Source organism: Symphalangus syndactylus, chromosome 7 (assembly GCF_028878055.3).
Source record: "Symphalangus syndactylus isolate Jambi chromosome 7, NHGRI_mSymSyn1-v2.1_pri, whole genome shotgun sequence".
Classification (NCBI taxonomy): domain Eukaryota; kingdom Metazoa; phylum Chordata; class Mammalia; order Primates; family Hylobatidae; genus Symphalangus; species Symphalangus syndactylus.
In genome coordinates this window covers 50,553,160-50,800,088 of record NC_072429.2, presented here as the reverse complement: position 1 = coordinate 50,800,088, position 246,929 = coordinate 50,553,160, and the positions used below count along the sequence as shown (strand labels likewise).

The following is a 246,929-nucleotide window of genomic DNA, read 5'->3' as shown; positions in this document are numbered from 1 at the left end:
CATTGCACTTAGGTGGGAGTGGGAACAAGGAATACCTTTGAGAGAGAGAATGTATGATAAATACATGAACCATATTTGTGCTTCAGAATAAAAGATTAATTTTGCTGAAGAGTGTGTGTGGGTGATGTAGGGGGAGAAGTTCAGGAAGAAGAAACAACAAAGGGTCTGGAGGGCTTTTTAGATTTTGTCCACTTTATAGTTTTGCCAACATTAGTTCAGAAGTATAATTAACAGTAAACTTTCCCTAATTGCCTTTTGTTTACATAAAATTCTGTGAAATGTGGTTTTCATTAACTTAGAATTGTTCAGACCAAGTTAGTGAATTCAGTGAAGGTGAAGAATGCAGGCACAAACTAGTAATATGTAAATAGTAAGGCTGGAGAGATGATGTTCATATGAAAAGAAGGTCCTTTCCTTTTATTGTCTGTTTAATAAACTGCTGTAAGCTTACCGATTCCTATTTGCCCCTTCATTGCAGAACACCTGTGTCCAGCTGGATACCACATTACCTAGCTTTTTTTCAGCTAGGTATGGTCATGTGACTAAGCTTGGCCAGTAGGATATTGGCAGAAGTGATAGGCACCAGTTCTGCATTATATCTGGAAGAGGAATGCACCCCTTGCTCTTTTCCCCTTCTCAGTGGCTGGAATGCAGATATGAAGGCAGGATCTAGAATTGGGTTAATCAGTTTTGGAGGGTGGAGAAGCAGGACCCACAAATGAGGGAGATTTGAAACTATAGACTCTACTCCTGTGTTTCTGAATATTTTTATTTTTTCTGGCCCTGAGCCATATGAGCTTGTTCATTCATTTGACTAATATCTGAGGGCTTGTTAGATGTCAGGCTGAGGAATAAGAGTGGTTAAAACAAAAATTATTTCCCTTGAGGATCTTCATTCTGGTTAATGAAGACACCAAACAAGGTAAATAAAATATATGGTGTGTTTACTAGTAAGTTCCAAAGAGAAAAAAGTAAAGCAGGAAAGGAAGATACCAGGGTTGGGGAACAAGGTGGAATTATAATTTTAGATATAGTAGCCAGGGAAGGTTTCATTGAGTTGATCTTTGATCAAAGTCCAGGAAGATGAGGAAGTTGTTATGTGAAGCAGTGATTTAACCAGTTCTTATTCCAGGCAATTCAGAAGGCATGTGAATGTTACTGCAATGATCTGTGCTTTTCTGCAGAAAAGGAGTAATTCAAGCAGAAATAGCTAAAGATACAAACTTTTAAATTGCTTGTTCTTTAGTCTTTGCAGGAGATACAGTAATAACTGAAGTGTTACACAGGTGGAGACGGGAAATGTTAGTTGCTAACAACTTTGGATTACCACCCCTAGGAAACCAGCCACTTGGAAGACCAATCAATAAAGGAGTGTTCAACTTAGTATTTCACCTGATACAAGGTTAGTTTAAGGTGGAAAATCAAAGGATATGTGCTCAGATGTAAATACACCTTTCAAATTTACTTTAGCTGTGTTTTCCCACTGTATTTCATTCAATAAATATTTATTGCCTATTTTCTGTTATAAAACTATGCTAGGCATTGGGAAACAGCAGTGAACAGGACACATGTCCCTGTTCTCTGTTCATACAACTTACATGTTACTAGTGGGAAGAAGCATTGGGCTACTAATTATGCAGTTATTTAGTAGCTGTGATTGGGGAGGCAATATGGGGTTATGAGAGGATATAATCTTACCTGAGGATTTAGGCAAGTCCTTTTTGTGGAAGAAACATTTAACTGGAGACCTGAAGGATGAGAAGGCATCAGCCAGAGGAAGGAGGAGAGACAAACAGCTTAGGCAGAGGGGCCTTAGGGATTGAAAGGCCACTGGAGGGTAAGAGGAGTGAGAGAAGACGAGGCTGGTGGGACCAGATGACTGGTCCTTATGAGGCTTTTGTGTTTAATCCTGAGAGCAAAGAGAAGCCATTGGTGTATATGCTACGGCTGGAGGCAGATGTGTTTATTGAGTGAGGAGACACAAAAATGGAAGTAGGGCTTTGAGTTAGGGGTGTGATGGTGGACATAGACAGGAGTAGATGGAGTAGAGTGGTGCCTAGGGGGTGGTGAGTTACGTATTGGAGTATGAAGAAGAGTTTAGGGTCAAGAATGACCACCATGCATTTTTTACTTTGGGCAGCCATATGCTGGTGCAGTCTATTCAGATGAAGATTGAAGGAGGATCTAATTTAGATAGATGAGTTTTAGGCTTGTTGAGTTTGAAGTTTCCCATGAGATAACCAAATGGAGGTGTTGAGTGGGCTCAGGGATAGTGTGGAGAGTTATCTGAAAAGCAACTGAAGCCATGAGAGCGGATGAGATAGTTTAGGGGGAAAGTGCAAAGTGAGAAAAGACCCAGAATAGCTGTTCAACTCTGGGCATACCTGTTGGGAAGTACAGACCTCTTTACTGTTTCCTGATAGCACATGGCTGAAAAAGGACAGGTCACTGACAGAAAGTAGTTGTTTGTACCGCTGCACGCACTTCTGAAATGGCCATCCTCGTTAATAAGGATAGCTCACATTCAGGGCATTTACTACATATCAAACATGAGCTGAACACTTTACTGATAATGTTTCACTCCATATTGAAAATCCTTTGAAGCAGGTATTGTCATCTCTATTCTACAGATGGTGAAACAGGCTATCAGAAATACAGAAATAACGATGAAGGCATGAAGTGGATGATCAAGCTCAGGTTATTGGCTCCAGGACTCAGACTCTTGGTCACCACTATGCTACCTCCCCTTGGCTCCTAGCATCTGCAACTACCTCCCCACCGTGATCTCCAGCCTCTCCCCCAACCCCCACCAACAAAAATGTCTTTACCTCCACCCTCTTGGCTACTCACTGTGGCTGGTTATAGCAGAGGAACCCAAACACCTGTGACATGGGCCCTATTCCTATTTTTAGCCTGCTATGCCCTGCTCTCCAAGGGTGGTTTCAAGACATCTTGGAACTGGTGGGAGGGCAAAGGGCAGGAGGATGTGTATGCACAGGTCTACTCCCAGTCATCTCTCTTAGCTTGGGCTGCTTCAATAAAATACCATAGACTGGGTGGCTTAAACAGAAATTTATTTTCTCACAGTTCCCTAAGCTAGAAGTCCTCCAAGATTAGAGTTCGGCTGAGTCGGTTTCTAGTGAGGGCCCTCTTCCTAGTTTGCAGATAACCATCTTCTCACTGTGTCCTCAGATGGCCTTTTCTCCATGGCTGCACCTTGCCAGAGTTGAGAGCAATCTGTGGTCCCACAAGGACACTAATCCTATCAGAACAGGGCTCCCCCCTTATGATTTCATATAGCTTTACTTTCTTACTCTAAATACAGCCACTCTGGGGGTTAGGGCTTCAACATTTGAATTTTGGGAAGACATACGCATTCAATTTTAACACCATCTGAATATCCAATCACCACGTTGTGGTCCACTTACTCTAAATATTGTAGAGGGCAGATGTGAATTCAGCCAAATCCCTGCTTCCCAGAAGAGAGTCTGGGGCTGGGTTCAACATGAGAAAGAACCCATTACCCCTCAGTCTAATACTATCCTAGAAAAGAGAACCAAATTACTCGGGTTCACAGTGCCGGCAGATAATACCTTTACTGACCTTGTGTGCTTTCTAGATTCCAGGTCTATGCAGGCTCAATTACCCAGAAACTTATTCCCAAAGTGTCTATTCATTTGAAGTGGCCAAGCCTTTGGCTTAGCTGGCTGAGGCCACTGCAACCCTGTAGAGACATCAGAGAGATCCCAAAAGCCTCCTGTATTACTCTGGCTTGAGCTGAGTCTGGCCCAGGAACTACAGGTGAATCCTAAGCGAGTCATCTACTCATGTTCTCCCATGAAGGAACCAGTCCTTGCATTTGTTTGTGGTCACAGAAGACAGTGGGCCCTAGTGAGAGCACATCCTGTTGGTGGGGTCTCCTCCCAGCAGCAGTGCTGCTTCAAGCCTATAGCTCAGTTCTACAAATAGCTGTAGTTTGGACGCTCATTTTGTGCAAGCATTGTGCTAGCATGTTGTTATTGGTTATAACAACTTTGGTTATACTCTGTTATTCAAACTTGTAGAGCTAGGTGATATAATGCCCATTTTGCAGATGAGGAAATAGGCTCAGATAGGTTATTTGCACAAGGCCATACAGCTAGTGAGAGGTGGAGCTGGGATTTAAAGCCAGGCATTTGAACTCCAGAGCTTGTACGTTTGACCACTCTGCATACTACCTTCAGATCTGGCCATCAGGACATGTGGTGGAGGGATACGCTGCCTCTACATTAGTCTGCTACCTGTCACAAGCCCTCAGACCAAGGCTGAAGGGTCCCCCTACCCCCTCAGAAGCCCTCAGACCAAAGCTGAAGGGTCCCGCATTTCAGCAGCATGTGATTTTGTATGCCATCCAGGGGACCTCATATTTCTCACATTTATTTCCATCTAGTCCTCTCTGCAACCAAGGTTCATGCAGATTAGCTTGGGTTAACTTTATTATAGGCTGCAGAGGTTTGGCTACCTTTCTGAAGACTAAACTGAAATGCTGTGTGAGGTGATCATAGAACTGGCATCTTTAGGACCTGGCGGGTATTAGTTCTGGAAGGCGTGGAGAATCAAGCCTAGGGAGGCTTTTCTGGTTTCTATGCTTCCTCTCCAGTGCTTCCTGGGATAGGAGCCAGGAGGGAATCTTGGACACTGACTGAGGAGAAGTGGTGGGCTGGGCTGGGCCTCAGGAACCCTGGCCAGTCTCTCTTCCTCAACCTTAATCTGGCCTCAGGAACCAGTTTCAGTGTCACAGCTCTTAGAATTGTTGCAGAATTTTGTGCCTGTATGCATTTGGCCAGGGCCAAGAGTCCTTAGTTTTCTAAAGATTGCGAAAGCCCAAGTGACCCTGGCATGTGTTAGAACTACTGGATTAGACAGTCTGTCAAATTCTTTTTCAGTCAAACCTTCTCTAATCTCTAGTGCTCCATTGAGCCAGGTGACTCTTGAAACTATTTTAAAGCCCCATAAAGACTCCCTAGAATTGGGTTAACTTTGGTTAAGGTTATCACAAGCCTTTTTAGTACCTCTCAAGTTCTTTGAAGTTGATTTCCCCTTAACTGGATTTATGCATCCATTTCCCTCCTGCAGGTTCTCCAGGGCAGGCCCCCATCTCCTTTGGGAGGAAGTGCTGGGCAGCTGCCCCACCACCTGACCTTCAGGCTCTTCCTTCACCAGAAGGTTCTGGTCCAGATATGGCTCTTCAGGGGTTTCAGGCCCAGGGAAGCTCAGAGCAAAAGGGAAGATGCCAGGTGGAAGGAACTGCCCTGCAGAAAGGGTCCCCAGGAGCCCTGTTAATGGGAATTTATTCAGCAGGTCAGGCAGCAATTTTCCCTGGAGACCATCCTGAAAAAAAAACTTCCCCAAGGAAGTAATTGACCGACCGTGGGAAAAAGCTGAAGAGGAGGTAGTATCATCAAAAATGTCCTGGGCGGGGAGGTGGGTCTCGCTTGGGTCTCCTGCTAGGGATCGATCTACCCTTATCCCCATTTCCAAAGCGGCGCAAACAATTACCAGCACGTTCTGAGCACTAGGTCTAATTGGGTGAGTTTTTATTGTAGAAATGCGGCCCGTGAAGATGTGAGACGCGTAGGTGGGCCCTTGCGCCTTTCCATCGGCCTCCCACTGCCCGTGCCCACAGAAGGAACTGGGTCCTTAAACCCAGGCGGGACCCACTGAAACCCCGCGTTCAGTCATTTCCCAGGGGGATGCGGCTCCCGAGTGCCAACCTTCCAAAGTTCAGGTGAGTTCACGACGCTCGGATACTAGTGGGGTCCTCCTCGGTGTCAAGGAGCAAGAGAGGCCGTAGCAGCTGTGGGGAAACAGCCACAGGGCCTGCGAGTCCAGACAGGTAGCTCCAGGCTAGGTGCATGCTCGCGGTTCCTGCCCCTTCCGTGTGCAAAGTAAGGAAATCAGCAGGCGGCCAGCAAGCCTCCTGCGCCCGGGCTGACGCGCCGTCTTTCAGGAAGGTTTCCCGACTGGACCGCTGTCTTTCAGGAAGGTTTCCCGACTCGACCGCCGTCTTTGGGGATGGTTTCCCGACTGGACCCTCTGTCGGGTCAGAGGAAGAAAGATTTGGCCAGGGGATCAGAATCACGGTACCTACAGGTAGTGGTATCGAGACCCTACACAGGTTCCCGACTTCTCGGTTTCCCTTTCCTCTCGGGTTGCCACTCTAGTTCAGGAAGGGTCTTTGGGTCAGGGCGCAGTGTTCCCAGGGACCAGCGATCCCCGGCTTCATGCCCTCCCTACCAGGCTCAAGCTGGCTGCTCTTGGCTAGGTCGGGACGGGGCGCCCGGCGGCCGTGGCTCAGTCCCCTACGCTACACCGGCCGCGTCTTCCAGGGCGCGCGGGCGTCGCGCAGCGAGCGGTCGTGGGGCAGCGCGGCAAAGGCCGAATGGCGCAGCTGGCAACCGATGAAGAGGACGACGAGCGCCACTGAGAGCAGCAGCAGGAAGAAGAGCAGCAGGTAGGTGGGCAGGTCGGGCTTTGTGGCCGCGCCGTCCCGCATACCGCGTGCAGTGGCCAGCTCCAGCGGCAAAGCGCCTTCTGCCTTGACCGTGGCTCCTGGGGCCAGCGCGCTGCCTACTGCCGCCTCGGGGCCGCCCGTGGCGTTGAATATGTCGCCGTACATGGCCCGCGGGTCCCGCCGACCCCAGCCGGACCGCTTCACTTGGCCTGGAGCATACTGGCGCGACCCGGCGCCTCCATGGCGCGCCCCTCCCGCCCTGCCGCGCGCAACTGACCGAGAGTCGGTGCCTTGGGGCCGGCGGGGACTGCAAAGACCCCAGGACGCGTCCGCTCACTCGCCTCCGCGCTCAGCTGCCTTCCCCGCCGGCTGGCGGACCCCAGTGCTCAGAGCTGGACAGTTCTGTGCCTGCGCCCCTCGGGCTCACCGTTTCTCGTCGCCGCCACCAGGACAGAGGTCCCAGTCACTGACTCGTCTTTTGGCTTTACAACAGCCCGCTCAGCTCGGACCCCCAGCTCCAGTGAGCTCCAGGTGCTGGGCGCCTCTGGGCTGCGGCGGCGGGGAGAGGAACTCAGCGAGTGCAGCCGCAGCCCGGGGTCTCTGCTGAGCGCCCGGTGGCAGAGCGCACGGAGGGCGGGTGGCCAGGGAGTCCTCCGCGTCCTCCGGCGCCGCCACCACCACAGCGTCTCGGAGCAGTCCTGCAGCCTCGGGTCCCTGTCGAGACGCCCGGTGTTCAGCGAGCTTGTCCCCACTCGCTCCGGCTGCTGCGCTCCTGTTTTGAGCAGGAGGCTGAGCTTTCTGGCGGCTCTGAGCGCGCTCGTGTCCCGGGCGGGGGTGCGCGGGAGGGGCGGGACTGGCGGCGGCTGCCCGGGGGAGAGGCTGCGAACCAATGAGGGCAAGAGAGGACGCGGCTGCGACTGCCCCCGGCCCGGCCTCACATCACTCACGGACAGAGGGACAGAGACAGGGACAAAGAGAGAAAGAAAGAGAGAAAAGCACAGGGTCACAGGAAGACTGACGGGCAAAGACACAGTTACAGACCTATGAACAGAGCCACACGCCAAACAGGGACAAACCGTTGAGGTAAGCAAACCAACTCAGAGACAAAGCTCAGCCGAGCATGCACACCTGCGTTCATTATCCTCCTTGACAGGCTCCCTCCAGGCATGGCCTGGTTTGTTCCGAGTGCCCACTGGCTGCTGGGTAGCGCAGGCCGGGCACACCACCTCCAAGGGTGTGCAGACGCGCTCCCAGACAAGCATGTTCAAGCCGGGACTGATTCCATGGGCCCCATGTCCTCTCCGGCTGCGTCCTGCCGGTCTGTGTGCATCCCGCACCGTGTGCAAGAATGTTCAGCTCTCTTTTGCCTATTCTGCCTGGGCACAGAGGGGCAAAAGGAGGACATGGTGCTGGCAGTTGCCCCCCTGCCCTTGGCAGCCCTGGAAAGGCGAGGTGGCCAGGACAGAGGTGTGCAATCAGTTGGATTGAGTGGGGAGATGTCTCCTTTCCCAGGAGTCTGAACTGCTCACTTCCTCTGCAAAGTCTTCCAGGACCCCCAGACTAGAGTGGGAACAACCACCCTGGACCACCACAGCCCCTGCACTTCTCAACAAGCACCCACCCCTCACCTCTGGCCTGTCATTTTCTTTCAGGGCCAGAATTAGGGGGAGGTGGGTGAGAAGCCTAGGGCACAATACTGAATGAGACACTCGCTCTCAGAGTCTGCAAGTGCAGAGTTGGGAATAGGTGTCTTCTTCAGTTTTGCCCCTAGATGCCTCACCCCTCACCCTAGTCCCAGCCCTGTTGTCTGCTCATTTGTTAGAGACCCTCAAAGGGTCAACCAAGTTGACATCCATGTCTTTCTCCTCTTTTCCTCATCTCCCGTTCAGGGGTGCAATACATGGAGAGAGCTTGGTGACATTGGCTGAGAGAGCCAGTAGAAGGATGAGTTAGTTATTCTCTCTTCCCACTGCACCTCATGCCTGGCCACCAGCATAACAAGAACAATCAGGGTGTGCAAGGCAGACCTTGGCCAGAGCTCATACCCACAAATCCCTGCTCAGCCCAGCAGAATCACCTTGGTGAGCTCTTTGTCGTAGTTGAAACTGTGGTTCCAAGTCCTGACTCTACAGTGTTTGCCAAATGAGGTACAAAAATGCTCTCTTTGGTGTTTTTCACTTAGTCCCATAGATGGACCTGTGGGGGTTTCAGCAGGGCTTGACAGGATTCAGCACTGCCCCATCTACCAATCACCATCCCAGACAGAGCCCCCCTTGGTCCTGGGGGGCTGCCCGGTCTGCTTCCAGGGCGCAGGATGCTGAGCCCCTCCACCTGGCTGCCATCAATGCCTCATTTTCCAGATGGCAAAGTTGGCTTTGAGAGGGGCCAGGGCTTATCCGTGTTAGCACAGGACAGCCACCATGTATCAGTGATATAGCAGCAGCAGTGGCAGTGGGCCACTCAGGAGATGGGGGGAGTCCCTTTCTCTGAAGACCTGACCTGTTTCAGACAGCATTTTTGTCAGCCTGCAGCATGCTAGAGAACATTATGTGAAGCCAGAAAAGGCCTCCTCACCAGGACTTTCAGCCATGGGGAGACTCAGCTCATGAGATGGATGGAGGGGATTGGGATGGAGGTGATGCTCCTGCTGTCAGTAACTTCCTGGGTCCTGCGAAGGCATGAATGCAGAACTTGGGCAGCTCAGTTTGGGGTTTGGCCTGGAATTTCCTCCTGGGGTCTATATGGGAAGTGGCATGGCCTACCTTCCCCACTTTCTCTTAGGTCCACCATAACCCCAGGTATGAACCCAGGAGGGGGGCTTACTGATGCAAGGCAGCTCATTTGGGAGGCTCTAAGTGGAATCTGGGGCAGGCCTCAGCCCTTTGGGCTATAAAATGAGGGGTGATGGTAAATAAGTGTTTTCTGGTCCTCCTCTGGAAACAGGCTGTGATTATCCAGGAAATGGTGTGGAGCAGGGTGTCTGCAAAGGGTTTGGTGTGGATGGAAGGTGCCTGCAGCTCTGCTGGTCATGGTGGCAGGACGGGGATGGTGGTGAAACAGGGATGGTGGTGGTGGTGGGCAGGGAAATCTTTGAACCTGATGTCCGCAACACTGGTCATTCCTTCCCCACAGCTGCTGCTGTTCCCATGTGGCATTTTATAGAAATGACACATGCAAGGTCTCCCACCTGTGAATGAAGAAGGCTGGGGCTTGGATGTGGGAAGTGGGGCTCCAGAGTCCATGCACTTAGCCACTGAAATGAACCATCTGCCATGGCAGAATGATTCTAGTAGCTACCATTCCTGGCCCTCTTACCACAAGCTGAGCACTAGGCGGGGGCTTAGTATTCATCTTTCTCCCCACAGCAACCTGTGATAGGCACTTCTATCACCCTCATTTTCTCAAGGAGAAAGCCAGAACCCCAGGAAGTGGTGTCACTTGCCAAGATCACATAGCTGGTCATGGTGCAGGGGACTCTCCAGCTGCGGTCTGTGCTTGTCCACTCGGTCTGAAGCTGCCTTTTCTAAAGAGAAACTGAACAGAGAGCATATGGTCAAACTGCCTTCCCTTTTAGTACAGTTGGAGGAGGTAGCTTGCTTTTGGGGGGGGCCCTGAAGTGGGGAGGTACTGTTTCTCTTCTGAAAGATGTTCAGGGCCCTGAGAAGGCAGTCACGTTCCCTGCACATCCCCGGGCAGGAAATTAAACAAGGCTGGTACTGAGTAAATGCAGAGATGAAGTTTACACAGCTCTTTATACAAGCCAGAGCGACCTTCCATTAAGGGAGCTTTGTGTACCCACACATTTAAGTCTTTGGAAAAGATTATAAAAAGGGGCTTAGAGGTTGGCTTTGACAGGCAGAGGTCACAGGGGTGGGACCTCAGGGCAACCTCTTTCCCATTACGTAGTTGTTGAGTGACACACGTTTCTTCCCTGCTGACCTGTCTGCGGAGAAACCAAGAGAGGCGAGGCAAGGGTGCCTTTCCTGCCAGCGAGAGCCATTTGGCAGCTGTTTAATGGAAACTTGGGAGACTGCGAGCATTAGAGCCCCAGGATTTCATAAACTGTGCCGCGCAGGCCTGTGGTGCCTGGTGGAGCTATTTCTGTTTCTTCCACATGCCAAGGGAATTATTATTAAACTACTCAGCGTCATGCAGAAGCTGGGGGTGAAGATCAAAGGTGAAAAATTACTGTCTGAAGATTGGAGTTGGTTGCTGCTGGCGTGGGTTTTCCCTGTGTGGGTGTTAGTCTGCTGGAGAATGGAATGGCTACTTCCTCTGTGAATGCTGATGATGCCCTTGCTTGCAAAACTGTTTTGTTTGTTTTTTAAATCATCACCCCTGTTAGTGGCTTTCTGTTTGTTTGTTTTAGATGACTTTGGCAACCATAGTGGTTGGTGACTTTAAGGTTACATTTTAGAATGACCATTTTTTGTTTTTTGGAGATGGAGTCCCGCTCTGTCGCCCAGGCTAGAGTGCAGTGGCACAATCTCGGCTCACTGCAACCTTCGCCTCCTGGGTTCAAAGCGATTCTCCTGCCTCAGCCTCCCAAGTAGCTGGGATTACAGGCACCAGTCACCATACCCAGCTATTTTTTTTGTATTTTTAGTAGAGATGGGGTTTCACCATATTTGTCAGGCTGGTCTTGAACTCTTGACCTCAGGTGATCCACCTGCCTCCGCCTCTATAAGTGCTAGGATTACAGGTGTGAGCCACCATGCCCAGCCTACAATAACCATTTTAAGAACTAAATAGCAAGTAGCCCAAGCCCAGAATCTGGAATGAAGCAGCTTTCCTAATGAGAATAGTCCGTAGGAGGCTTGGAGAATGGTCTTGCCAGGGCTTTCGAAGTGGCTGCAGTTTGGTTAGTGGAGTGGGGTAACTGGAGAGAGGATGAGGTGTGAGGGAGAAAGGATTCTGCAAGGAGAGAGCTCTGAAAGGGCTTTGTCTCCTATCCCAGAAAGGGTGTCTCCAGTTCTGTCCTGTGGTCCTGTCAGCCTGCCGGTCTCTGTTCAGATCAGTTGATGGGATGGAGTCAGTTTCGAGATTCGCCAGGCTGGTGAATGTTGTGCCATTTATTTTTGAATCAAGTCTCACCACTCATTGGTTAGCACCTCAACATTTTTTTCTATGGTCCCAATGACATGTGATGTCATCTGCCTCTCCAGGTCCCTTTAGCGGTATAACCTCACGCCAAGTTGGTTACAGCGACCCAAGGTTTGCAGGATCCTGGGACTGATAGACTGATTGTCACCCCCTGGACCCAATCATCTTGCTTTCTCTGGGAAGGGCAGAGGTTTGCATGGTGGTGAAACCACATTCCTCCTGCTGCCTGGGCTCAACTAGATGTGTTGGGTGGGGTCACTGCGTGCTAAGGGATGAGCCATCACTCTGGCCAAGGACTGGCAAGGAGGCTAAAGCTGGGATAGAGCCAGTATACGGCCAAAGACTGGGAACAGGACTGTTGTTTGGGATCAGTTGCCAGCCAGCTCAGGGGCCCCTGGTGGTCTGGCTAGCGTCCTCACGTTCCTGTCCCTAGGCTTCCAGGATAGGAGGCCTGGCCTTTGCGGTTACACTTATGGAGAGGCTGGGAGCCAGAAGGAGTGCCTTAGACCCAGAAATGGAGACAGGTAGCAAGGCAGGGAGCAGGTGTGTTTAGTCACTTCAGAGGCCCTGACTCATCTGTGGCACTGATGCAGGACTGCTTCATGGAAAGGTCTGGGACTTGGTAGTGAGGCCAGGGCAAAAGAGCTCCTTCAGAAAAAGTTTGGTTTTGTCTAGGATTGCATTTTCTAAAATTTGGCAAGAATACTTCAAGTGGGATGCCATATTACTTTAAGTAGTGCATGGGTACAGCATTAAACATCATGAATCACACAACGATAAAGTTTCTGTCTTTTAATCTTATTTAATTATTCTGATTATGGCAAGAAGAAAAATTCAGTCTGGCTCAGTGTCATCTCAGGTCCTCCAAGAAGCGCATGCAAAAGATATATTAGGGGAAACAGCTGTGATGGGTAAAAAAGGGGCACGAACAAGAGGCAGCAGGGAGAGCTTCAGGTCACAGTACTGCTCTGACCCCTGAGAGGAGAGAGGGAAGAAAGGATTCGGTAAGAAGTGCCTTAAGCTGAAAGTGTCTCAGTCAGGCCGTAAGGAATTCCTGAGCAAACCCCACCTGTTAGGAGCCCCCTGCCAGGTAGGACGTATGAAGCTGGTGGCACTGTTGCCCTTGCAAGCCAAGCATGGAGTCGTCTTTCCTCTGCTGAGGTTGGGGCTGGTGAGCCTTTGCAAAAAGCTGTCAGATCCTAGAGGAAGGGGCAGGTGCCAGGGTTGAGGTCCCAGCGAGACTCAGCCCTCTGAGGAAGCCCCCTCTCCCAGCCTTTAGCCCCAACTAACCCTGCCTTTCTGCCCTCTCTTTAGTGGATGAGACCCAGGCAGTCCCTACCTGATTACTGCTGGTCTTAACTGTGTACCTCATATTCAATCTTCCCAGGGTGAGAGTGAATGACTGAACCTCATTCTTGGGGTTGGGCCTCTGAGTCTGGGCTGAAGTCGGAGCCCAGGGTGTCAAGCAGACTCCCCTTGTGGCTACAGCTTCGTGTCTGTGGTCAGCAATGTCAGGCCCATGTGTGTCCTGGGCTGTCGTCTCTGCTGGGCCTTCTCCCTCTCCTTGCCATCAATATTTCCACAGGGCTAGCTACTGCCCAGGCTCAGAGCCCCACTGCTGGACACTGAGACTATAGCAGCCTCTTGCCTTTCACTCACCCCGTGGTCCATCCTTAGGGGTGGTTCTAGGATTTTGGAATCTGGAGCTTGTACATCTTAGGGGCCCTCTCTGAGAACAAGAGCAAATAATTAGGTTTTAAAGTGAATATTTATTTAGAATGAAAAATGGAACCAAAATGAATTGAAAATTTTAAAAATCTGACAAGGATTCAAAATATGAAACAAAACAAAACTATCTAGATTGGCTTTTGGCCACAAAGGAAGGACTGGGAAGGACCATCAGGCTCTACCTTCCTGGGGTTCTGGAGCAGGCCGGTTGGGAGGCCAGGGAATGGCCCCGTTGACTTGTAACCCCCACCCATGGCTGAGGGCAGGACCAGCTAGAAAGACTTGGTCTGAGTCAGCAATAAGCTCTAGGACTGGGAACCTGCCTTCTCTCTGCATCCTCGGGAGTCAGTGGTCTGGGCCAGCCCGCGGCAGGCTGAGGCTGGGAGAACGGGCAGCAGGAGGTGCAGGCTTGAGCTCTCTGCATCCTCAGGAGTCAGCAGTCTGGGCCAGCCCGTGAGGGACTGGGGCTGGGAGAGCCGGCAGCAAGTCATGCAGGCTTGAGCTCTTTGCCTGTAGATTCCGCTCCTGAGCTGGCGACCTAGGTGGGCAGCTAGAAGACTGACTTCCCTCTTGGGATTACTCCTGGCCCTGCAAGGACAGGCACCCCCTCCTACTCACCCCATCCCTCCCCAAACACCAGGTCAAGCCTACAAATCCAGTCCTCTAGAGAAAGCTCTTTCCTATGAGGGGCCCTGTCTTCCTGGGCACAAATCCTGAGGTTGCTTCCCAGATTAATGGGAGCCTGGGATAGGAGAGACATCCTTTGGACAACATTCACTCTTTATGCCCATCCCTGCCCCCCACATGCACTGAGAGGGTAGGGAGGGTTTCTACCCTTAATTAGAAAGAGGAAGAAAATCCAAGTTTACAAAATTCAGGCACATATTATGTTTTCTTTTCCTCTCAAAGTTCTAAAAGAAAACCCAACTACCTGGTTTCTTTTTGATAAAACTACGAGGGATCTCCATTCTCTTGTCTGGATAAGTCCCTCACTACAACCAAGCACCCCCTGCTTCAAACGTTGCCCTTGGCCACTGCCCGGGCAGCTCTTATTTCTTTCCCAGTCCTCCCTCCCGCTCTGTCACTGGGCAGCAAGTCTTCTCTCACACAGTGTGGCAGAAGTGTCACTGGTTGCTCAGTGGACCCAGGCAGAAGGGGCTATGGATGTGGGGTTGGGACAGAGAGAGCCCCCTGTCCAAAGAAGAGGCACACAGTGGTCATCAAAGGTCTGTGGAAGAGGATGCCTTATGCTCTGTGAGTCCTTGATGGGGAGGAAGGGACAAATATGCACATGTCCTGATTCATGAGGAAATGTGATTATTTTTAAAAAGTTTTAAGTGAGAGAACTGAAGCTGTCCTTTAAAGTGGCATTTTAAAACCTAAATTGGAAACTACATTAGCATTGCCATTTTATGCTGAGGCAATAGAAATTCAACATGCTCCTCTCAGGCTCCCAGGTCAGACATGAGGTTGTCTCCATCCTGAAGACTTCCTCTGGGGAGGCATATGGGGCTCTCTGTACCCCAGTTCTGCTGGGGAAGGGGCTTCTCCCACCCCTTCCCGCTAGGAGGCTGCTTTTGGGCTGCCTGTGGATGGGAGAAGTGGACTGGATGGCTTGGAGTCATCTGGCCTCTTCTTGGAGAAAGCCTTTAAGATGACACTCCTCCAGAAGTGGTGCTGGGCTTTGCTAGTAAGTGGATGGTCTCAACATCTCAGCTGGAACCAAACAGGGAAAACAAGAAGATACTTGAAGTTGCTCAGGGCATTTTAAGATATGAAAAGCCGCCATCCAGCCTGGCCCTCCCACCCCTGAATTCACCCACCCAGGCGAGAAAAACATTCTCACCCATAGCTCCCCAATGGGAGCTGAAGGGCTGGGGACAGCAGTTCTCCAGGGACTGGTCTCGATTTCTTTTCATGGGAATTCTCCCCCAACTCCTTCGGAATTACCTGGCATGCTTTTAAAAATTCAAGTTTTGCCCCCCAACCCCAAAGATTTGAACCTAGCATTTGGAGCTGCGAATGGGCATATACATTTGGGCATGCTATTGTCAAGTATTAACCAAGGCATCCGCCTGCATTTCCTGACTCCTGTGGTCCTTCTTTGCAGCCAGACAGCAGCCAGACTGCTCAATATTAATTGCTTCAGGGAAGGGAGGACATTGCAGAACTCGGCTAACAAAAGAGTCAAATTATTGGCTTTTGAGTTTCAAAATCTTGGCCCAGGTATAGGTTTGGAATAAGACACGATGAGTAAGGGCAGCACTGTGGCTCACACACATGGTACCTTTGGGCAAATTATAAAAAGTGCCATTTCCCTGGGCATGTTAAATTTCCCTGTTGTGCAGTGCACACACTGCTCAACTTTATATGGCAATCCTGCATAAGAGCACATTTTCCCATCTCTGAAGTTAGAAAAGAATCTCCCTGATCTTGGGGCAGGGTAGAGCAGGAGGTGAGGAGAAGAGAGTTCATGGGGACACAAGGAGACCTTAGATGTGAGTAGGTCTCTGAGAGGGGGTAGAGGAGTGTTCTGCCTTGAGAGAGATGACGGAAGACCAGATAGTTCGGGGGATCCGGGTGCAGAGGGAGATGGTAAATACCTTTCTTAGGGAGCCCTAAGGAGGCAGAAGCCCTAAGATCATTCCTGCAAGCTCACCTCATACATGCCTGCAAGTTCACCTCAGTGTACATGAAGTGATGAGGGGCCACAGCAAGCTGCCTCCATCTCCAAAATGATTTGGAGACAAAAGGGCTTCTGAGTCAGTGCTCTGAGAAGGTCATGAAAGAGGCAAGCAGGCATTCTGAGGCTGTCTCTTTGATGGGAATGAGGTTCCATGCAGCAGCGACCCACAGGACTGACCTTTAGGAAGCAGATAGACAACAGAGGTTTGGTGGACGTCAGCGCAGGCAGACAGGGCTGTGGGTAGGATGATCGCCTGCTTTAAGCCTGCGCAATTTATCACAGGGTCAGGAAAGTGGGTGTGGGACTCAGAACTGAGCTGAGATTTCTACCACCTCTGAGGAATGAGGGACAGGGGGCTCCTAACAGACTGACTAGTAATCTTTCATTTCTTACCCACTTGAGTTTGTGGATTAAGATTTATATAAATATGTAAAGAGAACCACAAGCAAATACCTCGTAGTAATTATTTCTAGGTGGCTGGATTAAGAGTGATTTTCATTTTCTTCTTTTCTGAATGCTGAGGTTTTTGGAAATTTCTCCAGTGACCATGGTTTACTTTTGTAATGAGAATAATATTTTTAAAGAAACAGTATAAAACAAAACAGCAAAAGTAATTTGCATTTTAATTTTTCTTCCCTGTCTCCTGGGCCCTCATTCCTTAAGTGCCTCATCCATCTTGCTTCCTTCAGTCCCCTCTGCAGAGGCCTGAGCACTGGCTGAGAGGTGGGCTGGGGGCTGGAGGGGATGGAGGCAGTGTGCTCAGTTGGGAGTCCTGGAGTCCTGGGCTTCGATTCACAATGATAGCGGTAATAACATCTCAAAGGACAATTTTCTATCCTCCCCGCGCCCACTTGAGAGACAGGAGGAAGAGAACCCTCTCGTCATTTTTGGCTTCCTGGAGATGGTCTCCTCCCCATGGTGGGAGGGTCCGGCTGGGCTCTGCTGAGCCAGAGGGAGAGTGGGCTGGGCTTGCTCCCCATCTGAGCTCCTGAAACAATGCCCTTTCCCAGAATCGGCTTTTCTGGTTCCTTGGAGCCCTGGTTCAGAACCTCACTCTGAATCACAACAAAGGGAAAGGCCAGCCCGCGAGGGCCCCAGTAGGACCATTTGGAAAGAAAGGAAAAGGATGACAAACCAGCCAGGCCTCTTTAAGGGATCCCCACCTGGGAGGGACAGGGATGAAAATAGAAGCTAGCAGGCAGGAGCGGGAGGGTTAGTGGGCTGGTGGGAGAAGCCTGCTGATTATTAAAGAGTGAATTACCTGGGTCTAATTACGAACGCATAAGAAGCACATTTCCTCCTGATACAAATCGGAAGTGGCTCAGCTTCAGTCACAGAGAAATAAAAGATAAATCTCAAATGTGAGGGACCCCCCCCCACACACACACTGCCCTGTGTCTTTTCCTCCCTCTCTGCCCTTACCGCACGTTGGTTTCTTTGGGAAGAGGAGTGGACCCCCCACCCCTACATCCCCTTTCATTCTCTCTGGCTCTGTTTATTATCTATATTAATAAATATTAATATATAAGATCTATATTAATATTAATACTATTAATATTATCTGTATTAATAAATTAATAAACAGTCTGTCTTTCTCTCCCTCTACACACACACACACACACACTCCCTACTTGCTCAGCCTGGCTGGGGCTTTTCTTCCTGCCACCTTTGTCCACAGAACCTGCTGGCATGATGTGGGATGAGGCCCTGTCCGCCCCACTCTGGGGCTCTAATGGCAGCGCACCCTGGAAGCCTGCTGTCCTGGGCAGGTTTTCCCCCTCAGCGCTCTGCTATCTGACATCGGGTGAGTTCTCAGTTCTGGGGATAGAGTGGCAGTGGACCTTGCCCATGCCCCAGTTCAAGAATGACATTTCCTTACCTCCAAGAAACAGGAGACAAAATCGAGACTGGGCAATCCCTGGAGTTGGGGTTATTACCCCGAACCCTTGTTAGCATTGGCTGTCCCTTTACTATTAATTTTTAACATAATAACAGTGCTGTTGAGTCATGGAGATGCAGCACAGGAAAGGGTGGAATTGAGCTATTCACCCCTATTTTTTCCTTGGTGCCTTCAATGCTTTATCCTTTATCTTTCTGCATGCCCAAATCACTTTTATTTATTTTTAGAGATGTGATCTCGCCCTGTCACCCAAGCTGGAGGGCAGAGGCGAGATCTTAGCTTACTGCAGCCTCGAACTCAAGTGATCCTCCTGGACTCAAATGATCCTCCCGCCTCAGCCTTCCAAAGTACCAGGACTACAGGCATAAGCCACCGTGCCTGGCCCCAAATCTTACATATCCTTCCAAAACTGGATCAGTCCCACCTTAGGGAAGATCAGAGAACTAGTAGAGCACCGGCCCAGGCCTGGGGGCCAGTCCCATCTCTAGTGCCCACCAGTCAGGTGATCTGATAACCATGCCATCCGGCAAGGGGAACTCTGTGGCAAGTGTTCAAATATAGTTGATCATCAGAGTTGCCTGGGGGCCTCTTAAAATAGAGACTCCTAGGCCCAACCCTCAACCGTTGAATCTACATTATCAGTCTGTGTCAAGGGATTCTGAGGGAAGAGGTCCCAGGACTGTGTTGAGAAATACCCCACAGGGAATGTCCCTCCTCACCAGGCTGCCTGCTCTGGACAGTGCCTCTACACTTGCTGCCTAGCCTAAGTGCATTCCTCCCACTCAGTTCTGTTCATTGCCACTCATTCTATGCTCAGTCCAGTTTATGGGCCCAGGACCCCAGGAATTGAACTTCCAGTTCATGCTCTATTTAAGCTCTTTCTAGGAAAAGGGTATCTTGAATCCTGCCCTACCCACATCACTGGGCTGATGTTTTAAATAAATGAAATAAGGGATGTGAAAGTGCTCATCATATAGCTGTAAGGTTAGAAATCGAAAGGGATGTTATTGTCCATCAGGCAACAATTCACCAACTGCCTTGTGACATCTCCTCTGTATTGCCCACCACTCTTGTTAAAATCTCACAAATCTGCTTACCTGTTCCCAGGCTTGTCTCTTTTCTCTTCAGTGAAACTGCAAACCCCTCAGTGTTGGAGTCCATTGGATCCTTCCAGCTCTTTGCACATTACAATACATGAGCTGAGGTGATAGACTGAGTCGACTGGCTGTATTTAGCTTGTTCAACAAAACGTGCATCCTTCTGCAGGATGGCCAGAACTACTTTTGGGGGGTGGGGGCAGTTCCATCGGTGTCCAGATACAGGGTTTCTTTTTAAGTGGAGCAAAGCCAACCTGGGGAGGTTGAAAACCCTGACTGTGGCTTCTTAAACAACTGCTGATTTGCATTCATAGGCTGCTGTTGTTTGAGGCACCAGGCCTTATGATTAAGAAGTAAATCATTCTTTTGGGATAAATGGGTGGGATTGATTACTGTCCTGCAGATAGGCTAAAAATGGTGTGAAAAGTTCCTGGATCCTTCCTCGGCCCCTTTGTTTTAGTTATTACTGGGTAACATACCACCTTGAAACTCGTGGTCTAAAGCAACAACACTTTATTATTTCTCATGATTTTGTGGCTAACAAAGCTCAGCTGGGAGGTTCTTCTGCTCCACATAGCTGAATCATTTATGCAGCTGCACTTAGCTGGGAGCTTGACTAGGCTGGAAATACAAGAGGCCTCTCAACTTCCAGGGTTTCTCTCTACACAGCCTCTCAACATTCAGCATCCTAGCTAAGATTCTTTACAAGGGCTAGCTTGTTGTAAGACAAGCCACCCTGGGCATGGGCTTATCAAACCACTGCTTGTGCTATACTTGCTAATGCTCCATTGGCTAAAACAAGTCCCATGACCAAGCCTAGCATCAATGTGGGAGGGGAACACACAAGGGCCTGAGTGCTGGGAAGCATGTTTACTGGGGCCATGGATGGTATAGTTCACCACAACCATATTTTCCTTTCTTTCTTGGGAAGTCACCCAAACAATTTACAGGACAGAACAGCAGCCATACCAGGCATTTGTGTCTATTTGGGAAATGGAACATCTGCCCAGTACTATGTATCTCCACTGGGACCCAGTGCTACTGGCCCTGCCATTTCCTGTGTTTGGCGGCCTGTGCTGTGACTTGGGGGAGGTTACACAGACCCAGACTCCTCTGCTTTGTGTCAGTGGTGGTCTATGTCCCTGGGTGACCTCAGCTCGGGAAGAGGAGACTCCGAGGCCTGGCAGGAGGGCAGTTTCTCTGATTTTCCCTTGGGAGTAGCTTCCTGCAGATGCTGCCTCTTGCATATGGGTTTCTGATGGTGGCCTCTGTGAGGCCTGTGGGAGGCCCTGCACATCCCTGATGATGAAGACACCGACATCTCCTTCACATCTCTTTGGGTTGCCTCTAAGTGTTTGCCACAAAGTGGACCCATGTGGGAGCAAGTATGGGGCCCTCTACCTCACTCCTCTTCTTTCCTCGTGTCTGTGTGCCTAGGCACTTCTGCCCAAGTTCCATTCTTACCTCCAAATCCCCCTCCTTGTCTTTGCCTATGTGGTGGACCACCAAGGATGACCAGAAACACCCCGTGGGTGGGCTTAGGGCATATTTTTCGTCTCTTTAGAGTTACCTGGGTGTCTGAGCTGTGATCCCGTGGGTGGGTGCACACGGGTTGTGTGGGAAGTGACAGTTCCCTTGATTTCCTCATATATCTGTGTTCTTGTCTCACACCCTTAGATCCCTGTTTCAGAAAGTATCCCTTGTGTTTCACCTCGGGTTGAGTCTTTCATGTCATATGTATGCAGGGGGAGTACAGACTGGAAGGTCTTTAAGAATCAGGAAAATGCTGTTTTTACCCTTTGGGAGAAAGATTGAAAATCTGTCCAGAGTGACTAGAATACTGATCCATACCATCCTCTTCCTGCAGCCTCGGCACAATGAAAACAGCTCACCTCTGAGCTGGGGCTTGGGGACATTAGGCTCGGAAGTCCCAGGACACAGCAAAAACATCTGTGTTCTTTGAAGGAAAAATATCATGAGAAGGCACCCCAATGGCTCTTGCTGAAGCACAGAATACACATTCTGTTCACGCTGGTGGTGACAGACAGTGATAATGCTGCAAGCATCTTTATGTAATGATGAGTCTACAAGGCAGCCTCGGCTCTCAGATCGAATCTTCACCTTCACCAGGGTTCAACTGGCACTGGGGGCAGCTAATAGATTTCTGCAGGTTAGGAAGGCACCAATGGCTCTATTTTGCTGGAGTGCCCATTCTGTGATTGATTGGAGTTGAGCGTGATACTCTGGGGCTGTGTTCTGTTCTATCACTGAGATGATCCAAAGTCACTTCCTCTCTCTCAGTGACTGACCCTGCTCGGGTCTGGGGCAGTCACTGCTCCCTGCCAGCATCAGTGGTCTGGAAATCCTGAGTCAGTTGTACAGCCACTGGGGCTCATGCTGCTGTCAATGATCTATGCTCATGGAAAGCAGCAGAAGTCCCCAAGACCAATATCAAGTTGTATTTATGTAACTTCAATAGTCCACTTCACCATCCTCTACCTACAGAATAAGGCTCTATATTTCCTATGTATAGCAGCATCCTCACTAGCCAGAAGCTGGACCTGCCCACAGTGTCTACTGGTTATTTTTGGAGTCTCCGAGGGATGACCCCACAAACAAGGTTGGTAATGGTGGTCACCATGCTGGCTGCCTTGTCGCCCTCTCTGCTTTGCTCCCCCTTCACCTTTCTGCTACCTGCTGCTTCCATAGATGTTGAGAGATGTCTCACTGGGATCACTGTCCCTACAGAAATGCCCAACGTGCCAACTCAAGGTCTTCCCAGAGCTGGCAGCTGGGCAGAGCAGAAAGACTCTTCTCCCTGGTCCTGAGGTGTATGCATGCCCTGGGCCGCGAAGCAGGCCTGCACTGCCCCACGACCTTGAAGCTTCTCTCCCAAACAGTTTAACCAGCTTCTGGCCCTCACTCATTAAACAGAACCACACCACATCTCAAGAAAAACAGTCTTGCCAGTTTCTGGCCCTCGCTCCTTCAACCACAGAAGCTCAAAACCAGCCCCAGGGTTGGGAAGGATGGAGAAGTCATTGCACCATTTCTGTGTTCATCAAGACTCTGAGGATGTAAATGACAGAAACCCAAAGCAAATTTGCTGAAACAAAAATGGGATCCATTTTGCGGGGAAGCTACAAAGGCTTCTGGAACAGCTCTAAGGAAGAGTTGCAGGAAGCAGGGCCTTGGGGTGGGCCCCACCTAAGGCCAGTGGCACCCCTTCTGCTTCCCTCTTTCCCTCTTTTCTCTTCTATCCCCCTTCCCCATCTCCTCTTCTTCCTTGTCTCTATTTCTCATCTCTCTTTGACTTCATTTGCATACAGTCCCTCTCCATGTGGCAGAGGGGTGTCCCAAATTTGGTGTCCCAAATTCACATTCTCCTTTTCATCAACCCTGCCAAAGAAGGACTTTTCTTTCCCAGTGGCTACTTATATATAAAACCAAGGAAAGACTAAGATCAGCTCTGTTTGGGTCTGCTGTTGATTTTAGAGAAGGTGGGCACTCTGGTTGGCTGTCCTGGAGTTAGGTGCTAGACGGTGTCTGGGGTACAGTGAGCTCTGTTACCAGCCAAAGACGGGGTCACAGCCAGCACCAAGCCTACATGCTCCATAGCCCACCCCCTTTTCTCTGGCTTCTGTGCCGGCCATCTCTCTGCCTTATCCCTGGATATTCACCATCACTGGGGTGGTGGGGGTGGAAGTGGCAAAGTTAAAAATGTTGTCTATTCTACCAGTGTCTGGACCTGCCCTCAGACACCTAAAAGTGTCTTGTTAAATTTTTTCTTTGGCATATTTAATTGTCTTCTTTTTTCTTCTCTTTCTCCAGCATGCTGCCGTCTGCTGGGTGGAGTGAGGGCTGCTGACCTGAGGCATGTGGGGTCAGTGCCTGGCAGCAGCCTCGGCAAGTCAGCCTCCACGGGACACTCAGGCCTCTTTGGTCAGTGGCACAGCTATGCCACATCCATGTCAAGGCATAGCCGGCTGTGTTTTGCCCAGTTATTTCTGACTCAGATACTCGGAGGACATGAAATCAGGACTTTTAAAACTTATTGTAAGGAGAGGACACTTTGCCCCTGCCTCAGCCCCGAAGAGCCTCTTCCTTCCTCTTTCTCCCTCCTACTGCAGGGGAGAGGCTGACAGGAGGCAACTGGGCTGGTCCCTGCTCATTCTAGAGGAGGCCAGGCAGTGCAGAAGGCAGACCCAGCCAGACCCTGGCTTCTATCGGCATGGGAGCACTCTCCTTCCTCTGGGGTCTGACTCTCTCTGTCCAGCACCTTGACCTCTCTGCTCTCACCACTTTGCCTTGTTCCTCTCCTGCTCTAATCTGGGTAGGGAAGAACCCATGCTCCTCAGCTATCCTTTCTTCCAAACTTCGATTCTCCCCTCATCTGACCTCTCCCTTTTTTAAAGCCTCAGGTCTGGGAAACGAGCACACCTTTATTTTTTCCTGCTTTCTGTGTCATTCCTTCCCTGAAGCAAAAGGCATGGGCTGTCCTAGCTGCTTGACGGCACTGGGGAAACAATGGTGAAATACTGGGCCAAAGTGAGTGTCTGGACCTGCCATTCTGCAATGCCATCCAGCCCATGTGGGCCCGGCTCCCAGGACCGGGATGAGGTAGCGTTAGCCAAGCTCCTGCTGGCTGTGCCTGGGAGACCACGGCTGGAAGTGGCTTCACTCCTGTATTAATCATCATTAAGTTGATTGACATCTATGTGTCTTTCATGGAGCTCCTTCCCTCTAGTACTCCCACCCTTCATGGGATGCAGAGAAGAGCTGGCATAAGCATAGCATGGAGGCGTGCCTGCCTGCCTCCACAAATGAAACTCCTCTGGCCTGCCGGCCTCTGGGGCTCTCAGACTCTGCACTTTATAGACGCAGTCATGGGCACTTTGAGAAGTGATGGGATCAAGGCCGCTTATTTGTAACCAGATGCTGCGTGCTCCTGAGCAGGGCAGGGTGTCTCAGCCTCCCCATGAAGGTGTCTGGTCAGAGCTTTCCTGCCCTGGGGAATCTCCCCCTGCCTGGCTTGTGTGGGCCAATGTTCTGTCTTTGGGCCTTGCTGGGAGGGAAGGAGATAGGCTTTGATGGGCAGAGGCGGCCACTGCGCTTTCTCAAGTGTGTGAGCATGGTCCTTTAGGAACAGCTCGGCTGACTAATTGGGGACTTCTGCATGGGAAGTGTCACTATGATTTGTCGAGTCCTATTAGTAGCCATTGGAAGGTGACAAGTCACTGGAGAACTCACTGCTCAACCACTGATTACCCAGGAAGCCTGGACAGGGGCTGCCACTCCAGCATCAGTGTGCCATGTTAGGGCAAGGAGCTGGGCCTCCTTCCAGGCTGTAACTAGAAGGGAAATGGCTTGAGCTACAGCAGAGGATGGCTTATGTTTCTGCAAACTCACCGAGTTTCTCAGGGCCCGATGATGCTGTCTGAAGGAATTTCAGAAAACTGGAGACCAGAAGGGCTCTGAAGTAATTCACGAGGAATTCAGCAAGAGTGGCTACTCTTTGGCCCTGTGCCAGTACTCAGTGGGGAATGGAACAGACCTGACCTCCTCATGGAACTTCCCTGGAGCAGTGGAGACAGATGCTGAACGTATACATTAGAGTTGTAGACAGAATGATGGCAAGTATGCAGAGCTGCAGGGGACAGATGGGTGCCTCTGGCAGCGTGCACATCTTGGGGAGCGTTAGTGAACTTTCCAGGGAGGACCTGGGTCCTTTTTTCTCCCCATCTGCCCTTGGGCCTCTCTCAGGTTCCATTCCTCACCCTCCTGTTTGGCTTCTTCAAGCGCTGCTTCCCCTGCCTGGCTAATTCAGCACAGGCCCAAAAGATGGGGCAAGTGAGGGAGACTGGTAGTGCCTGGAAGATGACTGAGCTCTTTTCCCTGCTCCAGGCTGCTGATCTCTGCCAGCCCTCAGTTCCAGGCCTCTCCAACAGCTCTCCACCAAAAAGGGGCCCTCTTCTGCCCTTCCCCATAGCCATCTGACAGCCATGAATTCATTCCTGGACTACCTTTACCTCCTAGACATGGCGTTAAAACCCTAGTGGATGGTACTAGTTTTCTTTCCCAGTTTTTAATTACTCAGTGAGACTGGTTTTCCTTTATCTCTATAAGGAGTAGATCTGAGACTTAGGTTTGATAGGAAAAGGGTGCCCCATGGTTTGAAAATGGGGTTGCCAACTGCCTTTGGCTGAAGGCAGATAGAGAAATTGAAGAATGCATCTCAGAAGTGTTTATTAGCATTCTGATAAAGATAAATGAGGGATCTGAAAAGCAGTCTTCCAGAGTGTTAGCAATTTGTCCCCTGGATGAATCAATTGCTCTTCCTACAAAGCACTTAAGCCTCCCTTTTCAGAGTCTGAGTTTAAAAAGGGAGCCACACTGGATGCATGCGGCTTTGTCCCTAGCACTTGGCAAGGGGCTTCGTACATAGCTGCTGAGTAAAGTCATTCCTCATTTGTGGACTTGCGGGGGCGTGTAGATGAGTGCTTGCAAAAAGCTACAGGTGTTCTCTCCAGAACAATGCACCCATCACAAAGACAAGCACACAGCCTGAAGGGCACCTTAGGACTTGCAGGATCTTTGAAATCCATCCATGGTCCTCTACGGGTCCTCCTCCTGGGCCAGAATTTATGTCTGTCAAGTGCCCCTGCATGTGCAGTATGCCCAGTACCCGTCAAATGCCTGTTTCTGTCTTGCTTGAATACTAGGTGGTGGTGCAGACTGGGTTGGGAAGGCCCAGGTATGGAGCCATGTCTCATCTGCTGCTACTTATCTTGGCTGCCAGGAGCCCAATAAATGTTGACTTTTTCTTTTTTTCAGCAGTTGGGAAGATGAGGCAAAACAGGACTTATATTCCTTATGGCAACGATGGGCTGAGCTGAGTGTCTGCAGTCTGCTTTAGGCAGGGCACGGCTGTGCAGTCTGTCATCGTCCCTCGTCACTCCCATCAATGCTGGCACCAACCTCACTTCTATTTATCACCTCATCTGATCGGCTGTTTTCTTATAGCAGAGTTAAGTAAAAAAAATGTTTGCCCCTTAAGACAAAGATGTATTGTATATTTTGAAACACAAGCTCCCTCTTTCTACATATACATACATATATACATTTATACATACACACATGCATATATATATATAATTATTATATATTTATTTTCCCCCCTCTAGAACGTCTGCAAGGCATGTGAATTTGTAACCATCACCCTCCTCACAGGGTTGCTGTGAGGATCCGGTGGACTGATGCGTGCAAAGCCCCAAGCACAGTGCCTGGTACATGGCAAGCGCTGAATACTTCTGGCCAGCCCTAGGAGTATTTCCTTGGGACCCGAGGGCTCTTCTGGAAGCTTCTGGAAGATGAATGGCATCTTCGCACACCTGCTCCGAACAGGCATTGTTTGGGACTCAGCGCCCTCTGGTGGCTGCTCTCTCTATTCACACTTAGCCTCTTCCTTGGTGGGGGGACACTTTGAGGCCTCATTCCTGCCCCTCCCCTTCCTTTCACATGGAGGAAAGTTCTAGAATGGGGTGGGAGAAAACTTTCCACTTCTTCTGCATTTCCTTTACCTCCTTCCTGACCTTAGGTCTGGGCACAGGAGGAGGGGCTTGGAGGTGGAGGCTGGAGCTTCTGGGGGTCCTGGCTGCATGACTCTAAGGAGGGTGGTGCCTTCGTCCCCACCCAACCCCCACCACACAGGCCCATTCTCCTCCCGGAGCATCCCTGGGCCACAGGTTCCCAAGGCCACCTCCAGACTGGGCCCGCGAGTGGGGCGGCCCCGGCAGCGTATCCACAGAAGTTATTATGAGGTAATTTTATTTCTTTCCATTTTAGGTAAAAATAGTAAATACAAGATAATCTTAATAAAGGTAAAAATACATCATTTGGATTTTGTTGTTGTTTTCTAAACAGTGCTACCTACAGTACAGTTTTCAATTTAGGATTTTTAAACTTTTTTTTAATATATAAACAAATAGAACTATTTTGCTATTAGGCTGTGTTCTCATCTGGCACTTAAGAATAGATCACAGGTCACCTCCCGGTTCTGTTTGGATGTGTTGGGGGGTGGCGGGGAGGGAGTGAGAAGGAGTTTGTGGGTTGAGGTGTTTGTCTTCCCAGGACATAGCCAGAGCTGCAGTCCCACCTGCAGTGGGAGGGCACAGGTGTGCACCCAAGATGGCCTTTTCCTGCTCTGGCCACAGGGATGGGTTTCACTGTGGCTGGACCAAAGGTCTCACACTCGACAGGGGGCTGTTCCTCCCCTCCTCCCATGGTAGTTTTTCTTACCCAACCACCTAGATTCACAGCAGTTCTGGGTCTAGGCAGGCCAGCGGGCTGGAGATGTCAGTCATGCTGCAAGAGACTGAGCCAGGAGATCCCCTTCGTGTCCTAGAGGAGTGGGCCGGGGACCCCTCCCCACCAAGGATGGGGGCGAGGGCATCCAACCTGGCCTTAGAATGCTGGTAGAAGTCACAGATGCCGATGTGGGCTGCTAAATGTCTTTGCCCTTGTTCACCCTCAGGTGGTCTTTGTTTAAGTTCTTTCCAAACTTCTCGCTGAGTTGTTGAATCAGGTCTGCCAGCTCACCAGTAGCTTGAGATTTTTCCTCAAGAAGCTCGTAGCGCAGGCTGGAGATGTCTTGCTTGATTTCCTTCAGCTCGCCTGCAAGGACAGAGATTTTGCTGAGTCTGAGCAGGTGGAAGCTGGGGGCTTGTCCCATGCACACGTGGGCATGTGCATCCTTCCAGTGGAATGTCGGGTCCTGGGCCGGCCCACCAGGTTGAAGGTGAGGCAAGGGGGGCTCTATTTGAACCCAGAACCACCCAGCTACCCCACCACTGAAGGACACATCGATCTGTAGAAAGCCCTTTTCCTCCCATTCCAGGAAAACCTTTCCCTTAGGGGTTTGAGGGAGGAGTCAAGATCAGGGCTGTGAATTGTGTCTAGCACCTGTTTCATAAAATACTTGTTAGAAAGTTTGTTTCAGAGTCACTAAAGGCAGATTTCAAGACTCTGGACAACAACCCCATTAACTGGAGCATTGATTTTGATGATGCTATGTTTTGTTCTGTCATTGTTATTTGTAGGGAAGAGAAACTCCCAGGAGCCTGGAGAGAATGGCTCGGCACAGCAGATGCAGCCATGGTGGCCACGGAGCTGACCAGCCTCTTGGGAGTGAGCTGGCCACCTGAGCAGGGTCCACTCAGCCCACACAAGCAGCAGCACCACCTCGCTGACAGGAGCTGCGACACTGCCTGCCGCCTCCTCCTTCCATAACGAGGGACAACCTAGCAGGGACTTTCACTTTTATTTCCACAGTGAACCTTGTGGTTAGAAGTCCAATGGGTCTAGGCTGTGGAAATCTTCTTATTAACCACAAACAGGTGTCAAAAGGATCTTTCCTGATACTGTAGATACTGCACTTGGCTCACGTTGGAGTCCTCTGTCTGTGGAAACATTACTCGTCTATTTTTCAGGTATGGTCTATGTACATAAAAGGCAGAGATCTTAAAGGTACAGTTTGATCCATTTTGACAAATGGATACACCCTGTTTTTACCAGATGCTTCACTGAGCCCCTGTTTCATGGTGTAATTTAGGTGGCATGACACCTGGGTACCCCCACCTTCTATGATCAATGATGTTCACATGAATCAGTTACATACTACTTAAGGCTGGCTGGCATGACACTTGGCCGTTGTTTGTTTGAGACCTACAAGTAGGTAGGTGGGCTGTTGTCAGCCCCTAAACCATGTCAGCTCAGGGGCAGTTCAGTCATGGCTGAACTTCGAGCTGCATGCCGGATGCCCCAGGATGAAGCAGAGGGTCACCCAGTGACCAGGCTCTTTCTGTAGTTCCCTGTGGCCCAAGCTAGGAGAACAGAAACTTCAATCATGGATGAGACTGTTTCTAGGTGGCAAATATTTATCATAGGTATCTCATTAATTACCTGGTGTAAAGTAATTTGCTTTTCATCTAGGAGTAACTGCTTAAAATAGACTGGAAAACAACCCAAACAGTGAAAAATAATATAGTTGATAAACTTCAGTGTGCATCAGAGACCCTTGGTGCAGTTTTCCAAAAGCAGATCCCCAGGCCCCACTCCAGAGATGCTGATTCATTAGGTCTGGGTGGGGTCTGGGATCTGTAGTTTTAACAGCTAGTTCTGAGGTGGGGAACACTTTGAGAAACACGGCTGGCAGTTAGATGCTGAGAACCTCCCACTGAGACTGGACAGGGCCAGTTAGAAGCAAGCAACAGCAGACCCTAAATGCAGTGTGCATCTGCTCAGTGGACGTGCACCACGGAATGAAGTACAGCATCGGAATTCTGAACCATCCTGCACTCAAGAGGCATGAGGTTGGCTCAAGGCCGCCATTGCTGTGGGAGGCAGAGGAATGTCCCCTACTCCCAAGATGTCCCTGTCCTGATCCCTGGTGTTCTGCCTGTGGGTAGTCATGTTTCCCCTCAAAGGGGAACTGAGGTGGCAAATAGAATTCAGGTTGCTGATCAGCTGCCCTTAACAGAAGGAAATTATTCTGGATTGTGCTGGTGGAACCAATTCAATCACATGAGTCCTTAAAAGTGGAGGAGGGGCCGGGCGCAGTGGCTCATGCCTGTAATCCCAACACTTTGGGAGGCCGAAATGGGCAGATCACGAGGTCGGGAGTTTGAGACCAGCCTGACCAACATGGTAAAACCCCATCTCTACTAAAAAAAAAATACAACAATTAGCTGGGCATGGTGGCACGCACCTGTGATCCCAGCTACTCCGGAGGCTGAGGCAGGAGAATCGCTTGAACCTAGGAGGTGGAGGTTGCAGTGGGCCAAGATTGTGCCATTGCACTCCAGCCTGGGTGACAGAGCGAGACTCCATCTCAAAAAAAAAAAAAAAAAGGTGGAGAAGGAAGGCAGAAGAGTGGGGTCAGAGATGGGACAATGGAAGATGAGGCAGGGCAAATGGAGCATGAGGGTGCCTGATGCCTGCTGCCAGCTCTGAGGTGGTGTGGCTGTATGCACAGACCAAGTGCTGGAGCTCAGGGCAGCCCAGCTGCAGCCAGCAAGGAAATGGGGACAGGCCTGCAGCCCCATGGAAATGCACTCTGCCGACAGCTGAATGAGCAAGGAGACCGAGCCTCCCTGGAGCCTCTGGAAAGGAGCACAGTGCCCTGACAACACCGTGGCCGTAGCCCAGTGAGACCCACAGAACCTATGTTGTTTTAAATCACCACGTGGGTGGAAACCCAGTCACTTACCTTCATTGACTTCGTCATTTTCTCTGTCCACCTGGGCTTTCAGGACGTATCTTTTTATGAGCCGCTTCATGATTTTCTGAAATACCAAGCAAGGAGGGGATCAGACAGGGCTGACCTAATGCAGAGGCAGCCTGCATGGTGTAGCAGGACCCCTCCCTCCCTTGAAGAGCCTCAGCAACCATGGCGACCCTCCCATGCCTGGCGCCTCACTCTGGAGGGGTGCCCTGCACAGTGCGGGTACCTGGCCAGTCTCTGCTTCACCTCTCCCGCAGGTTGCAATGTCCACCTGAACCCGGGATGTAACAGGGATACTTCTCAATGGCAGGAAGCTGAGCCAAGCAGAGAGAGAGACAGAGAGAAAGGGTGGAGTGGGGAGTGGCGGAAATCCTGGATCCACATCTCTGCTCCAGGGGTCTTGGCCTGGCTCTGCCCTGCTCAGTTATGTCGTCTTTCCTGGACCTCAGTTCTGTTTCAAGGATGGAGGGCTGGGGAAGACTTAGCAGGCCTGCCTGGGTGGAGCTGCCTCCCTCAGAGGTCACAGTGAGCAGTGTGCCCTTCATGAGGAGATCTGCTGTGTACAGAAGTCAGGACCAGGCTTGGAGGACAAGTCCACTGTACCTTGGAAAATTCCTACCAGAAGCAGAAGCAGACACAGCCGGGCCTCTGAGGTTTTACAGAGATACCACTTCCCACAGGCCTGACACTGTACTGCCGGAGTCACACTGGAGAAGGATTTGGCCCTCAAGTTCCATTTATTATGCAGATACTGAATTTGTTAAGCAGGCGAGGCATGAATAAACACTTAAGAGACACCAAGAATAGAGCCAAGTGTAGGAAAGGCTGCAGGAGATGAACTTTGGATTTTGCCAGCTAGTTGGTCCAGGGTTCCTGCGAAATCACAGGATTTAAAAATACTCGGGTAGCCGAGACTTCTGAATCTTCGAAGAGATGAGCAGTGTGGAAGAGAGGAAGGGATTTCCCTGCTCCTTGGTCCTCCCTTCCTGTGGCCTTCTCACCTGCTCACACCTGAGGACCAAGAGGACAGAGGCAGCATTTTCCAGTTTGAAGAGACTTGTAGGGACCTGATTCTGTTCCTAGCTTTGCTACACAGGCTGAGGAAAAGCATCTTGCAAATAAAAAGTAAGTGAACTGGATGCAAAGAGCTGGAGGATTTACTCATTATCATCAATTATGGTTCTTTCCATCCCTTTAACCGTGAAGAGCTTGCCACAGAGATGCTTCCTGGTCTGTTATTCTAAGACTTCACCTGAACCCGAAAGGCTCTCTAGGATAACACTGGGTTTGGCTCATTCAGACCAGCGCTGCCCCTCCTCAGCCCTCGGGTTCATGGGCCAACTGACTCTGTGGTTTGAGTCGTGATCTAATTTCAGGCTGAAGAGTTAATTGGCAGTTGCCTTCCTGCTGCTCCTTCTCAGAGAAGCCTGGGTCTTATCCTACTAGTGGTTAAACTGCAGCACTGAATTTCTCATGGACATAGTCAATAAAGTAAGTTATCTAAGTTATAAAAATATATCCCTTTCAAGCCAGGCGCAATGGCTCACGCCCATAATCTCAGCACTTTGGAAGGCTGAGGTGGGCGGATAACCTGAGGTCAGGAGTTCAAGACCAGCCTGGCTAACATGGCGAAACCCCATCTCTGCTAAAAATACAAAAATTAGCTGGGCATGGGGGCATGCGCCTGTAATCCCAGCTACTCATGAGGCTGAGGCAGGGAGAATTGCTTGAACCAGGGAGGCAGAGGTTGCAGTGAGCCGAGATCATGCCACTGCACTCCAGCTTGGGCAACAGAGTGAGACTCCATCTCAAAAAAAAAAAAAATATATATATATAATATATTATTATATTATATATAATAATAATATAATATATAAAATATAAAATATAATATATTTTATAATATAGTATATATATAATATACTATATTATATATACTATATTATAAAATATATTATATTTTATATATTATATATTATGTTATATAATATATAATATACTATATTATAAAATATAGTATATTATATATTATATATAATATATAATATACTATATTATAAAATATATGTTTTATATATTATATATGTTATATAATATATAATATATTATATATAATGTAATATATAATATATAATTATATATAATGTAATATATATTATATATAATTATATATAATGTAATATATAATATATAATTATATATAATATATTCCATAAGAGATACATATTATATATAATATTATATAAAATAATATTTTATAATATATAAGATTATATAAAATAATATTTTATAATATATAAGATTATAAATATATATAATATATAATATTATATAAAATATAATTTTATAATATATAATATTATATAAAATATAATTTTATAATATATAATATTATATAAAATATAATTTTATAATATATAATATATATAATATATAATATATAAAATATAATTTTATAATATATAATATATATAATATATAATATTATATAAAATATAATTTTATAATATATAATATAATATATAATATATAATATTATATAAAATATAATTTTATAATATATAATATTATAAAAATATATATATTTTTGTATTATCTAATAATATAATATATAATATATAAAATATAATATATTTTATAATATAGTATATTTATATATAGTATATATAGTATATTATGTATAATATATTTTATAATATACTATATGTAATATAATATAATATATTCTATATAATATAGTATATTATAAAATATATTATATATAATATACTATATTATGTAATATTATATTATATTTTTGTATATATATTTTATATAATCTCAAAAAATATATATTTTTAGATAATATTATATATTATATGTAATATATATCTCTTATGTAATATATTATATATAATTATATATAATATATATTACATTATATATAATATAGTATATTATATATTATATATTATAATATATAATATATAAAATATAATATATTTTATAATATAGTATATTTATATATAGTATATATAGTATATTATATATAATATATTACATAATATACTACATAGTATATTATGTATATATGTATATATGTATATATAGTATATTATAGTATATTATGTATATATGTATAATATACTATATAGTATATATGTAATATATTATATATAATATACTATATATATACTATATATTATATATAATATACTATATATATACTATATAGTATATATATACTATATATATACTATATAGTATATATATACTATATATACCATATATACTATATATATACTATATATACTATATATATACCATATATACTATATATATACTATATATACTATATATATACCATATATACTATATATATACTATATATACTATATATATACCATATATACTATATATACTATATATACACCATATATACTATATATACACCATATATACTATATATATACCATATATACTATATATATACCATATATACTATATATATACTATATATAAATATACTATATTATAAAATATATTATATTTTATATATTATATATTATATAATATATAATATACTATATTATATATAATGTAATATATATTATATATAATTATATATAATATATTACATAAGAGATATATATTACATATAATATATAATATTATATAAAAATATATATTTTTTGAGATTATATAAAATATATATACAAAATATATATATCCCTTTCCATGAGACTCAATAATGCTGCTTTCACTTTGAGTTGGAAAAACAAAACAAGACAAAAACTTTATCCTAAACTAGTTCTCATGAAAAAAATATAAAAAAACAGACACCTAGGTATCTGTCATTCTTACTGAATAACAAATTCATAAGTGTTCTTCCACTGCAAACTTTCAGGCTGACACAAAATTAAAGGGACCTAGTTAAAGCTGGTTGCCTTTTCAAGGCAAACCTCAGAAATTAAGGGTTCTTCAGTTTCTGGATCCATCAATTAAAGAGCTTTACTGTTTCTCATGTAAAATGAGAAGCCAGAGATTGGCAGTCAAATGGCGTTGAGGAAAATCCTTTCATAGGTGCAGCCGGAATTACAGCCCTTCCTGTTTGGTGTGCACATTTTGTATTTAAGAACAATCCATAGCATATATTTACTAGTAATAGAAAATGTGCCCCTCAAACTCTTTTTGGCTGGGATAGGTGAGATCCTGCTCACAGTCTCCCTCAATGCAGAAGAGCCCCTCAGGAGGAAGGGTGAAAGGATGAAGATGAAAAGAAGCAAATGCATTGAGTGCTTCCATACACCAGGACTGTGTCAGCCTCTCACAAAAGTGATCTTACTGACTCCTCCAAGAAACTCAGTGAGATGGGAGTTGTCATCTCCATTTACAGATGAGGACACTGAGGCTCAGAGACTGATGTAACTTCTCCAAGGTCACACAGCTGGAAAGTGGCAGATCTGAGATTTAACCAGCATGGAAACCATGGCTGGGACTTCATCTGAGCATCAAAACAAAGGCTCAAGATGGTTTAGGAAATGAGATGTTGGAAACTGGCTCCCATTAGTCAAAGAGGGTTTGGGCCATGTCTGGGTACTGAGTCATTTTATGCAGGGGGAAGCCTCACTAGATTTCAGAGGCCGGGTGACATCATACAATGGTCATCCCTTGAAGAAGGGGGTCTCTGCTCTGGCACTGGCAGGAATGCTTATGGCCCACTCTTGAGCACTGGCATGCTCAACCTGAGCCAGGGTTTCTGTAGACCTAGGGCTCAGAGGGTAGAAAAGCAAAGGTTTACTTTGAAGCTCTCAGTGTGCATTAGGATTATAAAGGCTTCTTGTGGAAGCAGAATCAGATGAGCACTGCGGATGTGCAGGGACATTTTAGCCTTCCTCCTCACCTCCAGGGCACTTCCCAGAGTGACAGGGACCTTCAGGGACAGCAGTGTGACTGCCTGCCAGTTCTTAAATACTTCATGTCCTGCTGGGCACAGTGGCTCATGCCTGTAATCCTAGCACTTTGGGATGCTGAGGTGGGTTGGTCACTTGAGGCCAGGAGTTGGAGACCAGCCTGGGTAACATGGAGAAACCCCATCTCTGCTAAAAATACAAAATTTAGCCAGGCATGTTGATGTACGCCTGTAGTTCCAGCTACTTGGCAGGCTGATGCAGGAGAATTGCTCAAACCTGGGAGGTAGAAGTTGCAGTGAGCCGAGATGGTGCCACTGCACTGCAGCCTGGGTGACAGAGTGAGACTCTGTCTCAAAAACCAAAAAAACTTCATGTCCTCATAGAGACCTAACTTCCCTTCTGTTATGTGCATGCTGCACAACTTAGTATCTGCAAAAGCCAGTTTTGCCACCAGAAAGCCTGAAATGGTTGGAGAAATGGCCAAAAGTTCTATTTAACATGGATGGCACAAAGAATATTGTTGTGGGAAGTCAGGGACCCTGAACAGAGGGACCGGCTGGAGCTGCGGCAGAGGAACATAAATTGTGAAGATTTCATGGACATTTATCACTTCCCTAATAATACTTTAATAATTTCTTATACCTGTCTTTATTTTAATCTCTTAATCCTGTTATCTTTGTAAGCTGAGGATGTACCTCACTTCAGGACCACTGTGATGATTGCGTTAACTGTACAAATTTATTATAAAATGTGTGTTTGAACAATATGAAATCAGTGCACCTTGAAAAAGAACAGAATAACAGCGATTTTCAGGGAACAACGGAAGACAACCATAAGGTCTGACTGCCTGCAGGGTCGGGCAGAATAGAGCCATATTTTTCTTTTTGCAGAGAGACTATAAGTGGACATGCAAGTAGGGAAGATATCGCTGAATTCTTTTCCTAGCAAGGAATATTAATAATTAAGACCCTGGGAAAGGAATGCATTCCTGTATAAGACAATACATGCACAGCTGAACATAGACCCTTATCAGGAGTTTTTGATTTGCCCTTTGCCTTGTGATCTTTGCTTTGCCCTTTGCCTTGTGATCTTTATTGGCCTCAGAAGCACATGATCTTTGTTCTCCTTTGAAGCATGTGATCTTGTGACCTACTCCCTGTTCTTGCACTCCCTCCCCTTTTGAAATCCTCAGTAAAAACCTGCTGGTTTTGTGGATCAGGTGGGCATCATGGTCCTGACAATATATGATGTCACCCCTGGAGGCCCAGCTGTAAAATTCCTCTCTTTGAACTCTTTCTCTTTATTTCTCACCTGGCCGACACTTATGGAAAATAGAAAGAACATACGTTGAAATACTGGGGGCTGGTTCCCCTGATAGGATATCTATTTCTATTCTATTTCATTAAAATGGAAAAACTGCAATTACATTTGCCCCAACCTAATAGAAAAGATGGACATAGAAAGCCTCCCTTCTTTCACTATATGGGGGAAATGTGTGTGTGTGTATGTGTCTGTGTGTGTGTGTGTGTGTGTGTGTATGTTTTGTGATGAGTTTGAGATACCTCCTTGCTATCTTCCATAGAGTTCTTTCACTTCATGGAGATAATAAGCTTTCTCCAAGTTACTATGTCCCTGGTAGTGGCAACTCTCCCTGCCCTGCCCCATGCATTAGCAAGTACTGGAGATGAGTATATTTAGTGCTATCACTCAGGCAAAGAATACTCAAGAGGATGAAGATGAGATGCACAATGGATAAGAGCAGTTGTCATGCAGAGCCCTACGTCCGGAGAGGAAGGCACACAGTTCCTACAGCCCAGACCCAGCCCAGACTACAAGAGGCCAGATGGCCTCTGGCCGCTGGTGGTGACGGGGAACACAGGACATCTTTCTATGGGAGAGACAACTCTCCCTGTGCAGCCAGCGCAGATGAGGACATAGATAAGGAAGCAAGGAAGAGAACACATACTGTACGCTGATGATGGCCAACAAGGTAGGATCCAGAGGGAAGAAATATGGTCACCTAGGAAAACAGAAATTGAGGAACATTTGGAAGAGAGTGGACAAAATGGATCACAGGACGAGTCATTCATTAAACTGAGGTTTATCAGACACAAGAATAGAAGAAATAGGCACTGGCAAGTTGTCCATCCTCTTTGCTTTGATCTCTTCAGTAAAGGCCATTTAGAAGATGGAAAAGTGAACTCCCCATGGGGTTTTGGGGAGCAGATTGCAGCATAAAGATTGGAGTGTATGTGAATGATAGATGTGCCTGGATTCTATCGTTTATTTGGGATATCGCTTGTTTACTTTGACCATGAAGAAATATGCCTCTCAGAGTGAGTATATGGGTCTGTATACTTCCTGCCCCAACAAACTGACAAGCTGGATCTTGGAACAGATCACAGGGAGCTTGGGGAGGAGGTATACTTTGGCCATCTCACCAGTATCATGGTTTTGTTCCATTGTTTGGTCTCAGGTCTGCAGAGCCCAGACTGGAAAACACATTGAAAAAATGGTTTTATGAAAAATAACAATTCAGACAGCCTGGAGCCTAAGGGAAAAAAAAACACAGAAAGCCTCTGAAGTCTGAAGGAGCTGTCTTCCCTTACAACAAAGACCACAAAAGCAGAAGGACTGACAAACAGCTGAATGAACCCCTGAAATGCTAACAGTCGAGAAATCGAATGAAGAGACAAAAAAGCAGCAAACTTAGTAATTAAATGTGTGTGAATGATGGTGCTTTTATCTTCTTGGGAACACTAAGTGATTTCTCAGAGCCACAACATATGAGAGGCTGATGGAATATGTGCTCAGTGACAGCAGCTCTGCCTAGGGCCTGGATTGTAAGAAGGAGGGGGTGAATTGGGCTGCTCATGTTCTCTGCACATTTGGAAGCTGCTGTAGGAGGAAAGCAATGCTACTTGGAAGGCCACTGGTGGGCCCAAGGAAAGAGAGGAACCATACTCAGATCCCCACTCAAATTGTCCTTGCTGCTGTTGATAGCAAAAGTGCCTCAGTGCCTTCTCCTGCTCCTTGCCTCCTCACTATGTGCTTGGAAGGCTCAGATAGGTCTCTTCCTGGTGACTGTCAAACACAGGCAAGATAGGTTCTGAGGAGGGTGCTGGTGCAAAACTATGAAGATAAATAATAGGCAGGTGTCCAGGCAGCATGACGTGGTGAGAGAGGGGGGCCCTCTGAGTCAGAGAGATCTCAGTTCAGTCACTTGTGTGGCCTTGGCCACTGAGCCTCAATTCCCTCATCTGTTACATGGGGTTGAAGACAGTGCCCATCTCCAAGGAATATGGGAGAGTGCACCTGAGCTAGTGTCCAGCCTGCATCCAGGTATCTTTTGGTGACATCTCAGGGTTTACTCCAATTGTGAGCAGAAGATGACTCAGGACGATGCCACACAGCCTAGCAGGGTGGAGCCAAGAGCCAATGTGCAAAGACTGCTTTTCCTCAGCCCCTTTCTTCTGATGCCTACTGGCTGGCTTTTTGTTTCTTCTTTTCTGTGACAACTATTTGAATAAGTCACCTCAGGCTTTTTCTGTGGAGTCACAAATTACAAAATGAGCAAAGCTTTCCAAGGTCATCAGTTGCCTGAAGCTGTAGATGACCAATCTCTGTAATCACAGCAGGAAGTTCCTGGGGAGATTCAAGGCAGTAAGGACTCAACCAACGAGGATGGAAGACAGAGTTGGGACTGCTCTGAGACTGCTTTTGAAAATGGTCTCCTGCTAGGCACGGTGGCTCATGCCTGTAATCCCAGCACTTTGGGAGGCCAAGGTGGGTGGATCACCTGAGGTCTGGAGTTTGAGACCAGCCTGACCAACATGGTGAAACCCTATCTCTACTAAAAATACAAAATTAGCCAGGCATGGTGGCGCATGCCTGTAATCCCAGCTACTCGGGAGGCTGAGGCAAGAGAATCACTTGAACCAGGGAGGTGGAGGTTGCAGCGAGCCAAGATCGCACCATTGCACTCCAGTCTGGGCAACAAGAGTGAAACTCTGTCTAAAATAAATAAATAAATAAATAAACAAATAAATAAAGTAAAAAAATAAAGAAAAGAAAATGGTCTCCTTCAGAAAGGAATCATTCTGGAATGGGACATTCACACAGAATTGATCTTCCTTTATCTCAGGAGCTGATTCTGCTCAAAACCTAGGAGAGATTTGGCCCTAACCCATTGGGTATCTATCTTTTCTGTGACGCAGATAATCTACACTTCTCTCTGAAAAGCTGAGAAATAAAAATCCTTTCACTGACCAAAGGCTTTGGTCTGTAAAATAGCTCAAAGCAGATCAAACCAGTCAGTCCCAATTTTGTGCGCGATTAAACACAAGATTTGCCCATTGCTAATTTTTCGCCTGTCATCTGATAGAACTATAAGCTCTTTGAGGGATGAGCCATTTCTTAATTGTGCAATTAAATTCTCCTAACTGCACAGCTGGCTTCTGAAATATGGTTGGAGAGATTCAATTAGAGACCTGTTCTAAAAGATCTAAGTCTGTAATTGCTCCCTGTGGGAAGGTGGCACCAGAGGCACATCACCTCCACCCAAAGGAATGCTCAGAACAGCTTAAAATTTACATCTAATAAGAAATGATCAGCATAGGTGAAACTGCTGATCATCGAGAAGTGGAAGACAGGAAAGGAGTGGCCTGCCCTTTCATAATCGATCATCTGTAGCTGTTGTTAATCACTGGTGCATGGGCTGATCCAAACGGATACAGAGATCTGGCATTCATTTCCAAAAGCAATGCAAGGATTGGAAGCATAAAAGTTCTTTTTCTAATTTTTCTGACAACAGACTTGGCAGGCTGGCAGTCCAAGTCTGAAGACACCTGTATCTACTTGACTGCTTAAGACAGAAACCTGGGAGCCATGCTGGGTGTGCCTCGCCCTCCCCATATGTGCCCAGCAGCTATACATCCAGAAAATGTATTGCATCTGTCTGCTTTTCTCCATCACCCTGCTCATACCCCAATCCAAGCAACCATGCCTTGTACCTGAATGACTGTCACATCCTCCTCACTGGTATCCCTGCTTTTACTCTTGTCCCCGCCTGTCTCCTCTCATTATAGCAGTTAGGTGGTTTTCTTAAAGCACGAATACAATTTCATCATCTCCCCTCCTGGGCAAAGTTACCCTCTCCCCCATCCTGACAGTGATCTGGCCCTCTGACCTCACCTCCCTCCATTCTCTGCTTCCACAGGGCCCAGCTGCCCTGGACCTGCCACCCTTCTCTTCTCTGCCCGGAAGGCCATATATGGCTGCCTCATGCATCCGAGTGGTCTTGGCTGACTGTTCTCTCCTTGAAGATGTCCTCTCTGAAAACCATATCTAAGCAGAAGCTCCCTACTTTTCTCTGTTTTTGAGTCCTCCTGTTTTCTTTTTGTCACTGTTACCAGTTTGAGGGCATACACTTATCTGTGTGTTGACTTGTTTATTGTCCATCGTCACTAGACTGGAGGTGCCACTGAGGGAGGAACCACATCTGTATCTGTATCCTCAGGAAGTAGCACAGTGCCTGACATATAGTAAGTACTCAATAAATATTTGTACAATAAAGGAAGGAATGAAGCTGTGTTCTCGGGGGATGACACAGCCATGGGACTAAATCTGTGTCTTAGTGGAGTCTACTTCTGCCCATGCTTGGGCTTGGGAAAGGGCTGGTTACCTGGTATCTGGTGGGCTTGCTGAAAGTGTTATTTGCTGTCGGATTTTCAGAATTCCTCATGCCAGCCTGGTAGCGAGTCTTCTGGATAAAACAAACCCACACACATCACAAACAAAAACATACATGCATCCCTACATATCTCGTAGGACTTGAACAGTATCCACATATGGGGCTGTCTCAGTGAGGCAGCTTTTGAAAGCTGATTTACCTGGTGCTACTTGGCTTCCTAGAACATTGTTCCTAGGACCTTTCGCTCTGTAGGATGTTAATAAGGGTTACAGAATATTGTTTCATCAACTTGGTTGGAAAGCACTGAATTAAGGTTAGATGGATGTCTTTTCTCCAGGGGTTTTAACATACTAATAAACACTGAGAATCCCCAGGAAAGCCAGACAGTGGGAAGGAAACCTTTTTCTCAGAGATCATTTTCCAGATACTTTCTGAGAAAAGCTGTTCCATTTCCAAGGCCACTAGGGGGTTCCCTTCACTGGGGTCACGGCTTAGCCAGGCAGCTTACTACGTCCCCAGCAGGGCACCTCTCCAAGGGGTTGCAAGGAGAAAGGAGGGTATCACAGTAGCCTCTGCTGGTGTTGGAGCTTTCAGATGTGTCCAGGTAGACTCTACAGAGTACCAGCCCTCCCAGCTCCTGGCTCCCCTTGCATGGGATGGGGGAGGGCAGCCATATGACTCAAACACACTCGACTCGCCCGCCCCCTCCTGCTGCCTTCTCCAGCCTCATAAACCACATGCTACCTACCTTGAATTTGGAATTCAGCATGCCCATTTCAAGGTCATTTTCACAGCTTTTGGCCTTAGATTTGCAGAGTTTTATGAGGCACATCTTGATTCTCATTATGAGATAATAAAATGATTTAGGACTTGGCACTAGATTAAAAGGAGCAGGTAGAGTTCTTCCTTCATCAAAGTAAGACAGCCAGAGTTTTGCTCGGGCGAATTTCCATTCCACATCTGCATCCTCCTGTGGAACAAGGGAAACAACAACACACCCTCAAAGGCCACGATTTAACAACGGAGCCCATGTCTCTGTCTCTGAGGAGCAGAGACACAGCCTACACATTCGGAAAGCAGACTTCTAAGCAGGGCTCTTGTGCAGGGTTTCTACAGATGGCACAGAGAAGGGGAGTTTACTCTCACTAAAACCATGCACAATGGTCACTTTCCTCCTGTCTTCTCCGGACTCATGGCTGAAAAGCCTCGACCAGTTCATATGAACCGCCCCTACTCTCCACTGGGTATTTTTACCAACATTCTCCACTTGCAGCTAACCAAAGAACTTTTCTCACTGCCACTTAATCTTGTTATTCATTAATTTTTACAGCTCTGCTAGCTGATTCACCAGCCACCACAGCATTATTGTATTTATTAATCTCTAAAGAAGTGCTGCTCACTAGCAATCTATTGTGAACCAAAAAGATGAGCCACGTGGGTAAGTTTCAATTTTCTACTAGCCCCATTCTTAAAAGTAAAATTGAACAGGTGAAATTAATTTTAGTAATATATTTAATGCAGTAGATCAAAAATATCATTTCAACATGTAAGCATTATAAAACAATATTAAGATAGCTTACCGTATTGTTTTCATACTAAGTCTTCAAACTCCAGTGTGACTTTTATCCTTACAGCACATCTATTTGGACCAGCCACATTTTAAGTGTTTGATAGGCATTTGTGGTTAGTGGCTACCACATTGGACAGCACAGTATATTTATTAGACAGTATATTTCTTATCAGTCAGAGTGCTGCCAGGGAGGATGTTTATAGATCTCACATATGTAATTCAAGGGGAGCAAAGCCTGAGTGTAGTTTGTAGGAGGTGATCCAGCTGTGTTCTCTTCTGGGGTAGTGGGGTTAGACTTAAACCCAGGTTCTGTTCTTTCTGATGTTGTGTCAATGCCAGAATGCTAAGTGGTCCCCTGAGAGTAGCAGGTGTATTTTGTCTAGACAGGTTCCTCGAACTTCTGTCCTAGAAGGGCAGTTTGAGACCAGGAAAGAGGCATGAGGTTTGTAAACAGATGGACCTGGGCTCAAAACCCCTTATTAGCTGTGTAACTTTAGGCGGGTGTCTTGAGCTTATAGAGATAAACTGCTTCCCTCACATAGCCCTGAGGTCGGTAGTGCGTGTGTGCTCCCTGAGCAGTGGGTTCCTCTTTCTATAGGCAGTGACTACACTCTGAGGGGCTGTGAACCCAGCAAGGGCCCAGGAGAGGCTGCTGGGATATACCACAAGAATACAGGGTTATAATCAGCAGGCTTGACCACTTTGCTTTTGTTGAGGATTGACACTGGGCCTGGTCTACTTGGGGACATCCTATAAGGATTTTTAGGTTGGAAGCTTTGTGAGGGCAGGGCTCACTCCTGGTCTCGCTGTACAAGAGAGATGTAACAGGGACACCTGTCCTGAGAGGAAGTGTGGTATAATGCAAAGCACATGGGTTCTGCAGCCTATGTGGGTTTAAATCCGGGCTCTGCTCCTTACTAGCTATGCAACCATGGCAGGTGATGGACCACTCTGGACCTTAGTTTCCTCATCTGTAACATAAGCATAGCAACACCTATCGAATAGGCTGTCAGAATTAAAGGAGTTAATATGCATAGATGACACTGAACAGTGCCAGACACTTAGTAAGCCCTCAATAAATGTGATTTTCATCTCCATAGCCTAGCATAGGCCTAGTAGTCAACCTTCAGTCACTTAGCATTGATGGAGCACCTGCTATGCACTTGGCATGTGCTAGGGAGGCCCTGGGCGTTACGATCCATGCCGTGGTGGAACACACAGTCTGGCCAACGACGTGAACCCAGCAAGGGCCCAGGAGAGGCCCACAAGAGTACAGGGTTATAATCAGCTATTCAACAGCTAGTTAGTTAGTCTTTTACTTATTGTTGTACCCAGAGCTGGAGGAGGGTCTAGGTGCTGAGGCCACTGACCCAGTCTGGGGGTCAGGGAAGGCTGGCTGGTGTTTGGGCTCAGATCCGAGGAGTGAGCAGTTCTCAACAAGGTCAAGAGTGGGTGGGGTGGGGGGTAGAAAATTTGTAAGAATTAACTTGTGGAAGAGACAGCGAGAAGTGTAAATAACTCGAGGATGCTGGCAGTAAGGAGCAGGGGAGAAAGAGGTTGGGAGCTGGAAAGTAAGCTAGAGGGAGGATTTTTTATAGTTTTTTTTTTTTTTTTTTTTTTTTTTTAAGATCAAGTGACTTATTTAAATGCTGACAGGAAGGATTAGGTAGCAAGAGAGGGGTGAAGACGCAGGCAGGCAGGGTGCCGTGCAGTGGCGGCTGCTGGGGAGGCCGGATGAGCAGAATGGAGCAGGGCGGAGCTCTCTGCTGGAGAAGCCTGTGCTGCCTGCAGAGGCAGGGGGCTGGGGTGGGGGGAGTTGAATGGAGAGGCAGGCGCAGGTGAGTTGTGGATTTGGACAGCAGGGGCTTAAGATCTACTGAGCCAATAAATCAGTGTTCTCATGGAAGGGTTTACAAATACTTGCATCATCGAAACTACGTGTGATCATGAACACCTGGCATTTTCCAGTAGTATCTTCCATGGTCCAGTAAGACAGGCGAGAACATGTGCCCTCACCTGCCCCAGAAGTCCAGAGCCCAGAGGGAGGTGTGGGGCTGTAATACACTCTCTGCATGTCTCGGCCCCTTTCCATGGTGGGATAACTTGATATCACATGCCGTGGGCTTGCCTGCTCCTGCCCTCAGCTAGTGGGCATCCCTCACAGCCAACTGCAAGGCTTCCCATGCTACTGTCATTTCAACCAAAGCATTACATGCCTGTTAGGATATGGCAGATTGCCGGGGGGAGTGGTGCAGAGACCTGCAGCTCTTCCAGGCACCATCTGGTTTTCTCTTACACATGGGGAAACTGAGGCCCAGAAGGGCAGGAAGGACTAGTGGACAAGAGCTCATTATCCACACTGGTGATTAAGTATGTAAAATGCTTTATGTGTTGTTTGTCCCTCCACGATGTGCTGTATTTTTCTGGAGGGCAGCAGCTGAGGCTTCATGGCCAGGCTCACCTCTTCCCCTCACCTCTTGCCTTTTCTCCTCGCTCAATCTACGCTCTTGCAGCACTGAGCATACCACACTGCTTCACCCCTCCCTGCCTGGGTACATGTGCTCCCTACTGTATAGAGTACTCTTTTTTGGGGAGGGTATCATAGACTGAATTGTGTCCCCCTTAAATTCCTATGTAGAAGCCCTAACCCCCAGCAAGTTAGAAGGTGACTGTATTTGGAGATGGAGCCTTTAAAAGGTGACTGAAGTTAAATGAGGTCATGCAGATGGGGCCCCGATCTTCCTGGACTGGTGGCAAGGCTGTGTGAGGACACAGCAAGAAGGTGGACATCTGCAAGCCAAGCAGAGAGGCTCAGAAGGAGCCATCCCTGCTGATGTTGATCTTGGACTTGCGGCCTCTAGAACTGTGAGGGAAGAAACTTCTAATGTTTAAGCCACACAGTCTGTGGTATCTTTTAGGAAAGCCCTAGCAAGTTAATACACAGGGATCTTTACTTTTTTCTATATAGGAAGTATATAAACAATTGTTTCTTATAATTTAAGGACAGAGGTGCACCAGGAAATGTGAAAGTCCCATTTCAGATCTTCTCTCTCCTTTCATTCCCTCCCCCAGAGGACGCCCGGTCAAAAGCCCTGTAGCCTCCTTGGAGTTCCTCTCTATGTTTGCATTTGTATTGTTACATAGATCAGATTCCCCTATATGTAAATTTTTCTACAACTTGCATTTTTTCACTTAATAATGTGTTAGGGATTTTCCCGTGTCAGTACAAAACGGTCTTTCTCATGCTGGATGTACAGTATCCTACACCTTATTCTAAAGTGTGACTATATCACAGTTTATTTAAACATTCTCATATCGATGGACTATTTCCAGGTTTTTCCTTTAACGAACATCTATGTAAAATGATATTGGATCTATTCCCAGAATTGGAATTGTTGAGTCAATAGGTCAGTGCTTTTTAACTTTAGCTTATTTATTTAATCGTATAGTAGGTAAAACAACAACACGATTTATAAAGGATAAAAAGTATAAAGAGAAAGGAATTCCACCCACCATGCCCCCTATCCCCACCTCTCAACAGGCACCCTGTGGTGTCTTTCTTGTGGACCTTTCAGAGGTTTGTTCTTTTCATTTGCTTATACAATCACAAATGAATCACATTCCCTTTTCTTTCTCTTACACAAGAGAGAGCCCACTATATACATTGTTCTGGAACTTGATTTTTATCTCCTACCACTGTAACTTGAAGGTCTTTCCCCATCAGCATATAGAGAACATATTTATCTTTCTTAAAATAGAGTTGCACAGCATCCCATTTTTCAGATGCATCATAGTCTATTTAATTAGATTCCTATTAATGCTCATTTAGTTTGTTTTTAATTTCTTGCTGTTCCAAACAAACTGCAATCAATAGCTTATGGTTCATGCCTTTTAGATTTTGATAAATTGCCTCCTGATACATTCTCTCAACCCCTTTATACGTCACGCAAAATTGTTCTCATTTTAAATGGCCTTCCAGCATCACGTCTGGAAGCTTCCCCCATAGTCAATCTCTGTCTCTGTCCACACCACCCCCCACAACCTGGCTGCACTGGCCCCAGAGCATTGGAATTTGTTGATCACCCTGTATGATCTCCTCACTGGACTATGAGTTTCTCTAGGCAGGAACTGTGTCTTAGTCATCTTGGTATCACCAGTGCCTACTGCAGATTTGGCATACCGTAGGTATTTAATAAATAACACATGAGAGGCAAAAGGGGCCTGGGGGCTGAAAGACAGTCATTCTGATTGATTGCTATGGGTCATCTGCACGATGTCCTGAGAAGACAAGTGGAAAAGAGAGAAGACTCATGCCATGGGGCAGACTGACTTTGATTGCTTCTATTTCTAGAAGCAATCCAGGAAGAATGCCTGTTATTTGTTGTTCTGGCTGCACATTTAACAACACATGGGCTTCTAACATCATTCCCCTCATTGCTGAAAACAGCAATGTAAATTAGATGAGGAAGAGCAAGCATTTTCAGTGACCTGGCCTTACCTCAATTTCCTGATAGGAGTTGTTGATCATGGCTATTAGCATGTTGAGCAACACTACCACCATGGTGACGTTATAAACGCCGTAGAGAACGTAGCCGATGTTCTCGATGAATTTGTGGTCGTATTTCAGCACCACTGAGATTACTTCAGATAAGCCGAATATGGACCAAAACAAAGTTTTAAAACTTTCTTCAACCCTGCAAAGAAACAGACAGTCCTTTCACGCAGTTTGCATCAGCTTGAACTTTTATTTATTCATTCATTTATTTTGAGACAGGGTCTCACTCTGTTGCCCAGGCTGGAGTGCAGTGGCTCAATCGTGGCTCACTCCGGCCCTGACCTCCTGGACTCAAGCAATTCTCCTGCCTCAGCCTCCTGAGTAGGTGGGACTACAGCTGTGCACCACCACACCTGGCTAATTGTTTTATTTTTTGTAGAGATAGGATCCCACTATGTCGCCCAGGCTGGTCTTGAACTCCTGGGCTCAAGGTATCATCCCACCTTAGCCTCCCAAAGTGCTGGGATGACAGATGTAAGCCACTGCATCTGGCCAGCTTGAACTTTTAAAATGAAAGTTGCCATTGGTCAGGCTTTACCCTGGAGTGCCCAGTTGTTACCCTGGAGTGGGGCTGGGCTGGTTGGTGGTGGCTACATTCTGAGATGATGTGATATTCAGATTTCTAAGAAGACTTTGAAAGAATATTAAAAATGGCAGACTCTTTATTTTTTATTCAATCCATTTATTGGGACTCCTGGCTATGGTATCACTTTTCTCTTACTGTAATTAACTTAAACATTTAAAATTAAACCCCTGGGTAAATGTTTGTTCTTGTGCATTATGAGCCCCAGAAGCCCTAACCATTTCTTCTCAGACTCCACAGCCCACGTGAAGGGGGGTGATGGCAGATACCTGGAAAGTGGGCAGTGTCCACACGGGAAGATGGCATCCCTGGAGTCTGACACTTCTAGGCACTCGACAAAGAGCAGCTCACTTAAGCCTCATGACCAGCTCTGTGGCGGGCTCTCATATGACCTCCTGTTACAGAGCTGAGGCTAGCCACATGTATTAAGCTTTCTAAACTGGGGCTGAATTATTGTGAATGTGAGTGGGGATTTTGGTGTGCCCACATGGTTCAAAATCACCAGGTGACTGCCCAAAGCTCACCTTACGGCTCACTTAGGTTAGATGCTGCACGTGCCTTGAAGGCAGTTCAGGTTAGACTCAGCTTTAAGGACACTGCTCTTTGGCCCTTTTGAGACTACTAAGTAACTGAAATACAGTAGTATTATGAATAAGACCCAAGTGCATTTCGTAGTCCATACTCTATGGCCATGACTCTGTATCAGGTTGATGACCTAGAATCGAATAAGAAAGCTGGATTTTGGTTGGGAGGTTTAGACCATGCAAGTGTATCTGGTAACATCTGAATGGTTAAGTGCAGTTCTTTTAGTCTTCATCCAGATTTTTGGTACCACTGTGAGAAAGCACATTTTTTTTTTCCTCTTTAACATTTCAGGTTTTCAACACTCACCCACAAATGGCCAGGATTAGCTAGATCTTTAAAAATATCAGCATTTCTCAAGGATTGGTATTTATTTGACAAGATGTACAAAAATACTGGTACTCGTCACTTGGGCTAAAAATCCAACACTTGACTCGCATGAATTTACAGCTCTCCCAAGTGTGATTGTGTGGGGGTGTATGTGTATCTGTGTGTGCGTGTGCATGTGTGTGTGTCTACCCAGCTGTTTGGCTCATTCCCTATGCACACTCTTCAGAGTCTGAAAAACTGATAATTGAAGTGGGATTGTATTGTCAGTGTTTGTTTTTAGTTTCTTTTAAAACTGTGATTTTGAAACATTTAATTCATTTTAGCATTAGCGAGAAATAATTTTGTTGGGGGTTTATAAGCAACAACAGGGTATTAAGCCATTATTGCAGAGCTCCAGCTCCTGGTGCTATTCTGGAAAGGGGGAGAACTGTTTTCCTCATGTGAGATGCAGCATTTTGTGTGAAAAAGATATCATCATCCACCCTGTGTCATGATTCACTGCAGTACTGTGTCCCATTATGAAGCAATCTTTCAGTTATCACACTTGTGGAAGGGAGCAGTGGCAGAGAGATTTCAAAACCACCAGATGAACCCTAAATTCCAAACTGGAAGGAGACAGTAGGCCATGATCTCTCTTAGAGTTGCTCCCTTCCTGGCAGGATCAGGTGAAAACTGGAGAACACAGTGTCTGAGGGGGAGGGTGGGCAGACAAGGGCTGATCTAGGATTATACACTTGCCATGGACGAACAAAGGAATGGATCAAACTTGCCAGAGAAAGAGGCTTTACCCAAATTCATCTTCCCCTTCTTACCTTGGAACAACCCAGAAACCTTTGGCTGACACAAATGAAGTGAGCAATTACAGAACACATCCAGGGAAAACTCTCTGAATTTTGACTAGGGAAAGTGGGCCTATGTTCAGCTTCCATTTTTTTCTCATTTGCATCTTGCCATAAATTTTGCCACTGAGCTCTGATTTATCCTTGGTGCCTTCTCTTAGGTATTCTGTATCAATAATCTGAAGAAGCAGGCCTGGCTTATTAAGCAGTATGTGTTCCAGCAAGGTAGTGTTTACAAATCTAGAGGCTTTGCCTTAAGTCCCTCCTTTACCTGACCCCCGCAGCTCAGGACAATTAACCTGGCCTGGAATGCTGATATGTTCAGTGTGTTGTCTATCTTCCAGACAATCTTCAGTACTGCGCATCTGTTTTATTTCTATTCTGTGGTTTAAGGAGTAACTCCTGGACTTGGATTTGGCCATTTCTCCAGGAGGCTCTACAAAAGGCCCAAACTCACTGGGACTGCCAGAGTGGGAGCCATGCCTCCAGAGCAAAAACCAGCTGCACTCATCTGGGCAGGACGGGGTCTTAGACAAACTATGCATTTTTCTTTTCTTTTTTTTTTTCTTTTTTTCTGAGACAGAGTTTCACTCTTGTCGCCCAGGCTGGAGTGCAAGTGGCACGATCTTGGCTCACTGCAACCTCCACCTCCTGGGTTTAAGTGATTCTCCTGCCTCAGCCTTCAGAGTAGCTGGGATTACAGGCGCGCACCACCGTGCCCAGCTAATTTTTGTATTTTTAGTAGAGACGGGGTTTCACCATGTTGGCCAGGCTGGTCTTGAACTCCTGACCTCGTGATCTGCCCACCTCGGCCTCCCAAGGTGCTGGGATTACAGGCGTTAGCCACCGTGCCTGGCCCTAAACTATGCATTTCTAATGATCTCTTCTAAGCTGTTAAGGGAGAACATCTATGGCCCTTGCTTTCTCTTTTCATGGGGCAAAATGAATGAGGTAATAAAATCTTCATTTAAAGAAAGGTGGGCCTATTGGTTTGACTCACCCAATATGGCTAGATTCACCATTTGAGGCTCTTGGGTCTTTCATTTGTACCCACATGTTCTTGTCATGAAGATAAGAGGACTAACTGAATAGACTAATTCTGTTGCTGTTTTTGTTTTTGTTATTAGAGGGCACCTTATGGACCGAGTTATGTCCAGTTATCTGGGCTAAACTGTAAGCAATACAATATTTTATCCATAATTCAAACCATATAACTAAATAACTTCTGAATGGAATTGAAGAGTTAAATGTTAAAAAAAATTACATGGTAAAAACACTAGAATAAAGTATTGGTGAGAATTTATTACATAATTCTGGGCTGGGGGAAGTTTCAGAAACTACAAAGTTTGAGAGATTTGACCAAACAAAACTTTACTTGTACACATGAAAAAAATAATACGTAAAAACATAAGGCAAAAGACTGAGAAAAGAATTGGTATTTGCAAACGTAAGACAAATAATGGATGATATCCTTACACAAAGAGCTGATAAATCAATATGAAAATGACAGACATCCTGGTAGGAAAAAAAGGAAAAAAATTTCAGTGAAAACTTGATGCTTTTAATGGTGATTAGAGCTCTACAATGAACTTAAGATGCCATGCTGGTGTCATCTTCCAACTTAACATGTGGCAGGAAATAAATGAAACTTGACCTCATTACCCTGAGTGGGAGAAGACTTGTGTTGCTTTGACCTTGGGCACCCATAGTAATATATTCTTAGAGAGAAGGCTGGCATTCGAATGAGTCAATAGTAAATCACTTATCCCAAGGGCTCAAGTATTGGAGCTGGCCCTAATGCCCCATGAGGTTATGAGGCTCTCTGAGTTATATATTAATCATCATCCACAATTTTCATGAGCTCTGGAACCCAGGGCATGGGGTGGAAAGCCAGTCATTTGGGAGAAATGGGGCTTGCTTTCAGGAAGAAAATATCTTGGAATTAGGCTAGTTACTATTTGCCATAAAGCTACTTGTCTCACAGAAAGCCCCACTGTGAACTAGCTGGTCTTAAGACAAGATTTGACGTTCTTTACTGATAGGAATGGCAACTACTGGCTCTACATCCTCTTTCCATCCACCCTAGCTAGCTATAGCGTTTGCCACAGATTCCTTCAACTGTGTCAATCGCAGGAGATGACACAGAGGTGGAGGAGTGAGAAGATCCAGGGTGCATGCCTGGGTTCAAATCTCAGCAACACCTTGTAGTGGCTCTATGACTTTGGGCATGGTACAAAGCCTGTTTGAGTCTCAGTTTACCCAACTATGAAATTGGCATAATGATGCTTCTATTGTTCAGTTGACATGAAGATTAAATAGGCAACCTATGTGAAATACAAAGTCCAATAAATAGCAGCTATTATTTTGATTCATATATTTATTTATTGAACTATGTGCCAGGCACCGTACCAGGTGATGAGGATACACAGGTGCCCAGATCAAACGTGTTTCTGTCCTTTTGGAGGTCCCAGTCTAAAAGCAAGCCCAGTAAGATAAGAGAATGCTATGAGACTGTAAGCAGGGAGGCTTTGTTTGCCTCTGCCCTTCCCAGCATACATACAGCCCCTCAGCCCCTCAGGTGCTTCCACACAGGGCTGAATGGAGTCAATAATTCGGCTGCTTGTTTTCTGAACAAGCCTCGTTTTTCTTCTAATCTTCAAAGATCATCACAGGCCCTTGATTTCATGCAAATACTCTTTCTGATTATTCCAGCCCATGCTGTCTTTTTATATTTGACTCTGGGCCTGCAGTGGAAGGGACTGAAGTTAGTCAATAGGCCACCCCAGCATAAGAAGCACTCCTAATGAAGTAAAGGAGGAAAAGTGCCTGTGAGTGATGTTGAATAGGCCACGATTTACCCTTCTCTGGGTGGGAGTGCGGGTGTGTGGGAAGGTTGGGGCTGATTTGTCATGCAGACAGCAGGGACGAGATAATCAGTTCTCCACCAGGTCTGTCTCGGCTGGATAACAGAACTTTAATAACAGGTTGCCTGAAGAGGCAGTGGTATACGGGCCTCAGAGAACAAACTGATCAACAAGGAGAGGGTTCGGGGTGACAGGAAAATTGCTGCTTCTTCAGAATGCCATCTCTCTTCCCCACTGCCAGGACTCCTAGCCCCTACCACTGAATAGTTCAGTTCAGTTCAGTTCAGTTACCTACTCAAATCAGCATATAGCAGGCTAAAATTAAGCAGGAGGATCAGCCTTTAATTGAAAAAGGCTGTTTCCCAAGCTCAGCAGACAATAGCTAGCACTCTGCTGGAGTTCTGCTGAAGGAGAATAATGCTCACCTGTCATCCAAGCTGGGCTGATGGAGGAAGGTGTTTGGAATGGATAAAGATCTTCTCAGAGGCTGTGTTTCTCTAATGCCCAGACCCAGAGACTGAAAGCAGCTGGACCAGGTTTGAGGATGGTTAAATGTCTGAGAAAGTCTGAACTCATCCCTTCCTTGGCCCTGCAAAGTTCTGTCCTCCGAATCACCTCTGAGTTCTACCTTGGGTCCTAAACAAGGAGTTTGATTTAGACAGTCTAGAAGTAGAAGAGTCTGGGGCCACAGAACTGATGCCAAAGGACTGGGATATGTAAAGCCTGTGCAGCCTAGATTTATTTATACTGAGGGGTTTCACTGTACCCCATGCAGCCTGGGAACTCTTGGAGGGAAGAAGCTGTGTTTTCTTCATCTTCGAAACTGCAAACATCATCAGAGCCTGGCACATGGGAGGCATTCAACAAATTCAAAGTCAGCTGAATGAACGAATGAATGAATCCCTAACGCACATTTTGACTTCCTGTTCCCGGAGCCTAGTGTTGAGTCCAGATGATGATGAAACAATCGACATGTAAGTTCTGACTCCAGGCAAAACTGGTTTGAGTATATGTTTTTGGCCAAATAGCCTCATCTCTCTGTGCTGCTTTGTTTCTGGCTGTAAAATGGGAAAACAGTAATCTCCACTTCATAGAATTGTTGTGAGGATTGAATGAGTTAATGGAATGCTTGTGAAATGCATAAATGACTGCCTGGCACATACTAATTGCTCAATTAATGTTACTAATTTTATTACTAGTATTCGTTTTTTACACAATCTGCATCAACTGCAATAGGCTCCAATATCTGGCTGAAAGACTATGGAGCGCTGAGATTAATTCTTAGAAAAACCCTGGGAAAACAGAAATCAGATCCTGCGCCTCTCTGTTAGTGGCTTTCCCTGTAGCTGACAAAGCCCTTCATCACCCAGCACAGGCCCTCGAGGCCCTGGGTAGTCTGGTTCCTCCCGCCTCCTGGAGCCCGAGGCTGGCTCTCCCTTCACTCACTGCACTCTGCCTGGGTGCACTGGCTGAGCTCTTTCTTAGAATGCCTTCCCCTCTCTCTGTACCTGGCTGCTCCTCCTCATTTTCTCATTGAGGCTTCAGGCTCAGTCAGCATGCGCTCCACGAGACCTTCTTTGACGACCTGTCTGAAGGAGGCCCTCCCTCATGACTCTTCTGTACAGTGTCTTACTTCTCTAGCTCCCAGCACTTAATCTATAACTATCTTACTTGCCTATTTGTTTATCTTTTTGCCTCTTTTCCCTCTGAAATGTGAGCTCCGTGCTGACAGGGCCTGCTGACCTCCTTCGTCACTCTGTCCTCAGTACTCAGAATAGTGTCCAGCTTGTAGTTGGGAGGGAGGGGTCAGTGAACATTTTTGTCAATGGACGATGGAATGCTCAGAAACTGAGGCAGAAGGTGATCTGGCACTTGGCCTTACCCAGCTTGCCTCAGACCTGCCCCTGCTGGTAACATCTAGAGCTAACCCTGGACACTGCAGTTTCCTGCCACTGTCACTTTGAGAAATGGCAGCTTAAACCATGTTATCATCCTAGAACTGAATTTTAGTGCATAAAGAGGTGGGACCCTCTCCCCAGTGACCATCAGCCTGAGAAGCAGATGGAGGGCCCCGGGCAGTGCTTGAGAGGGTGCTGTGAAGCCAGCATCCTCAGGAGCACATTTTCTGTGTGTCATCAGGTCTTTTTCCTCAAAACTTGGTGGCTCTCAGATTGTTCCAGGGGCTCACAGGTCCCAGGCTTTTAGAATCCAGGTCACAAATAAACATGAGAAGAATGTATCCATAAACATTTTATGATGGTAGAGTGTCGTTGTAACAATTCTTCTTCTAAAGTAGTCCAGGAAAAGATCTATATTTTTATCACTTGTTGGAGAGTTATACAAAGAAAAAGACCTTATATTAGACCCAAATGATCTTTTTTGACACATAAAATTCACTTCCAGGTCCCCAGCCTCTCCGAGCCTGACCTGGGCCCCACACTGATCTCAGCTGCCTTCTCCATTAAGCCTTAGAACTTTTCTGTGCTGGTTTCTCCACCTGAAAGTGGGTGCAGTAAGCTCTCTCATCCCCCGAAACACCCTACACCTAACTTGCATTAATTAGTTAATTAATTAATTTTTGAGATGGGGTCTCAATCAGTTGTCCAGGTTGGTCTTGAATTCCTGGGCTCAAGCAATCCACCCACCTTGGCCTCCCAAAGTGCTGGGCTTACAGGCATGGGCCACCGTGCCCAGCTGGTCCTGACTTGAATTTATAACATGAAAGGTGGAGATTGTAACTTTCACAGTGTAATAAAGTCTGATGGTGAAACAGCCTGTGGAACTTCTGGATCACAGATGCCCATATTTCAACACTGACCCAGGATCCTGGGAAAAACGGGTCCTTCACAAAGCTCAGTAGGCTGATGCCATTCCTTGTTCCCCGCCTGCAAACACATTCAGCACACTCTGCACAGGGAAACTGGCAGTAGGCCAAGCTCCTAGGGTGCCTCAGGGTGACCTCTCCCTGGGCTTCTCTCAATATATCATTGGTTCTGATGAGTTTTACGATGTATTTCGGCCTGGGCAGCCTCAGCAGGATCCCCTTTGCAGCCAGAGCTTGCCACTCTACCCCTTGCCCTGCTTCTCCATCCCACTACTCCCTGCATGTAGCAGTGCACCCTCTCTCACAGGGCTCCTGCCAGAGCCTCCCAGGGGATCTGGCTCAGCAACTTTTGTAGCTGCCTTTCTTTCACATTCCTGTCTTTCAGAACATTTTCTCAATTTGTAAACATGCCCTCATTCCTGTGGTTATTTGATTAACATCTATCTTCTCAACCAGTCTGCAAGTTTCATGAGGGGAGGGACCATATCTGCTTTTGCTCACAGTAGAATCCCAGCACCCAGCTTGGGCCTCCACTCTCATCCCTTCCAACCCACCCTTCATGCAGGTGCCACAGCACTCTTCCTGAAAGCAGACCCAATTACTTCTTCCTCCTTTTACAAAAGCCTTAGCGGAGACTCTAACACTCTGTCAGGACTTATGAAGTGCTTCACAATCTAGCTCCCACCTGATGCTCTGATTTAATCTTCTGCCATCTACCCAAATGCCTTCCTATGTGAAGCTCTCCAAAAATGCCTTGCACAGGCCAGAGTGCCCTTCCAGTCATCCTCCCAAACTCTCTGTTTAGAGCCACCCCTTCCAGGAAGCCTTCTCTGACTGCCAGGCAGGGCTCAGTGCTTCCTCCTCCCTGTGCTACTCAAGTACCCTTTGATGATGATCACACAGGATTGTAGCTGTTGCTTTCTGCCCCCTGCAGAATCTCCACTCATTCACAAGTTTCCTGGGGTCAGAATTGTCTTATTAATCTCTAGGGCCTCAGGAACAAACACCACTTGGCATAGAGTAGTTGCTCCATACATGTTTGTCAAATGAGGGAGCTCACTTTGGAACAGAAACTTGCTTTATCCAGGGGAGAATCACAGTCTGCATATTAGAGCTGAGATATGTAGAATCAGCAGGTTCTCAATGGTAATCAAAATCTGAGTCAGTATGCTCTTCTTCAGAATTTACTACTGTAGGAGAGCAACTCAACTCTTAGAGTCTTAGCATCCATCTCAAAGTGTAGGCCCTAGTGTGAGTGATGGAAATTTTAGGCCTAAGTTGGAAGATGGGCTTGGAGTCATGCGGATTTGGATTCAGATTCTCTCATTGGCTGTATGATCTTGGGCAAGTCTGGTACCTCTCTGAGCCTCAGTTTCCTGTAATAGTATTTTTGTTATTCCACTGTGGATTAAATGAGAAAGCAGGTGCATATTTTTCATGAGTTGGTCAACAATTTGATATTTATTATTATTATTATTCCTGCTCTTTACTGACTCCAAAAGGATCATCTGAAGCCTCAATTTCAGCTCTAAGCCGAGTATGTGAAGCTCAGCCTCCAAGCTGGGACAGTCCGTGGTGGGTGGGGCTGTGTGGGCAGAGTCTTAAGGATCCTCTCCCTCAGCTGCAGTTCCCATAGCTGGGAGGGGAATCTGGCTTCTCTATGGCAAGGACAAGCTGGGTGGGGCTGAATCATTGCCTCCTGAATCCCTCCCTTATAAAGTATGGAAATTTCCCATAAGTGTCACGGAAAATAGAAGTTTCTAATTTTGCCTAGCATTGCTGAAGCTACTTCCATTAAAATGATTCCTGGGGAGACAGAACAACCTTAATAGAGGTATTATTTTGATTAGAAAACTCTCAACCCAGCTATGCTATGAAGCTGACTTCACAACAGCCTATAGAAAAGATGGGCTGAGGTGATCTTTTGAGAAACAGAACCCCCATTTAGTCTCCAATCAGGATTGAGTCTGGAAGGCCAAGTTCACCCAAAGGGGAGACAAAGGCCCACCATGGGTTGTGTTAGAGCACCCTTCACTTCCTACTCTGGACCACCTCATTACCTCCGGCCCCTCCTATTCTCTGTGTAGCTGTCCCATCACAGTCACCAGCTAGGGTATGAGAAAGGCACCCTTTTCCTTCCTTCCTTCCTTCCTTCCTTCCTTCCTTCCTTCCTTCCTTCCTTCCTTCCTTCCTTCCGAAAGGCACCCTTTTCCTTCCTTCCTTCCTTCTTTCCTTCCTTCCTTCCTTCCTTCCTTCCTTCCTTCCTTCCTTCCTTCCCCCCTTTTTTTTTTTTGGACGTAGTTTCACTCTGTCACCCAGGCTGCAGTGCAGTGGCACAATCTCGGCTTACTGCAACCTCCGCCTCACAGGTTCAAGTGATTCTCCTGCCTCAATCTTCCAAGTAGCTGGGAAAACAGGTGCGAGCCACCACACCCGGCTAATTTTTGTACTTTTAGTAGAGATGCGGTTTTGCCATGTTGGCCAGGCTAGTCTCAAACTCCTGACCTCAAGTGATCCACCTGCCTTGGCCTCCCAAAGTGCTGGGATTATAGGTGTGAGCCACCGCGCCCAGCCTAGGCACCCTTTTTCTATGCATTGTCACTCAGCTGTATTTCATCTATGAGCCATGGACCTTTTATTGCTCATTTTCTAACCCTGTAACAAGAGTGCTGGGACCCCAGGAGTTCCATACAACATAAGCAGAAAGTCTTCACTTTATGGAATATGTGCATTTCAGCAAAGTTGGCTATAAAACAAACCTCCAAAAAGCGAATCCTATTTGTCTACTGACTTTTATGATAAGGTTAAAAATATGTCTCCAATCACAAAATTCCTAACAGTTTGAACTGGGAACTTTTCTTAAAGACTTTATTAAGGGAAGTGTGTTCTCAGGCGATTTTTCTCTCCACTTCCTTACCCATGTCTTGGGATACTTCGATTTTGTACTCTGAGAGCATAAACCTTGTCTGAACACTTTTCCTTTCCTCGCCTGTGGTCATTTTCAGTTTCTAATAGAAGTGGCTTGGAGATAATGAGTTGCCAGCAGGTGTACTATCTGTCATGCCCAGACAGGCCCCAGCTCACCAACTAGTGACCCATGCTCCTCCCCTCAGGCCAGCACTGGACACAGAAGTGGCTATGAAAAACAACCCAGACCTTTGAGAAAATTCTTGGTTCTGAAGTGGAAGGAGGCTGAAAAATTAGGAACTATTCATAGGATCTGACTTTGGGGCTTGCTCCTCCTACTGGATCTGGCTACCTCTTCAGTAGCTTGTGCTTAAAAAAAATTGCCTGCATAGAGCCTGAAATCCCACTAAGACACTCACTTAAGTTAACAAGCTCCTTGTTTTGGAAGTACACAGAGCTGAGAGTGACTTCCATCTCCATATTGGTGCAATGATGAGGTTGGATCAGATTAGCATTTCTCATACTGTGATCTTAGACCATCTGTACCAGAATCTTCCAGGGGCTTGTTAGTGCTGATTTCTGGGTCCTACCCAGAACTACTGTAATTACACTCTCTAAGAGGAAGAGTCTGGGAAGTCCCACATTTAGCCACCTCCCCAGGTGACTCTGATGTGGTTTGAGAACCACTGATCTGTTAAGGCTGCTCATACTGTGTATTTATTCACGCCTTGAGCTAAACCAATTTAATCCATCAATTTTCCTCTAGCCTCTTCAGTGAGGTCTGCCAGATGGAGAAAATGAGAATCTGGGAGTGGCCGGAGGGAGGCGGTATGTGATTTTAGAACTGGAATACTCTGGGCGATAGGGCAGGGCTTGGTTGAGGATTGGGGGCTGCAGTTGGTAGAGAAGTCTTTCTTCTTTTCTTTCCCTTTGTCTTGGAGTGCCTGCCCTACCTCTTCCCCTTGGGACAGTGCTACAACATGGTAAGACTGGTTTTTGTGAGCTGGCCTGGGACTGCACCCCTAGGGTGAGCAGAGCTCATATGAAAAAGCTCCCTGTAGGTTCCTAACAGCTGACTTTCGAAGTGGACTCCTGAACAGTCTTTAGAGATTCCAACTGCCCTTGGACATGGCAGCAATGGGGTTGGGGGGAGGTCAAAAGTGGGGCTGGGGGGATACCTGCAGTGTGCTCCAACCCAAATTTCCCTTCTGTAGGATTGGATTGGGTCTGCCGAGTCTATAGAAACAGATGCCGAGTTCTATAGACTCCTGCCTTACCCTACAAGCTCAAAATTCCACAGAGAACAGGCCACTCACCTGTGGGTGGGTCAAAGGGAAGATTATGAGCTGGGCAGGGCGGCCTGGGGATGGGCTGCTCTGGAGCAAACATTCACCTGGTGAGGCTGTTTGACTTCATCATCAGCATGGCTGGCACTCAGAACAGCTTTGAGTATCCTAAGACACGAGTCTCATTTATTCTCACATGGCTTTTTTTTTTTTTAATTAACAAAGAAGATCTCTTGGGAGTGACATGCTCCAGAGAGCAGTCAAAAGGTAAAAGATGACATTTACAAAAATCCATTCTTTTCTCTCTCCACTTCACTGCTCTATTGACTGTTTTCCTGTTCAATCAAATCCTATTCACAGCTACACATCCCATTTCAGGAACTGCCAAGGCGATAAATCTCCTGTCCTTTCTTCACTGTGATTGCCGCCTCCCCACCCTTTCTCCTCTTCCCTATCCTAGAAGGCCTGGGGTCCTCTTGGTTGGGTCCCTTGTGTCTAGGAAATCTTCATTCAGTTTGCCTTTCCCCATGACTCTTCCTAATCCCAAAGACCCCAACCCAAGCCACCTGCCTTCCTCCCTGTATGGATTAGCTGTGCTGCATCTAGTTAAGAATTGTGGCTAGGTCAGCCCTACTCTAAAGTCATAATCTCTCTCTCTCTCTTTCGCCCTCCCCTCCCCTCCCCTCCCTCTCTCCTTCCCTCCCTTCCTTATTTCCTTCCTCTCACTCCTTCTCCTCCTTCTCCTCCTTCTTTCTTCTTTAATGAGGTTTCACTATATTGGCCAGGCTGGTCTCAAACTCTTGGGGATCCTCCCACCTCAGCCTCCCAGTGTTGGGATTATAGACATGAGCCACCAGGCCTGGCCCCTTTGTCATTTTTCTGTGTGTCATGGCACTGATCTTCTGAGGGAGTGAGGGACTGTGGGCTGGTGATATAGGCTCTCTGTAGAGGAGGGAAGAGGGATTGCACTGAACACTCTGGGCAGTAGGAGCAGGACAGAAGTCCACACTGTCAAATGCCCAGTCTACTGTTTATTTGACTACTTTGACTCTGGCTTCCTTTCTCCTGTTTATTCCCTCATTCTTGTTCATAAAGCATTTAATGAGCAAACAACCTTTGCAAGGCACCATGCTAGGCTAGAAACACAGGAGGGACACCAGGGTCTGGTCACAGAAAGTAAGAGCCTTCGTTTGTCGGCTGACATCCTCTCCATGTTCAGTAGCAACGCATCCCATGTGGAGTGGATACATTTAGTTTTACCTTTAGCGGATCTAGAGCAAATTTGCTTTTGGGTGATTGAAACTTATTCTATTCCTTCAGCAGTTAATCACTAAGTATTGGAGTGATATAAAGTAGTCCAGCTGATTCAACAATGTGCTTGGCCTGTGCTGGTGGACAGTGTGTAAGCTGTCCACCAGAAAGGGCGCTATAGACCAATTCAGTACTCAGGTGTCTTTTCTTGCAATTTATTCTTCCCTGAGGATAAATTATTCACCATCTCCATTATCATCATTACTATTCATTGAAGGCTCACTTTATGCCAAGCATTGCATTTGATCATATTTCTTCTTATTGGATCCTTATAACAATCCTGTGAAGTTGGCTCTCTTAGTATTCTCATTTCAGAGCTGGGAAAATTGAGGCTCAAGGGATTTAAGCACTTGCCCAAGGCCACAAAGTCAGTAAGAGGCCGAGCTCAGACTGAAACCTAGTCTGTTGGTCCATGGGGTACCAAGGCTCCAACATAGCCTGTGGGCTGAGGAGCAGAGCCAAGCACCTCTCAGGTGCATTTCTCAGCACTGGGCCTGGCACCTATTCTCTGTGACACACAAACTACTTTGCTTCAGGGAGTAACAGCTTCTGTGGTTCAGCAGCACCAGAGTCCCACTCTTTTAGGTAGTTTCAGCTGGGTGGGGCAGTGCAGTCCATAATTCTGAGCTCAGTGGCACAGAATTCATTGTACTTGGTTCTCAGAGACAAGTATCTCACCTTAATGGGTGATTTCTCCAGAAGAGTAAAAAGAGGCCCTGCTGCAACCTGGAAATTGCTCAGGGAGTCTGAGGGGCAGGGCTCAGAGCCATTTCTACTAGCTGGAAAACTGACATTCTAGGCCACTCAGGGCTTCCTGGGGACAAGTGTCAGGAAGTGCTTAGCCCCGTTGATCCTGGCTGCTGTGCTGGCATTCCACAAGGCTGAAAACCTGACTATCCTCCTTTCAAGATTTTGGGCAAGAGCTTGGTGAAGGCAAGGAGAAGTTCTGGAGCTGAGTGGGTCTGGGGCAGGACATGGACTGGAAACACTTCTGTTTCATAAAGTGAAACAGAAAGTAACACTTTCCGTTACATAAAGTGTTTCAGGCACTTTATGTAAACATCCTCATTTATCCATAAAGGTATTTGTGAGTAAGGTGGGAAATCTTATTTTCATTTTAAAGACGAAGACACAGAGACTCAGATAAATCAAATGACTTAAGTTCACCAGCCAGTATATGCCTGTGTCAGGAAGAATATTCAGGTCTTCCACACTCTTCCACTAGACCCATCTCGGTGCTACTGATGGCTGGTCCTCCAGGAGACTATCTGGCATCCTGCCCCGCCCCCATCCCCAGGGGAGGAGCTTTGGATCTTTGTGGACACAGGCTTAGAGAGCTCCATCACCACTTCCACGGTGGGGGATGTGCATGCCATTGTGTTAGTCTGCCTGCTTTCTGGAGCACCCCTAGCAGCTACTTCTGGACCCCAATTTCAGTGTCTTGCCTCATGCTCAGGCTGCATGCTTCCTGCCTCTCTCACATGGGCTTTCCTTCCTGCTGCAGAGGCACATGATGCTGCAGGACTTGCTGGGTGTCCACACACAAGACCTGGCTTGCCCAGCCAGGCATGGAGAGCTGTGACCTGCAACCGCTCACAGACCTGCCTCCCATGCTGTGTGGATATGGCTTCCCCAGGGCTGCTCTGGAAGTGTAGGTGAGTTAATGTCCTATGCAGTGACTAATGAGAGACAGCAGATGGGACTGATCTGGATGATAAATTCTCTGTTTCTCAGCCTGATGGGCTATTCTGAGATGTGGTCTTTCCAGATAGTCCCCCTGGAGAGGTCCATCATGCCCAGGCTGTGTATTCTGGTGGACGGTGGCCAGGGAGCTGCCTGGATTTGCTTTCCCCATCCTCACTTCACACACCTCTCATGCAGCAACACCTTGTACTTGCTTCCCCTCTTCCCATTCTTCACTTTCCTTTTTCCTTCAGTCTTATTTCCCTTAGATTGCAGCTCCCTCGCTCTAATAAAGTGTTAGCATGCAACTTTTACCCAGAGTTCTGTTTTCTAGGTAACACAGGCTAAGACAATAATAATAGTAATAATATTTTTTTACCACATATTGAGAGTTTACTACGTGAGTTACATCATCTCACTGAATCCTTGCACAATCTCTATGAAGAAGGTACTATTATTATCACCATTTTAAAAATGAGAAAATGAAGTCTTAGAGATGTTAACTCATTCCCCTTTGCCCCAAGAATACTCGCCAGCATGCTTGCTGCTGCATTGTTTACCCTGAGATAACTCATGGATTGCAGTCCTAACTTTACCCCCAAAGTTTACCACAAAATCTCTCGCTTTTATTATTATTTTCACGTCACTCTAGTATATCAACTTTGGAAACAAAAGACAACATTCTATTAATGGTATTCTGTTTTTAGTAGTGGTCTTTCCATTTATGAAATACAGTAATTCCTGATTGCTGAAAATGTCAAATCCTAGAAAACGTAGCATTCCTACGTGTGATTTTTTTTTTTTCTAAATGGGAACATGCTCTTGGTCACACGGAATGTAAGTGGCAAAGTGAAGATTTAACTCAACTCTTCTGTTCAACTCCAGAAACTGAACTTTAAGCCACCCTTCAATAAAGTTGCCTTTAACCTTGAGAGATAGCAAGGAAACAACAGTCTCTGCAAGAAGCCACCTTCAGGAGACTCCCAAGGATTCCCAGGAAGCCCTGGGAGAACCTCAGGGGAAAGCCCTCAGATACTCACGTTGTAAACGCTGGGTTGTATTTGGCACCTCGGTAGTAAGAGTACAGGTTGAACATCCCAATCATGAAGGCCACAAATACCATGATGAAAATGACCATGAACTTGAAGATATCTTTCACAGTTCTCCCTAGCGAGATCTGCAGGGGCCCAAAACTCTCGTTGGCTGGCAGGATGTATGCAATGCGAGAGAAGCTCAGCACGACGGCTATCGCATAGAGCCCTTCCGATATGATCTGAGGGTCTGAAGGCCACCACTTGTCCCTGGCTAAAAGAAAACAATCTGGGTTACTCACTAGGCCACAGGATCTATTCTAGAAGAGAAACCAGTTAGGCATCTTTAGAGGTCTCCAACTGCATCATTTGCCATTCTTGTCCTTGTCCTTAAATTAATCCCAGTATCCAGAAGTTGCCACCCTCCCTCTTGGAATGTGCTGGACCATCTGCCTGGAACACTCTTCTCTCACTTCGAAGTATGATTCATTCCTAATCCTCCTCTAAGACTCTGCTCAGGCATCACCTCTTTCAGGAAGCCTTCTGTGATCCCCCTTACCCCCACCATGGGCTGGGCAGGTTCCCAGTTTCCGTCTGTGCTCCCATTGTATCCTGTACACCCTCCATGTCTTGGCACTCACCAGGCCACTTGCTATTCTGTCTCCCTCACCAGTGTTTAGCTCTATGCTCAGGAGCTGTCCCACTCACTGGGGAGGCAGCGCGAGGAGAGAGATGGGCAAGAGCATGGACTTGGAGTCAGATAGCCCTGAGGCTGAATGTGGCCCATCCACCTACTGGCCACATGACTCTGAGAGACAACTAACTAACTAACCTTTTGAGCTTTATTTTCCTCATCTCTAAATTATGGATAATATCTATCTCACAGGACTGTGGAGAGGATGAAATGAAATCATATATGTAAAGTGCTCAGCACAGGGTCTGGTACACAGCAGGTACAGATAAATGTTTGTCAAATGACTGAATAAACTTTTAACCACAAGTTTAGACCAGACACAGGTCAGAACAAATAAGCTCACATGGGGACCAGGAATCTAAAGGATCTTGCCTGAGAAAATACTCTTGGGTTTTGTTCCTCAGGTACTGTGTGCTGGGATATTCGCTCCTTGATTAAGCTGAGGCCCCAAAAGTGGTGACCAGTCAGGCGGGTTTGCCACGACAGCCCTGTTCCAAGTAGGCAAGGGTCCTAGGACTAATCCTGAGCTGGGAAGGCTCTGCTTGTGGTCACTGTGACCACAAGGGACTAAGCTCTCCTATGGGTATTTCTGCAGCAGAGCAAACCTGCAAAGTGTTCCTATTGCAGTTCTAATGGTACAAGGAGCAGCATCTATCACGAATCAGCTGTCTATTACATGTCAGCGATTCTCAAGTGAGGGCAGCACTTCTCTCATGGAGGATGTGTGGGGGTGTCTCTGGTTGTCACAGTGACTGAATAGGAGTATTACTGGGATGCTAATGTCCTGCAGTGCCCCAGACAGATCTGTACAATGAAAACTGCCCTGCTGGAAAAGCTAATAGTGTCCCTATTGAGAAATGCTGAGTGAAACATTAATTGAGAAACATTGAGAAACCTAAATTAGCACTTACACTTACATTAGCTGTAATTTTCACAACAGCCCTGTAGAGTAGATATCATTATTGCCATTTTTAAGATTGGATTTAGGGTATGGGGTTCTTTTCAGAGCCCAGTAAATGCAGATAGCAAGGATATTACATAGCAATTCGTGGCATTCCAAGGGAGATTGAAGAGGAAGGCTTTTATTCTTTATTTTCAAAACTAGGCTCTGTTAAATAATTATAATAATAGAGAGCAGTTAAGAAACCTTTAGTAAAGGAAGCCAGGCCACAAAGTTTCATGGAGTGATTCTAAATTGCATTTGGAAATATAATAACATTACAGATTCTATGTTCTCATCAAGGTCATACCTCAAAAATCCATGAAAGACTAGCAAGCAGAATAAATTATATGTTTTCCAATATATCTGTCATCTTCTATAGATAAATATTTGGATAAGATAAAATAAGACATAACTTCACCCGTTAAACAGAAGGCAAAAAAGGAATTCTTTGTTTCTGCAGCCTCTAGCTCACCATCTTAAACCTCAGTCACAATAACAAGACACTCTTATAATCTACTCAGATAGATTTAGCTGTTGTCAGATCCTGGTGACTAGGTCAGGACTTATATTGAAAAATATTATATTTCAACTGACTTGTAAAGAGTTGTGATGAGCGTAGAATGAACAGCACTGTGATGATTTGGACAAAGGGGTTTTCTCCTTAGAGCTATTTCCAAGAGAAAAATTGCCCTATCACAACCTGAAAAATTGGTATCTGCGCATTTGGTGCTGTAGAGGTTGGAAGGATCCACTGTCCAGCTGGCCACAAGAGGGCTCTCTTGCCCTGTAACTGGAGCACAAGTGAAGCCAGAAATCCGAAGGATTTCCAAGGGCACAGCGTGAACCGCAAATACAAGAGCAACAACGTACTATGCTTTGGGTTGGGTGAGACCTTAATACAACCCATAAAGCAACAAAGTCGGAAGTGGACAATACTGCAGCCTGAATCCTGGCACTAAGAAAAGTACATAATGCAGTATCAATATTCTCTCATCCTTCCTTGATGAACCCTGAACAAGACAGAGAGGATAATATCCAAGCTATTTTGCTTTAAGAAAGTCTGAATTTGCCAAACCCCAAAATGGCACAGGGTGGGTGGGTGGATGATTTGTAATACTACAAGACTCTCCATTTCTCAATGGAGATTTCCCTACCACATTTACATGTAACATAATCTACACTGAAAATGGGCAGTTACTCAACTTTTGCATTACGCGAACAACCCTCTGCAGATCATTGTTGTATCTGACCACAGAATCATTGTTGTATCGTACCACAAAGATTCTGTGGTCCCGGAGCCATCCGGCTTCATGTAACAGGGACATTCAACACTCAATCCCTTCAAGATGTTGCAGCTACCATTAACAAATGCCTACTAAGTGTCCAGCTGCATTTCACTGTTAACAAGTATCTACTGGTCCTTCAACCTTTAACATCTTTCTGTTTCAGTACAGAAATTACAGTGTTTGAACAAGAAAATGACCCAAAAGGTAGTAGTAAGACATAACTTACGTTAAAATAAGTAAGCAGACAATAGCTGCTACCATTAAGTGAGCATTTACTATTTTCACAGCAGAGTGCAAAGCGCTTCACATACACTATTTTATTCAACCCTCAAAACAAACTTTTTGACATAGGTATTATTATCTCTGTTTTATGTATGAGAAAAGAGAGCTCAGAAAAGTTAAGTAAACAAGATCTCACAGTAAACTACCGAACTAGGATTTGAATCCAGGTCTCTTCTACTCCAAAGCTTGGGGACATAACTACTATGCTATTCAGCATGATTTTCAAATCATGTCAGGCCAGGAGTCCCTGCTATACAAGGCAATCCTGTATTTTCTGGAAACATTATAAACCCTGCTATAAAAACCTGATTCTTCATGTTTAAAATAGGGACAAAAGAAGGACCCTTTTTTGCCGGGCTATTTGCAAGAATTATAATTGTGCGCATAAAATGTCTACACAGTTCCTGGCACATAGTAGGTTATCAATAAACATATGTTATAACTATTATTAGTATTCCTAAAGTCTCAATCTACTACATCAAACTGTAAGGCTTTGTGTTTTGCAAGACTTAGGGTAATTAAGGTATCTTCTTCCGCATATACATATCCCTTTAGTGCTCCTGGATGCACATCAGAAACAAGACGTTTCTTAAAAACAAACAAACTACAGAAATGTTCCCAAGGGCCTTTCAGAAACAAACTCATCCTTAACACAAAAAGATTCATTTCTCAAAGTCACTAATTCCACGTTCTATTCTGCTGGCTACACTCCCAGGACCAAGGGTTTTTTTGAGGTGGAAAGGATGCTCTGCACTGACCGTGGAACTGCCAAAGTCGGCTGCGTTACAGTTCATGGGCCACTTGATTACAAATGACGTTACAAATTCACCAGCCACAGTGAAGCACCAGGCCCACATCCCGGAAGCGCCAGAATGGAGTAGGGGAAGCACCCTCCGACTCACCGTAGGTGAAGTATGCCACTTCCGGTGGAAGCGAGACATTGTGCAGCGTGTCGTCCTGCACGTGCTGGTCCACGTACAGCTGCGCCTCCGTGGCCTTCAGGAAGGCCATGAAGCGTGCCGTGAAGGAGGCCACGAAGATGGACAGCATCCCGAAATCTAGCAGGTTCCACAAGTGCAGCACGTACTCCCGTGGCCCCTCCTCCCAGATTTCCTTGCATTCGGACCAAATCATTCCTGTGGGAGGAGAAGGCCGGCTCATTTTTCGTTTCTCTTGGCATTTGTGACCGCATGAGGTCATGGAGGGAACCAGAGTACAAATGTAAATATTAGCTCTTTGGAGCTGGGACCATCGGTAGCCAGAGGCAGACAGAAACGTGTTTTCAAAGACAGATTTAGACCCAGGAGACTCTTGATACTTGGCCTTGCGCTTACAAATACACTGTCTCTGGAAGTGAAGAGAGAGTTCTCATTCGTTGATAGATTCTTGGAGGGAATATAGGAGAAATACAGTTGCTGACACTTATACACTTTAAGAACTGGGAGGCCTTAAAGAATCAATCAGTCCTAAATTAAATATGGGGAAACTGAGGTCCAGGAATTGTAAAGGGCTTTCTGAAGGCCCCCCCCTCCATGCCCCAAATTCTACAGAAATGCCCCAAGAACCTAGAACTATGGGTTTTTTTTTGGACATAGAACCCAGTTTTTTATTTTGTTTTGTTTTTAAATCCCAGATTAGAATGCTTCTGTATTTCTGTGTCATGAGCATAAATTTAGGGTTATTAGATTTTTTCTTACTCTTTCATAACTTACTGGATTTTAAAGATATATGTCCTCATTGTTACATACTAAACAATATAGAAGTATATAAACAAAATGTTACTAGTTTCCCCAGCCTTCCTCTAAGCCAGCAGCCCGTTTGGCACCAGGGACCAATTTCATGGAAGACAATTTAACACAGGGTGGGGTTGGAGTGGGGGTGGAGGGTGGGATAGTTTTCAGATGAAACTATTCCATCTCAGATCATCAGCCATGAGATTCTCATAGGATGGCAACCTAGATCCCTCACATGCATAATTCACAATAGGGTTCAGGCTCCTATGAGAATCTAATGCTGCTGCTGATCTGACAGGCGCTGGAGCTCAGGCAGTAATGCTGGCTTGCCCACCGCTTACCTCCTGCTGTTCAGCTCGATTCCTAACAGGCCACAGACTGGTACCAGTTGGCGGCCCAGGGGTTGGGGACCGCTGCTCTAAGCCATCCCTGTGAGGTAGCCTGAGCTAATAGTTGATGAGTATCCTTCTAGACCTGTACTGTCCAATACCATAGCCACCAATCATATGTGGATACTGAGCACTTGAAATGTGTCTAGTCCAGTTTGAGATGTGCTGTAGGGTACACACCAGATTTCAAACACTTACTATGAAAAAAGAATGTAAAGTATCTCATTAATAATTTTTTGCATCAGTTACATGTTACAGTGATTAATATTTTAGATATGATAAGTTAAGTATATTGTTAATTAATTTCACCTATTTGTCTTTATAATATGGCTTTTAGAAAATTAAAAATTATCTATATAGCTCATGGTTGTTGCTTGCCCTATATTTCTATTGAATAATGCTATTCAATACCTTCACATTTACTGATTACTAAATTATTACTAATACTATTTAAATTATTTTAAATTACCGGCATACTTTGTTTTACTGCACTTTATTGTGCTTCACAGGTACTGTTTTTTTTTTCAAATTAAAGGTTTGTGGCAACCTTGTGTTGGGAAAGTCTATTGATGCCATTTTCCCAATAACATGTGCTCACTTTTTGTCTCTATGTTATATTTTGGTAATTCTCACAATATTTCAAACCTTTTCATTATTATATTCATTATGGTTGGTCTGTGACCAGTGATCTTTGTGATCTTTGATGTTACTATTGTAACTGATTGGGGGTATCATGAACCACTCCCATATAAGATGGCAAACTTAATAAATGTTTTGTGTGTTCTGACTGCTCCACTGACCTGCTGTTTCCCTGTCTCTCCCTCCCTTTGGGCCTCCCTATTCCCAGTATTTCAACAATATTGATATTAGGCCAATTAATAATCCTACAGTGGTTTCTAAGCTTTTAAGTGAAAGGAAGAGTTGCACATTTCTCACTTTAAATCAAAAGCTAGAAATGATTAAGGTTAGTGAGGAATGTGTATCACAAGCTGAGATATGCCAAAAGCTAGGCCTTTTGTGCCAGACATCTAAGTTCTGAATGCGAAGAACAAGTTGCTGAAGGAAATTAAAAGTACTACTCCAGTAAACTCATGAGTGATTGATTAAACCAGCTATGGCATTCCCTTAAACCAATGCCCAAACCAGAGGAAGACCCTCACTCTCTTTAATTCTATGAAGCCTGAGAGAGGTAAGGAAGCTGCCAAAGAAAAGTTTGAAGCTAGCAGAGGTCGCTTCATAAGGTTTGAGGAAAGAAGCCATCTCCATAACATAAAAGTACAAGGTGAAGCACCAAGTGCTGATGTAGAAGCTGCAACAAGTTATCAGAAGATCTAGCTAAGATAATTGATAACAGTGGCTAGAGTAAACCACAGATTTTTGATGTAGATTAAACAGCTTTATCTTGAAAGAAGATGCCATTTAGAACTTTCAGAGCTATAGAGCAGACATCAGTGCCTGGTTTCAAAGCTTCATAGGACAGGCTGGCTCTCTTGTTAGGGACTACTGCAGCTGGTAACTTTAAGTTGAAGCCAGTATTGATGTACCATTCCAAAAATCCTAGGGCCCTTAAGAATTATGCTAAATCTACTCTTCCTGTGCTCTATAAATGAAACAAAAAAGCCTGGATGACAGCATATCTGTTTACAGCATGGCATATTGAATATTTTAAGCCTACTTTTGAGACTTACTGCTCAGAAAAAATATATTTCTTTCACAATATTACTGCTCATGGACAATGCATGTGGTCACTTAAGAGCTCTGATCTAGATGTGCAGGAGATTAGCATTGTTCTCATGACTGTTAACGTAGTATCCATTTTGCAGCCTGTGGATCAAGGAGTAATTTTGACTTTCAAGTCTTATTATTTTAAAAAAATACATTTCATAAGGCCATAGCTGCCATAGATAATGATTCTTCTGATGGATCTGGGCAAAGTAAATTGAAAACCTACTGGAAAGGATTTATCATTTTAGATGCCATTCAGAACATTAGAGAATCATGGTAGGAGGTCAGAATATCAACATTAAATGGAAGAAGTTGATTCAAACCTTCGTGGATAACTTTGAGAGGTTCAGGACTTTAGTAGAGGAAGTTACTGCAGATGTGATGGAAATAAGAGAACTAGAATTAGAAGTAGGGCCTAAGATGTGACTAAATTGCTGCAATTTCATGATAAAACTTCAATGGATGAGGAATTGTTTCTTATGGATGAGCAAAGAAAATGGTTTCTTCAGAGTCTACTGGTGAAGATGCTGTGAACATTGTTAAAATGATGACAAAGGATTTAGAATATTCTGTAAACTTAGTTGACAAAGCAGCAGCAAGCCTTGAGGGTATTGAGTTTAATTTTGAAAGAAATTCTACTTTGAGTCAAATGCTATTAAACTGCATTGCATGCTACAGAGAGATCTTTAGTGAAAGGAAAAGTTAATTGGTGCAGCAAACTTTATTGTCTTAAGAAATTGCCACAGCCACTTTAACCTTCAACAACTACCATTCTGATCAGTCAGTGGCCATCAGCATTGAGCCAAGACCCTCCACCAGCAAAAAGATTATGCCTCGTTGAAGGCTCAGATGATTGTTAGCATTTTTTAGCAATAGAGTAATTTTAGAATTATGGTACTCACTTTTTTTAGGCGTGATGCTATTGCACATTTAATAGACCACAGTATAGTGTAAATGCAACTTTTCTGTGCACTGGGAAACCAAAAAATTCCTGGAACTTTCTTTACTGGGATACTTGTTTTGTTGTAGTGGTCTGAAACTGAACTTGCAATATCCTTGAGGTATGCCTGTATTAAAACGTAACCATTCAGTTTCAATTTGAGCACCTACTAAGTGCTAGGCACTGCCATATGTATATATGTATTATCTTAAATCCTTGCAACAATCTTATAAAGTACGTTCTGTTATTATCCTATTTTTATAGCTAATGAGAAAGTGGCTCAGATGGTTGTAATGTGCCCTGCTAGGAAGCAGGAGATCTGGAATTTCAACCCGGAAGGTCTGCCCCTAGCGTTCATGTTCTTGATCGCTATACTCTTCTGGCTCTCCAGGAAATAAAATTGGGTTCAAATCAGTTAGAAAAGACTCTTGAACATTTTATGTCATCAAAGAGTCTTATGACTACTCAGACCTGGGAGAGCTTTGTTGTGGAACAATGCTACACTTAACCTGTATTTTTAGAGGGATTCACATGGTAAAAGAATCACCAGCTGGTCAGTGAGTGAAACAATTCCAGCTCAGTGACCACACACTCCCTAAAGGCTAACACCGATAGCCTCTTTTGGCAGTCCCTCGGCCCTGTTCATCAGACATGATGGCCTGCTTTCTTTGGCACCTCCTGCTCCTCCCATTGCTCCTCCTCAGCTTTCTTTGCTGCTTTTCTAACTCTGCCCACTCCTTAAGGGCTGCAGCTTTCCAGGTTTTTGGCCGTTCCCATTCTTCCCTCTGACCTCAAGTTAGTGCATCTAGCCCTGAAACTTTGTCCTTCATTTCCTTGCATATGTCTCACAGATGAATATCTTCCTAATTTTCCTTAAGAACTTCAAAGCTGAATTCCCCCCATAGAGAGAGACTGCTGTTAGTCGGTTACTGGATCCCTCAAGCTGGCCTCACCATCCCTCCCACCCTCACTGTGTCATATCCTTACCCAGTATTCCCACTCTTGCACCCCTGGCTCTTCTGGCTGTCACCAAGGATCACTGCAGTTCTGCAGATCCTTCTCTAGTGGATGTCAGATCCATCTTGCTCTTTTAGTCTTCAACTCTATTCTCTGACCTCATGCAGTTTGGGTCATATCATGGTCACTTCTGTCTTCAGATACCTGTGGTGTATTCCTCATAATACCAAGATAAAGTCTAGACTCCAAAGCTAGGCTGTCATACCTTCCTATGATATTCCACAGTTTTCATACACCCTGTACTCTAGCAAAGCAGGCCCACCCAATAGTCCTCCAGCAGTTCTACCCAACCATTTGCTGTGTTTCTTCCTTTCTTTTTCCCAGACCTTAACCCAAGCACACTCACAGATGCCTACATAATACAATGGTCTTTGAGGGTCCAGCTGCTGAAAAAGCCTGGTGTCATAGATGATGCTGGAAGTAGACAGTAATGAGGGCTCTGCCGTGGTCAGAGCCTGGCTGGGTTGCTCACAGGCCCACATGTGGGCACATTCGAGTGATGAACTGATCACTTTTACTTGTCTGGGACTATGCCCAGGGACTATTTTAGTCAGAAAATTTCCCTTTCTGTTGAAAATGGCCCATGAAATAAAAGGATTTGAAATGTTTTTCTTTCCATCTTTTTTTTTTTTTTGAGATGGAGTCTTGCTCTGTCGCCCAGGCTGGAGTGCAGTGGTGTGATCTCGGCTCACTGCAACCCCTACCTCCTGGGTTCAAGCGATTCTTCTGCCTCAGCCTCCCGAGTAGCTGGAACTACAGGCACATGCCACCACACCTGGCTAATTTTTGTATTTTTAGTAGAGATGGGGTTTCACCATATTGGCCAGGCTGGTCTCAAGCTCCTGACCTTGTGATCCTCCTACCTGGGTCTCCCAAAGTGCTGGGATTACAGGCATGAGCCACCACGCCAGGCCTGAAATGGTTTTCTAAGGAGAAAAGTAATTTGAGAGCAGCTGTTTGGAGAAGAATCATGGCTTTATTTAATTAAGATCTGCATATTTGTATCAAATTGGAATCCCCACAATAGGAAATATTAAAAAAAATTGCAGGTATGTTTACCCTACAATGGTAGGGCAGAACCAGCCCCCTCCTTTTTTGTTAACAAAGCTATGTCTCAAGTATACCCTATCAAAATTTTTGTGATAATTCAGTGAAGTAATTTCTTAACACTGAAATAGGCTTTCATCTGTGACTGTGCAACAGGTATTTTTTAAATGGATTTTAAAAATCAATTTTTTAATGGATAGAAAAATAGTGTTTGTTGCTTTCCTCTACCCCCAAATTAAAATTCTCAATGTCTGAGTGGAACTGCTTTTAGCTTGGCACTAGGAGAGTCACAGGCTGTAACTTAAGAGTGATTGGCTTTAATTCAGGAAGCCCTGGGTTCAAGTTCTAGCTTGGCTACTTATTAGGAGTATGACTTGGGCTAAGTCCCTTGATTTGCTGTGGGTCTTAGATTCTATATTTTGGAGTTTGGAGGTAACTTCAAGTACTAAAAGCTCTATGAATCTGAAATGCAAATTATTTTCAAAAAACTAACTTTTCTGACTCATATAGTAGCTTCTCACTGGGCATTGTGAATCACTTCCTCCATGGTCAAATGTCTGCATGAGTCTTCTTAGATTTAAATATTAATTCACCCAAATGAATTTGAATTATTCCAGGGCCATAAGTAAAAGTAACATGGGCCCAAGGGTTTGGGCAGCAGGAATGCTTAATGAAAAAGGAATTGTGTGAAATTAAGTATTTTAGTGAGTGAAATTAGGCCCCCTGCTGCCATAGTGCCAAGGATAGTTCAGCATTTTATATGCAAGCTGAGCCCCATGGCCTTTGGCCTCCAGCGTGTCAATCAGAGGAGTGTTTACAGCCCAGGGCTCAGGGGGTAAGCATGCACCCCCACCCCGCTCCCCACACTTGAGCCTCCTTCAGGCAAAATTCCCCTCACTCAGGGATGCGGGGAGCCTAGAGAACAAGTTCACTAATAATTAAGGAGGGGTGCCTGGCAGTGGAACAGGCTGGGAAGTGCCAGGAAGCCTCAAGGGAAATGAGTAACTTCTTACAGGCAGGTTCTGAGTAATGTCCTGCAGGCTGTGTTGATGGAGCTTGACAGCTAAAAGGCTAAAAGGCAGTTCACTCCTATCCCTGCCTCAGATGATATTCAGAAGGGCTCCCCCTTCAAAGTCCTGTGAGACTTAAGTATGCATATTCTTTAAATGGTCCTGGCCCCCAGGGGCTACTGTCCCAGGGCATTGCATCTGCCTCTCTGTTCTCTCAGGCCAACTTCTCACCATTGGTCCCCAGTTTGAACTCACAGGAGAGAGATATGCCTAGTGGCTGTGAACCCACAAGTCCTAACATCAAAACACTATCTCAGTAGGAGGTCCTTTGCAACAAATGTGGGCCTCAGACACATTCGGGGTTCATTTGTTTTTCAGGCAAGAGGATGATATTAATAGATCAAAAATTTTCTAACAAAGCTCCTCCTCTTTGTCCTCCTAATATAGTAGCCCCCAATTATTGAGTACCTTCTAGGTGCCAAGCCCTTTGTAAGTACTTAATAAATGCTAAGTCTTCATAATAGTCTGATAGATAGCTACTATAATTATCCCTACTTTACAGATGAAGAGACTCGCTTATGAAGGTGGCAAGTAAGTTGTCCAAAGCCACACAGGCAGCCCAGGAGCCTTGTTGTCCACTGTGCTGTCTCCTGCCATGCCGTCCACTGGGAACAAGCTTACTGTCACTGGTTAGGAACTCATCCACCCACTCAACAGACATTGTTGAGCTCCACCTTTGTGCCAGCCACCACTGAGAGAGGCAAAACCACCAAAAAGAAAGGGACACACTCCCAAGCTCTTCTCCTATCTAGCATTTTAAATGTATTTTACTACCATACTGGGCATTTACTTCAAGATGGAGAAATCTCATGCATTATGGAGAGGCTTGCTAGCTTCCAAGCCTCTGACCGCTTTCTGGGAACTACTAGCATTATTACACAGTCCTCAGATGAACATCTCTAGTGCTATAATCTCTAGTCAAAAAGCTTATTATAAGCTTGCTTTCTTGCAGCTACCCCGGAATCACTGCTTATAATGCAAGTAACAAAGACAGGTTCCTATGGTATGTGTGGATGTTAGAGATTCTCCAGGCTGGAAGGAGCGATGGTCACTGGTTCATTCAGTCTTTTCCTCATCTGATGGCTCTCCAGGATATACATGTCTGCCAGTAAATTTGTCCCTCCTTCCTCAGCCTTGCTCCTCACTTGGCTTTCTTGATATTATGTTCTCTTGGGGTTTCTTTGCCTCTGGCTCTGTCTTCTTAGTCTCCTTGTGGCTTTCACTTTCTCTGCCCATACCTTAAATATCCTGGAATGATAATCTAGAATTTTCTCAAAATTCTGCTGAGAACTGGGTAAAGTATGTGGAGGAAAGGAAGAAGGTATTTCCAGTTGGATTTGGCCTTCCTATAGAACTGTAAATCAAAAGAGGAACAACCTGCATGCCCCATAGGATGGGGGGATTGGGAAGTAAGTTATTGTCAACACAAGTGGCCATTGAAAGAGGTGATTGGGAAAACCAGATGGCCATGTGGAGAGAGGGCTACAGTTAAACAGAAGATGAAAGTAGTCAGCTACAAATCTATGCGATTACAGAAATATCAGTATTAATTGAGACAGGCAGGAAACAAAATAGAGCATATAGTATTGTCAGAGGCATTAATGGTTATGCAGAGAAACAAAAAAGAGGGACTAGGAGGACAGTAGGGTTAGGAGGACTTGCAAATTTAAATCGCTTGGATTGAAGGCCTCACTCTGCGGAGGATACTGTTGAGTAAAGACCTGAGGAGGTGAGGGAGTGAGCCATGTAGATCCATGCAGGAAGAACTCTCCAGGCAGAGGAGACAGCCAGGGCAAGCGTTCCTATGCAGAAGCAGTGCAAGGCAGGGAGCCCAGGGAGCTGAAACAGGGTGAGTGAGGTAGAAAATGGTGGAAGAGGAGGTCATAGAGATGGAGTGGAGAGGTGAGAGCATCATAATGACACTGGCTGTCATTCTAAGGGAAATAGGAAGCCACTGGAGTCTTGAGGCAAACAATGAGAAGACTCAATTACATTTTAAATGGATCACTCTAGCTCCTGCATTGAGAACAGACTGAGTCATGGGGGTAGGAGGGGCAGCAGCAAGGAGACCTGGACAAGGGTCATTCAGCCCTTTGTGGACAAACTCTCCATTCCTGAAAGTACTTTGGACTTGTTAGGGTCCTGAGGTTCTGTTCAACTCTAGAGTTGCTTCTGATAAAGAGGGAGTAATGGTTTGGGTGTCTTTATAATCAGTCTGTTCAAAGTACTTCATTTATGAGTGTGGTATGTCATGGGAGAAAAGAATGTGCTGTTGTGTTTCTAGCTGATACAAGGCCTTCCTGGAGGTATAGGAGCAGAATTCCAAGTCTTCATCAGCAGGGGCCTGATGCTACCTCATACCTCTCCACATCTGAGCAGAGAGTGGATCAGATGCTGGATCTCAGGGTGCACCAGCACAAAGACCCTTCTTATAAACACAGTGCTCAAATCTGTCTCTCAAAGTTATTATTTTTATAATAATTAAAGAGCTCCAGACGCTATTTAGAACAAGAAAATGTTAATTTTATTTATAGCTGCTTCCCTAGTACCTGACATGGTGCCTGATGTATAATATCGTGCCTAATAACTAGAAAATATTTATTGAGTAAAAAATTGAGAAAATAGAAAATATCGGAAAATAACTTGTGCATGTTCCCACTGCTGCCATCTCCCAGTCCACCTGCACTGTGCTGTCAACTCCACCTTCTCTCCTGTTACAATGAGTGAAGGGTTCACACTCCTGCTAAGGCAAAGTCCTCTACTTCCACACTAACTCCCATTCCCTGTTGCCTACTCAGGGACTTTGCTTCCAAAGCTGATGGTCAGGTCTCTGACCTCATCAGCAGCATTTGAAATTGTCATCACTCCCTGGTTCTTGCCACAGATACTTTGGCATCTGGGCCAGCACTCTCTTGGTTCTTCTCTTACTTCAGCCTTCTTTGCTGGATACTTCTCATCTTCCCATGCTTTAAACATTGTTGTGCTCTGGGGCTTGGTCCTCAGTTCTCTGCCCACATTCATAGTTACAATGATGTTATATAATTTAAATGCATTGATATGTCCAAATTTATGTTTTCAGCCTGTCTCCCCTGTGAACTTCAGGCATGTATATTCAGTTGCTACTTGGCAACTGAATTTCCAAATGCATGTGTAAATATGTGTCTCAAACTAAAGTCTTGATTTCCATCCCTATTCCCCCTGCAAACTGCTCCGCCTTGGGTCTTTCCTGTCTTAGTAAATGGCTTTCTAATATGCCATTGCTTGAACTAAACACCTGGAATTGTTCTTGATTCTCTCTTTGTCTCACATCCCATATACAATCCAATTGTAAGTGTTATTGATTTTACCTTCAAAATGTAATCACAATCTGCCACCTCCTCAAACCAGCCATTTCCTTCCTGTCTGAATTACTGCAGTAGCCACCTAATTGGTCTCCTTAATTCTGCTGATATCCCACAATCATCTATTCTCTACATAGCAGTCAGTGACCCTTTAAAAACTGAAGTCATATGATGTCACTTTTGTGCTGAAAACTCTCCAAAGGCTACCTCCTCTGATTTCATCTCTATTTCTCTTCTCCTCATTCATCTACATCAGCCACACTAGTCTCTTTGCTGTTCCTTGAACATGTCCAGCTTGCTCCTGAATCCAGCTTTAACACATACTGTTCCTTCTGCCTGGAATGCTTTTCCCCTTATCAGAGTAGAAGGATGAGAGGGCATGCTCTTACCTGCTGAACTACTCTGATAAGGTGAAATTTGAACAGTGATTTGAAGGAGAAGGGGAAGCAAGTCTTCTGGTTATTTATTCAACTTACCTCTCTCAATGAAAGAAATTTGGTTATTGGCTGGAAATTTGAAGATACTAAGAAATTATTAATTTTCTTTTAGGCTTGATAATATTTTTCTGATTCTCTTTTAGAAAAAGTGTTCTGATTTCTGTTACTAGCCAGGATGGAGTAACAAACAGGTTAAAAAACAACAAACAAAACAAAAGCAAACATAAATAATATTTTTAGGCATTGGAAATAGGCAGCATGGGACTGTGATCCCTAAGTGAAGGGAAACAAGTGAGGCAAACCATATGACCACCATAGCTTGCTTTCTGGAGGCACATTCCAGTCTGTAGTGCACGAAGAGGGATCCCAGAAGCATAGCAGCAGTCTCACTGAGTTGATGAGACAGAATGGGGTTTTGGAAGGCTGAGGTGATTAGATGTTGTGCGGCAGAGCTCGAGAGAGAAGGGTACTATGCAAAAACAAGCAAGCAAAGAAACAAACAAACCAAAACTAAACAAACAAAGAACACCAAAATTTAAATAGGGGTTCCTTTGAAGTTTGCTGAATACCAAATCATGAATTCATAGAGTGAAACTCCACAAACAACTGCCAAGGAGCTATAAGCCGAACAGTTTTCAGAGCTCACCCAGAGTGGGGAGATATGCGAGCTCTGATCATCCAGAGTTGACGCTCCTTTTTGATTACCCAGGGCATTCAATAGAGACCCCAGAAGTGTGTCTCTATAGTACAAAGATAAACAATCTTTACAGTAAGGCTTCTCCAGATCCACTATGAGAAAGCTTTACATGGATCAAACTCATCACAAGTGACATAACAGCCTGTCAGAATAATGCCAAAAACTTTGAAGGAAGACAAAATCCAGACGCTCACAACCGTAACATGCAGAGTGCCCATCATTCAACCAAAAAATTACCAAACATTTCAAGATGGAGGAAAAGGTCATCCATAATTAGAAGCAAGATTAGTCAATAGAAATCAACCCAGGAATGACAGAGATGATGGAGTTAGGAGTCAAGACTTCAAAACAGTTATTGTAAATGTGTTCAAGGATTTAAAGGAAAACACAAAAATGATGAGGAAGGAAATGGGAGATATAAAAGAGAAACAAATAAGATTTTAAGAATTAAATAATATAATATCTGAAATGAAAAACCCACTGATTGAAATTAAAATCACAAAAATCACAGGAAAAAAATATCAGTGACTGTGAAGCACAGAAAGAAAAAAGATCGATAAAAGGAAAAAGAAATGTTACATTTCAGTGATATACACAAAAATGTTTACAGAATAAATTTATGATAGCTGGGGTTTGTTTCAAAATAATTCAAGGTTAGAGAGAAGGGAGGTGGGGGAACTATAGATGGAGCAAAGACTGGCCATGAATTGCTAACTGTTGAACATGAGAGATAGGTCCATGGAATTCATTATGCTCTTCTCTTGATTTTTTGCATTTCCTTAAAATTATTTGTGATAAAAAAAATTGAAAACATTCTCTAGGAAAGAAAAAGTAATTAGAATTTTCCTTCTGGAAAGAGGCCAATGAGAAATAAGTCCTTCCCTCTATAACACTTCTGATTTAACAGTCTTGAACTCTGCTCTGAGGGTCAGAAGCAGGATCTAAGCTATACAAGTTGGGGTTCCTATAGCTAGAGACACATCCCTCATATTGGAATAATGCTCTGACACCCGGGAAGAGAAATATGAGGACTCAGGAGGAAGTCCTCGTTCATGAGGTTCCATTAACAGTAGCCACACCTGTTCAAGGGAAAGTATGGTTGCATTTACCAGAGTCTTCTACCTGGGGTCCAAGTGGGAAAATGGGGTGGGTGGGTGATTGGTGCTGTAAATACTTTAAATTTTATTCACAAATCCAACATGTGAGATTTTTTCTAACTGCCTGGTGTTAAAATGCTCAATTTAGTTAAACAATGGCGTATGTACTAGGGAGAACTGGGATAGATTCTGAATTGTGAAGTTAAGGCCACAGAACTCACTCTGTAACAAACTTTAATGTCCCTTCCCAACTTTAGTGCCAGTGACTCTACTAAATGAGCCTTTGGTCACAGATTTGCTGTTTTTTGTTTTGTTTTGTTTTTTTTGTTTTCTTTTTTAGACAGGGCCTTGCTCTGTCGCCCAGGCTGGAGTGCAGTGGTGCAATCTCGGCTCATCGAAACCTCTGCCTTCCAGGTGCAAGCGATACTCCTGCCTTAGCCTCCTGAGTAGCTGGGATTACAGGCGCACACCACCATGCCTGGCTAAATTTTGTATTTTTAGCAGAGGCGGGGTTTCACCATGTTGATCAGCTGGTCTCGAATTCCTGACCTTGTGATCCCCCACCCCTCGGCCTTCCAAAGTGCTGGGATTACAGATGTGAGCCACTGTGCCTGGCTGGGTTGCTGGTTTTATAAAGTACCTGGAAAGCCGGGTGGGTTGTCCTTCTTATGCCCTTTGGATAAAACTATTCATCTCATCTTCCTTTGCCTATTTAGAGATTGAACTTAGAGACCATTTTTCCAATTGGTCTCAGCTTAGGCATCCATAGGATGTTCTCTAGTGGTTCTACTCTTGTAGCATTCTTGGGCTACATTATTTAATTAGCACAGGCCATATGTTAGGTTACCTTTTCAAGTATTTGTTCTATTGTGATTTTGTTGATTGATGGCACAGACACGTTGACCCTGAATACATTTTGACTCATTGTTTGTGAATATAAACATAATGAAAATTATACCAATATTAAATTTTTGTTCAGAAAGCAAAATCTAAGGTGAATACGATTAAGCCAATTGAATTACTTGATCAAGTCTTGATACTGTATTTTTTGTCTTTTTTATCTTCTGCTTGTTTTACTTAAAATATTGACATCAAATTCACATATTTTTGATGTAAATCTTAAAATTTATTGATAAGGTTTGTATACAGTCACTGATTTTAGTTTTTGCAATTTTCAGTTTTTTCCTACTAAGACTGATTTTTTTTTTAACCAACCAATTTTGCAGTTTTCAGTGTCGGAAAAATCTATAATACATTTTGCCACGTTCAATTTTAGTCACTGCCAGTTTTATTTTGTTTTGATTATTCCTTCTAGTAATGGTTCTCATAAATTGGGTAAAAGACAGCCTTTCTTAGTTAATCAATGAGGAAATTGGGAACAATTTCCTTGGCAGCTCCAGTGGCAGACTGTGGCGGCATGAAATACCACAAGAGGAATTTCATAGCCTTTTAGTACACCCACTTACACAAACAACAAGAAAATGTTACTCCCGTAAATTTTTAGATGTATATTTATTATCACAATTCTACTATATACCAATATTTAGTGATAACAGAAATATCTTTCAAGCTATGCAATTTTATGCCCTTTTTTTAGAATCTGAACTTGTTTTCTTAAGGCTTCCGGTAGACTATATTTAAATGATCAAAATAATATGTTTCCCCATGAAACTACTTTCAATACATATATAATGAATGTTCAATATATGTACTTAAAAAATTTCTGCTCCCCACCACCCCAAACATTTCCTTTCAAAATTGGAATTTATATACAGTTCTGTGTATCTTAAAGACAGAAGTTGACTCTGACTTTCTTGTTGGTCATCCACTCACCATTTTGTCTATCAGGAGTACACTGAAGAGGAGAGGGAGAAGTTCAGAAGTCAGAGTTTAATAATGTCCTACTATAATTAGCAAGGAGAGAATAAAAATAGAGTGACTTGCTTACCTAAGACCCACTTCATAATGAGCATTTCTGTCCAGGAGAACTGTGTGGTTTTCACTCTGAAGATTTGTTTTGGGTAGTCTGTGAAAGTTTCGTTTGGCAGGGTTTTAACACCTTCAAATCGGTCAGATGCATTCACAACTAATAATCCCAAGAAGATCGTAAAAGAAACTGCATGAGCTACAAACTTCATGAAAGGGCTCCTCAGGGTTCGTCCTAGCTGGAAAGAAAATGTGTGCAACACATGTTAAACTGGCTCTAGGTGGATGTAGGTCTTTCTTTATAACATCGCTTTCACCAAGGTTTAACCAGAGAATCCTTTATCTTGTACAGAAACTGCTAACTGAACCCATACAACATTTTTTCTTGAACTTTTATGTGAGATGCTGCTTGACCAAACTTATTTGGTCAATAGTTTCCTATTTAGAAGACTTAGTGGGAAGGCTAAGAGAAATTGATAGAACACACCTGACATAATCATCATGCTACAGCTGATTGCACTGATACCTCCAACTGCATAGATATGAAAAAATAATGTCTGCATAAAGTCCACAATTTTAAAAAATGCACTTTGAGTATGCTCGGTTTTTGTTTAATCTACTCACTTGGGCTTCATTCTAAGAGTATTTGTTCTCAACCTTTCTTGTATGTTGATACATTTTTTTAAAGCTATATATTTCTCACTAGGTACTGCTTTAGGTGCGTTCTCCTAAATTTTCACTTGTAGCATTTTCATTGATGTTCTGTTATAAATATTTTATAAATTATATTTTGATTTCGTTTTTAACTCAAGTATTATTTCATTTCCAGACATAGAGGACTTTTTTTCTCCCTGCTTAAAAAAATTTGAATTTTATTGCAGCATCTTTACAGAACATAGCCTCTATGGTGGTATTCTAAAATTCACTGAGGTTTTCCTTTTGGCCTAGTGCCTGAAATGTCACAAGCTGGAAATGGTCCAAAAGATGCCCTATTAGGGAACAAATACTAGTCACATCTTCTCTATCTCCTGGCACCCCATCCAAAGGCCACTTGGATCTTTGGGATCGAATTGAGGGCTGCACATTGAGTACTTGCCAACCTCCTGTTAATGAACTCAGTTGGGACTCTTCCAGCTCATTGCCCTCATCTAAGCACCAAGCCCTACCCCTCATCCAGGTACGATAATAAGACAAGAACAAAGAGGAACATCTTTTCTGAAGCTCAGTTCCTTTTCCAAGGTAGATATTCAATTATAACCAGTGGCTGATTACTTGACATTCACATTCTGCCTCATTCAGGAGTCCTAGAGTGAAATGTTACCCAGGAGATAGACTGTTGCTTCAACAGAAGATCAGTTACAGGGGTTTCTCTAAGTAGAATTTTCCTAGTCACATATGTTCAGCACAACATTTATAAATCAGATGGTTTGATAATGTTCTTTTAATGTGCTTCAGTATGTTTATCATCCACTTTAATTATTGTAGTTATTAGCATAACATTATTATGATTCTGATGCTATAGAACCCATTTATTAAAATAAAGTATTAGTTTTTATCTTTTTAAAAAATCTAGGTTTTAAAAAATATCCAAACATTAGGAGTCCCTGCTTGTGTTAGAATTCATCTGCATATTGTCATATGACACTAGGAATAACTTCAGAAATATAAAGAGATGTTTATCTGGCAATAGGCCCACAAATATTTTACAATAACATTTCTGTATAATGTTTATTACTTACAAAAATAGGGACTGTAGATTATTTTTGGCAATAGACAGATGTGCTAGTTATAGAATGCAGTGGCATTCTATAGAGCCCTGGAGGTGATAGAGATAGAGATTAAATGTAAGGACAAATAAAACATTTTTATATAAATTTAGTAAAAAACTGAATTAAACCATGTCTCTTTTTTATTTATGTGATATTAAATAGCTAGTTTGAAGATTTTGACATGTTAGCAAATGGTGTTAGCATCTTGGAGCCCCATTTCCCAACCAGGACCTTGGGATATTTTGGTGTATCCAGGAGACAGCCTTAGGTAATCATCACATTGTTTCTTGTCACTGTGTCCTGACTGTACTGGTGATGAGAGGTGAGGGGAGATGGAGAATGACTGCAGGGAGGAGAATAGAGCATGAGAAGAGGGGAGACTGAAGAGAGGGCAAGGGATACCAGGTCTTGTGTATCCCAGCAAGGTTTCAAGAATGTTAGAAAAATCTGGGGAACTCTGAGATAGACACAGCTCTTAAGGGGTCCATTTTCCCCATCCTTTATCTGTGGGCTCTACCTAACATCTTCAGTGATAATCTGGATGAGGATATGGGGTATACCTCTCCAACTTCTCACCCAGGTGAGGCACCTGATTGCTGGAATTTGTATGTAGCTGCACCCAAGCTGGCTTTGGGTTTCCCCAGAAGACCTGGTTTAAGGAATTTAATATTCGTTTTGTTATCTCCTTCAAGCTGTTATCTTCTAGAAGAGGATGAATCTGCAAAAATTATTATATTTACTATAAACCATAATAAAAAGTCCTGATAATGCCTTTTGGTGATTTGATGGAAAGTTACCCTGGGCTCAGTTCCCACTTGATCTAGGTCATAGGGAGGAAAAGTGAGGTTGGGAATTGATGTTCTTTTCCTGTACTTCTGGGTTTGAATGCATCTTTTTATCTGGTAAAACTTTGATAAAGGTCAAATGAGATCCAGTCATTTCAATGGTTTCCTTTTTCTTTATTTGTAAAATTCCCTATTTGACTCACACAGATAATTTTTGAAGTAAATTACCTTTGGGGAAAATTTCCTCCATTTGCAAGGCCATCAGATGAGCCAAAAGAAAGGAGAAAAGTCAACCAATATATGCCAGCAGCTCTTAGCTGCAGAATCATTAAAGCTGGGTCAGGTACCAGTGTTAGGTGTAAAAAGAGATGAAGATGTGGGCCTTAACCCGCTGTGCCTGGAGTGCAGAACTGAGGAGCCCAAAAAATGTGGGCTAAAGCAGTTCAGTCATTACTAGGACCTTATGAGCTGAGAACATGTTAGGAAATTAAAGCTTGTAGAACTGAAGTCTCTGGTTCACCCCAAGCTTCCTGGCCACTATTCTTTGGCTCTGAGAAATACATGAATGTCAAAGCAACTGAATAGTGCCCCTGAATTGGCTCCAAATAAATTGCCTTCATGGACCTTCGGGGTGGGCACCTGTGTTTACTGGTCAGCACCAACTCTGTGTTCCATGCCACTGGGCTCTTAGCCCCCACAAGTGTAAGCACCTAAGTGGTACCTGGATGTGCGAGTCCCCACATCCCAAAAACATAGTCCTGTGGCTGTGATTGTGGTAAATCACTCAGAAAAGGTTTCCAACATCTTCCTATTCTTTTATGACAGAGTCTCCTTCACCAAATGCCACCCTCGCTTTCCACTGGGTGCCATGGTCTTAAGCAAGGGCCTGATTTACAAATTAGAAACTGAGTGAAAGCAAACTTGGATTAATCATTCCCAAAAGAATCATGCACAGCTTTAAGGTTGGGTGATTCTCAAATGTTAGGGAGATCCTGGTTAAATTAGAGGCAGATCCTCAAGATGCTCCCCCTGAAACTCTTATTCAAAATGTCTAACATAGGGCTGAGGATTTTTCCCTTTTATGATGGGGTGGGATAGTGGTGGTGTTTACTGGGTGCCTGTAATCAGTGTTCTCACATTACAGTGTCGGTCTACACATTGTAACAACTTGATATTTCTCCACACATTTCATTGTGAACCCACACTTTGTCCTAGGGCCTGAAGAGGGATTTACCGATGAAAGAAAAGGAAGGGACAGAGTTTGTCATCTGGTTGTTTTGACTTCTTTCTAAAAAAAGTCCTACCAACTTTTAAGATCTAAATCAAGTCCATTTCAAGGTCGGTTAGTCAGCAGCTAAGATGTTCACATTAGGTGTTGAAGGTTGTAATGGTGCTAGTGTAACTAGAGGGGTGTGTGTGTGTGCGCGCACACATGGGCGTGTGTATTTGCATGCAGCCGTTAAGGGCAGATCTCTGGAGCCAGAGACTAGGTTTAAACCACAGCTTCATATATATTTTTTTAAAAACAAGTTATTTAATCCCTTAGTGTTTCAGTTTCTTCTTCTATAAAATAGGGATAAAAATAGTGCCAACTGCATAGGGTTAATGCAAGCAATGCATTATTTAATACACACAAAGCAGTTACAACAGTGCCTGGTGTATGGGAAGTACTCAATATGTGGCACTGGAGGGTCTCAGGGCATTCTCCTAAGAGGAATCTTAAAATAAACTTCACACAAAGGTGGACCCACACAGAGTCCTTATGTCTTTATGCCACGAGCCTGTTTGGGATATCTGTTATAGATAGCCTGTTGTGCTATGTATGTGCAACACGATGCTGGGCACTGGAGGTGATAGAGATAAAACAAGCTGTAAGAGTTGGATCTTCCCTTCAAAGTTGCTGATTTTCTAGTGTGGAGAGACACAGGCTAAAAACTGTGATAGGAAATAGATGGAGAGATGCAGAGAAATGTTGCAGGTCTCAGTCTGGGCTAAGTCTGAAAGTGATCAGCTTCTGGCACTCTTTAATCCTATCTCAGCAGGGTGACAGGTGCTGGACTAGCCTTTTGGACTTGGGAACAGAAGCATTGGTGACATGACAGCACCGATGCTGTATTTCCTGACACAAATTTCCCCTCCATGGCTATGCTTCAAAAATTGTGTTGTGATTTTCTTTAATTGAGTGTAGCTCTCTGGTAGAGATAAATGTGAAGAAACAGAGGTCTCTGGAGGTGCTCTCCTCTCCTGGTTGGCCCCTGAACCACATGGTTTGAGGACCCCTTTCAAGCCATTTCAGCTTTGGTAAGGCAAAGCAGAGATCTTTCAAAGCTGCACACTCACTCATGCCTTCCTTACTAGATGTTCATGTTTGGGATGGTGAAGAGGGGGTACCAACTTTATATTTCTCTGAGCAAGGGTTAAGGCAGTAAGGACTGATAGATTGCACACTACAAAGACATAACGTTGGATTCTAAAGTTGTTTATAGTTCCTCCTGCCTGAGTCCTGGGGCAAATTTTGAAGATAATTGAACAGTTATGGTTAACAGGTAATAGACAAGGTCAGCTTCTCCTTCCCTGTTATAATTAAAACTGGTGCAGTTCCTCAGCATTTTCATGATGCTGGCTTCTGCCACATCATATAGAGACACTGTTCGAACCTTTGAAGATGACTGTTATTTATTCTTTTGGCTCTGAGATCTTAACAGGCAAACAATCTAAATTACAAATCAGAATAGGATAGCAAAGGATGGAAACAGCTTAGGCAGCTATAAAGGACCTTTGACATTGGAGCCCTTGTTGAGAGAATAAAGAACTGTCTAGGCAAACAGACCTAACTGCCGTGCATCCATGGGGATTAGAGTTCACTGGTCTCCCAGTGGGCTGCCTGAGCTCAACTAAGTTGGTGATGACAATGAGAAATGATAAACAGAATCACTGTCCTTTCTCTTGACCCAGATAAGCCTGTCCCATGCTCCAGGCCTGCATTTATCATTATATGTAGCCGTCTGTGACTTGGTTATCTTCTTCAACCAACATATTAGTAAGCTGAACTTATGTTGACACCTTTCACCTTGTAATTTCCTTATTTAACTGTCTTTCTTAGGGACCCTCAGAAACAATATAAAAATAGAATCGACAGCCTTGATAATTCAATAGGAAAGAAATGATGCAGTCATTATGGCTGGCTAATCAAGTAATTTTGATGCTCCTAATAGTCTCTAAATTAGGGCAGCAACTATTAGGAAGTGAATGCACCATTGGGCTGGAAACAGAAATCTCAATATTTGCTAGACATTGGTGGGCATTAGTTAGTTGACGAAGCTTGCAAGTGACATTTTATGAATACATTTATAAAATAATATCAAGGTCTAAGTTTTTAGAAAGAGGTGTAATAATGTCAATAGAATATGAGATCTCTGAAATGACATTGTCCTTTTCCTGGAATTACAGATATAGACAGATATAAAGTCAGTAACCCCTCAGGAGGAGGGCTGCCAGCCCGTTAACAGACTTCGCCATTGCCCTCCTTTTGGGAAGACATGGTTTTTCTGGGCATCAGGAACCCTTAGAGGGGCTGGTTTTGTCACATGGCAGATGTGACCTCTCCGTAATTCCCAGTAATATCTCTGCCAAAGTTGCAAAGATTTCTTTCTAAATGGTGAAAGGAAAGACTAAAAATATCTTGACTATTTTATCTGTCCTTTGGCTGCCTCAGAGCAAGTTCAACAGCTCTTTAATGAGGGAATCTTTGCTTGTAATGAGCAGTACCACCAAGAGTCATCTCATGCCACAGACTCAGTTATCGACATGCCCTCTACTGCACTGAGCTCAGACTTGGAATCTAGAAGGTGCACAGAAGTGACAAGTGGCTTAATGATCAGCTCATGTTTATCTTGAGTTTCTTTTTTTTTTTAAGTCTTATTGGAACTTCTGGGGGCACCAAATGTCAATCACATGAGTATCTAAACAGAGGTGAGGAAACCCCTGTTATGGGCCAAACATCCCTGCAACTGTTTCCTCCAGAGTGTTCCAGAAGACTGCCATAGGTGTGACCCCTACATCCCAGGTGCTATTAGCTTCCTAGATTTACTAGGCCCAAGAAATTCTAGAAATCTCTCTCTGCAACCACACACTTTTTAATGGGATCACATCTGCATATGTACCAAGATTCTTCTCAGAGCTACCAGAAATCTAAACGATCTAGTTAGCAACTGGCACATCATCTCTTTCTGAGTCTTTTCCTAGGCCACTAGGCAGTCGGAGGCAAGCCAGTTTGCTCCTGTTGGCTAGTCCCAGGTTCCTGGAAGCTGTCACATTTAGCTTTGCAGCAAAAGTGAGGATTGGCAGCACTTTCTCCACAAAGTTGCTGTTATTGTAATGATTGAACAGCCTAGAATTTGTTCTGGGGCTCAGAGAGAGCGAAGTTAAGTGTCCCTACTCACTGGGGCTCTGGGTGAAGGCAACTTACAGTACAGACTGTGCCTAAAACCCATGACCAGCTTCAAGCCAGCTTTAAATCTGGTTAGTTTTTTCACCCACTGTGTTTTTTCAGCTCATAATGAAGGACAGAAAAAAATTGCCTTTACCTACATATATATTACTTGGGAAATTCTGATCTGAACGTGCCTGGCATGATAGACTGCCATAGAAGCAAAATCCTCAATAGATGTAAGGTTGAATACTGTAAAAGTTCAGTAAGAGGGCTTCCATTTTTAATACTACTCTCCAGAAGGATTTAGGGGTTTGACCTCTCTCTGTGACCCTGTACCTACTGTGAGGCAGTCGGTTCATTGACTGTCTGGTTAGGTGGCCTCGCCAGCAGCCCCGAAGTCTCGCAGCTGTCATTCTGGTATGAGTTACTCCTAAGTGGAGTTGACAAGAGGGTTGGTTCACTGGTGACACTTTTATTAACCACATTACCTGATCAAATTGCCTGTGGAACTAATCTCCCTGTAGTCATATTTCTTCTACTGAATGTTGATTACCTAAGCCTAATTCCTTTTTAAATGTATCACTAGGTAAATGCAGCTTTGGAACCTTTAGTGACAATCTTAAACCCATGAAACATACTTCAAAATTTCTGCATGGTTTGGTCTTAAAAGCATTGACTCTTCCCCGAAGCTGGAGTGCTGGTACTTTCTACAGCTTTGACTCATGTGACTGGGATGTGGGGATGGTGGAGCCGGTAGTAGGGCAGCTTGGCACCTGCAGGTTCCACTCCTTCCATCACTGGTGGGCACTGGACACTCCCCCTCAGGGAAATAACACTCCTTTTGAGCTCTTCTTCCCTTTCCTTTGCCTATTTCCTTCTTGCAACCTAATTAGCTGCCCATGTGAGCCAGAACCTCATCAAAGGGACCAGGAAAACTAGGAAGATGTTGCAATGGGTCTGCAGTGCCCCAGCATGAGCTGTGCTTGACTCCCAGCCTACTAGTCATTTCTCTTTTCTGGACCTACTTCATAAAGCATACATGTCCTAATGTAATTGAGGCTGTGAAATGAGATATTCCATGAAAAGGGCTTAGAGAAGAGAAACTACTCAAATGTTGGCTATTACTGTTACCATGATTATAATTATTATACTGTGGGTTTGGAGGACATGCTTAGGACATTGCATAATTAGAGAAGAAAAGTATCTTTATTCTCAACTCTGTTATTGATCTTTTCAAATTATGCCTCTCGTGTTTAAAATTTTATTGCTCCTCTCTCTCTTTGAAAAAAAAAATATTTAAAAAAGCACGTCTTAACATTTTTCCTTTTATGTGGTTTCCTACTTTCACCGGGTATCTCAGGAATATTTTCTTTAAATATGGGAAAAAATCAGCTGCTAATTTGAACAAAATGGACTTCAGATCATGCTAAAAAGAGAGAAGAAATAACCGCAAACGACATGCACCTTAAGCAGTCTGTACCTTGCTGCACGGAGCAATCCAATAGGCTATGGCGAGAAAAGGGAGGCCTATGGAGACTCCAAAGACAGCCAGGAATTTCACAGCGATAGACTGTTGACGTAAGCCTGAGAGATTTTCATACCACATGGTAAGCAATTGCTGCTGACAGTTAGGATGAGCAACGAACTGTAAAAACAAAACAAAAACAAAAACAAAACGCAAACAGGAAAATGGCATTGATAGCACTTGAACAGTATACAACCTAGGAGTAGCTGGGGGCTGAAATGCTCCACCTGGGGGGTGGTTGAGGAACCTGCAGTGGGTGGGGGTGAGGCGTAGGAAGGGGGCCTTCTGACTTGGGGATGCTGAGGAGCTTTGTGCTGTGGCTAGAGTCCTTGCAAGACTGGCTGAATTCACACTTTGCAAACTGGGCCTAGAAAAGTCTAAGGCACGGAAAATGAAGGTCAGCTTTTTGGTACATGCTTGTCTTCAATTCAGGCTGTTCAGCTGATCAAAGGAGACTTATCTCTGGGCAGAGTTCACTTGGGAAGGAATACAGAGGAATGGATGGAGCATGAATGGGGTTTTGGAGTCAGACATGGGTATGAATTTTGTTCTACCCCCTACTAGCTGGGTGACCTTGGGACAGCTACTTAACCTCTCTGAGCTTTAATATTCTTATCTGCAAAACAGAGCTTATCACATTGTCTTGGAGGATTAAATGATATTGTAAAAAAAAATCCCCTCTCTTTTCCTATGTAGTCTAGGGAAAAATGCTTACAGTGTTTCCAGAGGATGTGTTAAAACTCCTCAATATTTTCGCACTGGATCCCAGTGGTGTTGGGCTTGAATCCAGGTTTTTTGTGGCGTGGAGCACCGCCACATTGGATCCTCCATGGAGTAGCTTCCTTCTGGGACATCACGCACCCTTCTTACCACTACTTCTTTCTCTTGGAACTGTTCTGCCCTAACGCTTAGGTTACAAGACAGACCTCTTGTGGCCATTTTCTATTGTGTGGCCATGTCCTGCCCTCACCACTGGATTCAGCTTATTGGACTAGGAGTGGAAACCTGACCTAAACTGGGCCTATCAGGTTTTCTCTCCTGGGTGTTTGGGACTATGTTGAGAGAGGCAGTCTATTTATTTAGTAGAGAGTTAACATGTAACCCTGGATGATCTGGGCAGCTATCTTCCACTTTGGGGACTAAGTAGCAAAACAAGTCTGTTGAAAACAGAAAGAGAATGGTGTGCAGAAAGAGGCTGAGCTAGTGTTTGACCTCTTTAGGGCCCAGCTCCACTCTACCCATGTGGTCCATGAGACACTTTTATATTCAAAAGCAAAATGTTTTGTTTTCTGCTTGATCCAGCATATTGGCTTTAATTGTTGCCACCAGAACATCCCTTTTCTGCAAATAGTAGTTGCTGCTTGGCCATTTTTTAGTTGACTCAGGGTCAACTGGAAACTGGTAATAGGCAATATTTAAGCAAAATTTATGGGAATAAAGTTTACATTTGAAAAAAATATACTTGTTAGCTTATCTTTTTCCCCACGACAGGAGGAAGCCATTGTTTGCTTTTGACAGGTCTGCCCTTTGGCCACACTCAGGATACCCCTGTGCTTCCAGAGCATGGCCGGACACTATGGACTAGAGAAGATAGACTGGGCATTTTTCAAAGGGACAACTTATCAACTGAGTACCCTGGAACGTCATGTGCTGATTTTCATCTCATTTGCCTCACTGAGTATTAAGGGGACATATACAACGATTCCTGGGAAATGTGAAACATTCCCTTTTCATTACAAGAGCAATATAAATAGAGCTATTTTAAATTCGCAATGTAAGGGACAACATGTTTCCCATTTCTGTGAACTCATGGTAACTCACAGTAACAGCCAAACTATCTTTGAGGACATTATCAAAGGTTTCTTTGACCCTACAGCCCCTGACAATACCATTACTTGAAATATTAGATGCAAATGAGGCTTTTCTTTGTAGCATTACTGGCTTTTCTTTGTGGCATTACTGCTATGCTTTCTCTCTAAGCATAGCAATGGATTATCCTCAGCCCAGGGAGGAACCCCCAGGCTGCAGGTCATAAGACATCCTGGGCCCTTTCTGGCTCATAATGAAGAGGAGCAAGCAATGGAAAGTCATGCAGACATTTCTGTAATTCTCAGGGTCTAGTCATAGCACAGTCTCAGAGGGAGTGGTGGGTGAGCATGGGGTGCAGTCACTTTTGTTTTTCAACTGCCAGCCTTCTGTGGATACTGAAATGGCCCTACTTTGCAGAAACAGTCTGATTAGAAGGCGCGACACATGCTGTGAAATAGAAGACGAGTATTTGATTCACCCTATGGCTCCCTGTACTACAGCTGCCTGGGAAAGATGCCTGTTGCAATCCCCATCATTTGCTTCTTGTCTGTATCTGGGAGAGCCTGTCCCATGCTTCTGTTGCTGCCTCTTGCAGACAGGTCAGCACCACAGATTGGGCAGAAGGCCAGAAGAACAAAAGCTCTAAGAGAGAACACAGTGGCAACTATCCCCCACCACGACTATTCCCCACTCTCCCTTGCTTGCCTCAGAGGAAGACAGTGGTCCCAGCTAAAACACAGGGGTCTCTTGGGGATCTGTCTTCCTCCGATTGGACCTTTGCTAATTTCCACAGCTGCATTTATCTCTATAATAAAGCAACCTAGCTTCAGACATGCTATTTATTTGTAGATAGACTTTATGATGTAATAAGATACCAGCTGTGGATAGCTGAAGCCCAAATTGGTGTTTACCTCTATCTGGGTACCTTTCTGTACTTGTGGCAGCCCTTCAAAGACAGTTCAATGTGTATCAAAAGATTTTTTCCCATGTGATTTTGAAGCAAGAAAAAATATCATCCCTGACCCAAGAAGGATGAGAGTAGCAAATGAAGCACACCAACAGGACACAAAGAAAACTCTACCCAAAAGGGCACACAGCTAAGGAACAAAGGCAGGAAGAACTCGGGGTGTGACCAGGATTTTCAAAAGTAGGGTCAGAGAGGAACTAATGGAAGAAAAGCTTATAGCTAGAATAGAATAGGAACTCAGAAAATTGGTGTTGTCTTGGGCTTATTTTCTTTGGCATCTTGCTCACAAAAGGATAGAATGATCAAAGGATGGATGTCACCAAGAGCTAAGCCTAGGCCATTCCTGCCTAGAGCATGGCACACTTTTAGGAAAATTCTTGAAGGGAAGAACTGATGTGACTGCCTAGATTTTCCCAGCAACATGATTCATATTCATCATAGTAGGCAGTTTGTAATGGCTGGAGCCAAGAATCTGTGAAGGAGTTTACATGAGGCTGAGCAGGCTCTTAAGAGAAAATAAATCAAACTACATCTGTAACTGAGATGGACTGTCCAAGGAGCTGGGTGAGGGAGGCACTGGAGAGGAGTTGGCCTGCAGGGAGAGATAGGACGGGACACTGAGACAGAATTCTCTGGAATGGAAAGGCTGACTCTGCCCCACTCAGGTGACAGTCTCTCTTTCTTTTCTCTCAAGTAATTCTTAGTCACTCCCTTTAATTGTAGTTATAGTTCTGCATGATGCCCTGCTGGAGAGAAAACTCCTCCTGGAGGGCTCCTGTGGTCTTTAGCGTGGTGTTCATGAATGGGCACTGTTTGAGTAAATGGAATGGCCAGAGTTCTCTGCTTTCAGATTGCAAATCTGGTGCCATCCACAGGACCAAAGTTGCCTTCCTTCCTCATTGCCCCTGTGAGGTGGCCGACTCCCTGCACTTCTGCATGTCACCACATCTGGAAGAGGCATGTGGGTACCAGAGGCTGAAAGTGGCTTGCTAGGAGACACGATGAACAGATAAATGATTGAATTCATGTCTGCTGAATTTATTTTCACTGTAGAAGTGCCAGGAGATTAAGAAACAACAACAACAACAACTTCCTTAATTCCCAAAGGCAGTTGAACTAGGGGGTTAAAGAGATGAACCAGGAAAAAATTCATACCATCATCTGGAGGGGATGCCCCAAGAAATGAGCCAAGGCGGGAGGCAGGGATTGGAACTAAGCTCAAGGAGATTTTGGGCTACAACTTGGGGTTATTTCATATGCCCTGCCTAGGCACACGATCCACTCACCTTTTTGCAGCACTGCCTTCAAAATTTCCCATTTTTTGACCACCCGAGCATCTGTCACATAGCTCTTTCATTGCTGGGAGATTCTATTTGGATGCCTCTATAGACATCTGACACTCGATTCTACCCTCCTCTGACTCCTCTTCCACTTGTGCACCCCTGATCCCAGCTAACTCTGGAATGCTTCTTGGTTATTTCTACAGCTGGGGGTTCTGCCAAGCAGTTGTGAACTGAGCCTTCCTGGAAGTCTACCGGGCAGCAAAAGGAGATGGGCCTCTCTGCAGGCTCTTCATTCCCACAGATATTCAATATCAACTCTTACGTTAGGTCTCTTGTGCCATTGTTCTCAAAGACAGCTCTCTGTTCCTGTATCCCAGGGACAGCAGGACACAAAAAAACTCTCTGCCACCTCTCTTTAAACAAACCTCCAATTTTCTAGACCAAGAGAGATTACTTACACAAATGCCCTTAATTGTTGGGTTGCTCTGAGAACTGTGCCTGTGACTCAGCAGCATCTCTCTGACAAGAGAATGGTTTTTTGATGAAGAAAGTCCTTAATGAACCAACCTATGTCTCAGTCTCAGGGTGCAGGCACCAAAACAAAGGGTGCTGGACTTCTTCCAGAGCTGGAGGCAAGCCGTTTCCTGAGTGCAGGGGCGAAGGCAGGAGCTGTGGCGGGGCTTTCTGGAGGTGGAAGCATTTTCCCCCACTCGCCAGAAGTCCTCTCAGAGCAGAGAGCTCAGAGGGTGCTGATGTGACTGGGTTTCCAGTCTGGTTATGTTGTCATGGCCAGAGTCCCATGGAAGGCTGAGTCAGCTTCTAGCTTGCTCCAAATGACTGCCTCTACCCTTTCACAGTATCACAAAGAGGCCGCCCTCCATACCTGGCAGCAACTCTCTCCACCCCACCAGAGGTTATGCCCTAACCTGAAATCAAAGAAGTGGAATCTATTTCCAGCAAATTTTCTTGGATTATTTTCAACTCCTCCCCTTCCTGAGCCTTACCATCTAGCCATGTTGCTCTACATGCTGTTCCCAAACCTGGCATAGGTAGCCACCCCCTGTCTATGTTCAAAGAAGGTCCATCCTGCTCCTCTCTGGTTTAACACCTCAGCAGCTTTCAAGACCCAACTTCCCCTTTGGGAGGCCGAGGTGGGTGGATCATCTGAGGTCAGGAATTCAAGACCAGCCTGGCCAATATGGTGAAACCCCATCTCTACTGAAAAAAAAAAAATACAAAAATTAGCCGGGCATGGTGGCTGGTGCCTGTAATCCCAGCTACTCGGAAGGCTGAGGCAGGAGAATTGCTTGAACCTGGGAGGCAGAGGCTGCAGTGAGCCGAGATTGCACCACTGCTCTCCAGCCTGGGCGATGGATCAAGACTCTGTCAAAAACAAACAAACAAACAAAAAACACCCAACTTCCTGTCTACCTCCAAGTCCCACCAAGTTCTTCAGCCCCCAAAGACATCTTGGACACCTATGGGTCTTATTCTGTAACCCACTCACTTGGCAATCATGTATCATAGGTCAAGTTGCATATAGACGTACTCTTGTGACTACATTTGATCTTTTCTGTTATTTTTAATCTTGAAGGAACCAACTGTCTAGGTATCTCCAAGAGTGTGCAGCCTTATGTTTTCCACGTAACAGGTGCTCAATAAACTTCTGTTGAGTGATTGATAAACTGAGGGTTTTGGATCCCCTAAGATTTTCTCCATGATTTTCTCATCGTCCCAGAATCATTTCTAAATGGAACAAATCCTGTTACTCAGGACCTGATGAATGCTTAAGTGTCTTCACATCTTTACTAAAAGGCAGGCAGGAAGAGGGGATAAAAGCTAAACCAGGTACTCATCTTCTTGTGTAGGACAATATTGAAATATGAGTCCAAAATAAGGTTTGAGGATTATCGCTTGGATTAGATGAGGATTATTTAATTTTTATGTATGCCATGTACCATGTAAACTGATATCAATTCAGAAAATATTTATTTAATAATAAGGAATCACTAAGGTTTGTTGAGCACTATTCTGTGTCAGGTCCTCTGCTTACCTGTCATTATATTATTTAACCCTCACATCAGTTCTTTAAGGTGGGGTTGGTAAATCTGTTTTAAATATGGAGGCATTAGACATAGAGAGATTAAGTAACTTGTCTACCATCAGTCACAAAATTGATTATGAAGACAGGGCCTGGACTGGAACCCAGGCCAGTCTGACATCAAAGATAGCATTTTGAACTATATTTACCCTATATTTCCTCAAGGTAGATTTAAAATCAGACCGAAACACCAAAGCACAAGGGATTATGGTGATTTTTCCAACTCCCCAAAGGCCAGGGGACCCACCATTTGAGATGCTGTTAGAACTGTCATCTCTTTCTGCCCTTCTGCTTGTTTTTCAGCCAAGTCTCAGTAGAGATAAAAATCAGAAATACACAAGGAGAAGGGCTTGAAGCCACTTTCCTTGATAACTTCATCCTGCTAAAGATAACATCCTGGGCTCTGTCTTCTACATATAGAGAAGAATAGAAGCAGCTGATTCCATGATGGCTCAAGTGCCTGATCAATTCTTTGCCAGGACCCAGGTTAATGTGGAGGCCACCCAAGCTCAGACTTATAGCCTTGAAAAGTGCAGACTCCATTTAAACAATCACTTTGCTGAAGGACCTAATTAGGATTTCAAGTCCCATGACAAAATCCTACCTGACACTGATATCTTACTAGGAAGAGCAGCAGTTCCCTGAGCCTGAGTTCTGACTGGATAATATTCCCAAGTTGGTTCCGCAACTCTGCAGGCCTTGCTGGTGGCTGTGCTGTGCCTTGGTTGCAAACATTCATGGGGTTTGGAACATGCACAGGCTCTGGGTCAGCCTGCCCAGGTGTCAATACAAGCTCCACCACTGATTGGTGAGGAACTGAGTAGCTTAATTCCTTAGGTCTCAGTTTCTCTACTTATAGAATGTCCATAATGATGACTAACTCAAGGGAGGTTTCAAGGGTTTAGAAAATGCAGTTCCAGTTTTTGGTTTATGGTGCAATTTTTAAACCTCAGCAAACTTCTGTTTACCAACATACTGCTTTTTGATTGGTATAATATTTCTGAAATACAAACCACTTATATCATGCATCAAATTTTTTAATCAACCAAAGATGTGCTCACTTACAGAGTATTCATCCACTTTCTGTGGCTCTAAAGTGGAGAAACTTGATTATCATTAAAAACAGTTTTTCTTGCATGAATAATTCTTACTCTAGTTCAGAAACTTTATCAACAAGTAGAACATACACCCAAAGGTATTAATATTGATACAAGAAACCTGCATGGGATTCTGTATCTATATTTAATTAAATGAAAGAAGACAGAGTGGGAATGCTTTCTTTAAATATAAACCACAGTGTCTGACCAGTACAAAAATTGTCATTCTGGGTTGATGGAACTGGGATGGGGTGTGGTGGTCATACATTTTTCAAAGAGATTCCCTCATATTATCAAATAAAATATTAGGTCAGGGCAGGCAGATGAAGGAATCAGAGGGAACTATTTGTAGCTTACTTAGAACTATCCCTTTATGATTCTAAATTTTCTAAATTTTTCTTTCAGAGAAATGTGAATATAACTCAGTAATGAGTTATTTACTTTTGAAAATCACATTTTATATTTTATTTTTACATAATTATTTAAAAATGACACTTTAAAATTCAGTCTATCTCCTTGAATTTATATGATAATGCTGATGTATGTATAACATCTATATTGCCCATGTTTTATTTTTACTTGATGCTTTTATTTGTATATTGTTTTATACTCAAAATATGCTCAAGATTTAGGGTCACTAATTTTAAATTTTAACCTTTGAATTCTTAAAGTTATAAATATTCTTAATACCAGTATTTTGATATTGTGAGACATAAATGTGAAATAAGGGCATAGTCATTGATTCAAGCATTAGAAATAACATGTGTGTAACCCAAATGTTCTAGGTCTTGGCAGCTGGTGAGCACAAACCTAGTACCATTGGCAGACAGTGATCCATCCATCCACCAGACATGTATTAAGTGCCTATTGTTACCAGGTACCAAGAACTTTTAGGAATGGAGGACACAGTGAACAAGATGGCCATGGTCCCTGCCCTTGGGAAGCCTGATAATTCCCTAATCTTGATGGTTCTGAGTCTTTCCAGACTGGACAACAGGGTATGGTTTCATGATAGCCTTCTATGTATTCCTACTCAAGTCACTCTACCTGTCACTCAGTGTACCAAGTGCAGGACATCAGCTCCTTCCTCCTCCCTTCCTGAATGAGCCCTGGGCAGGGCCAGGCCAGTTGCTGGGACACATGCTGTGGTATGACCAGTTTTCTGCCCTCTGCTGTGTCCTCAGGGGCGAACTTTCTCCTGCAGTTCTGTTGATGTGCCAGCGGGGCCTACATGGTGCTGGGTGCTGGGTTCCTCTGGACCTTGATGCCTCCTTGGTGTGTGGGGTGTCTGCTTTCTTTGCAAAGGCAGTTGCTTGCTTTCCATTGCTCCTATCTCACTTGCTCTCCATTGCTCCTGTCTCTAGATCTCCATCTATTTTCCCTAGAAATGCCTGTCTCTTCTCATGCCCATCTTCTCTAAAGGGGCAGACCCCCAACAGAGCTGCTGGAAGTGAAACCCAGAGTGAAGTAATGCCTTCCACTGTTCCACAGATTCTCTTTCCCAGGCTCCAGGCCTACATAAGTCCATTTCTGATAATTCCAAGATGAGAATTACATGTCATAGTTAATTTTACCTCCATCTGAGTGTGAGTTAGCCTCCCACTAAGGCAGAATGAAGAGAGGTGTAAAATCCTGAACGAGATCCTTAGCTCCCTGCACATAGCTCATCTTGGTTTGTGAGAAGGGAGGTGAAAAGGGTCCAAGGACCACCTCATGCTGAGCTCAGAAACCTTGCTCATCCCTCACACTTAGGTCTTGACCAGATTTCTTACTTCTGGGAATTTTTAACCTTCTTTCCTGCCCTTTCATTTCCCAGCATCAACCTGACCAACAAAGACCCATGTAGACAGAGTTCTAGTTCTTTTTCATGTGATTCTGGGCCTTATGCAAACAATGGGGTGTGCCTATCAATGGACATCCACTCTCCTCCAACAAACACTGTAACTCTGCACATGTAGAGTGCACAGAGCACTTTTAAAGGGCATCTCCTAATTCCATTTATCACCCTGCCCACTCCTACCCTAAAATACTTCTGTCCTCTTGGTGCTATCTGTGCTTACTCTGCCATGCAAGGCTTCAGTTTGGACAACTTCAATTGCTGTCTTCACTTATCCAAGAAGTGTGGAAATTTATCATACCCCAAAACTGGGAAACATTATTTCTGGTAAAGGGCATGTCTTGGTCTTGCAGGAGACCTCTGATTCCCTATTCTCAGATGTCAGATGAGGATATGAATACTCAGCATTCAAGGGTAAGGTACCCTGGGCACTTGTTTGTTTGTTGCTCCCTTTGTCATCAAGGGCCATCCCCCACACCATAATATGTGTGTATGTGCGCACGTGTGTGTGTATATTCACACACCTATATAAATTTCTTAATGGGTCAGGTCAATTTTGGTCATACTTTGAATGTTAGTTTTTATCAACTATGGCAAATAAAATCTCTTTCTCCCAGAATGTTCATATTCTTTAGAAGTAAAACTGAATCCCATTGGATATTGTGATATATTTAAAGCCACATCTACCTACACTCAAATCTATCTACACATCCATTCATTCAACAAATATCTACTGAGCCAGGCACTAGGGACACAGAAGTTGATAATAATGTCTTGGCTCTCATTGCCCTCAATGCCTGTCAGAGAGACAGTTAAATAGGCAAGTTCAATGTAGCTCCAACAGTGCCCTAACAGGAGTTGACCAGGGGTGTCATGGAACAGCAGAGGAGAGGCACCCAGCCCAAGCAGGGATGTGGAGGGACAGTGAGGAATGCCTTGTTGAGGGAAGGATTTTTGTGCAGAGTGTGAAGGCTATACCTAGGCCACCGAGAGAGTCAGGAAGAGCATGCTGAGAAGGAGCTGCAAAACATTTGGGCTCCAGAGTCAGTGCTTGCTTTAAATCTTGCCTCTGCCTGTGACTGCCTGTGTGAGATTGAGCAAGTTACTTCGCCCCTGAGCTGTGTCTATTTCATATGTAAAGCAGAGATGACAATATTGATGACACACTGAATGAGTATATTCAAAGCACTTGGCATGGTAAAGGGCACAGATTAAGAACTTAAAACATTGTTGTTATTGTTGCTGTTATTACTGAAGCCTCAGAACCTGGCATGTTAGGAGAGATGCAGGTAGCTCAGGGTGGCTGGACCTTTGAGGAGTAATGGGTCTTGTGAGTCGTGCTAAGATGAAGACTAAACATGACTTGGAAAAGTAGGGTGCCTTAGGAGCCAGGCAGAGTTGTAACAGACTTTTAGTTTAGACATATGGGCCAGATATGCATAGTGTGGATTTTTTTTGCACATACACTTGCTTTCACTTTTGCCCCCACTGTACTCCCATGTGCAAAGCAGAACAACATCCTCCATTTAAATTGCAGCATCAGACAGTCTCAAAAATTTCCAGGGGCACTTGATTCATGGAACCTGCCCAGTGGACAATGATAATTTATTGCAATGTCCAGTATTCTGTTTGCAGCCTCTTTAAATGTTAATGATCACTAATGTAATTATGATTGAGAAAGTTCCTGGGCCAGTGTGGGTCTAATTTAATTTACAAAGCCATCTGGAGCTATGCAGGATTTTTTTTTTTTTTTTTTTTTTTTTTTGAGACGGAGTCTCGCTCTGTCGCCCAGGCTGGTGTGCAGTGGCGCGATCTCGTATGCAGGATTTTTTAAACATTTTTTTCCAGACCAAATTTGGATGGCTTCTAGTCACTATAATGTCAAACCTATAGCAAAGACACTACCCTCAGACTCTAAGGATCTAGAAGGGAAGCCCAGTGGCCTAAGGATGGGTCAGAGGATGCAAGGCTGATGATAGATTTTGTAATCTCCCGGCTGGACAAGACGCCAGATGAATGGCTGCTAACTATGCTTAGAAAAAACAATTCACATTTCTTCCCATGACTATAAGGCTTTTGATAGTCTAGTTCTTGCCTCAGTGCCCCTCCACAGTGTTCCTGAAATGCACCAAGGCCTTCCTTGACAACTCTGCCCAAAGTAGAAGGCTTCCTTGTGCCCCCTACTCAGTTCCTCCTGTCCTCTAACCCTGCTTTCTTATATCACTTGGCAACCATTAGAGTTTATTAAGCATTTATTGTCTGTCTCTGTACTAGAACATAAGCTTTATAAGAGCAAGGACTTTCTATTTTTGCCTCACTGCACCTGTAGTACTTGGAACAGTGTCCAGTACATAGTATAATTTCAAGAAATACTTATCGAATGCACGAATTTATAAATGAATCCACAACTCATCTCTTTGATTCCACAGCATACTCCCACAAGTAGGAACTCTCACTCCTCTCTCCTCCTGAGGTAAACGGCATTTCCAAAGATGGTGACAACAATATGTCCCATCCCACATGCTCTGGAATCAGACCTTGACAATCCTCCATCAAAAGATGGGTCTAAATCCCTGTGGTGGAAGCTGGGTTAACTCTCAATGACTTACTTTGAAGAGGATGCTGTGACACTTTCCAAGACTGCGCCTTAGACATCTTCAGTATCTCCTGAGAAAGCTACCTCTTAGAAGGCAGCTGCCATACTATAGTCCAGCTCCCCTGAGACCCCTATGCTGTGAGGAAGCTCAAAATATCCATGTGCAGGGAGAGAGACCAAATAAAGGAGCATTGAGGTGCCAGCCATGTGGGTGTAGCCTTCTGACATCTTCCGTCTCAGCCAAACCACCCACTGAATACAGCTGAACAAATGATGTTAGCATAAGAACATCCCAGTTGAATATCCTGCCTGATTTCCTGACCTACAGAATTGTGAGTAATTAAAATGATTGATTCTTTTCCAAACCACCAAGTTTTATGCACCAAAAGATAAGTCGAACACCGCCCATCAGTTTCTAGTTCTCAGCACTCCACATTGTCTCCTTCTCCGTGGGCCTGTGGGGCAAGAACTTCTTCCTCGGTCTTCATCTTCTCTCTGCCTTGACATTCATCCTGTGCTCCTCTCCCTTCTCAGAGGTAGAAGCATCTCACAAACAACAGCTGCACTTACCTGTGTTGTTAGTTGCACTTACCTATGGCCTCATGACCATCTGAAATCTGGCTCTTAAACTCTGCTGAAATTACTGTCTCAAAATCTTGTTAACTTCCTTCTGGTTGTCAGACACAAAAATCTGTTCTGTGTCTTCCTTCCCTTTGACAGCACTGTGGTTCAGATGCTGCCTACCGCTCTCTAAGCCATGAACTCTCGCCTACCTGGACCCCATCTGTATGTCTGGGTGTCTGAATAACCTTCCTGGAAGATGAGCCTGTCTTGTTTTCTTGCCTGAAGTTTCATCATAGAAGAATGAGTGACATTTTCCCTTCCACCTCCTTAGGAGGTGGCCAGGAGAGCTCTGTGTTCTGGTGGTCGTAGCTGAGGAAGAAATTAATAGTTTCTTGAGGTTTTTAGGAATGGTTCTGAATATCACATGCAGGCTTTTTGGGGGGATTAGGGCTCGGTGAAGAGGAGAGTCTGGAGGAGAGTCCTTGGTGTTGGAGAGATGTTTCCTGAGACCAGGAAAGGGAAGTGGGGTTTGAATGTCTTCTGTGGGGTGGCAGACATCAAGTTCCAGTTGAACTCCCTTCCTTGGAAGTAGATGGACCCCCAAATGCAGGTCATTCCAGAGTACTGAGAGGATTGAGCAAATGACAAGGGTCTTCTTTGTGGAAATCCTGAAGAGGGCCCTAGCACCAGCCTGGCTCAGGGGTCTTACTGCATTTGAAGCTCCAGGAGGAAAGGGTTAATTCTCTTTTGTTTTGTTTTTCTGTTTTATTCCCAGTACCTGCTGTAGTGTCAGGGACACAACGGGTGCTAAAAAAAAAAAAAAAAAAAAAAAAAAAAAAAAAAAGCAAAAAAACAAACAAACAAACGAAAAGAAAAAAACAAAAAAAAAACCCAGAAAAAGAAAACCTCTGTTGAATGCATAAGATGGAGCCACAGCTTAGGACAGATTGTAGTGATCAGCACTTGTTAGTGGCATCAGGTGTCCATAGGAGAAGGGCATAGACCAAGAGCCCTCCTTTAGGTACACAAGTGAGTCTTCAGGGCCATGGTACAACACAGTAAAAGGTGCCCCCAGAATGACTGAGACCAAAGTTCCTTCCAATCTGGGCAGGAGACACTGAGCCAGACTTCATATAGTTCAGAAAAGTTTTTAAATGCTAAGAGCCAACATTTATTGGATATGATGTGCCAGACATTGTTCTAAATGATTTTCATGTATTGATCAATTTAATCCTTGCAACAATTCCATCATTAGCACAATCACTAGATCTTTTTTTTTACAAAGGAGGAAACTGAGGCAGAGGGCTAAGTAACCCATCTCAGGTCACACAGCCAGGATATGAACCCAGACATGCCTACTTCAGAACTTGAACTACACCAAGCAGCAGTTAATATGTGAGATATCTTACCAGCAAGAGGCACAAAGCAAATTCATACTGGCTATGCCTGTTTCTCCAGTCATTACACATTTAATGCTATATATACATGTATATAGATTATACATAACATTTTAATAATATAATAAAATATTAATTTTGACAGAACAGGTTAAGGTTAGAAATAGAGATTTTTTTTTTTCTAGTAATAGAGTGTAACAACATGGAATGGGCTGTGCCTTGTCTGCCACTGAGATGATACACAGCTGGTCCCCTAACTAGTGCTGGCTATGGAGCAGAATAATTCCTGGAAGAATTTGTCCAGTACTTACTATGTACTGGAACTTTATAAGGCAAGTAGTGTTATCCCCACATTAGAGATGAGGGAAAAGCAAAGTTAAACAATTTGCCCAAGCTGATGATTCTTAACCAGTACTCCACACAGGGCCGTTTGCTCACATCATGCTGAAAGGTCTGTTTTTTAACACACAGCCTTTGCTTGTCTGGGAGGGAGTCAATTAATTCAGGAAGAAATCTTTAACAACCATGTAAGGGACCTTCAGCATATTTGTGCACATCTGTAAATATAATAACCAGTTACAATTATGACAGAACATGACATATATGTATGTGTCCCCTGCCCTCATAACGAAAAGTCAGATTTCTCTGGGCAGTGGTTTATTATCAGCTAAGAATCTATAACTGATGCTAATGGATTTGCTTGTTGGAACTTTGTCTTTGTAAACCCTCCCTAATGGGTTTTAATTTCACTGAATTTCAGCTTGATGGTTACTGCAAGCAGCTCTTCCAAATTAGCCAACACTTTAACATCACCTTTTCACCTTTTCTAATAAGGACTTTAAATAAAGGTCCCAAAATGGGCCCCAAAATGCAGGTCATTCCAGAGTGCTGGGAGGATTGACTGAAGGTCCTTATTAGAAAAACAAGTATTAGGGGGTGGAGCCAAGATGGCCGAATAGGAACAGCTCCAGTCTACAGCTCCCAGCATGAGTGATGCAGAAGACAGGTGATTTCTGCATTTCCAACTGACATACTGGGTTCATCTCACTGGGGAGTGCCAGACAGTGGGCGCAGGATGGTGGGTGCAGTGCACCGTGCATGAGCTGAAGCAGGGCAAGGCATCGCCTCACCCAAGAAGCACAAGCGGTCAGGGAATTCCCTTTCCTAGTCAAAGAAACGGTGACAGATGGCACCTGGAAAATCGGCTCACTCCCACCCTAATACTGTGCCCTTCCAATGGGCTTAACAAATGGCACACCAGGAGATTATATCCCACATCTGGCTCAGAGGGTCCTACGCCCACGGAGCCTTGCTCATTGCTAGCACAGCAGTCTGAGATCAAACTGCAAGGTGGCAGCGAGGCTGGGGGAGGGGTGCCTGCCATTGCCCAGGCTTGAGCAGGTAATCAAAGCGGCCAGGAAGCTCGAACTGGATGGAGCCCACCACAGCTCAAGGAGGCCTGCCTGCCTCTGTAGGCTCCACTTCTAGGGGCAGGGCACAGACAAACAAAAGACAGCAATAACCTCTGCAGACTTAAATGGCCCTCTCTGACAGCTTTGAAGAGAGTAGTGGTTCTCCCAGCATGCAGCTTGAGATCCGAGAACGGGCAGACTGTCTCCTCAAGTGGATCCCTAACCCCCAAGTAGCCTAACTGGGAGGCACCCTCCAGTAGGGGTGGACTGACACCTCACACAGCCAGGTACTCCTTTGAGACAAAACTTCCAGAGGAACGATCAGACAGCAGCATTTGCGGTTCACCAATATCCGCTGTTCTGCAACCATTGCTGCTGATACCCAGGCAAACAGGGTCTGGAGTGGACCTCCAGTAAACTTCAACAGACCTGCAGCCAAGGGTCCTGACTGTTAGAAGGAAAACTAACAAACAGAAAGGACATCCACACCAAAAACCCATCTGTACGTCACCATCATCAAAGACCAAAGGTAGATAAAACCACAAAGATGGGGAAAAAACAGAGCAGAAAAACTGGAAACTCTAAAAATCAGAGCGCCTCTCATCCTCCAAGGAATTCAGCTCCTCACCAGCAATGGAACAAAGCTGGATGGAGAATGACTTTGACGAGTTGAGAGAAGAAGGCTTCAGAAGATCAAACTACTCCGAGCTAAAGGAGGAAGTTTGAACCAATGGCAAAGAAGTTAAAAACTTTGAAAAAAAATTAGATGAATGGATAACTAGAATAATCAATGCAGAGAAGTCCTTAAAGGACCTGATGGAGCTGAAAACCATGGCACGAGAACTACGTGACGAATGCACAAGCCTCAGTAACCAATGCGATCAACTGGAAGAAAGGGTATCAGCGATGGAAGACGAAATGAATGAAATGAAGTGAGAAGAGAAGTTTAGAGAAAAAAGAATAAAAAGAAATGAACAAAGCCTCCAAGAAATACGGGACTATGTGAAAAGACCAAATCTACGTGTGATAGGTGTACCTGAAATTGACGGGGAGAATGGAACCAAGTTGGAAAACACTCTGCAGGATATTATCCAGGAGAACTTCCCCAATCTAGCAAGGCAGGCCAACATTCAAATTCAGGAAATACAGAGAATGCCACAAAGATACTCCTCGAGAAGAGCAACTCCAAGACACATAATTGTCAGATTCACCAAAGTTGAAATGAAGGAAAAAATGTTAAGGGCAGCCAGAGAGAAAGGTCGGGTTACCCACAAAGGGAAGCCCATCAGACTAACAGCTGATCTCTTGGCAGAAACTCTACAAGCCAGAAGAGAGTGGGGGCCAATATTCAACATTTTTAAAAGAATTTTCAACCCAGAATTTCATATCCAGCCAAACTAAGCTTCATCAGTGAAGGAGAAATAAAATACTTTACAGACAAGCAAATGCTGAGAGATTTTGTCACCACCAGGCCTGCCCTAAAAGAGCTCCTGAAGGAAGCACTAAACATGGAAAGGAACAACTGGTACCAGCCACTGCAAAAACATGCCAAATTGTAAAGACCATCAAGGCTAGGAAGAAACTGCATCAACTAACGAGCAAAATAACCAGCTAACATCATAACGACAGGATCAAATTCACACATAACAATACTAACCTTAAATGTAAATGGGCCAAGTGCTCCAATTAAAAGGCACAGACTGGCAAATTGGATAAAGAGGCAAGACCCATCAGTGTGCTGTATTCAGGAAACCCATCTCACGTGCAGAGACACACATAGGCTCAAAATAAAGGGATGGAGGAAGATCTACCAAGCAAATGGAAAATAAGAAAAGGCAGGGGTTGCAATCCTAGTCTTGGATAAAACAGACTTTAAACCAACAAAGATCAAAAGAGACAAAGAAGGCCATTACATAATGGTAAAGGGATCAATTCAACAAGAAGAGCTAACTATCCTAAATATATATGCACCCAATACAGGAGCACCCAGATTCATAAAGCAAGTCTTAGTGACCTAAAAAGAGACTTAGACTCCCACACAATAATAATGGGAGACTTTAACACCCCACTGTCAACATTAGACAGATCAACGAGATGGAAAGTTAACAAGGATATCCAGGAATTGAACTCAGCTCTGCACCAAGAGGACCTAATAGACATCTACAGAACTCTCCACCCCAAATCAACAGAATATACATTCTTTTCATCACCACACCACACCTATTCCAAAATTGACCACATAGTTGGAAGTAAAGCTCTCCTCAGCAAATGTAAAAGAATGGAAATTATAACAAACTGTCTCTCAGACCACAGTGCAATCAAACTAGAACTCAGGATTAAGAAACTTACTCAAAACCGCTCAACTACATGGAAACTGAACAACCTGCTCCTGAATGACTACTGGGTACATAACGAAATGAAGGCAGAAATAAAGATGTTCTTTGAAACCACTGAGAACAAAGACACAACATACCAGAATCTCTGGGACACATTTAAAGCACTGTGTAGAGGGAAATTCATAGCACTAAATGCCCACAAGAGAAAGCAGGAAAGATCCAAAATTGACACCCTAACATCACAATTAAAAGAACTAGAGAAGCAAGAGCAAACACATTCAAAAGCTAGCAGAAGGCAAGAAATAACTAAGATCAGAGCAGAACTGAAGGAAATAGAGACACAAAAAACCCTTCAAAAAATCAATGAATCCAGGAGCTGGTTTTTCGAAAAGATCAACAAAATTGATAGACCACCAGCAAGACTAATACAGAAGAAAAGAGAGAAGAATCAAATAGACACAATAAAAAATGATAAAGGGGATATCACCACCGATCCCACAGAAATACAAACTACCATCAGAGAATACTATAAACACCTCTACGCAAATAAACTAGAAAATCTAGAAGAAATGGATAAATTCCTCGACACACACACCCTCCCAAGACTAAACCAGGAAGAAGTTGAATCTCTGAATAGACCAATAACAGGCTCTGAAATTGAGGCAATAATTAATAACTTACCAACCAAAAAAAGTCCAAGACCAGATGGATTCACAGCAGAATTCTACCAGAGGTACAAGGAGGAGCTGGTACCATTCCTTCTGAAACTATTCCAATCAATAGAAAAAGAGGGAATCCTCCCTAACTCATTTTATGAGGCCACCATCATCCTGATACCAAAGCCTGGCAGAGACACAACAAAAAAAGAGAATTTTAGACCAATATCCTTTTTTTTTTTTTTTTTTTTTTTTTAAGACGGAGTCTCGCTCTGTCGCCCAGGCTGGAGTGCAGTGGCACAATCTCGGCTCACTGCAAGCTCCGCCTCCCGGGTTCACGCCATTCTCCTGCCTCAGCCTCTCCAAGTAGCTGGGACTACAGGCGCCCGCCACCACGCCCGGCTAATTTTTTTGTATTTTTAGTAGAGACGGGGTTTCACCGTGGTCTCAATCTCCTGACCTCGTGATCCGCCCACCTCGGCCTCCCAAAGTGCTGGGATTACAAGCGTGAGCCACCGCGCCCGGCCGACCAATATCCTTGATGAACATTGATGCAAAAATCCTCAATAAAATACTGGCAAACCAAATCCAGCAACACATCAAAAAGCTTATCCACCATGATCAAGTGGGCTTCATCCCTGGGATGCAAGGCTGGTTCAACATACAAAATCAATAAACATAATCCAGCACATAAACAGAACCAAAGACAAAAACCACATGATTATCTCAATAGATGCAGAAAAGGCCTTTGACAAAATTCAACAACCTTCATGCTAAAAACTATCAATAAATTAGATATTGATGGGACGTATCTCAAAATAATAAGAGCTATCTATGACAAACCCACAGCCGATATCATACTGAATGGGCAAACACTGGAAGCATTCCCTTTGAAAATGGGCACAAGACAGGGATGCCCTCTCTCACCACTCCTATTCAACATAGTGTTGGAAGTTCTGGCCAGGGCAATCAGGCAGGAGAAGGAAATAAAAGGCATTCAATTAGGACAAGAGAAAGTAAAATTGTCCCTGTTTGCAGACGACATGATTGTATATCTAGAAAACCCCATCATCTCAGCCCAAAATCTGCTTAAGCTGATAAGCAACTTCAGCAAAGTCTCAGGATACAAATTCAATATGCAAAAATCACAAGCATTCTTATACACAAATAACAGACAAACAGAGAGCCAAATCATGTGAACTCCCATTCACAATTGCTTCAAAGAGAATAAAATACCTAGGAATCCAACTTACAAGGGATGTGAAGGATCTCTTCAAGGAGAACTACAAACCACTGCTCAATGAAACAAAAGAGGATACAAACAAATGGAAGAACATTCCATGTTCAAGGGTAGGTAGGAAGAATCAATATCGTGAAAATGGCCATACTGCCCAAGGTAATTTATAGATTCAATGCCATCCCCATCAAGCTATCAATGAGTTTCTTCACAGAATTGGAAAAAACTACTTTAAAGTTCATATGGAACCAAAAAAGAGCCCACATTGCCAAGTCAATCCTAAGTGAAAAGAACAAAGCTGCAGGCATCATGCTACCTGACTTCAAACTATACTACAAGGATACAGTAACCAAAACAGCATGGTACTGGTACCAAAACAGAGATATAGACCAATGGAACAGAACAGAGCCCTCAGAAATAATGCCACATATCTACAACTATCTGATCTTTGACAAACCTGACAAAAACAAGAAATGGGGAAAGGATTCCCTATTTAATAAATGGTGCTGGGAAAACTGGCTAGCCATATGTAGAAAGCTGAAACTGGATCCCTTCCTTATATCTTATACAAAAACTAATTCAAGATGGATTAAAGACTTAAATGTTAGACCTAAAACCATAAAAACCCTAAAAGAAAACCTAGGCAATACCATTCAGGACATAGGCATGGGCAAGGACTTCATGTCTAAAACACCAAAAGCAATGGCAACAAAAGCCAAAATTGACAAGTAGGATCTAATTAAACTAAAGAGCTTCTGCACAGCAAAAGAAACCACCATCAGAGTGAACAGGTAACCTACAGAATGGGAGAAAATTTTTGCAACCTACTCATCTGACAAAGCGCTAATATCCAGAATCTACAATGAACTCAAACAAATTTACAAGAAAAAAGCAAACAACCCCATCAAAAAGTGGGTGAAGGACATGAACAGACATTTCTCAAAAGAAGACATTTATGCAGCCAAAAAACACATGAAAAAATGCTCATCATCACTGGCCATCAGAGAAATGCAAATCAAAACCACAATGAGATACCATCTCACACCAGTTAGAATGGCAATCATTCAAAAGTCAGGAAACAACAGGTGCTGGAGAGGATGTGGAGAAATAGGAACACTTTTAGACTGTTGGAAGGAACTGTAAACTAGTTCAACCATTGTGGAAGTCGGTGTGGCGATTCCTCAGGGATATAGAACTAGAAATACCATTTGACCCAGCCATCCCATTACTGGGTATATACCCAAAGGATTATAAATCATGCTGCTATAAAGACACATGCACACGTATGTTTATTGCGGCACTATTCACAATAGCAAAGACTTGGAACCAACCCAAATGTCCAACAACAATAGACTGGATTAAGAAAATGTGGCACGTATACACCATGGAATACTATGCAGCCATAAAAAATGATGAGTTCATGTACTTTGTAGGGACATAGATGAAGCTGGAAACTATCATTCTCAGCAAACTATCGCAAGGACAAAAAACCAAACACCGCTTGTTCTCACTCATAGGTGGGAATTGAACAATGGACACAGGAAGGGGAACATCACACACCGGGGACTGTTGTGGGGTGGGGGGGAGGGGGGAGGGATAGCATTAGGAGATATACCTAATGCTAAATGACGAGTTAATGGGTGCAGCACACCAACATGGCACATGTATACATACGTAACAAACCTGCACGTTGTGCACATGTACCCTAAAACTTAAAGTATAATAATATTAATATTAATAATAAAAAGAAAAACAAGTATTATGTTGCTTTTATTAAAAATAATCTGGGGGAAAGTGTATAAGGGCGGCTAGCTGTGGATCTGGTGAGAGGTTTAGCCTCTCTGATATTATCTGTGGACTGGACAAGAACAGTGTGCTCTGCCAGGTCGTTGGTCCTTCCCTATCTTGGGAATTCTGGCTGCCTGCTAGGCAGGACGAGCTTGGCTTAGTCACAGTAGTCCCCAGTGCCCCAGTCCCCTCCCCATCCACTGTGGCCCAGGCCTCCTCCAGGCTGCTAGAACTCGTCTGCCTCAGCTTACCACCACATCCTCTAGGCTTCTCAATGGCCTCCAGTTCCCTCCCTCATCTAAATAAAATCTCTGTTAGGGTAATCTAGGGAATGCCCCTAATCTCTGCAATCTCTGTAGGAGAATCTGAGTAGTTTATACTGTGGTTGATAGGCCATACTCAGCCATAGAAGCATCTAGGCTAAATTTGTCTCCTAAGTTGCAAACCTTATTTTCTACCTCCAAAAGGACGGATATGCATATTCCTTCTTTGAACTCAGCCATTCCTTTAGGCCCTCATCATTTCCTACTGTATGCCTCTAACAGTATTTTAGCTAGTTTTCCTTCCTGTATACACCATCAAACCTTACCACTAGAACTGTATTACTGAAGTGAAGCTACTTACAGTCCTAACATATCATTAACTTGGCCACAAATGTGTAGAAAGTTCTATATCACACAAGAATCATACAAGTTGACATGGAAAGTGGTAAGGCTCCGGTGTGGAAATGCTAAGGATATTTGTGGTGTGGTGTGGTGGACAGCTGGGGGTGGGGCAGGATTCACATAGAAAAATACTCATCTGCTTAGTAACCAGAGGAATGCATTTTAAAATATGCAAAGATAGTATTTTACATCTATTAAGTTAGGGAGGAATAATCCTAATAATCTTAACAATACTCAGTGCTTGCAAAGTGCTGATGAAACCAGGTCAGTTTTATACCACTGGTGGCACTGAAAAATAATATACTCCTTTGGGAAAATAATTTCGCAATGTATTTCAAGAACTATAGCAAATATTTATGCCCTTTGACCCAGTAGCCCCACTCTCAGAAATTCAACTTAAGGAAATAACAGAAAAGAAGGAAAGAAAACTTTATGCAGATAAAAGTAAATAGAAATATATTTTAAAATGAATGCTCAACAGTAGAGAAAATGTTAACAATGGTACTTCAATCTCATGCTAGCATCAACAAAATAATTATAGGAAACATAGATAAATGTTTACATTCTACTGCCAGGTGGATCAAATCACAAAATTATTTACCCTATAGCTGTATGGATGTAAATACATGTCTGCAAATGGGAAAAAAATGGAAACCTGTAAACAAATAAAAATAATTGATATATGGGGCACATGATTGTACACTGTCATTTTTCTTTTAAATAGCTTCCTTATTTTTATAATGTTGTTTGTTCAGTAAATAAAATCAGTGAAATCAGAAATACCAACTGCAGACAACCTGGAGGCCATGTTCCATATGGAATGGAGCCGAGCCCTTTGGCCATCTTCACAGCCCACATGCTGGCCTTGCCTCCCCAGCCAGGAGTCCTGCCCCTGCCTGGGGTTCCTGTTCTACCTCCAATTGCCTCCTCTTCCCAAGCTCCTTTCTTCCCATAAATCCACCCCCAGGACACCTGCAAGTCCCTAAACATGATTGCACCTTTATAGGTCCCCCACTGCTTCCTCTTTCTGGAATGTCTTCGTTCCCCCTTTGCTTTTGAGCTCTGATCCCCCTTTCATGGCCTGGCTCAGAAGCCATGAACCTCCTGTTCCATGGTTTCCCACACCATCTTCATCTGAATTAGTCTTTCCTTACTTGTTTGATAAAGGGTTGGATTCAGATCTCTGTAACCCGTTAGGATGAAAGTTCCTGACAAATCGGGGCTGGGTCTTATTTATTTTATATTGTCCACAGATATAGCTGATAATGGGTGTCACAGGATGATCCCCTCCTTCTTCAAGCTTGCATCTGCCTAGCAACACCTATCAGAAGAGGAGTAAGCATAGCAGTCAGGCAATGAGCCATCTGATGGGTTTAGTAAGGAATAATAAGCATAAAAAAATGAATTCATTTGTGATAAGTATACTCACTGCACAAACATACATATATACTAAGTATGTAATAGCTATAAAAATATTAATTTGTAATACTTATACTTCCGTAATAAGTATACTCATTACCCAAATACATTATTATAATTGTACTAATCTTTTTCTAAACATTAATTTGTGATTTATTCAGATGCAATTTGGAGACCAAATTATTAATAATTTTATTAATTAAACTATATTTTGTATGTAAATGACTTTTCTTTTTTGTTGTTTTTAAGTAAATTAAGGTCATTACTTATGTTCTGAGTTTCCACAGACTCAGTGACAATAGTCATAGGACCTCAAGCATGAGACAAAGGACATCTAATCCACTATCACATCATGGACTGCTTTCCTATTCATCTAATTTTGATCCTCAAGAGAGCTCTGTGAGTTTCCTCAACAGCATTTAGGAATGCATCTCATCTTGAATTTGAGATTTTGTTGTATTTCAGGAAAACAAAGCTGGAAGAAAACTCAGGTGCTACACATTCATTTATTCCATTTTTCAGTTATTCAGAAAATATTTTTGAGAATCTTCTACTTGCCTGGGTATGCTCTAGGCTGGGGATACAGTGGTGAGTTGCTACCACAGAATTAAGGGAAACAGACAATAAAAAAGTAAACAAAAGAAACAAATGATATTCACTGGGATAGACAGTGGCTGATGAGGGAGGGAGCAACATGGTGACCACATTCAGATCAGGTGGTCAGGAGGTCCCTCTGAGAAGCAAGCTATGGATCTGAGACTCAAACACTGAGGATCCAGCCAGCAGAGACCTGAGGGAAAGGGATCAGTAACTTCCCTGGGCAGGAACTAGCATGGAGTGCTGAAGCAACAGAGGCAGGCTGTGCAGCTAGAGATCAGTGAGCAGGAGGGAGCTTGGTGTGAGGTGAGTTAGACAGGGAGGCAAGGGCCAGGTCATGCAGCACTTTGTAGGCCATTGTTAATAGTTGGATTTTAAGTGCTTTAGGGGGCAAAAATATGCTAGTGTCCTGCCAAGATCCTCATTAGAAAGAAGATGCACCCACCTCCAGCTACTAGGGACTCACAGAAACACCCATCTCCAGAAATTCCCCAAAGCCAGAGGAAACTACTTTGCCCAGAAATGCCTAGGAGGTGATGCCCTCCCCTTGGGGCAGCCTGACATTAATGAGTGGCTGGCGTAAGTGTACAAAAGGCCAGCCCACTTGCCTTAACATGGGACAACTCTGTGGTGCTACTCATATTCCCAGGCTCCTCACCAAGTCAAGCTGAAGCTAGACTTTTCTGAAACCCTCTCTTAGGTTAGCTTCTTCTGTCCCATCCTGCTTCTGCCCCTTCAATGCAGGTTTCTCCTGAGATCATGCTTTTGATGAATCACTTGCAAAAACCAATAAAAACAAAAAAACAAAAAAAACCCTTGTTTCAGGCTCTGCTTCTAGCAGTGATGATTATTAGACTGTGAGCTTCTTGAGGGCAGAGACTATACCTGGCTTGTTCATGCTTGGGTGGAAGATTTAACTGTGGGCATGACATGATCTGATTACTTAAAAAAAAATCAGGCTGGGCACAATGGCTCATGCCTGTAATCCCAGCAATTTGGGAGGCCAAAGTGGGGAGATGGTCACCTGAGGTTGGGAGTTCGAGACCAGCCTGACCAACATGGAGAAACCCCGTCCTTACTAAAAATACAAAATTAGCTGGGCATGCTAGTGCATGCCTGTAATCCTAGCTACTCGGGAGGCTGAGGCAGGAGAATAACTTGAACTTGGGAGGTGGAGGTTGCGGTGAGCCGAGATCACGCCATTGCACTTCAGCCTTGCAACAAGAGCGAAACTCTGTCTCAAAAAAAAAAAAAAATCCACTGACTGGTGTGTGTGTGTGTGTGTGGTGGAGGAGGAGGAGGAGGAGGGGGAAAGGAGAGGAAAGACATAGGTAACCACTTAGATGCTATTCTAATCATCCAGGCAAGATATGACTGTGGCTTGGATTACATAAATTAAAACAAAATAAGCAAAAATTTTCAACTACAATTATACTTAAAAAACTCCCCTTCCATCAAGAAAATTTGCAAGTGACCTTAGGCAGATGAATGTTAATAAAAGAGTAATGCATGTGGTACATATTGGGAGAAATATTTGAAAGATCAAATGCTCATTAAAACTCTAAATTCATATATGAGCATCTGGTAAAGAAATAATGAGATAGAAATGTGTAGATGGTCTTTAGCCGAACTATCAGAGTTAGTCACAGATCCTTGGGGAAGATTGTAATTTCTAAGATCTGTTTGACTTTGGGATAAAAGTGACAATTTGAAGATGGCTTTTGTTGTTCTTTCCACTTTGGGCTAGTAAATGCATCTGATTTGTATCTATTTCTTGTGGGGCATTGGGGGATTTATGTTCTGCCATTGAATGCTCCTCAAATTGCTCTCTTCCTATTAGCCCCCAAATCAGGATGTAATAATACTCAAGCTCTGACTATCTTAGCAAATGCAGCACAGTAAGAACATAATGATTGGTATATAAGCTAAGTCTATGTGGCTTAGGAGACATGGTAACCAAGAAGAAGAAAAATGCTTTAAAGGATTATCCTTTCATGCAGCTACTTAGGTATTGAAACAGCTGAAAAAAGGTAGCAAAACAGGCAAAAAGCAATAGTTTTCTGTCCTGTCGTGACAACTCTTACTTTGAGGATCTGAAATATCTTTTGTAAATTCACAGTAGCATCTGCACATTAGGGAAAGTTATGTCAGGTGATTTACAGAATGCCTGGAGAAAGGCGAAGAGGAGCATCAGGCATTTTGTCCCTTTCCACCCTCTAAAGCTGAGCTGGCAGGGTGTGGATATGGGGCAGCAATTCAGGCTCATGAGTGGAGGGAGCACTCCTGAGACCCACTGTGGAGCCTTTAGCAATCTGAGCTCCCCACAGGAGGCAAAGGCCCCACTGTTTCTCCTTGACTGTGCAGGGCCACACTGGAAGCGACTTGTCTCTCTGCTTCATCTCTAATACAACCAGGCTTATGGTGGTAATTTTAGAGATGGACTACCACCATAAGTGGATGACTGATGCTTTTAACACCAACGGATTCTAACAGTGTTTGGCAACTACCGGGCAACTACCAGGCCAGAACTGGTGTTGAGGCTTTCCTGGATAGCTCTTTTCCAGAGTGACAAACCCCAAAGGGACACGGGTCGGCAATGAAGGACATGGAGATGATAGCCCCATACTCTAGGGCCAGCCTGGAACATCATCTGGATTGTTTACATAAGCTTTTAATCCCAAGGGATTAAAAGGGCAGTTCCAGGTACTTAGAGAAGCATTAAAGCCTCCAGCTTCCCACTGAACACACCATCTATCTATTCACTGTGGAGGCTGCACATTGCATGCGGGGCATGTACTGTTCTCAGCCTTCAGAGATCTAGATGAACCAAGAGTCCACCACCCAAGAGCTTCATCTCTTCAAAATGTAGAATCATTAAAGAGCCTTTAAAAAACACCAATTGCTGTGCTCCTACCCCAAAGAATTGGATTACAAATTCTGTGGATGTGGTCCAGGCATTTTTTTTTTTTTTTTTTTCTGAGACAGAGTTTCACTCTTGTTGCCCAGGCTGGAGTGCAGTGGTGCAGTCTCAGCTCACTGCAACCTCTGCCTCCTGGGTTCAAGCAATTCTGCCTCAGCCTCCCAAGTAGCTGGGACTACACACACCCACCAGCATGCCCAGCTAATTTTTGTATTTTTAGTAGAGATGGGGTTTCATCATGTTAGTCAGGCTGGTCTCAAACTCCTGACCTCAGGTGATCCACCCGTCTTGGCCTCCCAAAGTGCTGGGATTACAGGCGTGAGCCACCACACCGAGCCCAGGCATTTTTTTTTTTTTTTGACAAATCATAGTTGTATATATTTATGGGGTACAATGGATGTTTTGATATATGTATACAAAATGTTATGATTAAATCAAACTAATTAACATATTTATCACCTTGCTTACCTATCATTTCTATGGTGAGACATGAAAATTTACTTTCTTACTTATTTTGAAATATATAATACATTTTTATTTATTATAGTTACTATGGTGTGCAATAAATCTCAAAATCTATTCCTTCTGTCTCTCTGAAACTTTGTACTCTTTGATTGACAACTCCCCATTCCCTCCCTCCCCATCTCCTCAGCCCCTGGTAACTATGATTCTACTCTCTACTTCTATGAGTTCAACTTTACTAGATTCCATATATAAGTGAGATCATGTGGTATTTGTCTTTCTGAGGCTGAGGCACTGGTGTTTTTTTGGTTTGTTTTTTATAAAGCACCCAAGTGGTTTCATTAATCAGTTAAGTTTTGGAACCCCTGGTCTAGAGCAATACAACACATCCTTGGATAACTATAATCCTTGCATTCAGGGCCTGACAGTTAAGAGACTATAGCCTGGATCCTGAAAACAGCCAAGAGGTTCTCAACAGGGAATTATTTGTCCCCCTCCCCCTTCCTCCAAGGACATTAGAGACAGTGTCTGGAGACGTTTTTGGTTAACACAAGCTGGGGATAGAGTGCTACTGGATGGAGTCCAGGGATGCTGCTAAACAGCCTATAATGCACAGGGAAGTCCTCACAGCAAGGAATTCTCTGGCCCAAAGTGTTAAGGTGCCGGGCTTGAGAAATGTTGACTTAGCCTTAAGTGTAGTTCTGCTTAGAAAACCAGTATGGCAAACAGTTTCCATTGGCTAATTTGTTATGCACCTACCATGTTCTAGGTATATTGCATGTGTTCTAAACATTAACTATTATTTATTAGACACTGTAATTTATTCGTATTATATGGATGAGAAAATCAAGGCCCAGAGACCAAATAACTTGTCTAAACCACATGACTAGCAAGTGAAGAACTTGGGACTTGAATACGCACAGTCGGGCTCCTGGACATGACACTATACTGCTGCCCCGCAGTTTCTATTTTCCTTCTCCTGGGAGTTTTTCCAGGCAGAAAAGGGATCACGATTCATATTTACATATATACATACTGGAATCATTCTTTCTCTTCTGAAGATTTTCTCCTTGAGAAAACAAAACTTCCTCATGTAAAAGATAGCCCTTCTGAGCCAGGAGATTAATGGATATTGATCATTTTTATGGCATGTGGCCAGGCGAGATCCACGGAAGTGCCTAGAGGAATTCCCAAAGAGGAAGATGATTGATGCTTTTGACACCAGCGGATTCCAACAGTGTTTGCCAACTACTGGGCATCCTGCAGTGCAGTTTGGGGTAGTGCCTGACCAGCCAGACTGTGTTTGTGACAACTCTGTTCTTCTTAAGTCTGAGCATCTGTTAAAACGATGCCTCAGCAGGAAAACACAGTAGGAGAACGTCTGCTCAGGGCATGTGAGCGTCTGACTGGCCTCTCAGATGTCCTCTAGAAAGCCCTGATGTCCCCAGGTCCCCTTTGCTCACTGGCCCTGCCTGCGCTTTGTGCAGACAGAGGAAATGAAACAGAGCCCAGCAGAGGGCATCTGCCCTCTCTTGAGTGTTCCTACCCGTGGTCACTGCACTAGGGAGAAGATGTCAGCCAGTTGTGCAGCTACGGCTGTCATTGTTCTCTCTCTGAGCACATATTTAGGCCAGAAGGCCCTTTAGGATTGGAGCAGTGTCCACTGTGTCTGTGAGCTCCCTGCAGGCCAGCAGACTGAGAAACTTATTTTATGTCCTATATCAGCAAGTGGAGGACTTCAGCAGTCAGGCTCCCAGCCATAACACTATACTGCTACCTGACAAGTTCTATTAATACTTTCATCTGCTAGGAGTTTTTCCAGGTAGAAAAATGGTCCATTCATGGCATGACTGAATAGAAGGAGGCAAGGGACTTCTGATAGAGTAAGAGGCGCTGGCCCAACTTTAGAGCTAGGGGCAATGTGGGTTGAAATGGTCCCCCATTCCCTCCTCTCTAAGCTTGCCCTTTTCTCCTTGGCATTCTGCTCTGAGGGGAACTTTCCAAGTGCTGTGCCCTGTGGGCACATTTTGTGTGCTCCTGGCCCATGACTATGAAAGAATCTTGAAGTTGATGGCAGGGAACTGAGGTTTATGGAGGACACTGACTTTCTGTGTTACCATCATTTGTGGAGATCTTCCACTTTTATTAAAAATGCAGTCTATTGCCAAAGAATTTCAATCCCCAGTATTGGCAGGCCTATCAGACCTACTGCTCAGCTCCCTCTCCCATCTCCCACAGAATTTTTCCCAGTTTTTTACTTTCTTCAGGCTGCTTCTACCTCAGAGGGTGATTCTGTGTCCTATTGACAGAGAAGTTGAAGCTATCAATACGAATTCCCTCAACTTTTCTCCCGTGGTAATCATTAGTACTAGCTGCCAAATAGCGCCAGGATTATGCTTCCTGGTCCTTCTTGTGAAGGGGTAGGAGGCATGACTAACTCTTCACTATGAGTGGCGAGCAGAAACAATGTGTTTCACATCCAGGTGAAAGCACGCAATTGCTGGAGTGCAATTTCCCAAAGCCGAGTGACCCTCTGGCATGCAGGAAACATTTAAGAGGATGGTTCTTCTATCAGCCGGGATTCCTGAGGGAATTCAGTTCCAAATGGAAATAAGATGAGCGATAAATAAACTTACTTTTGTTAAAAGCCACTATGACTTTAGTTTTGTTTGTCAACATAATGTAACAGCCTATCTTGGCTAGTATCCTGTCTCTTTCACATAAAAAACTTGCTCCATCTTCACCCACCCTGTTTCCTTTCCAGCTTTTTCAGAAGAGCTGTCTCTCCATCTATCCTAATCTTTACAACCACTCCTGATTAAGGTCCTCCAATGGCTCCCCATTGTTCTTTAGAAAAATAAAAAGATTAAAATCCTTAGGGAGATCTACAAGGCTCACATGGTCTGTCTCCTGCCTGCATCCTTACAGACTCAGTCACACCCAGTCCTCCCAAGGCCCAGCTTGGCCCGTTCACCCTCTTTCAGTTCCTCTTATACACCATGTCTCTTCTCACCACAGGGCCTTTGAACATGCTTTGAACATGTCCTTTCTACCACAAATGCCCTCCCCACCTCAGAGGGAACCTCTGAAATTCCAGGGTTTTGTTCACTTTCTTCATTTTTTAGCTTTAAGAGCAAACATGAACTTTTCAGTGAGTGAATGACTAAAAATTGTAGGGGAATTTTTTAAAAAATACAACAGTGTGAAGGAAAAGGGAACTATGTAAGTGAGGGAGAGTGAGTGGGTCCTCTCCACCCTCTGCACTTTGTTCCCTTCCCATGGTCCTGTCCCAGGTCTTTATTGTACTTGAGACTAGCTTTCTGAGCCAGGAATAACCCAGGGAGCCTGGCAGAGCCAGGAAAAGGCACCTCAACATTTCAGGGTCTGGAAGGCTCAGGAGGAGTGGAGCTGGCTCTTGAGGAGGGTGGAGATCTCCTCGGTTGGAAGGAAAGATGGCTGGCACCAAGAGCAGAGGCCCCCAAACAAAGCTGCATCCCAAGATGCTAGAACTGCGGCCACCTGCAAGTCTGAAAGAGGTCACAGGTGTGAACGCTATTTTGCTCAGCTGGTGAAGTACTTAAGAGACTTCCCCCACCCCACTGCAAAGGCTACTGCTATTACAGTCATGAGACACCTGTCCTGTTTCACTCACTAGACGGGTAACTCTTTGAAGGTAAGACTGTGTTTTATTCTGCTTGGGTCCTTGGAAGGCCGAGCTCAGTGTCTGTAGACTTTATAGGGGTGGTGGTTAAGACAATTTGTCAGATGGAACTAATCACCCTTGCTGTTGATACAGCCATGCCTGCCTGATAATATATATGCTTTCTGCCGTGAAGTAATATATTTTGGAAAATAATATTCACATATTTTTCTTTTTTTCCCCTGGTAGCAGGCCTTTGCGTAGTAGTGTCCAAAAGATGCTCCATCTCCTTTATAGGTAGAGTTAAGGCTTCTCTCATGCAAAACCGGACTCTCTGGGTCTCTTTGCCCCACTCTCCTAGAGGACTGATACGCACAAAATTCTCTTGCAGTGAATAGGAGATCCCACCTGATCCTCATTAAGGCAGAGTGCGGTCAGGAAGGAGGAGGGAATGGTGTAGGGGAAAGAAGGGAAAAGGTCATCCCTGTAAGCCCAGAGGCGAGAAAGCAATCTGGAGGAGAGAGAGGGAGGGATGAGAGTGTGTCTTCTGTTAGACAAATTGAGTAGAGTGCCAACAACTCTGTCTGGGTCTCTGTTCCCCATCAGTAAGCACTGACCACATGGCAGACACTGGGGTCCCTTCATAACTGCAGCCTGAGTCCAGCTGGGCCTAAACTGGGATTCAGAGGCTGGTTGGGTTGGTTCCCAGTTGTTGGGGCTGGAAGTTTCCTCAGCATGTGTTTTGAGTTGATATGCAGTAGAAGGAAAAGGCCTTTAAGAAGGATAGTTAGGCATGATTCCCGGAGGACAGAGACAGAGTTAGAGAAGATTGCAAGGTGTTTGGCTCTGCAGGGGAAGGCCAAGGCCAGTTTATGTAGAGAGGCTGCAAGCCGATGCTGGAGGGGTGGTTTTCTTTAGCTGCGGAGCACAAGCAGAGTCCTTCTGAGCTTAGGAGTGACTCAGTATGGGGAAGGGTCGTATCCCTGAGTTTTCATGAGGCAAGCTTGGCTTCTTCAGGGACTGTGGCCTAGAGGGGCTGGGATGCACTGAGGTGGGTAAGAGAAATGTCCTAAAGTAATGTAGGCATTGACTGTGAGCTATGTGTGTGTTAATACTGCCTCATTTATACCCATCGGCTACTGAAGCCTGGAGATATTTGAGGCACAAATGGTTTATCTCATTTAATTCTCATTATAACCTATGATATAGGCATTATTATTCCAACTTTCCTGATGAGGAAAGTGAGACAGAGGCAAGGCTGAGTAATTTGCTCAAGTGACCCCATTAATAAGTGTTTCGACCCGGGACTGACTTCAATAGGCACCTCTCAGCTACATCTCCAATTCTGCTTCCCAGAAACCATGCTTGACATTTCGAAGACACACCCACTTGGGTTACTGGGGAGGCTGAGTGCCCTCTTAAGGCAGAAGTCATGGGGGAAAAAACATGTCCTCACAACACTTTTGGTATTTTGGAAGGAATTTTAGGCTTTATGAATGATGTCCTTTCCCAGGGAGACATTTCTAGCATTCTCTGGGGAGATAACAAACGACCACTAGGGAATTAGAAGAACCCTAGAGTCCCAAGAAGGGGAGTCATCACTGAATGACAGCAATGGTGCTTCCTTTTGGAGCTGCAGAGAACTTTATAGTTTCTAGAGCATTTCCTCTCATATCAGTTCATTTGGAAGTTCACACACACACACACACACACACACACAATATCTGTGAAGCAAAAGCTCATATGTCCATTTTGCAAATGGGGAATGAAACTCAGAGAGCTTCAATGACTTGCCCAAGACCACAGGGTTAGGAGAATCAGGCTAGAAACCTGGTCAACAGAAACCCAGTTCAGGATTCCTTCCCTTTAACAGCTACTCCCTGGAACCATGGTGGGTGACTTATCTTCATCTAATGGAGGCTGGTGCTGTGACTTAGCCAGCCAGAGGTCCAGACATTAGGGTGATGCCTGAAGATAATCAAACATTCATATGAGAGACACGATCCAGAGTGCAGTACCAGCCACAGAGCAGCACCACCTTCATTCAAATCCTGGCATTTCAGACATAGAGGCTGATTATAGATTAGTTTCCCAAAGACTGATACATGAAAAACTAGTTTCAACATGAGAAGAAGCCTGTGGTCGTGTAATACACATTGTATCCTTCATCTATTAGAGTAGTGATTCTTTCTTTTTTTTTTTTTTAAATAGAGACAGGGTCTTGCTATGTCCCCCAGGCTGGTCTCAAACTCTTGGCATCAAGCAATACTCCTGTCTCAGCTTCCCATAGTGTTGGCATTACAGGCATAAGCCACTGCGTGATGCATATTGAAGGCTCTGTAATATCTTTAAGAAAAACAGAAAACAAAAAACAAAACCTGTTTGACTGTTTAACTAAAGGTTTCCAAATTTATCTGAACACAAAATCTTTTTTTTTAAGGTAATACCTATTAGCAGCCCATGGAACTGATAAGAACAACTTGTTTTCTTAAGTCGCTGAATTAATGGGTTGATTTTATGCCATGTGGACAGAATCTTGGAAATGTTTTATGGTTTTATATTCAAGCCTGAAGCCTCAAGAGATGTCTGTCTGTCTATCTATCTATCTATCTATCTATCTATCTATCTATCTATCTATCATCTATATCTGTCTATCTATCTATCTATCTATCTATCTATCTATCTATCTATCTTTCTATCTAAGTTGTAAAGGGCAGTGCATTTATAAGTAGGTCTTGCTGCTAGTTATTTCATAACTTGAATCCTCAGGGATAGATTGTGCTCATGCAAGTATGCTAAAATTCATAAATTAAAAATGGAAGCCCATTGTAATATTAATAAGACTTTTAAATATTGGTTAGTTTCCTGTTAATTCATGAAGAATAAATGTCAAGGAGAGCTATGAGTCTGTCTGCTGTTGCATGATGGCATACAAGGTTTGAGAAAATGTATCCCTTGAAGGTCTTAGAAATGAGCAGGGTTGACATTTTATGCAGGTCATTTATCATCTTCCTACCTATGGATTACAGCAGACACTTGACATTCATGATGATTTCCTGAGACCTTATGACTTCCTTTATTGGCAAATACCACTGGAGCCAATCATTTCCTTCATGAAACATTTTAATTCTGACCCAAACTATCATGTTCATGGAGGGCTTCATTTCTTCCTTCTCATTCATCCTAGGGCCATTTTGAACTTGGTAATTGACAAAAGAGGACATATTGTTATGAGGTGGGGGCCAGACTTCTGGACTAACTGAGTAACTCCTCCATGTCAGTTTTGCTAGGAGATTTGAATTTATGTTTCAGAAAAATGGTGAATGCCCACATGCCATGGACTGTTGAAGTTGTGCATAATTAGCCCAAACTGAATATAAATCTGCAAATGCCAAGCATCTTCTTTTGTCTGGTTTTTAGACATCTTCCATCTTCACCATGAGCTGGGAGGCAGGAGGATAATCTGGCTTCAGGAAGGAAGAAAATGTTTGTAGTTCTGGGAACTCCAGCTCATTTTTACCACTGCCTGACAGCCTCCACAGCAGGGTTTGTTTGAACCCCAAGGGCAAGGATATCTCAGCAGCTTCAGGGAGTGACTGCGTACTTTGGTGAAAAGCCCCAGCGAGCCCTTAGTTTAAGCTAAAAGGTGAGTTTTCCTGAGCTGAGTAAATAGGATTGTACTGTGCTTGAAACTGCAGCCCGATTCTCCCAACTTCCAACAACACTGTGCTTTCTAATATTAATATCTAAGGCCACCTTTCCCATGGGCCATCAATTTCATCTTTGAGCTCAGAGTCTTAGGCAAAAGTTGTTTTTCTTAAAATTTATGATTATTATAATATCAAAGTAAAAGGGCAGGAAGATTTTATCAAACTTGGAAGCTCTCCCTGGATGAATTTCACAGATACATATATGGTTGTTGAAGGCACAAATTAAGATAATCAGGAAACAGAAGGAATGCCCAGAGGCCAGTCTGGGGGCTTTAAAAATACCATTCAGTTTTGATCAGGTGAAAAAGCTGAAAACATTAAAATCCCTCAAAGACCAATCAGCTCCTCTGCTTATGTGGGAAGCACATTGATATTTAAACATGTGGATCTCTGGAATGCTCTAATTTTCAACAGGATGAGTAATGTCATCTAATAAAAGACCAGATTCTAAAGAATCCAGAGTAGATCCAAAGTGGGAATATAATTTACTTTTGCTCCTTATAATCTTAATCTGAGTAGCCACTATGGGTCTGAGGGCTACTGGTGACCACAGCCATTAAACACACTTGGATGTCTATTGAGGAGGTGGCATGAGTTTACTTTTGGGAAAGTCTACTTGAGCTTCCTTAGGGCTTTCATATGCCTTTGGAGTGCAATTCTTCTAAGCTTCCCAGGGCTGTTGATCCCATAAGGTCTTTACATTAATATATTTTCTACACTACTAGTCCTCAGGCACACAGAGGAAGCTCAAAAAATGCTTTTGAAAGATCTGAGTTCCATGTTTCTCGTGAAGACTTGGGAACTGGGTTGCTAACTGATAGGAGCCCTCGCGGTGACATTGTCCCTGCCAGTGGGTTGAGGCTGAAGATCTCTTCTGCTGTCCAGGCTCAAGGCCTGCTCAGGGACTGACTCATGCTTCTGCTCTCTCTCCTGGTGGGCTGGGAGCTGAGGTGGGAAGGGATGGTGGAGGGGATCCTTGCAGCCCTGTGAAGCTGACATCTAGCTCCCTGTCTAAAGAGAATCTGGGTGTCATCATGGTCACCCTGTGGGAACATAAAACAGACATGAGCAAAAAGCAAGGCCAGCAGCCCCGAGAGGAGAGTGAGATGGCAAGACCAGGAGAGATGGGGGAGCTTACCTTCTTGACTTCATATTTAATGGCGAGTTTGATCCGGCTCAGACTTGGACGGTGGTGGTCGGACCAGACTTGGAAGTTCACATCACCATTTAAAATTGCTTCCACCTCTTCTGTGTCTCGGCACAGGTCCAGCACGCCCACTACAAAATCCTTGCATTGCATAGATAACTTCCTGTAATCGTTCTAACAGAATAAAGAGAAATCAGCAGTATGTCACACGGAGCCCCGCAGATTGGCTTGCCCAGCATAGCAGTGTCGATCAGCAACTGCTCACTACATGTGAGCTTATGGAGCACATTGGATGCACTTATGGAAGGCAGCAGGATGTGCTGGGTGCAGAAGGCGGGGCAATTTCTCTTGACACGTGACCTGAAGGACATTTTCTCTAAGTCAGCATGTGCAAAGTTGTGGTCCATGGGCCACCTGCATCAGAGTCACCTTAGGTGCGTGCTAAAGTTGCAGATTCCCAGGTCCCACTCTAGACTTAGTCAGAATACCTGGTGGTGAGGCCAAGAAATCTGTTTTTTAACTTTGCTCTCTAATGATGTGGATGCCTGCCACAGCCCCTCCTGGGCTCTTTCAAAATGGCAGTTTTCTATGCCCAATTCTGAGTCAGTTCTGAGGGAGGAATAATAAGGACATGAACTTTTAAGGCTGATGTAAATAACACTTCGCTCGTTTACCACCAATCTATATTGGTGACTGCTGCACACAGGAATTTTACTGGAAAGATGGATAATAAGCTAAAATTGGAAAAAAAAAATTGCACAGGTGTGCTTTTTTGTGTGCCAGAAAATCGGCTTGTAAATTATACATTTAAAAATCAAATGTAATTTAACTTTAACAGGATCTTTTCTTACTAGAAATCCTTTTGTATGGCAAATCATGGCTCCTTAAATCACCTGCCTGTTGAATAAACATTTTTAGCCCTTGACCTTGTTGTTGTTGTTTCATCTTTTTAATGAGCTGCTTCCAGATTTCTCTCTTCCTTTCCCTAGGTATAGCTGTCTGAATGTCTTTGAGAGGCTAACTTCGTTTCCTAGTGACATGTCAACTTCTCTTTCCCGTAAACAAACTGCTTACGTTCTAGATAATGATCCAAAATGTTGGACAAGGAGTGTTTAATGTTACCTCATACCCCTCCTCCCCAAAAATATTTTCCCTCAGAGGCCTCCTTGCTGGTTTCTTAGTTGAAAAGAGTCTACTCAGAAAGTACACAAGAGCCAAATGTCACTTTCAATGTTAATCAATGTCAACAACCCTCAGACTGCTAGATAGTAGTTGGTAAACAGGACTGTGGTTGTGCTTTTCCAGAACATGGATTCCTCAGCCAATAGGTGGAAGCCTGGCAAACTGCAGAAGCTCAGCCATTTTTCTGAATCAACTTGTCTCCTTCCAGGGTTGCTGTATCAAAATGTCACTTTGCATTAGAGAAAGAGGTAAGTAAGTGCTTGTTTGCTGGGAAAAGGGAAAAGATCAAGAAAATATTTTCAGGTGAGAGTAGCTATCCTTCGTTTTTATATATAATTTAGGTAGAAGAAGGGAGTTTCAGAAATTCTGGGTGGAAAAATGACCTCTCAGCTCAGGCATGTAAGAAACTTTTGAGGTTCTAGGTTTTGGTACCTAGCACAGAGCTGGTCTGAAGTGTTAGGATTGGAAGAGCCATGCTCTACATTCCTCCAACCCTAACACTCACCCATCTGCCATTCACTCATTCATTCATGAATGCATTCATTCACCACTGAGAACCTACTATGTAGCGGACAATGGAAAATCAGTAGTGAACAAGGCAAGTCTTTGAGTAGTGTGAGGGAAGAGGAGGCTTGAGTTCTACCCTCAGATTTGCACAAGAGCAAGGCTAAGTGAAACTTGCTCAGATCTTTTCCTGGCTAATATATTCTGCATAGCACTGATAAGCCAGAGGTAGGAGGCTCAAGGTACACTGGGCTCAGCAACATGGACAAGGTGAATCACCTCACCACATGGACCCATTCAACTCTGGCATCTCCTCTGTGGCAACTCAGGTTCCTTAACTTTCCAACCCCCACCCCGTAACTTTATTACCCCTTTTCTGAGAACAAAGAATCTCTGAATGTTAACGCCTGTTACCAGTAAAACAGACACTGCCCTGTTGGCTAGAACATACCTCATTTCTTGAGGGAAACTCCTGCCTAGAGCTGAAGTCATGGGTGGGTATAGGAGAGAAAGTGAAAAGGACTTGATCCAGCTCTTGTCCCAGGCTCCCCATGCTAGGAGCTAGTCAGGCTGTATTGCCCAGAGCTTCCTTACATATCTGGGTTCAGTGCAGTTCAGAACAGAAGGTGACACTTCATTAGAGACTGTCACTTCCCTGGGCTCTTTCAGCCAGCCTGCCATCAATAGGAGAGGCAACAGAGCAGCCAAAGCAGGTAATTTGCATTTTGCCTTCTGCATTAGACACTTGGGCTGGAAGGCAATAAGCCTTCTGCTGTCTGCAGTTGGCTAGAGGGGATAGAGAGATCCCAGGCCTGCCAGGAAGAAGGAGATGACATGTACATGAATGGAAGCAGAGAGGGCCATTGATGAACACCTCTTGGGAATTGTGATGATTATAATTTATTGAGCCAAACCTGAGCTCATTAGCCTTCCAAGACACACTCCTCACTGTAATTGGAAGGAGAAGACATACACCCTCAAGACTTCATAGGTGCCCTTTACATTTTTTAAAAATATTCCTGAACACTGAGGTCTGCCAGATCTAATGGGTGACAGGTGCTCTACCTGCATTATCTTGTTCAGTCCTTATAAAAGCCCCACAATGGAAGGCTGATCACCATTTCCAACTTCCAGATGAGGAAAGTGAGACCAGAGAGATAAAGTAACAGGCAGATCTATGTTCTTCCTTATATTAGCCACTGATCTCTAGGTCCCTCTCTCACCTTCCTTGGATATTTAGCCTGTCTCACATCAGTCTCCCAACATGACTGTACTGTTATTCTTGATGGTTTCACTATCCTGGAAGATGACCCTCACATTCCCTGCCCTTTCATTTCCTTGACAGCCCATTTTCTGATGACCTTATTCCCAACTCAAACTCAGCCATTGACTCTCTTAGTTATTCCAATAACTGCAGATCCTTCCCTACCCCAACTTCTACTGTCCTTTCTCTAACCACCACCTCCTATATGTCCAGCTCACTCCCTCTGGGACCCCAACTCCAGCAATCCTTTGATTCCACCTTCCCTACAGCCACTGACTGTACCTCCTTTTCACTGTTTTTTTTTTTTTTAATCCACTTTATGTCACTGTCTCTCTCCTTGCAGAGCTGATATTTCATGGTCAATGAAATGGTCTCTTGTCCTTCTTTTATTCCAGTGTCCCCACTGGATAAAAGCCTGAACTTGGTTGAGTCTAACGCTCTACCAGTGTGTTCTTGCCTCTGCACAGTGAATGTGGCTGAGAACACACAGCTGATCATTGTGCTGTCAACTCACTACCTCCAGCCTCAAGTCATCCTTAGTGCTCTTGGGCAGTTTACTCTCCTACTCTCCTAAATAGTCATTTCTTATATTCTTCTTTCCTCAGTCCTCTAATATCTCCTTCTCCTCCTCTCAGATGAGGACCTTGTTTCCTATTTTATCAAGAAATAGAAGTCATCAGAAGAAAAGTCCCACATGTTCACACCTACATGTGTCTCTGCTCCTGCACTCCGTTCCCTCCTCTGGCTGTGAATGAACTGCCTCTGCTCCTGTCCAAGACCACCTCCTCTGCTTATGTGCTGGATATCAACCTCTTTTGGCTACTCAAGGATGTGGCAATCTTCTTTTCTCTCTCCTGAATTCTCAATTTCTCCCTTTCCCTACTTGCTCATCTTACAAACATGCTGTTATTTCTCTTGTTTTAAAAAGAAATTTCTGTTGACCCCACTTCTCCCTTCAATGACTACTCTTTCTGTCTAATTTTATAGCAAATCTCTTTAATAGGGTTGTCTACATTCATGTCTCCATTTTGCCCTCCTCGTACCCTTTCTTGTCCCCTTCAGTAAGGCTTTCCCCTCCACTGACTACTGTGACTGTTCTTGTCAAGGTCATAAATTACGTTCATGTTGCTAAATTCAATGGTTGGTTCCCAGTCCTCTTTTTACATGACCTACCAAGTGCTTTAACATGGCTGATCACTTCCTTCTCCTTGATACATATTCCTCACTTGGCTTCCAGAATAACATACTCTTCTGTCTTTATCTTTTTTCTGAATGACTACTTTTTGCATTCTTTGTTAATTCATTTTCATCCCCTTTACAATTTAATTTTTGGAATTCCCCAAACTGTGTCCAGCCATTGGAATTCTTCTTTTATCCATTTACACTGATTGCCTTATTGATTTTATCTAGTGTTATGAATTTCAATACCACCCATAAACTGGAGAGTCCGAAATGTGTATCTTTCACCCACCTTTCTTCTCTGTATCCAATTACCAACTTTATATCTCCACTTGGATGTCTAATAGGCATTTTGAACTTCATAAAATTAACTCTGGATCTAGTCTCCTACCTTATTTAGTATTCCCTATTCTTTCAGTTGTCCTAGAGAAACAAAAAAAAATCTTGAATTTATCCTTGATTGCTACCTTCCTTTCATAACCCACATATAATTTTGTAGCAAATCCTGCAAGTTCTACTTGCCAAATATATCCATACCCTGACTTCTTTTCACCAATTTTACTATTTCTACCTTGGTCCAAACCGTCATAATCTATTGCTTGGACTAACCCTAGAAACTCCCAACTGGTCTCTCCAACTCTGTCCTTGTCCTGTGTAGTTGATTCTCAATACACCAGGAAGAGGAATACTTGGAAAAAGTAGTCAGATCCTGGGACTTCTCTGTACACTCACTCCAAAGGCTCCCTATCCAAAGTAAAAGTGGGGTCATCAGTCACTGATCTCTGGGTCACTCTCTCACCTTTCTTGGAGATTTTAGTTCCTGTCCCACATCATTCTCCCAACATTACTGCTGTTGTTATTCTTAGTGGTTTCAAAATCCTGGAAGATGACCCACTACCCACACTATCCTCCAGCCTCCCCATTTTCTCCCTGATTTTATTTCCCGGGGGTCTCCCCTGGACTCAGTCTACTCCAGCCACTCTGGTGTCCCTGCTATTCTTCAAACACACTTGGTGTGGACCAGACCTTTACACTGGCTATTCCCCTTGCTTGGACTCCTCTTTCTCCAGATACCTACATGAACAACTCTTAAGCCTTCTCTGACTATCTTTTAAAAAAAGTGTGGCTCCTCCACTCCCTGCTTTTCCTTTCTGTTTTCTTCATAGTACTTATGACTGCTTGATGTACTATATATTTTACTTATTTTTGTATTTATTGTGCATGTCTCCCACTAGAATATAATTTTCTTGAGAGCATGGATTTTTTCTGTGTCATTCACAAATATATCTTGTGATATTAGAACATTTCCTGGAGCATGGTGAGCACTCAGTAAGTTACTTGTTTAATTAACTGGAACAGTGAACTTGCCTAGGATGACACAGCTACTAAGTGATACAGCCAAGATTCAAAACAGGTTGGTCTGACTCAAATCCTGATCTTTCCCTCTCATCCTGTTGCCTCTTGGGGAGCAGTGTGTTTCCTTCTATTTGGCACACTTGAGGCTCAGTTGTGCTGACTCTCAACTAACTTGGGGAAAACAAAATGTGGGTAGGGATAAGGATATATGAATTCCTGACAGATTCTATAGCATAGTCAGTAAGTGCACAGGTTTTGCAGTCAGAAGGACCTGGAATTGGAATTCTTATTTTACTACTTGCCAGTAAATTGATAAGTGGAATTGATAAGTTTCCTATTGATAAAATTGATAAGTGGAGCAAGCCATTTAACTCTTATGCATGGCAGTTTTCCATCTGTACTAAGGTACACACTGTTCAATCATTCGGAGAATTCAACACCAAAATCATGTCAAATGCTCAGGATAGTTGATAATAAATAACACAAATAACAAGATAAAAACTTAAAAACTGATAATAAAAATAAGCATGTAAATGGTAATCTACGTGATTTCAAACTCCTGATCTCTTGCCATTTGTGGTTTATAATTACTGGAGTGGGAGTAAGACTGGCCCATGGGTAGGAGGAAAACAAAAAAATACTGGATAAACTCTTGATTCATCTTTCTTGCACTCCAGATAAAATCTGTAAATTGGAGTGCCTTACAAATGGACTGATGTAGTATATAAGCTTTTGAGACTGAGTTCTTTCCCTCAGCATGATCACTTTGAGCAAGTCAATTTTTCTATTTCACATCCACTATATGGATGTATTAGTTTGTTGATCTATTTACTCACTGAAGGACATTTGGTTGTATCCAGTTTTTGACATTTGGGAATGAAGAAGAAGGCTGCTATAAATATTCCTGTACAAGATTTTTTTTTTTTAAGACAGAGTTTCACTCTATTGTCCAGGCTACAGTGCAGTGGCACAATCTCAGCTCACAGCAACCTCTGCCTCCAGAATTCAAGCGATTCTCCTGCCTCAGTCTCCCAAGAAGCTGGAATTACAGGCACCTGCCACCACGCCCTGCTAATTTTTGTATTTTTAGTAGAGACAGGGTTTCACCATGTTGGTCAGGCTGGTCTTGAACTCTTGACCTCAAGTGATCACCTGCCTCAGCCTCCCAAAGTGCTGGGATTACAGGCATGAGCCACCACACCTGGCTAATATTCCTGTACAAGTTTTTTGTGTGAACATAAGTTTTTTATTTCTTTAGGGTAAATGCCTAGGAGCGGGATTGCTGAATATACAGTAAATGCATGTTTAACCTTGTAAGAAGCTTCTAATTTGTTTCTGGAAAGGTTCTACCATTTTATATTCTACCAGCAAGTTATGAACGTTCTAATGTTCCATATTTTCACCAGCACTTGGTATGGTTAATTTATTTCCTGTTTTTATTTTCATTTTTAGAGTTGGGTCTCACTGTATTGTCAGGCTGGTCATGAACTCCTGGGTTCAAGAGATCCTCTTGCCTCAGTCTCCTGAGTAGCTGGGACTACGAATGCAGGCAACTATGCCCTGCATGTCAATTTCTTTTCTGTGTCATGGTATCTCATTGTGATTTTAATTTGCATTCCCTAATGGCTAATAACGCTCCACATCTTTTCCTGTGCTTATTTGCCATCTTTGTATCTTCTTTGATGAAGTTTATATTAAAATCCTTTGTCCACTTAAAACATTGTTTTTAAGTTATTGAGTTTTGAGAGTTCTTTATATATTCAGGATACAATTCCTTTTTAAGAGATAGGATTTGTAAAAATTTCTCTTAGTCTGTGGCTTATGTTCACATTCTCTTAGCAGTATAGTTCAGAGAGAAAACATTTTTAATTTTGATGAAGTCTGATATGGTTTGGCTGTGTCCCCACCCAAATCTCATCTTGACTTGTAGCTCCCATAGTTCCCTTGTGTTGTGGGAGGAACCCAGTGGGAGATAATTGAATCATGGGGTGGTTTCCCCCATACTATTCTTGTGGTAGTGAATAAGTCTTACAAGAGCTGATGATTTTATAGGGAAAACCCCTTTCACTTGGCTCTCATTCTTCTCTTCTCTGCTGCCACGTGAGACGTGCCTTTCACCTTTGGCCATGATTGTGAGGCCTCCCCAGCCATGTGGAACTGTGAGTTTATTAAACTTCTTTTTTTTTTGTGAATTGCCCACTCTTGGGTGTGTCTTTATCAGCAGTGTGAAAACAGACTAATACAAAGTCCAATCTATTATTTTGTCTATTTGTTATGCTTTTTATGTCACAATTAAGAAATCTTTTCTTAATACAAGGTCATAAATGTGTCCTCCCACGTTTTCCTCTAGAAGTCTTATAGTTTGTGTTTTAAATTTAGGTCTACCACCCATTTTGTGTTAATTTTTTGTATATGATGTGAGGTATAGGTTGAGGTATCTTTTATTGCACATGGATGTTCATTTGTTCCAGCCCCATTTGTTGAAAAGATTGTTCTTTCTTCATCTAGTCTTTCTTGCACAACTGTCAAAAATCATTGACCACATTTGTATGAGTCTATTTCTGCACTCTCTGTTTCCTTGATCTATATGCTTATCCTTTCACTAATTCCCACTGTCTTTATTTTTGTAGCTTTATGTTATCTTAAAACTGGGTACTTTGAGTCCTCCAACTTTGCTTTTCTTTTTCAAATTATCTTGGCTTTTCTCATTCCTTCCCTTTACATATAAATTTAAAAATAAACTTGTTCATATCTACAAGAAGTTCTGCTGAACTGTGTTAAATCTATTGATCAGTTTGGGGAAGAACTGACATTTAAACTCTTTTGAATTCTCCAAACCACAAACATAATATGTACTTCTATTATTTAGGTGTCCTTTGATTTATTTCATTCATGTTTTATAGTTTCCAACATACAGTTTTCACATATGTTTTGTAAAATTTTTATCTACTATTTCATTTTATCAGCTATTGGAAATATTTACAAATTTTTCTTCATTTTAATTTTCATCATTATATATAGAAATACTGATTTTTGTGTGTTGTCCTTATATTCTGTGACCTTGCTAAACTCACTTACTGGTGCCTTTAGATTCTTTGGGATTTTCTACATAGACAAACATGTTGTCTGAAAATATGGATTGTTGACCTTGAATAAACACCTGGTTCAAATGCATTTCTTAAGATGATGAGAAAATACTCAGAAATGTGCATTTACATTGCTTTGAAGATTGATAAGGTTTTCTTTCTAGGAACAAAATTCTGTCAACAATTTTTTGCTGGTTTTTAACCCAAATTAATGGCTCAGAGCTTTTTATGTAGTCAATACAGTAAGCAGTTTTGTAGCATATTCACTATTTATTTCTTGCTGTCCATTCAACAGAGGTATTAACTGAGATTCTTTAGTTCTCAACTGTCTGAGAATTTCTTTTTTTCTTTTGATCCATAAATCTCCCAAGTTTATTTATTATTGAGATGAATTTCCAGCCCTAATACGGAGGATGACTCCAAACCATCTATCAAGACATGTTGATAACTTTAACTTTTGGTGATAGGGCCATTGTTTTGATAACACCAATTTCAGGAAATTATTAGTTTGCTTGACTTTCATTAGAAACTTCAACTCCCCAACTTTTTCAAAGCTATTGACAAACTTAAATTAGAAGAGAAAGAGAACCTCATTACACTGATCTGTCAAAAGTTAAATGAATTTCTCAGACAGATGCTGTAGAGACATCCATACAATACAGGATAATTAACACTCATTCCTCAATGGAGACCTTAGAAATCAGATTTTAAAAGAGTGTGGACTTCATATTCACTTCCCCTCCCTCCCCTTAGGGCTCCAGTTATGGGGAAAGAATGTTTAGGGAAAGCTCCAATTGAAATACTAGTGGAGCTAAGTCAGCAGATGTGTACAGCTGTAAACCTGGGAGATATTTCTGCTTTTGACATTGAGGGTGAGTTTGTTTAAGAAATGGTTGCATTAACAGTTTACGATAAAAGTGTTTAAAACATTTTAATATTTCATTAAATTTTCACAACTATTCTGTAGAGCTGATAGTATTATTATCCCTAAATAAGAAGACTGAAAGTTGACCACTGGATTGAGCAAATTGGAAGTCGTTGATCACCTTGACTGGAGCAGTTATGGAAGAGTGGAGGACATGCCTGGAGAGAGCTAAAAGAGCAGGAGAAGAGGTATTGTGCCACTGATATTGACAGGTCTTTTAAGGAATTTTATTGCAAAAGAGAGCAGAGTAATGGAAAAGTAGCTGATGTGAGAAGTAGGGTCAAGAGAAGCTTGTTTTTTCCCTTCTTCCCTCTCTTCCCTTTCTCCTTCCTTCCTCCCTTCCTTTCTTTCTTCCTTCCTCCTCCTTATAGGAGAAACGATGATATTTTGTATGCTGATGGGAATTTTCTAGTAGGTAGATACACTGATCATTGTGTATGATATCAGTAGATCATTACATTTATCCAGTAGTTCAGAAGCATATATGAGGGAGGATTGAACATAGTGTATTGAGGCAGGAGAACAGGGTCTGGAGGCAGGGAACTTAAGGCCAATTCGTGCTGAATCAAGGAAAACACCAAGATCTAGCGGCAGATAATCAGAGGCCAATTTGTGCTGACTTCCTAAAAGAAAAATCACCAAGGTCTGGGGACAGGGAATCTCAGGCCAATTTGTGCTGACTTCCCAAAGCTGGATCAAAAGTAAAACACCTGGGTCTGGGGGCAGAAAACCTAAAGCTTCTTAAAGCTAAACCAAAAGGAAAAACCCCATCTCCCCACCTGAGTAACAAAGGATCAAAGGCTACTCTCCCTACAACCCTCGTCCTTCCACCAGTGTCAGATGGAAAGGGAGAGTGCCTGGGATTGATTGCAGGCCAAGCCGGGACCATCTCTTCATCTACAGGGCACCAATTCACATCAGCCTTTAATTAGCCACAGACCAAATCCTTCATGCAGGTAAGGGGCAGCTGGTAAGAACAGAAAACTGAGTGCTTAAAACCCAGAAAACTTTGTAACTGGGCCCTTGAGTCACTTGCTCAGGCCCATGCCCACCTTGTGGAGTGCTTTCTCGCTTTGATAAATTGCTTTCACTGCTTCATGCCCGTGTTTCTTTCCTCTGCTACTTTATGCATTTTGTTCAATTCTTTGTTCAAAATGCCAAGGACCTGGACAACCCATAGTCAAGACCCTCCACCAGTAACAGTATGAGTAGAGGAATACATGTATGTAGAATCACATATGGTTTAGCTACAGTAATAGGAGGAAAGGTCAGTATGTAGGTGAGGCTGCTATTCGGTGGGTGCAAGGATGGTGGGGTCTTGTAGACATTTTCCTCCTGTTGCTTCAATTTTTTCTTTCAGTGCAATATAAATAAAAATTATCAGCTGAAAGTAAGAATAGGGGAAGAGGTAGCGGAAGATTGGGGAGAGGAGAGAGTAGATCTGAAATAGCTTTTAGGAGAAGATGAGAAGACATGGATTAGAAAAACCGGATATGATTGCTGGAGAACAATAGAGCCCATTTGAAGTTCGTGGTCATAAATTTAGAATGAGGTCAGTTAATGTGGTTGTTTTTTTTCCTAACCACACTCACCTTCCTGGGTGCTAGCATAGAGCAGATAGAGAATTATATTTTACCAGGTTTGTGTTTTTGCCAAAGAGTGCAACAAGTCAAGAGAGGGGCAGAGGAGCTGAAATGTACCCGAGGGAGTGATCACAGTGACAGTTCATGGAATTGGAGCTGATATGAAAGGAAGACAGGACTTTGATGGGGAGAGGGAAAGTGAAAAGATGGCTTGATCAGTTCTGAGGTTAGAAGACCTGGGGGGGAGGCGAAAGATTGACAGAGTTGAGACATTCAAGGGAGATGGAAAAACTGGAGTCAGAGAGTGTGATGTGCAATGCTTAGATAATGGAGGGTTTGCATTTATTGATCACGGCAAGTGTTGGCTCACGTAGGCTCTCGATGACTAAGGTACAGAGGAGGTTAAGACCGCTAGAGGAGGTAAGTCCATAAAACTGAGCCAGCGTGTTGGAAGGATGACCTGTGTATATATTGAGGTGCCAAGAATTTAAACAGCAAGAACCAAAATTGTGATAGAGTGACCCATTGTTGCAGACTACAACAATGAGAGATAATGGCGGATACATAATATGTTAAAATATAATTCAAAGATAGATGTTCTTAGAGAGGAGAGAAAGGAGAAGAAGAGAAACTTCTTTCTTGGAATTGGCAAGAAACAGCAAGGGGGATGCCCACCCCATCTCCAGGCCCAGTGCCCTGAAGATTGGGAGCAAAACCACCTCCACTTGAAAGCGCTGCAGGAATGGTGTGTCCTCAGGGCAGCCAGTCTTTAGAGAGAGTAAGAAGGTGGCACATCGCTCAGAGGAGGGGTTCAGTGATGGGGGCTTTGCTGAGGAGGGACTGTGACTTGCATAGCATGAAATAGGAGAGCATCTGGAGATGAAAAGGAAGGTATGAGGATGGAGGAAGGGGTCTGACAGCCTTCTGGAGAATCACGTGCAGGTTCTGAGGGGTGACTTGCGAGACAGTGGCTTCCCCTGGTGAGGACCTACAGAGGGATTAAAACATGTAATTACAGGATGTTGAGAGGATTCAATGCGGTGAAGTGGGGAAGCACACAGCCCAATGCTGGGCACACAGGTCACCTTCAGTACCTTTTGGCTAACACAGGACTTAGAAGTTGCATCTTGCCCGAGTGTTTTCTTTCTGCACATCCCCAACTCAGCTGATGGGTAAGAAAGCTCTGGATGTTAAAATTTAACACACATGGCTGAATTTTTATTAATTAAAACTGGAATCATTAAAACAATTAATAGATGTGAAATACTGGGTAAGAACCTGAGCCTAGTGCTCATTATGGCAGATGAAAATTGAAAAGCTTCAATCCATGTTTTAGCTTCCATGGATACAATTAATTGTTTCATTAACCTTCACCGTATCAATAAACTCACGCTCCAAAGGATCAAGGCAAGTACCCTTTGGCATTTCATCTCCATTTAGGAATGCAGATCCAAGAAGGTGGTTCAAGTTTAGTGCAGAGACCGACAGCATTTCTCGCCTCAGCTTTCTCAGGGGGATTTAGGCAACTCCTGGGTCCTCAGGGTCCAGGGTTCTGCCCCAAGGGTGGAGCAGGGTAGGGCTGGCTCTTCATCTTAGTGATCCCCTGAGAGGTCTGACTCTCCAACTCTGCCACTGGTTACCCGCTGCCTCCCTGACTTTATACGCTCTGTGCAGGAGGCTTTCCTTTATTAATCCCAAACATACTCCCTGCTTTTCCAAAGGGATCTCTGTGTCCTAAGTGTTTCAGCATTCAGGAAAGTTGGCTGTGCATTGGTGATCTTAGAATTTTCATCACAGGCCTGATCAGTCTTTGCATGAGAAGGATGACTGGGTGGTCAGTATTTGGGTTCAAATCACAGCTCTGCTGCATCATGGCTGTATGATTTTGAGTGTATAACTTAATCTCTCCGTGTGCTCTAATTTAATCTGCATAATGGGGCTGATAATGCCATCTACTTTATAGAGTTGTTGCAAGGAGCAAACTGAAAAAGATAACCCAAATAAGGTGCTTCACACAATATGTGGGAAGTATTGACCAATATTATGATGACCTAGAGTGTATAGGTTAGTAGAGAGCATAAGCACAGATAATTTGTCTATTTGGGGGTTGATCTTCAAGTGCCTCATCTAACAAAGCTGGCAAACCTCCTCATTGGATTTATTTCCAGAGCTTCACCCTGTGTGAGTCCCAAGGTAGAAGGTGCAGGCAGCAGGGAAGAAGTCTGGGGCACAGAAATTGGAGCAGGGTCCTGCTCACTTACCCCTCAAGTGCAGGTGCCTGGACCCTGAGCACTGAGTCTGTAGGTCACTGTGCACCACCTTCCTCAGCCAGGCAGTACTGACAGTGCTTCCGCTGGCACATTGGTCTCCAATCTGGTTTTTGGTTTACTTAATTGTCAGCTACTGACATTGTGAGGGGCCCATAGCACATTGACATGGCATTTGTGAAATCCCAGAAGTAATGGATTGCTCTGCTTGTTGTTTTTTTTTTTTTTTTTTTTTTTTTTATTATACTTTAGGTTTTAGGGTACATGTGCACAATGTGCAGGTTTGTTACATATGTATCCATGTGCCATGTTGATTTCCTGCACCCATTAACTCGTCATTTAGCATTAGGTATATCTCCTAATGCTGTCCCTCCCCCCTCCCCGCACCCCACAACAGTCCCCGGAGTGTGATGTTCCCCTTCCTGTGTCCATGAGTTCTCATTGTTCAATTCCCACCTATGAGTGAGAACATGCGGTGTTTGGTTTTTTGTCCTTGCAATAGTTTACTGAGAATGATGTTTTCCAGTTTCATCCATGTCCCTACAAAGGACACGAACTCATCATTTTTTATGGCTGCATAGTATTCCATGGTGTATATGTGCCACATTTTCTTAATCCAGTCTATTGTTGTTGGACATTTGGGTTGCTTCCAACTCTTTGCTATTGTGAATAGTGCCGCAATAAACATACGTGTGCATGTGTCTTTATAGCAGCATGATTTATAGTCCTTTGGGTATATACCCAGTAATGGGATGGCTGGGTCAGATGGTATTTCTAGTTCTAGATCCCTGAGGAATCGCCACACTGACTTCCACAATGGTTGAACTAGTTTACAGTCCCACCAACAGTGTAAAAGTGTTCCTATTTCTCCACATCCTTTCCAGCACCTGTTGTTTCCTGCTTTTTTAATGATGGCCATTCTAACTGGTGTGAGATGGTATCTCACTGTGGTTTTGATTTGCATTTCTCTGATGGCCAGTGATGATGAGCATTTCTTCATGTGTTTTTTTGGCTGCATAAATGTCTTCTTTTGAGAAGTGTCTGTTCATGTCCTTTGCCCACTTTTTGATGGGGTTGTTTGTTTTTTTCTTGTAAATTTGTTTGAGTTCATTGTAGATTCTGGATATTAGCCCTTTGTCAGATGAGTAGGTTGCAAAAATTTTCTCCCATTCTGTAGGTTGCCTGTTCACTCTGATGGTAGTTTCTTTTGCTGTGCAGAAGCTCTTTAGTTTAATTAGATCCCATTTGTCAATTTTGACTTTTGTTGCCATTGCTTTTGGTGTTTTAGACATGAAGTCCTTGCCCACGCCTATGTCCTGAATGGTATTGCCTAGGTTTTCTTCTAGGGTTTTTATGGTTTTAGGTGTAACATTTAAGTCTTTAATCCATCTTGAATTAATTTTTGTATAAGGTGTAAGGAAGGGATCCAGTTTCAGCTTTCTACATATGACTAGCCAGTTTTCCCAGCACCATTTATTAAATAGGGAATCCTTTCCCCATTTCTTGTTTTTGTCAGGTTTGTCAAAGATCAGATAGTTGTAGATATGCGGCATCATTTCTGAGGGCTCTGTTCTGTTCCATTGATCTATGTCTCTGTTGTGGTACCAGTACCATGCTGTTTTGGTTACTGTAGCCTTGTAGTATAGTTTGAAGTCAGGTAGCGTGATGCCTTCAGCTTTGTTCTTTTGGCTTAGGATTGACTTGGCGATGCGCACTCTTTTTTGGTTCCATACTAATTTTAAGTAGTTTTTTCCAATTCTGTGAAGAAAGTCATTGGTAGCTTGATGGGGATGGCATTGAATCTATAAATTATCTTGGGCAGTATGGCCATTTTCACGATATTGATTCTTCCAACCCATGAGCATGGAATGTTCTTCCATTTGTTTGTATCCTCTTTGATTTCATTGAGCAGTGGTTTGTAGTTCTCCTTGGAGAGGTCTTTCACATCCCTTGTAAGTTGTATTCCTAGGTATTTTATTCTCTTTGAAGCAATTGTGAATGGGAGTTCACTCATGATTTGGCTCTCTGTTTGTCTGTTATTGGTGTACAAGAATGCTTGTGATTTTTTTACATTGATTTTGTATCCTGAGACTTTGCTGAAGTTGCTAATCAGCTTAAGGAGATTTTGGGCTGAGACGATGGGGTTTTCTAGGTATACAATCATGTCATCTGCAAAGAGGGACAATTTGACTTCCTCTTTTCCTAATTGAATACCCTTTATTTCCTTCTCCTGCCTGATTGCTCTGGCCAGAACCTCCAGCACTATGTTGAATAGGAGCGGTGAGAGAGGGCATCCCTGTCTTGTGCCCGTTTTCAGAGGGAATGCTTCCAGTTTTTGCCCATTCAGTATGATATTGGCTGTGGGTTTGTCATAGATAGCTCTTATGATTTTGAGATACGTCCCATCAATACCTAATTTATTGAGAGTTTTTAGCATGAAGGGTTGTTGAATTTTGTCAAAGGCCTTTTCTGCATCTATTGAGATAATCATGTGGTTTTTGTCTTTGGTTCTGTTTGTATGCTGGATTACATTTATTGATTTGCATATGTTGAACCAGACTTGCATCCCAGGGATGAAGCCCACTTGATCATGGTGGATAAGCTTTTTGATGTGCTGCTGGATTCGGTTTGCCAGTATTTTATTGAGGATTTTTGCATCGATGTTCATCAAGGATATTGATCTGAAATTCTCTTTTTTGGTTATGTCTCTGCCAGGCTTTGGTATCAGGATGATGCTGGCTTCATAAAATGTGTTAGGGAGGATTCCCTCTTTTTCTATCGATTGGAATAGTTTCAGAAGGAATGGTACCAGTTCCTCCTTGTACCTCTGGTAGAATTCAGCTGTGAATCCATCAGGTCCTGGACTCTTTTTGGTTGGTAAGCTATTGATTATTGCCACAATTTCAGAACCTGTTATTGGTCTATTCAGAGATTCAACTTCTTCCTGATTTAGTCTTGGGAGGGTGTATTTGTCGAGGAATTTATCCATTTCTTCTAGATTTTCTAGTTTATTTGCATAGAGGTGTTTGTAGTATTCTCTGATGGTAGATTGTATTTCTGTGGGATCGGTGGTGATATCCCCTTTTTCATTTTTTATTGCATCTATTTGATTCTTCTCTCTTTTCTTCTTTATTAGTCTTGCTAGCGGTCTATCAATTTTGTTGATCTTTTCAAAAAACCAGCTCCTGGATTCATTAATTTTTTGAAGGGTTTTTTGTGTCTCTATTTCCTTCAGTTCTGCTCTGATTTTAGTTATTTCTTGCCTTCTGCTAGCTTTTGAATGTGTTTGCTCTTGTTTTTCTAGTTCTTTTAATTGTGATGTTAGGGTGTCAATTTTGGATCTTTCCTGCTTTCTCTTGTGGGCATTTAGTGCTATGAATTTCCCTCTACACAGTGCTTTGAACATGTCCCAGAGATTCTGGTATGTTGTGTCTTTGTTCTCGTTGGTTTCAAAGAACATCTTTATTTCTGCCTTCATTTCATTATGTACCCAATAGTCATTCAGGAGCAGGTTGTTCAGTTTCCATGTAGTTGAGCGGTTTTGAGTGAGTTTCTTAATCCTGAGTTCTAGTTTGATTGCACTGTGGTCTGAGAGACAGTTTGTTATAATTTCTGTTCTTTTACATTTGCTGAGGAGAGCTTTACTTCCAACTATGTGGTCAATTTTGGAATAGGTGTGGTGTGGTGCTGAAAAAAATGTATATTCTGTTGATTTGGGGTGGAGAGTTCTGTAGATGTCTATTAGGTCCACTTTATGTAGAGCTGAGTTCAATTCCTGGATATCCTTGTTAACTTTCTGTCTCGTTGATCTGTCTAATGTTGACAGTGAGGTGTTAAAATCTCCCATTATTATTGTGTGGGAGTTTAAGTCCCTTCGTAGGTCACTCAGGACTTGCTTTATGAATCTGGGTGCTCCTGTGTTGGGTGCATATATATTTAGGATAGTTAGCTCTTCTTGTTGAATTGATCCCTTTACCATTATATAATGGCCTTCTTTGTCTCTTTTGATCTTTGTTGGTTTAAAGTCTATTTTATCAGAGACTAGGATTGCAACCCCTGCCTTTTTTTGTTTTCCATTTGCTTGATAGATCTTCCTCCATCCCTTTATTTTGAGTCTATGTGTGTCTCTGCACGTGAGATGGGTTTCCTGAATACAGCACACTGATGGGTCCTGACTCCTTATCCAGTTTGCCAGTCTGTGTCTTTTAATTGGAGCATTTAGCCCATTTACATTTAACATTAATATTGTTATGTGTGAATCTGATCCTGTCATTATGATGATAGTTGGTTATTTTGCTCGTTAGTTGCTGCAGTTTCTTCCTAGCCTCGATGGTCTTTACAATTTGGCGTGTTTTTGCAGTGGCTGGTACCGGTTGTTCCTTTCCATGTTTAGTGCTTCCTTCAGGAGCTCTTTTAGGGCAGGCCTGGTGGTGACAAAATCACTCAGCGTTTTCTTGTCTGTAAAGTATTTTATTTCTCCTTCACTTATGAAGCTTAGTTTGGCTGGATATGAAATTCTGGGTTGAGAATTCTTTTCTTTAAGAATGTTGAATATCAGCCCCCACTCTCTTCTGGCTTGTAGAGTTTCTGCCGAGAGATCAGCTGTTAGTCTGATGGGCTTCCCTTTGTGGGTAACCCGACCTTTCTCTCTGGCTGCCCTTAACATTTTTTCCTTCATTTCAACTTTGGTGAATCTGACAATTACGTGTCTTGGAGTTGCTCTTCTCGAGGAGTATCTTTGTGGTATTCTCTGTATTTCCTGAATTTGAATGTTGGCCTGCCTTGCTAGATTGAGGAAGTTCTCCTGGATAATATCTTGCAGAGTGTTTTCCAACTTGGTTCCGTTCTCCCCATCATTTTCAGGTACACCAATCAGACGTAGGTTTGGTCTTTTCACATAGTCCCAAATTTCTTGGAGGCTTTGTTCATTTCTTTTTATTCTTTTTTCTCTAAACTTCCCTTCTCACTTCATTTCATTCATTTCATCTTCCATCAGCGATACCCTTTCTTCCAGTTGATTGCATCTGCTACTGAGGCTTCTGCAATCTTCGCGTAGTTCTCAAAACTTGGCTTTCAGCTCCATCAGCTCCTTTAAGCCCTTCTCTCCATTGGTTATTCTAGTTATCCATTCTTCTAATTTTTTTTCAAAGTTTTTAACTTCTTTGCTATTGTTTTGAAATTCCTCTCGTAGCTCAGAGTAGTTTGATCATCTGAAGCCTTCTTCTCTCAACTCGTCAAAGTCTTCCTCCATCCTGCTTTGTTCTGTTGCTGGTGAGGAACTGCGTTCCTTTGGAGGAGGAGAGGTGCTCTGCTTTTTAGAGTTTCCAGTTTTTCTGCTCTGTTTTTTCCCCATCTTTGTGGTTTTATCTACTTTTTGTCTTTGATGATGGTGATGTACAGATGGGTTTTTGGTGTGGATGTCCTTTCTGTTTGTTAGTCTTCCTTCTACCAGACAGGACCCTCAGCTGCAGGTCTGTTGGAGTTTACTAGAGGTCCACTCCAGACCCTGTTTGGCTGGGTGTCAGCAGCGGTGCCTGCAGAACAGCGGATTTTCATGAGACCACAAATTCAGCTGTCTGATAGTTCCTCTGGAAGTTTTGTCTCAGAGGAGTACCCGGCCGAGTGAGGTGTCAGTCTGTCCCTACTGGGGGGTGCCTCCCAGTTAGGCTGCTCAGGGGTGAAGGACCCACTTTAGGAGGCAGTCTGTCCATTCTCAGATCTCCAGCTGCGTGCTGGGAGAACCACTACTCTCTTCAAAGCTGTCAGTCAGACAGGGACATTTAAGTCTGTGGAGGTTCCTGCTGAGTTTTTGTTTGTCTGTGCCCTGCCCCCAGAGGTGGAGCCTACAGAGGCAGGCAGGCCTCCTTGAGCTGTGGTGGGCTCCACCCAGTTCGAGCTTCCTGGCTGCTTTGTTTACCTAAGCAAGCCTGGGCAATGGCGGGCGCCCCTCCCCCAGCCTCGCTGCTGCCTTGCAGCTTGATCTCAGACTGCTGTGCTAGCAATCAGCGAGACTCTGTGGGCATAGGACCCTCCGAGCCAGGTGCGGGACACAATCTCCTAGTGTGCCGTTTTCCAGGCCCGTTGGAAAAGCGCAGTATTAGGATGGGACTGACCCGATATTCCAGGTGCCGTCTGTTACCCCTTTCTTTCACTAGGAAAAGGAACTCCCTGACCCCTTGCGCTTCCCGAGTGAGGCAATGCTTTGCCCTGCTTTGGGTTGCGCACAGTGCGCTTCACCGACTGTCCTGCACCCACTGTTTGGCACTCCCTAGTGAGATGAAACCAGTACCTCAAGCAGAAATGCAGAAATCACCCATCTTCTGCGTCGCTCGGGCTGGGAGCTGGAGACCGGAGCTGTTCCTATTCGGCCATCTTGGCTCTACCCCTTGTTGTTTTTTTTAACAAGTCCCCTCTGTTAGATTCAGAGGCTTGCCTGAGGACAAACACTGTCTTTCAAGGAAACGAATCAGGTATTTTATTAGCAACTCGGGTATTATATCCACTAATTCAGCAGATATATTTGGGCACCCACTGTATGCTAGACACTGAGGATGTAAACCTACTAAGAGAAAGCCCTTGCTCTGAAGGGTCTCAGAGTCCTTCTAGAGACAATATAAGTAGCCAAATGAGGACCAAAGGGTGATGTAAGTGCCTTGTGACAGGGTTGGGGCATGCTACCTGAGTTTCAGATATCATGGGGTTTCCAAAAGGAGGTAGAGTATGAACTGAGACCTGAGGATGAGCAGAAGCTAGCAGGGGTAAACAGGTATGAGGAGAGGAGGTGGCAGGGAATGGACATTCCAGGAAGTGGGACCAGCCAGTGCAATAGGAAGAGATCACGTACGCATGTGTGGACTGTGATGAATGCGAGCTGACTTGAACCACAGCATGGTCATATGCGTAAGTTATGCACATAATTCAATATTTTACATTTTTCTCATAAGTAGGCATGGATATGCTTATTCACCAAGAAAGGAATTCATGTGCACTCTCTGCACATCCTTAGCCAGGTTAAAGATGCTTCTTGGTTCTCTCTTGTGGAACTCCTGGAAGAGCCTCTCCTCAGCTTTCTGCTTTTCCTGCTGGTTCAACTGCGGTAAAACTGGGAGGCAGGTTTGCCTATATGAACTTAGTCTTGTCCCCACAACCCACCCCTCACAGCCACCCAGCCCAGCATTCTCTCTCTCTCTCTGACACACACACACACACACACACACACACACCACCTTATCACCCACAGGTTAGTGCTCCATGGTAGAGTGCTTCTTATAGGCTGTGACTCAGAGAATCCTTCAGGACATGTGAGTTGAAAGAGGAAGAGGGACCTTTGGGAAGCCCTGTGGCTCACATACATGGAAGCAGTCCCACCTGTTCCCTGCCCACCTGCCCGCCCCCACATGGGGGTGGCCAAAGCATGATTGATTGGTCTGTGCACCCATCAGGATGAAAGACAATATTAAAAGATATAACTATTGCTGTTATTACTGCCATTGGTTATCATTTATCAAGTGCTTACTATGTCCAGGCTCTGGGCTAAGTGCTTTATATATTTATCTCATTGAATTCTCATGACAAACCTAGGAAGAATATACTATCATCATTTCTGTCTTATGGACAGAGGAACTGAGGCCCGGAGACTTTGGTGGCAGCTGGGATCTAAATTCAGGTATAGCTCACTCCAAAGTCCATGATCCATGATTGTAATACTGGTAAGTACTCATTTGCTAGAAACACTGACTGCCCTTGTAGTGCTCTAAAACCCTGAACATGCCCTGAAGAGCAGATGTGGGAGGAGAATTCAAGGACCTCTCTGTGAAAGGGAAGAGAAAGATGAGGGCCTCTTGTTAAAAGGCAAAATTGCTGAAACTTTAGGTAAAGCAATACCCTGTGTTTATACACCCGAGGGAAGGCCAGGAGGCAAGACTGGCTGAGCTCTGGGAGCTGAGTCCACTCCACGCTAAGTCACCAGCAGGGTGTGGCGACAATTCGAAAATCAGGGTAGGAGTTGTGTCTAACGGAGCAGGCCACTCCTATTGCTCTCAAGTGCAAAGTGCCAGAGTGTCCACTCCACCACACCCTTTTTGGACTCTCACCCGGAGATCATCACCACCTTTCTATAATGGGTCCTCAGCCCCAACTGCTATCACTGTTTTCATGGTGAGAGGTTATGGGAATGGGTGGGTAAGCAGAGGGTTTATGGAGTCCCCCCACCAGCAGTGGCTGGGGGAACCTTGCAGCTCATTCCTCAGGTATAAAGAGAAGAATGTGGTGGGATGAGGCTGCATTGCTCGTGCCAGCTAAATTCCAAAGGGGGTAGCATGGTGACTGCTGTTCTGAGTGCACTGGCTTTTAACAAGCACATTTTCTGGGGTGTCTTTGCCCTGTTGGAACTGAAGCACACATAGTAGCTACACTGTGTTGCAGAATTAAGCACTCTCTACCTGGATCCTTCCAAAGCTTCATCCACAAAGCACACTTAAGCCACTTTTGCCCAAGGATTGGCTCATGGAAGACCTCAAGTATACATTCATTTACTCATTTAATCAACAAAAATGAATAGAGCATCTAGTGTGTGATGAGCTCTGTGCCAGGGCCCTGGAGGTACAATGGAGAGTGAGGCAGGCATGGTCTTGCCTTCATGGAGCTGACAGACCAGAGGAACACGTAGATGATAAAGGTCCTGCAGTTAAGTGGGATGAGGAACTCTCCTTTTAGTGCAAATTAAACCTGAGTTCCTTTACATCCAGCTTCATAGTTATTCCTGGGGAAACATTTCTTTCCAAATAAACCCAACTGGTAAGCTGCAGTAACTGGGTATAATTCTATTAGCTCAAAAGCTTGAGAGGTTTCCAGAAATCCACTTTTACAAAGTTGTTCTGCTCAGTTCAGCATGTGCTTACTGAGCCTTGTGTGCACCAGAGCTGTGGCCAGCACTGGAGATTCTAGGAGGAGTGAGCTGGGTTATTGCTCACCCAAGGGGGAGATAACACACAAGTCAGTCATTTCAGTATTACCTAGTGAGAGCAAGTCACTCACTCACCAAGGTACCCACTCTGTGCCAAGGCTGTCCTAAATCTGAGACACAACCATTAGCAGAATGGACAGTCCCTACTCTCATGGAGCTTATATTTTATTGGGGGTATAGGAACTGCAAAGGTAAGCAGAGGGTTTATGGAGTTGCCCCGCCAGCAGTGGCTGGGGGAAACTTGCAGCTCATTCCTCAGGTATAGAGAGAAGAACGTGGCGGGATGAGGCTGCATTGAGAGAGAGTGTTATTTTATATAGATATGAACCAGGAACTCCCTGACGAGGTGATTTTGAATAGAGAGTTGAAGGAGGGGAAGGAGAGAGTTACCCAAATATATGAGGAAAGAATATTCAGACAGAGGGTCCCCGGTGCTAAGAGGAAGAAGAGTACAAAGCCAAGAGAGATCGAGCGTCTGGGGTTTTTGAGGAGTAGCTAAGAGGCCAGCCCTAGGTGCAATGTGGGTAGGAGGAGCAGGAAGAGATGAGGCTAAGGGAGCAGCAGGAGCAAAATGATCAGAGCCCCGACAGGCACCTGCATGGACTGTGACAACTGCAGCTTTTCCTATGGCGAGATGGGGAGTCACTGACTGGAGGGCTTCAAGGAGGAGAGTTGACATATGATTTATGCTATAAGAGGATCCCTCTGGCTGCCAGGATGGAATAAATTGTAAGGGGCAAGAGCAAAAGCAGGAAGAGCAATTAGGAGGCTGTTGCAATTACCCTGAGGAGAGACAAACGTGGCTTGGACCAGAAGGGAATTGAGTAAGGAGAGGAGGAGTATAAAATTCTGAATGTCTTTGAAAGATAGAGCCAAGAGGATTTATTGATGAGTACTAAGTAAGGAAAAAGCAAACAAACAAGAATGAATCTAAGGTTTTGGCTTGAGCAACTAGAAAGAGTTACTATTTGTGAAACATGTACTAGGAGAGGTTTCGTAATTGCTTAGCAAATACTTCCTCTCTCCCTTTTTGTCTCTAGGAGAGAAACACACTTTCTTCCCCATTGATGTTGGGTTTGGTCATAGGACTTGCTTCAGCCAGTGAAATGTGGGTGGAAATGATAGCATATGTGTTCTAAACCTAGGTCTTAAGAGGCCTGCATCTTGCAGTTTTCTTTGTCCTTCGAGGAGCTGCTGACCACTGCCAAGAGAAGAATGTGCCTAGGTGGCCACTACTTATACATCTTGGGCCCCAGAATGAGATACATAGAGCAGCCTCCTCCACTAACCCTCAGAAATGTGAACATGAAAATAAATGTTAATTGCATAGACTATTGTGTTTTAGGGTGGTTTGTTACACAGCCTGACTGTGGCAGTAACTCACTGATAAAGGGAGGAAGGTAGGCTCAGTGCTTTGGGACATCAACATCAAAGACAGGCTCTTAGCCCTATCTGGGTGCTCAGGGATGTTGCCCTAGAGGTAATAAGTTGTTGCTGAGTCTTGAAGGCTAGGTCAGTGTTTCCCAGTTCAAGAGGTGGAACAAGGGCATTCCAAGCTGAGGACAGCATATGTAAAGGCACAGAGGCACAAAAACATGATATATGAATATACAGGGAACTATGAAAGTAAACGTATAGGGTGGCAGAAGATGAGTTAGGAGAAGTTAACAGGAGCTGGATCATGGAGGATTTTGTATTCTTGTGTAAGGAGATTGGACTTTATAACATAGGCAGTGAGGGCCATGAAAACCTTTTCAGCAGGAGAATATCATGGTCTGATTTATATTGATGTGCTATCCTTCTGGCCTTATGTGGAGGACAGCTTCAGTGTTTCAGAGTTTCATGGCCTGGAGGCAGAAGGATAGGTAGAATCTGTTGGAATCATCTGGTCAAGTGCAGTGGTGGTAAGGATACAGGGATGGAAATGGAAACATTCAAATTTTAATACCAGCAGGATTTAAAGTACAGAGAGAAAGTGAGAGCTCAATATGTGGCATGCTTGGAACAGCAAATATCGGAATGGATTTTCCTAACACGTTAATGTCTGATGGAGTTATAGATGATTTTTGTTTTCTTCTTTTATACAAATTTATTTTCTACAGTAATCATGCATTGCCCATAAAATTAGAAAAACGTTTTGGATATGTTACATTGTTTAAATCTGCCTGTTTTCCTTTGGATCAAGTTAGCTGAACCCTAGAATTTCAATTTTGGAGAGGGATACCCACCCTTGATGCTCTCTTGGCCAGGGTTGCTGTCTTCTCTGAAAATTTGATTTTTTTAAAAAATAACAAATTGAAAAAATATCCAAAATGTGGTTCAGAGTGAATGTGACCTATGCATCTTATTTGTACTAATTTTATACTGTGAAAACATTTCAGAGAAACACTAATTCAGAATTGGCATCATCAGATAACATGCCCTTCCAGAGGATTGTGACATGACTCATCTGATTATGGATTCAGAGTAAGAAATGTGCATGAGACTCATTTAAAAGAGTAATTAAAGAGCACCATATGTATAGAAGTAACTTTTTAAAAATTGCTGTGATTGCTGAAAATGCTATTGATTAAGAGGGACTAACAGCTAAATGGCGAAGTAGCAATTAAAAAATGTAGATCCCTGCTAACAAAAAATACAAATCAAGTTAGGCAAATCAGTACTTGTTATTTCTCTGCTCAAGGAGCACATCACACGTTTCACTTTGGTGCCTCTGTCCATTATGTTCCCAAGCCTGGGCTGACACTCCTCTTTGTCACCTCTGAGAACTCTACTCCTTCTCAAGACAAGCTCAAAAGCAACTCCAGGATGGCTTTTCTTTTTTTTTTTTTTTTTTTTTGTTTTTATTATTATACTTTAGGTTTTAGGGTACATGTGCACAATGTGCAGGTTTGTTACATATGTATCCATGTGCCATGTTGATTTCCTGCACCCATTAACTCGTCATTTAGCATTAGGTATATCTCCTAATGCTGTCCCTCCCCCTCCCCCCACCCCACAACAGTCCCTGGAATGTGATGTTCCCCTTCCTGTGTCCATGAGTTCTCATTGTTCAATTCCCACCTATGAGTGAGAACATGCAGTGTTTGGTTTTTTGTCCTTGCGATAGTTTTACTGAGAATGATGGTTTCCAATTTCATCCATGTCCCTACAAAGGACATGAACTCATCATTTTTTATGGCTGCATAGTATTCCATGGTGTATATGTGCCACATTTTCTTAATCCAGTCTATCGTTGTTGGACATTTGGGTTGGTTCCAACTCTTTGCTATTGTGAATAGTGCCGCAATAAACATACGTGTGCATGTGTCTTTATAGCAGCATGATTTATAGCCCTTTGGGTATATACCCAGTAATGGGATGGCTGGGTCAAATGGTATTTCTAGTTCGAGATCCCTGAGGAATCGCCACACTGACTTCCACAATGGTTGAACTAGTTTACAGTCCCACCAACAGTGTAAAAGTGTTCCTATTTCTCCACATCCTCTCCAGCACCTGTTGTTTCCTGATTTTTTAATGATGGCCATTCTAACTGGTGTGAGATGGTATCTCACTGTGGTTTTGATTTGCATTTCTCTGATGGCCAGTGATGATGAGCATTTCTTCATGTGTTTTTTTGGCTGCATAAATGTCTTCTTTTGAGAAGTGTCTGTTCATGTCCTTTGCCCACTTTTTGATGGGGTTGTTTGTTTTTTTCTTGTAAATTTGTTTGAATTCATTGTGATTCTGGATATTAGCCCTTTGTCAGATGAGTAGGTTGTAAAAATTTTCTCCCATTCTGTAGGTTGCCTGTTCACTCTGATGGTAGTTTCTTTTGCTGTGCAGAAGCTCTTTAGTTTAATTAGATCCCATTTGTCAATTTTGGCTTTTGTTGCCATTGCTTTTGGTGTTTTAGACATGAAGTCCTTGCCGACGCCTGTGTCCTGAATGGTATTGCCTAGGCTTTCTTGTAGGATTTTAATGGTTTTAGGTCTAACATTTAAGTCTTTAATCCATCTTGAATTAATTTTTGTATAAGGTGTAAGGAAGGGATCCAGTTTCAGCTTTCTACATATGGCTAGCCAGTTTTCCCAGCACCATTTATTAAATAGGGAATCCTTTCCCCATTTCTTGTTTTTGTCAGGTTTGTCAAAGATCAGATAGTTGTAGATATGCGGCATCATTTCTGAGGGCTCTGTTCTGTTCCATTGATCTATGTCTCTGTTGTGGTACAAGTACCATGCTGTTTTGGTTACTGTAGCCTTGTAGGATGGCTTTTCTATATCCCTGAGGAAATCCACTGTTTCACGCTCTGGGCTCCCACAGTATTTTATTCCTTGGGTCTGATAGCCCTGTCAAAGTGCTCTCCATATTTTTAACACTTATACTTTATTCATTTGTAATTTCAGTGCAGAGAATAACACACTACAAGACTTAATAAATATTATGTCAATTGAAACGACTTAATACATACTCTGAGTCAAGTATCTTATTTATAAGGAAGCTGAGGTACAGGTAAGTGCTAGCATGTGGCTTCCAGGGAATTGATCCAGAAGTGGTAAGAGGGTGTACTTGGCTCTAGGAGATGGCCTTGAAGCCAAGGCTGACTGTTCAAGGCCCATTATCTTGTATATAGATCACTTTAGCAATTTTCTAAAAGCCCCAGGAGACATAGGTAAAAGATGAATAAGTGATTGCATTTAAATAAATTTAAATCTAATCAGGAAAATCAGATTCCAGTGTTTTGCTTTAAACTGATTTATCCAATGAATTACTGGATAGCCCTTGGAAGTAAAATTGATATCCACTTTGTAAATGAAGAGACTGAGGCTTGACATGATTTCACTGATCTCCACAGCTTCAACAGACATGTATCTGCTGACAATTCCCAGGCTTTTACCTCCAACCTCAACCTGTATTCTAACGAGCTGATTTGAACTCCCAAGTGGTCATCTACCCTGGTAAGTCCTGCAGACATTTCAAAATCTGCAAGCTGAACATATGGGGCTTACATCTAACATTCAAACCTGATCTTCTGCTTTCTGTTTTAGGAAATGGAGTTCCCTCCACTTAGCCCTTGGAGCTAGAAACCCTATGTTCATCTTTGTCTCTGCCAATTAGTTACCAAGAGCTTTGGATTCTAATCCACAGTGTCTCTTATGTCTGACCCCTTCTCCCCATACCCACAGGCATGGTATTAAGTCCTTATTATTTAGTGTCTAGACTTTTGCACTGGTTGGTACGTTTACTAACAACAGTCCCATCTTCCATCCAGATGCCAAACCACCATTCCCTTCATTAAAAAGCTATGAGAGGCGGGGCGCAGTGGCTCACGCCTGTAATCCCAGCACTTTGGGAGGCTGAGACGGGTGGATCACGAGGTCAGGAGATCGAGACCATCCTGGATAACACAGTGAAACCCCGTCTCTACTAAAAATACAAAAAAATTAGCCGGGTATGGTGGCAGGCACCTGTAGTCCCAGCTACTTGGGAGGCTGAGGCAGGAGGATGGCGTGAACCCGGGAGGCGGAGCTTGCAGTAAGCCGAGATCATGCCACTGCACTCCAGCTTGAGCAACAGAGCGAGACTCCATCTCAAAAAAAAAAAAAAAGCTACAAGAAAAAACTCAAGCATCTTTATTATCAAACCTCCACATACCTTACTAACATCAAACCCCTTCCCACAAACCCAACTTCCCTCCTGCCACATCTGTCCACTAAGGACACTGAGCCCAGTCACACTTCTGCACATGCTCATTCTTCTGTCTTTATGTCTTTTTTCTCTTCTCCACTTGCCAAACTCCTACTCATTCTTCAAGGACCACTTTAAAATGTCTCTTCTGAGAAGCTTTCTCTCACGTTGCGGGCAGTTCATTGCTGTCTCCTCTGTGTTCTCACAGTATTTTGCTTATATTCTATTCCACTGCGATAATCTCTTTACACTCCAGTCCCCCACTTCTTTGAGGACAGGGTCTGGAGCTCATTTTCACCGGCAGCCCTAATACCTGATACAGTATCTGGCACACAGAAGGAAGACTACCTTTTGTGGGTAACTATTTAACCGCTCTTCAGTCTATTTCTTCACCTGTAAAATGGTAATAAAAATCTCTCCTTAAGATTTCAATTCAGATGTTGTTTATGAAAATGTTTTGTAGAAATGAGAAGCAGAAAGGGCTAGGGAAAGGAAGGTTTTTTTATATATATACTTTAAGTTCTAGGGTACATGTACACAACGTGCAGGTTTGTTACATATGTATACATGTGCCATGTTGGTTTGCTGCACCCATTAACTCATCATTTATATTAGATATTTCTCCTAATGCTATCCCTCCCCCTTTGCCCCCACCCCAGGACAGGCCCCTGGGATCTGATGTTCCCCGCCCTGTGTCCAAGTGTTCTCATTGTTCAATTCCCACCTATGAGTGAGAACATGTCGTGTTTGGTTTTCTGTCCTTGCAATAGTTTGTTCAGAATGATGGTTTCCAGCTTCATCCATGTCCCTAGAAAGGACATGAACTCATCCTTGGGAAAGGAAGGATTATTATTATTATTTTTTTCATTTTTATTTTTATTTTATTATTATTATTATTATTATACTTTAAGTTTTAGGGTACATGTGCACAATATGCAGGTTTGTTACATATGTATCCATGTGCCATGTTGGTGTGCTGCACCCATTAACTTGTCATTTAGCATTAGGTATATCTCCTAATGCTGTCCCTCCCCCCTCCCCGCACCCCACAACAGTCCCCGGAGTGTGATGTTCCCCTTTCTGTGTCCGTGAGTTCTCATTGTTCAGTTCCCACCTATGAGTGAGAACATGCGGTGTTTGGTTTTTTGTCCTTGCGATAGTTTACTGAGAATGATGGTTTCCAGTTTCATCCATGTCCCTACAAAGGACATGAACTCATCATTTTTTATGGCTGTATCGTATTCCATGGTATATATGTGCCACATTTTCTTAATCCAGTCTATCGTTGTTAGACATTTGGGTTGGTTCCAAGTCTTTGCTATTGTGAATAGTGCCGCAATAAACATACGTGTGCATGTGTCTTTATAGCAGCATGATTTATAGTCCTTTGGGTATATATCCAGTAATGGGATGACTGGGTCAAAAGGTATTTCTAGTTCTAGATCCCTGAGGAATCACCACACTGACTTCCACAATGGTTGAACTAGTTTACAGTCCCACCAACAGTGTAAAAGTGTTCCTATTTCTCCACATCCTCTCCAGCACCTGTTGTTTCCTGACTTTTGAATGATTGCCATTCTAACTGGTGTGAGATGGTATCTCATTGTGATTTTGATTTGCATTTCTCTGATGGCCAGTGATGATGAGCATTTTTTCATGTGTTTTTTGGCTGCATAAATGTCTTCTTTTGAGAAGTGTCTGTTCATGTCCTTCACCCACTTTTTGATGGGGTTGTTTGTTTTTTTCTTGTAAATTTGTTTGAGTTCATTGTAGATTCTGGATATTAGCCCTTTGTCAGATGAGTAGGTTGCAAAAATTTTCTCCCATTCTGTAGGTTGCCTGTTCACTCTGATGGTAGTTTCTTTTGCTGTGCAGAAGCTCTTTAGTTTAATTAGATCCCATTTGTCAATTTTGACTTTTGTTGCCATTGCTTTTGGTGTTTTAGACATGAAGTCCTTGCCCACGCCTATGTCCTGAATGGTATTGCCTAGGTTTTCTTCTAGGGTTTTTATGGTTTTAGGTGTAACATTTAAGTCTTTAATCCATCTTGAATTAATTTTTGTATAAGGTGTAAGGAAAGGATCCAGTTTCAGCTTTCTACATATGGCTAGCCAGTTTTCCCAGCACCATTTATTAAATAGAGAATCCTTATTCCATTTCTTGTTTTTGTCAGGTTTGTCAAAGATCAGATAGTTGTAGATATGCGGCATTATTTCTGAGGGCTCTGTTCTGATCTATTGATCTATGTCTCTGTTGTGGAACCAGTACCACGCTGTTTTGGTTACTGTAGCCTTGTAGTATAGTTTGAAGTCAGGTAGCATGATGCCTCCAGAGTTGTTCTTTTGGCTTAGGATTGACTTGGCGATGTGGGCTCTTTTTTGGTTCCATATGAACTTTAAAGTAGTTTTTTCCAATTCTGTGAAGAAAGTCATTGGTAGCTTGATGGGGATGGCATTGAATCTATAAATTACCTTGGGCAGTATGGCCATTTTCACGATACTGATTCTTCCAACCCATGAGCATGGAATGTTCTTCCATTTGTTTGTATCCTCTTTTATTTCACTGAGCAGTGGTTTGTAGTTCTCCTTGAAGAGGTCCTTCACATTCCTTGTAAGTTGGATTCCTAGGTATTTTATTCTCTTTGAAGCAACTGTGAATGGGAGTTCACTCATGATTTGGCTCTCTGTTTGTCTATGATTGTTGTACAAGAATGCTTGTGACTTTCGTACATTGATTTTGTATCCTGAGACTTTGCTGAAGTTGCTTATCAGCTTAAGGAGATTTTGGGCTGAGACAATGGGGTTTTCTAGATATACAATCATATCATCTGCAAACAGGGACAATTTTACTTTCTCTTGTCCTAATTGAATGCCCTTTATTTCCTTCTCCTGCCTGATTGCTCTGGCCAGAACTTCCAGCACTATGTTGAATAGGAGTGGTGAGAGAGGGCATCCCTGCCTTGTGCCAGTTTTCAAAGGGAATGCTTCCAGTGTCTGCCCATTCAGTATGATATTGGCTGTGGGTTTGTCATAGATAGCTCTTATGATTTTGAGATACGTCCCATCAATACCTAATTTATTGAGAGTTTTTATCATGAAGGGTTGTTGAATTTTGTCAAAGGCCTTTTCTGCATCTATTGAGATAATCATGTGGTTTTTGTCTTTGGTTCTGTTTATATGCTGGATTACATTTATTGATGTGTGTACGTTGAACCAGCCTTGCATCCCAGGGATGAAGCCCACTTGATCATGGTGGATAAGCTTTTTGATGTGCTGCTGGATTTGGTTTGCCAGTATTTTATTGAGGATTTTTGCATCAATGTTCATCAAGGATATTGGTCTGAAATTCTCTTTTTTGGTTGTGTCTCTGCCAGGCTTTGGTATCAGGATGATGCTGGCCTCATAAAATGTGTTAGGGAGGATTCCCTTTTTTTCTATTGATTGGAATAGTTTCAGAAGGAATGGTACCAGTTCCTCCTTGTACCTCTGGTAGAATTTGGCTGTGAATCCATCAGGTCCTGGACTCTTTTTGGTTGGTAGGCTATTGATTATTGCCACAATTTCAGAGCCTGTTATTGGTCTATTCAGAGATTCAATTTCTTCCTGGTTTAGTCTTGGGAGGGTGTATTTGTTGAGGAATTTATCCATTTCTTCTAGATTTTCTAGTTTATTTGCATAGAGGTGTTTGTAGTATTCTCTGACGGTAGATTGTATTTCTGTGGGATCAGTGGTGATATCCCCTTATCATTTTTTATTGCATCTATTTGATTCTTCTCTCTTTTCTTCTTTATTAGTCTTGCTAGCGGTCGGTCAATTTTGTTGATCTTTTCAAAAAACCAGCTCCTGGATTCATTAATTTTTTGAAGAGTTTTTTTGTGTCTCTATATCCTTCAGTTCTGCTCTGATTTTAGTTATTTCTTGCCTTCTGCTAGCTTTTGAATGTATTTGCTCTTGCTTTTCTAGTTCTTTTAATTGTGATGTTAGGGTGTCAATTTTGGATCTTTCCTGCTTTCTCTTGTGGGCATTTAGTGCTATAAATTTCCCTCTACACACTGCTTTGAATGTGTCCCAGAGATTCTGGTATGTTGTGTCTTTGTTCTTGTTGGTTTCAAAGAACATCTTTATTTCTGCCCTCATTTTGTTATGTACCCAGTAGTCATTCAGGAGCAGGTTGTTCAGTTTCCATGTAGTTGAGTGGTTTTGAGTGAGTTTCTTGATCCTGAGTTCTAGTTTGATTGCACTGTGGTCTGAGAGACAGTTTGTTATAAATTCTATTCTTTTACATTTGCTGAGGAGAGCTTTACTTCTAACTATATGGTCAATTTTGGAATAGGTGTGGTGTGGTGCTGACAAAAATGTATATTCTGTTGATTTGGGGTGGAGAGTTCTGTAGATGTCTATTACATCCGCTTGGTGCAGAGCTGAGTTCAATTCCTGGGTATCCTTGTTAACTTTCTGTCTCGTTGATCTGTCTAATGTTGACAGTGGGGTGTTAAAATCTCCCATTATTATTGTGTGGGAGTTTAAGTCTCTTTGTAGGTCACTCAGGACTTGCTTTACCAATCTGGGTGCTCCTGTGTTGGGTGCATATATATTTAGGATAGTTAGCTCTTCTTGTTGAATTGATCCCTTTATCATTATGTAATGGCCTTCTTTGTCTCTTTTGATCTTTGTTGGTTTAAAGTCTATTTTATCAGAGACTAGGATTGCAACCCCTGCCTTTTTTTGTTTTCCATTTGCTTGGTAGATCTTCCTCCATTCCTTTATTTGGAGTCTATGTGAGTCTGCACGTGAGATGGGTTTCCTGAATACAGCACACTGATGGGTCTTGACTCCTTATCCAATTTCCTAGTCTGTGTCTTTTAATTGGAGCATTTAGCCCATTTACATTTAAAGTTAATATTGTTATGTGTGAATTTGATCCTGTCGTTATGATGTTAGTTGGTTATTTTGCTCGTTAATTGATGCAGTTTCTTCCTAGCCTTGATGGTCTTTACAATTTGGCATGTTTTTGCAGTGGCTGGTACCAGTTGTTCCTTTCCATGTTTAGTGCTTCCTTCAGGAGTTCTTTTAGGGCAGGCCTGGTGGTGAGAAAATCTCTCAGCATTTGCTTGTCTGTAAAGTATTTTATTTCTCCTTCACTTATGAAGCTTAATTTGGCTGGATATGAGATTCTGGGTTGAAAATTCTTTTCTTTAAGAATGTTGAATATTGGCCCCCACTCTCTTCTGGCTTGTAGAGTTTCTGCCAAGAGATCAGCTGTTAGTCTGATGGGCTTCCCTTTGTTGGTAACCCGACGTTTTTCTCTGGCCACTTTAACATTTTTTCCTTCATTTCAACTTTGGTGAATCTGACAATTATGTATCTTGGAGTTGATCTTCTCGAGGAATATCTTTGTGGTGTTCTCTGTATTTCCTGAATCTGAATGTTGGCCTGCCTTGCTAGCTTGGGGAAGTTCTCCTGGATAATATCTTGCAGAGTGTTTTCCAGCTTGGGTCCATTCTCCCCGTCACTTTCAGATACACCAATCAGATGTAGGTTTGGTCTTTTCACATAGTCCCATATTTCTTGGAGGCTTTGTTCATTTCTTTTTATTCTTTTATCTCTAAACTTCTCTTCTCGCTTCATTTCATTAATTTCATCTTTCATCGCTGATACCCTTTCTTCCAGTTGATCGCATTGGCTACCGAGGCTTCTGCAATCTTCACGTAGTTCTAGAAACTTGGCTTTCAGCTCCGTCAGCTCCTTTAAGCCCTTCTCTGCATTAGTTATCTTAGTTATACATTCATGTATTTTTTTTTTTCAAAGTTTTTAACTTCTTTGCCATTGGTTTGAATTTCCTCCCGTAGCTAAGAGTAGCTTGATTGTCTGAAGACTTCTTCTCTCATTGCATCAAAGTCATTATCTGTCCAGCTTTGTTCCATTGCTGGTGAGGAACTGCGTTCCTTTGGAGGAGGAGAGGTGCTCTGCTTTTTAGAATTTCCAGTTTTTCTGCTCCGTTTTTTCCCCATCTTTGTGGTTTTATCTACTTTTGGTCTTTGATGATGGTGATGTGCATATGGGTTTTTGGTGTGGGTGTCCTTTCTGTTTGTTAGTTTTCCTTCTACCAGACAGGACCCTGAGCTGCGGGTCTGTTGGTTTGCTAGAGGTCCACTCCAGACCCTGTTTTGCTGGGTGTCAGCAGCGGTGGCTGCAGAACAGCGGATATTCATGGACCACAAATTCAGCTGTCTGATTGTTCCTCTGGAAGTTTTGTCTCAGAGGAGTACCTGGCCCAGCGAGGAGTCAGTCTGTCCGTACTGGGGGGTGCCTCCCAGTTAGGCTGCTCAGGGGTGAGGGACCCACTTTAGGAGGCAGTCTGTCCGTTCTCAGATCTCCACCTGCGTGCTGGGAGAACCACTACTCTCTTCAAAGCTGTCAGGCAGGGACATTTAAGACTGCAGAGGTTCCTGCTGTCTTTTTGTTTGTCTGTGCCCTGCCCCCAGAGGTGGGGCCTACAGAGGCAGGCAGGCCTCCTTGAGCTGTGGTGGGCTCCACACAGTTCGAGCTTCCTGGCTGCTTTGTTTACCTAAGCAAGCCTGGGCAATGGTGGGCGCCCCTCCCCAGCCTTGCTGCCGCATTGCAGTTTGATCTCAGACTGCTGTGCTAGCAATTAATGAGACTCCATGTGCATAGGACCCTCCAAGCCATGTGCAGGACACAATCTCCTGGTGTCCCGTTTTCCAAGCCCATTGGGAAAGCACAGTATTAGGGTGGTAGTGACCCGATTTTCCAGGTGCCGTCTGTTACCCCTTTCTTTGACTAGGAAAGAGAACTCCCTGACCCCTTGCGCTTCCTGAGTGAGGCAATGCCTTGCCCTGCTTCGGCTCACGCACGGTGTGCTGCACCGACTGTTCTGCACCCACTGTTTGGCACTCCCTAGTGAGATGAACCCGGTACCTCAGATGGAAATGCAGAAATCCCCCATCTTCTGCATCGCTCATGCTGGGAGCTGTAGACCGGAGCTGTTCCTCCTCAGCCATCTTAACACTTCCCCCCCAAAACCAGGAAGGATTATTAAGGGATTATTTAGTCTAAGCATCTGCCTTTATTCATCAGAAAGATGAACCACAGCTTCCGTCCTTCCTTCCTTCCTCCCTCCCTCCCTCCCTCCCTCCCTCCCTCCCTCCCTCCCTCCCTCCCTCCCTCCTTCCCTCTATGGCCCAGGCTCCCATCTGCTCCACTCGCTGCTGCCCCGCACCGCGGACTGCGGGTGACTGACGGCGCTCGCCCCCTGCTTTTTCTACTTTCCCTGTAGGCGCGGTTTCGCCATCTTGGCCACGCTGCTCTCCAGCTCCTGACCCCAAGTGCTCTGCTCGCCTCCCGAGGTGCTGGGACTGCAGACGGAGTCTCGCTCAACTGGGCTGGAGTGCGGTGGCATGGTCTTGGCTCACGGCAGCCTCCGCCTCCCAGCCGCCTGCCTTGGCCTACCAGTGTGCTGGGATTGCAGCCCCTGCCAGGTCGCCGCAACGTCTGGGAGGTGAGGAGCGACTCTGCCCAGCCACCCATCATCTGGGAAGTGAGGAGCGCCTCTGCCCGGCCACATATCATCTGGGAAGTGAGGAGCGCCTCTGCCTGGCCGCCCCGCCTGGGAAGAAGTGAGGAGCGCCTCTGCCCGGCCGCCCCGTTGGGGAAGTGAGGAGCGCCTCTGCCCGGCCGCCCCATCCGGGAAGAAGCGAGCAGCACCTCTGCCCGGCTGCCCCGTCTGGGAAGAGAGGAGCCCCTCTGCCCGGCCACCCATCATCTGGGAAGTGAGGAGCGCCTCTGCCCCGCCACCCATCGTCTGGGAAGTGAGGAGCGCCTCTGCCCGGCCACCCATCGTCTGAGAAGTGAGGAGTGCCTCTGCCCGGCCGCCACGTCTGGGAAGTGAGGAGCACCTCTGCCCGGCCGCCCATCGACGGGGAAGTGAGGCGTGCCTCTGCCCGGCCACCCATAGTCTGGGAAGTGAGGAGCTCCTCTGCCCGGCCAACCCGTCTGGGAAGTGAGGAGCGCCTCTGGCCGGCCACCCATTGTCTGGGAAGTGAGGAGCGCCTCTGCCTGGCCACCCATCGTCTGGGAGGTGAGGAGCGCCTCTGCCTGGCCACCCATCGCCTGGGAAGTGAGGAGCGCCTCTGCCCGGCCAACCCGTCTGGGAAGTGAGGAGCACCTCTGCCCGGTCACCCATCGTCTGGGAGGTGAGGAGCGCCTCTGCCCGGCCACCGATCGCCTGGGAAGTGAGGAGCACGTCTGCCCGGACACCCATTGTCTGGGAAGTGAGGAGCACTTCTGCCCGGCCACCCATCGTCTGAGAGGTGAGGAGCGCCTCTGCCCGGCCGCCCCGTCTGGGAAGTGAGGAGCGCCTCTGCCCGGCCACCCCATCTGGGAAGTGAGGAGCGCCTCTGGCCGGCCACCCATCGTCTGGGAAGTGAGGAGCGCCTCTGCCCGGCCGCCCCGTCTGGGAAGAAGTGAGGAGCGCCTCTGCCTGGCCACCCCATCTGGGAAGTGAGGAGCGCCTCTGCCCGGCCACCCATCGTCTGGGAAGTGAGGAGCGCCTCTGCTCGGCTGCCCCATCCGGGAAGAAGTGAGGAGCGCCTCTGCCCGGCCGCCCTGTCTGGGAAGAAGTGAGGAGCGGTTCTGCCCGGCTGCCCCGTCTGGGAAGAAGTGAAGAGCGCCTATGCCCGGCCGCCCCGTCCGGGAAGAAGTGAGGAGCACCTCTGCCCAGCCGCCCCGTCCGGGAAGAAGTGAGGAGCGCCTCTGCCCGGCCGCCCTGTCTGGGAAGTGAGGAGCGCCTGTGCCCGGCCGCCCATAGTCTGGGAAGTGAGTAGGGCCTCTGCCCGGCCGCAGCGTCTGGGAAGTGAGGAGCGCCTCTGCCCGGCCACCCCATGTGGGAAGTGAGGAGCGCTTCTGCCCGGCCACCCCGTCTGGAAAGTGAGGAGCACCTCTCCCCGGCCACCCATCGTCTGGGAAGTGAGGAGCGCCTCTGCCCGGCCACCCCATGTGGGAAGTGAGGAGCGCCTCTGCCCGGCCACCCATCATCTGGGAGGTGAGGAGCACCTCTGCCCGGCCACCCATCGTCTGGGAGGTGAGGAGCGCCTCTGCCCAGCCACCCATTGCCTGGGAAGTGAGGAGCACTTCCGCACGGCCACCCATTGTCTGAGAGGTGAGGAGCGCCTCTGCCCAGCCGCCCCGTCTGGGAAGTGAGGAGCACCTCTGCCCGGCTGCCCCGTCTGCGAAGTGAGGAGCGCCTCTGCGCAGCCACCCATCGTCTGGGAAGTGAGGAGCTCCTCTGCCCGGCCACCCATCGTCTGGGAAGTGAGGAGTGCCTCTGCCCGGCTGCCTCATCTGGGAAGAGAGGAGCGCCTCTGCCGGCCGCCCCGTCTGCGAAGTGAGGAGCACCTCTGCCCAGCCACCCATCGAATGGGAAGTGAGGAATGACTCTGCCCGGCCACCCATCGTCTGGGAAGTGAGGAGCGCCTCTGCTCGGCCGCCCCGTATGGGAAGAAGTGAGGAACGCCTCTGCCCGGCCACCCATCGTCTGGGAATTGAGGAGCGCCTCTGCCCAGCCGCCCCATCTGGGAAGAAGTGAGGAGCGCCTCTGCCCGGCCACCCCATCTGGGAAGAAGTGAGGAGCTCCGCTGCCCGGCCACCCCGTCTGGGAAGAAGTGAGGAGCGCCTCTGCCCGGCCGCCCCGTCTGGGAAGAAGTGAAGAGCGCCTCTTCCCGGCCGCCTCGTCTGCGAAGACAGGAGCGCCTCTGCCCGGCCGCCCCGTCTGTGAAGAATTGAGGAGCACATCTGCCCGGCCGCCCCATCCGGGAAGTGAGGAGCGCCTGTGCCCGGCCGCCCGTACTCTGAGAAGTGAGGAGGGCCTCCGCCCGGCCGCCCCGTCTGGGAAGTGAGGAGCGACTCTGCCCGGCCGCCCATAGTCTGGGAAGTGAGGAGCGCCTCTGCCCGGCCATCCATCGTCTGGGAAGTGGGGAGGGCCTCTGCCGGGCCACCCATCGCCTGGGAAGTGAGGAGCGCCTCTGCCCGGCCACCCATCATCTGGGAAGTGAGGAGCACTTCTGCCCGGCCACCCTTCGTCTGGGAGGTGAGGAGCGCCTATGCCCGGCCGCCCCGTCTGGGAAGTGAGGAGCACCTCTGCCCGGCTGCCCCATCTGGGAAGTGAGGAGCGCCTCTGCCCGGCCACCCATCGTCTGGGAAGTGAGGAGCGCTTCTGCCCGGCCACCCCGTCTGGGAAGTGAGGAGCACCTCTGCCCGGCCACCCATCGTCTGGGAAGTGAGGAGCACCTCTGCCCTTCCACCCCATCTGGGAAGTGAGGTGCGCCTCTGCCCGGCCACCCATTGTCTGGTAGGTGAGGAGCACCTCTGCCCGGCCACCCATCATCTGGGAGGTGAGGAGTGCCTCTGCCCGGCCACCCATCGCCTGGGAAGTGAGGAGCGCCTCTGCCCGGCCACCCATCATCTGGGAAGTGAGGAGCACTTCCGCTCGGCCACCCATCGTCTGAGAGGTGAGGAGCACCTCTTCCCGGCTGCCCCGTCTGGGAAGTGAGGAGCACCTCTGCCTGGCCGCCACGTCTGGGAAGAAGTGAGGAGCGCCTCTGCCCGGCCGCCCCATCTGGGAAGAGAGGAGCGCCTCTGCCGGGCCGCCCCGTCTGCAAAGTGAGGAGCTCCTCTGCCCAGCCACCCATCGAATGGGAAGTGAGGAGTGACTCTGCCCGGCCACCCATCGTCTGGGAAGTGAGGAGCGCCTCTGCCCGGCCGCCCCGTCTGGGAAGAAGTGAAGAGCACCTCTGCCGGCCGCCTCATCTGGGAAGAGAGGAGCGCCTCTGCCCGGCCGCCCCGTCTGCAAAGTGAGGAGCACCTCTGCCCGGCCGCCCATAGTCTGGGAAGTGAGGAGCGCCTCTGCTCGGCCACCCATCATCTGGGAAGTGAGGAGCGCCTCTGCCCGGCCACCCCGGCTGGGAAGTGAGGAGTGCCTCTGCCCGGCCACCCATCATTTGGGAAGTGAGGAGCCCCTCTCCCCGGCCACCCATCGTCTGGGAAGTGAGGAGCGCCTCTGCCCGGCCACCCCATCTGGGAAGTGAGGAGCGCCTCTGCCCGGCCACCCATCGCCTGGGAAGTGAGGAGCGCCTCTGCCTGGCCAACCCGTCTGGGAAGTGAGGAGCACCTCTGCCCGGCTGCCCCATCTGGGAAGTGAGGAGCACCTCTGCCCGGCCGCCTCGTCCGGGAAGAGAGGAGCGCATCTGCCCGGCCGCCCCGTCCGGGAAGAAGTGAGGAGCACCTCTGCCCGTCCGCCCCGTCCGGGAAGAAGTGAGGAGTGCCTCTACCCGGCCGCCCCTTCTGGGAAGTGAGGAGCGCCTCTGCCTGGCCACCCATCATCTGGGAGGGGAGGAGCGCCTCTGCCCGGCCACCCATCGCCTGGGAAGTGAGGAACGCCTCTGCCCGGCTGCCCATCGTCTGGGAAGTGAGGAGCACTTCCGCCCGGCCACCCATCATCTGAGAGGTGAGGAGCATCTCTCCCCGGCCGCCCCATCTGGGAAGTGAGGAGCACCTCTGCCCGGCCGCCCCGTCTGGGAAGAAGTGAGGAGCGCCTCTGCCTGGCCACCACTTCTGGGAAGTGAGGAGCGCCTCTGCCCGGCCACCTCATCTGGGAAGAGAGGAGCGCCTCTGCCCGGCCGCCCCGTCTGCGAAGTGAGGAGCGCCTCTGCGCAGCCACCCATCGTCTGGGAAGTGAGGAGCGCCTCTGCCCGGCCACCCATCATCTGGGAAGTGAGGAGCGCCTCTGCCCGGCCGCCCCATCTGGGAAGTGACGAACACCTCTGTGCGGCCGCCCCGTCTGGGAGGAAGTGAGGAGCGCCTCTGCCTGGCCGCCCCGTCTGGGAAGTGAGGAGCGCCTCTGCCCGGCTGCCTCATCTGGGAAGAGAGGAGCGCCTCTGTTCGGCCGCCCCGTCTGGGAAGTGAGGGGCACCTCTGCCTGGCCACCCATCGTCTGGGAAGGGAGGAGTGACTCTGCCCGGCCACCCCATCTGGGAAGTGAGGAGCCCCTCTACCCGGCCACCCATCGCCTGGGAAGTGAGGAGCGCCTCTGCCCGGCCACCTATCGTCTGGGAAGTGAGGAGCGCCTCTGCCCGGCCGCCCCATCTGGGAAGAAGTGAGGAGCGCCTCTGCCCGGCCGCCCCGTCTGGGAAGAAGTGAGGAGTGCCTCTGCCCGGCCGCCCCGTCTGGGACGTGAGGAGCGCCTCTGCCCTGCCGCCTTCTCTGTGAAGAGAGGAGCGCCTCTGCCCGCCCGCCCCGTCTGTGAAGTGAGGAGCGCCTCTGTCCAGCCACCCATCGTCTGAGAAGCGAGGAGTGACTCTGCCCGGCCACCCCTCATCTGGGAAGTGAGGAGCGCCTCTGCCCGGCCGCCCCATCTGGGAAGAAGTGAGGAGCGCCTCTGCCCGGCCACCCATCGTCTGGGAATTGAGGAGCACCTCTGCCCGGCCGCCTCATCTGGGAAGAAGTGAGGAGCGCCTTTGCCCGGCCGCCCCATCTGGGAAGAAGTGAGGAGCGCCTCGGCCCAGCCGCCCCGTCTGAGAAGAAGTGAAGAGCGCCTCTGCCCGGCCGCCTCGTCTGGGAAGAGAGGAGCGCCTCTGCCCGGCCGCCCCGTCCGGGAAGAAGTGAGGAGGACCTCTGCCCGGCCGCCCCGTCCAGAAAGAAGTGAGGAGGGCCTCTGCCCGGCCACCCCGTCTGGGAAGTGAGGATCACCTGTGCCCGGCCGCCCATAGTCTGGGAAGTGAGGAGCGCCTCTGCCTGGCCACCCATCGTCTGGGAAGTGAGGAGCGCTTCTGCCCGGCCGTCCCATCTGGGAAGTGAGGAGCGCCTCTGCCCGGCCAACCCGTCTTGGAAGTGAGGAGCGCCTCTGCCCGGCCACCACATCTGGGAAGTGAGGAGCGCCTCTGCCCAGCCACCCGTCGTCTGGGAGGCGAGGAGCCCCTCTGCCCAGCCACCCATCGTCTGGGAGGTGAGGAGCGCCTCTGCCCGGCCACCCATCATCTGGGAAGTGAGGAGCACTTCCGCCCGGCCACCCATTGTCTGAGAGGTGAGGAGCACCTCTGCCCTGCCGCCCCGTCTGGGAAATGAGGAGCACCTCTGCCTGGCCGCCCCGTCTGGGAAGAAGTGAGGAGCGCCTCTGCCTGGCTGCCCCGTCTGGGAAGTGAGGAGCGCCTCTGCCCGGCCGCCTCTTCTGGGAAGAGAGGAGCGCCTCTGCCCGGCCGCCCCGTCTGTGAAGTGAGGAGTGCCTCTGCCCAGCCACCGATCGTCTGGGAAGTGAGGAGTGACTCTGCCCAGCCACCGATCGTCTGGGAAGGGAGGAGCGCTTCTGCCCGGCCGCCCCATCTGGGAAGAAGTGAGGAGCGCCTCTGCCCGTCCACCCATCATCTGGGAAGTGAGGAGAGCCTCTGCCCGGCCCCCCCATCTGGGAAGAAGTGAGGAGGGCCTCTGCCCGGCCGCCCCATCTGGGAAGAAGTGAGGAGCGACTCTACCCGGCGGCCCCGTCTGGGAAGAAGTGAAGAGCGCCTCTGCCCAGCCGCCTCGTCTGCGAAGAGAGGAGTGCCTCTGCCTGGCCGCCCCGTCCGGGAAGAAGTGAGGAGCACCTCTGCCCGGCTGCCCCGTCTGGGAAAAAGTGAGGAGTGCCTCTGCCCGGCCACCCATCGTCTGCGAAGTGAGGAGCACTTCTGCCCGGCCACCCTTCGTCTGGGAGGTGAGGAGCGCCTCTGCCCGGCCGCCCCGTCTGGGAAGTGAGGAGCACCTCTGCCCTGCCGCCCCGTCTGGGAAGTGAGGAGCGACTCTTCCCGGCCGCCCCGTCTGGGAAGTGAGGAGCGCCTCTGCCGGCTACCCATCGTCTGGGAGGTGAGGAGCGCCTCTGCCCGGCCACCCATCACCTGGGAAGTGAGGAACGCCTGTGCCCGGCCGCCCATCGTCTGGGAAGTGAGAAGCACTTCCGCCCGGCCACCCATCGTCTGAGAGGTGAGGAGCGCCTCTGCCCGGCCGCCCCGTCTAGGAAGTGAGGAGCACCTCTGCCCGGCCACCCCGTCTGGGAAGAAATGAGGAGCGCCTTTGCCTGGCCACCCCTTCTGGGAAGTGAGGAGCGACTCTGCCCGGCCGCCTCATCTGGGAAGAGAGGAGCGCTTCTGCCCGGCCGCCCCGTCTGCGAAGTGAGGAGCGCCTCTGCGCAGCCACCCATCGTCTGGGAAGTGAGGAGCGCCTCTGCCCGGCCACCCATCGTCTGGGAAGTGAGGATCACCTGTGCCCGGCCGCCCATAGTCTGGGAAGTGAGGAGCGCCTCTGCCCGGCCACCCATCGTCTGGGAAGTGAGGAGCGCTTCTGCCCGGCCGCCCCTTCTGCGAAGTGAGCAGCGCCTCTGCCCGGCCAACGCGCCTCGGAAGTGAGGAGCGCCTCTGCCCGGCCACCCCATCTGGGAAGTGAGGAGCGCCTCTGCCTGGCCACCCGTCATCTGGGAGGTGAGGAGCGCCTCTGCCCGGTCACCCATCACCTGGGAAGTGAGGAGCGCCTCTGCCCGGCCACCCTTTGTCTGGGACGTGAGGAGCGCCTCTGCCCGGCCACCCATCGTCTGGGAAGTGAGGATCACCTGTGCCCGGCCACCCATCATCTGGGAAGTGAGGAGTGCCTCTGCCCGGCCACCCATAGTCTGGGAAGTGAGGAGCGCCTCTGCCCGGCCACCCCGTCTGGGAAGAAGTGAGGAGTGCCTCTGCCTGGCCGCCCCGTTTGGGACGTGAGGAGCGCCTCTGCCCTGCCGCCTTCTCTGTGAAGAGAGGAGCGCCTCTGCCCGCCCGCCGCGTCTGCGAAGTGAGGAGCGCCTCTGTCCAGCCACCCATCGTCTGGGAAGTGAGGAGCGCCTCTGCCCGGCCACCCCGTCTGGGAAGAAGTGAGGAGCGGCTCTGCCCGGCCACCCATCATCTGGTAATTGAGGAGTACCTCTGCCCGGCCGCCCCATCTGGGAAGAAGTGAGGAGCGCCTCTGCCCTTCCGCCCCGTCTGGGAAGAAATGAGGAGCGCCTCGGCCCGGCTGCCCCGTCCGGGAAGAAGTGTGGACCTCTGCCCGGCCGCCCCGTCCGGGAAGAAGTGAGGAGCGCCTCTGCCCGGCCACCCCGTCTGGGAAGTGAGGATCACCTGTGCCCGGCCGCCCATAGTCTGGGAAGTGAGGAGCGCCTCTGCCTGGCTGCCCATAGTCTGGGAAGTGAGGAGCGCCTCTGCCCGGCCACCCATCATCTGGGAAGTGAGGAGCGCCTCTGCCCGGCCGCCCCTTCCGGGAAGAAGGGAGTAGCGCCTCTGCCCGGCCGCCCCGTCTGGGAAGAAGTGAAGAGCGCCTCTGCTCGGCTGCCTCGTCTGGGAAGAGAGGAGCGCCTCTGCCCGGCCTCCCCGGCCGGGAAGAAGTGAGGAGCACCTCTGCCCGACCGCCCATAGTCTGGGAAGTGAGGAGCTCCCCTGCCCGGCCGCCCCGTCTGGGAATTGAGGAGGGCCTCTGCCCGGCCGCCCATAGTCTGGGAAGTGAGGAGCGCCTCTGCCCGGCCGCCCCGTCTGGGAACTGAGGAGGGACTCTGCCCGGCCACCCATCGCCTGGGAAGTGAGGAGCACCTCTGCCGGGCCACCCATCGTCTGGGAAGTGAGGAGCACTTCTGCCCGGCCCCCCATCGTCTGGGAGGTGAGGAGCGCCTCTGCCTGGCCGCCCTGTCTGTGTAGTGAGGAGCACCTCTGCCTGGCCGCCCCGTCTGGGAAGAAGTGAGGAGCGCCTCTGCTGGCCACCCCGTCTGGGAAGTGAGGAGCGCCTCTGCCCAGCCGCCTCTTCTGGGAAGAGAGGAGCGCCTCTGCCCGGCCGCCCCATCTGCGAAGTGAGGAGCGCCTCTGCCCAGCCACCCATCATCTGGGAAGTGGGGAGTGACTCTGCCCAGCCACCGGTCGTCTGGGAAGTGAGAAGCGCCTCTACCCGGCCGCCCCGTCTGGGAAGAAGTGAGGAGCGCCTCTGCCCGGCCGCCCCGTCTGGGAAGAAGTGAGGAGCGCCTCTACCCAGCGGCCCCGTCTGGGAAGAAGTGAAGAGCGCCTCTGCCCAGCCGCCTCGTCTGCGAAGAGAGGAGCGCCTCTGCCCGACCGCCCCGTCCGGGAAGAAGTGAGGAGCGCCTCTGCCCGGCTGCCCCGTCCGGGAAAAAGTGAGGAGCGCCTCTGCCCGGCCGCCCCATCTGGGAAGTGAGGAGCGCCTGTGCCCGGCCGCCCCATCTGGGAAGTGAGGAGCACCTCTGCCCGGCCGCCCATCGTCTGGGAAGTGAGGAGCGCCTCTGCCCGGCCGCCCATAGTCTGGGAAGTGAGGAGCGCCTCTGCCCGGCCACCCCGGCTGGCAAGTGAGGAGTGCCTCTGCCCGGCCACCCAACGTCTGAGAGGTGAGGAGCGCCTCTGCCCGGCTGCCACGTCTGGGAACTGAGGAGCGCCTCTGCCCGGCCACCCATCTTCTGGGAGGTGAGGAGCGCCTCTGCCCAGCCACCCATCATCTGGGAGGTCAGGAGCACCTCTGCCCGGCCACCCATCGCCTGGGAAGTGAGGAGCGCATCTGCCCGGACACCCATCATCTGGGAAGTGAGGAGCACTTCCGCCCGGCCACCCATCATCTGAGAGGTGAGGAGTGCTTCTGCCCGGCTGCCCCATCTGGGAAGTTAGGAGCACCTCTGCCCGGCCGCCCCGTCTGGGAAGAAGTGAGGAGCAGCTCTGCCTGGCCGCCGCATCTGGGAAGTGAGGAGCGCCTCTGCCCGGCCGCCTCATCTGGGAAGAGAGGAGGGCTTCTGCCCGGCCGTCCCGTCTGCGAAGTGAGGAGCGCCTCTGCCCAGCCACCCATAGTCTGGGAATTGAGGAGTGACTCTGCTCGGCCACCCATCGTCTGGGAAGTGAGGAGCGCCTCTGCCCGGTCGCCCCATCTTGGAAGAAGTGAGGAGCGCTTCTGCCCGGCCGCCCCATCTGGGAAGAAGTGAGGAGCGCCTCTGCCCTTCCGCCCCATCTGGGAAGAAATGAGGAGCGCCTCGGCCCGGCCGCCCCGTCTGAGAAGAAGTGAAGAGCGCCTCTGCCCGGCCACCCCGTCTGAGAAGAAGTGAAGAGCGCCTCTGCCCAGCCGCCCCGTCTGGGAAGAGAGGAGCGCCTCTGCCCGGCCGCCCCGTCCGGGAAGAAGTGAGGACCTCTGCCCGGCCGCCCCATCCGGGAAGAAGTGAGGAGCGCCTCTGCCCGGCCACCCCATCTGGGAAGTGAGGATCACCTGTGCCCGGCCGCCCATAGTCTGGGAAGTGAGGAGGGCCTCTGCCCGGCCGCCCCATCTGGGAAGTGAGGAGCACCTCTGCCCGGCTGCCCATAGTCTGGGAAGTGAGGAGCGCCTCTGCCCGGCCACCCATCGTCTGGGAAGTGAGGAGCGCCTCTGCCCGGCCGCCCCTTCCGGGAAGAAGGGAGTAGCGCCTCTGCCCGGCCGCCCCGTCTGGGAAGAAGTGAAGAGCGCCTCTGCCCGGCCGCCTCGTCTGGGAAGAGAGGAGCGCCTCTGCCCGGCCTCCCCGGCCGGGAAGAAGTGAGGAGCACCTCTGCCCGGCCGCCCATAGTCTGGGAAGTGAGGAGCTCCCCTGCCCGGCCGCCCCGTCTGGGAATTGAGGAGGGCCTCTGCCCGGCCACCCACCACCTGGGAAGTGAGGAGCGCCTCTGCCGGGCCACCCATCGTCTGGGAAGTGAGGAGCACTTCTGCCCGGCCCCCCATCGTCTGGGAGGTGAGGAGTGCCTCTGCCTGGCCGCCCCGTCTGTGTAGTGAGGAGCACCTCTGCCTGGCCGCCCCGTCTGGGAAGAAGTGAGGAGCGCCTCTGCCTGGCCGCCCCATCTGGGAAGTGAGGAGCGCCTCTGCCCGGCCGCCTCTTCTGGGAAGAGAGGAGCGCCTCTGCCCAGCCACCCATCGTCTGGGAAGTGAGGAGTGACTCTGCCCGGCCACCGATCGTCTGGGAAGTGAGGAGCGCCTCTGCCCGGCCGCCCCGTCTGGGAAGAAGTGAGGAGCGCCTCTGCCCAGCCACCCATCATCTGGGAAGTGAGGAGAGCCTCTGCCCGGCCCCCCCATCTGGGAAGAAGTGAGGAGCGCCTCTGCCCGGCCGCCCCGTCTGGGAAGAAGTGAGGAGCGCCTCTACCCGGCAGCCCCGTCTGGGAAGAAGTGAAGAGCGCCTCTGCCCAGCCGCCTCATCTGCGAAGAGAGGAGCGCCTCTGCCCGACCGCCCCGTCTGGGAAGAAGTGAGGAGCACCTCTGCCCGGCTGCCCCGTCCGGGAAAAGGTGAGGAGCACCTCTGCCCGGCAGCCCCGTCTGGGAAGTGAGGAGCGCCTGTGCCCGGCCGCCCTGTCTGGGAAGTGAGGAGCACCTCTGCCCGGCCGCCCATCGTCTGGGAAGTGAGGAGCGCCTCTGCCCGGCCACCCATAGTCTGGGAAGTGAGGAGCGCCTCTGCCCGGCCACCCCGGCTGGCAAGTGAGGAGCGCCTCTGCCCGGCCAGCCATCATTTGGGAAGTGAGGAGCGCCTCTGCCCGGCTGCCCCGTCTGGGAAGTGAGGAACACCTCTGCCTGGCCACCCATCGTCTGGGAGGTGAGGAGCGCCTCTGCCCGGCCACCCGTCGTCTGGGAAGTGAGGAGCACGTCTGCCCGGCCACCCATCGCCTGGGAAGTGATCAGCACCTCTGCCCGGCCACCCATCGTCTGGGAGGTGAGGAGCGCCTCTGCCCGGCCACCCATCGCCTGGGAAGTGAGGAGCGCCTCGGCCCGGCCACCCATCTTCTGGGAGGTGAGGAGCGCCTCTGCCCGGCCACCCATCGTCTGGGAGGTGAGGAGCACCTCTGCCCGGCCACCCATCGCCTGGGAAGTGAGGAGCGCATCTGCCCGGACACCCATCATCTGGGAAGGGAGGAGCACTTCTGCCCGGCCACCCATAGTCTGGGAAGTGAGGAGCGCCTCTGCCCGGCCGCCCCGTTTGGGACGTGAGGCGCGCCTCTGCCCTGCCGCCTTCTCTGTGAAGAGAGGAGCGCCTCTGCCCGCCCGCCCCGTCTGCGAAGTGAGGAGCGCCTCTGTCCAGCCACCCATCGTCTGGGAAGTGAGGAGTGACTCTGCCCGGCCACCCATCGTCTGGGAAGTGAGGAGCGCCTCTGCCCGGCCGCCCCATCTGGGAAGAAGTGAGGAGTGGCTCTGCCCGGCCACCCATCGTCTGGGAATTGAGGAGCACCTCTGCCCGGCCGCCCTGTCCAGGAAGAAGTGAGGACCTCTGCCCGGCCACCCCGTCCGGGAAGAAGTGAGGAGCGCCTCTGCCCGGCCACCCCGTCTGGGAAGTGAGGATCACCTGTGCCCGGCCGCCCATAGTCTGGGAAGTGAGGAGGGCCTCTGCCCGGCCGCCCCGTCTGGGAAGTGAGGAGCGCCTCTGCCCGGCTGCCCATAGTCTGGGAAGTGAGGAGCGCCTCTGCCCGGCCACCCATCGTCTGGGAAGTGAGGAGCGCCTCTGCCCGGCCGCCCCTTCCGGGAAGAAGGGAGTAGTGCCTCTGCCCGGCCGCCCCGTCTGGGAAGAAGTGAAGAGCGCCTCTGCCCGGCCGCCTCGTCTGGGAAGAGAGGAGCGCCTCTGCCCGGCCTCCCCGGCCGGGAAGAAGTGAGGCGCACCTCTGCCCGGCCGCCCATAGTCTGGGAAGTGAGGAGCTCCCCTGCCCGGCCGCCCCGTCTGGGAATTGAGGGCCTCTGCCCGGCCGCCCCGTCTGGGAACTGAGGAGGGCCTCTGCCCGGCCACCCATCGCCTGGGAAGTGAGGAGCGCCTCTGCCGGGCCACCCATCGTCTGGGAAGTGAGGAGCACTTCTGCCCGGCCCCCCATCATCTGGGAGGTGAGGAGCGCCTCTGCCTGGCCGCCCCGTCTGTGTAGTAAGGAGCACCTCTGCGTGGCCGCCCCGTCTGGGAAGACGTGAGGAGCGCCTCTGCCCGGCCGCCCCGTCTGGGAAGTGAGGAGCGCCTCTGCCCGGCCGCCTCATCTGGGAAGAGAGGAGCGCCTCTTCCCGGCCGCCCCGTCTGGGAACTTAGGAGCGCCTCTGCCCGGCCACCCACTGTCTGCCAAGTGAGGAGCCACTCTGCCCGGCCACCCATCGTCTGGCAAGTGAGGAGCGCCTCTGCCTGGCTGCCCCGTGTGGGAAGAAGTGAGTACCGCCTCTGCCCGGCCACCCATCGTCTGGGAAGTGAGGAGCGCCTGTGCCCGGCCGCCCCGTCCGGGAAGAAGTGAGGAGCGCCTGTGCCCGGCCACCCATCGCCTGGGAAGTGAGGAGCGCCTCTGCCTGGCCACCTATCGTCTGGGAAGTGAGGAGCGCCTCTGCCCGGCCACCCATTGTCTGGGAAGTGAGGAGCACTTCCGCCCGGCCACCCATCGTCTGGGAGGTGAGGAGCGCCTCTGCCCGGCCGCCCCGTCTGGGACGTGAGGAACACCTCTGCGCGGCCGCCACGTCTGGGAAGAAGTGAGGAGCGCCTCTGCCCGGCCGCCCCGTCTGGGAATTGAGGAGCGCCTCTGCCTGGCCGCCCATAGTCTGGGAATTGAGGAGCGCCTCTGCCCGGCCGCCCCGTCTGGGAAGTGAGGAGCACCTCTGCCCGGCCGCCCATCGTCTGGGAAGTGAGGAGCGCCTCTGCCCGGCCACCCATAGTCTGGGAAGTGAGGAGCGCCTCTGCCCGGCCACCCATCGTCTGGGAGGTGAGGAGTGCCTCTGCCTGGCCGCCCCTTCTGTGTAGTGAGGAGCACCTCTGCCTGGCCGCCCCATCTGGGAAGAAGTGAGGAGCGCCTCTGCCCGGCCGCCCCATCTGGGAAGTGAGGAGCGCCTCTGCCCGGCCGCCTCATCTGGGAAGAGAGGAGCGCCTCTGCCCAGCCGCCCCGTCTGCGATGTGAGGAGCGCCTCTGCCCGGCCACCCCGTCCGGGAAGTAAGGAGCCCCTCTGCCCGGCCACCCATCGCCTGGGAAGTGAGGAGCGCCTCTGCCCGGCCACCCATAGCCTGGGAAGTGAGGAGCGCCTCTGCCCGGCCACCCATAGCCTGGGAAGTGAGGTGCGCCTCTGCCCGGCCACCCATAGCCTGGGAAGTGAGGAGCGCCTCTGCCCGGCCACCCATCGTCTGGGAAGTGAGGAGCGCCTCTGCCGGGCTGCCCCGTCTGGGAAGAAGTTAGGAGCGCCTCTGCCCGGCCGCCCCATCTGGGAAGAAGTGAGGAGCATCTCTGCCCGGCCGCCCCGTCTCGGAAGAGATGAGCAACGCGTCTACCCGGTCTCCCTGTCTGGGAAGTGAGGAGCGCCTCTGCCTGGCCGCCCCATCTGGGAAGAAGTGAGGAGCACCTCTGCCCGGCCGCCCCATCTGGGAAGAAGTGGGGGGCGTCTCTGCCTGGCCGCCCCGTCTCGGAAGTGAGGAGCGCCTCTGCCCGGCCACCCCGTCTGGGATGTGGGGAGCGCCTCTGCCTGACCGCCCCGTCTGGGAGGTCTACCACGGAGGCCAGAAGCAATGTGGGGGCTGGACGTGGTGGCTCACCCCTGTGGTCCAGGCACTTGTGGGGGCCTAGGCGGGTTGATGATCACTTCAGGCTAGGAGTTCGAGAGCAGTCTGGTCAACATGGCGAAACATGAAAAATACAACAGACAAACCAACCAACCAACTCAGTGACAACAAAACAGGTCTACCCTGGAGGCATACTCTAACTTTTTTCTATTTTCCTCCCTTTCTGATCCCTTATCCCACTTTCCTTCTCCTTCTTCTTTGTCAAACAGAGGATTGAGTTATTATCACTGATCCATATAAAGAAGTCCCTCTCTCATTTATTTTAATTCCCACCCCCCATTTCTATTCCCCGACTTCCCATGTGCAACCTTCCTTCCTAATATGTTTGATCTGCATCTTTTTGTTTGTATGTATTATTTTTAGAAAATGTTTATTGTTTTGTGTGCAAAAAAAAATTAATAATAAAAAAAATTTGTAAAAAAAAAAAAAGATGAACCACAGAATGGTGACAGGACTTAGCCAAGGTCACACAGCAGCATGACTCAATGCCATTTCCTTCTACCTTTCTGATTCTGGAAGCTCACCTATTAAGGCCCCAAACTAGTAATGCCTTGAAGGATCTTCCTTTGTGATGCCATATCACCTGTGACAAAGGCCATGTCCTGGGAAGAGTCTGACCACAAGGCTTCAAGCTATTTGGTTCCCTTACATAACCTCTAAAATCTTACTACCATGAGAAAACTTTTCTCAAATATTTGCTTTAGGTGAGGCACAGACTCAACAGTATGCTTCAAATCTGGTTTCTAAATTTGCAGTCTTAGAGGAGATACTATTTAGAGGAATAAACTCTTGCTTCTGATTTTTTTAGCTTAATTAAAATATTTTCTCTTCCTGAACATTTCCTGGAGCTCACTTTCATGTTTATGTTAAAATATCTGTTTCAGGGCTGGGCGTGGTGGCTTACGCCTGTAATCTCAGCACTTTGGGAAGCCAAGCTGGGCAGATCATGAGGTCAGGAGATAGAGATCATATTCGCTAACACAGTGAAACCTCGTCTCTATTAAAAATACAAAAATTAGCTGGGTGTGGTGGTGAGTGCCTGTAGTCTCAGATACTCAAGAGGCTGAGGCAGGAGGGTGACTGACTTGAACCCGGGAGACAGAGGTTGCAGTGAGCCAAGATTGTGCCACTGCAATTCAGCCTGGGCGACAGTGGGAGACTCCGTCAAAAAAAAAAAAAAATCTGTTCTAAGGACAGAAGACTTCAAATTTCCAATGTGCTGTGAGAAAACATTGGGTGAATTATGTAGAGTATAGACTTCAAACAAAACAATCACCAGAGAAGAGAAGTTGTCATCAGAAAGACTCTTGGTCCAGCATTCCTAGATGAGATGGAAAAAGGCCCAAACCACTGTTTTCAAAGAATATGTAGAAGAAGGGGGTAGAGCTATTAACTCAACAGGCAAAGACCTAATCCCCATCATGCATGCTGGCAGCTGCATGCAGGCTAGCAGCTGCATGCTCCTGTCCCAAGAATGCAAACATGAGCTCTCACCTCCCAGGTGCAAACAACTGCATTGTGAGTAAGTGCATTGTATTCTAACCATGGGAGCGAATGGTGGGGAGAGAGAGAGAGAGAACGCAGCTATACTTAGCATTTCAGTGTGGCCTTTCTGAATTTTCAAAGCACTTACCAGTCAGTAATTAGCAGTCTCACTCTGGAGCTGAAAAAAACAGGACGTTATTATAAATTTCACACTTTAGGTATGGGAGATGGAGAGATCATAGTAACGTAAAAGATGATCATGCTACCAAGCATTTGGGCAGTTGTTTTCTGTTTGAGAATTGACCTTACTTAGAATATGTTCACACCATTCTTACATCACTGTAATTTTAGAAATAGGCATATAATTTTATCTATTTTTTTTCTTAGTTTTCTTAGATCTTACAGCTTACTGCCTCTAGGATAACTAGAGCTGGTATCTCACCTCTCCAGAGTTCTTGACCATATAGGGAGTATGAAAGAGTATAGATGGTACCACATCACCTGATCCACTTTATTGAGAGCTGATGAAAATGTACATAGTGTCCTATTGCTCAGGCAGGATATGTTTCAAAAGAAAGCCCAAGCCAGATATTCAGAGTGTTTATCCCTATACTGTGTTTGAGCGTGTGACCTTTACGTCAGGTACTCATCACCTAGTTTATGAATAGAAAAGAAAGAGAGGCACACTTAGTTCATCAATGCCAAGTGAGATTTATGGCTTGTTGCATCTGAATGATGGAGATTTTTTCACTTTTCAATCAAATGCAGTACTCTCAGTTTTGTTGATTGGCATTAAATGGGACCCTATCTTTGATCCCAGGGCTGCAATGGCATTTTCCAGCTTCTTATAACTCATGGGCTGATGAGAGAAAGCAAAAACCATGAATTGTTACCACTCTACAGCCTAAAAACCAAACATGAAAGTTATCCAAAACCTGAAAAAAACCCACAAAGATAAATGAAAAATAAACTGAATGTGGCTTTTGACTTCTGTTGTGGCTGAAAAATACGTATCTGGGGTTTGATGGGGAAATGAGTAATCACTTCCACTGGCAACCATTTTCATTCTGCTTAATAACATTAAGTTCTTTTCATTGATATTTTCAGAAATGGGAGTCTTAGACTATGCAAATGGAATCAAATCTTGATAACTACCTGAAGGACAAGAGGAATGTTTCTATTATGCTCCATCTTGCTACTAACCTCACAGGCTAACTGTTCTTGCTCATTCCTGGGTATAAGCTAAGCCAACTATGGGAGGAATTGGTTTACAGTTTAACTTTAAAACAAGACGAATAGAATCCCTTCCTGAAACTAACCCCCTCTTTGCTCAGGGACCAAAACTGCCTTTGTAAACCTAATAAATTGGCTGCAAGGTTAGAATTATGTTAGGGGCCTAAATTCTGTTAGAATGTAGGTGTAGTTAAATTCTAACCAGTCACTGTTTTATAATTTGTCTTTTTATAACTGCTTACTGCTCAGGTGTCATGTAACTAGAGATTATTTGTAAATTCCTCAATTGGTCCTATAGGTAACATCACTATTGTCAAACCTAAGGCTAATGTTTAAGATCTTTTTCAGACTTTTGCATTCTGGTGACCAACTAACTCCACTTGGACCTGTGACTCATACCAAGAAACAGACTCAAAAGGTCCTCTGTCCCCTGCCCAGAAATGGACTCAGTGCATGAAGGCAGTTTCGACATTCCTACGATTTCATCCCCAGTGAATCAGCAGTACCCATTCTCTAGTCCCTGCCCACTAAATTATTCTTAAAAACCCTAGCTTCCGAGTTATTGGGAGGGCAGAATTGAGAAATATCTCCTGTCCTTCTGCTCAGCAGCCTGGTGATAATTAAACTCTCTCTACTGCAGCAACAATAACAGCAACAACAACAAAGTGAGAGGATGTCCTCTATATAACAGAATAAATTTCAGAAGAATTAAAAATAAAGCCATAGAAATACTAGAAGAGAACTCAGGTGCATTAAAAAAATAACATTTGAGGAATTGAAATCAGTACATCAAAGAGAACTCTGCACTCCCATGTTAATTGCAGTATTATTTGCAATAGTGAAAACATGGGGAAAACCAAAAAGCCACCAATAAATGAATGGATTAAAAAATGTGGTATAGGAACAGGAACAGCTCTGGTCTGCAGCTCCCAGCCCCAGCGACACAGAAGACGGGTGATTTCTGCATTTCTGCTTGAGGTACCGGTTTCATCTCACTAGGGAGTGCCTAACAGTGGGTGCAGGACAGTCGGTGAAGCGCACTGTGCGCGAGCCGAAGCAGGGCGAGGCATTGCCTCACTCGGGAAGTGCAAGGGGTCAGGGAGTTCCCTTTCCTAGTCAAAGAAAGGGGAAACAGACGGCACCTGGAATATTGGGTCAGTCCCATCCTAATACTGCGCTTTTCCAACGGGCCTGGAAAACGGCACACTAGGAGATTGTGTCCCACACCTGGCTCGGAGGGTCCTATGCCCACGGAGTATCACTGATTGCTAGCACAGCAGTCTGAGATCAAGCTGCAAGGCAGCAGCGAGGCTGGGGGAGGGGCGCCCACCATTGCCCAGGCTTGCTTAGGTAAACAAAGCACCCAGGAAGCTCGAACTGGGTGGAGCCCACCACAGCTCAAGGAGGTCAGCCTGCCTCTGTAGGCTCCACCTCTGGGGGCAGGGCACAGACAAACAAAAACTCAGCAGAAACCTCCACAGACTTAAATGTCCCTGTCTGACTGACAGCTTTGAAGAGAGTAGTGGTTCTCCCAGCACGCAGCTGGAGATCTGAGAACGGACAGACTGCCTCCTAAAGTGGGTCCCTCACCCCTGAGCAGCCTAACTGGGAGGCACCCCCCAGTAGGGACAGACTGACACCTCATTCAGCCGGGTACTCCTCTGAGACAAAACTTTCAGAGGAACTATCAGACAGCTGAATTTGTAGTCTCACGAAAATCCGCTGTTCTGCAGCCACCGCTGCTGACACCCAGCCAAACAGGGTCTGGAGTGGACCTCTAGTAAACTCCAACAGACCTGCAGCTGAGGATCCTGTCTGGTAGAAGGAAAACTAACAAACAGAAAGGACATCCACACCAGAAACCCATCTGTACATCACCATCATCAAAGACAAAAAGTAGATAAAACCACAAAGATGGGGAAAAAACAGAGCAAAAAAACTGGAAACTCTAAAAAAGAGAGCACCTCTCCTCCTCCAAAGGAACGCAGTTCCTCACCAGCAACGGAACAAAGCTGGATGGAGGATGACTTTGACGAGTTGAGAGAAGAAGTCTTCAGACGATCAAACTACACTGAGCTACGGGAGGAAATTCAAAACAATAGCAAAGAAGTTAAAAACTTTGAAAAAAAAATTAGAAGAATGGATAACTAGAATAACCAATGGAGAGAAGGGCTTAAAGGAGCTGATGGAGCTGAAAGCCAAGTTTCGAGAACTACGTGAAGATTGCAGAAGCCTCAGTAGCAGATGCGATCAACTGGAAGAAAGGGTATCGCTGATGGAAGATGAAATGAATGAAATGAAGAGAGAAGGGAAGTTTAGAGAAAAAAGAGTAAAAAGAAATGAACAAAGCCTCCAAGAAATTTGGGACTATGTGAAAAGACCAAACCTACGTCTGATTGGTGTACCTGAAAATGATGGGGAGAATGGAACCAAGTTGGAAAACACTCTGCAAGATATTATCCAGGAGAACTTCCCCAATCTAGCAAGGCAGGCCAGCATTCAGATTCAGGAAATACAGAGAACGCCACAAAGATACTCCTCGAGAAGAGCAACTCCAAGACACCTAATTGTCAGATTCACCAAAGTTGTTGAAATGAAGGAAAAAATGTTAAGGGCAGCCAGAGAGAAAGGTCGGGTTACCCACAAAGGGAAGCCCATCAGACTAACAGCTGATCTCTCAGCAGAAACTCTACAAGCCAGAAGAGAGTGGGGGCCGATATTCAACATTCTTAAAGAAAAGAATTTTCAACCCAGAATTTCATATCCAGCCAAACTAAGCTTCATAAGTGAAGGAGAAATAAAATACTTTACAGACAAGCAAACGCTGAGTGATTTTGTCACCACGAGGCCTGCCCTAAAAGAGCTCCTGAAGGAAGCACTAAACATGGAAACGAACAACCGGTACCAGCCACTGCAAAAACGCGCCAAATTGTAAAGACCATCAAGGCTAGGAAGAAACTATAGCAACTAGCGAGCAAAATAACCAACTAACATCATAATGACAGGATCAGATTCACACATAAAAATATTAACGTTAAATGTAAATGGGCTAAATGCTCCAATCAAAAGACACAGACTGGCAAACTGGATAAGGAGTCAGGACCCATCAGTGTGCTGTATTCAGGAAACCCATCTCACGTGCAGACACACACATAGATTCAAAATAAAGGGATGGAGGAAGATCTATCAAGCAAATGGAAAACAAAAAAAGGCAGGGGTTGCAATCCTAGTCTCTGATAAAATAGACTTTAAACCAACAAAGATCAAAAGAGACAAAGAAGGCCATTACATAATGGTAAAGGGATCAATTCAAAAAGAAGAGCTAACTATGCTAAATATATATGCACCCAACACAGGAGCACCCAGATTCATAAAGCAAGTCCTGAGTGACCTACGAAGGGACTTAAACTCCCACACAATAATAATGGGAGATTTTAACACCCCACTGTCAACATTAGACAGATCAACGCGACAGAAAGTTAACAAGGATATCCAGGAATTGAACTCAGCTCTACATAAAGTGGACCTAATAGACATCTACAGAACTCTCCACCCCAAGGCAACAGAATATACATTTTTTTCAGCACCACACCACACCTATTCCAAAATTGACCACATAGTTGGAAGTAAAGCTCTCCTCAGCAAATGTAAAAGAACAGAAATTATAACAAACTGTCTCTCAGACCACAGTGCAGTCAAACTAGAACTCAGGATTAAGAAACTCACTCAAAACCACTCAACTACATGGAAACTGAACAACCTGCTCCTGAATGACTATTGGGTATATAATGAAATGAAGGCAGAAATAAAGATGTTCTTTGAAACCAACGAGAACAAAGACACAACATACCAGAATCTCTGGGACACGTTCAAAGCAGTGTGTAGAGGCAAATTTATAGCACTAAATGCCCACAAGAGAAAGCAGGAAAGATCCAAAATTGACACCCTAACATCACAATTAAAAGAACTAGAAAAGCAAGAGCAAACACATTCAAAAACTAGCAGAAGGCTAGATATAACGAAAATCAGAGCAGAACTGAAGGAAATAGAGACACAAAAATCCCTTCAAAAAATTAATGAATCCAGGAGTTGGTTTTTTGAAAAGATCAACAAAATTGATAGACCGCTAGCAAGACTAATAAAGAAGAAAAGAGAGAAGAATCAAATAGATGCAATTAAAAACGAAAAAGGGGATATCACCACCGATCCCACAGAAACACAATCTACCATCAGAGAATACTACAAACACCTCTATGCAAATAAACTAGAAAATCTAGAAGAAATGGATGAATTCCTCGACAAATACACCCTCCCAAGCCTAAACCAGGAAGAAGTTGAATCTCTGAATAGACCAATAACAGGCTCTGCAATTGTGGCAATAATCAATAGCTTACCAACCAAAAAGAGTCCAGGACCTGATGGATTCACAGCTGAATTCTACCAGAGGTACAAGGAGGAACTGGTACCATTCCTTCTGAAACTATTCCAATCAATAGAAAAAGAGGGAATCCTCCCTAACACATTTTATGAAGCCAGCATCGTCCTGATACCAAAGCCTGGCAGAGACATAACCAAAAAAGAGAATTTCAGATCAATATCCTTGATGAACATTGATGCAAATATCCTCAATAAAATACTGGCAAACCGAATCCAGCAGCACATCAAAAAGCTTATCCACCATAATCAAGTGGGCTTCATCCCTGGGATGCAAGGCTGGTTCAACATACACAAATCAATAAATGTAATCCAGCATATAAACAGAACCAAAGACAAAAACAACATGATTATCTCAATAGATGCAGAAAAGGCCTTTGACAAAATTCAACAACCCTTCATGATAAAAACTCTCAATAAATTAGGTATTGATGGGACGTATCTCAAAATAATAAGAGCTATCTACGACAAACCCACAGCCAATATCATACTGAATGGTCAAAAACTGGAAGCATTCCCTCTGAAAACTGGCACAAGACAGGGATGCCCTCTCTCACCGCTCCTATTCAACATAGTGCTAGAAGTTCTGGCCAGAGCAATCAGGCAGGAGAAGGAAATAAATGGTATTCAATTAGGAAAAGAGGAAGTCAAATTGTCCCTGTTTGCAGATGACATGATTGTATATTTAGAAAACTCCATTGTCTCAGCCCAAAATCTCCTTAAGCTGATTAGCAACTTCAGCAAAGTCTCAGGATACAAAATCAATGTACAAAAATCACAAGCATTCTTGTACACCAATAACAGACAAACAGAGAGCCAAATCATGAGTGAACTCCCATTCACAATTGCTTCAAAGAGAATAAAATACCTAGAAATCCAACTTACAAGGGATGTGAAGGACCTCTTCAAGGAGAACTACAAACCACTGCTCAATGAAATCAAAGGGGATACAAACAAATGGAAGAACATTCCATGCTCATGGGTTGAAAGAATCAATATCGTGAAAATGGCCATACTGCCCAAGGTAATTTATAGATTCAATGCCATCCCCATCAAGCTACCAATGACTTTCTTCACAGAATTGGAAAAAAATACTTTAAAGTTCATATGGAACCAAAAAAGAGCCCGCATCGCCAAGTCAATCCTAAGCCAAAAGAACAAAGCTGGAGGCATCACGCTACCTTACTTTAAACTATACTACAAGGCTACAGTAACCAAAACAGCATGGTACTGGTACCACAACAGAGACATAGATCAATGGAACAGAACAGAGCCCTCAGAAATGATGCTGCATATCTACAACTATCTGATCTTTGACAAACCTGACAAAAACAAGAAATGGGGAAGGGATTCCCTATTTAATAAATGGTGCTGGGAAAACTGGCTAGCCATATGTAGAAAGCTGAAACTGGATCCCTTCCTTACACCTTATACAAAAATTAATTCAAGATGGATTAAAGACTTAAATGTTAGACCTAAAACCATTAAAATCCTACAAGAAAACCTAGGCAACACCATTCAGGACATAGGCGTGGGCAAGGACTTCATGTCTAAAACACCAAAAGCAATGGCAACAAAAGCCAAAATTGACAAATGGGATCTCATTAAACTAAAGAGCTTCTGCACAGCAAAAGAAACTACCATCAGAGTGAACAGGTAACGTACAGAATGGGAGAAAATTTTTGCAAATTATTCATCTGACAAAGGGCTAATATCCAGAATCTAAAATGAACTCAAACAAATTTACAAGAAAAAAACAAACAACCCCATCAAAAAGTGGGCAAAGGACATGAACAGACACTTCTTAAAAGAAGACATTTATGCAGCCAAAAAACACATGAAGAAATGCTCGTCATCACTGGCCATCAGAGAAATGCAAATCAAAACCACAGTGAGATACCATCTCACACCAGTTAGAATGGCCATCATTAAAAAAGCAGGAAACAACAGGTGCTGGAGAGGATGTGGAGAAATAGGAACACTTTTACACTGTTGGTGGGACTGTAAACTAGTTCAACCATGGTGGAAGTCAGTGTGGCGATTCCTCAGGGATCTAGAACTAGAAATACCATTTGACCCAGCCATCCCATTACTGGGTATATACCCAAAGGACTACAAATCATGCTGCTATAAAGACACATGCACACGTATGTTTATTGCGGCACTATTCACAATAGCAAAGAGTTGGAACCAACCCAAATGTCCAACAACAATAGACTGGATTAAGGAAATGTGGCACATATACACCATGGAATACTGTGCAGCCATAAAAAATGATGAGTTCGTGTCCTTTGTAGGGACATGGATGAAACTGGCAAACATCATTCTCAGTAAACTATCGCAAGGACAAAAAACCAAACACCGCATGTTCTCACTCATAGGTGGGAATTGAACAATGAGAACTCATGGACACAGGAAGGGGAACCTCACACTCCGGGGACCATTGTGGGGTGGGGGGAGGGGGGAGGGACAGCATTAGGGATACACCTAATGCTAAATGACGAGTTAATGGGTGCAGGAAATCAACATGGCACATGGATACATATGTAACAAACCTGCACATTGTGCACATGTACCCTAAAACCCTAAAGTATAATTAAAAAAAAAAATGAAAAAAATAATTTTAAAAATGTAGTTACTCAGACAAGATATATTTTAAGTAAACATTTGTGGCTACAGAGTTTGACAGTGCAGTTTCAAATATTATTGAGTGAACACAGAGAAATATATACATCTAAAGAAAATTATTAAGTTCAACAGTGTTTTCTCCAGCTTCTATTACATGTTAAGGAGGCAATTACTTTTTCTGACCCAAACAGATTGTAGATAAAAAGTCAGGGTGACATAGTAGAATTCACACAGCAATGGTATGAAAGGGGGCCTGATGACAGTCCTGTCATTTTCCCCACCCATCAGGGTGATCTTGAACAAGTCACCTCACCTCTCATGCCCTCAGCTTCTTCATCTGTCAAAAGAGGGTTGGTCTAAAATCTCTTCCAGTTCTCCCTTTTTATAATCTAAATTCACTGTGGAAGTGAAGTCAATTTTTATGAAAACAGATTATGTTATGAGAAAAATATCTTGTTTACACTATAGAAAAATCTGTTTTTCTCTTATTCATTACACTCCCCACATACAGGATAATTTCAGTGTACTACACTAAAATTTGCGCAAATATCAAAAGTTAGGCATAAAAAAAAATGTGGTATATATACACATTGGAATACTATCTAGTCTTAAAAAAGCAAGAAGTTCTTGTTATTTGCCACAACATGGATGAACCTAGAAGAATTATGCTAAGTGAAATAAGCTAGGCACAGACAAATACCACATAATTTTATTTATATGGAATCTAAAATAGTTGAACTTGTAGAAGTAGAGAGTAGATTGGTGTTGGGTGGGGTGGGTAAGGAAATGGGAGATGTTGGTCCCAAAGTAGGGAGTTTCAGTTAGATGGAAGAAATAGGTTCTGATGATCTATTGCACAACATGGTGACTATAGATTATAATAACATATATTTAAAGAAACTAAAAAAGGGTTTTAAATATTTTCACTGTAAAGAAATAAGCATTTGAGGTGATTAATATGTTAATTAACCTGATTTGATTATTATATAATGTATACACATATGAAAACATCACATTATATACCATAAATATATGCACATTATTAATCAATAAAAATAATCGTGGAGTAGCCTTTTAAAGCATGACATGAAATCTACAAGCCAAACTGAAAAAACTCACAAATAAGAAAGCATAAAATTTGAATAAAATTTCTGTTCAGAAAAGAATACCATAAAGGAGATAAAAAGACAAGTTGAAAAAATATTTGCAACACATAAAATAGATAAATGTCGATTTTTTTCATAAAAATCAGTAAAAACAGTAATGAGCCAAGAAAAAATGGACAAAAGACACCAGAAGACAATTCACAGAAAAAGAAATACAAACGAACTTTAAATAAGAGTTGTTTAATCTTACTCATAAAAGAAATTCAAATTAAAATGGCACTGAGATACTGTTTCCTACAAAATCAGCAGCCATTTAAAAATTTGCTAACACACACTGTCTGGAAGGAAGTGAGGAAAAGAGACTCATTTTCTCTGTCAGTGAAATTTATGATTTGAGGCTGCCTTCTGGGAGGGCAATTATCAATCTCTTATATAGTTTTCAGTGCCAGTGCTCTTTGACCCAGCAACTCCATTTTGGGGAGTTTAACTTACAGATGTGGTCACAGAAGTACAGAAAGTTGTATATATAATGAGGTTTAATATAGAACTGTTTATTAAGACAGAAACCTGGAACTAGCCTAAAGTTCATCAATAGGGAAATGATACATAAATTACAGTGCATCTATCTTGTGGAACACTACAACTATTGGGGAGAAAGAGGTAGACTTGGAGATGCTGATGTGGACAGACATTTCTGCCAGATTTTATTATTAATTTAAAAAAAAGGGGGGGGTGGAGCCAAGATGGCCAAATAGGAACAGCTCCGGCCTACAGCTCCCAGCCCGAGTGACACAGAAGACGGGTGATTTCTGCATTTCTGCTTGAGGTACCAGTTTCATCTCACTAGGGAGTGCCAAACAAACAGTGGGTGCAGGACAGTCGGTGAAGCACACTGTGTGCGAGCCGAAGCAGGACAAGGCATTGCCTCACTCGGGAAGCGCAAGGGGTCAGGGAGTTCCCTTTCCTAGTCAAAGAAAGGTGTAACAGACGGCACCTGGAATATTGGGTCAGTCCCATCCTAATACTGTGCTTTTCCAACGGGCCTGGAAAACAGCACACTAGGAGACTGTGTCCTGCACCTGGCTCGGAGGGTCCTATGCCCACAGAGTCTCGCTGATTGCTAGCACAGCAGTCTGAGATCAAGCTGCAAGGCAGCAGCGAGGCTGGGGGAGAGGCGCCCGCCATTGCCCAGGCTTGCTTAGGTAAACAAAGCACCCAGGAAGCTCGAACTGGGTGGAGCCCACCACAGCTCAAGGAGGCCTGCCTGCCTCTGTAGGCTCCACCTCTGGAGGCAGGGAACAGACAAACAAAAACTCAGCAGGAACCTCCACAGACTTCAATGTCCCTGTCTGACTGACAGCTTTGAAGAGAGTAGTGGTTCTCCCAGCACGCAGATGGAGATCTGAGAACGGACAGACTGCCTCCTAAAGTGGGTCTCTCACCCTGAGAAGCCTAACTGGGAGGCACCCCCCCAGTAGGGACAGACTGACACCTCATTCAGCCAAGTAATCCTCTGAGACAAAACTTTCAGAGGAACTATCAGACAGCTGAATGTGCGGTCTCACGAAAATACGCTGTTCTGCAGCCACCGCTGCTGACACCCAGCCAAACAGGGTCTGGAGTGGACCTCTAGTATACTCCAACAGACCTGCAGCTGAGGGTACTGTCTGGTAGAAGGAAAACTAACAAACAGAAAGGACATCCACACCAAAAACCCATCTGTACATCACCATCATCAAAGACAAAAAGTAGATAAAACCACAAAGATGGGGAAAAAACAGAGCAGAAAAACTGGAAACTCTAAAAAACAGAGCACCTCTCCTCCTCCAAAGGAACGCAGTTCCTCACCAGCAACGGAAGAAAGCTGGATGGAGGATGACTTTGACGAGTTGAGAGTAGAAGTCTTCAGACGATCAAACTACTCTGAGCTATGGGAGGAAATTCAAAACAATAGCAAAGAAGTTAAAAACTTTGAAAAAAAATTAGAAGAATGGATAACTAGAATAACCAATGGAGAGAAGGGCTTAAAGGAGCTGATGGAGCTGAAAGCCAAGTTTTGAGAACTACGTGAAGATTGCAGAAGCCTCAGTAGCAGATGCGATCAACTGGAAGAAAGGGTATCGCTGATGGAAGATGAAATGAATGAAATGAAGAGAGAAGGGAAGTTTAGAGAAAAAAGAATAAAAAGAAATGAACAAAGCCTCCAAGAAATTTGGGACTATGTGAAAAGACCAAACCTACCTCTGATTGGTGTACCTGAAAATGATGGGGAGAATGGAACCAAGTTGGAAAACACTCTGCAAGATATTATCCAGGAGAACTTCCCCAATCTAGCAAGGCAGGCCAACATTCAGATTCAGGAAATACAGAGAACACCACAAAGATACTCCTCGAGAAGAGCAACTCCAAGACACGTAATTGTCAGATTCACCGAAGTTGAAATGAAGGAAAAAATGTTAAGAGCAGCCAGAGAGAAAGGTCGGGTTACCCACAAAGGGAAGCCCATCAGACTAACAGCTGATCTCTCAGCAGAAACTCTACAAGCCAGAAGAGAGTGGGGGCCGATATTCAACATTCTTAAAGAAAAGAATTTTCAACCCAGAATTTCATATCCAGCCAAACTAAGCTTCATAAGTGAAGGAGAAATAAAATACTTTACAGACAAGCAAATGCTGAGTGATTTTTTCACCACCAGGCCTGCCCTAAAAGAGCTCCTGAAGGAAGCACTAAACATGGAAAGGAACAACCGGTACCAGCCACTGCAAAAACACGCCAAATTGTAAAGACCATCAAGGCTAGGAAGAAACTGCATCAACTAACGAGCAAAATAACCAACTAACATCATAATGACAGGATCAGATTCACACATAACAATATTCACGTTAAATGTAAATGGCCTAAATGCTCCAATTAAAAGACACAGACTGGCAAACTGGATAAGGAGTCAGGACCCATCAGTGTGCTGTATTCAGGAAACCCATCTCACGTGCAGACACACACATAGACTCAAAATAAAGGGATGGAGGAAGATCTAAGCAACTGGAAAACAAAAAAAGGCAGGGGTTGCAATCCTAGTCTCTGATAAAATAGACTTTAAACCAACAAAGATCAAAAGAGACAAAGAAGGCCATTACATAATGGTAAAGGGATCAATTCAAAAAGAAGAGCTAACTATGCTAAATATATATGCACCCAACACAGGAGCACCCAGGTTCATAAAGCAAGTCCTGAGTGACCTACAAAGGGACTTAAACTCCCACACAATAATAACGGGAGATTTTAACACCCCACTGTCAACATTAGACAGATAAACGAGATGGAAAGTTAACAAGGATATCCAGGAATTGAACTCAGCTCTACATAAAGTGGTCCTAATAGACATCTACAGAACTCTCCACGCCAAATCAAGAGAATATACATTTTTTTCAGCACCACACCACACCTATTCCAAAATTGACCACATAGTTGGAAGTAAAGCTCTCCTCAGCAAATGTAAAAGAACAGAAATTATAACAAACTGTCTCTCAGACCACAGTGCAATCAAACTAGAACTCAGGATCAAGAAACTCACTCAAAACCGCTCAACTACATGGAAACTGAACAACCTGCTCCTGAATGAATATTGGGTACATAATGAAATGAAGGCAGAAATAAAGATGTTCTTTGAAACCAACGAGAACAAAGACACAACAGACCAGAATCTCTGGGACACGTTCAAAGCAGTGTGTAGAGGCAAATTTATAGCACTAAATGCCCACAAGAGAAAGCAGGAAAGATCCAAAATTGACACCCTAACATCACAATTAAAAGAACTAGAAAAGCAAGAGCAAACACATTCAAAAGCTAGCAGAAGGCTAGAAATAACTAAAATCTGAGCAGAACTGAAGGAAATAGAGACACAAAAAACCCTTCAAAAAATTAATGAATCCAGGAGCTGGTTTTTTGAAAAGATCAACAAAATTGATAGACCGCTAGCAAGACTAATAAAGAAGAAAACAGAGAAGAATCAAATAGATGCAATAAAATATGATAAGGGGATATCACCACCGATCCCACAGAAATACAATCTACCATCAGAGAATACTACAAACACCTCTATGCAAATAAACTAGAAAATCTAGAAGAAATGGATAAATTCCTCGACAAATACACCCTCCCAAGACTAAATCAGGAAGAATTTGAATCTCTGAATAGACCAATAACAAGTTCTGAAATTGTGGCAATAATCAATAGCTTATCAACCAAAAAGAGTCCAGGACTTGATGGATTCACAGCTGAATTCTACCAGAGGTACAAGGAGGAACTGGTACCATTCCTTCTGAAACTATTCCAATCAATAGAAAAAGAGGGAATCCTCCCTAACACATTTTATGAAGCCAGCATCGTCCTGATACCAAAGCCTGGCAGAGACATAACCAAAAAAGAGAATTTCAGAACAATATCCTTGATGAACATTGATGCAAAAATCCTCAATAAAATACTGGCAAACCGAATCCAGCAGCACCTCAAAAAGCTTATCCACCATAATCAAGTGGGCTTCATCCCAGGGATGCAAGGATGGTTCAACATATGCAAATCAATAAATGTAATCCAGCATATAAACAGAACCAAAGACAAAAACCACATGATTATCTCAATAGATGCAGAAAAGGCCTTTGACAAAATTCAACAACCCTTCATGCTAAAAACTCTCAATAAATTAGGTATTGATGGGACGTATCTCAAAATAATAAGAGCTATCTATGACAAACCCACGGCCAATATCATACTGAATGGTCAAAAACTGGAAGCATTCCCTCTGAAAACTGGCACAAGACAGGGATGCCCTCTCTCACCACTCCTATTCAACATAGTGCTGGAAGTTCTGGCCAGAGCAATCAGGCAGGAGAAGGAAATAAAGGGTATTCAATTAGGAAAAGAGGAAGTCAAATTGTCCCTGTTTGCAGATGACATGATTGTATATCTAGAAAACCCCATTGTCTCAGCCCAAAATCTCCTTAAGCTGATTAGCAACTTCAGCAAATTCTCAGAATACAAAATCAATGTACAAAAATCACAAGCATTCTTGTACACCAATAACAGACAAACAGAGAGCCAAATCATGAGTGAACTCCCATTCACAATTGCTTCAAAGAGAATAAAATACCTAGGAATCCAACTTACAAGGGATGTGAAGGACCTCTTCAAGGAGAACTACAAACTACTGCTCAATGAAATAAAAGAGGATACAAACAAATGGAAGAACATTCCATGCTCATGGGTTGGAAGAATCAATATCGTGAAAATGGCCATACTGCCCAAGGTAATTTATAGATTCAATGCCATCCCCATCAAGCTACCAATGACTTTCTTCACAGAATTGGAAAAAAATACTTTAAAGTTCATATGGAACCAAAAAAGAGCCCGCATCACCAAGTCAATCCTAAGCCAAAAGAACAAAGCTGGAGTCATCACGCTACCTGACTTTAAACTATACTACAAGGCTACAGTAACCAAAACAGCGTGGTACTGGTACCACAACAGAGACATAGATCAATGGAACAGAACAGAGCCCTCAGAAATGATGCCGCATACCTACAACTATCTGATCTTTGACAAACCTGACAAAAACAAGAAATGGGGAAAGGATTCCCTATTTAATAAATGGTGCTGGGAAAACTGGCTAGCCATATGTAGAAAGCTGAAACTGGATCCCTTCCTTACACCTTATACAAAAATTAATTCAAGATGGATTAAAGACTTAAATGTTAGACCTAAAACCATTAAAATCCTACAAGAAAACCTAGGCAATACCATTCAGGACATAGGCGTGGGCAAGGACTTCATGTCTAAAACACCAAAAGCAATGGCAACAAAAGCCAAAATTGACAAATGGGATCTAATTAAACTAAAGAGCTTCTGCACAGCAAAAGAAACTACCATCAGAGTGAACAGGTAACCTACAGAATGGGAGAAAATTTTTGCAAATTATTTATCTGACAAAGGGCTAATATCCAGAATCTACAATGAACTCAAACAAATTTACAAGAAAAAAACAAACAACCCCATCAAAAAGTGGGCAAAGGATATGAACAGACACTTCTCAAAAGAAGACATTTATGCAGCCAAAAAACACACGAAGAAATGCTCATCATCACTGGCCATCAAAGAAATGCAAATCAAAACCACAGTGAGATACCATCTCACACCAGTTAGAATGGCCATCATTAAAAAAGCAGGAAACAACAGGTGCTGGAGAGGATGTGGAGAAATAGGAACACTTTTACACTGTTGGTGGGACTGTAAACTAGTTCAACCATTGTGGAAGTCAGTGTGGTGATTCCTCAGGGATCTAGAACTAGAAATACCATTTGACCCAGCCATCCCATTACTGGGTATATACCCAAAGGACTATAAATCATGCTGCTATAAAGACACATGCACACGTATGTTTATTGCGGCACTATTCACAATAGCAGAGTTGTAACCAACCTAAATGTCCAACAACAATAGACTGGATTAAGAAAATGTGGCACATATATACCATGGAATACTATGCAGCCATAAAAAATGATGAGTTCGTGTCCTTTGTAGGGACATGGATGAAACTGGAAAACATCATTCTCAGTAAACTATCGCAAGGACAAAAAACCAAACACCGCATGTTCTCACTCACAGGTGGGAATTGAACAATGAGAACTCATGGACACAGGAAGGGGAACATCACACTCCGGGGACTGTTGTGGGGTGGGGGGAGGGGGGAGGGACAGCATTAGGAGATATACCTAATGCTAAATGACGAGTTAATGGGTGCAGGAAATCAACATGGCACATGGATACATATGTAAGAAACCTGCACATTGTGCACGTGTACCCTAAAACCTAAAGTATAATAAAAAAAAAAAAAGAAAAAAAAGAAAAAAAAGCCAGTCGGGAACTGAATGTGGGGTATTTAATAATTTTAAGGCAAAAAGTAAATAAATTAACATATATACATATATTTACATACACATACATATACATATATATATACACACACACCTGTGTATAAATAAAAGATTTATGCCCAGATATAAAATAAATTATTAATAAGGCTGAGTCTGGGAATTGACACTGGGGCAAAGACATGGTTAAGGAAGACGAGCTTACTTCTTGCTGTCTATTTTGGGTCCTATTTGGATGATTTTTCATATCATATATTCCCTTGATTGAAAAATTGAAAAGAAGGTGAATGATTTCTTCATTTATCCCTTATTCCTGTACAACAGTCGCTATTCAGGTAATTCCAGGAGAAACCAAACTCTTGGCTGCTCCAGGCTTAGCTCCTGCTTCTGACAATGAAATTTTCAACCAGTTACAGATCCAGCAGCAACATGGGATCTCAGATTATTAGCACAGTTTGGTTCCTGTCCATATTGTGGCTTAATTCACCTGAAATATATTATGCATATGTGGGCCATGTTGCTGAAGTCGTTTTAAGAACAAGTCTCTGATCTTAGCCCTCTTCTCATTGATTTTTAATTCCAGCTCCCTCTTGTTGATCCTTAGGAAATACAAAAAACAGCCCTTACCAATTTTTTTTAGTAGCCTTTCAGGTAATTTATTCACGCCTTATTGGCTTTCTCCATCCCCTACTCTGCCACTTCCTTTCTAACCCCTAATGTGTAATTTTCACAGGCCTTCTAAGTGTTTTTGAAATATAACCTCAACAAAGAATGGTAAAAATTCCATCAAGGTAACAGGCCATGAAGCTGCCTGGGTCCTGTATGGTTCCCCCAGGGGCTGGGCTGGTACGCAGATGTGAGCTCACATGCCTCCCTCTGTTCACCAAGCCCATCCTGGAGAGCTGGCCAAGAATATCAAGAATCCCAGGGATCTGTATTCAGTTCTGCTGAGGGGTGCACACTGCTGGGTGTGTAAGAGAAAGATCCTCTTGGAAAACGAGTGTTCTTCTTCCTTCTAAATGGACCATCACTGACCCCTGGGAGTAGGGGTTATGTTCTGGAAAGAATGGCTGAAGATGACCTATGGAATCCAAGTCTGGGCCCAGCCATCATCTGTCTCTCCCTAGTCAGGGATCAGAACACCTTATCCCATCTCCTGCAGACTTGACCCTGCCTCAGTCCCTGGGGCCTACCCTCACCTTATATTAGGCGGCAGAAGTTGCTCTATGGTGGAAGCACACTGGATTGTGAGATTTGGTTTTATTGATGGTGACACTACATTTTCTAGGAATTGATGTTTATAAAGTGCTGACAAAACTTGGGAGAAATGCCAAAATTAACAATATTCAGTGAGAAAAGCAGGATTCCAAATTACTATACAGCCTTGTAACAATTGTTTGTGACAAACAAATCTATGTGCAGAAAATATAACTGGATCTCCCCACTTGGTAATAGGTCACAAAACAAAGTCCTAGGATGAAACTGTGGAAGAAAGAATGGAGAAATAGTCAGAACAGTGGAATGGAATAGAAAACAAAGAAACAGAAACATGTATTTGGGAATTGGTATGTGATAGGGGTGGATAGAGATTAGTGGGGAAAAGTTAGATTATTTAATGGATGAAACTGGGAAACTAAACATACAGAGAAAAGCAAAAACTGAAACAAACTCACTCTACATACAAAAGCAAACTCCAGCTGTACTAAGGACTTAAAAGTGAATGGTAAAGCTAATGAAAGTAATAGAAGAAAAAAAAGACGTAATATAGAATAATTCTTCATAACCTTAAGTGGGAAATAATTTCTTAATAAGGCTAAATGCATAAACCATTTCAAAAGCAAGGTTTTCTGTTCAATAAAGAATGACAGACAAATATAACTGATGTTGGGGCTCAAAAATGCTACCCCAAGGCACTTCGAACTGAAGGAGATTGGTAGGGCTTTAGAAGTAAGAAGGTCACTCTGACCTTCCCCAGCCTTTGTGAGAGATGTCCTCGAAATTCTCTGACCTACTTTGCTAGAAAATAGGAAATAAGATCCTTATTCCAAAAGGGTCCTTCCCTATTCCCTGGGGGAAGGAATACTACACAGAGAAGCCAAGAAGAATCTGAACAGACAGGCCTTGGTCTATTACCATTAGATCATACCCTTTTGTTCAATCACATTTTTACATGGCTGTCTGTTCTTCATCTAAACTAAGCATAGAAACAGACATTTCTTCCTGGGTCTTAAGGTCTTTACTTCTGAAAGCATCCATGTCATGTAAAACTTTGTTAAATAAATTTATGTTTTTTCTCTTGTTAATCTGTCATTTGTTACAGGGGTGAACTTTGTGATAGGTGATGGAAAAGGCATTACTCCCTTTTTGCCCCTACACAGATGAGTGACACACTGGGAAAAGATATTTGCAATGTCTGAAATAGAGAAGGAACTAGTATTTAGAATACATAAAGAACACTTGCAAAAAAGGAATTGTTGTGTATATACCCAAAGGAATATAAATCGTTCTACCATAAAGACATATGCATGTGTATGTTAATCACAGCACTATTTACAATAGCAAAGACAGAGAATCAACCTCAATGACCATCAATGCTAGACTGGATAAAGAAAATGTACATAAATACCATGGAATACTACACAGCCATTAAAAAATGAGATCATGTCCTTTGCGGCAACATGATGGAGCTGGAGGCCATTATCCTAAGCAAACTAACACGGGAACAGTAAACCAAATACTGCATGTTTTTACCTACAAGTGGGAGCTAAACACTGAGCACACATGGACGCAAAGAAGGGAACAACAGACTCTAGGGCCTACTCAAGGATGAAGGCTGCAAGGAGGTGAAGAACAAAAAACTACCTATCGGGGAGTTTTTACCCCAGTACTTATTATCTGGATGATGAAATAAACTGTAAACCAAACACCTGTGACATGCAATATACCTACATAATAAATATGCACATGTATCCCTGAACCTAAAATAAAAGTTAAAATTTTTTTAAATGTGGGTGAAGAAAAGATCAAAGTAGGCAATTCATAGAAAGGAGAAACCTACATGTCTAGACAGTATAGGAAGTGGTCAGCCTCCCTAGCAATTAGAGAAACACAAATTAAAATGACTTTACATTTCTCATACTGGCAAACATTAGACAGCAGCATGTGGCACATGAAAGCCCCTGAGAGAGTGTAGACTAGGGTGGGTCTTCTGGAGGTTAGTCTGCTGTGTTCACTGAACCTAGCCATGGGTATTCCTTCCTGATTCTAGAACACAAGAATGCTTGAATAGGATTCTAAGGGGGTATAGGGATGTTCTTTGCAGCCTCCTTTGTGGTAACAACAAGTGAGAGGCAGCCTGGGTGTCTATCACTAAGAGAATGAGCCAATCAAAGACTGTAGGTGCAGGAAATAGAGTAGTAGGAAGCAGACAGAAGCAATAAACTAAACACATGTGCAAGCACACATGCAAAACAACCACCATATTTTTTCATAATTTCCATTAGGATGTAAGCTCCATGAGGGCAGAGACTACAGGGTTTTGATGATCTTTAAGAAATCCCACCCTCTAGAATCTTGAGAACATAGTGGATGCAAAAGTCGTATTTCTTGAATTTTTGATAGATACATATATATCTAAATACATTAAATATATCGAAAAGGATGCTTTTTGGAGGGGAAGGATAATGGAAGTAGGGATAAAGTATGAAGGGAAATAAAAATATGTTGATAATGTTCCATCAACAGAGTTATAGTATTAATTCAAATTTTTGTACCTGGAGGTTGGGGAGGATTGGGGGAAACACCAAAATATGAACTATTCTGGCCAGGCGTGGTGGCTCACGCCTGTAATCCCAGCACTTTGGGACGCCAAGGCGGGCAGATCACCTGAGGTGAGGAGTTTGAGATCAGCCTGGCCAACATGGCGAAACCCCGTCTCTACTAAAAATACAAAAGTACAAAAATATGGGCGTGGTGGCAGGCGCCTGTAATCCCAGTACTTGGGAGGCTGAGGCTGAGGCGGGAGAATCACTTGAACCTGGAAGGCGGTGGTTGCAGTGAGCCGAGATCAAGCCACTGCACTCCAGGTGTCTCACACAGAGCGAGACACTGCCTCAAAAAAAAAAAAAAAAAAAAAAAAATGAGTTCTTTGTAGATTCTGGATATTAGCCCTTTGTCAGATGAGTAGATTGCAAAAATTTTCTCCCGTTCTATAGGCTGCCTGTTCACTCTGATGGTAGTTTCTTTTGCTGTGCAGAAGCTCTTTAGTTTAATAGATCCCATTTGTCAATTTTGGCTTTTGCTGCCATTGCTTTTGGTGTTTTAGACATGAAGTCCTTGCCCATGCCTATGGCCTGAATGGTATTGCCTAGGTTTTCTTCTAGAGTTTTTATGGTTTTAGGTCTAACATTTAAGTCTTTAATCCATCTTGAATTAATTTTTGTATAAGGTATAAGGAAGGGATCCAGTTTCAGCTTTCTACATATGGCTAGCCAGTTTTCCCAGCACCATTTGTTAAATAGGGAATCCTTTCCCCGTTGCTTGTTTTTGTCAGGTTTGTCAAAGATCAGGTAGTTGTAGATGTGTGGTATTATTTCTGAGGGCTCTGTTCTGTTCCATTGGTCTATATCTCACACACCGAGGACTGTTGTGGGGTGGAGGGAGGGATAGCATTAGGAGATATACCTAATGTAAATGACAAGTTAATGGGTGCAGCACACCAACATGGCACATGTATACATATGTAACAAACCTGCACATTGTGCACATATACCCTAGAACTTAAAGTATAATAAAATATATATATAAATAAAAAATTAAATTAAAAAAATGAACTATTCTTAGTGGAATTAATGCTAATATTTTTGTTCTTCTGCTCTTCTATATTTTTTAAAATTCTATAATCAGCAGTGTTTTACTTTTATTATCCCCAAACCCAACACTTTAAACGGTTTTTGTCATACTTGAGAGGGCACTGTCCCCAATACCAAGTTTCCTCTCTCGGCTGCCCTCCCTCCTTTTATCTGTTCTGCTTTTCCCAACACCACGAGTGCGCACACACACATATGTACACATACACGCAACACACACACCATGTACACATACAACACACACACGTACACATACACACAACACACACATGGACACATTTATGAAGTTCCCATATCACTGGCTTGGTTTGTGCTTGGTCAATAACCAAGAAATCAATAACCTCCGGTTTCCTCCAGACTGACCTCTTGGTTAGGATTATCTTTGGCTTCCTAGAATACATGACCCATGGTATGAGTCACTGACCTCTGGCCTAGTTTTCCCTACTGGAGGTCTTCCTGGATTCCTGGTCTCAGCCTTCACCAGTTTATCTCAACCTGGTGCTTACCCTAATGTACTGAGTTGAATAGCACCCCGCACCCCAATGCATGTCCTTCCTGGTACCTCAGAATGTGGCCTTATTTGGAAATAGGGTATTTGCTGGTGTAACTATTTAAGACGCAGTCCTATTGGAATAGGGTGGATCCTCAATCCCAAATGACTGGTGTCCTTATCAGAAGAGAATTAACATAGAAACACACAGCGAGAACCCTACTGCATTATAACAAAGGCAGAGACTGGAGTGGTGCGTTGACAAGTCAAGGCTTGGCAGAAACCACCAGAAACTAGGAAGAGGCAAGGACAGATCCTCTCCTGGAGCCTCCAAGGAGGGCATGACCCTGCTAACACCTTGATTTTGGACCTCTAGCCTTCAGTACTGTGAGAGAATAAGGTTCTGTGGTTTTAAGTCACCACATTTGTGCTACATTGTTATTGCAGCACTCAGAAACTCAAACAACCACCCACACTCAATTGAGTATTTGCCAAAGGAGATTTTGGGTGGCCAGAAAAGCCTTGATTGCACCCAGTCTCTTGTTGGCATGGCATTTTGAATGTCCAAAGTCCCATGAAGGAAAGGAGAAGGAAGGAGAAGGGGAGGTCTACTCCATATCTGTATTTATGCTAAAATGAGCTTAGTTTAACATAAATCAGATAGAAGATTCAGTCATTTTCCTGTACTTTAATGAAAAATTTACTTGGTTCATGCAGCCAACAGAGAGAGAAAGATGTTTTTAGAATCTTGAAAATGCAGTGGGAAGATTAAAGTCCACTGGAATCCTTTCCATTCTGGGGTTATCACTTCTGAACCCACTTTCCAATACCTCCGCTTTGCAAAGAACAATTTGGCCGAGCCTGGGACACACTCTATTCTAAGGTCAAGGTCAATTTTCCATCAAAGATCAAGGTGAAAAATTGGAATTGACATCACTCTCCTGTTCTCCTTCTATTTTACTGGGCTCTTGTCTTAGAGGAGAAGTTAAAGAGCTGTCTCTGTTCTGCTTCCTGTCCCTATTCCTCTCCACTGCCTGAAGCACCACTGTGAAGCACTGAGAGGTCGCAGAGATAGGATAAGCAGGGTCCTGGGGAGCTTAAAGACAAAACGGTGGTCCTGGAAGCAGCCAGGAGCCAGTCACCTGCTCCAGCTGTGCTGTGGCTTCATCTGCAATGAAGCATCTGCTGGTGGAGATGAGCTAGTCCTTCTGCATTCATATGCCACTCACCCCTTCCCGGAAGGGTCTCGTCTTCCTACATAGGCCTTCCAACTCTTTCCATTCTTGTGCTCTCCAATCCATTTTCTATAGCAGGTAGAGTAGATCTTCCGAAACTGCATATATGAGTCACTCACTCACTTGCTGAAAACATCTGATGCCTCGCCATTCACCCTACAATGAAGTCCAACTTCTTACATGGCCACTAATGGTAAAGACATAGCTAAGGTCTCTTTAGCATCCATGTCACCTGCTACTTCTGTTTACTCCCTCCAGTAGATCCAGACCATGTTACTCACAATTCTCGGAATGGGCTTCTTTTTCTCCTTCCCTTCACTGGGCTATTTCATGTGTCATTTCCACACTCAGAGCCCTCTTTCCTATTCTCTGTTGTCCATTTATCTCTTTTATTCCACTGGGTTTCATTTTAGACATTGCTGCAAGCTTCCCCATTGAGACAACTCTTTTAAAATTGCATTTTTATTTTCTAGCACAATTGCAATGCTGTGTTTATTGGTATGATTACATGAAGGACACCTATCTTCTCCCCTTGACAATAAGGTCCTTGAGGGCAGGAACTTTATCTTGTTCGTTTTATGTCAGCATCCAACGCAGAGCCTTGTCCAGACTAGAAGCTTTATGTGTATTCATTGCATGAATAGGGAATTTTCTGATGGCTCTGTTACTAGGGCCTGCCTAGCTCTGATATTCTGTGAGTCTATAGATCTTATCCCCATCCTGATAAATATTTTCTGTATTTAATCTGAGTGCGAATTTACTGCTAATAAAACATGTGCCTCCCTGCAGATGGTGTGTGCAGCATACTTGATTAATGCTACTCTACTGTGATTAATGTATATAGCATTGTAATTATTTTTTGCAGAGAAAAATCTCTGTATTTCCATTTGATTTAATTTGTGCTACTACTCATTGGCTAACATCCTCAAAGAACTGTTTCCATTTTCTCCATATCTCTGATATTTCAGACTGATAGTTGCACTTGTGTAGGAAATGATTTTTCTCAATTTTTTTATGTGTAGTGATGAATCTTTTCCACGGAGATATTTTTCAAAAAATAATCTCTGTATTTGGCAGGATCTCTGCCTGCCCATTTCCTCCCTCCTCCTCTTTTGCTTCTCTATCTTTCCAGCCCACGTCGCCTCTCTCCACAGTAATATGTTAGCAGCACTCTAAGCTTATTCAGTTTTAGTGTTCTGCATTTTTTTCGATTGGAAAATATTCCCTTGGCCTATTTTTAACCATGGAGCTCACACATACAGCCTAGTTGTTTTCTTGTGCTGGAAAAATCTGCCATGGGAATGGGAAGCTTAGCAGAAATCAGCAAGACCCTCTGAATAGAGGAGGTGCTTAATTTTAAGCTGTGTTACTGGGAGGAAAAGTTGTGGTGCTGAAAATCCAGTGGGTGCTGAGAAACGAGAGATCTTCATGGAGCTCTCTGGTGAAAAATTTATAGGGCTTATGATGTATATCAGCTTCTCTGTAAGAAGTTATGTATTTTTTTATCTCATTTAATCATCACCAACACCCTGGGAGGTCATTATTCATTAATTTGATCACTGATTTATTTGTCTATTTACTGAGCTAATATTTACTTAATACTATATGTGCCAGGATTTTCTGGAGGTTAAATGGGATGAAGTGTAGAAATTTCTTAGCAACTTGATGAATGGCAATGTCACTTACAGAGTTGGACAGATTAGGGTAAAAGCAAAGGTTTGGGTGGAGAAAACAAGCATTCCATTTTGGTCAAGTTACAACTGAAGTACAGTCATGCATGGCATAATAGCATTTCACTCCAGAATGGACTGTATATATGACAGTGGTCCCATGAGATTATAATGGAGCTGCCCTATACAGGTATATCATTAAAAATTTTTATACAGTATTTTACTGTGCCTTTCCTATTTAGATATGTTATATACATAAATTCTGACCACTATATTACAATTGTCTACAGTGTTCAGTACAGTAACATGCTGCACAGGTTTATAGCCTAGGAGCAAGAGGCTATCCCATATAGCCCAGGTGTGTAGTGAGCTGTATCATCTAGGTTTGGGTAGGTACACTCTATGATGTTCACACAGTGATGAAATTGCTTAATGATGCATTTCTCAGGATATATCTTCATTAAGTCACACAGGACTGTATCTTACCCTCCATTTTTCAGATGAGGAAACTAACTTCCAATAGATGCCCAAGATTACATGGTTGGTAGGAGAGAGAACCAGGTCAGTCTGGTTCCAGGGCCAAGCTCCTCACTGTCCACTTCTCAGCCTCAAGGAGATGAAGCATGTTGCAATGGGTGCCCTCCAGGTCCTGCCCCTCTGCGCTTGTCTCTTTTATCACACTCAAATAACTGTCACCCAGAGCATACAGTCTCCCTGTATCTTGGAGGCAGATACTCATGACATAGACTCTAGAAGAGAAACATCATCTAATTTTAGGCACTATTTGTGACCCAATGAAAAGTTGTTATTAAAGGACACATTAATTGACTCATTTTCCTGTGATGACTCATTAATGAATGCTCTGGGAAAAGCATTCCCCTAGACACTTAGGCAGAAAAATAGAAAAAACAAAGCTAACATAAGCAGAAGTCACTTTGTCCCTTTTCTGGAGATAAGCCAGTCCCTGGGTCTTGCTCTCAGGTATGGGGTCGTGTGACCAAGCCCTGGTGTGGCTCTGAGGAAAGGCATGCACACTTTGACTACATTTCACCTGTGTATGCTTATTGAGTGGCAGTTCCATCAACTCATCACCTGATATTCCTCAGCTTTCTTTACTCACATTTCTGCATCATCAGATGCTCAAACACAGGACTAGAGGGACACACATCCCTGAGGGGATTAGGGATGGTATACAGTCGTCCCTCAGTATCTGCAATGATTGGTTCCATGACCTTCCCCTCTACTAAAATCTGAGGGTGCTCAAGTCCCTGATATAAAATGGCATCATATTTGCATATAACCTATGCATATCGTGTATACTTTAAATCATTTCCAGAGAATTTATAATACCCAATACAATGTAAATGCTATGTGAATAGTTGTTCTACTGTGTTTTATTTATTTGTATTATTTTTATTGTATTGTGATTTTTTTTTTCTGAATATTTTCCATCCACAGTTGGCTGAATCCATTGATGTGGAACCCGCGGATAGGTACAGCCAAATGCATAAGCTCACACTTTGAGGACTTTTCTTCTAGATTCTGTCTTACACACACAGGCACACATCACACACATAAAACTTCCTTTTAAGACCTGCAGCCTTCATAGCTTAAAAAATATTTTCCCAATAGAAAAGGAAACAATTTTCAAGTCATTTCCTGTGTGTTAAGCAGGCGTTTGTTTATACTACCAGCCAAGCTTTCAAACTTCAAGGAAATGTATAATATTTTTCCCAGCGTGTTGGACCATAACATTTAAAAATTCTAAAATGATTGAAAGTATGTGAGAAACTGGTGCAAACACTGAAAGCTGGGGCAATAGGCTTATTCAGCGGCAGCCCAGGTGGGGGCCTTTCCCCAACTTCCTGTCTCCCTGGTTGCACACAGCCAGAGGTTAGATGTGCTCTGCGCCCTGGCACAACAAGACAAAGTCACTCCTTCTCCTCACTCTTCCCTTTTCTATTCTGGTAAGTTTGCAAGCAGATTACAAATTATCACCTAAACATCTTTACCTTCCACAATGGGATCTCTCTAGATATCATAGCAGGTGGCAAATTGGTCTGATTTATCATTATTTGCATTTTTAATTTGTAGTATTTTAGGCCCAGGGAATTTTCATGAGTCTTAAAATGACAGCACAAACATTAATACATAATTCATCATCTATTTTTCATAACACATGTGGTTAGCAGCCCATTGATAAACAGAAAAATCATTACCACTTTAAGTAGGATAAAGTTAGTTCTTGCCCCCTACTCTTCCCCTCTGAGGTCTCAAAGGATAAATTGCCTGTGACTGAATCACCATCGACAGCCTCCGTGCTATTTTGTCAACAGGAAGAGCCTTCTTAGTTGTAGCTTTGTTATTCTTTAGAACCACCAGATGTTAAATAACTGCAATACAGTGTTTGTGGGGCTTCCACAGTCTCTGATTTGGGCACACTGGATGCTTTCAAATGTAAGCAAAAGATGAGAAAGCAAGAGAGATACCCCTACCCCATACTGCTTTCTCTTTCCTTCCAAAGTTCTAAACCTCACTCTACAATATTCCCTTGTCATCCTTTCTTTCCATGTCCCCGCCCCGCCCCAGGCATTGCTGTTTCGGTAACTCAGTTGGAAGAAATATTAATTCCTCTAATCGTTTTGAAATAACAGCTCCACAGAAAAATAAAATGCATAGACAAAATGCCCAGGAATTTGACTGGGAAGCAAATAAAGGAGACTAGCAAAATGAAATGGACCCTAAGCAATTTTATCAGAAAGATGATCAGTGAAGAAAACCAAGCAGATTAATTCAGGAGAGCTTCAGACATCACATTGTGTTCTTGGTGGCTGTTACCCAACTGAGGTAGACAAATTTTTTATTTTTCCTGGCTACTCTAGATGCCTCTACACAGACAGCACATATTCCACAAGGATGAAGCACTTCTGAGAAGTCCACCTCACACCAATCTTCCCTTTCTCTGGCTCCTACTGCATAGATAAACTAATCAACCAAAATGTCATTTGTTGGCAGTGCTCCCAAAACCCATTTTAGGTACTGTGGGGAAGATCAAGAAGACACACTTTGCCCTCCATACACATACAGTGAAACAAATGATTGGGAACAGCTATTTAATGTGTATGGACTTTGTGCCCCCAACCAGCTTGTAACTTTCTTTAGAGCTTCCTCGTTTCACTATGTCCATCAAACGCTGCTATTAAATCCACCCATGTAGGAAGAGTTTAAACCATAAAGAAAAGGAGTACTTGCTTCATCAGTTGAAATGATTATCCTTTTAGGATTTCCTTTATTCCCTTCATCAAGTATATCCAGAATGCTCACTAGCTTATTGGGCACCACACAAGGCACTGGGGAGGCCCCAGTGACCACATCAAGTTTTAATATCTTTCTAGATCCAAGATTAGAGAGACATAAGAAAATATTTGAACAGCTGCATGATTTCCACACCAAAAATAATGGCTTGCTAGCGGGCATCTAACTCCAGCCACAATTTGCTGAAGACCTTGACATTGGCTGCAATTTTTGTTAATGACTAGTGTCTATTCTGGTGATAAATTAAAGTGACTCCAAAAACAATAGCCTGGGAAAACTAAATCCAGGCTTTTCATGGATGATGCTTCCTAGTCAGGAAGAGTTTTTCCCTGAATGAGTATTTTAGGGGATGTGGAGGATGACATATGACATTTCCAATGAGAATCTGATAGTTTTTTACACAATTGATGGCATCAGGTCATCTCCATAATATGTGACTACAAGCAGCAACATGTGGTCCCTCGAAAGCAGAACAGATTCAGAAAGAGTGCATTTTAGAAGACACTCTCTTGCTCTTTATTTTCTTTTTTATTACAATTTGACTTCTTTCCTGCTAAGCTGCTCTCCTCTGAGAAGATTTATAATGTCAGGAATGCACATATAAGGCTAGCTGAATAAGTAATAAAGTTCTAAAGGAACAGTTATGTTAATTTATACTGTGCCATTTGTCGACAATCCAAAAGACATTACTTCAAATAAAGGAAACTAGGTGGATGTTAATAGCAAGCAAATGTATTGATGCAAACTCTTATTCCAAGTAAATCACTGAATTGTAGAAAGGATTTTTCATTACGTTACTGGTGTTCTTAATTGTCCACAATTTTCATATTTACTTTTAAAATCAAAATATCATAGTAGATGCTTTCAAATGAACTTCCAGTTTAGATATTGCAAATACTGAAATATGCCAGATTTGAGTTTTACTAAAAAAAATGGCTCAGATGTAATTCCAAATGTTAGTTTAGTATCATTTTATTTAGTAAGGCTGTCATGCTCCTAGATATAGTAGAGAATTTTACAGTTTTCCAGATAATCTGATCCAAAAAAATATTTTTTTGCTTGAATTTTTAAAAAAGTTTTTGGCTTGAAATATCTGAATTAATTGGTTTAGCTATTCCTTTCACATGGCCAATGCAGAATAGGTCAGAAGACTGGGCAACAAGCAAAGTTCAACCAATTTTCCTCAGCACATCCTTGACCTTAATGTTGGTAGGTAAGGTTTATTGTACAGAAAAAAAGAAAAAAGAGGCTATATTCCTTAAGAGTTTCTTTCAGTAATCTCTACCTCTACATCCACCAAGTTTTTCAGATGAGACCATACAATGTAGGATTTAGAGAAGTGGCTTCAATTTAGTGGTTGGGTCTCAGATGGGGGACAGATGGCATAAAGTAAACTTTTTAAATAATTATTATCTAGTCCCAATTTGTGGGCCCCTGCAACCTCCTGTTGGCCTGGCCTTTCTGTCCCTGGCTTATGGCATGAGAGTCTTCCTACAGAGGCTTCCATGGCCTCACCTACATACAACAAAATTTTCTCCCTCTTCAGTCCCAGTGCCTCACACTCCAAATTCTCCAATTAATCTTATTTACCAGACAAGTTAATTTCCCAAACCCTAGTTTTCATCACTTTAGTTCCCTAATTACTTTCCATGGCTCTCCCTTTCCTACAAGACAACCTTAAAAGTGCTCAGCCTGACCTGCTGGGTCCTTTGAGATCCTTCCCCAACTGATCTCTTCAGCATTCCTCCTGAATGGCCTACAGGAAGCCTGTATTTGAGTCACATGGAACTAGTCACCCTCCCTGCTCTGGCCGATTCTGAGACTCATCTTCACTTACCTCCTCCAAATGCCTACTCTCTCTTCCTAATGACCCAACCACTCCTACCGATTAAGGCCCAACCCAATTACATCTCCTTTGAGCCCTCCCTGAAAAATGTGTCCCAGGAGAGCCTTCCTTGGTATGAGCTGGTACCCATTCTTGGCTGTATAATTGGATGCCATACAGGGGCAGCTCCTTCAATGACATCTACTTTGGATCATGAAGTTTTCACTTGTGGTAACAGCTGTGTGTGCAATACCTCTTTGTATGTCATGTAGCACATGATAGTCTCTGGTTGAATGGCAGGATGAGAAATAATGAGCCCAGTTGTGGTTCCTACTCTTCCAGCTATACCTTCTGCAGTGGGCAATCCTTTATCATTCAGGTAAAAACAAGTGAAATCTGACAAGCTCAATATACAAGCAAGGCTCTGGCCCTCAGTTTCCTGAAGTGGCTAAGAGTTGACTCTGGGGTCTGAGTGCTTAGATTAGAAAAATGGTTTTATTTACTAGCTATGCGACCCTCTCTCTACTTCTGCGCCGTCATATAAAATGAGGCTAATAACAGTACACATGTCATATGGTTGCTGAGAAGATTAAATGAGATCATATAGATAAGGTGGTTAGTGCTAGGCACACAATAAGTGCCCATTAAATATTTGCTCTTGGCTGGGTGTGGTGGTTCACACCTATAATCTCAGCACTTTGGGAGGCCGAGGTGGGCAGATCACGAGGTCAGGAGATCAAGACCATCCTGGCTAACAAGGTGAAACCCTGTCTCTACTAAAAATACAAAAAATTAGCTGGACATGGTGGTGGGCACCTGTAGTCCCAGACACTTGGGAGGCTGAGGCAGGAGAATGGCATGAACCCAGGAGGCGGAGCTTGCAGTGAGCCAAGATCACGCCACTGCACTGTAGCCTGGGTGACAGTGTAAGACTCTGTCTCAAAAAGGAAAAAAAAATTTGCTTTTATTATTATTAAACACTGTGTGAAAAGAATTTCCTACTTTAGGGCCAAGTTTTCTCTTTCAAGTGGAATGTCAGTTGACAATAAAAGCACAGGCCTGCTGTTGAAAAATGCACTTTGGAGATGCATCCTCTAGGCTGACCTGGCAGGTCAAGGTGTTCTCAGAGTGATTGAATTAGAGCTTTCGCCTGAGCTCATCTACCAGGGTGACAAACTCTACAGAGACAGTTTCATTCTTATTTTCCTAAACCTCCTCCTCAGCCCATTGACAAGAAAATGGCAAGAGCTTCCCAGGTTTAAGAAAAGCTGCAGCCAGGTCTTCCTATTAGACCGAGACTGATCAAGACATTCCAGGATGAGACAGAGATGTGAACAAGACAAATCAAAGCCACGTAGGTGAAATAATCAAGAAGTCTAAGCCCTGCACTAGGAAATAACCACAGGTCCTTAGGTGTCCTAGACACTCCTGAGCTCCCTGAGGCAGAGCTAAGGCACTGACATCAGAACCACAACATAATCCTGCCCGCACTCGCCTGTCTTTTCCTGCATGGATTTGTACTCAAGTCACTTCTTACCGCATTTATGTAGTTTAAAACATTTCACCCAGAAGGCTGCTCTTCCTCAGGCCTACGTCTGATAGGTGAGATGTGTTCCCCTCCTCCCCTGGGCCTGCCCAGTAAGATCCTGAGGCTTCCCCCTTTCTTAGATTTGAAGACAACCCATTTCACACTGGACACACGTGGAAAAGCCCCTTGGGCAACCTGCCTGCTAAGTGGGAGAGTTACCTTGAATTCAGTCTCAATGTTGGCTAGTCTGGCTAACTCGTTGCTGAGCTCCAAGGCGGTGAGGACAGGGTCTTCGCTGGACAGGGACAAGTAGGCGGCACTCGCCAGTCCTTTGTAGGCGTTCATGCGTGAGCGCGAGTGGCTGAAGGAGTCTTTCCGCTGTTTCTCAGTGCACTCATTGCACTTGCAGAAGTAGTCGTGGGGCCGCTCGATGCGGGCGCCCTTGAGCAGCAGGATGTGCACAATCTCATACTCCTGGCAGTGCGCCGCCAGGATGATGGGCGTGATGTCGTGGGAGAAGCGCGTGCCGTCCTCATCGTAGGCATAGAAGTCATCGTCGCGCAGCTCCTGTTCCAGCGGGCTGAGCGTCAGGCGCTGGCCCTGCGCGAAGGCCGGGTGGTTGAGGATGGCCTCCACGATGCGCACATAGCCCTTGCTGATGGCCAGCAGCAGCGCGTCCCCCACCCGTGCCAGGTTCTCCTTCTTCAGCAGCAGCTCTGTGACCTCTAGGTGCTCGTTGCCCACGGCCAGCTGCAGCGCGTTCTGCCCCATGTAGTCCACACAGTTGAAGTTGAGGGTCTTGGACTCCTCCAGCATTTTCCGGACCACCGGGATGTTGCCATACTCAGCCGAGTCCAGGAAGCGCTCCTCCTCGGGCGTCAGGCTGGTGCCCTTCTCGTTGAACATGTAGGCAGGACCCCTGATGGCCTGGCGACGGCCCTTCTCCCTCAGCGTTGTGTGCCGGCGCTGCATGTTTTTGAAGGTGCTGCTCCTCAACCTATGGGAAAAGGCAAAGATGCCCTGTTACTTTCCTGCGGATTCCATTGCAGTAGAGCACACAAAAATAGTTGAGATACACAAAGAATATCATGCTTGGAATCTTATGAGGAATTGTGCAATCTTACAAATCATTGTCTTAATCATCAAGATTCAGACACACTGGGTTACCTGTACTATTTCTTTCCAGTGGTAGAATATGACTCAGTTGTCTGCCTCTATATGCCTTGGGTGGAGACGGGGTGGCAGAGATGAAAAATGGATTTAGAAGGACCCTAATAAGAGATGGAGGTTGAGGCGTAGGGTGGTGGTATGGCTGAAGCAGGCAGGAGGCTATTGGTTTTATTTCCATTTGTATAAAGTCGCGAGAGCCACTAAACCCCTCTGTGCTTCAGTTTTCCCACCTGCACAATGCGGACAACTTACACGTGCTGCAGAGTCTGTAAGAGGATTAAATGAGGTAATTTGGAAGTAGAAAGTATAAGTCAATGTAGGTTTTATTCTGTTCCCTCTTGCCTCTTTTTATGCCCAGCTCTCCAAGGGCTGTGCCATAGAGTTGGCCATCACAAATATGGCTGCCTTCGGTTCAGATGTCTCCCCCTGAATGAGCTCCTGCACCATGGCAAAACTGCAGCAACATGCATGCATGTCACATGTGTCTGTTTCTACATTCTGTGCTATTCTTTATGGGGACAGTGTTTTCTGGTCCACACACAACCTAGCCACCTATTAAAGGGCAAGATGTGGCAGGGAGCAGGACTAGAATCCTGCCACTTTCTGATGGCCACTGAAGCAACCCTTCTGAGAGAATTCAGCCTTAGCTTCTTAAGATTGAGCCTGGATTTTTATATAGATGGAAGAAACAGCTCAACTTACATGCTGGGTCCTCTTCTTACTTATTGCTGTTTCCCAGTGTGGCCTAGTGTAGAGCTTAATACTAATGCTACTAATAATAGCAGTTAACATTTATTAAGCACCTACTATACGCCAGGTATTATACTAAGAGCTTCACATATATTAACTTGTGTAATTCTTGCATCAAATCTATGAGGAAGGTGCTATTATTATCCTCATCCTCAGATGAAGATACTAAGAGTAGGAGGGCTGAAAGACAGACTTTGAAGTTAGAAGGTTTAGAGTAGGAATCCTGGCTCCATCATTTGCCAGTCTTGGACAATGTAAGTTACCCAAACTTACATTGCCAAAGTGTTGAAACAGCAAACTAGAGACAATAACAGCTACTGTGTAATTTGAGCTCAAGTCAGGGATATGCCATCTCCAGCTAGCCTTGAGACCTTGAGCAGGTCCCAGCTTCTAGATCTCAGAAAACTATGAAATAGAGGGGCTGGACCAGGTGTTTCCTAAGCCTCTACCAACTTGGACATCTTAAACTTTTTTGATTCTCCAATTGGTTCTACCTGTATTTTCTATTTTTCTTTTCTACTCTACCTCCACTCACATTATTCAGAGAATATTAGAATGGCATAAATTTTAACAAGAGTGTATCTGTTTTAAAGAGTAAGTACTTGGATATTTGTTTTTAACTATTTTCCATGGTCCCAAAGAATTGTCTTTTTTTATTTGTTATGTCTTCATGCATAAACAATAATCAGTATTTCACTTCAGACATTTTTAAAAATAGTCAAAAATGATCACAGAGAAAGGCTTTAAAATTAAATCCATTTTTTTGAGATTTTAAAAAAGTTATGCAATTAGCCTTGTGAATGTTTAAATTGGGGACTCCATTTAGTTTTCTGCTCATTTTACCTTTCGACCTGCTCAAACCTTTTTGGTTTTAGCTCCTTGGGGGCCCTATGTCTGGTATAAAGCAAAGAATGGAGATCAGATCTTGGTACTCTAATCCTGCCTGGAGCTGAGTCACACTTCCCTTGGGAAAAAGCTCCTAAATTGTATAGTGGAGCAACTTCTTTATCTGCACAAAATAAAAAGAACAATTATGGGCAACTCCCTCAAAAGGCAACTGTGGGTGATAAATCCTAATGGAGAGCTCTGTACACCTTTAGGAAGAGCATCTGAACCACCATCCACTTTTTTAAAGTGCGCTTTGATAAAAGATTTCTGAGGAAAAGACTGTCAGCATTCAAATTCATGAGATCCTTCTGAGCCCATTCCTTTCAACAATGCCATCATTCCAGAGATGGTCTGCTCAATGATACCAAAGGCAGACTGTGGATTAGGAGTCCCAGAAAAACCTTTACAGGAGAGAAAGATTCACAAATAGTGTGCAAGCACTTATTATTATAGGGTTTTCAGAAAGAGAGTTACTGAGTTGAAAGCTAAGCAGTTACCCCATTTGTGTTCCCAAGAGGCTTTGTTTCAGGAGATGTAATGAACTCAGTTTCAAGGCCTGTCATCTGGGCACACACACACACACACACGCACACACACACACACACAGGTAGAAGTTGAGCCCAAAGAAGACTAGTAATAATCTTTTTCATGGAAGTACTCAGCCTGTCCTACAATAGGCTTCTATTTCTCTCAGAAACACTTTTTTTATTCTTAGCCATCGCAACTCAACCTGAGAAAAAGCAGTTTACACTCAAGTGCATCTGAGCAGTGTGTCAGATATGAAACAGCAGCTGTCTGAGAAGAAGCCGGCACTACAGCTTGATTCCATGTCACTTTTCCATTAGAGGTCTGCTCAAGAGGGAGAATAGGTCAGACTACAAGTCAAGGGTACCCAACTATTACACAGCAACAAGCCGTGGAGAGATTAACTCAAAGGAAATTTAATGACTACTGAACCAAGTCATAGCAGAGAAATATTTCACAAGGAACACATAAGTACTCAATCTAAATTCAGAGTCCCTGTGAATATCGTAGACACTGCAGCCTACAAACTTAAAGGATATTCAAGCATTGTTTGTTAATTCCACTCATTACAAAACAAAACAAAACAAACAAAACAAAACAAAACGTAAAAAGCAAAGTATTAGCATTCTCATCTTTTAGGTAAAGAAACTCTGGTAGGTCAAGTGAAAAGACTAAACCTTAGGTCCTAAGACTTTGGACAAATAATTTCTTCACAAGGGTAAGGCATCGTATAAATCTTGATGTTTCTACAATAATTATGTTTTACCAAAGAAAATAATATATGTGTATAGCTACTACTTGGCAGACGTTAAAATGTCCTCACCATTTGACATGCATTTTTCTGAATGACCTTGAAAACAGACACCCAGATGTAGTAAGAAATAAACAAGACTCTTTCGCAGCCTTTAAAACCTCAGCCTTGAAACACATTTGGATGCTCACAAAATTGTCAGTTCTGCTCCTTTCCTAGCAGAATTTAGCATTAAAAATGAAATCTTATGAGCCTTAGAGTCATGTATGCATATAAGCAGATAATGGCATGTGCTACTCAGTGAAATTGCTTCCAATGCGAGGGGCTTCACAATAGACTATGAAGCCATGAGAATTGATGCAGATATTGATGGAGGCCTTTTAACCTCACTGTGGCCTTTTTATTAGCTCTGACTCTCTCTTACCCTAATATCCCTCTAATGATGCTTTTTAGACATTTATGCACTTGTGAATATATTCAGCCACCATATCCTTGCTATTTAATTTTGATGTCGCAAATATTCATGTTTTAGCTATACATATCACATGGATTGGAAAGAATCCACAAAAGATGCTGTGTCAGAAAGATAAAGTCACATGGCTCACAATAGTTGGTGGCCAAAGCTTACACTCATGAATCAAATGTGCTGCCCTGCTGAACTCTGGAGATCTTATCACAGTTTTAGGGCCAATGATAAGCAAAATGAATCTCCCTAAAATGCAATTGGCAATTGATTGCCCTTATTTTAGTATTTTTCTTAAAAATGAACTTTGAATGCAAATACATTTTTATTTGCATATATTATTGAGATAATGCGTGATTAAATACCCCAATTACACTATGTTTTACATTTTCCAGAAATGCATACAATTGACATTTGATGTCATTTGGAAGAAGGATTCTAGTAGAAACAAAACCATATATGAGAGGAGGACTGATTATTAAACTCCCTCTTGATCCTTCAGTTGCTATTTTTATCAAGCTGCTCTTACAGATGCATCAGCCAGTCTGAGGGAAGCCAGATGTCATTGACCCATGAAAAGTATGAATCTTGTGCCCTAAGTCCAGCTGCAGATGAGCATGGCCATAAAGCCTTTTGGAGACAGAAATTGCGGTTAATTACCGAAGAAGAAAAGACCACTTAATCAAAATATCTTTTCAGAGATATTTGTTGTCTCTTTTCTAAAATGCTACATGCATCAAAAGTCTCTATGGAAATTATCCAAGCTTAAAATCAATTCAGCCTGTAATATTCTCCAACTGGATATAGAACCAAACAGAATCTAGGAGTCAGATCAAACACCCAGGAAAACCCAGCTTTGGTCTGTGCATCTTCTCCCAAGAGTTAATATTCTGAGTATTAGTCTAGAGCAACAGTGATGAAAGAGTCATTTGGAGTCTTCTCCTAAACCACAGTTCTCTTGCCAAAATAAAGCGAGTAATAAAGGCCGTTCCTCATGTTCTTCAGGAGCACAATGAAGATTAAATAATGTCTACCAAATGCCCTGGATACCATAACACTTTATACAAATGTTCATGACAATAATGATCAAAATCTTACCTATCAATGCACTTAAGTACACAATTATTAGAATTGTCTCACATTTTACTGTACATTGATATACTCAGCTTAGCTATTTTTCTAAATGACTATACCATAGTTATATTTAACATATATTACACATTTACCATGTAGACACTGTCCTAAGTGCTTTACATAAATTACTGTTTTAAATAAGTAATCTTCTGATAAGGTTAGCTATTTTCCTGAATGACTATTTAATCATAGTGATTAACATTTGTTTCACATTAACCACGTGGCAGCCACCATGCTGAGTAATTTGTGTGCATTGTCATTTATATTTATTTATTCATTTATTTTTCAAATAAGATATAAAGAGAAATTTAACATTATAGGTGCTCAACACAATAATGCCAGCCTGTAAAGACAGACAGCAATGTAATGATGAATGAATTGTAAATATAAACATATAAAAAAGGAGGTAAGTACATAAACCATTAAGGAAAAATGATTAGAAATGTATAGCGAACATGGGCCGGGCGTAGTGGCTCACGCTTGTAATCCCAGCACTTTGGGAGGCCGAGGCGGGTGGATCACGAGGTCAGGAGATGGAGACCATGGTGAAACCCCGTCTCTACTAAAAATACAAAAAAATTAGCCGGGCGTGGTGGCGGGCACCTGTAGTCCCAGCTACTCTGAGAGGCTGAGGCAGGAGGATGGCGTGAACCCAGGAGGCGGAGCTTGCAGTGAGCCGAGATCGCGCCACTGCACTCCAGCCTGGGCGACAGAGCGAGACTCCGTCTCAGAAAAAAAAAAAAAAAAAAAGAAATGTATAGCGAACATGACACATTTGAGAACATGCATTATCAAGTTCTCACAAACTATTACATGGTTTAGGTGCTATTGTCATTCCCATTTAACAGATGATGAAGTGATGGTCAAATTAATTAACCACTTTTCCGAAGCTATACAACGTGTCAGTGGTGGACTCACTATTAAGGGTCTAGTCTGTCTGCTTTGAAAGTTTGTGCTTTTGGCTAGTATGCCACTGCCAGCCATCTTCTTTTTGTCTTTCTGTTTTTTGTTTGTTTGTTTTGTTTTTGTTTTTCTGAGTTTCTTTAGGCTATAACTTTTTCCATTACAGTTCAAGATCCTTGAGGGTAGGGAATACTCATGTATATGGCATATGCACCTGGTGCCCTGTACTCCTGATGCCTTGCATATGGTGCTTGGTCAATCAACTTAATTCATTCCTAAATATTTGAATCTGGGTTGGTCATTTAAGAAGATCAGTACATTGGAGCTGTTGGTGTTTACCAGCATCTTCCTTCTCACAAAATGCAGGAGCCATATAATTCTATAACTGCTATTTCTTACTTATGACTGGCAACATTTAAAACAAGGTATGAATTCCTAAGTAAAATCAGTTTCTAATTAGCTCCATTATAAATTATGGCCCATAAGTTGCTAGATGAAGCAGCTAATATCAGAAGGCATATGATGTCCTTTGGTGACTGAGGCAGAAAATTGAGACATTCTCACTTCTTCACACTACTCCTGAAAATTTTTACATATTTCCAAAGGCATCCAACTTATTTCTAAATATCACCTTCCTTTTTCTGTTGAAATTGAGTGAGATAGTGAATGTAAACTATTTGTCATTGCCTTGTAAGTGCTTTAGTGAAATTGGATATTATTAGCTTTATTTAACTTATTAAAACTATATTAATTGTGGGTTTAAGGCATTTAAGTTTCCACCTAAGCTATTGATAATAATTTGCTTCTACAACGTACATACTTTAAATAAAAGAAAAAAGATATATATACCTAACTATCCCGTGGTATACATGAGTTCATACATTTTGCCAGTTAAATCCTACAGGAAACAAGCAAAGTATCCTTCTTTTACTCATTAAAATGTATTATATTAAGATATACTTTCCAAATAATTCTACTAATGTGGGATGGTTTTTCCACTGCATCTTGGAATAAAAATATCATCTAGTGTTCCTGAATGTTAATAAGTGTTTCTATTAGTAATTTATTTTCTACCAAGTAACATCATTTAGAGAAGAATTTATCCTCAGTTTTTTCAAACTGCCCTAGGTACCACCTATCCAAATATAACTAGTGCTTTTTATGTGCTTCTATTTTTCTTTTTACTTTTAAAATCCTTATTTTCGTATTTGGAAGTTGGAAGTTATGAAACTGGATGTCTATATCTCATTGTGTATAGCTCCAGGTGGAGCTGAAACAAGTTTTGATAGCTTTATTTTTAAAAAAGATTTTTCTTGAAATAAAATACATGTGTAACCTTTTGATGATTTCACTGACCTCTGTCATAAGAGTCTGAAATAAACATCTACTATCGAAAAAGAAAGAGAGGCCCTTATATTATGAAATGACAATACTAAAAAAAAGTAACATGCTGAATATTTATATGGAGGGAAATGTTGATTGCTTTTACTAAGCAAGAGCTCCTGGTAGCTCTCATCCAAGATACCACATGCATTCTGCAATTAGCCTCAACGAGGCTCCACATAGTTCTGATTTTTTTCTGGGTCAATTACTGCCTAAAGGAGTTATCTAGTCTACATGCCCCTAAGTTTAGGAGCAAGTGTTTTTGGAAATAAATATTTACGAAAGGGCAATTGTGACATAGAACTTTGGTAAGCTTTTAAATAATTGAATCAATGTCATTGTTAAAAAGATCTTGGAGATTGGGTTTGCATCACATCCATAATGAATATTCTGGATTTAATGTGAATTCATTCATAAATTTGATGTGTACCCGGTGATTCAGAAATAAGACCCACCAGCAGGTGGCATTCTGAGGCAAAAATTCACTGAGTGCCACCAGACAGGGTCAATCATTATTGCCTTTTCTGAGTCTACCCTGAATCCATTACGCCTCTAAATTACAATTAACAGCAATAGCATTTTGGTTGTGTCTACTCAATCATAGGTAAACGAATTTACAACTTCAAACTTAAAGGGGAGATTATGAGAGTTTCAAAGCTCTGCCTAGATTACACCTCTTTCATTAGGAGCATATTTGTTATTTTGAAATGGATGCCTAAAGGAGATATATAGCTCAGACCATATTTTCAACAAGAAGAAAAGAAAAATGACAATCTCTTTCTTGCCACCTGTAGTTCTTTAACGGTGGCTGCTTATTAGAATATAACCCTCTCCCTTCTCTTACCCCCATATTTATATTATGATAAATACAACCACATAAATACATTAGAAAGCTGTCAGTAGTGAAGGGAAAGAAGAGACAACACCTATACACTCTTCTAGGAATAAAACTATGTTACTCTAGCACAAAAGGAATAGGCTACCGACAAGAGTTGTCTATTTCTAAATGGCTTTGAAAACTTAGACATTCAATAAAAGAAAAAAAATTTCTTCTACCAACTCAACAAATAAAGATCCATCTAAAAATCTAAGCAGTGCACTAGAGGAAGAAGGCTGATAAATAAAAGTTCAATTCCATATTTTAGAGAGAACACAAGCTCTACTGGAAAAAAAATCAATATGAAAGAACCATCATAGCTGCTTACATTGAGGGTGTAATACGCAGGCTTGTTCCTCCTCTAGATGACCGGAATCCGGTGCTGAGTCGCCAGAAGCTGGCTCCCCATGGGTGGTAGCCAAGGATGTACCGCTTTCCGTGGTGCTGAAGTATAGGGCTGGTCAAGTGAGTGGAGTTGCAACGATGTGAAAGCGCGCTCCGCTGTTCTTTGTGCTGCAATGGTAAAAACTCGCCTTCCGAGGCAGAAACGTGTTACCGTCCTTTTCCTAATCGGAGGGAAATTTCCCAGAGAACATGACGGAGAAGCATCTGTGTGAGAGTGGCATGCGGCGTGCTGATGGGTTGGTGTAGTCCCCACCCCCTCTCCCCGACGTAGCTTGAAAGGGAGGTAGCAACTATTTCTTCCTACCATAGCTCCTCAGGATTTCTACCTGCCCCTTCCTCTGTCCCAGAATACCACATCTCACACACACACATACACACACACACACACACACACACACACACAACCCTCGTTATATAAGGCAGCATGTTCTGGCTTCTGAGGCCGAATATTCATTGGTTTAAACAAATGAAAAATGAGGAATGAGCTGGTTTCCTACCTGTTGTGTCTGTGTGTTTACAGAGGGAGGGGGTTAAGAAAAAACTAAAACCAGAGAAGCCTAAAGAGCGATATAAGTAGTTTTCTTTTGTAAGTCTCATCACCACACCACACTTTGTCTTCTGTGAGTGATGTATCTTCCAACTTTACTATTTTGGTTCATGATCTTTTAGCATTATCTAGGATCAGGAAGAGGTCAGTGGTGTAGAACAAGTCTCACATTAGTAACAAGACTAAAAGGGTTAGCTTTCATTTGCAACTTCCCACTTTTTGAAACGGAATTCTCAATCCAAACTACCATTTCCCCAACAGTTCCCACGCTCACCAATTGCTATGTTACCAAATGGTCTATGATTCTTAAACACTGAGGTACTTTAATGATGTCATTGGAGAGAAACCATCTTAACTGAAATATTGCCTGTGTACGAAAAACCACAATTGCTTCTACAGTCTATCTGGGTTACTTACCAATAAATCAGAGTGGTTATTTTCTGAAATCAACTCACAGCTTAATAACTGACACTCTGTAAAACTGTCACTGTGTGCACGTGCAATACTTAGGGCTAAAGAGTTGCTTATAATGCATTGTACACACGACCATTCTAGTTTTACACCCAAATGAGATTGCATTGGTTTATTAATATGCTACTAGTATTTTCTCTGGAGATAACATGATATGTGGGGAAAAGACCTTGGGATTTTGATTCACTTATTAACTGTGTGACCTTAGACATAACACCTAACCTATTGAATCTCAGTCTTCTCGTATGTGAATGGTGGGTAATAATAGGGTTTATAATGCCTTTTACCAATTGTCGTGGTGATAATTAATTGAAAAATCATATACAAATAACTCCAAAGAGCTGGCATTTAAGGTGTGCATGATAAGTTTGAAAGTTCATTTTAATTTTTTAAAAATTTGAGACAGGGTCTCACAGTGGTGCAATCATGGATCACTGTAGCCTTGAACTCCCAGGCTCAAGTGATCCTTTTGCCTCACCCTCCATAGTAACTGGGAATACAGGCACATACCATCAGACCTGGCTAATTTTTAATTTTTTAGTAGAGACCATGTCCCACTATGTTGCCCAGGCTGGTGTCGAACTCCTGGGCTCAAGCTATCCTCCTGCCTCGACCTCACAAAGGGGTGGGATTACAGGCATAACCCACAATGCTCAACCCAGTTTGAATGTTCTTTCTCCTCTGCTTGCTCAATAGAAGTTAAGGTAGTTCTCTAGTTGTGGGCGTGGTGGTATGAACCTGTAGTCCCAGCTACTTGGGAGGCTGAGGCATAAGGATCACTCGAACCCAGGAGGCTGAGGTTGCAGTGAGCTGAGATCATGCCACTGCACTCCAGCCTGGGTGACAGAGTGAGATCCTGTCTTGAAAAGCAAGCAAACAAACAACAACAACAAAACCCTCCCAAAAGACTGGCAACAAATGCATTTTATTCTTATAAGCCTCCACACAAGCTTTACAATATTAATAATTATGTTACATTGGATAAAATACCATTCTAAAAAGAAATTTTCTAAAATCAAGACTTTAAAAAAATTACAGGCTTGAAGGATACAGAAATTTTATTTTTTATTAGAATCAGAAACAAGTAGATTTAATGCATTTGAATAAAACGCTAATGAATTAAGAGCTCTTTAGTATTGCAATGAAGTGTGGAACAAAATATAAATGTGAAGCTGATAAAAGTGTCTTACACAACAACAAAGTTAGAAGATTAGCTCTAACAAGTGATAATATCCTTTTGATTGGGATCCTCATCATCATGATTAGTGAAGTAGTGTAGAATGAGACAACTCTTAATTATACAATACTTTTAAAAGAATACTGGTTTGTGGCTTTTAGTTAATGATGGAATTGAAGTCTCATTATATTCTGTTTTTAATAAACAGCCAAGAGCGTATTTTCATAAAACTCTGACATGAATAATGTCCTTGTTTTCAGTATTGATAGGCTCATTAAAAAAATTAAACCATATTTTAGAAAGTTGTGCCAATGATGATATGACAGTCAAATGTATATATATATATATATTTTATCTCTCTCATACATATATGTGTATATATATATATATGTATGAGAGAGAAAAGAAATGAGCTAATTGTTTTATAGATGTATTAATTAATTGAAGACAAGTCAGAGTCAGGCCAGACAGCTCTTCAAAAGTGATAAGATGACATTTTGCAAAGGATCCAATCTTCGGGATCCTTATAATTAGAGTACTTTATCATTTCCAGAGCATGTCATACACAGATATTTGGTTCAATGGGGCAAATACTTGTAATCTGAAAAAATGTTGCATCCATATCAAATTATCATTTTCCATATATAAAACACAGAAGTAATTAGGACTTCACTATCAATAGTGAAAGTTCAGAAGATGCTCAGCTTCTGGACTAGAGGATGTCTAAATTTCCTGCATAAGGACTTGAGTTTTGCATCTCCCAGTCTCAACCAGACTTAGGCTCACAGTAGAATTTAGTGGTTAAGAGTGTGTACAACTTCTAGTCAAATTTCCTGTATTTTAATTCCAAATTTCCTATTCCCCAAGTGTGTCCCTAAGTTTTATCACCTGTGAGATGAAAGTAACAACAGTTTCTTACTTGCAGAATTATAGCGAAGATAAAATGAGACAACACACATGAAGAGCTTACAGCAGAGCCTGGCACATAGAGCTTAGCCTATGTCAGTTTTCACTATTGCTTAACAACTCACCCTGTGACTGAACAGTGAACATACTATTGATCTGTGGTTCTCAGACTTTGTGTGTTCCATTGTCGCCTAACTAGCCTGTTAAAAATATAAACATACAAATTTCTGGTTCCCTAGAAAAATAAGCACTTTATCTCCTTAAGAACCTAAAGTGATTCTGATGCAGATGATTCATAAATCACACTTTGGGGAAACACTGTTATTGCCTATTGAATGACTAGGTTGTTTTAGAAACCCAAGCCATGAATATGAAGGTTTATTTCAAATAAATGAATCTTTTGGGAGACTCATTCTCCCTTTTTTCCTCTCTCAGAATGTTCCTTAAGTCTATGCAACTTTGTGTGGTTGCTAGTCAGGTCTGGCTCTTTCTCCTAGATAGAAATATATTCAGCAGACTTCTTAGGCATTAGATTTAAGGAATTAATGTAAATTAGTTTCCATAGAAAAATTCTGGCTGAAATTGCTAGAAGCCACTATACTGAACCCACTTAAAAAGTAGATCTCTCTCATTTTGATTAATGACAGCATCATGGTAAAACTTCTTTAGAGTGAGCACAAAATCTGGGGAAAAATTTTCTGCTCTAGACTATTCTCAAGTAATGAAAAATCGTGTTTTTATTTACAAACGGAGTGACTGGAAATAGCACTATATCTCAAAGTGATGATAAGAAAGATGCTAATTTAATTCTATTCCTATTTATGTGTTTTATGAAAAATTATTCATTTTTCAGTTTGGTCTATAACTTTGCAGATTTCAATGGTTATGCTTTTATAAGATTTATGTAAGCTATAATTGGCTTGTAATCTATTAAATGTTTCTTATAAAAGCAAACTGAAACCCATATGAAATATTTATTGATTGCTATTGTTTAAATGTCTCCTCCAAAACTCATGTTGAAATTTAATTATCACTGTAATAGTATTAGGAGGTGGGACCTTTAAGAGGTGATTTGTTTATGAGAGCTTCACCTTCATAAATGGATTAACACCTTTATGCTGGGAGTGGGTTACTGTGGGAGTCCAGCTTCCTTCTCTGTCTCTTGAGCTTACCCTTTTGCCTTTCACCAAGGGATGATCCTTTGCATGTGGTGCCTTCTGCCCTGTTATGACACAGTAAAGAATCCCTCACCGATGTGGCCCTTGATCTTGGACTTCACAGCCTTCAGAATTATTAGCCAAATAAATCTCTTTTCTTTATAGATTACCCAGTCTGTGGTATTCTATTACAGCAGCAGAAAACAGACTAAGATATTTGTGTTCTGCCTTTAAAAAAAGATTTAAGATGGTGTGGTCAGAATGGAAATCCTCCTTCAATGAAAGAAGTGTGCAGGAATGGCAGTCAGTGGATAGCCTCCAGTTGCCATATCCTTCAGGGTCTGCCTTGGGTACAAAAAGCCATGTTTCCCGGGGCCACACCCTTTGCAGGATAGACTATATTTTGTGACTGAGCAAGGTGAGAGAATACAGACCATTTCAGGAGCATGCTTACACGCAATACTCTTTCCAAGGCTTGTTGCTATATTGCCCACATTATCATAGTTTGATTTCTTCCTCTCCCCAATTCTGCTTCCTCCCTTTTCCTTTTAAAAATGTTGATCCCTAATAAATATTTTTCACCTTAAACTCTATATCAGTGTCTACTTCTGGAAAACCTAACCTGTATTAATTTATATCAGGAATGGATTGAGAAACTAGGTGATAAGATGTGATGCTTGAGCTGGATTGTCACCACATAGTTGGCGCTGACCCTATCACTGGTCATAGATGGAGCACAGATGGCCCATGAAACAAGGTGATGGTCCAGTTAAGTTTTCACCTGTGGTGAATTGGGATGTTATGCTTGTGGAAGAGAATGCATTGGTAAGTGGAAAATATGCATTTGAAACTCACCAGAGAAATAATGACAAGCACAATGGCTTTGGATAGCTATCATTAGATGTCACCAATATTTGACAGAAGGATGAGTAGCTGAGGATGCGTAATAGGCAATAGAATTCCAGGTGTAAAAGCTGGAGGACATCTTGGTTGCAAACAAGCTCTTAAAAACTCTATTGGGAGAATATAGAAAGTCAAAGTCTCAGCCTGAGAAATCATATTCAGAGTGACTGAATTTCACAGATAACCAAATGGCCAACTAAGGGTGGTCTGACATGTCAGATTATCACCTTGTTTAAGAAAGTCCAGAACTCTAAAGAGATAGAGATATCTACATGATGTCTCAGAAAATTTTGACTCCTAGTTGACCCTCAACCACTAGAGTGATTGGTTTTAAGACCCCCAAATATACAAAATCTGTTCATACTCAAATCCTGCAGTCATCTCCATGGAACCTGCATATAGGAAAAGTCAGCCCTTCATATATGTGGGCTTCACATCCTCTGAATACTGCATTTTTGAGCTATGTTTTGTTGAAGAAAATCTATAATACATATAAGTGGACCCACATAGTTAGAATCTGTGTTGTTCAAGGGTCAACTGTACATCTGAAAGCTCTGAGCCTGAAGACATGGTCCATCCATCCATGTTAAGAGCTAGCAGCTGTCACCTCACGGAATACATTATGTAGGTCTCACCCCCATGAGGTACACGTGCCTGCCCAGGGCCTATACCACATTCCTTCCTGCCCACAAGGCCTGTAACTAAGGTTAAGTTGTACTCAGGGTCTGAGTTGACATTAATATCCATACAGCCATAATATAGCAGAGGATGTTCTAAACCTGATTAAGTCAGGAAAGGGACAATTGCCCAAAAAAGCTGTAGGAACTAGCCAAGATGTATTGGAAAAAGCCAGGGGAGTGTATTTGGAATGGGATTCTGAGGATGCTTGACCAAGGGGCCCTGTAATAAAAATTAGATGGTGAAGAGTTTATTGACTTGGTAGTGTTCTCTTCAACTGTAGGATTTAACATCTTGGCAAGGTTCTGGGGGAAGGTGTGAACTTACTCCTAGAATGGTCTCTGGTAACATAAAAAAGGAATAGTTCACATCACACAAAGCTGAAGTGACATAATTTTCATAGCAAAAGATGAAGGAAAGAAATGAAAAACTTACAGATGTGAGGATGCTAGAATCAATATATCCTGTTTGGCTAGAAGGTCCCTGAGGTGATCATGTTCATGGGGCCCAGAGGACACATCTTTTTACCAAAGGCATCATAAATGCACTGACTAAATATCCACCAGGATCACTGAAATTTTCATTCATGGTTCTTCTCTTTAAGCCAAGGTTGATGGTGGGATAGTCTGTTACAGAACTTACTCACTGGTAACAATGGGCATGAGAGAACCCTGAAACAATAGACACCAGGTGGAGGTGCTTGAACATCCTTAACCAGACTGTTGCAATTATTGTAATGATGAGCAAGATTGGAGGGTAAGGAAACATAACTCACAGAGTTATGAAAATGGTTAATAGAACATAGCATCCCTAGGGAAAAAAAGAGGCAACTGACTAGGATATTATTCAGTTTGTGCCTATAGAAAAATCAAGAAAGGATGACTGGCAGGCTGAGGATGTCATTCTGATAAAAAGTTGTAATTCCACGCCATAAGTATGTATTACTAAATGAAAACGCCGATCTGAAAAGGCTGTATACTGTATGATTCCAACTATATGACATTCTGGGAAGAGGAGAGCTATGCAGATAGTAAAAATATCAGTGGTTGCTAGCAGTTGGGGGAAGGGAGAAACTAATAGGCACATCACAGAGGATTTTTACGGCAGTAAAACTGCTCTATATGATACTATAATTAAGAGTGGATACAGGCCGGGTGCAGTGGCTCACACCTTTAATCCCAGGACTTTGGGAAGCTGAGGTGGGCAGATCATGAGGTCAGGAGATTGAGACCATCCTGACCAACATGGCGAAACCCAGTCTCTACTAAAAATACAAAAATTAGCTGCACACGGTGGCACGTGCCTGTAATCCCAGCTACTCGGGAGGCTGAGGCAGGAGAATCGCTTGAACCCGGGAGGCAGAGGTTGCAATGAGCCCGGGTCATGCCATTGCACTCCAGCCTGGGCAACAGAACAAGACTCCATCTCAAAGGAAAAAAAAAAAAGAATGGATACTTAGCATTACACATTTGTCAAAACCTGTAGAGTGTACAACATCCTAATATAAACTCTAATGTAAACTATGGACTTTGGGTGGTAATGATTTGTCAGTGTAGATTCAGTGACTGTAACAAATGTACCACTCCAGTGTGTGGTGTTTATAATGGGAGGAGACTAAATGTGTGGGGTTTGGGGGTATGTAGGAACTCTCTGTATTTTCTGTTAAACTTCACTGTGACCCCAAAAGTGCTCTAAAAATACAGTCTATTAGAAAAGTCATAATTCCTTGCCAGTTTGTGGATCTGATCTTGTTTTCAAACCGGGAACAGATTGAAGAGGTAGACCAATTCCTAGGAGAAAGAACCCTACATTCTTTACATGGTAATACTTTCTTCAGTCATTCCCCAAAGGATTGTCAGTGGTAGGCAAAGATGTCGTTTATAGTTTTGGTCCAGTACTAGTGAGAGAATCAAATGTGGGCCTTGAGGTTCTGGAGCATGGCCATCCATTTGAAGTGGAGAATTATGCACCATTTGCAACAACTTCTGGCATACAACTGGATCCAAGTAGAGATGGATTACCTGACCATGAGAAACCAAGTGACTATATGTCTAGAACTGTCCATTATGAGCTGGGTCCTGTCAGTTATACTACGTTATAAGGTCAGCTAAGCCTAGGCACACAATTAATTATAAAATGAAAGTGGTATATCTAGGGCTGAGGGCTGGGCAGACCAGAAAACTCAAGCAAGCTTGAGCATGATCAGAAGGCTCCAGTCCACATGGCACCCACCACAGTGGCACCAGCATACCTCCCTCAGCTCATATCTATGGCTATGTGGAGAATTTAATACACCAGGTAAAGAAGTACAAAAACCCTGAGTTTGGCATATAGATAGGTTGGCTTAGTATTTGGGTACAAGTCAAAATGAATGGCAGCTATTCAAATCTCATTCAATCAGTCTCATTCAGAGATGGCTTTGAAAGACGAGGAAATCCTCCCAAGGCAGAGAGATGGACCTGCTTATTTCCTTTCATAGAAAGAGAGCTAACTTGAGGTTAAATTCATACAAACTCATGGACAGTGATGAATGGCCTGCCCACCTGGTCATGAACCTGGAGGGAGAAAGAATAGAACACTGGTGACAAGAAAGTGAAGTAGAGGCATGTGAATAGACATACGTGAATAGATAGAAAATGTGAAGATTTTTGTATCACATATTAGTGCCCACCAGATAGCATATGTCATGGAAGTGATATAACTGAGTAGACAAAATGACCTACCCAGCCAACATCAGCCAGTCTGTCATCAGCCACACCAGTGTTGGCCAAATGGATACATAAATGACAGCAGCAATGATGAAGGATTTGCATGGCTCGAATAACCTGGACTCCCACTTACCAAGGCTTATCTAGCTATGGTCACTGCTGAATATTTAATATGTCAGCAACAGAGACCAATGTTAATATGACACCATTACTCACTCAGGAAGAACAACTGGCCTCTAGATGGCAGGTTTAGAACGTTGGGCTCATTTCGTCCTGCAAGGGTTAGTGGTTAATTTCACGTGTCTCACAGGAATGGATATGCATTCTGAGTATGAGTTTCCCTTTCCTGTACAAATGACCTCAGCCAGCACCAGTATCCAAAAGTTTATCGAGTATTTGATTCACTGGCATAGGATCCTGCACAACATTGCACCAGACCAAGGGATGCACTTTATAGCAAAGGAAGTTCACGAGTGAGTCTATAACCAGAGAATTCACTGGTCATATAATAAACTCTGCTCAGAAACTATAGCCTGATAGAGCACTGGAGGTTCAGAGGTAATACTCTACAAAGACAGATTGCCATCATCTAAAATTCAGTATTTGGATCAAATAAATGATCTTTATATGGTGCTGTGTCCCTGAAGGAAGACTACATGGACACAGGAATTAAGGAGTGAAAACAGTAGTGGTTTCATTTACTATCACTCTCAATGACTCACTGAGGGTCATTGTGTTTTCTTTCCCTGTAATTTTGGGTTCTGCTAGATTAACGGTCCTGGTCTTCAAAGAGGATAACACTTTCCCAAGAGGACTTAGCAAAGTCCCATTGAATTACAAGCTTTAGTTTTCACTTGGGTACTTTGATCTCCTTGTGTACAGGGACCAAAAGCAAGAAGAAGTCACTATCTTGGCAGGGTAATTGACTCCAATCATTAAGAGGAGGTGGTGTTTTTGCACAATAGAGGCAGAGAGGAATTTGTGTAGAACTGAACCCATCTACTTGGGCCTAACTCAGTACTCCCTTTCCCAATTTTGACTGTAAATTGATTGGCCGAGTGACTGCAGCTGAGGAGCGTGGTGCCCAGTGAGTCAGGTCCTTAGGGCTGAAGGTCTGAGTCAGACTAACAAGAAGGCAGCCAGGCCAGTAGAAGTGGTAGCTGAGGGTTAATGGAACTTAAAATGTCTAGGGAAGAAAGGAGATAATGAGTATTAGGTGGAACTCTGAGACCCACTCCAGCTTTAGGCACTACTGTTTATCTCACCAACATCTCTCTTCTAAGTCTCCCTTCAGGATGAGAGGCACACCAGACATCTGGAGGATCTGATCTTCCATCCCATATAGAAGCGTGGTTCTAAGCCAAAAAGAAGGGGACTGTGGTAGACTCTGAGATACCTCCCAGCTTCCTCCTCAAGGAAGGACTTGCCGCTCAGTGGAGGTAATCGCATAGCAGATCATCTCCATAGTTCAGCAACTTCAGATCCTACCTCAGCTCAGAGACTCACCTTGCCTGAGGTCACATTCTTGCTGGGGCAGCCTGTGTCGGTGACTGAGTGAAGGGTGTGTATGCTGGGCATTTTGGCTTGACATAGGCACTCTTAATGATCAATGGTTACTTCAGAGTGCCCTGTTAGGTTGACAAAATTTTGATCAGGCCTGCCTTCCTCCTCTGCCCAATCCCACTTCCTCCCTTTTCTCTTCCTCAGTGATAATTACAAATAAACAACTTGAACTATAAACTCCATCTCTGCATCTGTTTCCAGATTACTCAACCTGCAGCAGATGGTCTTATAGGAATGTAGAAAATACAAAACAAATTGGAAATGAGTAAAAAAGAATAGATCAATAATAGGGAGCGGGACATAAAATTGCTTGATTTAAGCCAACATATATTTTCTTAGTCCTATCTACTGGCTATAGACAGCCTCCATGTTTTCTAGAAGCTGGAGTAAAACAAAACAAGCCAAGTGATCAGTGGAAACCCTCTGACCAGGTAAAGAACAATAATTTCTCATCCAAGGAGCAGATTTTTTTTTGTTTTTCTGGGAAAGGACACTGTGTAATGAAATGAAAAACCTTAACAATTAAGTTGTGCTGCCTGGTTAACTAGATGGCTCATTGCTGTTTGTTACATTTATTTCAAATGGAATTACAATCAATCACATTATCCCAAGCAGGTTTATTGTTTATCATTCACACTCCTTAGGCTCTGGATCAATGGCTATGTATTAGTCGTGGGAACCAATTATCCAAGGGTGTTTGGTTAAGATGGTTTTATTGGTGCTGGAGCAGGCAGAATGACGATGACTAATGGTGTCCCACATACTATCATTATTTATTTCATCCTCCCGTGCACCAGGATGTTTTTGCTTGAGCTGACTTGTTTCCCTTTTTGACTCTCCTTCCTGAAAATCATGATACCATCCAGTGCAGAAGAGGACGCTGGCATGTAGAAGAAGAGAGGGAATAAGAGCAGAAAAAGTAAGTGGAACACTGAAGGGCCTAGAGAGTCCTCCAACTGCAGAATTCGTTCTTGAATCACTGAATCGCAAACTAGCAAGGTGTTTGATTTTGAACCCTTGATTTTCTAAGAGATTGTACAGATATGCCACTGGTACAGATAAGCTACTGGTTTCCTTTACAAGTTCCCTTGAACCCTGGAGGTTGCAGTGAACCAAGATCATGCCACTGCACTCCAGCCTGGGCAACAGAGTGAGACTCAATCTGAAAAAAACAAAAAACAAAAAAAAAAAAAAAAGAAAAAAAGAAATCACCAAGGGTAAAAGAGAAAATTTTGTGTTTTTTTTTCTGATTATCTAAACTCCTGCCCTCCTGCCTTCACTGTATATGGCTCATTTTTTTTTGTTTCTATTTTATTTGATTTTCTTTAATTGTTTTTGAACAAATTTGAATTTTTTTCATACAATTGTTTTTAGTTTGATTTGAGTCTTAGTCTTTTGGATGCTCTATTTTCTGAAGAACTAATTCTATTTTTTTTTTTTTAAATCTTCCTAGCTTATCTCTACACTCTTGGTTTCCTCAATCCTTCATCAAACAAATACACATAATGAAAGTCTTACAGATTCAGATTATCTCCAGGAGAGATGGTTGGAACTAATGGGAAGACTGTATTACAGTCTATCTTTAAACCAATATATACCTTTCTTATTCACTTAGAGATATTTGTCTACTAAAGTGTTAATGAGTTGCATGATATCTTCTGAGAATTTCCTATAATAAGAAGATAAAGAACACTCTTCTTACTTTTTTTTTTGTTTTTTGAGATGAAGTCTCACTCTGTTGCCCAGGCTGGAGTGCAGTGGTGCGACCTCGACTCACTGCAAACTCTGCCTTCTGGGTTCAAGCAATTCTCCTGCGTCAGCCTCCTGAGTAGCTGGGATTACGGTCACCTGCCACCACGCCTGGCTAATTTTCATATTTTTAGTAGAGAAGGGATTTTGCCATATTGGCCAAGCTGGTCTCAAGCTCCTGACCTCAGGTGATCCACCCGCCTTGGTCTCCCAAACTGCTGAGATTACAGGTGTGAGCCGTGGCGCCTGGCTCTTTTTACATTTTTTGTTGAGTGTTCTGCTGGTCCTTTGCCCTCAGAGAAATCCCCTCTCTTTTCCACACATCTCTGTTACATTTTGCAAGGAGGCTAAACTCTGTAGGATGCATTTCTCAGGCTCCCTTATCAGTTGGCTTCCATCTGGGTTTTGCCAATGGGAATCGTTAGTGGGAGATTGGTGGGCAGAAGGAAAGGAGGAATCTCTACACATTTCTCCATAGGTAGCTAAGCCGCTGGAGCTCTGCTATGGCTTCAGATCTCACTGGATAGACTACCATGATTTTAGCATTTGCCTGCTGGGCCCAAACCCAGGACTTCAGGAACACTTTTTTCCTCCCTTGGATACTTTAGCCTATAGGTAACGGTGGTTTCTTGCCACTGCCAATCTGTGGATTGGCCCATTGCTCCCTGTTTGGCATCTCAGCTCATCCATCACACATAGAACAAATTCCAGCCCTCAAATTCCATCTGTTTTGGAAAAAATGGCTTAAAAGTAAATGATGTTAGGACAACTGGATACTCATTTGGAAAAAAAGTAGTTTCATGTCTTGTACCAATCACCAGAACAAACTCCGAATGAATCACACAACTAAATGTAAAAAAAAACCCATGTAAGTCATAGAAGAAAACAGGAGTGATTTCTTTCTTGAACTGGGCATGGAGAAACCTTCAAACTATAATCCAAAATCTAGAAATAACAAAAGAAAAGATTGATAATTACATAAAAATAGTAAAAATATTTTTACGTGACAAAGCAGCACATGCAAAGTCAAAAGACCAACGAAACAGCAGGATACTTCTCTTATGATAAAAGACTATTTTTTCCAAGAAATAAAGAGTTTTTTTAAAATCAAGAGAATACTGCAAAATAGGATATAACATGGAAAAAGCCACCCAAAGAGTTCACAAAAGACATTGGAATGGCTCTTAAATACAGAAAAAAATTCAGCTTTAATCATAGTAAAATACAAATTAGAACATTAGGAAGAGACCATTTCTCATCTACCAGATTGGCAAAAAGTTCAAAATTTAGATAACTCACTTGTCAAGGTTGTGGAAATTTAGATACTTTCATACTCTATTGGGAATGCAAAAGAATATAATCCCTCTGCAAGGGACTTGACAGTTATCTAACAAAACTATATATGCACTGATCTTCTGACCAAGGAAGCCCACTTCCAGAAATGTTCCCTGAAGACACACCTTCACAAATATGAAACAGCATATGTGCAAGGTTATTCATTAAGAAATCCTTTCATTACAGTCAGTCGAAATGATCACCCAAAGGAGAATGGTTTAATTAAATATTGTACTCCACACTATGGTGTATAATGCAACTCAGAAGGAAGGATAAGGAAGCTCTCTGTGAATCCAGGATATATTGTTTAATGAAATAAAGCAGGTCTCAATGGAGTGGACATAATAGGCTATTGATCATGTGAGAAACAAGGGGAAATTGCTTATTCTTAGAAAATACAAACCAGCAATTAATGAAAATATTTACTTACAGGGTGTGTAAAGATGATAATAGAGGGTAGAGGAATATATGAGATTTCTCTTAGCAGACTATTTTTATATAGTTTTAATTTTGAACCATGTAAATATTTTAAATATTCAAAAATATAATACAAAGATGAAAAGACAGCCACTAAGCTTGGCAACAGAAAATAAAAACAAACTCGACTGCATATCCAGTTGATAACAATCACACAGAGAAAATAATTGAGTCAAGTAATTTTGAGCACAGGGCTTTGACTGTACATGCTCAATAGAATATATTATAAAGTCAGAAAGAAACACAAATAACTACTGACATCTACTTAGCAGGTTTGTTCTTGGTAGTGGCATTGGTGGTATACATCTAAAACTGTGTGTTTAATAGGATAAAATAAATTTGTAAATATACTGATGTTTTGGTGAAGCAAGGTTTTTACTTTCATAGGTGAGGACAAACTACACAGGATTGTATTTCAACCAGAGGGATAAGGATGAGATTTCCATACATAGATAGAAGGAGAGATGGACAACACAGACATACTTGCAAACTCCCTAGCTCTGTCTGCTGAAAGGACGTCTAAGCAAAGCCACTTTAATTGCAGCAAGCACAGTTGGCACTTACATCTGGATTGCTAAATACCACTCACTACTAAAGTACTCCTTAGAAAAATGACTATTTCCAGACCCAGAGCAGGGAATTTACAAGGTAAGACTGAAAAATCTCACGTCAAAAGGCAAGTAAGTGCACAGAGACTAATGGGTTCATTAAAAAGAAAAATACAAAAGCTGTCTTGGGACAAGTTACACATCAAAAAGAATGATGATAATTGATTACAACACACTGAGTAAAAACTGAATTCATAGCAATAAGATGACAGTGAGGAGAAAGGCTCTTTTAATAAAATAATGCTAGCTGATAAACATACATGGAATAATACAATTATAAAATTAGCATTTTCAACACTAATGTAATAATTGATTCAAACAAGAATGGTCAGTGAATGCCAAAACCATTGGGTGAAAGGTTGCAGAACAGGACATTTATGTGGTCTGAAAGTATCCCCCCAGAGATTATTTGGGGGTAAAAGGAAAAGTGTACTTTTACAATAGACATATCTTCATAATATTATCTTATCATCCTCCCAGCATAAGTAGATTTTTTTAGTTGGGCACCCTTTTTATTCATAATATTAGTAATTTGTGTCTTTACTTTTTCTCTGTGATTAGTCTCAGTGAATGTTTATCAATTTGATTAATTTTTAAAGTAATTTTTTACTGCTGTTTTTCTCTCTTTTGTTTCAGGTGGGGGAAAAAGAAAAAATGTACTTTTACAATGGACATATTTGGTATTCCACACCTTAACTAATTTCTACTCATATTTGTTATTTTCTTCTTTACATTTACTTTAACTTGTAGCTTAGCTCACTGACTTGAGCATTTCCTTCTTTTTGACTATATCAAAGTTATAAATTTCCCTTTAAGCAGTGCGTAGCTGCATGTCACACAGTTTGAAATGTTTTCAATATCATTCAGTTTATTTCCTACATTTTTATTGCAAATTCTTTGACCTTCTCTGGATTATTTATATATGTTGCTTAATTTCTAAATATCTGGAGATTTTCTAGATATCTTATTTTATATATATATATATTTTATATATATAAAATATATATTATATATAAATAAGCAGGTCTCAATGGAGTGGACATAATAGGCTATTGATCATGTGAGAAACAAGGGGAAATTGCTTATTCTTAGAAAATATAAACCAGCAATTAATGAAAATATTTACTTACAGGGTGTGTAAAGATGATAATAGAGGGTAGAGGAATATATTTTATATATATATTACATATATATACACATATATTACATATATATGTAATATATATACGTACATATATAATATATATATGGAGATATATATATATATATATATATATGGAGAGAGAGAGAGAGAGAGAGAGACAGAGTCTCACTCTGTTGCCCAGGCTGGCATGCAGTGGCTTGATCTCAGCTCACTGCAACTTCTGCCTCCCAGGCTCAAGTGATTCTCCTGCCTCAGTCCCCTGTGTAGCTGGGATTAAAGGCATGCACCACCATGCCCAGATAATTTTTGTAATTTTAGTAGAGATGGGGCTTCACCATGTTGGCCAGGCTCATCTCAAACTCCTCACATCTTGATCTGCCCACCTCGGCCTCCCAAAGTGCTGGGATTACAGCCGTGAGCCATTGCGCCCAGCCATTACTATTAATTTCTAATTTAATACTGATATAGTCAGAGAACATCCTCCATAAGATTTTAATCCTTTGACTTCTTTTTTTCAGGGATGTACAAAATGCCTTTTTATTCAAAAAGACAAAATAAATTATCTGTAGGCATGGACAATGACAGTGGTAAGCCATTATATATTTTGTCAACTGAAACCAGTAACTGATGGTTATAGTGATTTCTTAAACATCAGCCAGCCTTTTCTTCATTTTCTCCAACCAACTTCTCTGAAGCTATTGGTGAGGCACACTGCCTTGGGCTCCCTGCCACAGTTCATTAATAAAGGTAAAGCCCTATTCTAGGAATTAGCACATGCCACCTCCCATCCACCTCCCATTGCACCCATTGCACCCATTCCAGGGCCTGTCTCTTCTTTAGGAATTTCTGTGACTGCAACTTCTGCTGCAGTTAACAGAGACGCCACCCCAGCAGCATCCAGTAAAGCAGGTCTTACAACCTTTGTTGGATCACTAATTCCTTTTTCTACCATATTCACAAAATCTTCAATATAGCATCATAACCAACTTCTGAGGAACTTTGCATGATTTTGACATTTTTGATTGTTGTTTTATGGTTCCACAGGTGGCCTATCATGATGCATGCTCCAAGTGTATTTGAAAAGAATATGTATTGTGTGGTTATTGGGAAACTTGAATCTAGTGAGAAAAATAACAGATCTATCTATAATCTGATTTATTCTATAGGCCTGAAGTCTTTATAAAAGTCAGTGTCATAAAAAAACAGACAATACACAAAAACATGCAGACTTGCCTAGGTTTAAAGTGACAAAAGAGGCAGAACAATCCAGAAAGTATATGAACCTTAAATGGCTACTGGATTAGAAAATAAAAAGCAACAAAAGATATTTGGGGACAGCTGAAGAAATGTAAATATACCAGACAATATTATTATGCATGTAATACCCCTAACATACAGAACATCATAGCTTAGACCAGCCTACCTTAAATGTGCTGAGAATACTTACATTAGCCGACAGTTGGGCAAAATCATCTAACACAAAGCCTATTTTATAATAAAATGTTGACTATTTGATGTAATTTGTTGCATACTGTGCTGAAAGTGAAAAGCAGAGTGGTTGCATGGGTACTGAAATGTGGTTTCTTCTGAATGCATATTGCTTTCCCACTGTAGTGAAGTCAAAAAATCCTGAAGAAAACCTAGTAAGTAGGGGAGTATTTACATTTCAAAGAGATGGCTTCCGGGTCCTTGAGAAAGACATTCTATGGTTGTAAAACTGGTAAGAAGCTTTCAAAAAGATTTACATCTCAAAGGAGCAGAGAAAGGATCTACAAATACAAGTTTTCTAAAGTAAATGCTCTAAGAAAAGGGAAGGAGGGCAATAGAATCAGGAAAAAGCCTGTCTAAGGTTTAGGAAATGGGGGAATGTTAAGGCCCTCTTGGTCATGACAATGCACATTTACAGAGGTTTGACTGAGAGACGTGAGACTTGTGTCTGGCCTTCAGCAAAATTTCTAACTTTCATTTTATCTGCCCATGATTCTAGACAATTTTTTTTTTTGACAATGCATGTGTACTTTTCTTCTGCTCACACACCTTTTTTCTTCCCACCTTTGTTCTGAAGAACATTTCCTTTTCCTTTTCTTTTTTTTAAATTCCAGCCTATGATTTTTATTTTTTAAAATGTTTTTCCCTTTAACTTTTATTTTAAGCTCTGGGGTACATGTGCAGGATGTGCAGGTTTGTTACATAGGTAAACGTGTACCATGGTGGTTTGCTGCACACATCATCCCATCACCTAGGTATTAAGCCCAGCATCCATTAGCTCTTCTTCCTGATGCTCTCCCTCCTGCAACAATCCTCCCTCAACAGGCCCTAGTGTGTGTTGTTTTCCTCCCTGTGTCCGTGTGTTCTCATTGTTCAGTTCCTACCCATAAGTGAAAATTGTCAGGCCTCTGAACCCAAGCCTGCACGTATTCATCCAGATGGCCTGAGGCAACTGAAGAACCACAAAAGAAGTGAAAATGGTCAGTTCCTGCCTTAACTGATGACATTCCTCCATTGTGATTTGTTTCTGCCCCACCTCAACTGATCAATTAACCTTGTAACATTCCTTCTCCTAGAAAATGAGTCTCAGAACTTCCCCACTGATCACCTTGTGACACCCTCCCCCCACCCCTGCCCACAAGAGAAAAACCCCCTTTGACTGTAATTTTCCACTACCTACCCAAATCCTATAAAACTGCCCCACCCCATCTCCCTTCAATAACTCTTTTTTTGGACTCAGTCTGCTTGCACCCAGGTGACTAAAAAGCTTTATTTCTCACACAAAGCCTGTTTGGTGGTCTCTTCACACAGATATGCCGACAAAAATATGAGGTGTTTGGGTTTGTTTTTGTTTGTTTTTTGAGACAGAGTCTTGCTCTTTCACCAGGCTGGAGTTCAGTGGCACGATCTCGGCTCACTGCAACCTCTGTCTCCCAGGTTCAAGCAATTCCTCTGCCTCAGCCTCCTGAGTGACTGGGACTACAGGTGTGTACCACCACTCCCAGCTAATTTTTTGTATTTTAGTAGAGAGGGGGTTTCACTATGTTGGTCAGGATGGTCTTGATCTCCTGACCTCATGATCCACCTGCCTCGGCCTCCCAAAGTGCTGGGATTACAGGCATGAGCCACTGTGCCCGGCCAGTTGTTTGATTTTCTGTTCCTGAATTAGTTTGCTGAGGATAACAGCTTCCAGCTCCATCCATGTCCCTGAAAGGACGTGATCTTGTTCTTTTTATGGCTGCATAATATTCCATGGTGTGTATGTACCACATTTTCTTTATCCAGTCTATCACTGATGCACATTTGGGTTGATTCCATGTCTTTGCTATTGTGAACAGTGCTGCAATGAACATACATGTGCATGTATCTTTATATAGAATGATTTATATTCCTTTGGGTTTATACCCAGTAATGGGATTGCTGGGTCAAATGATATTTCTGCCTCTAGGTCTCTGAGGAATCACCACATTGTCTTCCACAATGGTTGAACTAATTTATACTCCCACCAACAGTGTGAAAGTGTTCTTTTTTCTTGGCAACATGCCAGCATCTGTGGTTTTTTTGACTTTTTAATAATCGCCATTCTGACTGGTATGAGACGGCATCTCATTGTGGTTTGGATTTGCATTTCTGTAATGATCAGTGATGCCGGCCTTTTCTTTCATATGTTCTCTGGCCACAACATTTCCTTTTTCAAGCCAGTAGTTCTATTCTCTCAATTTCTTTCTGGGCTTTTAATACTTTTCTCTTCCCTACTCCTTCCTCATTTGTGAGGGTAGAACATCTATTGATTCCCTTCTAGATCTAATTCTCTGTGGGTCTCGGACTCTCTCTCAGTGTCTACCCAGGAAAAAGTAGGGCTACACTAATGCAACGAAGAGTCTGGCTTGTCTCACATTCTCATAAAAGGTGATGATGATTGAGAAGATTTTCTGTGACTAGTGCCACAGGAGCACTTAGGTTTTGGAATTAAAAAAAATTACACCTCTTATTTATTTACTATTTTAAAATTTATAATTTTATCACTAACAGTAGAGAAAACTGGTGACAGATAGGAACTATGGAATCAGTCTCAGATTTGCAGCTTACTGGGTGGCTTTGAGCAAGCCAATGAATGTCTCTAAGCTTCAGTGCAGTTACTTGCAAAAGAGGGGTCCTAATCATTAGTACCACCCTTAACAGTTAACTGGGTTAATGAATGTAAAGCATTGAACCTAGTGTCAGGTACTTAGTAAATGACCAACATTTTGTTGGAAAAATCCTAAGTCTTTGCCTATATGATATCAATGGTTGCTTTGAGCAGATCCGAGGTGACATTTTCTTAGGCAGGACATCTGGTCACTTCCCTCTTGTGCTAGATCTGCCCTCAGGAATAGATGTGATACCTTTGTATTTGTCAACTTAGGTCAAACTGCGTTGTCCAGATTTCCTTTCCCTGCAGAATTCTAAGTCAGTTGGGCCACAAGAGGCATTTCGCAGGAGACGTAGCAGTGGAAGTGAAGCAGCAGCCAGATTCCAGATGCCCAGAAGGTCAGGGCAGGTCACGCAGTGCTGTTGCACCCCACGGCATGCTGTCCCATACAGCAGCTGATCTGCTGGCTCACCTCCAGCTCCTGCTACATTTTTGCCTGCCACTTCTCTGACTCTTGGACCAGGTGTGTGCCTAGTTCTGTGATGGAGGGTGCCAGCTTCCCCTACAGGACACCTCCTTTGAAATAGAAGGCTTGGAGGCAGTGGGTACCAGTCCTTTTTAGCTCATCCTCACAGGTTCCCTTTTTTCCTTCCCCCATTTCATATCCATCTTCTCTTTCTAATGGCCTTGGCTGAGAACTGCAGACTTCAGTACCAGAAACAGGTGGCATAGCTTCATATAGACTATTTAACCAGCTACACCAATTGTGTAAAGTCCAATCCCTACAATGCATCTCTTAGTATATTCAATCTGCTTTAGTGGTTTTGCTTCCCTGAGTGAATTTTGTCAGATACAGTAGATAATGAGGTTGATCAGAGTATCTGCATAGCTCAAGCTTGGCATCTCTCAGTTCCTAGGTTAATTCAGTAAAAGATGACCCTTTCCTGATTAATAAGAAATGGGATTCTGTATCTTGGCTTTTAAGCTCTTCTTCCTGGTGGAACATGCATGTACACACACACACATGCATACTTATTATATATGTTTATGTAACACACATACACACACACACGCACATATATGTTTCCCATTTCTAACTTCTTTGAGTCAGACTAATTGTAGGATGGTGTTTTCATTACATCAACAATTGCAAGCTATAATGATAGCTTTTCCTAATGTAGTGACAAAATATCACATAACTTTGCAAATGTTACTTTGGTAATTTCTAATACAGGCATTGAATGATTTATAAAAGCAGTGTGTGCTACACTGCCAATCTTCACATTTTAAATATAACATGCAAAAATAGTACCTTTTAAAAGATAACATACCCAATATAAAATAGAATACAATGATGTGAGTGGAAATGCAAGCTCAGAGAGGCAGCAGATTGTAGTAGCTGAAAATGTAGAGTAGGACCAGGCTGCCTGGAGTTTTGATTGTTGGGTCTAAGCTCATTAATCATGTGACCTTGGGTGATTATATGGCCTCTCTGTGCCTCAATGCCTATCTGCTGCACTAGGGCATTATTGGGTGGTTGTGGCTGAGGTGAGGAACATAAAGTGTAGTGCATGGCACAATGTAGGCATAAACTTTGGTTTGATTGGACTGGATGCTTTTTTATAAAGAGAAGCTGTTGATTTCCCCACTCCATGAGGGCCAGGATGAGGCCCGTCTACTGCTGGACCCCTTTACATGATCACTGGAGGAAGATGCTGTGGTGGCCCACCCAGACTCTCTATAGGATGCAGGTTCTTACGTCCACAGCTGCTGCAGTGGCATCTGTGGAAGCTCACAGCTGAGTCCCTCCCCAGGAACTGCCTTGGGCCAAACGGATTTGCCAAGGTTTAAGTCCCCCCAGGGGAATGTCCCTATCCCATGACTAATGGACTTGGGGATACAAAGGCTGTACCCCTTTGTCTCAATGCAGGGCAGCTCTGAAGGGCAATGCCAGCTACAGTGTTCCACATGGGCTGGGCCAGCTCAGGGCCTCTGTTGTACATGCTTCGCAGTTCAATCCCAACTCCTCCCTCTCTCCAGGCCTGCTGCCCTCACTCCTGCACAGGTGGTGCTCCTGAGAGCACTACCGGATAAACCCCACATTGAGCTCCATCACCAAGCCTGTTAGAGGCCACGGCGAGAAAATTTTTTGGGGGGGATGATGGGTATGTTTACTATGTTGGTTGTGGCAATGGTTAAATGGGGGTGTATATATATCAAAACTTGTGACATTGTTTGATTTAAATTATGTGCAGTTTAGGTCAATTATACTTCAATAAGACTGTAAAAGGGGAAAAATCAGAGGAACAGTGGGAGGAAAATGTGAAGTGTTTTTTGGTCACATCCCACCAGTAGTGCTTATCTAACATATTGTTTACATTGTTAGATACGAGTTCTAAATTTCTTTTCAAAGAATATGTCAGTATGTTCAATTCTTTACCTTCTACTTTTAAACTTAACTTCCTCATAAAGCAATCTTTTTTGATTACCTGCCCCACCCTGACTCATTTCAATCACCTGCTCCACCCTGACTCATTCCGATTACCTACTCCACCCTGAGACATTACCTGCTCCACCCTGACTCATTTCAATCACCTGCTCCACCCTGACTCATTCCGATTACCTACTCCACCCTGAGTCATTACCTGCTCTGTCATAACCATTTTTCCCACCAAACCACTCACCACCACCCCCGCCCCCGCCCCCACTCTCTTTTAAATTAGCCAATCGGAATTAGTTTAGCCTGTGCGGTCTAATCCTTGCCAATAGGGGAACAACACAACGGGGGAAGTGGGGGGTGGGGGGCACGAGCGTCAGGGATAAGAACCCATTCCCCTCCCTTGTCCAAGTGTGTGCTCACCATTGCTCCATCTGTAAGGGTTCACCCTTCTATAGAAGTACCTTGCCTTGCTAAGAATGAAAAAGAATTTTTTTTTTTTGAGACAGAGTCTCGCTGTGTCGCCCAGGCTGGTGTGCAATGGCTCGATCTTGGCTCACTGCAAGCTCCGCCTCCCGGGTTCACGCCATTCTCCTGCCTCAGCCTCACGCCCAGCTAAGTTTTTGTGTTTTTAGTAGAGTCCGTGTTAGCCAGAGTGGTCTCAATCTCCTGACCTCGTGATCCACCCGCCTCAGCCTCCCAAAGTGCTGGGATTACAGGCGTGAGCCACCACGTCCGGCCTTAAAAAGAAAATTTTATATTCGAGTGCTATTTCTTTTACGGCACCGAAACTTTATATATAACAAAATGTTTCTCATAATACTGTTGTCTTGCTTATGAACCTTTTTGCTCAGCAAATTCAAGGTCCTCTTCAGTTCTACCTTCACTCATATATTCATATAATCATTTGTTCTCTTGGGCAGACATTCTCTGAGCATTCTCTAAGCCCAGATCCTGTGATAGGCACTTGTGATACAAAGACAAAAATGAGACAACCTCTTTCACTAGTGAGTTCATGATCCTATAGAGGAGACTGAACCACAGACCATTCCAGTGTCTAACCTTGACAGCCACAACCCTTCATAGTTTGACTTCAGCCTACGGTGCTAGAAGTAGCACATCGTTATGGAATAAAATGAGACAGATACGGAATGAAATAAAGAAGGAAACAGTGATCAGACCCCACTGTCAACTTACAGTGCTTTTTTAGTTATCATTTTATCACAAGCTTTCCTCCCATATCACCAAATCTGTGAGGATGTGATTTTGACCAGGAAAACTGTATTTTGTTACGTGAACATGCATGCTATATTTTAACTGTTTTCCTCTGTGTATCTATTTGGACGCTTCACCCCTGTGTCTTTGGCATTATTGCCAGAGGTGCCTGGATAAGTCCTATGGTGCATTCATGATCTGTGCCCTTTTCAAGTTCCCTAGATGCTATCCCTCCTCCATAATTCCTGCTAATTTGATTGTATGCAACACTTTCCATCTTTTTGAACTTTGCTCCATAAAGCACCTCTTTCTCTTTCTCCCTTTACATTTTTATGCCATGATATGAAGGGAGCACAAAACAGTGTGAGGGCCAGTGCAGGAGAGGAGGAGCTGAGGCCTCAGCCAGCACAGGGAAAAGCCATTTCACATTCCTTTGCCTCCTAGTGGTATTCAGCATTTCTCCGGCAAAAAGAGGCTTGCCCTGTTAGCCTTCTTTAGGGTCAGCAGGCAACTCAATGAGACATAGCTGAATTTCTAACCCAAGTCACTTTGTCACTAGTTCATCAGCACTCCACATATCCACAGCTCCGCACCCATCCACAAGAGACTTCAAAGGATTTCAGGCTGGGCACAGTGGCTCATGCCTGTAATCCCAGCACTTTGGGAGACCAAGGGAGGTGGATCACTTGAGTTCAGGAGTTAGAGACCAGACTGGCCAACATGGTGAAACCCCATCTGTATTAAAAATACAAAAATTAGCCAGGCATGGTGGCACACACCTGTAGTCCCCACTACTTGGGAGGCTGAAGCACGAGAATTGCTTGAACCCTGGAGGTGTAGGTTGCAGTGAGCCAAGATTGTGCCACTGCACTCCAGCTTGGGCAACAGAGCAAGACTGTTTCAGGAACAACAAAAAAAAGGATTTCAAGCAAGAAACTAAAAAGTCATTAGTTCATCCCTTTGGTAAACAGTGGCCAAATCTGAATTACCTCTTTGGATGTTTTAAGCAGGGAAATTGAAAAAGGAATCTCCTTGGGGTCATGAAGATCTAAAGAAACCAAGTGTAAGAAACTCAAAGAGAGTTACTTTGCTTGGCCACTTCTACTGCAATGTTGTCTTTGAAACTGAATTAACGATTCAGATTTGAAAAGGATGCCATGTGCTAGGAAAGAAAACCTAAGAGATATTCACTTTGTGGTGTTGAGAAACAAATGTTAATATGATCATAATAATGAAACAAAATTAAATTAAAAAACTAAATAAAAATAAAACCTAAAACACCCCCAAATATTAGATATTTCTATGTGGCCATGCTTTATGCCAAGAGCCATGTATTATCTCATTTACCCCTCACACAGCCCTGTGAGAAAGGCATTTTCCATTCTAAATGTGAGCACACAGTGCCACTGAAAACCACTCACTTGTCCACGGTCCCACAGCCAGTAAGTAAGAAATGGAACTGGCATCCCCATTGGGGTCCACTTGGCTCCCCAGCCTACATTGTTAAGTATTTTATTTATTCTTAGGGGAAGGGTCATCTCCTGGGTCTCTTTCCAAGAGCTTGGAAAGCTGTGAAAAATTCTGAGAGTGATAAGTATATATTTTTAAAAGCTGTCGTTTGGCCATTGATTTCTAACTTTATTGCCTTGTAGTTAGAGAGTTCAGTGTTTGGTAACGGTTGCTTGGTTAACGCTTCTTTTATGGTCCAGAACATTGTCAATTTTTGTGAATTATCCATGTGTGCTTGAAAAGAATGTTTATTCTATTTGTTCAATATGTCTGCTAGATCAATATTGTTTATTTTGTTCAAATCTTTTATTGCCTTACTTTTTTTTGCCGGCTTGATTTATCAGTTTCCTAGAGAAAAGTGTTAAAATATCCCCCAGTGATTGTCTCATCAATTTATTCTCTCAGTTCTAATTTCCCTTATATATTTTGAAACTGTGTAGTTGCATTTATATTGGATCAGGACTGTCATCTGTTTCTGGTGAATTTTTTTCTTTCAACATTAAGACCCTATTTTATCCCTGAAAATACATTTTGCTGTAGTATACTTTAATATTATCACACCACCTTTCTATTAGCATTTTCTTTCATTATCTTTCTTACTAAATTTAATATGAAAAACAGATTTCTGTGTGTGTGTTTGTGTGTAAGAACTGTGCTTTGCTTGGCTTTGGTAATTCAGTTAATTCTAAAATTTGTGCAGAATAGTAAAAGGCTGATGATGTCAAAGAAATAAATCACCTCAAAACATCTCAAAGAAAGAAATATGATGGAGGGGATTGGTCTAACAGATGTCAAGATTTATTTTAAAACTGAGAAATAAGTAGTGAAGTATTAATAGATGGATAAAAAATAGGCCAATGGATCTTAACAGAAACAGATTTCACATACATGGAAACTGAATTTCAGATGAAGTTGTAATTGCAGATCAGTGGAGGAAGGGGTGAGCTTTTCAATAAATGGTACTGGGACCATTTACATATTAAGTATATATACTTAGATTCCTTCCAAAAATCCAACCAAAAGTTAAGGTGAAAAGTTCAAACCATAACACTTTAGGAGACAAAACAGAAAAATAGGTTATGATCTTGGAGTAGAAAAGTATATTTTAAAATGGTAGCAAAAATTCCAAACTACAAAGAAAAGGTTGTTCCATCTGACAACAGTAAAATTAAACAATTAAAACTGTTAAAAATAAGGTTATAAACACCAAGAAAATGAGAGAAGATATTTGTGATACTTGTCTCTGAAAAAGAATTATTACCTAGAATAGATAAGTCTCTGAAAAGAATCAACATAAAAATGAACAAAAGGTATAAATTGGTATTTCACAGAAGGGGGACCTCAGATGGCCAATACAACTTATAGTATATTATGACCTAGCGATTTCACTCGTAGACATATAATCTAAACAAACGATTGATTTTGTGTACCAGGAGGCTTGTTTAAGACTTTTCATAGCAGAAATGTCTGTGTTAATAAGGACCAGAAATATCCCAAATATCTATCAACTGGAGAACAGTCAAATAAATTAAGTATATCATGGAATACTATACAGCAGGGATTCTATATCCCTGTGATGGAGGTGTCTCACGTGAACCCATGTTCCCATGGAGGCCATGTCCCCTGCGATATTGTATCTCTACAACGGCTGTGTCTTGTGTCACCCTGGCAGTAGCTTCCCCTTCTGCTCTGCCTATTTGTTTCTGGCATTTGGGGATTTCCTTTTCTTTCCTTTATATTTAGCTTTGAATTTTATATTTTGTGAAGAATGTTTTACCAAGCATTTCTGTGACTTTGTGGCAGGAGGAGGCCTCTCTGCATCAACAGTGTCACAAGAAGCCACTGTCTGCCATCTGTATCTATTCTGCCTGTTGCAGGATTCAATGCTTTGCCAAAATCATGTTGCTTTGCCCAAGTTTAGCTGTTGTCTCTACCAGCAGACAGGAATGGATTCTTCACGAAACCCTTTTAGAGGACTCTTTTATTTATAACTTTGTTCCTCTTGCTCAGAAAGGACACAGAAAAATTATACAATTTAGCAACATAATTATTTCTGCTCTGTTTTAGATCTAGCTCTGTCATTTCCATACCAGTCTGCATGATGACTTACCACAATAAAGGCATTTTTAAAAGTCTTTTCTTATGTTAGCTATCCTGGTGCATCTGAAGACTCATCCTCAGCAATTCTAAAGGACTGAATGCAGACTTGTGAAAAGAGACCAAGAATGATTGCAGGGGTATTCTGAAGCTATGTGTGTAAAGCCAAGATCTGAATGAAGTCATAAAGCCTGAACATTTGGGCTTTTCTTTTCCTCCTCCTCCCACTTCTCGTCTTCCTCCTTTTCTCTTTTTTTCTCCTTTGTCTTCTCCCTTCTTTTCCTTCTCTTTTTCTTTCTCCTTTTTGCTTTAATGTTACTTTAGTTGCTCTAAAACTATTAGAAAAGGCTAAACAATAGAACAAAACCATCTGAAAATTATGTACATTTAGCGAGACTAAGGAAGCATTTTTGAGGAATCTTATATAGGATAAATTCCATTTGGTGTATCAAATTGACAGAGTTAATATTTTTCACTCTGAAATTAGCATTTCAGACAAAATACATTTCAGAGTAAGAAATATTAACTGGAATAAAGAAGGTAGTTTTATAATGATAACGAGGTCAACGCATCCAGAAGACATAACAATCCTAAATATTTATTTACCTATAACACAGCTTCAAAATTGGTGAAGCAAAAACTTATAGAACTAAAAAAGGGAATAGACAAAATCATAAGTATAGTCAGCATTTTAATAGCCTCACTCAATATTCAATAGAACAAATAGGCAACAAATCATCAAGTATACAGTAGCCTTGATCAACACCCAACTAACATGACTTAATTGATATTATACAGCTAGTCTCTCAACATCAATGGAATACACATCCTTTTTCGTGTGCATGCAGAAACATTTACAAAGATAAAGTATATACCTAGGCCATAAAACAAGTCTCAATAAATTTAAAAGTATTCCAAGGATCACAATGGAATTAAATTAGAAATTAATTACAGAAAAATCTCTGGAAGATACTCAAATGGTTGGAAACTAACATACTTCTAAATAACACATGAATTAGGCAAAGACCAAAAGAGAAATTAGAAAGCATTTGAAATGAATTAAATGAAAATATAATGTGTTATAATTTGTGAAATGCTGCTAAATAAATTTAGTGCTATTTGTATCACTAAAACACTATATTAGAAAAAAAGAAAAGTTACAAATCAATGGCCTCAGCTGCCACCTTGATAAAAACAGAAAAAGAAGATCAAATTAATGTATGAGGAAAAAAGAAAATAACACATTTCAAAGCAGAAATCACTGCAACTGAAAAAAATAATAGAGAAAAATTATAGTGAAATAAAAAGCTTATTTTTTGAGAAGATAAAGAATATTATATTTGTAGCCAGACTTATGGTAGTGGGAAGAAGAAAACATAAATTGTCAGTATCAGGAATAAGAGAGGTGACATCACTACAGAATCTACAGCTATTAAAAGTCGAATACAGGAATAGTATTAATAACTTTGTGCCTATGAACTTCACAACTTAGATGAAGTGGACAATTTCTTTGAAAGTTAAATGTTTAAATTACCAACATTCATTCAACAAGAAAGTCGAGTGTCGAAATTACCAATGTTCATTCAAGAAGAAACATAACTTGAATACCGCTACTTAGGATACTGAATTTTTAGGTTAAAACTTTAATATAAATAAAAGTCAAAGTTCAATGTCTTTCTGATGAATTCTACCAAAAGTTTTAGAAAAAATATTACCAGTTTTACACAAACTCTTTCAGAAAGCAAAAGGGAACCCTTTCTAAGAAGTTTTATGAGGCCAGCATTAATCTGATAGCAAAACCAAAGAAGGTCATTATAAGAAAGAAAAACTACTTATGAATATACATGTAACGATTTCAAACAAAATTTTAGCAAATTGTTACCCCATAATATATAAAAAGAGTAATACATCATGATTATGTTGGTTTTATCCCAGGAATTCAAAGTTGGCTTAATGTTAAAAAATTAATGTCATTCATTATATTCACAAACCAAAACTGAAAAAGCATAAACAACCTAATATATGAGAAAAAGTATTTGACAAAATCCAAAATCTGTTCCGACAAAAGCTTTCCTCAAAGTAGAAATAAAACACAACTTTCTCAATTGAAAAGGTATCTGCAAAAAGCCCTTCAACCTTAAAATGTGCCAGGCTTAGTGGTGTGTGCCTGTAATCCCAGCTACTCGGGAGGCTGAGGCAGGAGAACTGCTTGAACCCAGGAGGCGGAGGTTGCAGTGAGCCGAGATCACACCACTGCACTCCAGCCTGGGTGACAAGAGTGAGGCTCTGTCTGAAAAAAACAAGACAAAAAAACAAAAAAAACCTTCAACCAGAAAATACTTGATGATTAAAGACTTAAAGATTTCTCCCTAATGTCAGGAACAGACAAGGATGCATGCTTTTATTATATCTTTTCAATATTGTACTAGATATTCTAGCCAGTGCAAACAGGCAAGAAAAAGAAATGAAAGTATGTATACTGGAGAAAAAGTACAGCTGTCTTTATTTAGAGATAACATTATTATCTTTGTAGA

The 246,929-nt window shown here is 44.0% G+C and overlaps 2 protein-coding genes across 5 annotated transcripts; both read right to left on the bottom strand.

Annotated features, from left to right (window-relative positions):
• Positions 1–5,555: 5,555 nt before the first annotated feature.
• On the bottom strand, positions 5,556–6,934 carry SMIM32 (small integral membrane protein 32). The gene has a single exon (XM_055284778.2). It carries the CDS (start codon positions 6,656–6,658, stop codon positions 6,347–6,349), a length of 312 nt encoding a protein of 103 aa, XP_055140753.1. The 5' UTR covers positions 6,659–6,934; the 3' UTR covers positions 5,556–6,346.
• A 19,781-nt stretch (positions 6,935–26,715) lies between these two features.
• TRPC7 (transient receptor potential cation channel subfamily C member 7) lies at positions 26,716–217,810 on the bottom strand. 4 transcript variants are annotated; one of them, XM_055286156.2, is made up of 12 exons: positions 217,518–217,810; positions 208,565–209,342; positions 126,004–126,186; positions 90,328–90,492; positions 81,884–82,100; positions 67,345–67,578; positions 63,247–63,511; positions 46,941–47,136; positions 41,621–41,842; positions 40,864–40,944; positions 30,274–30,349; positions 26,716–27,680 (listed from the first exon to the last, which is right to left on the bottom strand). In XM_055286156.2, coding segments are annotated over exons 1-12 (2,589 nt in total). In that variant the 5' UTR covers positions 217,520–217,810; the 3' UTR covers positions 26,716–27,510. The 4 variants fall into 4 exon arrangements, with proteins under 4 accessions (XP_055142131.1, XP_055142132.1, XP_055142133.1 ...); XM_055286157.2 differs by lacking the exon at positions 90,328–90,492; XM_055286158.2 differs by lacking the exon at positions 126,004–126,186.
• Between the last annotated feature and the right edge of the window lie 29,119 nt (positions 217,811–246,929).

Excerpts from the sequence above, each read along its gene's own strand:
- SMIM32 (XM_055284778.2), bottom strand. The coding sequence starts at position 6,658 with ATGTACGGCGACATATTCAACGCCACGGGCGGCCCCGAGGCGGCAGTA.
- TRPC7 (XM_055286156.2), bottom strand. Across the intron at positions 126,187-208,564 it reads ACATTGAGACTGAATTCAAG|AACGATTACAGGAAGTTATC; the intron begins GTAACTCTCCCA and ends TTATTCTGTTAG. Across the intron at positions 41,843-46,940 it reads ACTCCTATCAGGAAATTGAG|GAGGATGCAGATGTGGAATG; the intron begins GTAAGGCCAGGT and ends CTTGTTCCACAG.